A 241541-nucleotide genomic window follows, 5' to 3' on the forward strand; every position below is an offset into this window, starting at 1 on the left:
GTGGCCCAGAAGAGCCGCCAGTGTGGCAGCTTCTGGGCATCTCCCCAGTCAGAGCAGGTGAGGCTGGAAGGGATGGAGGGGGTGCTGGCAGGGGAGGGGGACTTGAGGGGCTGGGGGTGCTTCAGGAGGGTGTGGGGTCCCCCAGTCCGCCAGGCAGTGTAGCCCCTGCCCATCCCCCATCCTGCTCACCTTGACTCCAGCACCAATTACTATCAAGTGGACAGGTGACAAATTTGGGCGCAAAGAATCCCAAACATCCGTATAAATCACAGTAATCACCGCCAGATTAAATCATCGCTGTAACAGAATCACTTTAGTCTGACAACCGCTGGTCTCGCTGGAGTGGAGCTGGGGCAGACTCACTCAGCAGGGTCTCCTGGGACCTGTGGTGTGTCCCTCTGCAGGGATAGCCTTTTTTTTGGTCATTTTTTTTTGTCTTTTGTCTTTTTCTAGGGTCGCACCCGCGGCGTATGGAGGTTCCCAGGCTAGGGGTCTAATCAGAGCTGAAGCCGCCAGCCTAGACCACAGCCACAGCAATGCCAGATCCAAGCCGCGTCTGCAACCTACACCACAGCCGCAGCAACACGGGATCCTTAACCCACTGAGCGAGGGCAGGGATGAAACCGCAACATTTCCGCTCCGCCACAAAGGGACAGCCTTGAAGAATGGGGTGGGCAGGCCGTGGGCCCTTTCTCCTCCAGACAGAGGACCCGGGTAGACGGCCTGGGAGAGGCCTCCCCGCCGCGTCCAGGACGCCAGGTCCCGGGCTGGAGGCCCAGCTGCGGTCTCCTGGCCCCTTTGGGGAGAGGCGGCCTGTTTCAGCCGCTGTCCTGGTCCCCCTGTCCCCCTTTTCCTGTGAGCCGGGGCCTGTGCACTCCTGAGCGGCGCCCGCAGCTCCCCCGGCTCCGGGGCTCGGCTGGACGCCCCGCCCTCCGGCTGAGCCCCGCCCCGCCGCGCGGCTCCACCCAGCCCGCTGCGGGGAACCCGAGCCCGCCGGCTCCCCGCACTCTGGCTCCCCCTGCTGGCAGCCAGCCGCTCTCCCGGGCCGGGACCCGGGCCGGCTCTGCGCGGGGCGGGTGAGCGAGTCAGGCCAAGAGGGGCAGGAGCGCTGCGTAGGCAGAATGGGGCGGAGGAGCAAGACCGCCTTAGCGGCAGCAGAGGACGCGGGCCGCCGGACAGCCCGTCGCTCAAGGGTGCGAATTACAGACAGACACTCAGAGACTGTTCCGGAAACAACTACTGCTGAGAATGATTCGTTAAGATGAAATGAGTTCAGCTAAGAAGTTGGTAAAACGTCAGTAAACTGAAATAACTGCTTGTAACAACAAAGCCTCTTAATTTCCGTCTCCCAAACAAAAGCGAAATGCTCCAGGACAGGTCAAGACGGCAGAGGGGCAGGGACTGCGGGGCAAGCAGTGAAACCAAAACACCTCTGACTCCAACGGGCAGTTTTTACATGAGAATCACTCACCTGGTGCCTGGACTTACTGAGGTTCAGGTTCTTTGTGTCTTGGCGCAGAAGGAATTCATGCAGGGTCAAAGTGATAGGCAAGAAACAGATTTACTAAGGTAGGACGCTTGTGGGAGTTCCCGTTGTGGCACAGTGGAAATGAATCCGATGAGGATCCATGAGGACTCTGGTTCGATCCCTGGCCTCGATCAGTGGGTTAAGGATCTGGTGTGGCTGTGGTGTAGTCCAGCAGGGGCAGCTCTGATTCAGCCCCTAGCCTGGGAACCTCCGTGTGCCGTGGGTGTGGTTCTTTAAAAAAAAAAAAAAAAAGATGCTTGTGAGAAATACACTCGGGCTGGCAAAGAAGCTGTGCCCTGAGGATTAGGTGGGCTGCAGTGTCACATGCGGGGGGCAGGGGCGAAGGGACCAGCTTCCTCGCCCCTCGGGCAGACAGCGGGCTGACACCGTCAGCTCCTCCCTTGCACTGGGGAAGGGAGTGTCTGGCCCTCCGAGGTCAGACTAGGACCGTCACGATGCTGGCTCACGTCGGCCGAGGGTGGCAGCAGACGCTGAGGTGCGTCGAATCATCTCGGGTTTGTACAATGAGGGTCCCCGACTGCAAGGTCACCCTTCCCTTGAACTCACTGTCTTGTGAACTTGAGTGCGGGCCTCACTTTCCCTTTCGCTTAATGACCTGAGGCAGAGCTCCTGCTTTTAGTCGTGGTTTTACAGCGAAGCAAGCCTGCTTTGTTCCAAGACCTTCTGATGGCTTGCTTTCTTCTTTTTTGCTTTTTAGGGCTGCACCCGTGGCACATGGAGGTTCCCAGGCTAGGGGTCGAATCGGAGCTGCAGCCGCCAGTCTACACCACAGCCACAGCAATGCGGGATCCGAGCCGTGTCTGCTTCCCACACCACAGCTCACGGCAACGCCGGATCCTTAACCCTGAGCAAGGCCAGGGACTGAACCCGTGTCCTCATGGGTCCTAGTCGGATATGTTTCCACTGCACCGCGATGGGAACTCCAGGGACGTCCGTTTAAATACGCCCCCACCAGAGGTCAGAACAGGGGTACCGATCTCAGGAAAAACATGATATGAGGGGAAATATGTAAGAATCAAGTACAGGCTGGGCCTGGGCCAGCTCTGAAAAACTGAAGGAGAGTCGTTGCAAGGGAGTGGGAACAGGTGGCTCCTGACTTCGCTGAGACCAGCAGGCCCAGGGAGGCACCAAGGAAGCCAAGGTTTCCCCTGACAGATTCTGTGTAGCCATCCGCCCTGGAACAAAAACGGCTGTGGAGGATACACAAGGGGCCTTGAATTCAAAGCCCAGGAACCCCATGGCCTGTGCTCTCGTCCCTGCAGAGGTCAGGGGAAAATGGTGGATAGAACTGTGCTCCAGGAGTTCCTGCCGTGGCGCAGCAGACACCAATCTGACTGGCATCCATGAGGACGCGGGTTCAGTCCCTGGCCTCGCTCCGTGGGTTAAGGATCCGGTGTTGCCGTGAACTGTGGTGTAGGTCGAGGACGCGGCTCGGATCTGGCGTTGCTGTGGCTGTGGTGTAGGCTGGCGGCTGCAGCTCTGATTCAGCTCCTAGCCTGGGAACCTCCATATGCCGCAGGTGCGGCCCTAAAAGATAAAAAAAAAAAAAAAAAAAAAAAAGAAAGAAAGAAAAAGAAGATTTGCTTCGGTTGCTCGTGGGTTGAGAGATTAAATTAAAGCAGAGAGACCCAGATTTTGGAGCCCTGGGAGGGAGCCAGCAAGAGTGGGTCCCAGCGGCCACCAGGACAGGAGAAGGAGGGCCCAGGAGGGGCTCCGGGCTGAGGAGGAGAAGCACCTTTGCAGGGACAGGGGTCTGACGTCCCAAGAAAGGCCTGTGACAACCTGCCAACAGATCCCAAGCCTGGATGACAGACGTGGCTTTACGCAAGATTCAGGGGAGCAGGTGAAAGTGACCACTCGCCACGGAGGAGTCCCAGTCAGTCACCAAAGACAGCCGGGCGGGTGGGTCCCACCTGTCAGAAGCCTGAGGTGGACACGGCTCGGGGCCCACGCCCCACCCCAAAGCCCTGGGCAGAGAGTGTGCGGGACTCAGAGCCTTTCCCACACTTGGATGCCATGTTTGCCACAGGATGCCACTCCCTCGGGTCCTGGTGCTCGCACGAGTGTGTCCAGAAGGCTCACTGGCCTCAGGTCGGTCCAAACCCACACGTCCTGTCTCAGTGCATTTGCGCCACTGTGACAAAAGCACACCGACTTCGCATCTCACAGTTCCGGAGGCTGCAAGCCCAAGATGCTGGCTCCGGCAAATGCCTCACCTTGGCTGGAAAAGAGCTGAGGGAGCCCTGATCCCAACATAAGGGTCCCCCCACCTCACCCCGTCCCAGCGGGCACCCCCCCTCCCCCGCCCCCATCACACTGGGACTCTCCTTCCAACACACGAGTATCAGTCCTGCCAAATGAGGTTACCGCAAACACAAAGAAAATAAAACCCAAACCAAACAACTTGGATATCCTGAGCTTTCTGGGGTTTGAAACAACTACATTAAAGGGTCGCCACAGCCCGGCTCCCTGCACGGTGAGGGAGGGGGTGTCCAGCGGCAGCAGCGCCCTCTGGCCTCCGAACTCGTCGCGACCTCGTATCCACAGACTGCGGACGCCAAGGATGGTCAATTCAGCAGACACGAAAGGCCTCGGTCCACCTGAGCGCCCCTCCCCGAGGACCTCAGCGATCCGGGCAGCCACCGGGAGCGCCCGGGTCTCAGGGGGCGTGGCCTGCAGGCACCTGCCGGGGGACGCGCCCCGCGCCCCCAGCCGCCTCTGCCCCGGCTTTCACTTCACTGGAGAGGCCAGCCCTGCGGGTGCAGACAGGACCGCACACTGAGAACCCGCGGAAGGAAGGAAAGAAAAGATGCATTCGCATCACAGCAGAGCGGCGCGACAGCCGGGGCTCAGCCCTCCAACTGCAGGACGGGCAGAGAAGGCTGCGGAGCGCGCGCTGGAGGATTCCGTTCACCTACACAGCCAATCGCCTCCAACGACTGTTCCAAGGAGGGCTGCTGCTGCTGCTGTGTTTGAGAGGAACTGTCAGCGGCTTGCTCTTAAACAATGATTTGTATTCTTTCCACTATACTTGGTTTACAGTGCTGTCAATTTCTACTGCGAGCAAAGTGACCCGTCACACACGAACGTTCTTTTTCTCACATCGTCCTCCATCGCGTTCCAGCCTAAGTGACTGGATACAGCTCCCCGTGCTCCACAGCAAGTTCTCGTTGCTTATGCACTCCAGACGCAATCGTTCAAGCCGCCCTTAGCATTCATATGGGAAAGAGAAGGGCCAAGAACAGCCAGGGCTGTGCCGGGAGGCGGCGGTGGGGGCAGGGAGCAGGGCAGCCTGGACACGGATGCGAACAAGGCCGCCCCAGGCCGGTGGGGAGAAACGGAAGATGCTGAAAGCCACGCTGGGACCACCGCTTATCCCTTCTGGGAAAAACTAGCTCTTCACACGACACATGGAAATAAATTTCGGATGAATTAGGGCTTAAAAGGGAAGAGCAGAGCTTTGTAACTTTTAGATATGGGAAAATATTTAATAGCTTAGGGTTTGACAAGATGTTTCAGACGAGAAAAACACATCAAAAAGACAAATGCACTTGAAGATATTAACACTTTCAAATTCTGCACGCCAATAGCTACCACTAGCAGGCCAGCCACGTAAGCAATGCACAATCAAGAAAATTATCCACACCCAAGCAGAAAATGGGCAAAGAACATGAAGAGGCAGTTCACAGAATAAAAACCCAAATGGCCAGTAAACTTTTCAAAAGATCCCGCCTAGTTAATAATCAGGGAAGTGCAAGTGGAGACAAAGAGACTCCACTTCAGACCCAGCCCAAAGGCGAAGACCACCACTCTGTTCTTGCCTGGCTTGGAGGAGAGGGAAGGGGCTGGCAGGCCGGGCGACACGGGCACCACTGCTTTTGCAAGAATGGGGCTGGACCTCCAGCCGATCATACAGCGGAGCCTGAAATCCTGTAACTGCACCACCCAGGAGTGTTTTCTGGACAAATTTCTGCACCTGCACACAGGAAGTGATGTGGGGAGGCCACTTTGCCAATGATGGTGCTGCGGGGGCGCACCTGGCGCCCGTAAAACCATCACACCGCCACCGCTCAGCCCCTGCCCGTGTTTACCTCCCAGGAGGCAGGCTTGGGGGGAGGCACCAGCTGCTGTGTTTTCATCTTGAGAAAGAGCCCCTTGGCAGGACACACAGTGGTCAGGCGCCCCTCTTCTGTCCTCGGTGTTGAGCGACTTAAGACATGCTTAATCTGTCCTCGGTTGATTCCACGCTCTAGGGCTGCGAGGAGCCTCAGGACACACGGGGCTCTGTGGACCCCACCTACTGACCAGGGAGTGGGGGCCAGACCCGCTGACCCCTGGGCTTCGGAGCCCAGACTGGGCTGTTTATGGACACTTCCGTGTCCAGGTGTGCAGTTTGTGTGATTCCATGTCTCTACATCCAGGTACGTGTGCACCGGCAGGCATGTGTATGTGGCCCCGCACGGGTATATACGTGTGCGTGTCTCTGCCTGTGTCCCTTCGTACGTGCAGGTGTCTGTGTCTGTACGTGTCTGAGTGGTGTGTCTGTACAGGATGGAGTGCACACGTGTGGACTCGCCCCATGTCCTGCCCTGTTTGCACGCATGTGGTGCACGAGGCAGCCACTCCCGCCGGTCAGGTGCCTCGCCGGCCTCGCCCCAGCTCGCGGGTGCTGAGGGACGGGGCTGATACCGCAAGGACGCGGTCGCCTGAAGGGCTTGATGGGGGGGGACAGACTAATGGCCTAAGGGCCGCAGCCGTTACAGTGACCAAGGCTGTGTATCGTGTGCTGCCAGTCAGTGGGGGTGGGGGGGCACGGGGGGCACCGTGTGGAGAAATGTGAAGGTGGGTGGGGTGCTATGCTGCCACCCTACAGGCATGTCCCCAGGCGTGGGGAGACTGTGTCCAGAAGCCTGCATGGAAATCCACACACACAGCTGCTGGCACACACACGTGGGGGTGGAGACCCAGCCCCACGTGCCTGCACCTCACGTGCCTGCACGCGTTAGGCCCATGGAAAGCCCTGGCGTCAGCAGAGGCCCAGGAGCCGGGTGTACCTGGGGTCAGGGGTCAGAGGCGGGCAGTCCCTGAGGAGCCTGTGGGGTGGGCAGAGGCTGACCAGCCTGTGGCCCAGTCCCAGGGTAACGGGCCTGCGTGGCCTTGGGGGCCATGGGTCACAGGATGCTCGCCCAGGCCCCTGGGGCCGCGTCCGGCCTGTGCTCCCACCCCTCCCAGGCTGGGAAAGGCATGGTTCTGGGTAGGCCCCTGTCCTGGAGACACTCGCCAAGCCTCTCCACGGCTCGGCCTTTCCCACGGTCTTCACCGCCCAGGGAGCGTTACCTGCAGGCAGGAAGTGCAGCGGCAGAGCCATTCGTGGTCAGCCGCTGGCTACCGTGAGCGCTCAGGACGCCGTGTGAGCACAGCGGGATGCCAGCTGCAGCCGCAACAGGAAACACATGGGCCCCTTTCAGTCCCAGGGCGTCCCCTTCGGTGGCCGAGGGGCACTCCGCCTCCTCCCCTCTGGCACCGGAGCTACGCCCTAGCCTGGAAGGCCTGGTGAGCCACCAGGGCCGCAGGGACAGGCGCCCACCGCCACGAGCCTCCCGAGCCGGCAAACACCCTCCTCGGCCGCCCGGGTCCCGCCTCCGAGTCCAGGGAGACGCGGCCCCACGAGCCTCGCACGCGAGCACGGGACCGGGACGGCGTTAGCTTCTCCATGGAGCCTTTATTGCGTTCCCTGGGGAGACCTGCTACCCCAGCGACACCTCCGGACCTGCAGGGCTGCTCGCTGTGGCCGCGGCCCCAAGGCCCGGGCAGGGAGAACGGCTGTGGTCACGGGCGCCCGGCCTCGGGGGCGCCCGGGTAGAACTGCCTGACGAGCTCCCGCTTGTTCACCTTGCCCATCTGGTTCCGAGGAATCTCCTCCACCAGCAGGAGCTCCGAGGGCACCGCGTACGGGGCTAGGACGCCTCTGCAGAGACAAGAAGGGCCTGAGCGTGGCGCTGGGGGAGCAGGCCGCACCTCCCCAGCGGGCCGGGGTGTGGCCTCCGCCACCAAGACGCCACACTGTCCGAGGCCCTACTGGTCCCTCTTTCCCACAGGGGAGAAGGTGAGCCTCATTCAGGTCAGGCCTGCCGAGACCCTGGTCCCAACCCTGCCGCCCACTCAGTGTGGCTCTGGCTAGACTGTGGCCGCGGGAGGTGGGTGGGCACCCCGCAGACCCCTGGGTGCCCTGACCATGTGCTCAGGCTGGCGCCGCCCCTCGCAAACGGGGGGAGGAGCCTGTCTGGGTCCAGGAGCCGGCCTGTACCCCCCCCCCCCACCCCTGCAGGGCGGTTGGCAGAGAAATCACCACGTCTCCATTCAGCAGCCGGTGCCCGCGAGTAAATGCAGGGCGCGTGGCCTTGGGCCATCTGCCCACAGACAGCGAGAACCACCACCTCAGGGCCGCCCTGTTCCTGGAACACGGCCGCCCGGCCCCCCGACTTCCCTCTGCCCGCCAGCCATAAGCGCATCGGGTGTGGCCACGAGGACCAGGTCACAAAGCGCGAACTAAAAGAAAACCCGCTGGCCTGGAATCCCAGGAAGCTGGAGTCCCCAGCAGCACCCGGCTCCAGGCGCTTCATCCTTAACCCACCTGGCGAGGCTGGGAAGAACACGGATCCTCACGGACACGGGTCGGGTTCTGAGCCCGCTGAGCCGCAGGGAAATGCCCTGGCTTTTCTTTGACGGCCACCCCTAGGGCACGTGGGTGTCCGAGGCCCGGGAGTGAACCTGGGTCCTCGCAGGTGCCTCGGGTTTTGTTTTGTTTTTTTTCTCTTTTTGCCTTTTCTTGGGCCGCTCCCGTGGCATATGGAGGTTCCCAGGCTGGGCGTCGAATCAGAGCTGCAGCCGCCGGCCTACACCACAGCCACAGCCACGCAGGATCCAAGCCGCGCCTGTGACCCACACCACAGCTCACGGCAATGCTGGATCCTTAACCCACGGAGCAAGGCCAAGGATCAAACCCACAACCTCATGGTTCCTAGTTGGATTCGTTAACCACTGCGCCACGACGGGAACTCCGCCTCGGGTTCTTAACAGGAACAGAGCAAGGGTTTAAGTGAAGCCGCAGAGCTGACCCGCGAACTCTCGGCGCCTCTGAAACCGCAGCATCCCCTGTGACTCTGCAATCCCAGGGGAGTTGACCTGCCCGGCAGTGCAGCCCTGACAAACAGGGTTCCTGCTGTTCGGGAAGTCTCCCTCCTTCAGCACCAAGGAGAAGGGGGACGCAGGTCCAGCCGGGGTGCAGGGAGCGGGGCGAGGCAGGAGGGGCCTCTCAGACCCAAAGGAACCTGGAGATGTTCCCATTGGCTCCTCTCTCAGCCGCTGCGGGTCAGAGCGCCACCCTCGTCCTGTCCAGCCCCCGACAAGCACAGAGGTTCAGGCCGGGCCCTGGGACCGGGGACCAAGGACGGGCAGGAGGGCCTCTGGGGGAGGTTCAGGGTGAGGGGAGTTCAAGCCACCAAAGACGCAAAGAGGACGTGAGGGTGGCGGAGTCTGTGGCCAGAGCCCCAAAGGCAGGAGCCTGTGTTCAGAGCAGGCGCTGGGAGCATCGAGGACATGGCGGGGGCACCCCAGCTTGCTCAGCCCACATCAGGATCACGCTGCTCTGGACCTTCCCCAACAGGGTCCGTCTACACCGGGGACAGGACGCACTCGCTCAGCGCGGGACCCGTCACCTCGGAACCAGCCTCTGAGACACACGCAACCCCTGGTTCCTCTGTTGCTGGTGGCCCTTGGGTGTAGGTGTGACTGGGCCCCACACCTGCACCTGCTGTCACCATGCAGCTCCCCCAGGGCCCTCCGTGGAGCTGCAGTTCCACAGAGACCACGAAGCCAACCTCAGGCCCCCTCCCCGGCCCTGCCCGCCCAGGCACACCTGGCCCACTCTTTGAGCTCCCTGTGGGACAGTGAGTGTCCCTCTTGAAGGGTCACCACTGCCGTGACCCGCTGGCCCCACGTCATGTCTGGAACTCCGATCACAGCCACGTCTGTGGAGGAAGAAGAGGGTGAGGTCTCCAAACAGTCCGCTGCGGTCTGGTGTGCAGGAAACGCCAGGGGCGGGGGGGACACGGGACACGGTGGCTCTGAGGGCCAGGGTGGCCCCTGGCTCCAGTCCTGCCCAGGGCGCTCGGGCGGAGGCTGGCCCCGAGCACACCTCCGCCCCTAAGCACGGGGTTCCCGCCGGCAAGGGCTGTGGGCTTGGACGGCAGTGTCGGCCGGCTACTCACCCGTGATGCTGGGGTGACCCAGCAGGAGCCGCTCCACCTCCAGAGCGCTGACCTTGTAGCCGCCGCTCTTGATGATGTCCACAGACGTGCGGCCGCGGATCCAGTAGCTGCTGTCCCTGAACACGGCCGTGTCACCTGAGGAGAGGCCCCGGTCAGCGGGCCGTGCCCGGCCGCGGCTCAGCGTGGGTCGGGTGCACACGCCTGGGGGCGCTGCCCGCCCCTCACGGGTGGCTTCCCCTGGGCGAGCATCCGCACCTTTCTGGGACGAGGCGGCAAGGACCGCCTCGGATGCCTGGTGTCTGACCCCACACGATGCCGACGCCAGAAGCCCCCTGGCCGTGTCCCTGTGCAGGGCCAGTGTCCCGCGGGGACAGGGAGGTCCTTCGGTGACCCCGTGCCCTTCCCGCGTTTCCCAGGAGAACTGGGGCTTCCACCGCAGAGCCCTGGTGTGGGCGGCAGTGCGGCCCCTCCGACGGGGCTCAGGAGCCTCACAGTGTCAGGCGGGGGTCTGGCAGGAGGAAGGGACCCCCGCCCCACACTCAGTGCTGCTTCCCCACCTCCTCCTCCTGGACGCCAGGCCTAGCGGGAGCCCTGCCCAGCTGAGGACCCACGAGGTCCCGCCAGCCCGAGCCCGGGGTGGGGGTGGGCGGGACGAGGCCGGGGGGCATCGTGGACGGCGGGCTGAGTGTGAGCGGGCCTCCCCGCCTGTGTGTCCCTGGGAGCGGTGCACGCGGGGAGGCCCCCCCTGGGCTCTGAGAGCCGCGCTGACGCCCCGCCTGCCCCGCGCGCCGTGCTCCACGAGGGACGGGAGCCGGCCTAAGTCGTACATATTTCATGACCCCTCGCGACGCCCAGGCAGGAGGCGCCATCCATCACCTCGCGCTCCTGGCGACCCGCGTGGCGCAGGCGCCCCAGCCTGTTAGACAAGACGGATGGCTGTGCGGTTTACGACGCAGCGGGAGCCCAGCTTCTGCAGGTACGGCAGGCTCTCCCGCGCTGGCAGAAGCAGGAGGAAGGGAGCCGTCAAGGTCCCAGGACAGCCTGAGCGACGGCCACGGGCTAGCAGGGAAGAACGCAGGCCTGGAGCGACAGGCGGGCCCCGGGGACTGGACGCTGTCTGTCCCCATCCCACGAGGCCCGCCACGGCCGCGTTCCCATTCCTGCTGTCAGCCCTGGCTCCGGCCAGGCTCCCCCCAGGCTAGGGGGCTGTCCGGGCTCCCGACTGCTTCCCATCACTGAACACCAGCCCCTGAATCAGGCGATGCATGGCCCCAGCCCGGCCCGTCTGGTCGCCACTGCCGGGGTGCCCTGGTGCTCAGGCCCCTACCGGGGCTTCCAGATCCGGCTCCCACTGCCTCCACCTGCAGCCCTGCCCTGGGCTCCCCCCCCCCCCACCGTCCTTGTTCTGCCAGGGCCGCCCCACCCCTGCCCAGAGCAAAGCCAGCGTGGCCGCTGGGCCCCAGTCCGCATCGCCTGTGGGGCAGCAGCTAAGCCAGGGTGAGAGGCCGCCCACCACGGCTGCAGCCCCTGCCTGGCAGGGGCCCTGCCCCTCGAGGGGACACCCCCAACCCCAACCCCCTCCTGGCTCTCCGTCTGCCCGCCCCACTCCCTGCCGTGTGCAGAGCAGCCAGCTCCTCGGGCCACCCCGTCAGCGGGGGCAGAGCTCCCGTCTGGACCCGCAGGAGGCACTCCACCCCCCCAACACAGCTCCCCACCCATGCGTCCGACCCTGCTTCCTGCCAGCAGCTTCCCAGGGCGCCCTGCCACGGTGCCGCCACCTCAGAGCCCCGAGTGTCAGCCTCGTGGGACTGTTTGCCGATTCAGTGGAAGGAGTGTGTTTCCACGTTAGTCCCTTTCACCATCGGGCAGGGAACCATTCCGTGTCCACGGCCGCCGGCACTTCTCCCGAGATCTGCCTGTGGCCTTGTTCCTGCTGGGATCGGCTGGGCTCAGGGACCCGCTCCTGCGCCCACCCCCACCCCCCGCCGCGTCGCCAGGGCTGCAAAGTCCGGCCACGGGTGTGGAGGCCACGGCAGGGCTCCCCTGTCGCTCTGCTGCAGATCTTTTTTGTCTTAGAAAAAGAGGCTTCAGCGTTTTTCTCTGAAGATAAGAGGATGTGCTCACTGCGGAAGAAAAGAGCGGGAGCGAGCTCAGCCCGAAGGCCCTCCGCTAACGGCCAGGGCTCCTACAGTCCTCGCCCCGTCACCGCGTGGCTTCTGCGGCAGTCACCGCCGCCTCCTACCATCGAGCTGTGTGAGGCGGCCCCAGAGTGAGTCACAGGCTCGTGTCTCCTCGGGTGCCAGTACCAGCCTCCACGTGCCGAGGGCGGGAGCTCTGCCCCGGCCCAGGGCCCCACCTCTCCTGCGTCCCCATTTCTGCGTCTTCACGTGTATCTTTAGCTCCATCTCCAGCAGCAGGAAAGCCCTGGGTCCTGAGCTGGGTCCTGGCATCTCCATCTCCCTGCCCAGGGCTGGCTGGCACCAGGGGGTGGGTGGGTGTGTGTAACGTTCTCGCCAGGCCTGGTGTGCTCAGGTGGAACAAGGCTGGTGTCGCCAGTGTTGGGGGTGGGGGCTCCTGGTGGGACAGCTTTGATGCCCTCCCTGAGCAGCCGCAGGGCCTCGGGGCTAATGGAGCTCCCTGTGCTGGAGAACCAGGCTCCGTGCAGGTGAGCGGGCGGGAGGGGCCGGTGTGGAAGCGGGTGGCCTCTCTCCTCTGTCCAGTCGGGGGAGGCCCTTGGGGCGACCCGGCGGACACAGTCCTTCTCCCAGTCGGGCCCGAATCTGGGCGGCAGGAGAGGCTGGCCGGGGAAAGGGTTAAGTTTAATTCCTCCTGATTTCTATTTAATATCATGCTCTCCCGTCGGAGCGGCAGCTGTGAGCTGATTGCGGGCACTCATTATGCAGCCTGTATCGCTAATGGCCTGTGACAAAGGCACGCGGCTTCCAGGCCTCACCCCCGAGAGCCAATTAAACACACATACTCCCTTCCTGTTTGCTGCGCATTACAATGAAATTAAACTGAATTTCGAAATCATTTTCTCCTAAAGACATCTCTTTACAATAATTAATGCATGCTATTCCTTTCAGCTGAAATATTCATCAAGACCAGTGGCTGCAACGCTTTAACTGCCAGCCCCGCGTGCAGCGAATCCGCTCTCGGCAAATCCACGGGGTTTGGGTTCCTGCGTTTTTGAAGAAGAAAAACTGCAGCTTTTTAACAGAGTTTAAAAATAAAAGACGGCGACCAGAAAGCGAGTGAGATTTTCAGATCAGGACGTTTGGAAGGAGGATTACGAGAGGGACACCCCAAAACGCAAAATCAGCTCAAAAGTAATCCGGTTAAACCCGCATTTGAAGGACAATCACAGGTTTGCGCCACCGGGTCAGCAAAGGGAAAGCAGGGCCGCGGGAACACGGTGGCCCGGGCTCCCAGGGCCTCTGCTCCGGGGCAGAAAGGGAGCCCCTCGGGGTCTCCCCGGAGGACCCTTCGCCTGCCCTCCCCCCTTGGGCCCCCGGCACCCCGACTTCTGGGGCGTCTGCAGTGCACCCCATCGCTCGGTGCCCTGGGGCCCCCCATTCCCAGGCACCGTCCCCCCAGGGCGCCCCTCAGCAGTGCTCCCGCAGAACCTGCAAGAAGGGACGTTTGTCATGATGAGGCCAGCACGTGATGACAGGTATCCGGGCCTTTCTTTTTGGAAAACACTGCTTTGAGGTGACCATGAAATAACACGCGGGCAGCACGGAAGCTTTAGAAGCTCAGACGGGCAGTAAGAAAAGGGCAAACTGCCCAGAAGCCCAGCTTCTCGATGGGGACCCGGGGTGCTCACAACGGTGAGTCTGTCCCCAGAGCTGCGTGTGGTCCGCGCCGACGGGGGTGAGAGGACGCCCACGTGCGGGCCCTCTGCCTGCCCACGCCCGGCCCCGGGCACCGGCTATACTCCCTGCTCTGGCAGAGGACACGGAGGGCAGACTTGAGGGCAGGACGCCCTGGGCCCCCCTCCTACCTGTTTTGAACCAGCCATCCGAGGTGAAGGCGCTTCTCGTTTCTTCTGGCTGGTCCCAGTACTCCCGGAACACGGACGGCCCCCTGACCAGCAGCTCCCCCTCCTTCTCCTCGAACCCCGGGGTCACCTGCGGGGCAGAGAGGTGTGTGTCAGAGCGTGCCCCTCCCGCCTTCCTCGCACCCCCTCCCACACACTCCTCTGAAGCCAGGTACCGGGGTGGGAATGTGCAGCCGCCACAGCTGGCTGCCTCCCGCGCCACCGCGTCACCTGGCACAGCCCTGTCCGCAGGGCCTGGCTGGCACCTGGCCGGGTTCCAGTGTCTGTCCACTTCTAAAAGCCATGCTCCACGCAACTCCGTTTGCAGGGTATGTCTTGGGCAAATAGTGGGCACAGGAGGAGTGGGCAGCTGCCCACACCTGCCGCGGCTGCGAGAGGGGCTCAGAGTGGGCAGCACCTGCTGCAGAGCCTCCCGGGGTCACTGCCACACCTGGTGCCACCTGGGAACCCATACCATCCCGGGAAGCAGGTGGCCTGTGTCTCTCTGCCAGGACCGCAGCAAGGGCGGGAAGGGGGCTGGGATTTACAGGACACGGAGCCGGGAAAGAGCCGGGGAGGGGCGGCCGGCGCTGTGGTCCTGAGTTCGCAAGTACCTGTGAGCCAAGAGATCGGGCGCCCCCTGCAGGCCGGCGTCGCCTGCCAGCGCCCTCGCGGGATGAACTCTGAAACAGGCTGGCAAACCAGCCGAGGTGTCTGTCCGGGGCCTGGACTGGAAGGTGAACCCGCCCAAGGGGCACAGAGGCGGAGGGCGAGGACGGCCATCCCCGCAGCAGCAGCTCCGCCGCCCCGCCTCTCACACGGCGTCTCCTGCCCGAGGGGCTGGGCTCCTGCCCTCAGCCGGCTCAGAGGTGCTTGTTTTTCAACAGACTTCATCTGAATTTCACCCATTTTTCCACCGCTGTCCTTTATGTGCCCACTGCCCAGGGAAGCTTAGCCACAGGGGCGGGGGTTGGGGGGGCACACCTACAGGGCAAAGGCTGTGAAAATAAACTGACATGGAAACCAGCCCCAGAGATGGCAGGTTGAAACTTGCAGATTTAAGCCAACTGGATAAAAGCAAAATAACAAATACTAACATTCTCCACTGGACGTCAACCAGATCCAGAGTCTCGTGATACGATACTCAAAACGTCCAGAACACAATACAAAATTACTGAGCACACGAGAAGCCAAAGAAACGTCCACCGCTGTGTAACGAGGCCGCCAGTGCAGGACCACATCAGATGGCACAGATGCTGGGGGCGGGGGCCGAGGGACACTAGAGCACACCTTGTCCACACGCTGCAACCAAGAAGAGCAGCCCGGAGGACGGGAGACTGTAACATCTCAGAAGAGAAATAAAGACATAAGACAGAACCAAACAGGAAGTCCCGTCGTGGCGCAGTGGTTAACGAATCCGACTAGGACCCATGAGGTCACGGGTTCGACCCCTGGCCTTGCTTAGTGGGTTAAGGATCCAGTGTTGCCGTGAGCTGTGGTGCGGGTCGCAGACGCGGCTCAGATCCCGTGTTGCTGTGGCTGGGGTGTAGCCTGGCAGCTACAGCTCCGATTCGACCCCCAGCCTGCGAACCTCCACATGCCACAGCTGCGGCTCTAAAAAGACAAAAAAAAAAACCCCCCAAAACCCAGCAGAACCAAACGGAGAGTTTAGAAGTGAAAAACGCAGTTACACACAGAAGGAACACCTGCTGGGTGAGCTCAACAGCAACGCGGAGAGGACGGGGAGAGCCGGCCTGGCTGTTACGAGCCCCTGAGCAGGTTAAGGGCCGCACATTCTACCCCCGGCCTCACGCAGTGGGTCACGGACCTGGCGTTCCTGTGGCGTAGGTCCCAGATGCAGCTCGGATCTGGCGTTGCTGTGACTGTGGTGTAGGCTGCAGCTGCAGCTCTGATTTGACCCCTAACCCAGGAACTTCCACATGCCACACGTGTGGCCCCCCCAAAAGAAAACAGATTGAAAAAAGGGGAAGAGCCTGAGGACTTCCAGAGAAATCGACAGGAACCCATCATCTGAACAAGGACGAAAAGCTGCTGGAAAACTAGACAGAGTCTCAGGAGCCTGGAGCCACACCGCAAGGGCGACCATTCACACGGCCGGATTCCCAGACGGGGAGAAACTACGGGCAGAGAGCTACCTGATGAAATTTGGTTTAGAACCCTGCGCGTTTGGTGGAGACAAAATGGACAGATTCAAGAAGCTCCGGGAGCCTCAAACAGGACGAGCCCAAAGGAGCAGAGGCCCAGGCCTGTGACAGTGCAGCCGCTGAAAACCGAAGAGCAGAGCAGCCGCAGAGAGGCCGAGCGTCGCGCGGAGGCCACAAGACGACTGACTTCTCAGCAGGAACCACGAGGCCAGAAACGAGGAAGAGGCTTCTACGAGCACCCACCGAGGTAACCGCCGTGCGGAATTCCAAAGCCCGCGACGAGAACGCCCAGGGATGACAGCAAATGAGGCACATGCTCAGGGGAGGGCGAAAGACGAGGGTTCCTTGCCAGCAGATCTGACCGACAGTGTTCTTCAGCCAGAGCGCAAATGACGCCTGCAAACGCCGGGAAGACTGACAGCAAAGGAAGGACAAGAGAACTGGTAAACGCCTAGTCGAGTAAAATCCGTTCTTCTTTTCCTCGTGAGTTCTCTAAGATATTTTTTTTTGGTCTTTTTGCCATTTCTTCGGCCGCTCCAGCGGCATATGGAGGTTCCCAGGCTAGGGGTCGAATCGGAGCTGTAGCCACTGGCCTACGCCAGAGCCACAGCAACGCGGGATCCGAGCCGCGTCTGCAACCTACACCACAGCTCAAGGCAACGCCGTATTGTTAACCCACTGAGCAAGGCCAGGGATCGAACCCCCAACCTCATGGTTCCTAGTCGGATTCGTTAACCACTGCGCCACGATGGGAACTCCTCTAAAATATTTTTGATCACTGAGAGCGAAAATTGTAACGCTGCCCCATGGAGGGTACCACACACGGAGGTGTTACCACTAGCACAGAGAGCAGAGGCCAAAGTGACCCACACAGGGCCAAGACCCTTTGCTTCCTCGGGCTGCCGCCAGGTTCCCGACCCTCCTTCGAAGGCCGTCGGTGCACTTCCTGCACAATCCAGTTTTAAAAAGAACTCTGCTCGGTTCCTCTAGCAGGAGCCCCCATCCTGGTACCGGACCCCCTCACGTGTGACCGGGCCCCCTGTCCCCCCACCACCTCCCAGGCAATGTCTGATCACCCGCCTGCCCTCGGCAAAGACCCCGTCAGGTCAGCGCAGCCAGAGCCCCTCGGTCCCGACGCCTCCTCTTGGTGCCTCCCACCCAGGGACCCCACCTGCCCCTTGGTGATGAACCCAGCGGCCAACACTGTCCCTCCTCCTAGCCCCACCGCAGGGGCCCTGCACCCCTCACGACAGGCCTCAAGTGGAGCGAGCCCTCATCTCCAGCAAAGGTTTAGCGTGATGACTAAACCCTTCTCGGACAACGGAAGGAGTTCCACGTTCTTCTGGAAGTGTCAGAAAGTGGAGTCTGGGCAGGCTGCAAAAGCGAAGTACGTATTTGGTAGTCGCTACAACCACCACGACAAAACCACGCAAAACCCACGTGCAAAACCTCAGTGTCTGTGTATGTGTGACTGGGTCACTTTGCTGTACAGCAGAAATTGGCACAACACCGCAAAGCAACTATAATAAAAAAAAGAAAAGGAAAAACTCTGCACGTTAAAATGGAATTACTGAAACAACAGCAGCACAACACAAACCCTGAGAGGGCAGCAAAAGGAGGCCCGGCGACGAGAAACCGAGTGACAGCACAGTGAACGAGTAACGGACGGGAGGTTTAAATTCAAGCACATCAAGAGTCACATGACATGCACGCGCTGTAGACGTGCCACGTGGAAGGTAAAAGACACTGTCCGAGCGGATTAAAGGACACCCACGATCCAACGACGTGGTGTCCGTAAGAAACTCGCTTCAAACACAGTTACAAGGCACAAGGTCGGTTAGGAGCAAAGGGACGGAAAACAGACGCCACGCAAACATCAATCAAAACCAAACCAAGTGGCTGGGAAGGCGGCAAACAAATCAGCCTAACAGGAGGACACCTGGGCAGCCTCAGGCGATAAACCCACCTCGCCAGGAAGACAGCGCAGCGAGGAATGCGCATTATTCCCCCGCAACGGACTTCCGCACCTGGCAACCGAAAGAGCCGCCAGAACCCCGGTGGCGGGGCCGCGGGAGATCAGAGCCCCTGCCCCGGCCCCGACCGCGCGCCTTCGCCCAACCCGGCGGATGGCACCCTCGGCTCGGCTCTGCTCTGCCAGGGACCACATTCCGGGCCCGAAACACACCTCGGCCGACGCAGAGGATCGGAAATACCACCAAGCCTGCTTTCCGACGGGGGCGGAATCATACTAACCCAAACATCGCCAAGTTCTTGGAAGATCAACTCAGGCTTGACCTATGCGTGGATGAAAAAATCTTGAAATCAGAAAATACTTGGAACTGCGTGAAAAAAGACAACATATCAGAATTCCAGGGGTAAAAACGCCAAAGCAACACGTAGAGGGACGTCTGCGTCCCTGAGAGCACATGTTGGGAAAGAGGAAACGTCCCCAGTTAACAACCTAAAGGCTTATTTACGCCCAGAAACCCGAAAAAGAGACACGCAAGACAACAGCAAGCAGAAAAAGAAGATAAAACCTGAAACCAATTAACACTGAAAAGAGAAAGGCCATAAAGAAAATTCAATGACTCCAAAACTGGACCCTGTGAAAAAAGATTAAAAATAGATCATCTTCTAGCAAGACTTACGGAGAAAAAGACAGAACTTGCCAGTAAGAGGCGCGGGAAGGGTGTCCCTCGAGATTCTGCAGACGTGACAAGGCTCATGAGCGCGTCTTGTGAAAAAACATGCACGTAGATTGTTCAGTTCCTCAAAAAGCATCATCTGCCCAAACTCACCCGAGGTGGAAGAGACGGCCTGAGCAGCTGCACAACGAGTGAAGACACTGAATTCATAGTTAGAACATTCCAGAAGAGACCCCTCCAGGCCCAGGCGGCCTCAGTGACTATCCTACAAAGTACGTGGTGCATCACCTCCAGACATCGCCTCCAGAGACAGGAGGGACAAGACCACTTCTATTTCATCCAGCTTCATCTCTGTCTTTTTAGGGCCACACCCACGGCACACGGAGGTTCCCGGGCGAGGGGTCGAATTGAAACTGCAGCGACGGCCGACACCACAGCCACAGCCACTCGGAGTCCGAGCAGCATCTGCGACACACACCACAGGTCACGGCAACGCGGGATCCTGAACCCACTTGAGCGAGGCCAGGGTTCGAACCTGTGCCCTCACGGAGGCTCGTCAGATTCGTTTCCGCTGAGCCATGACTGGAGCTCCCCAGCTAATTTTATGATGCCAGTATCACTTTGATACCCAAATCATGACAGAAGAACAAGAAGAGGAAACTAGAGCCCTGAGTCCCTCATGAACACAGGTGCAAAATCCTTCACAAGGACTTGCCAGCACGGCCGAGGAAGCCCGCGACCCCCGGACCTCGCCCACGAGGAACACCCCGGTGAGCCCTGCAGGCGGAAAGAAAGCCCGCTGGTCAGCACCTTGGACCTGTGCAGAGGAACAAGGCCTCAGCGACAGGGATCGTAGCCAGCACGACTAACAACGGGCGGAAGGTGGACCTTCTCTTTTCTATGAGATTCAAGTCACCGACACCTCCGAAAACTTGCTAGCGTAAAAGCTAGTATGACGAACTCTGGTTTGTAACTGCAAGTCCTGTTTTCTACATAGCGTAGGAGACGAATGCTTCTAGAAGAAGTAACTTAGGCTGTGGACCCACCATGTATAAAGATACAACTGTGTGGAGCTCCCTGGTCGCCTAGTGGGTCAGGAGCCAACACTGTCACTGCGGGGGCTCAGACCACTGCTGTGCCATGGGTTTGATCCCTGGCCTGGAACTTGTGCACACGCCACAGGCGTGGCCAAAACCAGAGGTGATCTTGTGACACGTGACATCAACAACTGAAAGCGGTGGAGCAGAGCTGCAAAGCAGCAGAGGTTCTGAATGTTATTAAAGTTACGCTGGGGGCCCGGGCAACAGAAATAAGGGCAAAATAAACCAACGGGACCCAATCAAACTAACAAGCTTCTGCACAGCAAAGGAAACCAAAAAGGAAACAAAAAGACAACTTACCGAATGGGAGAAAATCGTTTGAAATGATGCAACGGACAAGGGCGTAATCTCTAGAATATACAACTCAGCGGCAGAGAAGCAAACAACCCAATGGAAAATGGGCAAAGGACCTGAATAGACATTTCTCCAAGGAAGATGTACAGATGGCCAACAAGCATGTGAAAAAATGCTCCACATCCCTGATTAAGCAAATCAAAACTACCGTGAGATACCAGCTCACACCAGTCAGAAAGGCCATCATTAAAAAGTCCACAAACAACAAGCGCTGGAGGGGGTGTGGAGAAAAGGAAACCCTCCTGCACTGCTGGTGGGAATGGAAGCTGGTACAGCCACTATGGAGAACAGTATGGAGGTACCTTAGAAATCTATACATAGAACTTCCATATGACCCAGCAACCCCACTCTTGGGCATCTATCCGGACAAAACTTTCCTTAAAAAAGACACATGCGCCCGCACATTCACTGCAGCTCTATTCACAAGAGCCAAGACATGGGAACAATGTGAATGTCCATGGACGGATGACTGGATGAGGAAGACGTGGTACACGTACACAATGGAATACTACTCAGCCATAAAAAAGAACAAAACAATGCCATTTGCAGCCACATGGATGGAACTAGAGACTCTCATGCTGAGTGAAGTAAGTCAGAAAGAGAAAGACAAATACCACATGATATTACTTATATCTGGAATCTAACATACGGCACAAATGAACCTTTGCACAGAAAAGAAACTCATCAACTTGGAGAACAGACTTGTGGTCGCCAAGGAGGAGGGGGAGGGAGTGGGGTGGTTGGGGAGCTTGGGGTTAATAGGTAACAAACGATTGCCTTTGGAATGGTTTAGCCATGAGATCCTGCTGTGTAGCCCTGGGAACTATGCTTAGTCACTTATGATGGAGCCTGATAATGGGAGAAAATAGAATGTGTACATGTGTGTGTGACTGGGTCACCGTGCGGTACAGTAGGAAAAAACTGTATTGGGGAAACACCTATTAAAAATAGTAATAAAAGTGGAGTTCCCGTCATGGCGCAGTGGTTAACGAATCCGACTAGGAACCATGAGGTTTTGGGTTCAGTCCCTGCCCTTGCTCAGTGGGTTAAGGATCCGGCGTTGCCATGAGCTGTGGTGTAGGTTGCAGACATGGTTCGGATCCTGCGTTGCTGTGGCTCTGGTGTAGGCCAGTGGCTACAGCTCCGATTCGACCCCTAGCCTGGGAACCTACATATGCCGCGGAAGCGGCCCAAGAAATAACAAAAAGACAAAAAAAAAAAAAAAAAAGTAATAAAAGTGATTATGACCCTTTAAAAGATAAAATAAAGTAAAAAAGGGGGGAGATATTCTCCAATCATAAACCACAACAGAAAAGAATATAAAACAGGGAGTTCCCGTCGTGGCTCAGTGGTTAACGAATCCAACTACGAACCAAGAGGTTGCGGGATCGACCCCTGGCCTCGCTCAGTGGGTTAAATTCGGCGATGCCGTGAGCTGTGGTGTAGGTCGCAGAGGCGGCTCGGATCCCCCATTGCTGTGGCTCTGGCGGAGGCCGGTGGCTACACCTCCAATTCGACCCCTAGCCTGGGAACCAAGAGAGCAGCCCTAGAAAAGACAAAAAGAGCACACACACACACAAAAAGACTATAAACCAAAATATGTGTGTGTGTACATATATGTAAATGCAAAAAAAAAAAAAAAAAAAGAAAAGAAAGAAAAAGTTACGCTGGGGGCGTTCCCCATGTGGCGCAGCGGAAACGAATCCGACTAGTATCCATGAACGTGCGGGTTCAATCCCTGGCCTCAGAGGGTAGGTGGAGGTCGCAGATGCGGCTTGGATCCTGCATTGCTGTGGCGCAGGCTGGCAGCTGTAGCTCTGATTTGACCCCTAGCCTGGGAACCTCCATAAGCCACAGATGCAGCCCTAAAAACCAAAAAATAAAAAAATAAAGCTAGGAGTTCCCACTGAGGCACAGCAGAAATGAATCCGACTAGTATTCACGAGGTTGCGGGTTCCATCCCTGGCCTTGCTCAGTGGGTTGGGGATCCGGCATTGCCGTGAGCCGCGGTATAGGCTGCAGATGTGGCTCAGATCCCACGTTGCTGTGGCTGTGGTGCAGGCGGGCAGCTGTAGCTCCAATCGGACCCCTAGCCTGGGACCCTCCATATGCCACGCGTGCAGCCCTTAAAAGCAAAATAATAATAATAATGTTATGTTGGTATAAATTCAAATTAATGTTAAAATTTTAGAATGTTAAATATAATCCTCACGGCAACCGCAAAGAAAGTAGCTCAAATAAATACATAAAAGGAAAAGAGAAAGGAATCTCACTACAAAAGAATTAAATACAAACGTGAGACGGGAAATTAGGGACCAAAAAACTCCGCGGCACACAGAGGACCACCAACCCCCGACAGCGCGTGACGGGCCCACCGTCGTCAGCAATCAGCTTAAACGCGAACGGGTCTCCCGCCACAAGACAGAGGCTGGACGAGAGAGTGGACGAAGGCTCCGGCTGCAGCCACAGCCGACCCGCCAACAGCATGAGGGTCACCGCCCGGCCCCCGCCCAGCTGCACACCTGCAGGTGACGTCACAGCCGCGCTCCGCCCCCGCGCCCCACAGTCTGGATTCAGCCAACCATGGACGGGGTGGGCCTGTTTACTGAGCAAAACCCGCGTGTACGTGGACCTGTGCAAACCCCCAGCGTTCAAAGGTCAGCTGTACATCCTGCCGACAAGAAACCCATCTGAGCTCAGACACACAGGTGGCGGGAGAGGGAAAGAGGAAAAAAGACACTCCACGTAAACGCACGACCCAAACAGAGCAGGTGGCTGCACCAACGTCAGAAAAAACAGACCTTAAATCAAAAAAGGTTACAGGACAGCACAGAGGACACTATGTGAGAAGAAAAGGTTTGATACGTCAAGAGGATTATAACAACTGTAAGCTTTCACACACCTACTGACAGGCCCAAAAAAACGTACGAAGCACAAAACTGACAGAACGGCAGGGAGAAATGAGCAGACCTGAATCCCAGCCCACCTGACAGGCACAGCCCCGTCTTGAGGCTCCCCCAGCTCTGGGTGCCCTCGAGAGACCGCTCGTCACGGTCACTCCTCTGTCTCAGGTCAGGCACTCCGGGCATCACAAGACACCACCCACGTTCACATCACCGGGACTCCCTCTCCCGACCACACCCACCGCGTGGTCACTCAGACGCCGGCACCCCACTCCGTGCTGTGGGCATTCCAGCTCCCGCAGCCTGTGCACCCTCTCTGTGTCCCCATCACGCTGGGCCCACGGCCAAGGGCATGCTGACCGCTCGTGAGTGGGTCTGCGTGGTGCAGGGAGGCAGGGACCAGAGCTTATCAAGGCAGGAGGGTTTCGTGCCCACCCGAGCACTGAGCCCTACATCTCTGCTTTCCCGCGGCAAGAGAAGACGAGGTGAACTGGATGAAGCAAAGAGATGTGAACTGTACTGGACTCGCTGGATTCTGAACTGCGCTTGCGGCACACGAAGCTCCCAGGCTAGGGGTCCCATCGGAGCTGAGCCGCGGCCGCAGCCCCCACCACGGCCACAGCGATGTCAGCTCCGAGCCGTGTCTGCGACCCACACCACTGCTCCCAGCCCTGCTGGGCCCCTGACCCACTGAGCGAGGCCAGGGATCAAAGCCGCGTCCTCACGGGTCCAAGTGGGTCTGTCTGCGCTGAGCCGCGACGGGAGCTCCGCATCTCCTCGTTGTGTTCATTCCGACGAGCGTCTCTGACGTGAGGCTGTCTCAGCACAGACGGTGACTTGGATTTGGTGACAAGGCTGACCCCGTCCACAGGTGTTGCACCCCCCCCCCACCAGTGACACCCTGAGCAGCCCCCCAGCACGGGAGCTGCCGGCTGCGTGGCCAGAGAGTCGCGGAGTCGGGGCTTCTGGAACCAACTCAACTCCTTCGCTAAACCCTGTCGAGACGCCCACCCGCAGCTCAGTCCCATTCAACACCCACCGCCGCTCTCGGGTCGTCTAACGCTCCAGCTCCCATCGCTGGTTCCGGAGCAGAAAGACGGACACACCCACCCGCCAGGGAGTCTCTGGTCTGCGGAAAATGAGGACCCGGTAACGAAGACATGTCCCCATCTTCTTTATGCCAAAGACAAGGCATGTTTTCCTTTCTTCGGGGAGGGGGGGAGGGAGCCCCCAGTTCAGCGTTGCACACACGCACACACACCCTGCACACCTCGCAGGGGCCCCCGCTCAGCAGACACAACCGGGGCCCTTAAGGCCAGTTCAGCGTTGGCGGCTGATGTCTGGGGATCTGAGACCAGGATCTGAGGTGCAGTCAAGGGTGGAGCCGAGCCGGGAAGGGGAGCGGCTGTGGCTCAGCCCTGGGCCCGCGGGAGCCGACCGGGACCGGGCCCGCGTGGAGAGAGGACCCGAGGCCTGAGCCAGCGCGTGACCAGAGGCAGGGTCTTTGCCTCAAATCCCTCGCCTGCGTCACGAGGCCAGCACCCCGCAGACTTCCGCTGTGATGCCGCAGAGCCATGCACGTGCTCACTACGTCACAGGGCTGGGGGGCCATGTGGGGGACCCAGCTGATCCTGAGGGCACTAAGGTGCAGGAGGCAGGGCATGCACCCAGAACCCGGGCACCTTCAGCCACACCTGCCATCCACCCTGCAGTGAAAAGCCTGGGCCATCTTCACAGGGGACCGTGTTTGGGCCTGTATCCACACCTGCCACGCACACCCCGAGTTCAAGGGTCACCCGTCACAGGGCGGCCAGGGCCGCACCCAAAAGCTGCTGGGGCGAGAACATCGTCCTGCATCGGGAAGCACGAATCCCACCTTCAAGCGCAGCAGGCCGGGCCCGTTTGGCACCGAGTCTGTTGCCTGAGGACCTGCCAGCAACAGCCGCCTTTTCTCCCTCAGCGGCAGGAGCTGCGCAAAGTCCCGGGTGGAACCGCAACACAAGCTCCAAGGAGGTGCGGGAGCCCGGGCGGCAGGGCCGAGGCTGCGGGGGAGGAGTCGGGACTCAGGGCAGAGCCCGTCCCCGAAGGTCCAGGCCCCTGTCCTGCTTCGACCCACACGCAGCCTGGACCAAGCCGGACGCGTCACCAGGAAGGACAGAGCCAAGGGAGGCGGCGGCTCCCGGGCCTTGCTCCCACGTGGGGGCGGACAAGAGGCCCTGGTGGCACCTCAGGGGTGGCCCCGCCTTTCCAGGTGGAGAGTCCCCACGCACGTCCTACTTCTCCCATCAGGCTCGTGGACCCACACACCCCAACACCCCAAGAGGCAGGGGTGTGGGCGGATGACAGTCAGCTGCTGGTCTGAACTGAGTGCCTTTTTGGGGACAGCGCCCTGCCCCCCATCACAAGGCAGAGTGTGTCCAGACCGCCAGGGCTCCTGAGCCGCGGTCGGCAGCCGCGACAGAGGGCAGTGAGGGGAGGATGGAGCAGGAGACGAGAGAGGATGACGTGGGTGGCAGCCGGGAGCACAGGCGGCCGCGGAGCAGAGCAGCCCTGAGTGGCCGCCCGAGGGACGCCTGCCCCGTGACAGGTTTGAAGGGGAAGGCGGGAAGCGGGCTCCAGCCCACCCCGCGCCCCGGTGGGGCCTGCGTCCTCCAGACGAGCGGACTCTGTGTGAAGGCCAGGTCGCCTGTGTGTGACACGCAGCGCTGCCGCCCACCCCATGATGCACCCAGCTCTGCTGCTGTTGCCGTTTGCTGTCCTGTAAGCGAGCGACTGGACGCCACCGGTGCGGAGAGACCACGCGATGCAGGGGCGCGCTTGCAGGTGGGAACCAGCTGGGAGGCCTCGGCGTGAACGGGGCCGCAGCCAGAGGAGAGACGCGCCACACGTGGGGCCGCACGGGAGCCAGCAGCCAGAGCACACCTCCAATACGGAACCACCCCAACGGGACAAGGCACCAGCTGTGGTGGGGAGGCCACCGCTCTTCCAGCTCCCATCGGGCCAAAGGAAGCGCAGGCCTCAGGGAGCGCTGAGAGCAGACGGCTGAGCGCCCCCCGCTGTGGCCAGAGACCGCCCCGCAGGGGCCGGACAGCTGCACACCCAGGACACGGACGGGGCCCCGCAGCAGGAGCCCAGACCTGCGCTGCCAGATCCTCAACCCGCTGAGCGAGGGCAGGGATGGAACCTGCGTCCTCATGGATCCTCGTCAGATTTGCTTCCACCGCGCCACACCGGGAACCCCACAAACCTCAGTTTACAGGCTCAGCAAATTTGCTGCAAGGAGCCATCGCAGGGCTGGGGCCCGGCCACCCTGTGAGCGTCGGTGCCGAGTAGGGGTCAGGGGCCTGCCAGCACAGGATTCCCAAGCTAATGCCAAGGCCAAGGCCCTCTGTATAACTCGGGCTGTCCCCGCCAAGGCGACCACGACGCACCTCAGAGCCACGGGAGGATGGAGCCGGGGAGGGGCCTGGCTGCCCCACTGCTGGGCCTGGCTCCCCTCGGCACGATGGCCACACAGCGGGCCACGCCCGAAACGCCAGCAGTGCCCTGAGTCATGGCCAGCCAGCGTCCCCCTGCGGTGGGGACTCCACCTCTGCGACCGGCCTGCTGTGAGGTCCTGCCAGCAAGAACACGGGGCTCACCTCAGTGTCCCTCTCGTTTCCTTCCGCATGGACGATACAGGGGCAGCCGTCCTTCTGCAGGTTTCCCGAGACAATCCGCACCTCAACGCCGGGCAGCGGGGTGCCCACGGAGCCTGCAGGGCGGGGACACGGGCGAAGAGACGGTCGGCTGGGTTCTGAGGCTGGGCAGCCCACCCCGACGTGCCCGGATCCCACACCACCCACGAAAGACGATGGCGCGCCCACGGCACCTGCGCGCACAGAGCCATCCCGCGCTTACGTCACGTGCGCACACGGGGCCACCCCACCTGACGTCACGTGCGCACAGAGAGCGAGGCCCCAGGAAGGAGGGCACAGCCTCAGCAGGACACGCTGGGCAGCAGCCAGTGCTCCCAATGCCCCAGAGAGCCTTCAGGTCACCTGCGGAGGGCCCCCCAGCGCCCAGAGCAGGATACAGGGGCTCTTCCGCTTCACACCAGTGCCTGGCCGGAGGCTTGGGGCACAGATGGCCGCAGTTTGCCCCTTCGAGAGACTGGAGTGGGCCTGTGCAGAGCAGGTCCAAGAGGAACGGCCGGCAGAGGGAGGGCGGGTCCTCGGGTCCTCAAGGCAGGGGTGAGGCCCCGGCACCCTGGCTGGCTTAACAGGGTCCTGCACTTCGCTAGCGTGTGCGGTGGGCAGCTTACAGATTTTGAACCTGCCAAGGTGAGGGCAGGCGGGGCCGGCGCAGAGTCCATGCGGCCACTGTCATAAACCACCGCGGTGAGGCAGAGGTGCCAGGACCAGAGACCCAGAGTCAGAGGAGTCCCTTCAAGGTTTCAGGCCCTTTATTTTAACCCCTGGCCTCAATGCGGATTTGTCAGAGGGCAGCAGCCTCCACAAGCCGCTTGACGGTCTGGGAGCCACACTCTTGAAGAGGCCTGTGACGCGGCCTCGTTCTGCTGCAGTGGTGCCGCCCTGTCCTCCCCCGGCTTTCCGTCTGAGGGCTGAGGGCCCGCCACCGCCTCTTCCTCTCCTCCTGCCCAACCTCCTCCTCTCTGCTTCCAGAGTTTACAGACCAGAGTGAAATGCACATAAGATAAAATTAATCTTGACGCGTACGATTCCGGGGCCTTTAGCACACTCACGACGCTGTGCAGCCAACACCCCCGTCTAGTTCCAGAACGTCCCATCAGCCCCAAAGGAAACTGTCCCCTCCGCAGCCACCACCCGCCCACCTCTGCCAACTGCTAACCCACTCTGCTTGCGGACTTGGCCCCTGGACATTCTGTACAAAAGGAGCAGCACGTGGGCATCTCTGCGGTCACCCGAGACCGGAAGAGGGGCGCTTGCCCTCGGTGTGCAGGGCAAGTGCAGGCACGACGAGACGACCAGAGAGGAGGCGCCTGGGCCGTGAGCCGGGTCTGAGCTGGACCTTTCCGCAGGCTCTGCAGGACCCTGGGCCAGGGCTGGCCGCCGCCCCAGCGCGCAGGAGGCAGTGCGCAGGGGACCTCAGGGGCATTGGTTTTCTAGGTAAAACGGCCCCTTAGCTCGGGACCTGCCGTCTGCACTGCTTCTCCCTGGACCCAGCATCTGATGAGGCCCGGCCGGGCATCTTGGAGAGTCTTCCAAGGTCTTTAGATGCCTCACGATGGCTTGCATTTTATGGCCAAACTGCAGCAGCTGCCTTGGCTTTAGCCCTCAGTGACTCCAGTGTGTGGTCAGGATTTTGACATTAGCACGTGTAGCAGCCACAGGACGAAACACTTAAGGGGGGACGCGGGCAGTAAAGTGCGAGCGAGAAGGGCCACGCGTCAGGACATCTGACGGGCTGTGCGGCCCAGCCACCCCCCGCCCCGCTGGGCTGACAGCCCTCCTTCCTGTGTTCCGAGGCCGTCGGCAGGTTTCCTGCTGCCGTGGACCCAGCCGTTGCCTTCGGAGACTGGCTGGGGAACGTCGGGCAGCTGCCAGAGGCCCTCGACTGCACCTGGGCAAGCGGGCACTGCGCACTTCGTCGGGGCCGCCCCACGGACTGTCTGCAGAGCCTGAAGCAGAACCCAGCGCCGCCTCCTCCCTTTCCGTCCGAACTCTTGTCCCAGCAACGGTGGGACGGCGACGCCTCCGGAAACGTGAGCCCTCCCAAGCCAGGCAGGACCGTGCAGGCCACTAGGTCCAGAAGCCCCGTGTCCCCCGCTTCTTGTTTGTAGAAGAGACTTTAGTCTCAGACTCTTAGGCCTCCCTGAAGCTCCAGAGAGCAGACGAAGTCAATACCGAGCCGGGAGGTGAGGGGCTCGGGCACAAAGGAAAAGCACGGAAGCCGGAAGAGGGATGAGACCTCAGCACGAACCAGAGCCCCAGCTCCTCCAGGGCGCACACAGCCAGCCCAGCACTGCCCTGCATCGTCCTGAGGACCCAAGGCCCCCCCGGGGCACGGCGGGTGGGGGGGACCACAGGCTGAGGCCCCAGAGCAGCGGGAAGTGGAAGGTCAGTGACCGGGCTTCCTGAGAGACCACCCTGTCACCAAGCGCGAGCCAGTCCGTGAGATGCAGCCCCTCCCAGAGCCTCCAGGGAGTCGGGGTCTTCCGAGCACGGGCTTCCTGCGCTCCTCGGCGCCTGCAGAAAAGCGCTGCCCTTCCCTTTCCCGCCACCCAGTGGGGGCTGGGGGACTGGCCTCCCCAAGGAAGCAGGCAGAGGCCCCATCCAGGAGGATGGCACCCTGCCATGGCCTCAGGGCAGGGGAGGCATGCGGCCGGCCCACCCTGCCTCTCAGTGCCACAGGCCTGCCTGTCACAGGGTGTGTCCCGGTTACCCGAGACTTCTGTCCAACTCGGCTGTAACCTGAGGGCTCCCTGGGAACGCCCCCACCAACCTGGCTTCGGTCATTTGCTAGAATGGCTCTCAGAGCCCCGGAAGAGAGACCGCTTTCTAGAACACCAGCTCATCACGAAGGCTACGACTTGGGACCAGCCAGGTGGAAGAGGCACCCCTGGTATGTTGGGGGGCGTGGGGGGCCCTGAACTTGCACTCTCTCTAGTCTCCAGGCACATCACACCCCCAGCACCAAACCCCCACCTCACTAGCCTTGTTTTGGGTTTTTATGGAGGTTTTATGACGCTGGCACAGTTGACTAAATCACCAGCCGTTGGCAACTGGTTCAACCTCCAGCTCCTCTCCCACCCTGAGGTGGTCAGGGCGCCCCGCTCTGTTCTGTGAGGCCTTCCCCTCCCCCATCGGAACTGAAATACACTGTTACAATTCCAATGAAATCACGAACTGAATCTTCTCTTTTTTTTTTTTTGGTCTCTTTGCCTTTTCTGGGGCCGCTTCTGCGGCATAGGGAGGCTCCCAGGCTAGGGGTCTAATCAGAGCTGTAGCCACCAGCCTACACCACAGCCACAGCAACGCGGGATCCGAGCCACGTCTGCAACCTACACCACAGCTCACGGCAACGCTGAATCCTTAATCTACTGAGCAAGGCCAGGGATGGAACCTGCAACCTCATGGTTCCTAGTCGGATTCGTTAAGCACTGCGCCACGACGGGAACTCCCCAAACTGAATCTTTTTTTTTTTTTTTTTTTTTGTCTTTTTTGCTATTTCTTGGGCCACTACCGCGGCATATGGAGGTTCCCAGGCCAGGGGTCCAATCGGAGCTGTAGCCACCGGCCTACACCAGAGCCACAGCAACGCAGGATCCGAGCCACGTCTGCAACCTACACCACAGCTCACAGCAACGCCGGATCGTTAACCCACTGAGCAAGGGCAGGGACGGAACCCGCAACCTCATGGTTCCTGGTCGGATTCGTTAAGCACTGCACCACGACGGGAACTCCCGAACCGAATCTTAATTGCAGCATGACACAACACTGGAGTTAAAACCTCCATGCAGACAGACTTAGGATTTGCCAAAGTGAGGTCTACACAGAGCAGACACTGCTGACAGGGCGGGCAGGTGCTCAGAGCCCAACCACCTCCCCCAAAGGCTCACCCCACACCCCCACATCCCACACCAAGCTGGCGGGGCAGAGAGGGTCAACAAGCAGCACCTGCCCTCGTATATACGCAGATGCAAACCCCCCCTACACTCACGTGACACAGCCTCCCACAGCACGTGCACGCGGCCCCTCCCACACCACTGGAGGAGGGCTCTCTGGCATCCCCTTGGCAAGAGCAGCCACTGGGAAGAACTGATTTCCAAGAGCTGTCAGGTCTGTCCGTGGGACCCAGACGCTGTCTGTCTGGGTCCCACGGGTCCCCCCTGCCCAGGAGCACCAGGCCACCTTGCCACTCGGTCCAAGAGATAAAAGGTGGGGCGTTCTCAGGGCCCCGAGATGCCACTGCTTCTGATCTCCACCCCAATCAGGGCACGTCAAGCCCCACAGGGCACAAGCATCCCCCCTCCCTTCAGGTACCTGACCCCGAGCGCCAGCCGGCTGAACACCCTCCTCTAGGCCGTGTGCCCCTGCGCTGCAGTGAACCATAACCAGCCTTGGGGTGTTGGTGGTAGCTGGAGAGAAGGGGCCGGCGTCCTGCGTGAGCCCAGTACCTCTGGCTGGAGGAGCCGGCCCAGGGGTCGCGGGCACGGAGGCCAAGGCCTGTTCCCTCCAGAGCCTGTGCTCAGGGACTCACTCCGGGATTCAGGGTGAGGGCGAATGGGTTCATCTTTTCCAAATCAAAGAGCCGGCCCTGCACTGACCGACATGGGGAATGGACCTCGCGTCCGGTTCCAGCAGGAGAGGCCTCGCGCTGAGCTGGAAGAAGAGCTGCAGCCAGAATCTAAGACTGGAGAGGTACTGCCCCGAGTTCCCACTGTGGCAGAGCGGGATCAGCAGCATCTCCGGAGCCCTGGGACGCAGGGCTCCTTCCTCCAAACCTGAGCGCTGCAGGCTTCCACAGAGGGCGTCTGGTCTGGTGGCGGGAGGTCAGCCCTGGGTCAGGGCTGTTATGTGCAGCCTGCAGCCACGTCTGACCCACAACCACACGGGGACGTGCGTACACAGAGGCCCGCACTGGACGTTCACAGCAGCCTGACTGGTGACCGTCCAAGACTGGACGCGACTCAGTGTCCTTAGGTGGCGCACAGGTTAAACGGCGGCTTGTCCACACCACACATGCTACTGGGCACATCCTGCTAAAAGCCAGACCCAAAGGCAGGTCCTGGAGAGTTGGTCCATGTGACTTTCCAGGGGCGGAAGCAGGTGCGTGCTCGTGGGGCCTGGGAGGCGCTGCTCCCGAAAAGGGAGGCTCTGGAGGCGGTTAAACCTCCCGACATCACCGTGACAGCGGCCCGGCGGCGTGTTCCTGAAAACTCAGACCTGAGCGTGACAAGTGTGACTCTCACTGTGTGTGTGAGACACGTGGGGCGATGGACAGAGGAGAGGTTCGGGGTTCGTTTACATTCCACTCTGAGAGAGCTCTGGTGTCCTGGACAAACTGCAGGGACTTACCATCCAGGAAGAGGGCCAGGCTCGTGACTCGGGCCTGGGGCTCTGCCCGAGGGCTCCCTATCAGGGGCCCGGGCTGTGAGTTCTGTCCTGTGGAATGTGCTAGAGAAGACTGGACAGGAAGAGCCGAGGGCCATCCAGACGTGTGCAGGTCACCGAGCCCGGGATGGGGGGAGACCCGCTGAGGACTCTGCTTCTGGTGGGGCCCCCTCTTCCCACTTGTCCCCCGGGGTCACCTGGGAGGGACACTCCTGGCCCGGCAGCAGAGGGAGCGGAGGCAGGCGCGCGTACCTGGCAGGCGCGTGGTCAGCGAGTTGGACAGGGCCATGCCAATCTCCGTCATGCCGTAGCGCTCCAGCAGCGTGTGCCCGGTGACGCCCTCCCACTTCTCCAGCACCGGCAGGGGCAGCGCGGCCGAGCCTGAGACCATCAACCTGCCGGCACGAGCACAGCGCCTGAGCCCGCGCCCCCCAGCCGCGCCCGGCCCGGCCCCGTTGCCACCGCGGGCAGCGCTGAGGTCCCTCCTTCCCGGAAAAGGACTCCTGGGTCTGCCTGCCAGTAAAACAGAAGGGCTTCGGAGGAAGGGGCACGCGGGAGGCGATGACTCTGGGCTCTGGCGCGTCTCCAGCCACTCGCTCTGCTCCCCAAACACAGCCCTGAGCAAGAGCCGCGCAGAGGCGGTGGCTCATGCCTCACACGCCCCCGGCTCTTGGGGAAGCGCAGGTGGGAGGTGGCCGTCTACCGGAGGCGGTGCTCGGGGGTCCTTCACGCACACCGCCTGGTGCTGCCGGCCTGGCGGTGACAGTGACACGTGGTGACATCCGAGGGCTTCACGCAAGCCTTGTGTGTGGAAGGAAGATGCTGCTGCAGTGACCAGCCAGCACTGCCTCCCACAGGGCGCAGCCACCCGGACCCTCCCTGCCAGGAGCCGGGCCTGTGAGGTCAGAGGGCCTCTGTCACGCAAAAGTCTCCCTGGGTGGCCGCCCTCTCTGATCTCGTTCTTGGCTCCTGCCACCTGGGTAGAGCATGTGCCAGTCCCCCTTGGGTCCTGGCGGCCAGGCTTTGGACCAGGTAGCTGGCGGCAGCAGCACCCTCACAAAAGCTCTAGCTCCACCAAGAGGGCTTGGGGGGAGAGGCGCAGGGAGAGGCCGGGACAGCAGAGGGACCCCGACACGAGATGCTGGACGGCCCAGAACTCTGGCCAGGCCGCGAAGGTGGCGTCCTGAGCTCCTCCTGCCCGGGCATCAGACGCCCGGAGGGCCTGATGTTCACGGCGGCCGGCGCCCTCTCACCACCGTCTCAAAGGCTGCGCCAGCCACGGACAGCGTGCCACGCCGCCGGGGCGCACGGGCTGTCTGCGGCGAGAAAACTCGCCAGCTACTCGCCTCCAGTGCCCCCGGGGGGAGCACGCGGACTGTGAGCGGAGGTGCTGGGGTCACAGGCTCTGGGGACGCTCGCTGAGGGGACGAGAGCCGTGTGACGTGAGATCAGAGAAGGTGTCTTCAGAGCTGTGGCGCAGCGGAAACGAATCCCACTGGGAGCCACGAGGTCACGGGTTCGATCCCTGGCCTTGCTCAGTGGGTGAAGGATCCGGCGTTGCTGTGAGCTGTGGTGTAGGTCACAGACACGGCTCGGATCCCACGTTGCTGTGGCTCTGGCGTAGGCCAGCGGCTGCAGCTCCAACTGGACCCCTAGCCTGGGAACCTCCATGTGCCGCGGGTGTGGCCCTAAAAAAGACAAAAAGACAAGAAAAAAAAAAAAAGGAAAGACATCCTCACCCTCGTCCTTGAGATCTCCCGCAGGGCAGGCGGACAGAGAGAGAGCGACGCGGAGCTAGGACAGAGCTGGGCACCCCGGGTCCCGGCCGCAGCATCGGGGGTGTGGGTACCACAGAGGTGGGCAGAGACGTTGCAGAGAAACAGAAACCCGCTTCCTGAGACTCAGAAGAAAGGACTCGCTAAAAGGAAGACAGAGCTGCCGACCTGAAGACTTGGCGTTTACCTGATTTTCTCTTCGCAAACGGCGCGCACGAAATCCCGGACGTGCGGCTGGGTGAAGTGCCTGTCGTGATAGTCCATCAGCTTGCTGTAGATGGTGGGCACGGCCATGAACACGTTGACCCGGGGAGCTTCCGGACTTAAGAACTTCTCCCAAACCTACAGCGGGAAAAGGGAGCGCACGGAAGAGAGGTGAGAAAACACACCTGCACAGACGTGCGGAGACCCCCGCTTCCAGAACACTGCGCTCAGCAGGGGAGCCCCCGCGTTTGGGGGAGGCGGGTCTGTAAGCGGCTCCCGCCCCAGAGGGGTCCCACTTGGACAGGGTGAGGTGAGCCCCTGGCCCTTCTGTGCAGTCTCTGTGCAGGGACATTCCTGTCTGGCCTCGGGGTGGCCTGTGGGGAGGGGGAGGGGAGGAGGGGGCCCTGGGTTCAGATGTGGCACCTCAGAGCGTCCCAGCCACGTGGACGACCGTTGACGGTGCTGGGGAAGTGGTTCCCACGGGCCGAGCACAGCCCGGTGCCTGGCACAGGGGGCCTGGGGACAGGTGGCGCCCGCCGTGTTGTCCAAAGCAGTCACGTCAGCTTTGTCCCCTGTTCTCTAACGCATGCTTCTCGTTTTAACACAGAGATGCTTCCAGTGTCTCAGCAGGCGCAGCGCCTGTGCGTCAGCCATGTGCGAGTGCGGAGCCCGCAGCACAGACTGCCTCACCCCCGCAGCTGAAACCTGGGGAGGTGTGGGCGCTGTGCCGGCCGCCACCCACCCTGCTCCCAGCCAGACACCGGGACCGGCGCCTCGCCCTGGGGAAGAAAATGTCACTCTCTGCAAGACAGTGACCAACACGCCCTGACTCACAAAGCACGCACGACAACAGAAAGAGCCAAAGGCCAAAAGCGTCAACAGAAGCAGAGCCTCAGGATCTAGGCATGGGCGTGATCAGATGAGGAATTCTAAGTAACTACAACAAATCATTACATAGGCCAAAGAATTCAGACGGGCGTTCCTGCTGTGGCTCAGCAGTTAACAAACCCGACTAACATCCATGAGGACGCAGGTTCAGTTCCTGGCCTCACTCAGTGGGTTAAGGATCCGGTGTTGCCATGAGCTGCGGTGTAGGTCAAAGACGAGGCTTGGATCTGGCGTTGCTGTGGCTGTGGTGTAGGTCGGCAGCTACAGCTCCGACCCGACCCCTGGCCTGGGACCCTCCATATGCTGTGGGTATGGCCCTAAAAAAAAAAAAAAAAAAAAAAAAAAAGACAAAAAAACCCATCTCTGAATGACTAGTAGGCACAGTGCCCACCAGGGTTACTCATCAGAGAACTTCAGATCTATTTTTTTGTCTTTTTAGGGCTGGACCTGTGGCATGCGGAGGTTCCCAGGCCAGGGGTCAAATCGGAGCTGTAGCCACCGGCCTACACCACAGCCTCAGCCACAGGGGATCCGAGCCAAGTCTGCAGCCTACACCACAGCTCATGGCAACGCCAGATCCTTAACCCACTGAGCGAGGCCAGGGAGGGAACCCGCAACGTCATGGCTCCTAGTCGGATTCATTAACCACTGCACCACGACAGGAACTCCAAGAACTGCAGATTTTATCAGGACACTGAGGTGATGCTGGAGTCAGAAGAGGCTTCCCCAGGTGCTACGAGGGCTGGGCGCCCACCTCGCGCGGACCCGCACGTTGGCAACACGCAGGGTCCCTACAGTGTTTAACGCTCTTTCCCTGAGTGCTTCTCACAAGTGCTTCTCATGAAGTTTAACACGCACGACGCTGGGAACCAGTAATTCTAACCCCGGGTGTTTCCCCAGGAGAAATAAGAACGTGCGTCTGCGGGAGGACGTCTGAGAATGTTCCCAGCAGTTTCTTTCATAAAAGCCCGAGCGGAAGAACCCAGGTGCCACCAGCAAGAGGGACGAGTGTGGGCACGGGGTGTTGGGTGGACACCGGCGGCTCAGATGAACCGCCCGGCACTCCAAGAGGAAGGAGAGCCAGGCACACACACGCGGGTCCCGTCCCGTCCCGGGCACGTTTCCAGAAGCATCCACGGCCTGAGGCCTGAGGATCAGGAGAGGTGGAGCCTGCAGGGGTGACTGGGGGAGTCGAGAAAGAGCTTCGGCGGCGACGGGACAGGGCTCTCTGGAGGCCTGGGTGTGGGTTACGCAAGGGCCGTCACCGAAACCCGCTGGGGTGCGCTGAGACCTGTGCAGTGCACTTCCTGGACATCCGCCTCGGCAAAAGGAGACAAAGACACGTGCACGGAGCGGGCTCCAGTTAACAGGACCGACCATCCGAGGTGCAGGCAGGACGGGAGTCCCAGGCTCTCCCAGGTCACGGGTGGGGTATGGTGTGCAGCCAGGTGGGAGAGGCAGTTCCGCCCACAATGACACGCACACCTGGCCCAGTGGGTGTCCAGCAGCAGCAGCAGGACAACACAGGTCTAAGAAACACGTCCACAGAAAGGTCTTCACGCAGCAGCTTTACTCACAGTGTCTGTGGAACAGGCCAGGTCCTTCGACGGCAGAGCGGAGAAATGGTGGCACTTTCAGACAAAAAAACACAACATGGCAACACAAAAAGAACAACGAACAGCTGACAGAGCACAAGAACAAGTCTAAATAATACAGTACAGCTAACAGAAAGCACTGCTAAGAATGCGTGAAACCGGGCAGCTCCCGTCGTGGCACAGTGGAAACGAACCTGACTAGCATCCATGAGGACACAGGTTTGATCCCTGGCCTCGCTCAGTGGGTTAAGGGATCTGCATTGCCGTGAGCTGTGGTGCAGGCTGCTGACTCGGCTCGGATCCAGCATTGCTGTGGCTGTGGTGCAGGCCGGCAGCTGCAGCTCCGATTCGACCCCTAGCCTGGGAACCGCCATATGCCACAGGTGTGGCCCTAAAAAGATGAAAAAATAAAACCCCCAAACCCCGTGCCACTACGCTATGGTGACAGAAGCCAGCTGGTGCCACCTCCGAGAGGAGAGACCCTCTGTGGGGATGAACCGCTCTCTGTCTTTGTCCGTCGGAGAGGTGACTGTCATTTGGTGACCGTCCTGGGCCTCGGCCGGCACAGGCGCTTTACGTAAAATAAAAGAAGCCGTGGGGACGCGCCCCGCTTTACAAACCCCGGTCATGTCACAGCTCCGGCTGTGAGCAAGTGGGACTTCAAGGCCCCGCCTCACGGCCGCGGCCTCCCCACCAACGACAGGGCAAAGCACAGCCCTGAGCCGCCTCCGCCTCCGGCGCGAACCAGCAACGTGCGAGAAACACCAGGGAGGGCAGGGCCTGTTAAGCAGCATCCCGGGGAGCGACCCCCGAAACTGGCCGGTGGGCAGGCCCGGCCTCGCAAACAGCAACGGCGGGGCCAAGGCCGGGGGAGGCGGATGAGAGGGGCGCCCCGAGTGGCACTCGGGAGGGGTGTCATGTGAATCCAGTTCCAACGAGGGGCAGGGGGCAGGGACGGCTGAGGCGCGGCGGCAGCACCCCGCCCGGCGGAGACCTGAGGCCGGTGAGGCTGGACGCTGGCCCGGCCAGTGACCCTGAGACGGAAGCGCTTTCCCCGTGAACCCAGGATGGCTCTGAATTAAAATCGCGGAGCCGGGCAGCGGCTCCAGGGAACCGAGGCGCCTGCAGATGCTTGAGCAGTTCCATGATCTTCCGTCTCAGAAAGACGATGAGAAGAGGGGTCCGGGGTGGGGGCCGGCGGTTCTCCAAGGGCCTGTAAGACGCGATACCCGGGCCTCCTTCACAGGCAAGGAAATGAGCTTCTGTTATTTATGGGAAAACGGGAGCAGTGCACGTGACACCCTCCGCAGGTGGAATGACAGAGGAGCTGGCGCCTGTCGCCTGCCACCGGGCTCTCTCAGAGAAGTGACAAGTGGAGGAGATAAGCGGAGTCCCCTCCCACAAGCTCCGCCTCTTCCCGCGCTGAGCAGGAAGGAGATGCGGCCCGGGCAGTGGGCTGCCCTCCGCCGGGGGCTCGGCGACCAGACCACCCGACAGGCGGCCTCCCCGCCTGCTGTGGCGGTGGCCTTGACGGGCCTGCGGCTTTCTCCCTGGCCTCACACCACAGGGATCACGTGGACACAGGCCCTCAGGTCCCTTCCGAGCTGAGAGGCGGACCTGCTGGAAGCTCTGTGTGGCCTCCTACCTGCCGCTGGCCTGTGGCGAGACATGGCCGCCGGTCCATCTGCCTGGGCAGGGCACTGCCCGGGAGCAGGGCACGGGGGGTGGGGATCCCTGGAGGAGCCCGGCCAAGGGGACACACCAGACGCCACTCGGGCTCCCCCAGAAGCAGGATGTCCCCAACTGGCTGTCCAGGAGCAGCCTCTCGCCCACCCAGGCGTCTACGGTGAGCGGCCGTGTTGCTCGAATGTGCACAGACCTCCCCCCCAGCCCAGCGAGTCTCAACAACACCCACTCGCCAGGGCTCGCCCACACCAGGAACACGGGGACGAGACGCACAGACCGTCCCACGTGCCCGCTGAGGTGCCGTGCCCGGCCCAGGAGGGGGCAAGCTGGTCATCCACTCTGGGGACCCGTGTCCCAGCCAGGCCTCCTCCAGCGACTGCACACGTGGTCTCCAGCCAGGCTGCCCACCAGAGGCCGGAGCCAGGACAGAGCCCACTGAGGGCCACGTGGAGGGTGAGGGCCGGTCCTGCGGTCATCAGCAGGAACATCTGACCCCGGCAAGGGGACAATCTCCCCCAGGTGCTGCCGCCCGAGAGCCGCCCGCAGCCACAGGCCTGGAGCAAGACGCTTAAACAGCGGCTCCCCCTCCAGGAGGCTCCTGCACATCCGCAAACCTGAGAAGGAGGGCGGGAGGCCCCCTCAGAGGCCCCTCGAAGCCCGTGGTTTACCAGTGAAAACACGCCTGCGGCAGCCAGACCAGAGTGCAGCACGGCTGCGCGGTTCCCGAGCTACGGGTCGAATCAGAGCTGTGGCCGCTGGCCTACACCACAGCCACAGCAACACGGGACCCAAGCTGCATCTGCGACCTACACCACAGCCCACGGCAACGCTGGAACCTTAACCCACTGAGCGAGGCCAGGGATCGAACCCGCAACCTCGTGGTTCCTAGTCGGATTCGTTAACCACTGCGCCACGACGGGAACTCCTGGTTCTGTCTTTTAAGGTGCTCTGGCCAAAATCTGGCAATGAGAAAGGTCGCCCCACGACGAAAGGCTGCAGACAGGAGCAGAGGGTCCTCGGGCCTGTGTGTGGCCCCGCCCTGGCAACCCCAGGCTGTGGGTCAGTTCTGAGACGCCTTGCGCTTAGGAGCTCTGCTCCCCCCACCCCAGACGCCACCTGCACAGCCGCCTGCTTCCGACGCTGCCAGTCTCTCAAAGCTCAGAGTGGGGCCTGGGCCGAGGTGTGCCGGGCTGTGCCCTTCACCAAGCGAACGGGAGTCCTGCGCAGGGGCTGGTCTCCACAGAGTCTGCTGGTGGTGGCCCTGCAGCCCCAGGGACCGCCCTCCCACCTCGCCAGCTCATCACACTCTTGGCCTGGTCTCTGCCCCGCAGGTGGCCAGCAGGTCCTGGCTTGGTTTAGTGCCCAGCGCTGGGCATCACGGAGGAGGTCCCCAGAGGGACCATCTGAAGTGATGAATCGATGGAGACGGGGCCACCTAGTCATCGGCCAGACTCTCTCCCGCGCGGGTGACGGCGGCCAGCCCGCTGCCCAGCTTCCTGCTGTCCCCAAGTCACTGCCACCTCGTCAGGCAGCTTGTCAGACGCCAGCAGCCTGTCACCCCATGTCCGTAGGAGGATTTGAAGAGGCCAAGACCCGAGACCCTTTAAACACAACTACTCTACACTTATTTCTTAAATACATGCTTAGGAGGTCCCGTCGGGGTGCAGCAGAAACGAATCTGACTAGGAACCACGGGGTTGCGGGTTCGATCCCTGGCCTTGCTCGGTGGGTTAAGGATCCAGCGTTCCCGTGAGCTGTGGTGTAGGTCGCAGATGCAGCTCAGATCTGGTGTTGCTGTGGCTGTGGTGTAGGCTGGCAGCTGTAGCTCCAATTAGACTCCTAGCCTGGGAACCTCCATATGGCATGGGTGCGGCCCTAAAAAAACAAAAGAAAAAAAAATTTTTTTTAATTAAAATAAAAATACTTAGACAATCCTTTAATAATGCTAAAAGTGGTATTTTACTAATATAAGTATCTAAATTCACAGGACTGAAACTCAGGGCTGCAATCTTTTTTTTTTTTCCTTCTTTTTTGGCCATCCTGCAGCACGTGCAGGTCCCAGGCCAGGAATCAGATCTAAGCCATAGTTGTGTCCTAAGCTGCAGCTGCAGCAATGCCAGATCCTTAACCCAATGTGCTGGGCCGGGGATTGAACCTGCATCCTAGCACTCCCGAGATGCCGCTGATTCCACTGCACCACAGCAAGAAGTCCAGGGTTGCAATCTGGTCTCAACTGCCACCTCCCACGCTGCACAGTTCTGAGAAATCCCCAGGCAGTGCCGAGAACCAGGAAAGTGTGCCAGATGGGCACCCTGGCAGGAGGGAGGCTGAGGGGTGATGGCGAGGGACCCCTGGAGAGAGGGGAAACCCAGAGGCCAAAGAAAACATGCAGGGCCTGGGCGGTCTGGGAGCAGGTGGGCGTCCCTGAGGCCTGTTTCCCCCTCGAGGGCTTCCTTGTCCAAAGCCCGCTCTCCTTCCACACCATCGAAGCTACACATTCCAAGCGACACACTGGCAGGGGCTGAAAGAAGCTGAGCTGCCCGGGAGCCCCGGTGTGTCCCTTCGGCTGTTTACGAACCCACAGTGCGCAGAAGAGCCTGTGCGTCTCAGGAAAACCTGTGGCTTTTTCAGTGGAATCTTGTTGCACTGTTTGTGTTTACGCTCTGACTCCTGAAGAGCTAACACAGTAAAGCTATCATTCACCAAATACCCCCCGTGCCTGTTCACAAACCCAGAGGGACAGCAGCAGCAGGGAGGCCTCTAGAGAGGGTGCAGGCCGCCAGCCGCTCTCCTGGTCACGTGGGCAGGAGCCCCTGAATGACCACAAAAGCTCTAGGCCCTGGGGACAGACACACCGGGTCGAGAAAGAACACCCAGGTCCTGAGGGTGACCCTGGGGCAGAAGTGAGCAGCAGGGCAAAGACCCGTGGAGACAGAGCCCGGCAGGCCAGGCCCCGGGCAGCAGGGGCGGAGCGGAGGAGGTGGGGGCGCCCTTCCCGGGCGAGGCCTGGCTGGCCGGGTGGAAGGCAAGCCTTCCTGCCCCTTCTTCACCTCCCGGGTCTCTGGTCTGGGGAGGGAAAGGCCTGCTCTGTCTCCACTGAGTCCCAGAGGCGCCGCCTGTCCGCACCCGCTCCCTGGCCCCCGACGCTGCTCTGCACGCGGGACCCTCAAGGGTTTCACTCCGGTGAGGCGGAGGGCAGGGGCCCGCGGTGCCCGCGTGCTGCGCACCGCTCCCCCTTTAGAGGGAGAGACGCAGGGTCAGAGAGGCGGAGGGCGCCCTGGGCCGGCCTGTCCTTAGCGCCTCATCCTCCCGCTCCTGCCACTGGCAGGCACTGTGCGAGGGGACATGCGGGGGGCCACCTTTCTAGAGCCACCTCTTTCTGGAGGAGACGCGAAGGGACCTCGGGGACGGATGAAGCCTGCAGACTCAGAGCCCCTCGGGGGAAAGGTCACACTTGACTGAAATGTGTACACGGCAAATTCTGCAAATTCTGCGCTGCGGGGCAAGCTGGGAGCTTCTCCAGACCCCAGGCCGGCCCCGCCCCACCCTGCGCAGGGTCTCCAGGCCCCTCCCGGGTGCGCCCAGCCCAGCCCAGCTCAGGGCTGCCTGGCGCTCCCAGCCACACTCCCGCGCTTTCCGACCCGCACTGAGCAGCCCCTTTCCGCCGGTTCGGGGTTTAAGTTAGGGTGCGAATCAGTGCCAGCCTGGGGCCCCCTCCGAGCCCTGGCCTCCCGGCAGCCTCTCCCTCAGGCGCGCCCGGCCCGCCGGCCCCGGGCACAGGGGCTCACGCAGGAGCCTGAGCCGACTTGCCTGCTGGGCGCTGAACTCAGGCAGCATCACGCAGGCGGCCCCGACCCAGAGCGGACACAGCAGCTTGTTGACCAGGCCGTGGACGTGGTGCAGCGGGAGGACGTGGAGGATCACGTCGTCCTGAGTCCAGGCCCACTTGCGGACCAGCCCCGTCACCTGCGGGAGGAGAGCAGAGCCTCAGAACAGCAGAGGAGCCTCGGCCATGAAGCTGGGGCTCAGCCAGGGTGCTCCCGGCCCCCAGCCGAGAGGAGAAGGCTCGCCCCGCCCCCCACCGCCCCCGCTAAGCAGGGGGAGCACGACAGCTCCTGGACGGGTGAGGCTCTGTCTGTCCACCGGCTTGCCCTCCTGGAGCCAGCAGAGCTGGCTGCGGTTGGGGCTTTGATCAGGGCCCATGGCCTCTGCTGACACCCCTGGCAGCTCTCCCCAGGGTGGTCAGAGGTCCCTAGGACTCGGCCTCCCCAGGGTCCAGGCTGGCTGGAATCTAGCTCCCCAGCTCCACTGCCCGTCTGAGACGCCGGGGCGCCATCTCACCCTGGCTCCACCAGAACCTCCCCGTCCCGTGCATGCCGCAGAGGCCCCAGAAATCCGGCCCAGAGACGGCCTCTCCGGAGAAAGAGCACATCCTGGTCTAGGAGACAGGCCCAACACGTAGTCAGGCCTTGCTGCAGGCAGCCGACTCAGCTCACCACGGACCCTGGGCTGAATCGGCCTGACTCAGTGCCACTGGCCTCTGAGCTTCCTCTGTGCTCTGGGCCTCTCACGTCACCACCCCTGCTGTACGCGTCTGTCGAAGGCAGACATATTTTCTGGCAGCAAGAAGGGTACAAACTGCAGATAAGTAAAGTGGCCGGCAGTTTGACAGAGATGCTAACGGGCCACAGAACATAAACTACTGCTGAAGTCGAGACTTTCTTATTTCCCAAATGGGCCACGACCTCAGGCGTCGGTCGGTGCACACCCTCGTATGCGCTCGGTGGCTGGTTTCTGTGAAAACCACAGCAACATCACCTATTGCGGCGGCTTCATCGCCCCCATGCCCTGGGGAGCCGAGTGGGGCTGTAAGTTCCCGCGGCCGCCACCCGGGGCCACCCCCCTCGGCCCTCCCAAGAGCCTCCTTCATGCCAGAGTGGTCACCTGCGGAGCCAGGGCCCTCGGCGCCCTATAGGCAGGGTGGCTGGATGGCGAGAGCAGACGCCTCCCCAGGGTAGCGGCCCCGCCAGCACTCACCACCACTCACCACGGCCTCGAGGTTGCGATGGGTGCTCAGAACGCCCTTGGGCCTCCCCGTGGTCCCGCTGGTGTAGATGATGGTGGCGGCTCGCTTTCTCCAGTCCCGCTCCGGCACCCGCCCCGCCCCGGGGGCCTCGGCCGCCCCCAGGTAGACCTCGGGCGAGAGAGGCAGGAGCGGGACCCCCAGCTTCCCGACCACCGGGCCCAGCACCCCCGCGTGCTCCGGGCCGGCCAGGACCACGGAGCTGCGGGAGTCCCGGATGAAGTACTCCAGCTGGGCCGGGGGGTGCTTCCGGTAGAGGGGCACGGCGACGCCGCCGCTCATCCACGTGGCCCACAGCGCCACCACGTAGGAGGCGTCGTTGGCGCACAGCAGGGAGACCCGCTCCTCCCGGAGGTCCCCGTAGGCGCAGGCGCGGAGCGCGCAGATCTCGCGGGACAGGCGGAGACTGCGGGAGTACAGGTCCGCGTACGTGTGGCGGCCGTGCTGGTCCACGAGGGCGATCCGGTCCCCGAAGGCCAGGGCGCGGGTGAAGACCGGGCCGCTCCCGTCCGAGCGCAATGCCGGGGCCGTGTGCAGGGCGCTGCTTCCTCGGGGTCTCCAGGGAGCCCGGCGGCAGGAGGCCAGGGCGCAGAGCAGGCACCGGACTGGGAACCTCCCCACGTGGGGCAGCATCGCCGACGCAAGGCGGCAGGAGGCACCTGGGGCAGGGAGAGGGCAGGCAGTCACTGCGCAGGCGGGAAGCAGCCGGACACCCAGTGACGAGGGGACACCTGAAACGGGAGCGGATCGGTCCTCTCAACACACATGCCTTGGCAACTTAAATGGCCAGCGTTTCGGCCTGTTAATTTCATTATTTCAAGGATTTTTTAAAAACTTACAAGATTCTAAAACAATGAACTAAACTAAGTAAAGCCAAGGAGAAGCAAGTAGAATCCAATGCACTTCAGGTGAATTCTGAACAATGGTTCTTAAAAGCCTAAGCCTGGGGAAATGCCAGCTGAAGAGGAAAACGGACTAAGGCCCAGAGAGGAAATGCAGCTGGCCCTGGGCCAACCATGCTGCCCACGAGCAGGTGGACTTCGCAGGGTCCAAGGAAGCCCAGGCCAGCTCGCAGGAAGGGCTGGCTGTGAGGGTCTGAGGGTTTCTGACTGCCGAGGGTCAGCAGCAGGAACACAGGTCAGGACTCGATCCTGCCAGTGTCCACACTGACTTTTATCCATCCATCCATCCATCTTTTGGCGGCACCTGAAGCAGGCAGAAGTTCCCAGGCTAGGGACAGAAGCCACACTATAGTATAGTGACCGGAGCCACTGCAGTGACAACTAGATCCTTAACACACTGAGCCACCAGGGAACTCCCAACTGTGAACATTTCAGAAATTGTCCACAACAGAGCAAGTTCATGTGTTAGCAAAGTGTCAGGCTGTCTTGTTGTTGTTTTAATGGCTGCAGCTGTGGCATATGGAGGTTCCCAGGCTAGGGATTGAATTGGAGCTACAGCTGCCAGCCTACACCACAGCCACAGCAATGCAGGATCTGAGCCGCGTCTGCGACCTACACCACAGCTCACGGGAACGCTGGATCCTTAACCCACTGAGCAAGGCCAGGGATTGAACCTGCAACCTCATGGTTCCTAGTTGGATTTGCTAACCACTGAGCCACAACGGGAACTCCCCTTCAGTCTGCTTTTTAAAGCTGAAACAACCTCCCTCTCTCCCCGACAGGCTAACGGCTACTGACCCAACAGCAAGGAGGGCTCCCCAGGAGGGCATGACCCATGACCTTCTCCTGAGTTCTCCAGGCTGCTGGAGAGAAGGGAGGCCCAGGACAGGGCCGGCCTGATGGTGTCTGCCCTAGGGCACCCGGCCCGCAGCCCCAGGTGTGGGCACTTAGCTAGAAAAGGTGCACATTCCAAAATGCCTCTGCATCCGGGGCGGGTCATAGCCGCACGTCGCTTTACCAAGAAGCGAGGAGCTTCTGAAGGAAGCCGCTTCCTCCCCAGTGCCAGGGTGGCCGGCGGGGCCCACAACCATCTGCCCTGGCTTGGAGCCCCCACCCACATGCCGCCCCACTGCCGCTTCTGGGGCAGGCAGGCAGGGTCCCCTCCCGCCTGGAGCTCCCTCTGGCCTCTGCCAGCCTCAGCTCCAACAGGGCACTGACTCAGAGCAGCATCTCTGACCAGGGTGGGCCAGCTCGCCAAGCTGTTCCCGAAGGATCAGTAATGGGTATTATTCTGGAGTTCCCGCTGTGGCTCAGCAGTAACAAATCTGACTAGGTCTCATGAGGAGGCAGGTTCAGTCCCTGGCCTCGTGCGGGAGTGAGGGATGTGGCATTTGCCATGGCCGCGGTGTAGGCCGGCAGCTCGGATCTGACCCCCAGCCTGTGAACTTCCATATGCCGCAGGGGCGGCCCTAAAAAGAAAAAGAAAAAAAAAGACTATTATTTGACATGATGATACCCTTGACGTGTTACTCTGTCATTTTCATCTTGTCATTTTTACCTTCAACTGCCTTGCTCAATAAACCAGGCGGCCACTTTTAACCCTGTCTCACACATAAGAAAATGCAGTTGCCCAGCGACCCGATTAGAGATCGGAGGTGGACCAGAGGCGCCCCCCACACCAGCCACTGTCCCCGCCAGAGTCAAATGCGCTGTAAGCCTGCGCGGCCAGAAGCCCCATGAGGACCCAGTGAAATAACCTGATGCTGGCCGTGCCATCGGGTGGAGCGGGGGGGGGGGGGGGGGAGGGGGGGAGGCACAGGGACCCAGAAGGCTCTGAATGTCTGAGGTGGATGAGCACGCCTGCGAGGGGCTGGTCCAGCAAAACCAGGAAGGCAGGAGGCTCTTGTCCTGGCTCGGCTCCTCCTCTCTGGGCAGAGCCTCCTCCGGTTGCTCTCAGCTCCTTGCCACAGGGCAAAATGAACGTGTTATGTTTGTTCTATATGCCAAACAGTTTTGCTCTCTGCTCTCAATTTAAAAAGCAGACACCTGGCACTTTATAATCACCTAACGAACAGCCCCCAGCACAAGAGCCTGGCTCCCCGAGCTGTGCCCCTGCAGCTGGGGGCTCCTGCCACAAGGCCTCCGAGCCTCGGGGCCAAGCAGGTGGAAACCTGGCACCCACTGCGGAGACCCCACCCTGCCCTCCTGCCCACAGGGCCCCGGGCAGACCCCTCTCCAGCCCAGGGGCTCCTCTGAGGTCCCGGGCAACAACTGTGGAAGGCCCTGCAGCCGCCAGCAGCCGGTGGGCTCTCTAGTGCTCAGGGCCCACACGCTTTCGGGATCAGAGGGGTGCCATCGGAAGCCACAGCGTCCCGTGACGCCTCCGCGCTCCGCCCTTTGCACAAGGTTCAGAGGCGGATTCACGGCCGGCTTTACACCTCTGGACTCCTGTTACTCTAAAGAAAGCTGACTAAGTGTAAGAAAACAGCTGGGCTCCACCCGAGACAGCAAGACATGTGATAAACACGTGTGAGGTGCCAGCGTGGGCAAGGGAGGGCCCGGGTCTTCACAAGCTTCCCGGTCTCACTTCTAGCAAACTCGTCTCCGATTGCTCCACAGGCGAGAGCAAGCAAGACAACCTATAAACAGAAAACCTACTGCAGTGTTTCCGGGTTACGGCCGAAGCCAGGCTCCGCTGGTGACAATGCAAGAGAGATGTAAGGGGTGCCCCCCCATTTCCTGGGGGGCTGAGGAGCAGAGCAACCAGGCTCTCACAGACACCCAGAGACCCAGGATGGCCTCCTGTCCCTCCGCCTGCCAGGCCTCAGCCAGGGGACTCCGGCTCTGCCTGCCCCCATGCAGACACCCCACAAGGGGCCCAGAGCCAGGGAGAATCGGGGGAAAACAGAGCTGATCCCCAGTTTCCCTCCCTCTCTGGCCAGCTGACTCGCGACTCCACAGCAGTGGAACCACCGCAGGCTGGCACGGAGGCGGTGCGCAGGCACCAGAACAGCACCGCCAAAGGGAAGACGTGAAGCTGCCCGCCCAAGGCTGCAGGGAACAGGAGACGCGGCTGCACCCGGCCCGGCTGCCCCAGCACGCTGCCCACTCTGACACCCAGGGGCGAGGAGCCCGTGGGGGCAAGTCCGTGCTGGGCGGCTGCCCCAGCGTCACCAGCGACGAGTCGGGTGAGGCCCAGGGCATCCACTCTGCCACCCAAGAGACACTTGGCAGGTCCCTTCAAGATGACAAATGAAAAGAGGTAAAGAGGCCCGCAGGCCCTCGGAGCCCGCACTGCAGCCAGCTGTTAAACGTGTCCCAAAGGGCTCGTCGGCGATGGACACAAAGCTTCACAAACAGGGTGCTCACGGCAGGGTCATGTCTGATACTGAAAAGCAAGCTAAGTGGAGGCATGGGTTCAGTCCCTGGTCCAGGAATTTCCATATGCCTGGGATGTGGCCATTAGAAAAAGAAAAGAAAAACGAGCCAAACCAGGCGGCCAGGAAGGTCTGAGGAACGCAGGACACACACGTGCGGTGCTGGGGCCCCAGCCCAACTGCAGAAGCGCCCGCCCACAGCGCTGCCCAGGGGAGGGACACCCGTCAGAGGTCACCTCCAGGTGGTCACAAGGTGGCAGGGCTGCCAGTGACTCTTGTTTTCTAAGTGCGTCTTGGGTTTCCCTAATTTTCTGCACTGAGCATGTGTGACTTTTATAATCAGATTTTTAAAGTCTAATAAACGACATTTATATCTTAAAGCAGAGATGTTTCACATTCAGCATGAACGTTTTCTTTTATACAACGAAGACAAAAATATTAAAATCATTCATTCTGGATGGTGGATCTACAGGCTGTGTGTAATAGTCTATAGCTCTTTAATTTCTCAAAATGGTAGAAGCAAATCAAAGTGAGATAAGAACTTCTTTTATTTAGAGCTAGGGGTTCACAGGCGGTTTAGGCAGACGGTGAAGAGGCAGGTCTCCCAGAAGCGGCATGGACACGCCCTGCGCTGGCACTCAGAGCACCGCCAGGCTAGCATCTGGCAGCAGGGACTGGCCCCCGCCTGCGCTCAGCGCAGAGACGGTGACCTGTGGCACAGCACCCTACAGGCAGGCCCCCAGTGTGTGTGCTGGGGGGGGAGCCCCAAGTTCACCTGCAGGGAGGGAGGCTCAGGGGCGGGAGCTGGGCACGCACTGGGGCAGATGTGGAGAGGGCCTGCTCACCATGGACCCTTAACTTGGGAAATGCCACCAGAGAGTCGCCTAGAGAGGCTGCCCTAACTTACTCTCCCACCAAACACAGGGGAGCATGGGGCCACCCCTTCGAAGCAGCTGCTCTGTCCCCGGGTGGGGATCCTGAAACAGCTCATCCCTGTCTTTCAGCACAGAGCTCAGACCTCCTAGGCCGTGGGGATCAGGCCCTGCCTTGATCGGGCAGAAGCACCTGGTTGGGGCAGATGACTGTGTCCTGAGCAGCTCCAGATGCGGAAAGATCAACAGCTGCCTCAGGAAGAGGCCCTGGGCCTCCCAACCACGGCCTCCTGGTCACGGGCTCTCCTCACCCGGTGGCCCATTCTGGAGCGACACTGCCACCAGGTAAATGCAGGTTTTTCCCCATCTTTTTTTTTTTTTTTTTTTAAATAATGATTTATATTTTTTCCATTATAGCTGGTTTACAGTGTTGTGTCAGTTATCTACTGCACAGCAAGGGGACGCAGTCACAGACACACACGTACACACACACATTCTTTTTCTCACGTCATCCTCCATCCTGCTCCATCACGAGTGACTAGACATAGCTCCCGGTGCTGTGCGGCAGGCTCTCACTGCTCATCCACTCCGGACGCAATACTTTGCATCTGTTAACCCCAGATCGCTGTCCATCCCCCCTCCTCCCCATCCTGATTCATCAGCTTCTCGAAGCCGGTGGCAGCCCAGAGCACGGAGACCTAGAGTCTGGTGCACGGGCGCCTCCTCCCGGGAAAGCCGCATCTGAGCTCAGACTCCTCCAGGAGGCGGAGCCCAGACGGAGACTAACCGTCAGGATCTCGGGTCACACCGCCGACCCCACACAGCCCTCTCAGGACGCGTGCCCAACGCCAGGAAGGTGGCAGCTGTGCCGGCCTAACCAGGGTGCGGGAAGGAGCACAGGTTTGTGAGTCCAAACACAGCAGACTGAAAGAGCCCCCCGTTCTTCCTGCCCAAGCCTTCGTTTCCAAGTCTGCGCAGGGATGATAACAAGACCGGCTGCAGAGGGTGCCCGTGGGAACCAGCCCGCGGCAGAGGAGGAAGCAAGCGGCTCTGCCGTCTTCACCACCATGTTCGCCAGGAGACGCAAACTACTTGATAAGAATGATACTTGCATTCAAACGAAGGTGGCTGGTTTCGAAATGAATAAAACGGCACCTGATGGACCAGCGCCACCCGCTCTCCCCCACCCCCGGGGGAGGTATGGGCTGGGGGAAGGGGCCGCACTCTCCCTCTGGGCAGGACACTAGTTTCAGCCTGCGGTTTGGGGTTGTTTCCAAAGTTACGTTTTTAAGTGACAGGCATTCACACTGCATTCATGAGCACTGCATTCAAATCAAACAACCAAAAGGGAAAAACAAATTCTTAAACCCATATCCATATTAGGAGGTAAAACATTATTTTAAAGATGCCGTCAGAAGGATGAAGCTGACTCTCCTAGGCCTGTCGTTTAATCCACAGCTGCTGTCTGCTTTGAACAGTGGTTCTGGGACTTGGGCCGGGGGGGGGGGGCATAGCAGGCATTGGAAAGGTCGCTAGACTCGCGTTTCACACAAGAACCTCCCGCAGGCCACCTGACGCCCACTGGGTGCGTCTGTGCTCCTGGGCCCAGCACTGGTGCCCCTTCCCAACTGCCGAGGCCCCTGACACACATCTCCCTCCCACCTGTACGCTTCAAACATGTGTTTCCTGTTCCCACCTTTCACTGTTCCCCTTTCTCCTTTCGGCAAACTCCTACTCATCCTTCAAAACCCGACTCAGTATCACCTCCTCTTTAGTCTTTCCGGGAAGTTGGCTGCTCACAAGGCCTCCCCAAAACCTCCGACTTAACATTCTGCCTTTGTTTACATACAGACCTGCCCACAGGAGCTGGGCATCTGCACCTAACGCTGCACGAGCAAGCCCACGGGGGCGAGGCCGGGGGTAAAGGTACTTCAAGGAGGCTTCCTGCTGCCCAAAGAGGCCCCAAGCGGTCTGGTTTAGACTCGACAGACCAGATTCCCTGCAACGTGGCTGCACGCGGACCCTCCCACACCCGCGGGCCTCAGGTGCGCTCAGAGGCGCCAGCTCTCCAGGGCCAGCAGGAACCCCCGCGCCGCGGCCCCTGCGCCGGGGCGGGGGACGCGCGGGCTCTACCTCTGCCGGCCGGGCACGCACGCCTCCTCCTCGCCGGGTCGGAACCGGAACCGGAACGCGGAGCGCGCACCCTGCGTCCGTTGCCCAAGCGCGCCCCCCGGCGCGGCGCGGCGCGGCGGCGCGGGTTCCGGGCGCGAACGTTCCCCAGCCCGGCCGACCCGCGCGGCTCCAGACCCGGCGTCGCGGGGCGAGCGCGGCGGGCCGGCCACTGCGCGCTCCGGCCCGCAGACGACTGGGAACGCGCGCCGACGGCCCTAACTCGCTGCTGGGCGGAGCGGGGCACGGCGCCCATCGCCGGGACCGGGACCGGGACCGGAGGGCTCCCTAGAGGGAAAAGCCACTAGGCGCCTTCCCGCCGTCCTTCTTCCCCAGAGCCGGACCGGCGGCCCAACGCGAGGGAAGAGGGGCTGCGAACGCCCCGAAGCAGCAGGACGCGGGGAGCACGAGGGGGAGGGGTCGCCCCTGGGCCGCCGAGCGCTCAGGAAGAAAAAAGACAGGAAGGGACAGAGTCCAGACCGGGGAGGAAACGGCCAAAGAAAGAAAGGGACGTCCGCAGAGCTTCCAGGTTGGAGCGAGTGGCGGCGACTCAGCCTGGAAAAGCGTGGGGGGGGGGGTGTCGACCCTAAACCGCCCAGGCGACACCCACGTGCACGTGCCCCGCCCGTCAACGCGCATCTTCCCTGCAGTGTTCTGAATTCTGTGTGCCCCCAAGTTCGTGTGTTGAAGCCCTAATCGCGCCACGTGATGGTGTTAGGAGAGGGGCCTCTGGGAGGTGACAGGTCATGAGGGGGCTGAATGGGATCAGGGTTCCTAAAGGTGAGACCCCGCAGGGCTCCCTGGCCCCTTCTCCATGTGAGGACACAGCAGGCAGCTGCCCTTGATCTTGGACTAAGAAGGCAAGGGGCAGAGGGGAGGGGCTAGGAGACCCTGGTTTCACATCCCAGTTGCTAAAATAGCCTCTTGCCAGGTCCTGCTTGCACCTGCCGCACTTCCTGGTCTGTTCCCAGCACAGCAGCCAGGTGACTCAGGTGACACTCAGACCCTGGTCAGACGCCAGTATCCTGGACTCCTGGGGCCCCCACCTGACAGAGGGGAGCAGTCATTCTCAGGAAGATGGCACAGGGGGAATATCTGGGGTGTCTGCTCGGAGAAGAGCTCTGAACCATCGAGGGAGAGCTTGGGGACAGAAAATGGTACGTACCTAGAACACTGATGAAGAAAAAGCAGGTGATGACAAAATCCTGGGAAAACCGCAAAGGCGAGGGAACCATGTAGCTCCGGGAGGCTTGGTGCAGACATGTGGTAACTAAGGGTTTCCACCTACATGCTGACATGCGGACACTGACCCTGCCCTCAAGCTGATCTAAGCCCGTCTAGGCAGACCCTCTGTGAGGCAGGAGGGACTCGGGCCCAGGAAGCGGGTGGGGGTGGAGAAGGAGAGGAAGCCTGGGGTGTCCATCGTAGGAACAAACAGGGACAGGGTGACCGTGACACTATTTGGACACAGGGAGGCAAAAATCAAGAGAATTAACCCCAAGTCGAGCCTCTGGTGGTTGGGAAGGAGAAGGCAGTCCGAACCTGTGATGACGATAAGTGGCATTAGACTATAAAGTACTTTGCGAAGGGGGAGGGCACGGGGAAGCCCCTCAAGGATGTCCACGTGGACGAGTCTCCCCTCCGCCTCCAGGCAGCCCCTGCCCACCACTGAGCCTTCTCCGCAGTACACTCACCTCGCCCCCAGGGTTTGCTTTGTTTTTGTTTTTTAGGGCCGCACTCTTGGCACGTGGAAGTTGAATCAGAGCCACAGCAATGCCAGATCTGAGCTGCATCTTCGACCTACACCACAGCTCACGGCACAGACACTAGTCGGGTTCATTTCCCCTGTGCCACGACGGGAACTCCCCCAGGGTTTGCTTTCTACCCGGCACAGGATGGGAAAAGGGGCCTGATCAGCGTCCACACGAATCCTTACCATCTTGCTACTGGCTCCCCACAGCTCCCAATGGGCAGGTGGGTGTTGGTGCAGATGCCAACCTGTCCCCGGGCATGTTGCAGGCACGGGGGCGAGGGGTAAGAGAGCCATCGCACTCCTGTCACTTACATGCTTGTGGGGGACAAGGAAAGGGCGTAGTTAGACAAGTCAGATGTCCTTGATGAGCCACTGATGATGCTGATGACGTCATAGACTGAACTTTTGCCTCCCCCAGGACGGGATTCGTGTCCTCATGAGAGTCACGAGAGAGCGTGCCTCCCTCTCTGCCCTCTAGCTGGTGAGGACACGGGAGAAAACGGCTGTCTGCAGGCCAAGAAGTGGCTCTCATCAGACACAGGACCTTAGATTCCAGCCTTGGGAACTCTGAGAAATAGGCACCTGTTGCTTACGCGTCCAGACTAAGGCGGATGACAGGTCAAGGCCAGGGAGGCCTGCAGACACTGGGGGCCCCGGGTCACACACGGGGCAGCGGAGGCTGGAGAAGTAGGTCACATGACCTGCTGACAGAGTGACAGAGCTGGGGGCTGAGCCCAGAACTCCGCCGCCTGCCTCCCACATTCGTGGCTGTGAAGTTCTCCAGTGAACAGGCAGACGCTGTGTTCATGTGATTAAAACCAAACTCTTGGAGTTCCCGTTGTGGTTCAGCAGTAATGAACCTGACTAGTGTCCATGAGGACACAGGTTCAATCCCTGGCCTCGATGAGTGAGTTAAGGATCCGGCGTTGCCGTGAGCTGTGGTGTGGGTTGCAGATGTGGCTCAGATCCTGCGTTCCTGTGGCTGTGGTGTAGGGCAACAACTGTAGCTCCGATTTTTTTTTTTTTTTTCTTTTTAGGGCCGCACCTGCGACATGCGGAGATTCCCAGGCTAGGGGTCCAATCAGAGCTGTGGCCACCAGCCTACGCCACAGCCACAGCAACGCCAGATCCGAGCTGTGCCTACAGCCTACACCACTGCTCATGGCAATGCCGGATCCTTAGCCCAGAGTGAGGCCAGGGATCGAACCTGCAAACTCATGGTTCCTAGTTGGATTCATTTCTGCTGAACCATGACGGGAACCCCTGTAGCTCTGGTTTGACCCGTAGCCTGGGAACTTCCATATGCCGTGGGTGTGGCCCTAAAAAAAAAAAAAAAGAAAGAAAGAAAAAAGAGACAGACAGACAGAAAGAAACCAAACTCCCCCACGCACCAGACAATGCTCCGTAGTGAACGGTCTGCGGAGGGACTTGGGTTGTGTCCTGGATGGTGGCCGCAGCAGCCACACCGCAAACATCGCCGCTTCAGTTGAATAAAAATAGCATGAAATAGAAGTTAATTCCCTAGACCCTCAAATTTAAAGATGGGAACACAAAACTGTGCACTAGGATTTCCCAGTCTGGACGCTTGAGGAAGAGACGGGCTCCAGGGGCTGGTCAGTCGGCGCGGGTCGTGCTGGAGGGGACCCGAGCTGCCCTTGGACCTGCCCCCACCCCCCCACCCCGGGGAGGGGGTGCTGGCCACGGAGCCTGCACCTGCTGCAGCTGAGAGCCCCGCCAATGTGTGTTTGGGAGGTGCTGCCCATCCCTCCTCGCTCAGCCCCTGAGCCCAAGGAGAAGGGACACCTAAGGCCCTGCGCTCACCCTCTGCAGCCACCGCTGCCAGCATGGTTGTCACCAGCCCCTCGGGGAGACCCTGAGCAGGCACTGGGTAGATGGAAGTCAGTCCATCAAACCGGTGGATTCTCTAGGAAGCCAGGGGCCTCCGCGTGGGGGTGGGGGGCTCCCGGGCCCCTCCAGGGGGCAGGTGGGCCTCCCCACCTGGCACCTTGCTCTGAGGGCCCCCATCCATTCCCAGCCCCAGCCTCCCCCAGAGAAGAGGGAGCCGCCCTCTCTCCCTCCGGGACTCTGTTGGCACCTCCAGCCTAATGAGCCCAAACTGCTGGAATCTTGGTCACACCTTTTCACTGGATTAAAGCAAAACACAGATGCGCTGGCAGCAGCGTGCTCACTAAGGGCTCCTCTGCAGACTGAGGCGGCACCCAGGAGGCAGCTCTGGACACACAGAGGAGGGACTAGCCAGCAGCTGGGGGGAGGCTGTGGGCCCCGGTGTTAGGGTCCAGCCGCCTCTTGGGGTCCCCGCCCTACATGCAGTCCCATCCCAGCCGAGGAGGGCTGACCTGGGCGAGGTCCTGACAGCACCAGGCCTCCTCTTGGCTCTCGATGGCTCACCTGAGGAGGGGGAGCCACCCTGGGGTGGGGGGCGCTCGGGCAGCCCTGGCTGAGCCACTGCTGGATTCGACACCCACAGAAACCAAGAGATTTGTATTGTTTCAGCTGCGAAGTTTGGAGTGATTTGAACACAGCAATAGAACGGCTACCCTCTCCCAGGTGTAGCTGTGTGATCGAGGGTAAATTAACCTGAATCAGTTTCTCACCTAAGGGCCAGAGTGCCCACCTCCAACGGAGGTCCCCAAAATGAAAAAAGCTCCTGGCAACGTGCCTGGGATTCCGCGAATGCTGAAATGGTTCCCATATTATACAATGTTGACATAAACACCTCCATCACAAGATGGGAAGGGCTTCGGAAGAGCTGGTGGGCTCCAGAAAGGCTCTGTGGAGATGTGACCCCTGAAGGGGCCCTTAAAGGAGAACCGGGCTCTAGACCCGGGGACGGAGGCAGGGCAGGCGGGCCGCGGAGGGCAGGCGGTGCTCGGCGGAACCTCGGGGCAAGAGTTGGTGAGACTCTGAAGCCCACTTGGAGTCAGGGTGGGGCGCTGGAGTTACAGGGTCTCGCGTTTACGCTGTGGGATCCGAAGCCACCGGTTCTGAGCCGTGGGGAGGTGGCGGCCCTTCACGCCAAGGCCACAGCTGGCCCTCATGCTCTCCCAGCGCACGAAAGCCCTCTGGAAGAAGTGGCTGCGAATGAGTTAAACTCTCCCAACTCCCAACAGCTCACAGATTCTGGCAGGCACAAGTGCTGAAGAGGGTGCCTGGCGCTGGAACTGTCACAGACTACTGCTGCCACCTGACCTGCTTACTCCCCGCGCCCAGGGTTCTGGCAGATTCTGCGGATGCCCAGGCGACAGACGTTGGCCGCTCTACCTTCCTTCTTTCCTCTGAGCCCTGACCTTGTTCACAGTCCCGCCTTCCCCACAAGTCATCTGTTTCCAGAAAGATGGGGCCCCAACCGCCAGTCTCAAGGGCAGGCCGTGATTGGCCTACACCAGCCACTGGGCTCTCGTTCTCCTTGCCAGAGATTCTGGCCCATGACATGTGAGGGCAAGTCTGGACAGGTTCTCCTCACCAAGGAAAAGAGATGTGCTGGAAGAAGTGCCCCTCTTTTTCCATGGTGGATGTTTGTCTGCATGCAATGGCTGGAGTCACTGCAGCCTTCCTGTACCCACGAGTGCTATCCTGAGAGTGAGCCGACAGAAGGACAGGCAGACAGACCCTGAGTGCAGAGCGACATCCAGCGCCTCTGCCTTTGTACCTGGAGCTGTCCTGCTCTCGACTTTTTTTTTTTTTTTTTTTTTTTTTGTCTTTTCCAGGGCTGCTCCTGTGGCATATGGAGGTTCCCAGGCTAGGAGTCTAATCGGAGTTGTAGCCGCTGGCCTGTGCCAGAGCCACAGCAACGAGGGATCCGAGCGCATCTGCAACCTACACCACAGCTCATGGCAATGCCAGATCCTTAACCCACTGAGCAAGGCCAGGGATCACCCCCGAAACCTCATGGTTCCTCGTCAGATTTGTTAACCACTGAGCCACGACGGGAACTCCTGCTCAGGACTTTTGCTTGGGTGAGCCAAGGATTCTCCTTCCCACTTAGTGATAAGTTCCCAGGAGGATGGAGACAGACACCCCCAGCCCCCAAATGCGGCTGCTCACCCTGGAGAGCTGCTGGGGACATGGGGGCAGCTCAGCACAAGACCCACAACCTTTGCTGGCATGTGGAGGCTCAAGTTGGGCAGCAAGAAACAATGGACTGCAGAAAACAACGGCGTGCATAAATTAACTGCCTTCTGTCACCAGACTCGATCCCCTACCCTCCCTCGACCTTCCCTCCTTCGTCGCTCCTGCCACAAGCTCCTGTGTAAACTGCAACCACAGATTCCCACCGCCACAGAGCCTTGGTAAGGCCAGCATCCCCGCCCAGTTGGGGCTGGCGCCGTCTGGAGCTCAGCCCACCCCGCCTGAAGCCTTAAACCTCTGCCGCGTTACCATCCTGAGCAAAGCCAGGGATTGAACCTGCGTCCTCGTGGATACTAGTCAGGTTCACTACCGCTGGGCCACGATGGGAACTTCCTCTTTACTCCCGTTTTTATGCCTCCCTGTCCTAATCTGTAGACCGGAGATGCTCACTGGCTAACTCTGAGAATTAAAAGGGTTATTACGCTTAGCCTGCTAAGAGCACGGGTGCTGCAGTAAGTGCTGCATTAGACACCACCCCCGCCACCCCCACCGCCATCCCCGCCGCCACCCCCGCCACCACCTCCGCCATAACTGTCATGACCACCACCGCCATCCTCACCGCCACCGCCACCCTCGTGACCACCACCCTGGCTGAATCCCCACTGCCTGTCCCCCAGCCGCGTGGCCTCAGGTCATCGCGGCCCCTCTCCTGCAACTGGACGGAACGGCGTCAAAGACCCTGACTCGAGCTCATGAAATACACTCAGTGGGAGCCCCCGTGAGCTCAGTGTTGAGACTGGGCCACCCGGACCTTCCCGGGGTCTCCCATGGCACCTGGCACTCAGGACCCCCTCACCGACCAGCACGTTGGGCCCTGTGAGTGACAGGAATCCCTGCCTGGGAGGCTGCCGAGCAGGAAACCAGGGTAAGGGCAGCAGCTGCCAACTACAGCTCGGCCTCCAGCCCTGGGCAGAGTGATCGGGGTGGGGCTGCCTCGGCAAGGCCCAGCCGCCCTGGGCAACACTCTGCACGCAAGAGCCCCTGCTGTGGGGCAGTGCTGGGCGCCGCCTGCCACATGTCTGGCTGGGCACCCAGGCCTGCAGGATGGCAGTACTGCTGCACTATGGCCAGGCCCCTCGGGCATGGGAGACACATGAGCTGCGTCTCCACGGCCGCTGCAGCCCCAGGGCGCCAGTGCTGCTTCAGCTCCACTGGCAGGCCCTGGTCAGAGAGGGCCCGCAGCTTACCGGGGCCCCATGGCAAGCCCACGGCAGAGGAGGACCCAAACTCAGAGCCCCGCGGCAGGGCTGGCTCTGCTCCTGGTGCCTCAGGGAGGATGTGGGGCAGGTGCCTGAAGCCACCCGGCTGACATCCGCTGACGGCAGGGAGGAGGCAGCAAAGGAGGAGGCTCCAGGGCACAGGGTCGGCCTGAGCGGCAGGCCTGGCCGAGGCCGCTGTGCAGCGGTTTTATTTGGCCCGTGCACACCTCTCTTTTAAAACTTCGACCTCTTTGCTAAGGTGTGACCCCCCTGCTGCCCGTGCCCCCACTTACCTCCTCGTCTGAACCTGGCTGGCGTCATCCGCCTTGGCCATCACTGCTCCTGGTCCCTGGTCAGCGGGTAAGGGGACAGAGGCCGGGTGTGAGGGACGGCCTGGCCTCCTGTCACTGTTCCTGCAACCTCATATTCCTAGTCAGGTGGGTTTCCGCTGCACCACAGGAGGAACGCCAAGCCCAGTTTCCTTTTTCTTAACATGGAAGCCCAAGATTCTCTTACTCCAAACACTGCTGACCCGGGAGTGCGTACACAGGTCGCTGGGGTTCCTGGGGGTGGGCGGGGTTGTGGGCTTCCCTGGCCGCCCAGCACAGCCTCTGAGGGGCACCCAATCCTCTAGGGAACCCAGATTGAGAGTGCCCAGCCTAGGCCACCTTTGGACCCGTGCAGCGTGGCCTGGGAGTGCCTGGTCGTGGGAGCCGCCTGGGGGCTGGGCTGCGCTGGGGCAAGACCTTAGCTGTCCCCAAGGCTCAGGGACGCCCGCCTTGGTGAGGGCTTGGCTGTCAATGTCTTCAAACGCTCCAGACTTTTTAAACAAGTGCCCGAATTTTCATTTTCTGTGGACCGCACAGATGCTGTCGCTGGTCCTGGCCCTAGGCCGCAGCTGGCTCCTCTCAGAGGGATGGGGTGATGAGGGCACCGCTGCGGGGCTGTGGTGATGACGTGCTGGGGGCCACCTGGGCCGGTGCCACTGACCCGGGGCAGAACGGCCTCTGGCCCAGGCCGGCGGTCAGTGGGGTCTCTTTACCGCACCCCCCTGGGTCTGGCGCTGCGGACCCCAGCCTCTGCCCCGGTGCCTGGGCGGAAAGGCCAGGCCCAGCCACCCCGACGGCCCGCCACCGGCGATTTCACTTCCCAGTCGGTGGGTGGGGCGCCGCTGCGGGCGGAACATCCCTGCGCCCACACGCCGTCCCCTCTGCTCAGGTGCAGCCGCCGCCGCTCTCACGGCCTGGGCTGGAGCCACTGCCGCCGGTGGTCGCTCTCCAGGGGGAGGAGCGGCAGGCTGAGGGTGTGATCAGCGAGGCCAGGGGCTCACCTGGCCACGCCATCAAGCCCATGGAAACTTCCAGAAGCTGCAGCAGAGCAACCTGGCCCCAGCTGAGCCCTCTCACAGGACCAGCCTCGGCCACCCCAGGGCTCTCCGAGTGATCCCTGCAAACGCCTGCAGCCTCTGGGTCTTCCTGGCCAGAGGGAGACAGGCAAGCCTGGTCCCGGTCAGGGGTGCCCACGGACCTGCCGGGGACCCAGGACAAACACGCACCCCTCTGGGTCGCTAGGGGCTCTTTGTGCTCAGGACAACCGTGGAGGCGCAGTGGGGGCCTGGCTCCCTGCAGGCTGGCTGCCTAGGTCCTAGAGTCCCTGGGGGAGGCGGCGGGGCCCCTGAGGCCAGCGGGCTCTTGGCAAAGGAGGGCCACTGAGAGGGCTCTGGGTGGGCAGGGCCTTAGAAATATCACTCGTAACCTCGTTCAGCAGTGACACCCGGAGCCTGGTAAAGCCCCGAGGCTCAGACCTAACAGGCACAGAGAAACCTCTGGCCTAATCCTGGTTTTCTCCCCCAGTCACCACGTGGCCCCTGCTCTCGTGGGAGGGAAGGCACAGCTTCCCGTGCCCCTGCAGTGAAGCCTGGGCGGGGTGGGGCCGGGGGACAGGAACTAGCATGGGGACATCGCAGATGGCCCAGCTGTGCTAGGGGCCCCCATTCCCAGCCAGCGGCCGAGCAGACTGAGGCTCAGAGAGGAACACGTGCAGCCAGCAGGGGGGCAGGTCCTGTCCGGCTGAACCCCACACTGCTCAGGGCCCAGTCAGGGGCCCGGTGGGAACAGCTGGACTCCTTGGTGGCCCAGGGGGGAGCCTTGTGGCAGACACCGGGGACCCCAGCGGCGGCCGTTCCCAGCCCCACCCCACCAGGAAGCAGAGAGGCCAGCCGAGCCCAGGCTCAGGCCCAGGTCGAGGCAGGACTGGGACTCCTACAGCACAGCAGCAAGACCCAAAGCCTGGGCTCGGCAGGGCAGCCCCTCTCCGGCCCCTTGCTGAGCCCACATGCACCCTGGGGTCAAGCCAGGGCTTCGGCGGCCTCCCTTCCAGGCAGGCCAGGGGCGCCCCGGGTGACACGTGGCCCAGCCTGCAGCCAGCTGTCCTGCTGTCCCGTGGTCTGGGGTGGGCAGGCCAGTGGGTCACGCGCCTGGCCGGCCCTTGTTTCCGGGCCCCCGGGCGCCGGGCAGGGGCTGGCTGTGCGGCTGGAAACTCCCCGCCCTTCCTCTTTCCTCGGGCCCGGCCTGGCCGGACCACACCTGGGCTGCGGCCCCGGCAGCTGCCCTCTTCTCAGCCTCCTCCCGTGCACCCCAGCACCCCAGGGCTCCTCCCACAAGGAGGGTGTGAGGCGAGGCCCCCCAGAGCCCCCTGCACGCCCGTGGTGCAGAGGCAGATGGAGGCCACCGCAGCGCCAGCCACTCGGCCGGTGGGCGGGCAGACGACCACCCGGCTTCGGCGGACCGCGCGCACCTGCGGCCCAGAGACAAGGGCCATGGCCGGAAGCGGGGCAGGGCTGGGCCCCCAGACAGCCTCAGGCTGACCTCCGCTCTGCGCCTCCGAGAGCCGCCGGCGCCTCCAGCCCTTGGGCCAGTGGTCTCGACCCAGTGGGCTGGCCCGGGAGGCCCAGGCACCGGTTGGTGACGCTGCAGGGATGGGAGCTGACCCTTTACGGCAGGGTCCTGGCTCTGTTCTTGGGTCAACCCCGGCCTGCCAGAGACCCCGGGGACGACAGGATCCTCCTGTCATCGCACCCGTCACGGCCCCGTACCCCTCAGGGCCCTGGTCACCACGGCCCCAACGACCACACAGGGGCACGTCTGTCCTTGTCACACCTGTCAGGGCTGGCTGTGCCCTGACACCGGGACCCTCTCCTTGTCCCCATCAGCTTCCTCTCCCCACGCCCCTGGTGGGAGGGCCGGGTCCCAAGGATGCGCGGGAACCTTGGCGGTGACGAGCAGGCTCCGTATCGTGGTTCGTTGGTTTGTTCGTCTCTTTAGGGCTGCACCTGCGGCATATGGGGTGGGGGTGGGAACGGCAGCCGCTGGGGTCCCCGGTGTCTGCAGGAAGGCTCCCCCGGGCCAGGCTAGGGGTGCAACCAGAGCTGTAGCCGCCGGTCTACACCACAGCCACGGCGATGCAGCATCTGAGCCACGTCTGCGACCTGCACCTCAGCTCACAGCAACACCGAATCCTTCACCCTCGGAGCAAGGCCAGGGATTGAACCCGAGTCCTCACAGATACTAGGTGGGTTTGTTAACCACTGAGCCCCGACGGGCGCTCCTGTACTCAGTGTCTTGGTTGCGGTAACTTCGTGACTAAATGCTGATGTCAGAACGTACCAGGTGCAGTGTATCCTGTGTCTGTCTAAGGGGTTGACGGCCTGGCCAGCGAAGGGGGAGCAGCCTGCGAGAGGCCAGGAGAATGGGGGGGGGGGGCGGTGGCCCTGGCCGGGGGCTGCCCCCCTGCCCGTCACGTGGCAGAGCAGACGTCCCCTAAAGGCGAGACGGCCCGTCTTGTATCTGGTGAAAGTAATGAAAGGAAAAAACCTTAGGTGATCTCAGAGGAAAAAATACTTCAACCCTGGAGACTAAATGCTGTTAACTTCCAGGCAGAAAAAAATTACATTACATTCAGCACTTCCTTAAAGCAATGAATTCTGAGAATAAGCAAGACAGTCAGGGTTCTGGAAGAAAGCAGTTCTGATGCAAGCGTTCGTGAGAACCAAGGTGCTGCCCTGTGTGACTGCAGCAGAAAGACGCCCCGTCATGCGCAAGCGCAGCAGCCCCAGCCCAGGTGGGGCCCCAGAGGAGTAAGGAAGTGGGGAGACGTGGGGACCGGGAGCCAGAAAGTCTACGTTAGAGACAAATGCAAACGACCTGCGACAGAGCCCGAGACAGCACACAACTGGAGTTCCCGTCGTGGTGCAGCGGAAATGAATCCGACTAGGAACCATGAGGCTGCGGGTTCGATCCCTGGCCTCGCTCTGTGGGTTAAGGATCTGGTGTTGCCATGAGCTGTGGTGTAGGTCACAGAATCGGCTTGGATCCTGCGTTGCTGTGGCTCTGGCAAAGGCTATTGGCTGTAGCTCTGATTTGACTCCAGCCTGGGAACCTCCATATGCTGCGGGTGCAGCCTTAGAAAGCAAAAAAAAAAAAAAAGACAAAACTGTCATGCCATAGACAATTTAAAAAGGAAATTCACGTAGTTCCCTTGTGGCGCGGCAGCTTAAGAATCTGCATTGTCACCACAGCAGTGTGGGTCGCTGCTGTGGCTCAGGTTTGATCCCTGGCCCCAGAGTTTCTGCATGCTGCAGGTGAGGCCAAAAAACAAAACAAAAACAAACAAACAAAAAACCAAAAAGAAAATTCAATATACTGAACAAATGACACCAACAGTGGGGTCTTCCTTTTCCTGATGAACCAGTTAAAACTGTGAGGGTGAAGCTGGGGACGGGGGCAGGAGGGCAAAGCTCCTCCAACTCCCGGATACCGCCAGTTAGAACACAGGAGCTCAAATGCGTTTTTCGGTGTTTTTTTGTTTTTTGTTTTTTTTATCTTTTGTCTTTTTAGGGCCGCATATGGAGGCTCCCAGGCTAGGGGCTGAATCAGAGCTGCAGCTGCCGGCCTGCACCACAGCCACAGCAACACAGGATCCGAGCCGCATCTGGGACTTAGACAACAGCTCAGGGCAACGCTGGATCCTTAACCCACGGAGCAGGGCCAGGGATTGAACCCGAGTCCTCGGGGGATACTACTCAGGTTCTTTAACCACTGAGCCATGACTGGAATTCCAAATACATTTTTTAAAATATGGTAACTACAAGGAATTAAGAACAGGAAGAATATCTCCCAACAACTAATGAGAATGAATTAAATAAGATAGAGTCCATCTGCCAACAGAATGCGGAGAAAACGTACGCCCTCGGCAAACGCAAATACACCACCACCACCCAGAATGAGCGGAAACGGCAAACAGACGGGCCTCGCCGGAAGAAGACGGCGCTGGGCCTGGGTGCCAGCAAGCGTAGCTTGTGCTTTGTTACACTGGGACCTTACCATTTCATTTTTTGAAGTGATCATAAATCGTACGGGATTTTAAGTTTCAGTAGAGATACATATACATTAATGTTATATTTGGCTTTTGTCTGTTGGCCTTGCATCCTGCAACCTTGTTGAACTTACTTATTCGTTCTAATTGTATGGTGTAGAATCCTTTTCCTTTTTTTTTTTTTTTTTTTTCACATAGACAATCACATCATCTGCAAAGAGGGGCAGTTTTTTTTTGTGCCTTTCAGGGCTGCACCTGCAGCATATGGAAGTTTCCAGGCTACAGGTTGAATCAGAGCTGCAGCTGCCAAACGACACCACAGCTGCAGCAAGATCTGAGCCATGTCGTCGACCTGCACCACAGCTCCACCCACAGCTTGCGGCAATGAGGGATCCCTAAGCCACTGAGTGAGGCCGGGGATTGAACTCGCATCCTCAGGATACGAGTTGGCTTCATTACCATTGAACCACAATGGGAACTCCCACAATAATAAACCTTAAGGTGAAAAACAACGGCAGTGAAATATACAAGGCAAAATCTGTCTGAAAAAAGTGTGGGAAACGGGCAGAACGGCACTGGTGACTTACTTTAACATACTTCTCTCATTTTTTTGACTAATCAAGTTAGAAAAAAAAGACACTGAGGAACTGAGAAATATCATTAAGTTAATTAAGTACATCTAAATTTAAATCCTGTCCCCTACAAACAAGAAACACAGTCTTTTCAAGGTCTTTGTAGCAAGGACTAAAACAAGTCACATTTTAGGTGACAATGTAAGCCGTAGGGATAAGGCAACCAGCCCGCCCCGATCTGCCTGGCATCGAAGGGCTTGCGTCCTGGGACGCCCTTCGGTCCCCAGGCATCCAGCACAGACGGACACCCAGACACCACCCCCCCCCCAGGCAGAACCCAGAGGCCCCACACGGTAAAAATACGGAATTGAGGAAAGGTTCATTTAATGAACAAGCAAAGCTTTGTTACAATTTGACGTGAGAATGTGACACATAACACGACTGACTATTTCAACACAAGGACAATCAAAACCACTGGAGCTACAAGGCAGCGAGAAACTAACATACTGAGATTCCTAGGCGTTTACACTCATGGGTACGGTTCCAGCTGAACTAAAAGGCACACCCACGGACGGAAATTCTTTCACTTTTTAACACTTTTTAATTTTTCTAGGGCTGCATCTGTGGCATATGGAGGTTCCCAGGCTAGGGGTCGAATTGGAGCTGTAGCCACCGGCCCACGCCAGAGCCACAGCAATGCGGGATCCAAGCCGCACCTGAGACCTACACCGCAGCTCACAGCAACGCCGGATCCTCAACCCAATGAACAAGGCCAGGGATCGAACCTGCGGCCTCGTGGATCCTAGTTAGATTTGTTTCTGCTGAGCCACAACGGGAACTCCTACTTTCACTATTAAACGTGGGGTATGAGGCATTCAAAGCAAAACTTAGAAAAGAGGAAATAAACCCAAAGAAAGTAGAAGAAAGAAAGCAGGAAAAAATAATTTAGAAGGCAGAAAAAATCATATCGATAGATTCCGTTGAGAGATATTTCTAGATTCAACAAGCAAACAATACAATAGTTTAACCTCCACTTTATCTAACCTAGAAAATAAGAAACTGGGACCCAGAGTGAGGCGTAAGAAAGGCCGTGCCATGACCAAGGAGAGGACTCGAATATCACAAGAGAACATGCATAATTCTATGCTAGTCTACTCTAAATATTCTCATCATTGGTTTTCTGTCTTTTTAGGGCCGCACCTGCGGCATATGGAGATTCCCAGGCTAGGGGTCGAATCGGAGCTACGCCACAGCCACAGCAAGGCTGGATGCGAGCCGCGTCTGTGACCCGCACCACAGCTCACGGCAACACTGGATCTCTAACCCACTGAGCGAGGCCAAGGATCGAACCCGCATCCTCATGGATGCTAGTCGGATTTGTTAACCACTGAGCCGTGACGGGAACTCCTCTAAATATTATTGAAACATAATTCCCTAGAAATATATGTGATCAAAACTGAACTAAAGAAGTAGAAAATCTGAACCAATAACTACAGTTAAGAAGAAACCGAAAAAATAATTAAAAAGTTACTCTGAGGAGGCCCCTAGGTTCAGACAGCTCTTCTGAACAGTCCGGGAAAGTCAATTCCCAAGTTATTTTATGAGAACAGCTTAACACTGACCGTAAAACCAAACTAAGGCAACAGAAAAAGAAGAGGAAAGCCAGACTGTTCTTCCAGTGGCCACGAAAGCCGACACTGGAAAATAAACATCAGAGACGGACTCTTCCTGTGTATTAGAGAACATTCTACTTCGACCAAGCACAGTTCACTCAGAAACCCGAGCATCGTTCCACAGAAGGAGATCCACTTCTAGAATTTCTCACACCAACACAGAGGAGGAGAAACTGGAAAGGAAGGAAGGAAGGAAGGAGAAACTCTGGAACTCCTGTTTGATGACCTTATCATCCGTTTACTTCTTTCAGGGGGAAGGTGTATTTGCTCAGTTTTGTAACTTTTTATTTTGAAATACTTTCATTTTTTTTCTTTCTTTTCTTTTTTTGTCTTTTTGCCTTTTCTAGGGCCGCTCCTGTGGCACATGGAGGTTCCCAGGCTAGGGGTCTAATCGGAGCTGTAGCTGCCGGCCTACACCACAGCTCACGGCAACGCCAGATCCTTAACCCACTGAGCAAGGCCAGGGACCGAACCGGAAACCTCATGGTTCCTAGTCGGATTCGTTAACCACTGCGCCACGACGGGAACTCCTTAAAATACTTTCAAGTTGACAGAACATTTGGGGGAACTGTACGAAGAGGGTCCCCAGTCCCTTCCCTGTCAAGAGTCCACGACACTTCACGCTCTCTCCGCACAGACCTCTCACTCTGCTTTTTCCGAACACGGAGCCGAAGGGGCAGACACGACACCTCTTCATCTCTCAACTCCTCTGGCATCTTCTTTCTTTCTTTTTTCCTTTTATTGTGGCTGCACTTGAGGCCCAAAGACGTTCTTGGGCCAGGGACTGAATTCGAGCTGCAGCCACAGCACCGCCAGATCCTTAACCCATTGGGGCCGCGGGTGTCGGATTCCTACCGCACTGTCCACAGGAGGGACTCCATGTCACCCCCTCTCTTAACGAGTATTGACAATTTGCTTCGGAAACTCCCAGCACAAGCGTGACTGCAGAACCAACACACAGTAAAGCCACAACACAGTAAAGCCACAAACTGTTGCTGACGGGCAAGGACAGGGCTGGAGACTCAGGCTCCAGAAGAGGCACCCCCACTGCTGTGTGCAGTGACAATGCCACACGTGTGCAGCCTAGGGCCCCGCGGACCACGTGAGAGCAGGCAGTGCTCATCGTACCCACTCTGGGTTCAGTGAGCTCAGGTCACCTGAACCTGCCAGGCATGAGGACTGATGCCCTAAGAAACCACGGATCGGAGGCCTGCTCACCTGCACGCTCCCCAACACAGCTCACACCGCCTGGGCACCCTGAACAAATGCCCCAACGCCCCACAGAGGTTTGAGTCGTGGGCACTTGGTGTCCCAGGCTCATCTGCAGGTAGAGATCCCAGGGCTGGTGGGGCAGTGACTGCAGGCAACGCCCACCTGCAGGGCCTGGCACACAGGGAGTGCCCCAAATGGTAACCGCCACCACCCAGGAGCTGGCGCTGGGGGCCCACCCTACACCTCTGCTAAGTTCCGCGGCTCACCAAGCAGGCCTTAGCGCAGACCCCCAGGGGAAACACGGGCGCCTTAACCCAGCCAGCCCCAGCCAGCGCCTTCCTGAGGCCAGAGAAGTCTCCACCATCAGAGGGCAGCTGATAGACAGAGATGGGCTGTCGGGGGCAGGCAGCTCCCTGTGCATGGGCACTGCCCCCTGTCCAGGCTCTCTCCCCCCACTGCCTCACTCAATCACCACCAGGGGCTTGTTCTCCGACTAGAAAACAAAAGCAGAATTCCGGCCCCTGCCCCACCCCAGCTTCGGGCTACCCGTCTCTTAGGACAGTAAACGGAGAGCCTTAGCTGCAGTGCTTCAGAGAAAAGAGACACGGGGTGGGCAGTGAGCATGTGACATGAGCACGGAGGCTCCTGGGGGGGAAGAGGCCATTGCTACAAAGCTGGTGTTGAGACCTGGAGGAAGCACATTTCAGGCTGACAAAGCAATGTGGCCAGTGCGTGCGATCCAGGGAAAGCCCGGGGGCCAGAGTGGTGGAGGGGGAAGGCAGGAAAGGAAAAACCTGCAAGTCAACGCCAAGATTACTGTGCTTGACGCTCCCTCAAGTCAAGGCCGATCAGAAGAGAAATGGACACCAGACCCCTCGGCCAGGCTGACCTGAGCTGTCTGGGGTGGGAGAGATGGGGGCTTGCGCCAAGGCTCTGGGGGCGGCCTCTCACGCACACGCTGCTGGTCGGCCCTGCAGAGCTGGGAGGGCTTGAGTGACTCAGGACTCACGATAACCTGCAAGTCTGGACAAGCTGAACTTGAGACCTTTCCAAGCCCTGGGAGCTCGACGGTGGAACTCGGGGAGGGCCAGGGAAGGACTCCGGAATAATGGGGGACCCCTCAGTGGGCTAAAGAGCATGGGAGAAACGCCTACAGCTGACGGCACGCCCAACGGAGGACGGAGCCTTTCCCTCCAAGATCAAAGACAAGGGCAAAGACCCACCTGCTCAGTTCCTTGCAGCCGGGCCCCCAGGGGTCCATGTGCAGCACTCATAGGTACCCAGTGCTCCATCTGCCTCTGCTCCCACCTTCTCATCCAAGCCCCACCAAGGCCATGCCAAGCCTGCAGGCAGCACTGTTGTTGCCCCAGGATACGGAAGGAGATGGAAGGGCAAGGCTGCCAGGCCGCACCTGGGAGAGCTGGAGCTGGGCCTGGGCTGCTGGTCAGCGTGCCTTTGCATGTGCGGTCAGCAGGTGCAACTGCAGACAGCCCTCCCTCCACTCCTGGGTCTGCCCAGTGCACGGCCCCCAGGAATGCCCCTCCTGCAGCTGGACTGCTGGAAGCTCTTCTGCCAAGGCAGGTGTGCCTGGTGGCGCCTGGCCAGGGTTCTAGGGGCCGAGGGAGGCAGGTGTGGCTAGGCCACTCACCTATCAGCAGAGAGGCACTTAGTGCCCACGTGGTGGCCTTGGAAGGCATGTGCCGGGCACGCACACCACTGCTGCGGCCGGTGATGGATGAGGCATGACTCTCCCAGGCAGTGGGTGGTGACCCCAGCTGGCAGGCCCCTGGCTAGGCCCGTCCATCAACATGACAGGTGGAGCCTGGGGGAGCAGGGCGGGGGGGAGGCGGTGCTGGGGAAGGCTGAGCCACGGTGGCCGCACATGCAGGCATCCCCAGGAAGGGGCTTGGAGTCACGCTGCCTTGTGCAGCTTGGCGGTCAGATGAGGGCTGCAGGATGACCTTCCTGACAGCCTGCCCTCCCGCTGACCTTGCCCGAGGCACACCAGTCCCAGGCCCACAGTGGCTGGCTGGTTGCTCACCATCGCACAGCCACGCCTGCCTCCCAGCCCAGCTGTCGGCGAGCTCACTTTCTTCTTAGCTGCATGTGCGGCACCTTCCACCCTCACTCCATGCGGCCTGGCTCCCACGACCACGCCTGGATGGCAGGCATCACCCGGCTGGGCACAGTGGCAGGTGCTACAGTGGCGTGGACCTTGGTAGCCACAGGTGCCAGCGGGCAGGCAGCAGGGCATAGAGAGCTGTCAGTGGTGGTGTGACCTTGCCCACAGATGCGGCTGGAGCAGGGAGCGCCCCAGACCCACCGAGAAGGGCACGCGCCTGTGTTTAGGGGATTGCCTGTCCTCCCACTACCGCGAACGGAGCCGTCCTGTGGCACTAAAAACCTCCATTCTCGGCAGCGCGAGTCCGGGCCCACCTGGTCATGCCCCAAGGTTCCTGTGGACGGAGCCAGGCTTGCAGGAGGCAGGTGGTCTGAACAGGAGCTGAACCAGCCCCCAAGGAGGGGTCTAGAAACATCGCCAGAGGGACGCGGCTCAGATGGTGCCATAGGCACCCCCCCACCCCCCGAGAACCAGGACCCTAGGTGGGAAGCATGTGGTGCCGGGCTGGGGACAGAGTGTCCTGAAGCTGGACAGAGGTGGTGGCCACACAGCCTGGGGACGTGCTGGACGTCACCACCCTCTCCTCTTCAGGGTGGTTCTCGTGTGACTTCTACGTGGACTTCAACGCAATTTTTAAAAAGAATGATGGGGGGAGCTGCCGAGGAGGGCAGGGGCCTCGCGGGGAGGGAGAGAATAGCGGTACCTCTGCACAAGCTGCCGGAAAGTTCTGGAGCAGTAAAGGGGTAGGGGCTCCAGAACCGCCACCACCATCTCCCCCCCTGCACCCACGGGGCCTGGCACCCAGGCTCACCGCGCAGAGAGGAGGACCAGTGGCTGGGAGCCTGGGCCTGGCCTGGACATCAGCTCGGAGCTAGAAGGCACCTGTGACCAGGAGCCACCTGGATGGTGGAGAGGGCCCGGCCCAGGAGGAGCAGAGGGCCCGCCGGCCGCTCAGCTGGGGCTGCGGGGCCTTCCCCTGGAGAAGCAGGGGCTTGTCTTTCTTGTCCACCTGGGGCACTTCGAGCAGCTTGGAAGCCATCCAGGTTGTCAAGTGCTTCGAATAATCTGTAGGAAAAACTTCACACTCAGATGAGCAGAGCGAGACCTGGGGATGGAAGGAAAGAGCCTCTCGCCAGGCCAGGTGCTCAGGGGAGGGCAGGTGGTTGGCTTGGGCGACCTCTGACTCAAACAGACCTCCAGCCAGACAGCCAGGCCCGGCCCCCGAGAGCGGCAGGAGGAGTCTCGAGCGCCCAATCTCTCTGCCCACCCCCAGCGGCCTCTGGGGTGGTCTCCGCAGGCTCCCCGAGAACTCTGTTGAGGCTCGTTTTCTCAGTGGGAAGCGGGGGGCAAGGTCTGGGTGGAAGAGCCACTCAGGTGTCACTGGGGCCCAGCACCTTGCTCTTCGTCACCCAGAGGGGCCCTTGTCCTCACACCCTCCAGAACTGCACCTGTCCTCGACCCCAGCTCTGGGGCCAGAAGTGGCCGTGTGCCCACCTCGCGGTCCCATTAGCAACGGAGGCGGGCTCAGAGCGGGTGGTGGGCCCCTCTCCGCCAGAGGTCTGAACAAAGCTCTGGTCTGGGTCCCCGTCGACAGGGACACTCAGGCCCACCTGGGGTCCTGCCCTGGCCCCTCGGGCAGACTTGGCTGCCCCGGCCCAGCCCGCACACATCCTCGAAGCCGCCGCCCACCATATCCCGCCACGCTGTGGCTCCGGAGGCCAGCCTGGCACTCGCCCAGCTGGCTGCCCGGCCCGCGGCGGCTCCACAAACAGCACCTCCAGGGCAGGGCGGGGGCGGGGGCCGGCTGGACCAGCCCGGAGGCACTGAAAGGTGGCGTGACGGCGAGTTCCCTTCCCCTGCCGGTGGTTTACATAAGAGGGAGGCGATGGCGAGGGGGCAACGCGAGGGGCTGGTGCTGCCGCCCACCGCCGGGCGCCTTGGCTGGGGCTGCTCTTGACAGAAGGGATGCGCGCTGTCAGCGCGGGGGGCCTGGCGCGCGTGCAAGAGTCTGTGTGTGCACTGAGAACACAGAAAAAAGAAGCGTGGCTGCACTCGGCTGGCCGGCTCCGTCAGTGCCAGGTCCCTTCAAGCTGGCGCCGCAGGGACCCGGCGGAGGGAGAGGTGAGGGCGCCGCAGGGGCGGAGATGGATGCTTGCTGCGGACGACCACGGGGCCAAGGCTCACAAACAAAACCCACGGCAAACTGCCGGCAGCCCAGCCCAGGAAGGTGGCAGCCACTTGGCAGAGGAGGCACGGAGGACCCGGCTGGGAGCAGACGGATGGGAGCGGTGGCCAGCATGTCACAGGTAACAGGCGCATGGGGCTCACCGGGCAGGGGCTGAGTCTTGGCCTGGGTGCAGGTGACATGACATCCAGCTTGTGGGGATGGCCGTGCCCAGCGGGGCTCCGGGCCCTCTGGCCCCTGGGCACAGGAGAGGGTCCGACACCCCAGGGGCTTGTGTGTCCCGGTGGCACAGGAACCATCTCTGCACAGAGGAATAAAGCAGGGCTGGCCAGGCTGGGTAGGGGCAGCCTGGGGTGTGAGGGGCCAGCAGCCACAGCCAGGGTCCCTGGTATGGCAGCGCCTCCGTCTCTGGGGCTCAGGCCCTCCCTCCATGGTCTTGTGGCTGCGTCACCTCTGCCAACAACACCCTGCTGGCTCTCGTGGCTGGGTCCTCTCTGCCCCACATTTTGGAAGGTATCCCCAAGCCGTCCTTGAATGTTTCTGCTGGCAGGCCACGCCAAGGACTTGGGCTGGGCTTGGAGGATGGGCTGGAGGGTGACACCTGGAGGGCAGGGAGATCCCAAGATGTGCCCAAGCCCCATGGCCTGCCTGGCATGGCAGTGCCTGTGTGCAGACCCATGGGAGCACAGCCAAGCATGCCCGCCAGAGGAGCTCAGGCAGCAGTGCCAAGGAGCCCAGCTGTCAAGGGTACAGGGGGCGAGCTGCCTGGCTGGGGAGAACCCAGCCGGGGGCTCCAAGGACAAAGCCTCGCTGAACAGAAAGGGCCAGGGCAGCTGGCAGGCACCTGGCCACCCCTCCCTGGGCAAGACTTGTGCTGAGTCGGGAGGAAGCCTTCCAGCCCTTCAGCTGGGGGCACAGAACACCACTGCCACCCCAGGGGCTCCAGCTGGACACTGCACACTGCTATGTTCAAAGCAGCCAGTGTGGACTCAGAATGTAGGTGTGGCAGAAGGGGCCTGGGGTATGTGGCTGGGCAGAGTGCGGGGCTCCCCTGTGGCACCCGTGGCAGCGGTCTGTCCCAGTGGTGCCGAGGCGGGAGAAGCCTGAAAGGCCAGGTGCAGACCTCGGCTGGGCCAGAGGGCCCTGATCTTGGGAGGCAGAGAGAGGGCTGAGCTCAGGGCAAGCACTCGGGCAGCGGAAAGGGGCTCCCAGTGGCCAACCAGCCAGACCATCAGCAGATAATGGGGGCTCCGAAGAGGGCGCCTGGATCTGCCTCCATCTCCGGGAACCGGGCCAGCAGTGCGCCTGCTTCAGATCACTGGGGGGGGGGGGGCACTCTGGGGGTTCCTGGAAAAGCAGCAGGAGAGAGAGGTCTCCAGCCTCAGGGGACAGACTCCTTGGTGCGTGGCTGGTGGGACCCCGGGGGCCCTGTAGACAGTCTTTCCAGCTCTGCCAGGGCCACGCCCTGGCTCTAAGGTGGGGCTGACCCAGGTCCTTGAGGATGGGGGGGTCATTTCATCCCAGCCCCCTGGCTTATCACCGGCCCTGACGCTCCTGCCAGCAGGGGACTTGGGAACCCAGGCACCTGGGGTAATAGGGTGCATGCACTGTGCCCCCAGGGATGGGGGTGGGGGCCCTGCCCAACCACAACCCCCTCCCCATCAAGTTCCAGGTGGGCACATTCTGGCTCCCTGGCCTGCCCCAGCGCTGGGTTCCCCTCTAGAGATTCAGACACCGGGTCTGGGTCCCGTCTCGGTCCTCCTGCCCCCTGAGCGGCTCTGACCTGGCCAGCGGCCTGGGTGGAGCAGCAGGGCAGTGGGAGCCATGCTGGGGGGAAAGGAGGAAGCTGACCCAGGAGTCCACCCCCACACCAACAGGTCTTTGTGCACAGAAACAGGGTGGTGGCCCGAGCCAGTGTGGTGACAGGCAGAGCCGGCAGAGGCTGGCACTCTCCTCACTGCCTCAGGCTGGGCCCTGTGCGTTTCCATCCTGCTTCCGGCTCGCTCCCTGAGGCTCCCAGCTCTTCAGAGCCTCGCCGGCCTTCCTCCGGCGGCCTAGCACTTCCTCGGTGAACTACGTGTGGGGTCTTTCTGCCTCTGGCAGAAAAGCCTCTGCAGCTTCCCACATGGCAGAAAGTGAGTCCCCGGAACGAGCAGGTGTCTGCCCGTCCCCATCCCCATCCAGCCTTGGCCACCTTGGGTGGGCACCAGCTGCCCCCGTGGGGACAAGCTGTGCTGCTCTAAGCCCCAGCTGGAAAGGGACTGAAAGCTTCCTTGGATCATCTGCTGTGGCACCTGAGAGCCCTCCCACCCCACGTCAACCAGACCGATCCACAGCCCACGAAATCCCTCTTGCTGTGTGGTGGCCACACTCTGGCCACCTGTCATCCACTTGTCCATCTGTCCAGCCACCCATCCACTGGCTCACTCTGTGTTGTTAAAAAATCTATGTGGCAGCTCCCATGCCTGGAGACCAGGCTTTATAACGGAGCAAAATGGACCCAAGCCCATGCTCCGGGCCACACATGCTCATGCTGGGCACTCTGGGCACTCCCAGACCCTTGCAAAGCCCATGGGGAAACCAACCACTGTCTGCAGCCTGCCAGGGTTTCCCCACCATGTCCGAGGTGGTGGTTGCTGTGCCCCCTGCCTAGCCATGCCCGCTGGGGGCAAGGAGAGGATGGCAGGGCTCCCGGCCCAGGGTTGGCACTGAGTGGCCCACAGCCACTGCTCACACAGGCGGACCAGGCCCTTCATGAACATGGATTGTTTCACAAAGTGGGAGAAGCGATGACCCGGCCAAGCCCCTTGGAGTGGCTGTGCATTGCCCTGCTGTCACTGGCAATGAGGAGCTGCCAAGAGCCCCCTGAGCCCTGGGTGGACCCTCTCCCGTGGTGCCAGGCACATCCCCAACGGCTCTGAGGTTGACTGCCTGCCCCCACCCTGGCCCCTCAGCCACCTCTGCAGCTTTGCTCAGGCAGAGACTGCCCCCGCAGGCCCCCCACCCCTGCTGACGCCCGCTCCCAGGTGTCCGCAGCGCTCGCGGATCCCTGGGGTGTATGACTGCGCTCAAAGCTGAGGCTGCACTGGTCCTCGAGGCGGGGTTGCCGGGCGGGCGAGAGGTGAGGAGGGCAAGGCGGGGGCCTGGGCTCAGGTGGCCCCCATGCCCTCTAGGCACTGCAGTGCCTGTGCCCCAGGGGGCTCCGCTCCAGTCAGCGGCGGGGGTGTCGGATGCCGAGCCCAGGCCTGTGCTTGCTCTGACTTCCGTCCTCTCCGAGGCTCCACTCTCTCGTCAGTCAAACGAGTGGTCACAGCCGCACTCAAGTCAGGGAGGGGCGGATGGTGCTGGCGCCCAGCCGCCCCAGGAAAGCCAGCTGGCGGGGACCAGGCTGCACAGTGCCACCCCCTGCCACCTCTTCCCCTGGGTCCACCCCCCCCGAAGGCTCGGGGGAGCCCTGCGAGCCTTAGGAATCTTCCGTTCAGCAGCCGCCACAGAGGAAGGTGTTATTGGCAGAGAAAGGGGCTCAGAACGCCCAGGACTCTGGACTCAATCAACAGCCCTCCCCCGAGGCACCACCAAGGGCAAGTCCACAGTCTGGGGACAGCGGCTTCCGGCTTCCGCAGGCTGAGCTCCTCAGGCAGGCCTCAGCCAGACCCTCAGGGACATGGGGGCGCTGGGGAAGCCCGGCAAGGGAGGGGGACGAGGCCTGAGTCCTGCCCCCAGGTCCACCCCAGGCTCACCTCCCACACACACTGTGCTCCCAGGGCCCGCGCCTAGGCTCGCTGCCATAGGCTGGGCTCCAGGGCTGCTCGGGGCCTTGCCCACCCGGCCTGGCCTCGGTGGAGTCTGTCTTAGCTGCCTGCTCTGAACTTGACAGGCGTCACCTCCAGGGCCAAGATACACCCCACACCAGTGCGTTTTACTGAGAGCCGAGCTCGGGCTCTGCCGAGCAGTCTGTCTGTAACTGTCTGGGTGGCGGGCACAGGCGGGAGTGGTCCAATCACCTCCCCAAGCCCAGAGGGCCCGGTGATGCAGGAATGAGCTTGCCCGGGAGAGTCGGACCTGGAGCCCTGGGCGCTGTCACCGGACCTCCAACCAAACGATTCCAATTTCACGGTGCGAGGATCCGGCAGCAAAGCCCACTGTGCAGGCAGCAGGCTGGGCACAGAGGAGCCGCAGGCGGCAGCCCAGCGCCTCTCCCAGAGTCACTGCGAGGTGATGAGCACGGCATGGGGCTTGGAGATGCAGCACGTCTACAGAACGAATGTTAATTCGCTGTGGGGGGGGCCGGGCAGCCGCTGTGCCAGAATTCACAGCCACATAAATGTGGGGCCACGAGTCATCCTCAGAGGAACAAGCACTGAACCCCGAAACCCGGCTGGGGCAGCCCTCATCTCGGGGGAGGAGGCCGGTTCACGAAGTGAGAGGGCTCCCCATCCTCGTGGTGGCATCGCCCCACCCCACCTCCCACGAGTGTTAACGCCGCCTGTCCGTCCGTCCATCGCCTGGGCCCCAGCTCCTGCCTTCTTGACCCTGCGACTCCGGAAACCTGGGCGGGCGGAGGGCGGGTGAGGAGCGAGGGCTCCGGCACTGTGTCTTTCGCTGAGGTTGAGGCCTTCCGTGAATGCTTGGGGGTGACTGACAGACAGACAAACAGACAGCACTTCGTACAAGGAAGGGTCCTGGGAGAGCATCTAGTCCAGCAGTCCTGGCGTGTGGGTGGGGAAAACGGCCAGCACAGAGGGTGCGACCTGACCCGCGTCACAGCCCCGGGCCTACGACCCACGGGCGGGTGCCACCCCCCTGGCTGTCGGCCTCTAGCCTCCTTCTAAGCTCCCGCAGCCGCTACACCCCCCACAGGCGGTCCTTCCCCTGTGGCTCCAGCGGGTTGGCAGAGCAGGGCCCCAGGCAGATCTTCCAGGCTGATGAGCTGAGGGCCAGGCACCAGGAGAGCCCCGGAGCCCAGCATGCAGCACAGTGCTGCAGGGGCTGGAGGCGGGCCGGGGAGACTCCTCAGACTTTGAGAGGCTAAATCCCACACCCAGCAGCAGGAGGCGTCTCAGAAGTGGCCTAGGGGCAGGGGTTCAGGTCGTTGGTCTGCAGCTGGGTCCTGGTGGGGAGGAGGCAGGCGGGAGGGGTCTCAAGGGAGCACCCGAGGGGCAGAGGCGGCATGGGGAGGGGGCGCTGCGGGCTGGCCCTGGCGGGCCGGGACGGACGGGCAGGGGAGGGGCGAGGGGAGCGATCAGGATCTGGCCCCCTTCAGCTCCTGTGCCCGCCTGCTTCCTGCCAATGCCACCGGCCCTGGAGCATATCCCTGCTCTCTCCTGTGGGCCAGGCGCCCGCCTGGCAGAGAAGCTCCTTTTAGGGATGAAGCTGAACCTGCAGCCGTGATAGATAAACCAGAGTGCGAGAGCCCTGCTGGGAGGACTTGGAGGGGAGGCCTGCCTGCTCAGCCACCCTCTGCCCGCCCTGCGAGGCCTCAGGGCAGCCCCAGGACCCTCCACCAGCAGAGCGGAGTGTCCTGCCCACTCAAGCCGCTGTGTGGCAGCTGTCACTGCAGCCCCAAGCCCCAGGCACTGGCCCAAGGCGGGTTCTGGAGGGTCTTGCTTGTGGTTGGGAAGGTGGCATTTGGCGGGTATGGAGGAGGGCGGTATGTGGGGTCTCCCCTCAGCCCCTCCCCCTTCCCCGGGGCCAGGGTGCAGAGGACGCTAGCCTGGTACCCCTGCCCGAGCCGGGGGCGCCACAGCCACTGCTGGGTCACATCTGCTGGCACAGGAGAGCGGCTCCAGATGCACCAGGAGGGCCGCGCTCCAGTGGCAGCCCCACCTTCTCACATCCTCTCAGCGTCCTGTCCTCTTAGCAGCCTGCTCGTTTGAATGCGTAATTAGCCCGAGCATTCTACCTCGCTAATTTCGAGGCAGGGGAAGGAGTGGAGGGGGTTTAGGAATTTGCATATTAATTTAGCCGAGGGAGAGAAAAAGTGTTTACGCTTCCTTCTCCCAGTCACTCACAGAGGATTAACTCTTTCCTGCTGGTTGTCTGGAGCCTTGGGGAGAGGGCACACACGGGCACAGCTGGCCCCCACAGGCCCCTGTCACCCAGGCCTTGCACGGTGCCAGACCCCGGGTCACCCCTGCATGTGCCTGGTCACAGCTTCCTCTTTGTAGGGCCCACATGGGGCTCCTTAGGGCCAAACACCACAGAAACTGGTGTTGCTGGGTGTCTGCTCGTGACCTCACGCTGTCCTGCTCACGGACCCTCACCTGCTTTTCAGGGGCTGGGGATGCCTGGGTCCCTGGAGCTACGCCTCCATCTGCATCCATTTCTTTACTCCGTGTCCACTCTCGGCCCAGTCCCAGGGGCCATGGAAGGTCCCCATGGCTGCGCCCCCACCAGAAAGGGCAGCCGGTACTCGCCGAGGGGTGGGACTCTGCAGGGAGGTGACGCCTGCCCTGGGCCCTGTAGGAGGGCGCTGTCACAGGCAAGGGAGAAGGTCTCTCCAAGTGGTGGCACTGGTAGGAGGAAGGTCTGGGGCAAGGGCACAGGGGACTGGGAGGGAGACGCTGGGGAGCTGGGCTCTTGGCTCTGACTGGGTCAGGGCTTATGAGGTCTCGGACACTGGAAGGGGTTGTGCGGGCCCTGACAGTGGACCAAGCAGGACGGAGTTAAGTCTTCTCTGAGCGACTGGGAGAAGGAAGCGGTGCCTGGCTCAGCTATGGTCCTCTGAGCCCCTCTGGATGGAAAGGAGCAAGTGGGCCTGGACTCGGCTGACGGGAGGCGGGTGTGGTGGGACAGGGCGCAACGCTAACACTCAGCGCAGCCGCCACGGCTACATCTTCAGGCGACACTGCCCCGACGTGCGGTCAGATTCCCTCAGGCTGGAGCGCTGCACCGGCTGAGGGGGGCAGCATGTTCCAGAGCAGCAAGTGCAGCTCCGGTTCCCCAAGGACGACCCTCGGTGGGAAGGGGCCAGGGCGGAGGCACAGGACATGTGCCCCCGGGGCTGGGAGGGACCAGGGAGCCGCTGAGCCAGCCAGCCCCATGCAGTGAGCTGGACAAGAGGGGCCCCAAAGAAGCAAAGGCGCACACGGGGCGACATGAAGCATCTCATAACATGGGCAGACACCACGCAAACCACAGCTGGTCACGCGGGCTCTTGCTGTCTTCAGGATCAGGACAGGGTGCCCATGTCAGGCAGTGGGCAGGTGGGGGGCACCCTGTGAATCACCAGACCTGGGGAACCCCGGGCAGAGGGCTCACCATAGAGACCTGCGCCCACGGGGAGAGTGCCAGCCAGGAGGGGCACCCGCCCCCAGACTCAGTGTCTCTGTCTGCCCATCATGAGCCGGGCAGATGTCACGAATCACAGTGCCTCTCCCACAACCCGAGGGGACTCCGGGAAGCCTCGGTCCACCAACTCTTGTCATCTGGAGTATTTGAGCTCCAAGGGGACCCTCTCAGGGTGACCCTCTGCCCCGGGGCAGGTCAGCAGGGCGCCCGCGTGGCTGCTAGCACCAGCAGGCCCGTGACATTCCGCCCCTATGGAGACTTCTCGAAGCCGCCAGACCCACTGGCAGCTGGTGAACGGTCGCATTTCGAGGGCTGCGGCTTGGGAGGCGGGCCTCCCTCAAGCACATGAGGTCTGCCCAGCACCTGCCCCTGGGGCCCTCCCCACCCACCTGCTGCCTCGGGCCCCACTGAGAGCGCGCTGTGACCAGGAACAGGGCCTTGGGGCTCCAGGTGAGCTGCCTCTGTGGCGGACATCACACGTGCTCAATAAGGCACTGACACACACATGCACACGTGACGCAGACGGTGCCGAGAGCTGCAGAGCACTGGCCAGGAGTCTGGACTCAGGGATGTGTGCCTCCCAGCTCTGGAGGCCCGAGGACACAGGCACGGGGCCGTGGTGGGCGTGCAGGGGTGAGTCGTTCTGCAAAAGCACCAGAACTGACAGGCAGGCCGAGGCCACCCAGTGCCCACGAGCTGCGGGCACGAAGGAGCAGCAGGGCCAAGGACCCGGCATCCAGAACCACAACTGCTGTAGAAAGAGGAGGGGGCTGGCCGCACTGCAGGGACAGGCAGCCCTTGAGCCAGCCCAGGGGCCCAGACAAGCCCTCGGTCCCCTAAGCCAGCCAGGAGCCCGGACTGGCCTCTCAGCGTGGGCCCTGTGCGGGGGCTGCACAGAGGAAGGAGGCACAGCCACCACGGAGCCCTTCCTCTGCTCGGCTGAGCTGCTGGTGCGGGGCCTGCGGGACAGGAAAAACCACCGCACTGCAGGGTTTGGAAGCTGCCCCAGCACACGGCTACTCAGCCCACTGCGCCTGCCTGCCGCCGGGGACTCTGGCAGGGGAGGCGCCCTGGAGCACTCAGGGCACCGCCAGGAGCCTGGTGGCTAGAGAAATGAGCTGTTGTCCAACCTGGTCCTGGAGACAGTGGCTCTGGGCATCCAGGAGGCCGAATCACCGCAGCCCCTGATAGGACAGGACCCATCTCACCCAGGCCGGGGTCACCACCCTCCCTCTGCCTCCGGCAAAAGGCCGTGATGAAGCCCGGGGGTTGAGGGCCACCGCAGGGACGCTGCAAGGACTCGGGGCAAGTGGCCCTCGGGGCCTCTCAGGGTGTCCCAGAGAGTCTCACCTCCTCCCCAGGCTCCTGCTGAGAATGCAGATTTCCAGGCTTGCCCAGGCCCAGTGACTCCAACCCACCCTCCAGGGTCCCACTGCCTGACTGCTGGGGTCCTCCCGGGGTCACTGCCCGCCCAGGGACCGAGAGCCTGGTGCCCTTGAGCCCCACATTGGGGTGGCAGCCCTGGCCCCCACAGCCCTTCCTTCAGGGAACCTGTGAGGAGGAACAGCAGTGGACTTGGAAGTGGGGCCACAACAGAGGCAATGGGCTGCCACTGGGGGGGTACGAACCCCTGAGCACGAGGCCACCGAGCGGCAGGCTGGAGGGGCTGCAGCCAGGCTGCCCGGCGGCCCCCAAGGGACAGTGCCCAGTCGGCTGGACGCACCGGGAGGGTGGGAACCACGTGCCAGCCCCTGTGCATCCGCGGGAGCCACAATGGCATCTGTGTGTGTCTGTGGGCACCGTGGGCTGTCTGCTGTCTGCCTCCCGCTTCCTTCTCACTGCCATCGAGAGCCCCAGGTCTGACAGGGAGGGAAAACCCGATGCAGAAATGACGGCCAGAGCCAGGCTCCTCTGGGGACGGGTGGGAAGCTGCCCTGACCCCTTCTGTGGTGGGCTGGGCGAGGCTGGACAGGCGCTGACCTGCCACAAGCAGGAGTGAGAGGAGACAGAGCAGCAGGCAGGGGGATGCAGGCGGAAGGATGCTAACTGGGGCACAGAACTGGCCTAGGCAGGGCTGCACACCTCATGGGGCCCACACTGCCCCACCAACAGATGAAGTACCATTCGCCGAGGTCACTTGGCTAGAACCTGACGCCCACCTGTGACCTCCACTGGGCCTCCTGACCTTGAGATGCGAGGCCTCCTGCCCTTCTGGGTGGGACAGACGTTCCTGTGGGGCACAGGGCCCTGGGGAGGTGCCCACGTGTCTCTCCTGGGCACTAGAGGAGACCCTGGTGCCCCGACCAGGAGAGACGGCCCCATGGGCACTCATGCACGTCACAGGGTGGACACCAGCCATTCTCTGAGGGTTTCCGGTGCTGACCCCTTCTGAACGCTGAGGCCACAATGGCAGAGGTGGGTGGACGTGCCTGGCCTGGGCATGGGGGATGGCCTGTGTGGAGGGACTGGCCCTGCGAGTCACCCTGGCACCCTGCCCTCGCCTCATCTGATCAGGGCATGGGCTGCGGTAAAGCGCCAGCTCTCAAGGTCTCGGATCATAGGTCGGAACACAGGCTGGACACCAGCCCCAGCCACAGATCTGGGGGTCCGAGGTGTCCTTCCACCCTGGGGCCCTCCTGCAATGCGATGGGGAGCCTGCCGCTGCACTCAGCCTGGTGTGGGGGCTCTGGGAGCCTGGGTGAGGCTGGCCGCACATCAGCCTGAGGCCTGGCCTCTCCCTGGGGCAGCACCCACACAGCACAAGTTCCCAGAGGGCTTAGCTCAGGCCTGGGGACAGGGAGACCCCAGCCGGGCCGGGACCACCCCAGCCCCGAGCAGAGGAGCTTGGCGCGCAGAGAGTTAAGCGCCAATTCCACCTCCTCTGCTTCGGGTGCATAATGCGCTCATTTGCATACTGCAGTGTGCGCTCAATTAAAATGAACTTTTAATTTCTTCTAAGTAAATTACTTCTTGCTGGTACGTGACGCGCACAAATGTCAGAGTAACGGAGTCTTAACGAGCGGGGGTTGGGGGCTGGGGAGCTGGCCGCACGCTCCGCAGACGGCAGGCTGGGTGCACAGAGCCCCCGCACGGCCCGCACCCGCCTTACAGGACCGCGCCAGAGACGCACACAGACCTCTCTCGCCAAGCCTCCGCCACCTTCCTGCTGCCCTGGGTCTGCCTTATAAGTAAGGCCATAAGTTTAGAAGCTGAAACAAAGAAGCAGGAGGCTGGGCTGTGCCCTTGCCCTATGACTGGGGAGCCCTGGGGGGCCCCTCCACCTGGGCCCAGGAGCCGGAGCACCATCAGCCCCTCCGCACGGCATCTGAGCCGGGGGTGGACAGAGGGGCCGTCGGCCCAGGGCTCACAGCTCGGTCTGCGGGGGCGAGCTGTCCGCCTTCCTCCTCACCCCCAGAGAGCACAGGGGGTGGCAGCGGCCTTGCGCTGACCACCTGACTGGGCGTGAGGGGAAGGGGGGTCCCAGGCCCTGACCCAGGCAGGCTTGAGTTGCCAGGAGTCTCAGGGAGGGCACGAGGCCGCCCCCCGGTCCAGAGGAGGTGGCAGACACAAGGCTGCTGGGGCCACTTTTAACCTCTGCCCTGCACCACGATGGCGCTGCCATCTGGCACCTCTGCAGCCAGTGACCCCCTGTGGAGCCGGACCAGAGCCACAGCGGGGCGCCCGCACACAAACACCCTGGCGACACCAAGGCTTGAGTCCTTGGGAGGACAACCTTCTCCTCAGGTCCCAGAAGGGCCGAACCAGATTCCATGATGTCACTAATGACCAGGCCATGTGGCATGGCTGCCAGGAGGACGGAGCACACCTAGCAGCTTGGGCAGGTGCTCCGGGCCCACAGTGCACCTTGCGGCTGGGGAAGGGGCTTGTGGCGGGGGTGGGAGAAGGGGCCAAGACCTGATGGACAAGGCCTACGGAGTGTGGGCTTCCTGGAGGAGGGCTCGCCTGGGGAACGCAGGGGCCAGAACGACCCAGGCCAGTGGATGAGGTGGTGGAGGGAGCACCAGGAGAGGCCCACTCCAGCTCATGGAGGCCCAGGGGACACGCACGGGCACGCCAGGAAGGCATGTGCCCAGTAGAGGAGGCGACGGAAGGCCCGGTGTCCCTGGGAGGTGGGGGCACAGGCTCTGGGGGTCTGAGGCTCTGGGTGACCCTCGGTATGAGCGGACGTGCTGCGGTGCTGCGTTTACGAATAACCTGTCATTATCTGCAGGCTGCAGGGGGGAGGGGCGGTGGCTTCCAGGGCGCAAATGGGGCAGATTGGGAAACCAAGGCCCAGAGAGTCACGTGGCTGCCCAGCACGGGAGAGGGCTGGAGGGAGGGTGCCCCGTGGGAGGCCGCCCTGGGGTTGCGGGGCAGTGGGAGATGGGGCCTGCCACCTCCGCCTGCCCCAGGGACCCCCAGGCTCCTTGCAAGGGGGTCCACCCGGGGTCAGAGGCGCCAGAGATGAACTGAAAAGTGGGAGCAACTGGGAAGGCGGCAGAGAGTGAAGGAGAGAAAGAGGCTGGGGGCCTCCCCACTGGGGCGCTCCATGGCTCCCCAGTTCCAGCCACATGCCTCAGCCGGCGTGCCTGCCTATGCTCAAGGGGTCTCCGCACCTGCCCAACTGAACCCCCAGAACAGGTGAGCTGCTGCCCCCATGGCCCTGCATGACCAGGCCACCCATGCTTGCCTCCTGTGCCTGGAGAATGGGCTGCATGGAACACCCACAGGGCGAGGGGCCCAGTGCCCAGAGAAGGGCCTACCCTAAGCTGAAGCCGCAGTGTCTCCCTGGGCTGCTGTGACTGACATCAGAGGGCGTGAGCTCAGACCCTGACCAGCTCGACTGTCCCCGCCAAGTTCCCACCTGCTCCTGGGGGACGGGCATTCTCCTGCCTGCTGAGTGGGTGAGCTGCTGTGCCTTTAAGAGGAAGAATCCCCGCCTTGGCCCCCTCTCTGTCTTTCACGCCAGTCTCTCCCCCTGGATGGGTTGACAATTACCACTTCCCTGGCAGCTGGGTGCACTGCACGCATGTGTGTGTGTGTGTGCGTGCGTGTGTGTGTGTGCGCATGTGTGCGTGTCTATCCGTGCACATGAGGTGACGGGAGCCCAGCTTTCCCCCATTGCTGAAATTTACATTGAACCACAAATTAATTTCATAATTTTTCCTCTCTAATTATGCCAACATCTGCTGCAAAGCCAAGCTGTGCACATGCATGTTAATCGTCTCCTCCTCTCCTCCCAGCGTCGCTTCTGTCGGCACTGAACTTCCAATAACGATCGCCAAGAGAAGAGCTTGACTTCCACTGCTCTTGCCTTTCCAAAGGGGGGAGACCAGGGGGACGAGGGGAGACGGAGAGAGATGGAGGGAGAAGGAGTGAGGGAGAGAGGAATGGGGGAGCTACAGAAAGAGGGCGAGCAGAGGAGCGGGGAGGAGGTGGGGGGCGAGCTAATGAACAGGCCTGCGCGTCACTGGCTCTGGGAGGGAGAGCCGTGGGGTGGGATGGAGGGCGGCTGACAGTCAATTTCTTTGTTGCTGCAGGAGGAGGGGGTGGGTCTGGAGGGAGGGAGACAGCAAAGGACAAAAGGCGAGGAAGAGACAGAAAGGAGGGAGGCCCTCGGGTGAGGCGGGGCGCACACACCCAGCACCCCAAGAGCACCCCGAGGGGGACGTGCTGGCTCTGCCTGCCCCTCTCGGTGAACAAGTCACGTGGCCTTGTCCCCAAAGACTCGGGATCACGGTCCTGACAGCTGTTTCCCTGGGAGCACAGGGCTGGATGTGGTGGCGGGGCTGCTCTCAGGTACACGGGCGCCTCCACCCACGGCTGCCCACGGGGGCTGGCCTGAGACGTGCCTGTGGCGCCGCACAGGTGGGGAAGCGCACCAGGCCTCCATGTGCGACGTTGCCCTCCCACGCTGCCCAGGCAGGCGCAGGCAGCCCCCAACGACCCCTCCACCTGAACTCAGCGTTGCGGGCACACACTGCGAGAATGCGTGCATGTGTGCAGGCGTGCACGCCTGTGAGAGTACGCGTGTGTGGTCCTGACCACATCGCCACCTGCACTCAACCTGGGGGCAGGGGGCAGGATGGACACCAGAGAGCGCGTGTGAAGGAAGTCCTTGCCGGGGGCTGTGCGGCGTGATGAGGCTCCGTGGGTGGACTGCTCCACACAGGGACTCAGGGAATGGGGTCTGGAGGAAAGGGAAGGGCTCAGGTGGGACTAGGGGTGTCCCTGGGAAGGCCATTACAAAGAGAAGGCAGGAGGCTGCACAAGTAGAGAGTGGGCGTCTGCTCTGCAGCACCAAACTCCGTGGGCACAGGCTGCCCCTCCTCCATTAGCAACCGCTGAGCTGCAGAAAGTGCATGCGAAACCGTCTTCAGACTCTGCACAACAGACAGCCCGCACTCACCCAGCTTCCTGTCTAAATGCACTTCCCAAGCCAGCACAGGCACGCACAGCCCCAGGGCAGTGGCTGGCCCTAACAAAGGAGGACACACAGCTTGAAGCTGGGTTGCGGAGGTGTCTGCAACTTGCAGAGCACAGGAGCCTGTCTGAAGGAGGAGGAGCTCCGGAAACACACGCGTGCTCCCCAGGCCTCTGAAGAGCATGCCACACACGTGCAGGGAAGGACTCCACAAGACCTAGTGGAGAGCTGCAAACTGCAAGCTGCCTGGACAGTCTGGAGTTGATGCAGTGTCGGGAGACATGGTGCAATCCAGACAGCTGAGTGGGTGGACTGCACTGAAGATCCCAGAATCACCTCTCTCAGAGGCAGGACTATTCTAGCCCAAGGTAAGGATTGCTTGAGATCTTGCCCCAGCAAAGCCCCCACCCCAGCTTTGACCCAGCTGCTAGTAAACTAACTCTGCCATAAAAAAAGGAACGCTCTTTAAAGAACACAGTGTGCTCCAGCCTTTTAATAACATCAGATTCACAATGTCTATCATATAATAAAAAATTACTATATGTCCAAAGAAGAGAATGTAACCAGAAAAAAAAAAGAAAAAAGTCAACAGAACAGACCCAGAGATGACACAAATGTTGGAATTACAAAAGAAAGATGTAGGTGAGGAGATGGAGTCCCTCAAGAGAATGGAAACTACGGTGGAGGGGGCTATCTAATGGAAAATGTAGAACTGAAAAATAAAAAATCTGAAAAGAAAGAGTCACTAGATGAGTCTAACAGCAGATTGGACCGCAAGAGAAATGCCTTGTGAACTTGAAGACATGTCCATTCAAACAATCCACATTTACGCACGAGAGAAAAAACAAAAGCTGTGTAAAAACAACAAAGACTCTCAGGGATCCACGGAGGCAACATCAAGCAACTCAATGCATAAATAATTTAAGTTCGGAAAGGAGAGGAAAGAGAATGAAGCAAAAAACGAAAACAAAAACAAAAACAAAAACCCCAAAACACCTGAACAAATAATAACTGAAAATTTCCTAAATTTGATTAAAAAACGCAACCCACAAGTTAATAAAACCAAGAATCATAAACTAAAAGCAACAACAGCAACCCATACCTAGGAACACACTAAAGCCAAAGATAAAGAGACTAATTGAAGACGCAGCACATCACAAGGGAATGAGGATGAGAAAACAGCTGACTCCTCATCCAAAACTATGCAAACAAGAATACGTAAAATGACATCTTCAAAGCATTAAAACTGTGAACCTGGAAGTCTATATCCTAGACTTAAAAGTCCTTCAAAAATGAAGGCGAAATACAGGTATTTCCACTTCACCACAATCACAAACGGGTGTGCACTACAAGCTCCCAATATGTGAAGCAAAAAAATGATAAACTAGAGGGAAGCAAATTCACACTTATAACTAGAAATTTTAACACTCCTCTCTCAGTAATTTATGGGCTACACAGACAAAAAAATCAGCAAGGGATATTAAGACTTAACACCATCAACCAAATGACCCAGGTGACATTATAGGCTACTCCACCAAACAAGACCATAATACACTGTTTTTTTTCCAAATGCACATAGATTATTCACCATAAAACATCTCAGTAAGTACAAAAAAAAATAAAATCACACAAAATATATTCTCTGGAAATAAATTACATGAAGATATTTATAAAATTCCCTCAAATGTTTGGAAATTAAACAAAAAAAATTCTAAATAATCCACGAGGAAAGGAAATTGGAAACTATTTTGAACCAAGTAACAATGAAAACATAACATATCAAAATTTGTGGGCTATAGCCAAAGCAGTGCTTAAAGTAAAAATTACAGCTTTAAATATTTGTATTAAAAAAGACTAATGGTTTTCAATAAGTGATCTAAGCTTTCACTTTGAAAATCTACACAAGGAAGAGCAAATTAAGCTCAAAGCAGAAAGAAGGATTAAAAAAGACCAGAAAACAATGAAACAGAAGTTGAACAAATAGAGAAAAATTTTAAATACAAATGTCATTCAAATACAAAAGTAGTTCTTTAAAAAGACTAATAAAATTGATAAACTCCTAGCTATATTACTCAAGGAACAAGAGAGAATGAAAGAAAGGCTGAGATGAAGAGAGAGAGACAGAGAGGGAGGAAAGAGAGAAATCACAAGTATCAGGAATTAAAAATAAGACATTATCACAGACCCTACAGACATTAAAAGGAAATAAGGGAGTGTCATGAACAACTTTGTGCCCATAAATTCGACACCAGAGAAACTGGAAAAACCCTTTAAAAGAAAGAAAATTACTAAAACTGACACAAAAAGAAACAAATTCTGAAGAGCTGTATATCTGATTTTTAAAAACAAATTCATAATTAAAACCCTCCCCACACGGGAAAATGTGGAGGCCGTTTGGTGCCAGGAAGGTGAGTGGGAAGGGTCAGTATCCACGGGGGAGCCGCAAGGCTAACGCCTCTACCCTGCCTCCTTGCTGCACCACCTGGGGACTCTCCCACCATCGCTCACCCTCACAGCAACCTGGTCCACAGAGAAGGTAAGAGGTGGGGGGAGATTTCAATTCCTGCCGAAGTCACACAGCAGAAGGCAGAGCTCTCCCAGGGGTGCCCATGGCAGGGAGGCTATTCAGAGCCTCCAGAGCTGGGTCCTGCATCTTTCCCTCTCACCCCCTGAGCCTTCTAGACCAGGGACAGAGGCCCCTCCAATATCAATGCCCCCTCTTGTTCTCTGGACTTTGTGTTTCACCAACTCTTTGGCACCACACAACCCTGAAGGTGAGGGACTCTGTCATTAACGTATTGATAATAAGGCAGAAATATAAATACCTACACACACATATATGGCAACCCTGTCATTTATCCTCCAAGCCTGGACACTTGAGTGAAAGGGCCACTACTGGTGGGCACCTCAGGACAAAAAGCACAGACCAAGGAGTTCCCATCGTGGCACAGTGGTTAACGAATCCGACTAGGAACCAATGCGGCTGCATGTTTGATCCCTGGCCTTGCTCAGTGGGTTGGGCATCTGGCGTTGCCATGAGCTGTGGTGTGGGTCACAGATGCGGCTCGGATCCCACGCTGCTGTGGCTGTGGTGTAGACCGGTGGCTACAGCTCCGATTGGACCCCTAGTCTGGGAACCTCCATATGCTACGGGAGTGGTTCAAGAAAAGGCAAAAAGACAAAAAAAAATAAAAAAATAAAAAAAAAATAGCACAGACCAAGACTGGCTGAGGGGGAGGTGTGACCGGGTCCTTGCTCTCCGGGACTCGACACCACACAGTAACTACGTCAATGACATCCCCGCACCTGCCCACTGCCCAGGGAGCAGGCGGACACTGCCATCCCTGCTTCGGGCAGGGGTTGGTTTTCTTGAGGTCAGAGAGCAGGACCCACTCCAGGCCTTACGGCTTTCCCTTGAAAGTGCCTCCCTCTCCTACAGTTTCCTGGAAAACCTGGAACACAAGCATGAATCTGAAGCTAACGTCCTTGCTTCCCTTTTTGCATTAGACGCCAGGAGGCCTGGGCTGATCCAGGTGTGACAGCTGAAGCTGCCACTTCTACTCCACAGTCTCCTGCTTCCTTGTGTCTCTCAGACGCCTTCAGAAGCAGGTGAGGCACCATTACCAGCACTGTTTCTAAAGGAGCCAGTCTGTGTGCAGAGGTGAGCCTTGTGCTCCACCAAGTCCCGCCGCACCAAGCCTCCTGGAAAGTGCCTTCCCGAGGGTGTCTACCCGCGGCCCGCCTTCTGGGTCAGCCCCGTGCCTTGGGAGGAGCCCCATGCCCACGTGGAGAGCGGGCAGGTGTGTCCGGGGCAGTGAATGGAGCCCCAGGAGCCAGGAGCATCTCCCCAGAACTCCAGCCCTCGCGGGCTGGCACTCAGGCCCCCCCAGGAGGCCCTCTGCTGAGCCCAGGCTCCATCAACTAACAGATATCGGCCATCCAGGGGACACCCTCCTGCTGGCACTGCCTTTACCCGCATCCCCCTGTGGAAACCCAAGACCTCATGGATGGATGCCCTGGCCCCCACAGCAAATCCCGTGCCCCTTACCCCCTCCTGAAGCACCTGTAGGCCTCAGTCTTCCTGGGCCAAACTGCCTGGACTCTGGTGAGCTGGGGACACGCCTGTGCCCTGGGCAGCATATGGCTCCTGGACACCCTGGCCCTCATCTGTGGAGTGGGGCTGTCTTCGAGGACTCCTGCACAGTGAAGGACATGGGGCCTGCAGACCAGGGCCCACCATCCAGGCCATGTCATACCTGCGTGCATCAGTGCCCGCCAGGACCTCAGGGCTATGCGGGAGGCCCCGCCCCTCTCTACACAGCCCCACCCCCGAGTGTTTGCTATTTTGTTATTGCTGTAAATTCCTCGCCAGGTGGACCCTGGCGCTGTGGGGATTAATTAAGCTCAGCCAGCTGTTGTCGAGCACGGGGATGTGACGCATGGCACAGCCAGCCCCAGGCGTGGTGCAGGGAGAAGGGGGAAAGCAAGTGCCTCGAAGCCCCGGAGAAGGGCCCCAGGCCCAGAATGGCATGTGGGTGGACCAGCCCCAGCTGACCTGTGAGCCACTAACGGTCCCTTCCCACCAAGCCCCCTGGAGAGTGCCTTCGCGGTGTGTCTACCCGCGGCCCTCCTTCTGGGTCAGCCCATCCACGCGCCGGCAGAGACCCCAGCTCCTAGGTACTAAGGCCCCAGGACAGGGGAAGACGCTGCAGGGGGAGCTCCTGTGCAGGAGGGATAAGCGCCAGGGTCCAGCGCTAAGGGCCTGCTGCCCAGATGCTGGATGGCGGCCACCAGGGAGGGCACAGTGTGCTGTGTGTGTGCGTGTGTATCTCTGTGTACGTGGTGCGAGTGTGTCTGTGCGGGTGTCGGCTGGCCTGTGTACGAGGCTGTCTGTACTTGTGTCTGGAAAGGGACTCAGCGTCGTCAGCATTTCTCAATTGTTTCCCAGGACGTGCTCACAGCCTCCATAAGACAGTCACAGACCTGCCCCAGTGTGGGAAGCAGTCGGGGGAGCAGAGCTGAACCTGCGTCCCCAGGACATGTCAGGGGCACGCGCCCGGCTGGGGCTGCACGTGGGAGGGTCTGGTGCAGACTGTCACACCTCCTGCCGTGTCGCTGCGAGCTGAGCTGCCCCCCCCACCCCCAACGTATGAAGAACCCCTGCACGTCAGGAGGAAAAGAGGCCACAGACAAAACCAACCCTTCTCAAAGGAGCTCTCCAAACAGCCTGAAGCCTCAGAGGCACCACTGCGCCCACCAAGCTGGCTCCAAAGAACCCACGTGCCAGCGGGGCTGAGACTCAGCAAAAGCCTGGCTGACGGCTCAGCAGTGAACTCCGACGTGCCCGGGAGGGTCTGCGTGTCCCTCTACCCAGCCCCCGCCTGGCCCCACTCGGGCTGCTCTGACTGGGGCCCTCAAGCAACTACCACCACAACTACCACCAGGAGGCTGGAGGTCCAAGATCAGGGCACCGGGTTTGGTGAGAACAGCCTGCCTGGTATGTGGACGGCGTCTTCCCACTGCGTCCTCACTTGGCAAAGGGGACAGGCAGCTCTGTGCGGGTTTCTCTCTCTCTCTCTCTTTTTTTTTTTTTTCTTTTTTGCTTTTGGGGCTGCACCCGAGGCATATAGAGGTTCCCAGGAGGGGTTTAATCCAAGCTGTCACTGCCAGCCTACACCACAGCCATAGCCACGCTGGATCCTAACCCATGGAGCGAGGCCAGGGATGGAACCTGTGTCCTCATGGATCCTAGTCGGGTTCATTAACCACTGAGCCACGAAGGGAACTCCACTGTGGGGTCCCTTTTATGAGGCCTTCTTCCCCCATGACCTCGGCACCTCCCAGAGGCCCCCTCCTCACGGTATCACATTGGGGTTGTCTCAGCATATGAATGTGGGGAGACACATTCAGCCTCTGGCACCGGCGGAGACCCCTAGTTCTGCCTCCACGGCCAGCCCTTGGCTGACAGGTTTACCAAGGGAAGCTGGGGGCCGGTGAAGTGGGCCCCTCCCTTGAAACAAGCCCTTCTTCCGGCGGTTGGAACAAAACACCCAGGACCTGAATCTGGAACCCAACCTCAGACCAGGAGAAAGAGGAAAAAATGGAGACGATGCGACCGCCTCCCCACACAGTCCGCCGATTTCTAAAGACCTTCGCCAGCAAAACGCCACTGGGCGCCCCCACCCCTTAGCCGGCGAGCGGGATTTCAACTACGGCCCAGGATACACCGTCAACAGCAGGTCAGAGGAGCGTTCGGGGGAGCGGGGAGAGGGCGGTCCCCCCGTGCTCAGGTGGCAGCAAGGAAACGTCTCCTCCCAAACCTAAGTCCACAAAGCACCGGGGCCGCTGTGACCTGATGCTGCAGTCTTGCGCTGTCAGCAGCGTCGCACCTCACACTCCCCACCCCGCGCGCACACACACCAGTGCACATCTCACAAGCACAGCCACGGACAGCTTTGCTCCAGGCCACCTGTGCAAGGCCACTTGTTTAGCAAGAGGCCTTGACAGGGACAGTGCCCGCACCCCCCGCCCGCGCCGCCAGGCGTAGGGCAAGGTGGGCTGTCCTTGGGGGTAAGATCAGGCACATTTGCCTGCAGCCCATGGAAAAGATCCAGGTTCCCGGGGCTCCCCGTGCCGCCGACGCGGCGCATGCGCAGCACCTACCTGGACCGCGTGCCGGGAAGGGGGAGGCGGCAAGGGGGTCCCTGCAGCTCCGGCTGCGCGGTGGCCGAGAAAGCCCTCCGGCTCGGGTCGGGGCTCTCGTGTCTGCCAGCGTCCTCCGAACCGAGGCCTCCCACAGCTCCGGGCACAGGCTGCCCGAGAGGGCTCGGCGGTTCCGGGCGTCGCACCCCGTGCGGGTCACTGGCAGAGAGGAAGGTGCTCCATCTTCCGGGGGAACCTCCCTGGAGCGCCAGAGAATGTTCGCAGGGGTCTACCCGCGACCGGGTCACGCAAGCGGGGCAAGGACGCCGCGTGCGCAGCCGGCGGTGTCCACCCGGAGGGCCGGCGAAGCCGCAGCTCGTCCTCGCGGAAGCCTCCAGGCTGGCCCTGCCGTCTCACCCTCGCCACGCGGCCTCGGCAGGGAGACCTCAGTCTAGACGAAGGCCCGCGGCAGCCTCGGAAGGTTCCGGAGCGGGCCGGGGGCAGCACTGGGGCGGACACCGCCACGCCACCTCCGCTCGCTGGTGACAGAAGGGTCCTGCTGGGGCCTGTCCTTGGCGAACGGGGGCTGCAGGCCCCTGGCGGCCCACGCGGCCTCTGCGGCGCTCCTGGAGGGGCGTGCTCAGCGCTGGTTCCCCGACTCCCCTACTCCGCCTCCTGTCTTCAGCTGTCGCCGCCTGGTGGCCCTAGGGCCCGCCGCCTTGCCCGGGCACCACCGGGACGTCCTCGTCAGGAGGGTGAAGCCCGGCGGCCCTGGCGCTGGCCCAGGTTCTGGACCCACGCTCGCTCCCGAGGCCCCTCCGCACTAAGCAACGTGCGGAGGAAGGAGTCAGGGTAAGGGGAGGGGGCGGCTGAGGAACCAGGCCAGGGGGCCCGTCTCACCAGGTCCCACCCTGGCTCCGGCCGGAGGCCTCACCAGCTGCCGCACTTCGGGAGGTTGGCCTGTCAGCCAATGGCCGCCAGCCCACTTCCGGTTGGCATAGGCTCCGCCCCCCCCACCTGAGGTGATTGACACTTGTTAGGCCCAATGAGCATCAGGTCCCATGCACTTGGAGGCACTGCGCCTGCGCAGGAGCAGTCTTCGCACCCTGCCTGAAGTTGCTGCGCAGGTGGCGTGACGTCCAGAGCCGGTAGTGATGCTGCTTCAGACCCGCCTCCGGGATGGGCTCCCTTGTCTAGCGGAACCTCCTCCTTCCGCGCGCCCCTGCATCGTGGTGGGAGGAAGGCCTGCAGGCAGGCTGGGGCGGGCAGGACAGTGGGGTCTACCTGGAGCTGTGGGAGGGTGGGCCGAGGGAGCCTTGGCACAGATGACCTGGAGAACTGGAGACCCGGATCCTGCCCCACGCCGTTAACCAGGGCCTGGGCCGCCTTCTGACAGCTGACGGGGGGACCACGGAGGCCTGTGGCCTGGCTTTCAGCTGGAGGAACACGCGATGTGCCCCACGCTTCAGCGACTGCCTCCACAGGGTTATGGCCATCCTGCCTGCGGCTCCGGAGCTGCCTTTTTCCACTGGATCTGTCGGCCTGCAGCCTCCCTCAGCGGCCCAGAGCATCGGAAGCCTCTAGAAGGGTGAGGCCTCTTGGCGCCGTGTGCCCAGGGAAAGGCCCAGATGGGCCATGCTTGTTCATGTGCCCCCCTGCCGTCTCTCCTCCCCCACGGGAGCCTCTGAAATCGAATCTCGCTGCTCTCCTCTCAAAATGCTCCTGGGCCCCCTCATTGCTCTAAGAAAGTCCAGTCCTCGCCAGGGCCCCCTGCACCACGTGCCTGGCTGCAGTGGGTGGAACCACGGGGCTGGCTGTCCTAGGGACTCTTCAGGGGAAGTGAGGTGTCTCTTCCTGGGCATGGCTCTCCCTCCCTCCCTGATGGCCACTTCTGGGTCCCAAATGGCACAGCTCCCCTCTCCCTCCTCTCTTCGACCCCTCCCCATCAGCCCAGTCACTCCTCTGGTCTCTCCTAGGAAAGGAGAAAGAAACCCCCAGGTCTTGGTGGTAAAGGTGGCGCTGTCTCGATTAAGCCAGGGCCTGGTCCACCCAGCCCACAGGAGGGCCATGTTCCCCACACTTCCTCTCCCTTTGGTGGGCTGGGCCGAGCTCTGGATGGTGGGACGGGGTGCAGACCTGGCGCCTGAAACCTCGTGCTGGAGACAGTCACATCTCATGATGCAGCCTGTTGCCAGGCCCTGCCCAATCTCTGAGAGGTCAGCTAGCTGCAAGAGAGGCCAGTTAGGTCTCAGGGTTGAGGCTCTCCAGGTACAGAGGGTGGAATGCAGGTGAGAGCAGGTCTAAAATACCTGCCTGGGAGTTCCCATCATGGCTCAGGGGTTAACGAACCTGACTAGGAACCAGGAGGTTATGGGTTTGATCCCTGACCTTGCTCAGCGGGTTAAGGATCTCACGTTGCCGTGAGCTGTGGTGTAGGTTGCAGACTTGGCTTGGACCCTGCGTTGCTGTGGCTGTGGCTGTGGCGTAGGCTGGCGGCTACAGCTCTGATTAGACCCCTAGCCTGGGAACCTCCATATGCCGTGGGAGCGGCCCTAGAAAAAGCAAAAAGAAAAAAAGAAAAAAAAATACCTGCCTGCCCACCCTATGCCTGCTGCAAAGCCATCCTTTTATTCAGACTTGAACTTCCAAATAACAAGAATACCGGCAGGAGTCCTCCCAGCTGACACAGAGGCGAGCTCACCTTCTCCCCAGGCTGCATGGTGAGGCGCCCGTTCCCGCAGTGACTGCTGTGTGCGAAGATGATGTCTCATTGAATTCGAACCACTTTCAGGAGCGCCCCCTACGCTTGCCCAGGAGAACATGGCATTGTTTGGGGGGCAGAGGACACCCGGCAGGCTCATCCCTGAGTATCGACTGTGGATTGCATACAACAAGAAGCTTGGCCTTTGAGAAAATTGGAGAAGCAGAAGTGGACGCGTCAGAGGAAAAGCACAACCACGCAGCTGGGCTGCACCACAGGAGTCTGAATTCCAGAGTTATCTGAGAAACTGAACGCACAAAATAACACTTAACCCAAATCAGCTCTCAGGATGTACCCAGAACCCCTGCAGGTAGGGCTGGGCTCCTTCCCTGGACTTGGTGTTCTGTGGCGGCTGCCCTTCTGGCAGGTACAGGTGTTAACGGAGCCAGACGCACTCACAGGCAGGTGGCGCGCGCGTGCTCGGCATCACGTGATCTCACACACAGGTGTCACATGATTCCACGTGGCCACATAGACACTTGCTGTGCATGGCTGTCCGAGGAAGGTGGGGGACACTGAGGCCCTGGGGGTCGGGGACGGGGGTTCTCTGGCGGCTGCCTGATCTTGCTGGTCATTTGCTTTTGTTGTGTTGCTGTTGGCACCTGCTCTCCATTTACCATTAAATGTTTTCAGCAGGAAGGATGACTTCTCCAGGCCCTGCCCTCCTGCCAAGAACAGGATATCTGGACAGTGAGGACCTTGGAGTGTTGGGGGCACTCCCTGGGGTTTCCATTTTGGCCCCCAGATGCTCTGGGGATGGAGGGTGCAGAAGATCCCAGCTGGAGCCATCCCTCCACTGCCCGTCCTGCTGATGGCCCCGAGCAAGTCAGTGTCACGGACTCCTAGGCCCCAGAAAGACAGCCTCATGGCGCTCTCAGCCTGGGCTTCAGTCCCCACCTGGCAAGCGGCTGTGGCCCTGCCTGCACATGTGGCTTTAGTGGAAGTGGGTGCGTCGGAGTCCTGAGAAAGCCCATCCCAGCAGGCCAGTTCCTGGGTGGGGCCCTCAGACGCAGACGGCGTCCTTGCCTCCTCCACTCTGTGGAGCTGGCCGACGCCTGCCACCTGTCCACAGTGCCCTGCCCCAGGGCCACACTCGCCCAGGAGTCCCGCTGAGGCTTCTCCTCTCTGGGCCATAGGCTAGTCCTCTCTGAAGAGAAGGCCCTGGACCAGGGCCACAACCGGCACAATCCCTGGGCCTTAGTATAAATTCACAGCCCCAAGACCCAGCCGCCAGGGTGGGCCCATGCATCTGCATTTCACAAACACCTGGTGGCTCTGAGTGCACCCAGGGTGAGAGTCCCACACCCAGAGGAGTGAACACACTCCTCACGCTTTGGGTGGTGGGCCTGACGGAGGAAGCAGGGCTCTCCAGGCATCCCCACCCCGGGAGGAGGGCAGTCCTGGGCTCCTGTGGTGTTGGGCGGGGGCGGGGGGGGGCCTGGCTTCCTCTTTCCACCTTGGAGGCCCAGCCGGTGAGCGCCGGGAAGGCTGCCAAGTTGGGGTGGAGGCGGCCTGGGCTCTTGCTCCGAAACAGCAAACAGCAGTGGTGGGAGTCCCCCACGGTTCGTTTTTAATTGGATTTAATTATTTTACATTTCATTGCGTTTTTAAAGCTCTCCCCGGTGGTTTCTGGATCTGAGGATCCCCTCTCTGGCCGTAGGCTTGGCTCCGGTGGGGGTGAAGAAGACCGAGCAGGGCCTCCCCCAGGACGGGGGCGGGGCCCGTGGGGACCGGAGCCAGGCCACGCGGAGTCCCTCCCTCAGCCAAGCAGGCGGATACATAGGCCTTCTCTGAGCCCCTCACTCTCCGTCCACACCGCCATGGTCAACCCCCCATGGCTCACTTGTCCAGCTCCTAGCAGTGCACCTCCCCCTCTCCGCCCAGAAGCCTTCCCACCTTCCTGTCACCCTGAGGATCAAATCTGGCCTCCTCTGTCAGGAGTTCCCATCTGGTGCAGTGGTAAATGAATCCAACTAGGAACCATGAGGCTGCGGTTCGATCCTTGGCCTCGCTCTGTGGGTTAAAGATCCGGCGTTGCTGTGGCTGTGGTGTAGGCTGGCAGCTGTAGCTCCGATTAGACCCCTAGCCTGGGAACCTCCATATGCCGTGGGGGCGGCCCTCAAAAGACAAAAGACAGAAGAAAAACAAAGCCCGGGCCTCCTCTGTCTCCCAGTCCCACCTCTGTCAGCTGCCCCCCCACCCAGAGCCCCTCCAGGCTCCCTCGACCCATCCCGGCCCCTCCACGCGTCTCTGCCTCTGCGGGTGTGCACCCCTCCCCTTCCCCCGAAGCCCCTACAGCCAGGGATTCAGCCACACCTGTGAGCACGCAGCAGACAGCGTCCCGGGCACGGGATGCCTGCGGACGGACTGTGCCCACAAAGGATTCATGGAAGCTCCCGTGAGGACGTGAGCGGCGCCCACCGTCAAGGCCAGGCGGGTCCCTTGACTTTCTTCAGCCAAGAGGATGTAGCAGGAGTGACGTCGGGCGGTGTGGAGCCTGGACTCTGGGAGGCTCGGCGGCCTCCGCCTTACCCCGAGTGCACCATGGGAGGACGCTGGTCCAGCTCTTGGGGGGCCCTGAGGCCTCAGCCAGCCAGCTCCACCTGCCGGCGTGTGTGCAGGGCTGTCTTGGCCTGTCCAGCTCAGAGTTCTTCGAAGCGGCCAACCCACAGGCACAAGAAGCAGTAATTCACTCTTGTTTGAGGCCACAGAGACGTGGGCTGTCTTGTTCCACAGCAAGAATCAATGGTAGACACCTGACATTATACTTGGCTTGGATCCCCGCCCCCAGCAGTGCCAGCTTCACTGGTCCCCACAGAGCTTCACACACAGATGAGTCCTGGGCCTCGTCAGCAGCCCCCCTCACCCGCCAGGGTGGAGTTCAGGCTGCCTGGCCCACCAGCATCAAGAGCCAAGCCTCACCAATGGTGCCACTGCCCGCCCGCCTCCTGCTCCCGGCCCCACACGCAGTCACCAGTGGCTCCCGGCTGCGCAGCCTGGCCGTGGCTCTGCGCTCTCACCACCCTGCCCCTGCTTGCACTGGCTCTGCCTGCAGACTGTTCTTCACCAACTCCGTCTGACAGTCTCACCCTCCACGCCCCGTGTCCTCACCTGCTCCGAGGAGCCCTCCTCGCTCGTCTCCAGCACCTCTCGTGCTGCAGCCTCCCAGCCGAGACCACAGAAGCTCTCGGCCCCACGTGTTGCTGCTCTGGCTGAATTGCTCGCGCCCGCCCTGTGCTCCTGGAGCAAAGATGTGCTGGGCATCACCTGTAAACACTCAGAGAGACGAGAATGTCTCCTTCCTGCCAATGTCTCCTCCTGGTCACAGATGCAGCCCCCAGGGTCTGTGTGCCCCTGCCTGGAACCTCAGCTTAGATTAGAAGCTTGAGGGGCCATGCGTGGCGGTGTTCATGGTGCTTCCTGAGGGCGCGGCGCCACCTGAGGGGTGTCTGTGCGTGGACGGGGGTAGGTGGGGGGGGCTGGATGGAGGGTAGGTTGGTGGGTGGGTAGGCGGGTGGGTTTGTGGCATGTGGGTGTGTGGGATGCTCACATGTCCATGAGAACCAAGTCAAAGCTTAACTTCCCAAATTGGCAAACTTTCTACCACAAAATGCCAGCACCAATCTCAGGCAGTTTTAACCACATGTGCCTTCTAAGGTACAAACGATGAGCGGAAACCACAGTTCTGCAAATGCTCGGCTCCCCTGGATGCAAGCAAACAGTCAGTTCTGTTGTTCTCCTTGAGAGGCAGGACTTTGGCTGGATGCCTCGGGGCCAAGCCCTGCCCCCAGGGACAGCCTCTAAGTACTGCTCTGGGCACCTTCTCTGGGCACTCCGGCCAGTTAAGTGCTTCTGGGAATGGAGGAACCACTCTAAGGAGTGAAGCCTGGGGGGTGTGGGTGTGGCACTGTTCAAAGATCCACGCCAGGCACTTGGCCTCTGGGAAGTGGTTGGCAGTGTTGAGGGCGAGGCGCCGGGAACAGGCGGGGCAACGGCGCTTTCTTCCCCACGCAGCCCTATGCGCAGGCCGGGCAACCGTGACAGTCGTCGAACCAGCAAAGGACGCAAACCCCAGATGTCTTTCCCTCTCTGTGTCCATCTCCCTCTGGAATCCACTTAATGTCTTGGAAAGAACCCAGATTAGGAGAGATGAAGGCAGTTTCTGGTCTCAGCCTTCCAGATTCCTCGTTCTAGAGCCTTGCAACTGCCACGTCAACTCCGTCGACCTGTTTCCCCCCACAGCCGCGCTGTGCCTGTGGCAGACATGGCTGATGGGCCCAGTTCTCTCGCTAGATGCTCATGATCACAGCCTCAGAACCTCTCCTGACGCAGGGTTTGGGGCGGGGGCCGTGGATGGAGAAGCGTGAGACTGGAACTGACGAGGCTCATGGCCTGAACCCAGGCAGAACACAGACTGGACTTAAACCCACATGCCGGGACTCAAACCCAACCTACTCGAACCCAGCCTAAAGCCAGATGGGGACGTGAACCCACGGTTTTAAATTCGAGTTACTCACCCTGAGTCTGGACTCACTAAGGTTCAGGTTCGTCATGCCTCTGCGCAGGAGGTCTGCCAGAGACAAAGTGACAGGCGAGAAGCAGATTTATCAGGATAGGATGCTTGTAAGAGATGCAAGCGGTCAGGCAAGGAAGCTCTGACGGAGGGTTGGTGGGGGGCACAGTTTTATCATCCACGGGGACTGGGGGTTGGAAAGGCCCGCCTCTTCCTTCCCGGGATTAGTAGCTCCTCCTTAGCATCCGGTCAGGTGTGTACGCGAGTCAGCTGAAGGATGGTCTTCAAACTCTTGCTCTCGGTCTGAATCTGAATGCGGGCCTCGGCCCATCCCCCACCAGGGACCCGAGGCAATTCCTGCACCTCTGCTAGTTCAGCGACCTGCCTTGTTCTGACGGTTTTCTTGAACTCGCGGTGGTCTCCCAACATCCCCCAGGTTTCCCTCTTTACCTGTGATCCCCTACTGGGACTTCTGCAAGCACCTGTGCCTGCTCCAGCCCTATCAAGACCAGTCCTTTAGCCATCCCTGAATTCCTAAGGTGCATCTGGCCATGGTAGTGATGTGTGACATCCTGTTGGCCAAATCCACCTTGCTCAGGACGGTGGGGGCTCCTGGGCTCTGGACAGCCTCTTCGGCCCCAGGAAGTGCTGATGGAAGGAAATGAATGGGTCACGGTTATAATTCGGGCCTGGAGAGGGCGTGTGTGGAGCTTGATCCCAGCACCCGCACCTGCTCCCTACCTGAGCAAAGCCGATACGCCCTGTGAGGACCCCCAGCCTCCCCCACGTGCTTTAGGCAACCGGCGATGGAGCACAGAGCCCAAGCCCCAGTAACCGGCACCGCGTCTCGGCCTCATTTCAGCTGGGGGTGCAGCTTGGGCTCCTGCCCCGACGCTATGGCCACTGCCCCCTTCCAGCCTCAGACAACAGCCTTGCAGACTGTTCAACCAGGTGCCAAACTGTATGTGGTCAGCTCACTCCAGAAACCCATGTGCGTCTGTACGCGTATGTACCTGTATCTCCTTCACACGCGTGCCCGCACACGCGTGCCCACACACGAGTGCACGGGGGGCGTGCCGCTCTGGCCGAGTGGTGATGCACCCCTGCTCAGCACTCAGAGGGGAAGCCCACGGCGAGGAGAATCATGGCAAATCACCACATGAAAACGATTCTCGTTAAGAACCATGATTGTTGAAAACTGAGGTCTAAATTAAAGCTGCCCTTTGCTGGGGATGCCAGGCGGGGTGTCCGTCTTTATCTGACCCTCAGCCCATCTCTCTGTCTGAGTCTCTCTTCCTCTGCCTTCCCATCTCATCTGACACTTTCTCGCCCCTTACCTGGCACAGACTGCCCAGGGGAGCTTGGGCGGGGGGGCTGGTTCCACAAAGCCCACAAGGTTCCACAAGACTGTGGTTCAGAACCATGGACAGAGGAGCAGAAGGCCCTGTGCTGGTCCCAAGAGTTGAGGCTGTGACCTCAGCACCAGCAGCTATGGCACCATTTGTGCCTGGGTGTGCTGTGTGCACCTCCTCTTTTAGCCCTTTTAATCCCCACGATGGCTTGTGAGGGCCATGCTATTATACCCACTTTACAGATGAGGGAACTGAGATTCAGAACAGGAAGTGACATGCCCAGGGACTCACAGCTTAAAAGAAGAGGGGCCAGGCGTCAATGCGAGTCACACAGCCGCTGCTGTTTCACCCAACCTCCTTGCAGCCAGAGGAACTGGTGGGATGCTGACTGATCCTAAACACCAGCTCACGGCCACCCTCACTTTAGATGTGGGACACTGGGGCCACCTGTCCGTCAGAGCCACATGCTTGTAGAGGAGGCAGGTCTGTCCCAGAACCACCATGGATGGATTTCGTCACCCAAACCAGCCCCCAGCCCAGCCCTGGCCTGGGTGGAAGAGTCAGAGCCTGCGATGGGGAGTAGGGTGGAGGCAGGTGGATTGGTCAAGCCCCCCCACCCCCGCCCTCTCCCCACTGGGTACCTACTCTTGACAGAGGCCTTCCTAGTCTCATTCTCATTTATTTCTAATTCTCATTGATGGTTATTAAAGATTGCTGCTATTTGCACAGAGCTTTCTGGCTGACTGTCAGCTGGGTCTGGGTGACTTGGCATTTGCTTATGAGTGAAGCCAGAGGCAGACGCAGTCCGGCCTTGAGGGAGGGGAGACGATGGCCCTGGTGGTCCCCGAAATGAGAGGCGGCTCCAAGGACAGATGCTGCCGGACAGAGCGCTGCAGTCCTAACGTGCTGCTGGGCCTGACCCCTCGAAGACCGGGAGGCTTGTCATGGCTAAGACACAAACCTCGTCGAACAGGAGAATTAGGAGCTGGGCTCCCTGTGCTTTCGGAACTGTGTCCTCTGTGTTTCCACCCTTTGCCTCTGAACCTGCCGGCTGCTGCGGGCCCAGCCAGGAGGAGACGCGGCCTCGACCCCCTGCCTGGGGACCAGAGGATGCAGGGCCTGGGCTGCGGGGGTCTGACACCCGTGGTGCCCACTTCTGAGGGCTGTCGCAGAGAAGAGGGGACAGCTCTGGGCACCCAGCCTGGGAGCCAGGAGCCAGCCTGTGCACCTCATCTGGCCGCTCCAGGGTCGACCTTGAGCTGTGAGGCTCCTGCACCTCAATTTCCTCAGCTGCCATTTGGGGGAACAAAGCCGCCAGCCTCCCAGTCGCTGGAGCGCTGGACGAGTGAAGGTGTGGGGAGCAGGAGGGCGCAGGCTGGACGCGGTGGCGTTGGCCATGCTCGCGCCCAGGCCCACGTCCCGAGCCTGTCTCAGTGTCTCCCCCTTCCACGTGGGATGCGTCGGCCTGGACCCAGAGTTAATCTCACAGATCATGGCTCCGGAAAGCCCTGCCCCGACAGCGGGAGGACCCCTCCTGGTAGAAGACGCGGGGACGTAGCCCCCTGCGCTTGCTCTGAGGAAGGGGTGCTCACTCTCCAGAGGGGCCCGGGAGGAGCAACACCTCGAAAACCGCGGGCTCACGGCCCCTTCTGCCTGCGGCAGTTAGTAGGACTGTCTCATCTGCTGCTGGGATGGGGTTCGTCCAGGGCTTGCTGACAGGGAGGTGCCGAAGTGCTCGCCACATCCCTGCCCACTGCCTTTTCAGTGCCCAGAAGCTGGGCGTCTTCCTGCCAGTCCTGGCACCTCTGCCTGGCTGTCAGATCCCACCTGTTAGCATGCTTTGGGGGTTGAGCCAAGAGAGCTGAGCAGGAGTTTTGTACTAGGGTGCTGGGTGCAGGGGTGCTAGTTGTGTGGGTTCCAGGTGTGGGGGTGCTGGTTGTATGGGTTCCAGGTATGGGGATGCTGGGGGTGTGTGTGCCAGGTGTTTGGGTACTGGGTGTGGCATGCTGAGTGCTAGGTGCTGGATGTGTGGGTACTGGGTATGGTGTGCTGAGTGCTAGGTGCTGGTGTGCGGGTACTGGGTGTTTGGGTACTGGGTGTGGGGTGCTGAGTACCAGGTGCCGAGTGCTGGTGCTGGGTGTGTGGGTACTGGGTGCAGGATGCTCAGTGTTGGGTGCCCAAGGAGAACCAGATATGCTTTTCTGCCAGAGACTTTCTCAGCCTGATGCCCCTCCCTCCTGGCCCACCTGCCTTTGCTGCCTCTTTCCCCCACCCCACCCCCAGCCCTTCAGACTCCACCCTGGGGCCTTTGCACAGGCCAGTCCCTCTGCCTAGAGGTCTTTCTTTCCCATCTCCATTCGTCCAACGCCTGCTTCCCGGCCACTTCACCGTCTAAATGAGGGGGCCTTCCTCCCCGACCGGGTAAACCTCCGCGGACTCCTCCTGTGTGCAGGCACCATTCTGAGCTCTGGGCCGGGGTCCTGGGCACACACACTGAGCACCTGCATTGTGAGGGTGGTGGGGCCGGGCTGGTACCATGAAGGGGGTTGGGGAGACGGGGGTGGCAGGAGGGAATCTCTAAGGGGGTCGCCGGATGGACGTCTGGAGGACGAGGTTTCCCGGGAGGCAGCTGCGCATCGAGGCTCCGGGCAGAGTGCGCCCGGCGTAAAAGCAAGCGCCAAAGACAGGAGCCAGGGCCACTGTGGCGCTTTTCACCCAGGAGACGGCAGCCACGGAGGATCTGAGCAGAGTGGCCGAGCGTCTTCCTCTGCACAGGCCACTGCACCTTGTCACCCCCTTACTCCACTTTCCATCAGTGTCGTTTGTCTGTGGGGTGGGTTCAGCTTCCTGACGGCTCGGGAGGAAAGGCTGCTCCCTGCAGACAAAAGACCAGGAGGACGGCTGCCAGCCCGGCCCCTGCCCCCCGCCACTCGGCCGCATCCCCGAGCCAACGGAAAGTCAGTTCCTTCCGGAATCACTGCAGCCCCCAAAGCCTGGCCCCCCAGCAGGTGCACAGGTGAGTGGGCCCTCCCCTCCCGGTCCCTCCACCTGCAGCTGAAAACTTCCCTTGAAGTGAACTGGAGAGTCAGGGGACGCCAGCGAGGGGCGGGAGGAAGGACGAGACAGACGTCAGGCGCTGTCCATGGCGTGGACATGCCTGCGAGCGGATGAACGGGGCACGGCGGCCTGTGCGCTATCTGGGGCGCCAGCAGTTGGCAGTGTGAATATTGACGGCCCGGCGGGATTGAGGACAGGCAGCACGGCGGCTTTATCTCGTGGGCACAGGCAGCCTGGCCCTCACCAGGCCCGCCTGGCTCCTGCAGCTGCGTCTTCAAGGGCCCTCACCCCCGCTGCCTGCTTTGTAATCAGAAGAGAAGAAGTTGCTGCCTTGATATTTCCATTTTTATCTCTTTTATTTACTTCATTTTAATGTCTTTCAGGGAATATTTCCTTTGCAACCAAGCAGGCTGTCAGGAGCTCACGGCTTTCTGCCGCCCTTGGCCAGGCAGGGAGGGAGGGGAGGAGGGGGTGAGGAGCGGCTGAGGGGGCTCCTGACCCCCCAGGCCTGCCCGCCTGCCTCGCCTCTGCCCTCAGCTCGTGTGCCCAACCTTCTCCCGGCCCCTCCTGGTGCCCTGGGTCCTTCCCTCCTGATTTCCTCCCCCCAGATCCTCGTCCTCCCCCTCCCCCAGGGCTTGAATTCCAGCCCAGCCTGAGAAGGGATTGATTACAAGGAGCCCTAACCCACAGCCCCTGCGGGACCCGGAGGGGGGCGCGGGAGGCGTCCCGGAGAAGTCCGACACGGCCGAGGAGCCGCCACCTCCTCCTCTGATCGGCCGTTATCTCCCCTCCCAGGCGAGGATGCGGAGGTTCCCGAGGTTATCAGTTGCTGTCACCTGGCTCCGGGCTGGCGACTCGTGACAGAGGGAGGAAGAGCAGCGCGGGCGTCTGCACGGGACGGGAGCAGCGCCCGCCCTCGGCCCCTCCGCCTCCCTCGCCTCGCCGTTACCCCATCACCAGGTGGGCGAGTGCAGCAGCAGCTCCGGGAAAGGGCCCCCGCCGGCTCTGTCCCCCCAGTGCCGCACGAGACAGGACCCCGTCCCACACCACGGCACCTGTGCTGTGATTAAGGGGAGGAGGCCGAGGCTGCCGTCACCCAGGGCTGGGCGGGACTCCCCATCAATGACTAAGGCTTCTTAGCAGAAACTCGGACACAGGGAGAGGCCGCATGAGGACAGAGGCAGAGGGGGAGGTCGCAGCCACGAGCCAAGGACACCTGGAGCCCAGGAGCTGGAGGGGCAGGAAGGACCCAGGGAAGTGGTCCTGGCTTGGCCCCCAAAAGTGGGAGGAAACAGATTTCTTTTGTCTGCAGCCCCACCCCCCAGCCCCAGCCTGGCTGAGAGCCCTCAGGGCGTGACGGCTGGATTCTCTCCAAGCAGCGAGCAAGCGCCTGCCCCTCTGGGGAAGCTTTCCTGAAGGAGGCTGAACAGAGGGCGGGGACTGGGCCTGGGCGATGCGGACCGCGTGCAGATCCACCCCAAGCCAGCTCGCGGGGGCAGCGCTCAGGAAGCCCCGAGGGGGGAGGGCTGTGCCTCCCAGGCTCCCACTCCTCCTGCAGGCGCCGAGGTGTGAGCACCCCATACCCCCACCCTGATGGATACAGCGGTCATCCCACAGTGACCCAGGGACGTAGCAGGGCCCCAGGTCTGCGGCAAGACACGGGCCGCACCCCAGACACTCTGCCATCTTCTCACTGAGACCCAGAGGCCACCCCAGGAGGGATCGCAAGGGAAATGCCTACGGTGGTTCCCAAAGCGGGAATCGGAGGCTCTCCAGTGCATCGTGAAGAGCAGAAGACTGGCGCTTACAAGGGGCCACGTGCTTGCTGTCACTAAGAAGGGACAGGTCACGGTGACGCTCGCGGCACCACCGGGAACACAGGGGCTCCGGGGGAAGCCATTGTCCCGCCAGCTCCCAGGAAGCCACGCCATCCTGGGTGGGCCTCGCCAGGCAGGTGAGAATCAAGGCCCCGCACTGCTGGGCCAGCGGCAGGGACGCCTCGGGCCAGGCTCTAGGGGCTTCAGTGCCTCTGGAGCAGAGAGCAGGCTCCTCAGAAACGCAGACTGAGCGGAAGTCCACCGCGCCAGCCAGGACGCAGCAGGGCACGTCAAGGGCCAGGCCTCTCAGGTCCAGATGCCCAACAAAATGCCCTTGTGTGCACCCATCGTCTCCCCATTAGCAGGAGGCAGGACGTCCTTAAGCTCCGTCCAGACCGCAAGAGGCTGCAGTGACAGCTCCCAGGACGGGTGGCCGGACCCCCCGAGGCCTCCCACCACCTGCCGCCTGGGCCTCAGACCCGTGCCTCCCCTCGTCGCCGCCCCCCACCCCGGCCGCTGCGCTCTGTCGGGTGCTCTGCGCCCCGCCCCCCGCCTGGCCCTCGCCTTCCCTCCTCCCCTGGTCTGATCCCGGGGCTCCCTGCCTCCCTGTCTCCTTCGGGAGTCGCACCTGTCACTTTTACATCTGGCCCCTCACCTCTGGGGCACCGTCAGCCTGGTCTTCCTAGGGCCCGAGGCCCGGGGGGACCTCGCACCCGTGCCAAACTCCTGGTCTTTCCCTCCTCTCCTCCCCCGGGCCTCCTGCCAGACGTGCGGCCTTGGTCACCCAGCCCCGCGGGTTCCACCGCAGCACCCCCGGCCTGGCCCCTCCGCTCGCGCCTCCCCTGCGCCCCAGCCCCAACCGGACCCCTCAGCCCCCGGCTGGCTCCAGAGCCATGAGAGACCACTTCTGTTCTTTGAAGGGCCCGGTCTGTGGTCCTTCTTTACAGCCACCTTGGGACACCCAGCCAGTGGGCAAGACAGACAGCCGATCCACCGAATGGCCCTCTGAGCCCTCGGGGCACCCGGGGCCCAGGCTGGGCTGTGACAAGGACGCGGGGCTCAGGCAGGGAGCCGAGGCTGCACCTGCCTCCCCACCCTCAGCAGAGGGGCTCAGTCTCCTCCTGATGGAGCCGGGCTGGGCCGGTGGGCGCTCGGAGCGAGGTCTCGGGCTGTAGGAAGACTCGGCTGACGGTGCCCCGGGGGTGAGGGACAGAGACGTAAAAGTGACAGGTGCGACACCTGAAGGGAACAAGGAAAAGCTACCAGGGAAACTTCCTTAGTTAAGGCAGGCTGCGCATTCGCTGCGGAAGAACACCGGGAACTAGGACTTCATCAGGAAGAAAGCAAGCCCTCTGCCCACGAGGACACTGTTAGGGCCATGAAAAGGAAGAGAAAATACGCGGTACGTGTGTGACAAACAGCTCGGATTGGAGCTCCCACTGTGGCTCCGCAGCAGTGAACCTGACTGGTATCCGTGAGGACACGAGTTCAACCCCTGGCCTTTCTCAGTGGGTTAAGGATCTGGCATTGCTGTGAGCTGCGGTGTAGGTCACAGATGGGCTTGGATCTGGCGTGGCTGTGACTGTAGCAGAGGCCGGCAGCTGCAGCTCCTATTGGACTCCAGCCTGGGAGCTTCCATATGCCACAGGTGCGGCCCTAAAAAAAAGAGCTCGTACTGATGCTTACAAAGAACTCTTCCTGCTCAATGAGATCGGAATACAAACGACCTAACGAAACATGGCCCCGAGGCTTAGACACATCAGTAAAAGGAGACCTGGCCGTGGCCAGTAAGCACAGAGAAGAGGGCTCCCTGTCGCTGGTCATCGGGGAAAGCGCCCCGTGGACCCACTGGCCATCAGCGCACACCCACTGGGAAGACCAAAATTCCTTAAAAGCCAAAACACACCAAAAACTGACAATAAGGATGCTGATGAGGATGTGGAGCCACCGGAACGCCCCCTGTGCCACAATGACTGCCAAGCAAATTGACGTTTCCTGTGAGACGTAAGACACTTGCTGTATAACCAGCAATTCTACCCCCAGGGATACAGCTGAAAAAGATGAAAAAGCACTGACGCTCCGCGACTCGTGCGCAAGTGCTCGCTGCAGCTCTGCTCATCCATAGGAGCGACAAGCAGAGGGCAGGAGAGCGCCGGGCACCGGGGGTGGGGGTGGGGGTCTCACACCGGGAGGTAGCGCTCAGCTGCGGAGAGCAAGCCTGAGACACACGCCGCACCCCGAGCCCTGAAGAGCCCAGGAAGCTAGGCCCGAACCTTTAGACAAAGTTGCAGAAACAGATGAAACATGCTAGAAGCTTCCAGCGATTGAATGGGGCAGGGAGCTGACTTGAAGGAGAAGCAACGTGCTGGCTCTCCTGACTAGAGAAATCGGTTCCCTCTGGGTTCACACTCACTGAACTGTATTTAAAATGTGTGCATTGTCTGTAAATTTCACCACACTCGTGGCGGTCTCAGTCAAGCACAGAATCAGCCCCGGCAACTCCAGACGTTACTGCGAGGACGCTGCAAAATCAGCCCCACCTTCCCCTGCCACGCCTGAGGCCGGCCAGGAGGACGCATGCCCTCCCCAGAGGGCGGGGGTGCATGGGGCCCCAGGCAGGGCAGGCGAAGGAACCCCTGAGCTGGAGGGGGTGAAGGGCCAGTGGGCTGGGAACAGTGACCGTCACAGCTTCTCCCAGCTCCCCCCGCATCATTGCCTGCTGCGCCAGGCACTGGGCACATGTAACTCCCGAGATCCTGGCCTGGCCCCTGGGGTGGGCAGTGTCCGGAGGAGAAGCACAGACAGTTCCTGCCCAAGGGGTGCAGTGAGCAGAAAGGCCGGCGTGAGGCCAGGAGGCCTAGCGGCACGGGCCACCTTCTACCGCAGGTGTTTGCGGAGCAGGCGGTCGGGGTGAGGCCGGGGCCACCCGGGGGCCCGTCTGCCGTGGTGCCCGCCTCTCCTCCTCTGCCAGGGATTCACTGGGCCACGCAGGACCCCTGTCCGCTGCCAGCAGTGTGAGCTGCCAAGCCAGCCAGCTGTGTGCCAGGATGCTGACGGCCGGGGGCCACGGCTTCCATCTGGCTCCGCTCCCAGGTGGCACCTATTTTTAGAGCCAGGACTCCTCGGCCAGAATGCAGGCAAGGCTTTGGAGCTGCGGGTGGGCTCGGGTTTGGGGAGCCTGCCCCCGGGGGAAGCTGGCAGGGCCACCTGCCCAAGAGGCCTGCAGGCTGGCGAGGGTGGGCTGTGGGCCGGCTGCCCCCTCCTCTCCTCAGAGGAGGGTCCCCAGGATGGGGCCAGCTGCCCCCTCCCTCCCCAGCACCCCTCTCCATGCCTCCCTCCCACCCTTGCTGCTTCCCCTCTCAGGGGGCACCTTGGCCCACCAGCTTCCAGGACGCGGTGCTCCCTGAATTCCCTCTGCTGGTCCCCATGGCTCCGGAAGGCCCAGCACCCAGCCCTGGGGTCTCCCCCTCTCATCTGCGGCTGCTTCCTCCGTGGACACCACCTCTCCTCTGGCACCTGGCACCTCCCACGGTCACGGTGCAGGACCCACGGGATCTGGGCTGGGGGCCCGGGTATCTCTCCAAACCCACCCTGTCGCTCCTCAGCAGCCCCCCTCCCTGCCCTGGCACCACAGGCAAGGCCTGAGGCCCTGTGTGACCTCTGACCCCTCCCAGGCCTGCTCCACTCCAGCCACACTGGCCTCACTTGCAGCTCAAGGGGTGGGGACTCTGGTCCCCAAAACCACGTCCTCAATATCAGGGCTGACACCCTCATCCCATCTGTGGGGTGCTGCCCAGAGCACGGGGACTGCAGGTGACACAGCGTGAGGGGTGGCCCTGAGCCCGAAAGCTCATTTCAGTCCCAGCTCTGCGACCAACCACGTGGGCCTTGGGCAGGCGCCTCCACTGCCCGGGCCTCAGTTTCCTCACCTGTAAAGTGGGCACAGCAGGGACAGTGCTGCCCACGGGCCCTATAGATGCACCAACACCGAAGGGGCTTTGGGGGGAGGTCTCCGTGACCGCGGCCTGTCCCGAGAGACGGGTGCTGAGGGAGGGAGACAGCAAAGCGGAGACGGGCAGAGAGTGGGGCGGGGAGAGGCCAGGGGAAGCCCCCCCCACCAGTGGGCAGGGCCTACAGACCCCGCAAGGCCTTCAGAGAGACACAGCGGTGGGGGCCCAGCCTGCCCTTTGACCTCACAGTCAGATTGTCATCCACTAAGGCTGCAGGCCCATCCCGCAGTGGCCTGTCCACGGCTCCGACGACCACAGTGGGAACCTCCTGCGTCACCTGAGACGGGTGGGGGGGACCTAGCTAACACCCTCTCAAACACTGGCAGGCAGCTCTGTCTTGCTCCAGAAGGCCTTAGGCGTCAGCCTGAAATTGCCAGCAGCATCAGTAACAGAGAAGGTTCCACCTTCTCTGCAGCCTCCACCTGCAGCCCCGGGCAGCAAGCTGTGAGGTGGGCCCGCCCCAAGCTCACACGCAGAACAAGGAATCCTGCCGGCCTGGGCCTGGGATCGGCAGGAATCAGCACCGGGCCCAGGGGCCGCTGCTCTGCGCCCAGCCACCCAGATCAGTAACGAAATAGAGGCACCGCTGGGGTGTGTGCATTCGATGCTGCTCTGACTCAGTCTCAAAACCCGTGTTATTAGCCCAGTGGAGTGTGACTGGCTCTGCAGGGTCTGTCCAAGCCACTTGAGGGAGACTAACAGGGCAGCCGTAAGGCCTGTGGCCGCGAGAACAGCACCGGGGAGATGGGGCGCTGGCCGGGGACTCGCCCGCCGCGGCCCCGCACCCAAGAGCCCAAACCCCTCTCTCACCAAATCCAGCCGCTTCCCACCCGCAGGGACTCTCTGGGAAGCCAGCGAGCGTTACTTCCTGCAGGGGTGAAATTATGGGCATTTAACTGCCAGGGTTGAACTGAGTCCCCCTCAAATTCGTGCTGAAGTCTTGACCCCAGCACCGGAGAAGGCGGCCTCACTTGGAACCCGGGTCCTTGTGCGGGTCGAGGTGAGATCACAGGGGTGGGTGTTCCCCCAGGACCACGGGTGTCCTTAGAAAAAGGGGAAACTGGACACAGACACGCCCACGGGGAGACGCCTGGTGAAGATGGAGGCAGAGGTGGGGTGACGCTTCTACGAGCCCCAGAACACCGAGGAGCCGGCGAACGCAGGACCTGGGCGAGGCCGGGGACAGACCCTCCCGGCCTCAGGAGGAACCGGCGGCAGCCCCCTCCCGGCCCTCAGGGCTGCAGGCTTGTGGAGGCCGCCCCAGGACGCTCACACACATGCCATCAGAGCAGCCTCGGCCGCCAGCGTGGGCCTGGAGCAGCAGCCCCGAGGCCCCCCAGGCCTGGCACCACCCCTATCGTTGCTGACCGGGCAGGACCCTGGAGGGGGTGGCCGGGACAGGTGGGGTCCCTGGCGCCTCGGAGGCTGGCACAGCCCCTTTTGAGACATTTCCATGTGGGGACAGCCCCCACCCAGCCCCAGAATGGCTTTCTCCTCCTAAAGGAGCCCCGCCCCTACTGGCGGTCCCTCAGCACCCCTCTCCCTCCGGCAACTGCAATCCATGGTCTCCCCGATTTCCCAGGCACCTCGTGTGGGTGGCATCGTACACCATGCAGCCGTGGCGGCTGTCACTCAGCAGGTGCTTGCTGACCTCATTTCTTGGTGAAACAACTGAAATGGGTGACTTTTCATCTGGAAATCCATGCCCGGAGCCTGGCACGTCCTCCCTGAGGCTCACCTGGAGACCCCGGGGACACCAGGAGACACATGTGTGTGAGCGGACAGCCCCGCACACGGCTGGGGGTGGAGACGGGGAGACGGGGCTCGGGCTCCCAGAGGCAGTTTGGTGGAAACGAGGTCCCACAGCAGCCGCACCCACCCACAGCGCCCAGGGCCGGTAAACGGGCTGCCTGGGCTGTGTGGAGGCAACCGCCGTCCGTGCAGGGAGAGACGCGGAGAGGCTGGACGGCGGGAGCCGGAGGTCAGGGCCCGGCTGCGGGGGAGGGGACACATGGGGCTGGTTCATAGCAAGGGTCGGAAAAACGCTCGGACGTGTAAATCGGAAGCATCACTGCCCAGGCGAGGGTACACGCACGCACACACACACACGCACGCCTTCCACACGTGTACATACACACTCACGGGAGTAACAGGCCTGAGCGTGAAACACACAGGAGCAGGCAGGGTGGGATACAAAATGGATCTCACTCTAGACACGGGCCTGGGCGATTCTCAGTAAAACACCAGGCCCCTGATCTGGCTCCCACGTGCCAGATGAGGAAAGCAGGCTTCTGAGGGGTGGGTGACACACAGGGCTCCCGGGTCCCCTGTGCGGGGAGTCCTTGCTCCGAGCCCCCCCGAGGGGCCTGCAGCACCGGACAGGCCCCTGGCTCTCCGCTCTGGCACCCGGTCTCGGCGCTCGGCTGACGGGCTGCGTCCCTCTCCTCAGCCGTGCCTGGGTGTCTGGAGCTTGGAGGCTCTGAATTCCAGCTCTGCCAGCTCCTGCCTGGGAGACCTAGGCCCTCAGGGACCGAGAAGGTCCCACATCCCCCACGGCCACCGCAAGGTGAGACCAGGACACGGGCCGAGGGATGGTGGACAGGGGGCCAGGCCCGCGGCGCCCCCTCCGCCCCCCGCAGGTCTCCTGCCTGTCCCCTGGAGGGCCGATGCCCGGGACTTGGCCTCCACGGCCCGTGGCGCACGGGGCGGGCCCAGTTCCCACCAGCCGGCCAGCCTGAAACTCCTGAATCACAGCCTCCGTGCTGGCCTCCCCGCTTCCGCCATCCTGCTGGGGAGGAAACGGCTGCCTCTTCCTCTCTCTTCCCTCTGAAACAGGACCAGCAAAGCCGTGCACGGCGTGAAGGACACGGGTCTCGATATGAGTCTCAAAGCAAGAAAGAAGCAGTCACACCGGTCTAGTCCCAAGTCTGTCTGGCCAAACACCTGCAGGAGGTGGGGGCGCGGACGCACGCCCCAGGGGTGGGCTGCAGGCCGAGGGCACAGCAGGTGCGAGAGCCCCGAGGGGCTGCCGCCACCGTCTGCGTCCTTTCAGAGCAGCCCCCACCCCGACCCTGCTCTAACCCTGTGGTCAGGCTCAGGGGGCTCAGGACAAAGGGATCCCTGTTCCCCGCTGGTGGGCGAGGTTCACGGTGGGTCTGGCCCCGGGACGGTCCGCCTGGTCGGGGGTGGGGGGAGGAGCCCCTGCTGCGGGGGGTTGTTTGGGCCACCAGGCTCCTGGCCCCGGGTGGGGCGGTGGAAAGGGGGGAGAGGCAGCAGCTGCTTCTCGAACAGGCTTGATGGGGTGCCAGTCGCCTCTGAAATCCAGAGCACATCTGTGCTCATCAGTTGGCCAGCAGATGGGCCCCGGTGTAATATTTTTGGATTCAGTTACACTTGGGGCTGATATGAACCCATAGAGTGCAGGTGTGTGAGCAAAGCAGCATCCTGTGGTGGGCAGGGAGGGAGGAGACGGCCACGCCGGGGCAGAGGGGAGGGGACAGGACTCGCTCAGGGCACATGCCTGGGAGGCTGGCAGGAGACGCTCCAGGTGCCCCTGGTGAAGGAGCCTCATTCTGCACCTTGGCTTTAGCTGGGGGTTTTGTAATAAGCTTCCGGCCAGGCACAAGCCATGGTAATTCCCAGTCCAGCCCGGGAGGGTTAACGGCCGCCAGCGGGGCTGGGCCGGAGGAGAGACGTTCAGAGACAGGCGGCCCGGGGCTGGGCAGGGCCGGACGGCCGGTGTGGCGGCCGATGTTCCCACCAGCGACTGCTCCTGCTACTTAATCATGTCACAGCAGGAAGGCACCCACCCCGTGCCTGGTATCTCTGAGGTTACCTTTGTGGTGGCCGGGAAGTTCCCAGGACCTGAGATAAGGCTGCCGGATGCGGCCCCGGACTTCAGGCTCCAGCCCTTCCGGCGGCGACCCCACGGCGGTCCTGAGCCAGCCGCGGCCACAGGCCCACCCCATATTGGTGACAGCTCTTCCTCCCACGGCACCTGCGATCACCGGTGACGATGGGGAAGCTGAGGCCCAGAGCTGCCAGGATGCCTGCCGCACAGACGCTGCGGGCCGAGAGCAAAGCCCCTTGTTCCACACACGGGGTGCCGGTCCCTTGTGGTCTTACAAGACCCCCTCCCTCTGCACAAACTCCCTTGTTCACAAGGAGCGTGAGCCTCTCCAGGCGTCTTGTCCCCGGGGGCCGCAACGGCAGCTGTGCCCGAGTTCTCACTGCGGGAGGCCTGGGCAGGTGTCCCTGCTCGCGGCAGCCTTCCAGCTGAAAGGGAAAGCTCGCACCCACGTGTAACCAGACCACGTGCACACGGCCTCCAGGCCTGGTACAGGGCAGGCTGCAGGTCACATATCCATTTGTTCATTCAGCCGGCAAGTACTTATTGATCGCCTACTATATGCCAGGCACAGCTCCTGGTGCTGCGGACGCGGCTGGGAGAACAGATGCCCGCTCTCCAGAAACGTAAATATCTGCTGAAGGAGTCAGGGCTCCTCGTTTTAAGAGGCAGAAGTGGAGTTCCCGTTGTGGCTCAGCAGTTAACCGCCTCGACTAGCATCCATGAGGACGCAGGTTTGACCCCTGGCCTCTCCCAGTGGGTTGGGGATCCATTGCCATGAGCTGTGGTGTAGGTCCCAGATGCGGCTCGGATCTTGCATTGCTACGGCTGTGGCTCTGGTGTAGGCTGGTGGCCACAGCTCCAATTCAACCCCTAGCCTGGGAACCTCCATATACCGTGGGTGCGGCCCTAAAAAGCCAAAAAAGGAAGAACCGAGATATCCAGGGCAAATACTAAGAGCTGGCCTCTTTGGCCTCTTAGGAGGCAGCAGGAGGAAGGAGATGCTGAGGGTCCCATTCTATAAGGAAGGGGCCCCCAGCCCCGAGGGCGCCCACAGCAGCTTCGGCTGCCCACCCCTGCCCAGCACGAGAAGGGCACTCCCACTCTGCAGGGTGAGTTTGCTCCCCAGCTCCCGAAACAGGAAACCACTCAGACTTCATCTGCGTCCCAGCAGAGCTGTCCCTCCCCGCTCCCTGGGTCAGGTCCCAAATCCACCATCACCAGCCCAGGGTGTGGTGTCCAGGCCCAGGTCCACCTCGAAGGGGCCGGCCCGGAGCCCCAAGGCCCAGCAGGGCCCCAGGGCACTGTTGCTGGGGCAGAGGCCTGGGGTCACTCCCTTGACACACCCTCAGCCTCCCGCAGGCCTGGGTGCTGAGCTCCAGTGGGGCCGGCCCTGCTCTCTCCTCTCCCAAACCCACTCCTGTCCTACTGTCCTAGCCTCACGGACGCGCCTCCTCTCCTCCCGGTCCACCAGCCCTGCCCCTCTGAGCCCTGGCCTCCTCCCCCTCCCTCCCGAGTGTGCTCAGCCAGCCCCTCCCCTCCCAAAGGCACGGACCTACTGGGATATTCCCAGCCTCCCTTGCAGTTAGGTGCAGCCACAGGTCAACCGGTGAGGTGGAAGGAGAGAGCTGCCCAAAGGATTCTGGGAGAGGGTTTGCTCCCTGGCTCCTTTTCCTCCTTCGCTGAGTGCAGGGATCAGAGATTGCGATAGTTGGAGATACAGCAGCCATCTTGGCAGCATGAGGCCGGATGCCAAGGGCCGGTGCTCAGGGGATGGCAGAACACGAGGATGGGAAGAGCCGGGGTCCCTGACGACATCCTCGACTCATGCACGTAACCCAGCACCACCTCCAGCTTTCCAGGGAAGAACTGTTTGTATTTGTTAAATTGCCATCACCTGGACATTTCATTATTTGCAGCTGAAAGCATCCCAATAGAAATGCAAAGCTTGGTCCCCCTGAACCTCCAGGCTCGAAGTGGTGCACTGCCAGCCCTGCCTGACGGCCGATGGAGAAGAGACAGACCCTGAAGAGGAGGCCAGGATGGGTCCGCCCCTCACTGCCTGGTGGCCTTGGGCCAGGCACGGCTACTACCTTCACTGGGCCTCCGTTTCCCCATTTGAAAGTGGACAGGGCCCAGCAGCCTCCTAGCCCTGGGCTCCCTCCAGGAAGCCCCCGCAATGGAACCACGGCCCCGAGTCATCCAGGGCTCTGCCCGTTCAGATCACACGTGACCCCACGTTAGGGAAGGAGACCTGAGCTGCTGTGGGGGAGGTCACGGGGGGCGATCTAGGGGGGCGGGCTTCCTAAAGACAGCCACGGCCACAGCCTGGAGACCTGCCCAGGTGGCTTGACCTGAGCCTGGACGGGAGGTGGGGAGCCAGCTGAGGCTCCCGAGTGGAGGGACCCGCCCAGCCAGGGTCCCAACGCTCCTCGCCAGGCTCCCAGGCCCTCGAGCTCTGCTGGCCGGGGGTGGGGCAGTGTGGTGAGGGGAGCAGGGGGGGACCCTGGAGCCCTCCCCGCGGCCAGGGGTGGCGTCTGAGGCCTGCTTCTCCCCGACAGGCCATCTGGTTTACCTGAGGGCCACAGGCCAGCACCCGTTTCTTCCCCAGGCCTGGGTCAGAGCCTCAAGAGGGGAAGGTGACCAGGGCTGCCCCCACATTGCCATCAGGCCCCCACATGCCATCTGGCCCCCAGGTCACTGCCAGTCCCCCCCCAACATGGCCGTCAGGTCACCCCGACGTGGCCTTTAGGCCCCACCCCACGTGGCCATCAGGCCCCCATGGACAGAAAAGAAGTTGAGGCAGACTGGGGGTGTGGGGCGGGAGGAGTGACGTGGCCTCAGGCTCCAGGACCCCTCGGGGCCACGTGGAGACTCGGCTTGTCCCGCACGGCCTCCCTCCCCCGCGGGAAGCAGGGGGGCGGCCTGAAGAGGCGCCATATGGCCCCGATTCCTGCTGCGGCAGAGCCGCCGCCGGGAACAGGACCTCGTCTCGCAGCTACTCTGGCAGCTGAAAATATTTACATCAAATATGTCCCCATCGCCGTATTTTTGCCTCGAGCCCGCCTGGAGTCTGTCCTCACCACCTGGGAGGTGGCGACGCCTGGTTAAGGGGGGGTCCTGCCTCCAGGGAGCTGGCAGTCCTACCGAGGCCAGCCCGAGGGAGCTGCACGGGGGGACCAAGGGAGACCCAGGCGACCCCGTTATGAAGGCCCCCCTGCGGGGGGCTCGGCTCTGCCCACTGGAGCCCAAGAGCCGCCCTGGCCCGCGGGCCCCGTGCCCTCCCCCTCCCACCCCGGCTAGGCCTCTGCGTGTTTCATGGTCCTCCCCTGGCCCCCTCCTCCCCTCGCCCCCTCCTCCCCTGGCCCCTCCTCCCCTCGCCCCTTCCTCCCCTGGTCCCCTCCTCCCCTGGTCCCCTCCTCCCCTCGCCCCTCCTCCCCTGGTCCCCTCCTCCCCTCGCCCCCTCCTCCCCTCGCCCCCTCCTCCCCTGGTCCCCTCCTCCCCTCGCCCCCTCCTCCCCTCACCTCTCCCCTCCTCCCCTCACCCCTCCTCCCCTCCTCCCCTCCTCCCCTCGCCCCCTCCCCCCCTCCTCCCCTCGCCCCCTCCTCCCCTCTCACCCCCTCCTCCCCTCCTCCCCTCACCCCTCGCCCCTCCTCCCCTCTCGCCCCCTCCTCCCCTCACCCCTCCTCCCTTCTTGCCCCCTCCTCCCCTCACCCCGGGGTGGATCCTGCTCCTTCCCTGCGAGTGGAACACATCGCTGTGTGGGAGGCGCCCGCTGGGTCCTCAGTCCGCAGACCCCCGGCCTCCCCTCTGTAAAACGGGACCCACCAGTCACGACGGCCACTCGGCTGCCCGCGCGGCGCCCCGGGCCTCCGAGAGTGTCACCGACTGCGTCGCGGCCGCACGAAATCCACGGGGTGGGGCCCTGCCCCCACCTCAGAGGGAGCCTGTGCTGGAAGATGAGTCTGCGGAGTCGCCCTGATCCCTCTGACCTGGGTCCCTAGCAAGGGGTGTCGGTGCAGGGAGCACCACCGAGGACTCGGCCACACACCCTGCACGTGGACGCGGACGTCACCGCGACTCGGAAGCAACCGAAACGTCCCTGAAGGTGAGCGGTACGTGCGCCGTGGTCCAGACAAACCGTGGACCAGGACTCAGCCCTAAAGGGAAATGGCCAGTCAAGCCCACAGACACCCACGGGTACCGGGGACCCTCAACCTCCCACGACTGCGTGAAAGAAGCCAACCTAGAAGGCTTCGTACCATGGGCTGTTCTGGAAAAAGCCCAACTCCGGGGACAGTGAAAGGACAAGGAGGTCGGGGCTGGGGAGGAAGCGATGGCCAGGCCGAGACGGAGGACGTTGGCGGCTGCGAAACTGCTCGGTCTGAGACTGCCTCGTGGAGGGCCCAGGACCAAGAGCGACCCGCTGTGGACGGGGGACTCTGGGTGTTCTCGATGCAGGTTCATCCGTCGTGACAAAGACACCCTCCGGCGGGGGTGTGACCTGGGGTTGTGCATGGCGTGGGCAGGGGTCACATGGGAACTCTCTACACCTTCCCCTCCGTTTTCCTGGGAACCTCAAACTGCTCTAAAAAAGAAAGTCTAATTAAGAAAAACAATCACGGCTCCACGGAGCTTGTCTTCTCGCGAAGGGACAGGCCGTAAACACCGCGAAGAGGTAAACTCCTCCCCCCTGGAGCGGGAGCCAACCCCGACGGGGGGCGGGGGGACAAGATCCTCCTGCCCAGTGGAGGGCTCTCCCTTCCATTCTTTCTGGATCAAACACACCACCCGGTCGGCTGAGCTCACGGCCTCGTGGGCTCCGAGGAAATGCGATTACAGTCCGCTGCTGAGGTGGGGGGCGCAGGGGGATGCCAGCTTCTCTGCAGGCTGGCAGCGCCCTGGGTCACAGGAAACCTCAGCCCAGAGTCAGAGAGAAACCAGGACCCAGGGGCCCCGCTGCAGTGGCGGCTCCCACCCCGCCCTCCACCTGGGCTCCGGGCAGGGCGAGCGGCCCTGGGGAGGGGCTGGCCCTTTGCAGCATGGCTGCTCAAGGGAGCAGAGTGGGCAGCCCCCCAGGACCCGAGGACACCGCTCTGCTGGCAGGCGGGCGGGTCCCAGGCGTGATGGGGTCACACAGAGGTGACACTCGACTTCCCTCCTGAGCCTCGGTTTCCCAACACCCCGGAATGGACATCCTGGCCCGGAATGGATGCCACGGCGGGGGGGTCCTTGGTGCAGCGGGATCCCCCAGCCCCACCCCACGCACCAGCTGGTGACACGGGCAGGTTGCTCAGCTCGCGGAGCCTCTTGGTGACAGTGACAGTGGCCAGTATTGACCTCACGTGCTGAGCAGATGATGTAAGGGACTTGGCTGTCGCCTCCCACGGCCAGCGCTCTTGCTTCCGTCTCAGACGGTGCCTGACAGGACTCAGCCTCAAAGCCCCCACCTGCTCGTCGTGCAAGCCGTGAGCTCAGCCGACCTGGTGATGTGTTTGATCCAGAAAGAATGAAATGGAAGAGCCCCCCCCCGGGCAGGGGGCATTTCCCAATTTTGCCCCCTTTTCTCCTCTCCAGCCTGGCAGAGGCCGTGGCATCGGGGGACAGTCCATGTCATGTCCCCTGCTCCCAACACCTGCTCTGAACACCTCCTTAGCATGGCAGGTCTCCAAAGGCAACCCATGCAGAGTCTTGGGGCCTGGGACCCTCTTCCCCTGAAGCAGCCAGGCAGCTGGTGTTGGGAGGTTTGAGGAGAGCCGGCCGCTCCCTCTGTCTTTCGCAGCGTGTGTGTGGAGCAGGGGTGGGAGTAGGGGCCTGAGGGCAGGTGGAGTTCATGCCGGAGAGGTTATGGAGGCAGGGGGCTGGGCAGCACCCAGAGATGGGCGCACATGCAACCATCCATCCAACTCAGGTGGAGCCTGGGCTGCCTGTTGGGGTCACAGCCAGCACGGCAAAGGGTGAGATCCCCACCCTGGGGCTGCTTTCCCACTAGTCCAGGGAGACAAACTCACAGCAACCACGACCCCAGGTGCTAATGCTCTGACGGGGCATCTAGGGCTGTGGAAGCACAGGAGGGGCACTTCCTGAGGGCTCTGAGGGATGTGTAGGAGTTTGCCAGGGGGTGAAAAGTGGCCCTTTTCCCATGGCTCAGAGTTTCCTCAGTGACACCTTGACCGGGGAGTGGGGGGCAGGAAGTCCAATGCTTGGCCTCCCCTACCTGCCCTGAGCCAGCCCATGGGGACAGGATTTTTCCTGCCCCGTGTCCCTGTTGACCACCACCATCTGGCCACGCTTCACTCCAGACCTAGAAGCAGAGGTTGGTTGGTGGCCCAGCACTGGGTTAGAGAAGCCGGGTCTGTCCTGGCCCGCACCTCCCTGTCTTATGACTCAGGTCCCTTTGGGGGCCCCGTGACTGGGAAGGTGGCCCCGTGAGTCCCCATCCCTCCTCGATAAGGTAGGGCTGGCATGAGGTGTGCACAGAACCATCCACAACCCACCCATTCATCCACCACCCATTTGCCCATCCGCACCCACTTTCCACCCACCCATCTTCCCACCCTTCCACCCAGCAGCGTGGGGGCTCCTACAGGAGAGGAGGCAGAGATAGGACACTCAGCCTAGTGGGCCTCCCTGCTCTCCTCCCCGCGGGGCCATCTCCTCGCTCCCCACGGGCCTCCCTCCAGCTCTCTGGCCAGTGACATCCAGAGATCCTGGGAGGGGGACCACCTCGGGGCACTACCCTCCCTCCCCAGGTGCAGCTCTTAAAGGAGCCTCAGACGCAGCTTCCAGGTCACCCGGGCTGGCTGCCCCGGCCACGTCTACAGGGGCTAGTGGTTGAATGTCTCCCATAGGTTCCCGAGCAGCATGGGCTGTGCTGCCCCTCGTCGCTCTAGCGTGGGCCATCGGAGTCCTCGTAGGAAGGAGGGGGAGGGCGCTGTGCCCCTCCCCACTGTGCCCCAGTGGTCTCTGGAGAGAGCAGCACTGTGACCAGGAGGCGCGGGCCCTGCCCCCTGCCCCCTGCCACCACCCCCCCGCAGCCACTTCCCCCTCGGCGCCTTATCTCCCGGGCAGCCCGGCTCCGAAAGCCACAGCCAACGTCTGCTTCCCCACAAGCACCAACTGCCCGGTGGGGGGAGCAGGGAGCAGGCGGGCACCCGAGTGGCCACCAAGGGCAGGGCAGGCCCACTCCCCACTCACGGGCAACCTTCTCTTTGAACCCAACCTCTGTCAGCCCCGCTGATCGCAGAACAGGCAGGACGAGAGGCCTCATCATGAAAGTGGAAGTGTTCCATCTGGGGGTGCTGCCCAGGTGCAGGCACCCCAACACCTGCCCAGAGCAGGGTGGGGGGGTTGCCTCCACGGGGGGCCGCTTTCATGGGGGGGCTGTGACCCTGTTGCTCCCTGGCTCTGAGAGGCCCCACTTGCAGCCTGGAAAACAGAAGTGCCCAGAACCCCAGCAGCAGTGGGGGTCCTGGGGGAGGCCATGCATGTGCAGCCCCTTCCAGGAACAAACGAGGTCAGGCCCTGCCTGACCCTAGAAGGACGCCCATCTGCGGTGACCGTGACCGTGTCGGTGAGGCGAGGCCTCTGGGGAAAGACGCCGGGAGACACCACGGCGGTTCCCGCTTTCCCCCGCTCCCTCTGTGCTGCTTGACCTGTGCACCACGTGCACAAATTACCTACAAATGCGTCTCGAATCTGGTCTGAGGCCCCGAGCCCGCAGCTGAGGCTAGTCCCAGGGACTGACCAGTGGAGGGGGAAGGACGCCTTGCCTCCTCGAGGGGGCTACCCACGGTGGTCCCCGCCTTCGCTAAGCCGCCGTTTGCTGTCTCTGGATTGCCACACCTCTGCTTCGCCGGGGGCCCAGTGGGGACGGGGTCTAGGACGCCCATCTCCAGCCTGGGTGGTCACAGAGGGCCCTGCCGTGGTTTCTGGCGTCCCCCAGACTGGGGAGCAGCACTAACCCCCTAGCACATTCCCCCTGTGAGGCCAGATTGGCCCTGTTCCCCAAGGCCTCCCTCAGGAAGCGGGGTGAGGGTCCCCAGGGAGCCTCACCAGGAGGCCAAGCTCAGAGAGGGGATCCCTTGCCTGGAGGGCAGGCCTTCCAAGGTGGGTGGGGCCTAGCACCCCCAGCATGCAGGGGGAGAAGCCCTGGGGGGGGGGGGTTGCTGGCCAGAGCACCAGGGCTGGGATGGGCCTGGGGCCGGGCTCAAGGTCACGACCAATGTCCACAAACAGCTGGCCCTGGGAAGGGGGCTCGGGAGGAAGTCCGGCCGGCCGAGGGCCAGTGAGGGCGGAGAGCCCCAGGGCACCCCAGGCTGGGGGCGGGCGGGGCTGGCCCGGGGGTGGAAGGCTCGGCCGGGGTGGCCACTGCCCCCCAGCCTGGGCCGCTGACCTTGCTCAGGTCAAGGAAACACCCCAGCGGGCCGGGCTCTGGGGTGGGGTGTCGCCGGGCGGCGGTAAGAGGAAGTGGCTGGGAAGCAGGACGGGATGGCCGTGAGGGAAGGCCGGGCAGGGCTGGGCCCAGATGGTTCCTGTTGAGGAAACAGTGGGCACAGCTGCAGGCTGCTCCCGGCCGGGCCGCGCTATCGCAGTGACACAGCTGGCTGCCTCGCCGGCTGCGGGAGGCCTCCCCCGCCCCGGCACCTCCCCTAGCCCGCCCCGCATCACATGAGCCCCTGCGGCCGCCCGCCCCTTCCCCAGGCTGTCGGGCAGCAGGCGGCTGGAAGGCCCAGAGCTGTTTGCGGGACGGAGGCCTCCGGCTCAGAGAAACTCAGGCCGTCCGAGGCCCCTCATCGTCCCCTCACAGCCCCACGAGGTTGGGAAAGACCCCCAGGCCGGCCCCAAGCTGGTGCCGCCGGCTGCCCGCCTCCCACGGCAGCAGGACTCAGTCTCCCGGACCCGGCTCCGGCCCCATGTCCCAGGGGTCCCCCGTGCTGGAGAGGGGGCTCCTGGGGTCCACCAGCGGCCCAGCGCCCCGGGGTCCCAGGAAGAGCGGCCCAGGTAAGGGCTGGGGCGGGGGAGGGGCAGCCGGAGCAGGTGGCCAGACCGTGACATCCCCACGCTGCCGCCTGCCTGGCCCTGTTGACTCACCTCAGATGTCAACTCGGCCGCCCACAGGGCCCAGTCCTGCACAGCTGGGGCAGGTGGGGGGCAGGCCCGGCAGGTGCCAGGCCAGGCCTCAGGCCCTCCCAGAGGCAGATGCTGGAGGCAGGGGCGGCTAGGTCCCCTCCAAGGGTGGCGGACTCCACCGTCCCCGGTGAGCAGGGACCCAGGGGTTGGCAAGGAAGCTGGTGTACAGCTGCCTGGGGTCCCCAGCCTTGGAGACTGCATGAGGGAACTGAGGCCACAGGAAGAGGGCCGGGGCCCGGGCCCCAGAAGTGAGTGGCGGTCCAGAGACCACCCAGGACCCCTCTGAGAAGCACCCCTACCAGGCTCCCTGCCATGGAGCCAGCACCCAGGAGCCGTGGGCACGGGGGAAGACCTCCCCGGGCTGCAGAGTGGCGTTGTAGGAGGAAAGGCTGCCGCCCTCCCTGACAAGCCTGACCCCAGCTGCAATGTCGCCTGCCCGGCTCTTCCAGGACCGGGGGCCCACTCCCCACCCAGGGCCACGTGGCTCTCACTGCTGCGTCGCCTCCAGGGTGCAAGCGGGCCTCGGCACTCATGCCCAGCCTGCTGACCCCAGACGGCCCCACCCCCTCTGCAGAGGGACAGCCTCCCCGAGCCGGCCCCACCTGCCCCATCCTGGGTCCCGAAGTCCAGCCGCTGCATGTCCGCCGGTTGTCCCGGCACACACGCAGGACTAGGGCGCCAGGTGCACAAGGCCCGCCTCTCCACTCACGACTTTGCCCGCATCGGGGTGATTCAGAGCCATCAGAGGTGTGCCAGTCACTGGCCTTGGGATGTGGTCACCCACCCTCGGGCTGGCCAGAGGCTCTTGTCCAGCTCCAACTGGCCACCATGCAGCCCCACCTGACCCCCACTGTCCCGGAACCAGCAGCCCCATTGGGCGCCGGCCCCTCCTCATTGGGCCTCAGTTTCCTCGGGTGTCAGGCCCTGTCCTTGTGCTCCCTGAAGGGGTCAAGGCGCAGCTTCTCCAAGGCTGGGGACGTAGATGGGGGTGCATGAGAACTGTCGTGTTTGGATGGGGGCGTCGGCCCATGGAAGGAGCCCCAGCCCACCGCCGTGCTCACACTGACCTTGGCACTGCAAGTGCCTAGAGCTGACGCAGAATCCCAGCTACCCATGGGGGTCACTTCTCACTTGGGAGGCTTCACTGGGAGAAGGGACAGCAGCGGGCGTTTGGCTGGTGCTTTGAGCTGGGATCTTGCCTGGGCTGTGAGGTCCCAGCCCTGGGAGACACCGGCTTTTGGGAGCTCACAGCTGGTCTTCTCTGAATCGCCCGGCCCCACAGAGCTGGTTCTGCTCCACCAGGAGGCTTTCTGCTCCCTGGGTAACCCCCAGGGGGACAGATGCTGGGCCCAACAAAGCTGGATGTCACCCCCAGGGGAAGTGGCTGCTGGGGCTGGGCTGGAGGGGGCCAGGGGGCCTGGGGGCCCAGGTCAGACGCCGGGTCAGTGTGGCTCAGCCGTGTGGGTTTCCCAAGCGTGCATGGAAACATGTGAGACTCAGAATGCTATGCGCCTTAAACAGCGAAAAGAACAGCAATCTCTTTTAAAGCTGAAGTAGGAGAGCTTGTCCCTCCGAGAACAGACGTGTCTGAACGCTCCCTGTAGGAGGCGGGGGCAGGGCCGAGGGGGGCGGATGGGATCCGACTGTGGCAGCTGGGAGGGAGCAGCGCCGGCTGGGGGGTGTCGCCGCACCCAGATCTCTTAGCTGCCAGTTGTGTGTCCTAGGAGCTGGACCCCACAAAGTGACAAGTAGGGACCAGGACGCCAACAGGGAGTCCTCAGGCAGAGGAGTCCTCTGACCGCCCCAGGGCAGAAAATGTCAGGCCTGTTTGAGGTCCCCTGAGAGGGACAGGTGGGCCCAGGTGGCAGGTTTCAGCAGAAGCATGGCCAGGGCGACAGTGAGTGTCCCTGGCTGGAGGATGCCAGCCAAGGCTGCCGGGCGCTGGGGTGTTGAACAAGGGCCTGTGGAGCGTGCCGTCCTGCGAGCCTTGGGTCCCCTGTCCCAGGGGTGAGGCTCAGTAGTCACCACTGTCATCAGGTGGCCTTGCCCTACTCCCCTCCTCCTCCCCTCCAGCTGCCCCCCGACCACAGGCTCTTCTCGAGAACATTCTCTGCCTGGAAAGCCCTTCTCTGCAGCATCAGTTTCCTGGGGCTGCTGCAAGCAAGCAGCACAACCCGGGGACTTAGGCGGGAAATCCCTGCCTTCCCAGGCCTCCAGCCAGAGTCTGAATCCAGAGGCCACAGAGACCTGTGGGAGGGTCCTTCTTGCACCTGGCGGCTCCAAGTGTCCTTGGCTTGTGGCCACATGGCTCCTTTCTCTGTCCCCATCTTCATGTGGCCTCTCCTCCTGTCTCTGCCTCTTCTCTTCTTATAGGAACTGTTGTCTTTGGGAATTCCCATCATGGCTCAGGGATTGATGAATCTGACCAGCATCCACGGGGACGCAGGTTCCATCCCTGGCCTCGCTCAGTGGGTTAAGGGTCCGGTGTTGCCGTGAGCGTGGTGTAGGTTGCAGATGTGGCTTGGATCCTCTGTGGCTGTGCTGTGGCTTAGGTTGGCGGCTGTAGCTCTGACTGGACCCCTGGCCTGGGAACCTCCATGTGCTGCGGGTGTGACCCTAAAAAGCAAAAAAAAAAAAAAAAGGGCAGCTGTCTTTGGATTTCAGCCTCCCCATTCTGGTTGACTGGAGCACTGTGTCTGCGTTCCAGGTGGCAGGATCGGGGCGACAGTGCACAGGGACAGCGCATCTGTCACAACCAGGGCCGGGGCCGAGCTACGTGGCCCCCAGATGCCACGGAGGGAGGGACCTCCTCCAAGGCTGCACGGCACAGGGGGAGCCAGGCCCTGAGAAGCCGGCGTGGCCTCTGCCCCAACACCCGCCACCCCGCCTCTCCCTCCGCCAAGGCCCCTGGGCCAGGCTTGGAGGCCCATCGGGAGGCTGTCAACTGAGGACACTGATGAAGTTGCACAGGAGGGCCCGGGGCACCTGGGGTGGGCGTGTGTCTGGGATGATGGCAGAGTCCACAGCCCCCTGTGCAATGCGCGACTGCGGGCAAGGCCCCCAGGTGACCGTCCATCCCTGTGTCTGTGCAAAGGGCCGTGAGCACCTCGTTGTTTGATTTTTCCGGTACGGTCGCCGCCCCACACGGCACAGCAGGCCTGTCCCGCTCTGCACGCGCCCTGCAGGGGCCCTCCGGTCCTGGGCCCCTCTTGTCGACCTTACAGAGCTGGGGGCTCCTGTGTCAGGATCACAGCCGGGCTGCTGAGCTCCACATGCTCGGTGACTGCAGCCTCCGGACCCTGCCGGGCAGGTGCAGGGCAGATGGGCACAGGTCCCGTTGAGGGTAGAACAGGGGCCCTGGACCCCCTGCCTCCTCGGTCCCGGCAGGAAAGGGTCGCACAACCACGGAGCATCAGTTTGGCAAGGAACCACTTCCAAAGGCCAAGCCGAGTGGCCAGGATGGCAGAGGGGTCTGGGGCCCGCGACCCCAGGAGCTGAGGGGCGGGAGGAGGGCAAGCAGAGGAGGCGAGTGGAGGCGGCGGCCATCCAGGGAGTTGGGAAACCCCGGAGTGTGGACGGCAGGATGAACCCCTGGCTCGGCCCTCCCTGCCCCACATCCCCTGGGCCCCTGGGCTGCCCGGGGCTGGCCTCAGGGCACAGAGCAGAGGGGCAGCAGTGCAGTCTGGGCAAGCCGGGTTCTGCACTGGCCCCAGGCCCTGCACCCTGGGTCAGGACCAGAGCCATTCTGGGGGTGGGGACTCCATCCCAGGTCCTGGGAAGCATGGGGCTCCCTGACCGCCCCCCCCGCCGACCCAGGGAACCTGGGCATTCTCTCCTCGAGACCTGCAGTCTCCGTGCCACCCCGCCCACAAGCCTGTGGGGTAAGACTTCTGGGGCAGCTAGCAGGAGGACACTGGCCACCCATGTCCTCCCCACCCGTCACACAGCAAATCTGAACCTCGGAAGACAGGGCACAGGGCGGGGGACGCCTGGGGGCAGGGTGCAATCCAGGCCAGCTTCCTGAAGGAAGTGGTCCTGTGGGGGGGCGGACGATGCAAAGAAGTCTTTGACTTCGCAAGAGACTTGACTGAGGACCAAGGCTTTGGTGTCCGCCTCTCACACCTTCACTCCCGTGGCCACAGAGGAGCAGGGGAGGCGCCGCTGGGCAGAGGCCGAGCTGGTTATAAGCAAGCCAGGGCTCCCTCCCAGAGATGTCTGCTCGATGGGCCGGGCAGGGAGAGGGCCAGGAGGCTGTGGGGAGGGGGAAAGCGGGGCCAGGCTTGGACTCAGGCTCACTCACGCCAGTGACGGGCCAGCGGCGGGACTTCAGGGGTGCTGGTGAGATTCATATCATGAGGACGCCACGTGCGGCGTCCTGCCCCTGGGGGCCAGGGGGTGACCATCAGAGGGCGGCCCGGATGGAGGTGGTGTTGGCGGGAATGTCTTCTGGGGATGGGGTGACAGGCTCGTCTCTGGGTGCTGTGCCGTTTGCAGGAGCGCGCGCAGGAAAAGTCAAGTCGGGTCACCTGTGGCCTGTGTGCCCGCCCTGGGGGCTCCCCCCCCGTGCCCCCCAGCCAGCCAGGCCTGGCCGCCTCACCAGCACCCAGGCACCCTGCCACCCAGAGCTGTCCCCTGTCTGTGAACCCTCCCAGGGGTCCGCGTGGCCCCCGCCTCCCCTCCTTCGAGTCTTTGCTCAGGTCACGCCCCGCCCCCCGCCCCGCGCCAAGGCTGCTCGCTTTCCTTCATCTGCGGTTCTCTCCCCCAAAAGCGGCCTTTCCCGACTTTCCGCCTCTTTCTCGTGCTGGCCCCGCCGTCTGCTCGCCGTGGTGCCCAGCGCTTCGCCTTGAACGCATCTCGGTTCCAGGCGACGACACCTGCGCAGCGCCGGCCTGCTGACCCCGGCACGGGGGCTCTGGGGAGCGGCTCCAGATTCTAGACTTGTCCTCACAGCCACTGTCAGACAGGAGCCGAGGCCCAGAGACAGGGAGCAACCTGCCAGAGGTCACACAGCACTGAGGGCCGGGGCCCAGATTTGGACGTGGGCCTGGGGACACGGACAGGGTGGCCCCTGCCAGCCCCGGGAGCTGGGGTCCCCTCACCTGCAGCCTGAGGCATGGACAGTGCCAGGCCACCTGCCCTCCCATCTTCTCTCACTGTGTCCTGGACAGAAGGACCCAGGGGCCAGCGAGGGGGAAGTGCCAGCCGAGGCCGCAGGCTGCAGTATCAGAACGCCTCAGGCAGGGCGGCTCTGAGCACAGACGTGTTTCTCACAGGTGTGAGGGCTGCCGGCTGGGATCAGGGGGCCTGCAGATTTGGTGTCTGGGGAGAGCTCCCTGGTCCACGGCGGGCTTGCTCCCCCTCCCTCAACAGCGCTTCCAGCAAAGGTCCAGGGAAGGGGCTGGAGGGTGATGCTGAACGGAGGGAAGGGGCAGGCCGCTCCCACATCCCGCTGGGTCCTGTCGCCTTGGAAACCTCCAAAGCTGTTCCCCAAGATCCTGGAGGAGAGGGGCGACGCCATTCCGAAATCCCTCCTGGCCCTGGGCACTGCTTCTTTCCAGTAACCCTTCACAGCCGTCATTGGCCTAGCTGTACAGATGAGGACAAATCAGAGAGGTCAAGAAGCCTGCCCAAGGTCACACAGCAAATCACCAGCAGGGCCAAGCGTCCTGGTCTACCCAGTGCCCTCCCCCGAGCTGAGGCCTCAGGAAAGAGACCCCTTTTGTGCTCACCACTCCCATGTGGGAGCCCCACCCTGCAGCCCAGACTCTCGTCTGAACCTTCTGAGAGCCAGGGTGGGGACTGCTTGCTCCACCCTAGGGAGACCAAGGCAGCTGCCGCCTGGCATGCCAGCTGCCACCTGGGGCGGGCCCTCCCTAGCTGAGAGCTCCCTGCCCGGCCTGGAGCCTCGGAGTGAAGCCGCTGTGCTGGCTGCTGCTCCGAAGCCTTTAGGAAAGTGGGCCAGCCCTGCCCTGGGTCAATACCCGGCCACTGAAGCCTGCTTGGACTTTCCGAGGGCCCACTCCATGCAGCTGCGTGTCCGCGGAGGGCGTGGGCCTCTGGGTGCGGCTTTAACACTGCGGGTGCAGAAATGGGTCCCTTGCTGAGAGGAAGCAGTGTCGGCCACCTGCTCCGTGGGGCCCACAGGCTGGGGGGGAGGCCGTGGACGAAGGTACACACTCCAGATGACGGAGGCGGGGGCTCAGCCTAATCACAGCCCCTCACCCCAGGTAGATGGCCTGTCCTTGCCCTAAAGATGTGGCCAGTGTCCACAGTGCCCTTGGCCTGGGCAGAGAAGGGAGCCAGAGGGCCTGGCCTTCACGCCGGCCGTGTCCCTTCCCCGGGCCTGCGGAGCGTCACAGAAGCTGCGGAGGACGGCCCAGTGGTGCAGGGCCACGTGGCTCCGACACACGGGAGGGGTCAGAGGAGGCGGCTCTGAGGATGCCCCCCCCGCCGACAGGGGCCTGCTCTGTCCCCTCCGCCTGGCTTCCCTGATGACAGTTTGCTCACGGGGAGGCGACGGGGAGGCGAGGGAGGGCAGGGCTGGCAACGAGCTCCATCACGCGCCTTACAGGACCCAGCAGGCCGGTCTCCGGTCTGTGACGAGGGGGTGAGGGTGGAGGGCCCCCCTGCACCCACCCAGCCCGGCCCTGGGTCCAGGATCCTGGCTGCGACCCCCTCCTGGGCCAGAGCCACCTGCAGGGGCTGAGAGGGAGCCAGGGGAAGGAACTGGGGGTTCACCCGCCCTGGGGCTCCCGGAGCTTCCTCCTTCCCTCCCAATTCGGGGTGCACTCTGAGTGTCCTGGAAAGTCCCCTTTTCACAGGCCCTCGGAGCCAGCCCGCCCGCCCAGCCCGCCCAGCCCGGCCTCTCGACGCGGGGCTTCCTCCCAAAATTGGGTCCACATGCTCTGGGGCTGGGCTGGAGGGGCTCCCCGCCTGCAGCCCCGCTGACGCCCCGGGAGCAGGACGTGTCCTTCCCTGGAGGCTCCAGGCACCTGGCCCCGGCTTCCCCTCTCCTCTGTCTCAGGAGAAAGGTGTTGCCTTGGTGTTCCGCCCGTGACAGACGGATGGACAGACAGGTGTCAGACACGTCCCCACCCCCACCCCCACAGCGTGTCTAGACCCAGGGAGGGGACTCCACATCCTAAAAGCAGCTGACAGAAAATGCAAGTCAGAGCAGCCGTTCCGTTGACGGCCCTCAGGTGCACGCCCGCCCCCCCCAGGCCCCCCTCAACCCAGGCGGCCGCTCTGCAGCACGGGGGGCTGCCCCACCTGGGGGCTCTCCGGGTGGGGGGCCACCCGAGCTGCAGGGCAGAGAGCACAGCTGTTTTCAGGGGAGGGGGAGCAGTGGCTTCCTGTGGAAACCGAAAGTGCCAGGTGCTTCCCGCCCTCCCTCAGGGGCAGAGACAGCTGGACGGCTCCTGCAGCCCTGCCCGCCCGCTGCCTCCGCCCGGCGCACGCCTGAGGGCCAGGCTCGGCTTCTCGCTGTCACCGGGCCATGCCTCTCTGAGCCGCAGGTCAGCACCTGGCCCCCTCCCGGAGCAGCCACACCCAGGAGGCCTGCAGCTCTGCCACTCCAGCCGGCCGCCCTGGCATGGCCTTTCGAAGTCTTTGGGCAAAAGCAGGATGCTAACTGCCTTCACAGTCTAGAACTTGAATGCACGTGAACACGACTCTGTTTCAGGTGAAGAGAATGGCGTGAAAGGCCATTGGGCTGGTTTCTTCTCACGCCTCTCCTCCGGCCGCCAGAGTGTGAGACAGTCCACGCGTGGCTCCTGTCCACTTCCTGGCGGTCAGGCTGCTGAGCCCACGGGCCCCAGGGGACAGAAGGGACAGGCCTCGTCGTCACCGGGAGCTGGGCCTCCAACGTGCTGCCTGCCCCCGCCATCCCGTGGTCTCCTGGCCCACCTTGAGTTTAAACAGTGAGAGAATTCACCCACACCAGGAAAGCCCCGTCCCGAGCACAGTGAGCAGAGCTCAGAGGCTGCTGCACCCTGGGGCGGTGAGAAGGCGCAGGAAGCAGTGAAATCAGACCGCTGGGGCTGGACCCAGCTCAGGGCGCCCCGCCAAGCCGACCCCCACAGCCCGACCCATGTCCCCTTCTGTATAGCGGGGCCAGCCTCGCAGGTGAGCCCTGGGAGCTGCCGTGGAACCTGGTTTTATCTGTGTGTGTCTTTCCCAGGTACCTTGCGATGCTCCGTGTTGCAAATTATTGCATGAAAGTATCACAATCTAGCATCTTTTGCTATTTTCTATTTTCTCCCCACAATCATGGACAGTGCGGGGCCAGTGCAGGGTGGGCGGCAGCAGGCAGAGGGATGGGGACCCCCCCAGATCCCGTTGAGAAAGGCCTGTTGCACAGTCGAGTGAGTGACCGGCCCCAGTGTGTGGCATTTCTGGAGGTCGTGAGCACCACAGCTCCTGGGGGAGGCCCCGGCCAAGGAGACTCTCACCGGCGCGGTGGGAGGCGGGGGCAGGGTGCTGGCACCTGGGCACTAGGGGCGTGGGGGCCTCGGCCCACCCCGTGCATCCCCGTCTGAACGTGGGCTCGGCGGTCATCCCGGGTGAGGTGGCGGTGGCCGGGAGTCAGGCTGTGACAAGCAGGTGCACAGCGCCCGCGGCGCCATCCCCTCCCTGACTCCGGCCCCGCCGCTGCGCCCTCCCAGCTCTGGGCCTTGGGAGTCTTGGCTCCTCTTGGGGAGACCCTTTGCCGTGAGCCCGGGGGCTGGAAAGTCCTGGGTGTGGGCAGTGGGCCCGAGGCCTCCAGCCTGGGAAACCCCGCTCCCCTCCGGGAAGCCAGAAGCCAGCTTCTGAGCCGCCCCCACGACGCGAGAAGGAAGAGGCAGCCATGGGGACTTTTGGGTCTATCCGGAGGCTGACTGAGTCCCCAGGCCTCCCCACCCAGCCCACCGCCCAGAGGCGACCATGGCCTGTCCTGGGGCCACCCCGTCCATCCCCTGATGCAGCCGAGAACGTGAGGCGGAGCTGCCCTGGAGCCGGGCCCAGAGGTGTGCAGGAGGGCCGGCCCCGGGTGAGAGCTGGCGGGGGGACAGGGGCCGGGGCCCCTGCGGGGGGCGTTGTGATTGTAGCAGGTGGCCCGTTGCCGAGCTCTGCCTGTGCCCCGTGACATCTGTCCACCGCCCGCGCGGCCACGGGAAGGCCGGCCCCGGAAGGGCCAGCGGGGCCGAGACGTGCGCTTGCGAGCCGCCCACAGAGTCTCAGGGCACTTTGACCAACCCTCCGCCCCGCGGGTGCCCTGCCCCCTCGGTGGGAAACAGGACAGCGGGGCAGAGGCAGGACTTGGGCTGCTGGTGGGCGTTGAGACACAAATGTTGCTGAAGCGAACTTGGAGCCACTCGCCCGGGGCGGCACAGCTGCCTCACCGGGGCCGGGTGTGCGGGCGGACCGCTCGGTGTACTGTGGGCACCGTGCTCGGAGAACCGGCAGCTTGTGCTCAGCAGACCCCTCCTCCTCGGGGGCTTTCAGGGCAGTGGGGTGGGTGCCGGGTGCACGAGCAGCTCGTCTGCGATTGGTTGACATCAAGGTGCAGTTCCCCGCGTCATCGGTCTTCTGGGTTCAGCCTGGTCTGAGGTCTCCCTGGCTGTGCTCAGCAGTTGTCGCCTGGGGGAGGGGGGGTCTCCTTCTTGTGAAAACAACTCAAGAATGTGTGTCAGACCTTCGTCTGTCTCGTAGGGAACTGGGAGCTTGAGGACTCTGCCGGGTGGCTGTCTATAGTCTAAAGGGTCACCCGTCTCCGGCCCAACGAGTGCTCCCCTTGTTTCCTCATCATTCGCGCGAATCAGCCTCCGAGATCAGGGCCTGGGAGGCCGAAGCCAAAGCCTTTTACTTCAAGACGGGCCACGGGGCTGGTATGTGGTTTGACGAACGTCCTTCTAAACCCGTGGGGGACACGGGACCCTCTGTGACGGCGCCCACGGGCCAGTGTGCCACAGCTCAACATTGCGGTTTCGATGGGCAAAGGTCACGTGGTCTAGCATGGTCCATCTTTTACGCTGGGCATGGGCTTGGCCTCTACTTTCCTGGAAACCCTGACGCTGACGCTTTAGCACCTTGATCGGCGGAAGTGTTGCCATAAAGCCAAATTGTCAGGGCCCAGAGTGACATGCATCAGCTTTAATTCAAATAACCACGACATTAAAGGACTCGCTGTCTCCCTTGGGAGTCCCAGTTCCGGGAGAAATGGCTGGAGGGCAGCTGGGTGGGTGGACGGAAGGATGAGGAGAGAAGAAAGGCCGTAGAAGTGCGGATGGAAAGTGAGAGCAAACCTCTCAGAAAGCCGTAAACGCGATTCTCCTCCGAACACGCAGCAGGCACATGGCAGACGTGTCTCCTTATTGCTGAGGGGGGAGCTGGCGGGGGGGCCATGGCGACGCCCAGGAGGACACGGCGGTTTTCCATCCAGAAAAGACAGAACGCCGCCCCAAGACCCTAAACGCAGCTGGTGAAGCACAATCGCTCCCGAACAGAAGCGTGTGGGCTTCCTACACGCGAACACCCGGCTTATAGCATCTGGGACCCAATCGGCATAAACAGAAAGACCCCCAGGCCTGTCCCCGGAGGGACACGGACCTCGGCGGCCCGGCTGGACTCATGGGCCGTCCTCAGCTTGTCGCTCACGTGGGGCGGGACTTTCTGTCGGAGGAAGAAGGAGACGGGGAGCCTGGTGGATCTCTGCCTGCGGAAGTGCCCCAGCAAGGAGGAGGAGGAGCAGGAAAGGGGAGCTGAGAAGGCCGGCCGACCACCATCTGGGCATCGAGAACCATGGATTCCTTCGAGCTCTCTTGCCTGGGTACCTGGAAAGTCGGGGCGCCTGCCGGAGCGCGGCGCTGGCTGAGACCCGGAGCAGCCTCCTCCTGCCCTGGACGGGCCTGCGGCCCCGAGCGTCACTCTTTCTTTCTGTCTTTCTTTCGGCTGCGGCATGTGTAAGTTCCTGGGCTGGGGCTCGAACCCATGTGGCAGCACAGACCCAGGCTGCTGCGGTGACAACGCCGGATCCTTAACCTGCTGTGCCACAGGAGAACGGCTCTGTTCTCTTTCACTGGAGGCCAGGACCCCTTTTCTTTCTGGGGACCCTTCACACGCCAACGGCCCCCTGCCCGTGAAAGAGGAAGATGCCCACAACCCGTGTCCAGGGACCACCTCTGCCCAGGCCCTCGGCCTCCCCACCCAGTCCCGGCCCGCACGGCCACGCGCTGCTGCCTGGATGGGCAATCCCTCTTCCGGATCCAAGGGTTGCCTGGTCGCCTCCTCGCCAGAACAGAGCCGGGCACCCCAGGTGCTGAGAAAATGTCGCCTGACGACCTGGGGAGCAGCTGAGCAGCTGGGAGCTGGGGTGAACCCTGAAGACACACGCAGGGGGAGAAGCCAGGCACGAACACAAAAGGCCGCGTATTACATGATGCTGTTCGTATGTCCACAGGGTCGCGGAGCAGATGTGGGGATGCCAGGGCTGGGGGAGGGGCGGGGCTTCCTTTGGGGGCTGAAGAGGTCAAGGTGGTGCAGTCACAGAGGTGCGGCTGTGTCTTCGTGTGAACAGACCGACTGCTGCCGAATTGGTCGTTTTCAGTGGTGAAAACGGGAATGTTTATGTCCTGTATTTTGCCGCCATAAAAATCAAATTAACTTTCTTAAAAACAAAAACACCCCCCCCCCAAAAAATGGCAAAAAACGAGCCCTAACCTAGGCCTTGGGGCTCCTGCTGACCCGTCGTGTGTCCCTGCGGACGGGGACACTCCACCCGGGCCTCACTCCGGGGCACTGGTGTCCTGTCCCCTCTCCCCAGGCCCCGGCTTTACCGTGGGAGGAGCTCGCCTCCCCGGGGCTCCCCGCCACTTTCGCCCTCGCCCTCGGGGGCTAAGCCCCAGGATGCCGAGGTCGCCGTTGAGCTCTCCTCTGCAGACGGCAGCGGTGTTGGCCTGTGCCGATTCCAGGCTCTAGAGGAACCTCACGCACCTGTGGACTGGGGTGCACACCCCGTATTCACCTCTGAGCAAAGCCAAGATGTGCCTGTGGGCAGAGGCGGGGCCACCTCTCGGTTCCGTTACTTCACCCGTGAAAAGACAAATTTCAGAGAAACCATCTCCCACGTGCTGCCTGGGACACACTTGTACTAAAAACTATTCACTGCTTTTCTGAAATTCAAGCTTACCTGAACATCTATATTTTTATTTTCTAAATCTGGCAACCCTGTGCGTGAAGGATTTGAACTCTCTCTCCAATCGGATTGTGTTCAAGTGCAAACAGCAGAAGAGCCAACAGCAATAGAAGCAGGGTTTGTTTTTGTCCACATAACAAAGCTCAGAGGCCAGCGGTTTCGGCTGGTGCAGCAATGATGGCATCTGGGACACAGGCTTTTTTGTTCTCTCTATGCCACCATCCGCTTACTTATGGCTTCCTAGCTGCAAGGAGGTTGCGCCACCTCCAGACATCACATCTGCCTTCAAACAGGAAAAAAGAGTCATAGAAGGTGCAGAGGATCAAAAAATGGACCAGCCCCTTCTTATAAGGAAAGATGAGGCTTCTGTGGACACCCCCGCCAGCAGACTTCTGGAAAGACCCTTGCTGGAGTTCCGGTCACCACCTCTGAATCTCCTTCCCAACCAGGGCTTCAGGGCTCCCAATTTCACACCTTCTCTGCTGTTCCCAAGCAGCCCAGGACCCTCCCTGCCCAGCCATGGCCCCAAGGGGCCATTTCGCAAGTGGGCTCTTGCTACATGTGGAGAAAGGAGAAGACCCCGCTGCCCAGGGCCGGGCTGAGATCGCTGCTCTGCCCCTGGGCAGCGGGGCCTCCCCAGAGCCGGCCGTGGAGGCCCACAGGCTCTGCTTCCGTCGCCGTCCCAGAAGCCAGCATTTCCCTTTCCCACTTCCTTGCCATCCCCTTCCAAGCTGCTGAGACGAGAAGCGGGCTCCAAGGCATTCCCAGGACTCTCATCCCCGCCTTCTCTCTCCTTCCTCGGTTCCCTCCGTCTCTCTTGCCGTCCTGGCCTCTGGCGGTCACAGCACCGTATCCATCAGTGCCCAGAGTGCCCTCTCTCACGCCTGAGCTAAGGAGGGCAGCACGCCCACACCACCCCCGCCTTCCCTTAGACACCTCCAGGCCCCATGAGAGCTGGACGCTGAGGTCCCTGGAAGACCCCCATGCACGGCCTCAGCCCGCCAGCCTCCACTCAGGCTCTGAGCTCTCCACACTCCTTCGAGGCACATCCGCCCCTGAAAACCCACCATCAAGTGCCACGGTGACTCCAGGCCAGCTCCCTGGACGGGGAGGTGCCCACGTCCACCAGATCCCATCTGTGGTCACAGCACCTACTGTGTGCCCTCAGCCTGTACAGGGTCTGCCCTGCAGTGGCAATGACCCAACCCTAATCAATGGCTTGGCCCCCTCCCCCCTGTACGTCAGTCCTGCAGGGCTTGCTGGACCTCGAACCCTCAGCCCTGTGTGGTGCCGGGCACGGCTCTCAGCTCACAAAGGGGCACCTGGTGCCGACGAGGGTGGGGCTCAGAGGGAAGCAAGGTGGGCAGTCTGCAGGGATGGGGTGGGGTGGGGTCCTGGCTCCCGGCCTGGGGTGTGAGCTCACATCACCTCCAAGGGCAGCGGGCAGCGGGCAGCAGGCAGTGGGCGGTGGGAGGTGGCGGGCTGGGCCTGCCGCCCGCCCCCAGCCCCAGTCTCTGGTCTTGGGAAGAGGAGTCTCTCCGTCTCCACTCTCGCGGCCCTTCCACAAAGAGGCGCATGGTGGGCAGGGGCGCTGGGGCCGTGCGTGTCCCCTGGAGAATCTGGTCCCCTCCACCTCCACCGCCATCCCCACCCAGCTTCACCCTGACACCCCGGCAAACTTCTCCTTTCCCTGGCGAGCAGTTCCCCATTCGGGGCGGCCACACCGCCCTCAACTTCTCCCCGGAGTTTCAGGTTCTTAGAGCTATTTCAGGTCTTCCTCCCACACGCCTGCACCCAGTCCTGCCTCTCTGACTGTCGCGGGGACCTGGCTTCCCCGAGCCCCAGTCCCATCGCGCTCCCCGCGGCCCCTCCCCGGGCCAGGGCAGGGCGCGCCCTTCGGGAAGGTGCCTCGGTTCTGGGTCTGCCTTGATTTGAAAACTGCTTTCTTGAGATAACTCCCAGCACACAAGTCACCCATGGAACATGTCTAGTCTGTTTCTAGTGGTTTCCAGTCTGTTCACAGAGCCGGGCGGCCCTAATTACAATCTAATTTTAGACCATTTTCATCTTCCCTAAAGAGTCGCTGTGCTGGAGGTCCCAGCGTGGCACAGCGGAAACGAATCCGACTAGGAAACGTGAGGTTGCGGGTTCGATCCCTGGCATCGCTCAGTGGGTTAAGGATCTAGCGTGGCTATGGCTGTGGTGTAGCCTGGCACCTGCAGCTCTGATTCAACCCCTAGCCTGGGAACCTCCATATGCCGCAGGTGTGGCCCTAAAAAGACAAAAAGACCAAAAAAAAAAAAAAAAAAGGGAATCACTGTGCCCCTTGGCAGTTAACCCCCACCCCCACCCCGGCTCTTCCTTCTCTGTGGACCTGCCCTTCTGGAAGCTTCCCATAAATGGGACCGTGTGGCCCGCAGCCCTTGTGTCTGCTGCTCACCCGTGATGTCTTCGAGCTCCTCCCGTTGCAGTGGGAATCAGGAGCTCCCTCCTCGTTCTGGCCGAATCCTATTCCGCTGTGTGAACCCAGCTCCATCACCTACACGCGGCGTGTTGGCGAGTTACTGCCCCTCTCTGGCCTGGGCTTGAGAGCAGCCACACGGACCTGGCGTGAGGATTCCGGGGGACGAGGGGGAGGGACTGTCACACGCGCCATCGCCCTTTGGGAGGCGAATGCCCGTGTCGCACACACAGCGCCTCCTCCTAGATACACCCCAGCTCTGAGAGGCCACAGGGCCGGCCGGCTGCCTGGCGGTAGGGACAGACATTCAGGAGGGGAGGACAGCTGTGACGAGAGGCCCCCAGGAGCAGCCTGGGTACAGCTTGTGAGCTTTAGAACCTTCCGGAACACTCGGTGAGGGTGACAGTTCTGGACCTTCGAGAGATTTGTCCTGAGCTGGGCTGACCAGCAGCTGCCCTTGGCCATGGCCTTGGGGGCCCAATCCCAGAGGTGGCTGTGGTTCTGGGTGGAACAGCACAAAACCTCGGAGGGGGGCCCCGGGCTGGCGGGGACTGGGGGCGAGCTGCGCGTTCTGCGCTCCGCGTTTAAGGTGCCAGGCCGAAGCAGGGCAACAAGCCGGGAGGTCCAGACCTCACGGGGCCGAGGTGGGCAGCAAGGTACCGGGCAGCTGCAACGATCTGTGTCTCCCTGTCTCCCCCAGACGCCAACAGGACTGACGGCCAGGGTCTGACCAAGCTCTGGGGACAGCAGGGGCATCCTGGGGCCAAAGAGCTGACCCCCGAGGCCCCCAGGGAAGGCCAGAGTGCTCCGCAGGCCCGGACGTTGGGTGAAGGCCTCCGCCCCCTGCCCCCATGCTATGAATTTTGCTCTTACAGGCATTTCCTGGGATAGGCATTGTCACATGTGTCAGCCCTGACTCAGTGCAGAGGAGACAAGGCCCCAGGGGTTCCGACCACTCCATCCAGAAGCTCTGCTTGGCCCCCAGGAGCTGGGGCCAGCCTGGGAGGGAGCAGACAACCCAGAGCCCCTCCCCAAATTCCCGGGAGACAGTATATTGCTCTGGCCGGGCCTGAGTCAGAAACCCGTGGGCTGTGGCTGACGGTCACAGGGTGAAACCCTGGCCCTGGGGCTGCCGTGGTGAAATGGTGTCATCGTGGTGGGTGGGAGCCCTGCCGTGGTGGCTGGGCCACCTCGTGGTCAGCCGTGGGCACCTGGAACAGTGACCGCCAGGACCATCAGACCCTGGGAAAAGGGACCTTGTGCTCAGAGGAGTTTTTAGAGGAAAACCCTGGAAGTGAAGGAATCTCGTGTTTCTCGTGTTTGATCTTCGCAATGCGTCTGTTCATACACTTGGCTCATTTCTGCTTTGTTTACACTTCCTACCTCCTCGTGGTCATTCTCCCACGTGGTGCTGGAGACCCTTTGTTCCCCCCACCCCCCGCCCATGCCTCCCAGGCCTGTCCTACCGTCTTCACCCTTTCAGGCTTGTTTATGGTCTCTTGGTGCCAATGTTGATGCCATGTAGCCAAGTCTGTCTTTTTGTCCCAGGCTTCTGGCTTTCCTTCATTACAAGTAAATATTATTCAGATGACCTGTCTTTTCTTCTAATACTTTCACTCTGTTGTTCACATTTTAAAATAAACTCCAATAGGGAGGTCCCTTCGTGGCGCAATGGAAACGAATCTGACTAGGAATGCTGAGGTTGCAGGTTCCATCCCTGGCCTTGCTCAGTGGGTTAAGGATCCGGTGTTGCTGTGAGCTCTGGTGTAGGTGCAGACGCGGCTCGGATCTGGCATTGCTGCGGCTGTGGTGTAGGTCAGTGGCTGTAGCTCTGATACAACCCCTAGTCTGGGAACCTCCATATGCTGCGGGTGCAGCCCTAAAAAGCAAATAAATAGATAAATCAACTCCAGTAGTAATATTTAATATTATTGGAGTTTATTTTTCCAAATAAAGTGAGGAATGTGTCCTTTTTCCCTGAAACGGGACCACCCCTTGTTGGCCTACACGTGGTGGAGCGTGTGCCCCTCCCCGGGGGCCTCGCACCCCCTCAGTCCCGCTGGCTTTGCTTCGAATGTGCACAGGGGCCGTTTTCACGCAGGTCGTTTTGCCTGCTTGGCCTGATTTCCCCCGAAACTGAGTGAAGACAGGAGAGACTGGACGGGGGCTCGGCCCCTGGGCAGATGCAGAGCTGTCCTCAGCCGTCGGCAGAGAAAGCCAGGGCCCAGCGAGCTCAGGAACTCCCTTCCGTCGGGTTGGAGTGGGAAGGAGGCAGGACGAGTGCCGGGGGTCACAGGGAGGACCCCTCAGGGGCAGAAACAACAGAAAAATCAGCATTGGGGAAGCAGGAAGGGGCCAAGGACGGCTTCTCACAGCCCAGGGATGCCCGCTGGGAGCGTGGAGCAGGCACGTGTCCCCTCCAGCCCCTTCCTGGGCCCCCGCCCCCACATCCAAGTTCTGCCCTCTGCACCTGCCATGCAGCACGCGTTAGCCGTCGGCCCCTTGGCAGGCAGAGCTACAGTATCTAGGGTCCCCCCAACCATGGCCTGCAGGTGGGCTTTGAGGCGCTTCTGCCTTTCTCTGCTGTTTAGCCATGTGCGTGCGATCAGCTTCTTTGGTGGACAGAGCTCAGCGAAGGAGGTGCAGGGCCTGGCTATGGCTCTTGGTGCTGTTGCCATGCCCTGTGACACAGCGATCAGCGGCCTGCTTTCTTGCACCCTTGCCGGCCCTGGACTTCGCCAGGGTAGGAGCCGTCGCTGCGCTTTCGTCCACAGTCTGATCACCGGTGCGGGTCTGTGTTTCCCCACAGCCTTGGGCCTGGGGCAATGAGCTGAGTGAAAGTCTGGAAACCTTCCTTTTCCACCCTCATCCAGGACCCCTTGGAGAGCTGGGTGCAGGGAAACTGCTGCGGGGAACGTGTGTCCGGTGCCTGCCTTGCACTGTGCGGCCCTGCTGCGGTCCTGCGCCGGGCAGGCCTGAGCTGCGTCTGGGTCTTCCTGGGTCTCCCGGCAGCACCAGCCCCTCAGGGGCCACCCCATTCTTGATTCCTCCCTGCAGTGTGGAAGCAGATGGGCCATCCTTCCTGCGACGTCACCCATGGTGTGGCCACGCTGGTAGACGGGCAGGCGGGGAGGTGGCAGGGTGTGAGCAGCCAGATAACAGGGCAGAAGCAAGCCGGGAGGACTGGCGGCACAGAGGGGTGTAGGCTGGGGGGCGGGAGCACGGCCCTCAACCACCAGCCCAACACCCCCTGCACGTTCTCGGTCCCCTTGGGCCTGGGTCTCCTCGTCTGCAGAAAGTTGGTTCATGACCTCCCACGGGGCTTGTTCCGGGGCTTGCAGGAGAGCCTGTGTGAGCACCCAGCAGAGCGCCTGCACAGGTGGGACGCCAGGTGGCTGCCCGCTCTCCAGGGAGAGCTCCCCTGAGGCTACCTGGCCAGGTGGCATTTGGCCATCCTGGAACGGGGACTGTAGCTGCCTGGCTTTGCACACAGGCTCATGGACGGCCTTGCCCAGAGAACTCACCTTCACAGTGCTCACCACGTGATGGCCATTCTGATTCTTTGGCCTTGCTCACTAAAGCTTGGGCATGGATGAGAACAAATAACCTGGAATCAAGGGTTGGGGCCCCCAGAGGCTTCTCCCGGGACTCCGGGATTCTGAGGAGTCCTGAGCAGATGGAAGAGCCCCGCGGAGGAACAGGGAATCCACCCTGGGAGGGGTCTGTCCAGTCTCTGCCCAGCTGGCAGCTGTCCTTGGGCCCCGCCCACATCCTCAGTGCTGGCGTTCGGGGTGGGGGGGGGTGGCGCCCACATTCTTAGTCCTGCCCATACCCCTAGTCCCCACCCACTGCCATGCCCCACCCACATCCCTTGCCCCCCTCTTCTGGGCACACCCACTGCCTCCCAACCACCAGCCCCCCACCCTCATCTGTGAGGACACAGCCGGGAGTGGAGGTCCCTGGAGCAGCCCCACCAGAAGGGACAGGAGCTGCCACAGAAATGCATGTCCTCTCTGGCCCCCCAGGGACAGCTGCGTTTCCTGGTTCAGTCACTCCGGGACTCACTCCCACTCCCCCGCCCGGCCTCCCGCCCTTGACCCTGTTCCCCTCAAGGAAACCAAATAAGTGGTTCACACCCTGCCCCAGCACAAAGCGTTTCACCGCCCAGAGCCTCCTCCCACTCCCAGAATCCAGGTAGGTGACTAGCCTGCTCTCACCTGTGGGGCCGAGCCCACCTGCAGAGCTGGCCTGGGCACCCAGGTGGCTGCCTCTGAGTGACCTGAGACATGCTTTGGGGTCCTGTTTCCCAGAAGGTGGCCTTGGACCCCTCAGAATCATGGGACGGGAAGGGCAGGCTGGCGACTGTGCCATGCAGGGTCCTGGGCCTTCGAACCCTTCAGGCCCCAGGTGGGAGCGGAGCCCGGCCGGGCTTGGAGACCCTCCAGAGGGAGAAATCAGGAATGGCAGTCCTGCCCGTATTTAAAGTTTTGCTATCTTGCGCTAATGAATTTTTGCCAGTTATTCCAATATTTTCAAATGTTGAGTGAAAGTGTGATTTATCACGAATTCTGAGGGGGTTTGGTGCCCCTGAAATTCCGCCCCTCAGCACCTGCCTGGCCTGAGCCTTCACTTTCGTAAGCCTTCCAGGTGATTCTTAGGTGTTTTAAATTTAAGACGCTCCTCATGGAGGGAGCTGCCCTCCCCCACCCCCCCACCCCCACCCCCACCCCCACCCCGTGGCTGAGACCAGGACCCCTGGGAAGGAAGGCCAATAGGTAGGAAGCTTTGGTTGCAAGAAAGGGACTCCGTTAAAACCAGCTGGAACAATAAGGAATTGTATTATCAAAGCAGCCATTCCAGAAGCCACCTGGGTTTTAGAGATGGTTGTTCCAGCAGCTCTCCCCACCCCTCCCATCCATCTGCCCCCCGTCATGCCAGCGTCTTCCGCAGGGTGCTGGCCACTGGGTAAGGGCAGGTTCGGGGCCACCTCCAGAAAGCTCAGCGCCAAGAGTGGGGAGACGGCAGCTTCCTTTTGTCACATGGGAACCGGAAGTCTCCAGAATCCCATCTCCCCACACGTCATTGGCTGGGTGGGATCACGTGCCCATGTGCTTCTTTCTGAGCGGGCAGATGGGCTGGGCCGGCCAGGCAGGGTCCAGGGCTGGGAGGTAACCTGGGGTAGCTCTCGTAGGGATGTTTAGGATGGAGACCCAAACCAAGCGGGGGCTGTACTCGTGAGCAAGAGGGGTAAGTGAGGGGTGGGGTGGTGGGCCGGAGGCCCAGGCAGGCAGGGTTCCCCATGGACACCCCAAGAAGGTAATTCAGATGAGGTGGGTAGGGGCCCCTTGTGATTGGCAGACCTGCCCGTTAGTTGGTGCAGTGCACTCCCTGGGCAACCTCACCTTAGCACTGAGGCCAGGTGGACAGGGTGATCTCACAGCCTCTGCCCCCTTGGCCTTCCTGGGGTGTCTCTGCCTGGGGCTCTGGATGTGCCTCCTCTCTGCTGGAGGAGCCAGCCCTGGATCCAGGTCAGGTCAGTCTTGGGTGAGGGGCCAGGAGGTGGGGGCGAGGGGAGGCCAGACATGCCCCCAGGGCTGGGAAGCTTTCCCGCGTCTCTCTGCTTTAGGTTTTTCTGTCTTAGAGGTCAACCTAAAGCCCCAGAACCTGGTGCCCACGCCCGCCTCAGCTGACGGCGAGGGCAGGACACTGCCACCTGGGCCCATCCGTGGCCCCCTCTGCCTGCTCCCCCCGTACAGTCACCTTCCCTCATTGCCCCCAAAAGGCCAGCTTCTCCCAGCCTGGGCCCACCCATGACTCCCCAGCGCCAGCTCCCCACTGGCAGCAAACGTAGCCCCTGCAATTCTGTGCTTTCCAGTCCTGGCAAGAAAATTGAAGGACTGTGGACTTGTCTGCTCACAGTCCTTGAAATCATCCTATGACTGGTCACCTCGTGGTCCAGACACCTGTCAGAAGAAGGTCACTAGAGCGCACTGACCCGTCATCCTGATGTTTACCTGCGTGAGTGGAGTTTCTCCCGTTTTCATGTTAAAAACCCACAATAGGAATGGGGTCAAGGCAGAACTCTTTTCCTGGAAATAAGTAATATTTATGCGTGGATACACACACTACTCAAAAAAAATCTGTCCATCCTCTTTTTAGGGGAGGCATTTCTAATAGAAATGTACTTTTTATGCTTGATAATTCTCACGATCTGTAAGAAATTCACATCTGTGGACCAGTTGCAGTCCACTAAGTATAACGACCACTGAATCCAGGGGACAAACTTGCACACAAGGACATGCTTAACTCTTGACATTCCAGCATTTTTACACAGCTCGGTGCGACAGGAGAAGCTAAACTAAAAATACACTAGGGCAAAATTCTACCGGGTGGAATGGAAACGGCTGGTCCGTGGAGGCAGGAGCCGGGTGGAAACCCAGGCGTCAGAGAAGAGGCTTCATACATTTCCGAGAAGAGTTTTCGACGAGGCGTGTGTTTGGCGAGTAGCTTCTCCCACTCTGCGGCTTGTCTTGTCTTTGTTTTGTCTTCTTTTTTTTTGCTTTTGAGGGCCGCACCCATGGCATGCGGAGGTTCCCAGACTAGGAGTCTGATCAGAGCTGTAGCTGCCGGCCTGCACCACAGCCACGGCCACACCAGATCCGAGCCGCCTCTGCGACCTGCGCCACAGCTCACGGCAACGCCGGATCCTTCACCCACGGAGCGAGGCCAGGAATCAAACCCACAACCTCATGGTTCCTAGTCGGACTCGTTTCCGCTGCGCCCCGAAGGGAACTCCTGTCTTTTCACTCCTCATAGTGCCTTCCACAGAACAGAAGTTTTCAATTTTAAATCGTTTAAGTCCAACTTACCCAGTTTTGCTTAGGGTGTTGAAAGCTCATTGTGTCAACTAGGGAGCTGTGTGGAAATTCAGATGTTACAGGCAAGTTTGTGGGTTTTTTTTTTTCTATGATTTTTTTTTTTTTTTTTTTTTTTTTTTTGGCCACGCAGTGCAGCAGCTTGATGTGGGATCTCGGTTCCCAGACCAAGGATCAAAGCCAGGCCACAGCTGTGAAAGCGAGAATCCTAACCCCTAGACCACCAGGGAACTCCCTGTTTGTGTCCTTTTAAATGGATTAATGATGGCTTTCAAAATGCTATTGTGTGGCCATTAAAAAAATTAAAAGTTAAAAAAAACCAACAGAATTTTAAAAAAAATTAAAAAGCTATCCTTTCTAGCCCATCAGCCACTCTTCTATTTAGAAATATCCATACTTACAGTACGGCAGATTTTATACTCTCGGCAGCCATTTAAACGTCCACTGAAGATTTTTCGGCGTAACTGATACATGTTTGAGCCAGTCTGTCATTGCTAAGAATCCTTTTTAAAGACGAGTCGTCTGCAGTGGCTGATGGCCTGGACGCCTGGGCCGAGCTGGCCTGCTGGGGTCCAGGTCTGCCGAAGACCCAGGAGTTGGGCTCAGGCTGTTTCCAGCATGAGACACCAGCCCACGGGAGGCAACAGGGGCACGAGAGGGGAGTCAGTGAGGCCTTCAGCCTCCACTCACGGGGAGCCTCCCTCCCGCCACCTGTAGAATGGGGCTTCCAGAGATACTGCTGGTCTCTACGCCTGCCCTGGGCAAGCCCTTCTCAAGGCCGCAGCTACCACCCTGCCTCTGATGTGGCCTGAGGGGCCTGGCCGGCTGTCTGACCCACTCAGTCCTCCCAAATGGGGAGGGACCAAGGGCCTCAGGCCTGCAGCTTGGTCTTTGATGAGTGCAGTTTTAGGCTCGCTGTTTTGGGATCTGTGTCTCCAGTGGTTTTCAGCACCCTGCTTAAATCAGTGACTTTGCAATTGGTAACTGAACACAAGGAACTGACAACATGCTGTTTGTCGGGGAATTCAGTGGCTCCTGAGGCTGGCTTCAGGCTGTTTGCTGCCCATTGTCCCACCTGGCCTGCGTGTTTGCATGTTGACATCTCTGAAATCTAAGAGCACCTTAGGGATTATAACAGGGAGTGTTCCCCCTTCTTAAAGGCGCATGAAATGAAGGTGCATCTTAGAATCGATGGCGCTTCTTGGTCCATGAAGTAAGGGGGTTGGTGTCAATAAACCCTGGTGTATAAAGTTTGGGTCAGCTGCTTTCAGATCCACACTCTTCTGCGAAACGGGCTCAGGACCCTCTGCTCTTCCCCCAGGACGGGAGGAGTCCACACCTGAGCAGATGGTGAAAACCGGGGCTGGTAGATGCCAGACACCTGTGGTCCACGTAATCCTTCACCACGCCCTCTTGTTTCCACAAGGACGGAGGCCCAGAAGGTCAAGGGACTGGCTGGGGCCACGTGACTAGTTGGTGACCCAGCTGACAGACACCCCCCCCAGTGCCCCTGGGCGTGGCTGCGAAGGGGTGGGGGTGCCCCTCCCAGAGCCTTGCCCTGTGTTGCCATGGGGGTCCTCTGCCCGGCTCCCGCCAGTAGGCAGGGCTCAGCCAAGGAGACTATTTCTTGGCATTGCTGTGTTTTGTACTTGGGAATTGGGGACCTTGGACCTTCACATGCACATTTATGCCAAATGAGATGCAAATCAGGGCCCTACCGTTCTGAAGTTCTGACCCCTCCGTCTCCTAAGACCGTGGCCCTGGGATCCCGGTTTGTCTCCAAGAAACAGCCTGTGTGGGCTGGGGGGGGGGGGGAGGAAGGGAAAAGGCGCCGATTTTACTAACACGTACCAACCGGGCAAATACATCAGATATGCCACAAAGCACTTTAAGGAACGTGGCAAAGTGGGCGCAGGTAGCCAGGTAGGGCGAGGGCGGCAGGCAGCGAAGAGAGAAGCGGCGCGCGCAGAGGCCAGGGCAGCGGCGCGGGCAAACCTGCAGGCTGACCCTAAACGGACGGGGTGCGGACACGGGCAGAGCGCGCGCAAGCACCCGGGGCCAGAGGCAGTGAGCCGGCAGCCTGGGTTACTGGGTCAGAGCCGGGCTCAGGCCGCACGGGCGCGCGGTGCAGGGCGCGGGAGGAGGGCGCCCCCTGCCGGCCGAGCGCGGAGGTGGCCCCGGCCCGGCCGGGCCCACGCGGCGGGCGGGGGTGGGGGGCGCGGCGGCCGGAGGAGGGGCGCCTGCGGCTCGCCTCCCGCCGGGACGCCAGACACCGCGGCTCTGAAACTGCGAGGCGGGCGCCCGCCGACTGCTCTGAGGTGGGTGTGCGCGGCGGCGCGCTCAGCTCCGGGCCCCTCCCTCCCGCCCAGGGCGCGGCCTGCAGAGCTGGCAGGGGTGGGCGCGGGCGAGGGGCCGGCCAGGCGCGCCCCCCGGGCTCCCTGCACCGCACCCGCGCCGCGCCCGGAAAGCCCGCGCTTCCCGCCCACGGCGCCCCGCGCTCCCGCACTCTCCGCTCCCGCCCCGCTTCGCCGCTACCCTCGCGGGCATCCCTGCTCACAGAGCGGCGCGCGTCTCTGTCCCCGCTGCCCTCGCGCTCCCGCCCCGGCGCCCCGCTCCCATCCGCCCGCGCAGCCCCCACACGTGCGCTCGCGCCCCGGGCCGCCAGCTGCGCCCTCGGCCGAGTTCTCAGGGCGCGTCCGGGGGTCCGCGGCCGCCCGCGTGGCTGGGACGGCGGGGGCGGCCCTGGGCGTTGGGCGGCGGCGGGCGGAGCCCCTCTCCCGCGCCGGCCCCGCACGGAGCCCGGGCCCCTCTCCACGGCCCGCGCCCCGGGGGGAGCTGAGCGCCATGGGCGCCGAGCGGGTGGCAGGTGGCGCAGCGGCGGCGGCGGCGGCGGCGGCGGGGGGCACGAGGCGGAGGCGGGGCGCGCGGGGCGGGGGCCGCGGGGCCCCGTGAGACGCTCGGGCGAGCGCGCGGCAGCCGGAGCCGGAGCCCGCGAGCCTGAGGCGCGGCGGCTGGACCGGGCGCGGGCGGCGGAGGCCGGAGACCGCCCGGGGCGGCGGGCGCGCTTTGTTCCCGCGCGGGCGGCCCGGCGGGCGGAGCGAGCGGCCGGAGTCCAGCCCGGGTATGGGCCAGGCGGCCGCCCCGCGCGCCCCAGCCCCTCCTCGCGCCTGAGCGTGGCGCGGCGCGAGAAGACAGCGCGCGGATTGCCCCCAAGTTCCGGAGGCAGGCACCGAGTTGCAAGGAGAAGCCACTTCGCGAGAGCGCGATCGCCTCTCATCCGTCCCCGGACCTCCGGACCGTGAGTGCCCCATCCGTCCCGCGCGCTGCCGCCGCTGTCACCCCCGCTCCACCCGCGGCTGCTGTCCCGGGGTTTCCTTGAAGCCGCCCTGAGTGCAGGGGCCGCCCCAGCATCCCCTCCCCACTTTGCAAAGTTGGAGCCCACAGCGGGTGGGGCCAGCCCACCCAGCGCCCACCCGCTACCACCCCCCAGGTGAGCGGAGCTGGACTTTGGTGGGGGGTGTGGTCAGACCTAAGGTGGGACCTTCGTGCCAAAGGTGGGGAGTCCTGCAGGTTCCCCTGCGGTGCCGGTGCTTCCCCACAAAGAGACCCCGGCCAGGTGACAGGGCACTGGTGGGGGGGCAACAGAGTGTGACCGTCGGAGGGGTGGGGGCGCCTGTGGCCAGGCTGGGGAGGAGGGCCAGAGCTCCCTCTAGCCCCTCCCCCTCTTGTTTTGGTCCCTGGACAGGCTGCTCAGCGCAGCAGCAGTTCAGCATTTTTCAGCTTGAAGTCTGCCCAGAGATCCCCGGGGGTCCCGCCCTCTCTCTGGGGGGGCGGAGCAGGTCTTAAACAGCAGAAATGGGTCTTGACAGCCTGGGGGGCGGTGGGCGCAGCCCGGTGGCCGTGGCTCTGCTCACAGGCTTTGGGGACCGTCCATCTGCATGTTGGGCAGGCCGGGAGCCAGGCTGTGGGAACGGCGGGGAGGGCCAGATGGCTGGAAATTCAGCTCTAGACCGGGTTACGTGGAGCAGAAGGCAGCGGGGCTGGTGGCCAGGCACGCTCTCCAGCCCTCGGCTCAGAACACACAGCCCCAGGCTGTCCCTCCGCCCGGCCCATGGGAACCGCGAGCCCCCTCACAGGGGTGGGCAGACCCTTGCCACCGCCCCCCAAAACAAACTATTCCCCCCCGCCTTGGCCTGAGGCTGGCGGACCTCAGGCCTGTTCCAGAGGCCAGGGAGGGAACTGTTTCCCTTGAGAACCGAGAGCTTGTGCTTCGGTGGGGGTTCTGAGCAACCGTCAGGGCCCGACTTTGACCCGTGGCCAGGACGCCAAACCATTACGTCTAACTGGGCGTGTGTTTCCTGGACCCAGAAACAGGAGGTTCCCAGGGTGGCCGCCCTCAGAGGACGGGTTGTGGCCGGGACAAAGGGAGGCAGCTGTTTTCTCTGTCCCTGCGTCGCTCTTGATAGTTGCCACAAGATTTGAGAAACTTCTTGAGGCTGGGCCCCAGGGGGTCTGCCTGCTCCCGCCCTGAACGCCAGGCAGACTCCGGCGACCCTTCTTGGGCAGGGGCAGGAAGGCTCTGCCACACTCCTGGGTGCCTGCCTTGAGGGTTGGCCGTGTGACAGGCGCTGGGGTCTCGCTCTGTCACCGCACCTCCGCCTTCTGTCCTCTAGATGGGGGGCCCGGGAGGCAGTGGGTTCTGTGCTGTGCAGCCGACAGCCCGCTCCCTCTTGCCAGGCCGCTCTGGTCGGACGGAAGGAAGAGAGGGTGGGATGCTGAGCACGGGGACAGGTGGGCGCGCCGTGCCCCCGGGAGCTGGCAGGCTGGGGAGGGGGAGACCCACTAGGCCTCATTTTCTGGCGGAATCCTGCTCTCTCTGGAGGTGCCTTGATCTGTGTTTGGTGGCAGGAAGCGACATGGTACCGGGTTGCTCAGAAGCCCAGCTAGGGCCGGCAAGCTGGAGGGTCCGAGGGGACGCCTTCCTCCAGGGCCCTCTGGGGCTGCCTCGGGCCACCCACCAGCCCGGCCTCTGTCCCTGGGTTATCCCAGTAAATCAGGTTACCACCTCCAGGAAATCGCTCCGATTTGGCCCCACGTACTTTCATTTCTGCATGACTGGAAGAAATTAATTTTCCTTCCTACGCAAGGATCTGGAGACGCCGGCAGGCCTGGTCACTAATCCAGAAGCTCCAAGCCAGCAGGGCTGCCGCGGGGGCCAGCTTGGAGCGCGGGTCTGGGCAACGGGGGAGGGTGGGTGAATTGGATTCTTCCGAATTCCCTCGCCGGTCAGTGTGTGTGTGTTTGGAATCCAGGACGTGGGCCTGGAGAAGAGCTGGCACACAGTAGGTGCTTAATTAGTGGCGCCCTGGGAGGGAAGGGGTGTTCCCAGGGGCAGCTGCACCCTGACTGCTGCACGGGTCCCACCCGAGAGTGGCTGGTCTCCCGGGGGCCAGGCCCTCTGCGCAGCCGCACACTGCGCTCTCGCTCACTGTCCAGGTCTGGGGACAGCCTGCCGGATGGTGGGACGTTCGGGTTTCACTGATGCCCAGGGAGTTGCAGGCTGCCCATCCCGCAGGGGCTTCCAGGCCCGAGTGCGGCCCTTGCTTCTGTCCCATCAGCAGCGGCTGCCTGGCCTCCCTTTGTCTGTGGCCCTCGCCCTGCCAGCGTTCCTCCCACACCTGCTGGCTGCTGACAAGGCCCCAGGTGGCAGAGCCCTCACCTGCGTGCAGCCTCAGGCACGTGGGAAGCAGTTGTGACTGACATCAGGCAGTGGCGTCACCTGGGGCCGGGGCCGCCTGGGATCAGGGCTGGGGAGGGAGGGCACCGCGCCCTCTCTGGGTCAAGGACGCTCAGGGCAGCCCCTCCCCCCACCACCCTGGGAGGGGGGTGGTTGTCATCCAAGGCCCTCTAGCAGCCACTGGATGTTGTCTGGCTGTTGTGACCGGGTGTCTCCATGTGGCATTGCTCTTGGGCAGCTGGTGCTGCCCCCCAGACCTGAGGGGTGGAGGTGGGCCGGCCGAACTCTCTAACTTGTAAATGCTGGAACGTGGCCACAGTTGTAGCTCCCAGACGAAACTGGTCCAGGAAGGCTCTTGTCGCCCTTTGCTGCTTCAGGGACCGTCATTGCAGGCAGGGGGTAGGGAGATGATAAGGTGGCACCGAGAGAAGCTCACACGCCTGTGGCAGCTGCTTCCTCCTTTGACCTCGGGGCAACCCTGAAGGTGGGCGTCCTGGCTCTTCCATTCTCCAGCCGGGGCCACTGAGGCCAGGAGCAGTTCACCAGAGGCAGGTGCCACCCTCGCAGACGGAGCCAGGACAGGCTGCTGGAGCTTTCCACCACGATCAGACTGCAGACGGCCAGTGTGGGGGCTGCAGGCGTGCTCACTTAGAGCCCCCCCGTATCGGGCGTCCTCCTGCCTTGAGCCTGTGTGTCTGGGGGAGGGGCAGAGGAGGCCCGAAGCTTGGGATGGGTAGCTGTCCCTCTGGGCTGTGGCCTTTGAGGGCCCACGCCCACTGGGGGCAGCTCAGAGCCACTGGCCCAGGCTCCTCTTTGGACCGTGTCCTGGGAGACTGGGTCAGCGGTGTCGGGGCCAGACTGAGCGGGCACCACGCTGCGTGTTCTGGGCATCAGTGCTCGCCGGCCCGGCCCTGAGGCTCCGGGTCACCCCAGGACTTGGAGACAGTGGACCACACCTCCAAGTCCTTTCTGGGCATCAGGCTCCCAGACTTCTGGGCAAACGGGGCACCTGATTTCTCTGCCCTGTGGCTCCGAGGCCGGGACTCTGCTTGGTGTGGCCTGGATGTGGCAGTGCAGAGAGCAGGGTCCCCAAGCCAAGGACACAGATGCCAACATGGGCTTTTCGTCTGGAACGAAATTCTGGGGCTGGACGTCCCCCTCGTAGCCTCGGTGGAGAGACCCAGGCGAGGTGCTGGGGCGGGAGCTCAGGGTGAGGAACGTGGGGAGACCTGGGCCCCCAGTTCGCGCTTCTGCATTCACAGCCCCGGGGCGGGGGTGCCGCGCTGGGTGGAGCCCCGGAGGGCGTGCTGTGTGCAGCCGTTTCCTGCAGCCATAAAACAGAAGCGGGCCTTCTCTTTTGTCGTCCTGGAACCGCGCGGTGAGCCAGCTGTCAGTGGAAGGGAAGCTGAGACGCACTTGGCTGCAATAAGGAAGACGTCTCCGGGAGAGGCCCTGCGGGCCCCCTGCTGCTCACCCACAGGCCCTGGGTGTTTGGGGTACCCCAGGCTGCCCCCAAGGCGGGAGCATGGGGCCCGTGGCAGGAGCAGGCTTGGGGAGGATTCTGGCCCTGGGTGTCCTTCTGTTGACTCGGGCAGAGGAAAGTTCCCAGGGGAGCGGGTGTGGGGAGCACGGCTGCCGACAGAGCAGGAGGGGAGCTGTTCCCGCGACCCCCGCCATCCAGCTAGGAGGGCTCCTCGTGTACCCGACAGCCCTGGGCCCCGCCCACATGGGACCCACAGGGAGGTGCTCGCCTGGTGGTCCTGACGCGAGAGCACCCAGGGAAGCCAGGGTGAAGCCAGGGAGAGGCCTCTGTCCACTCTGGCCCCTCTTCCAGCCCGGTGGGGGCGGGGTTGAGAGGCCAGAGGGCCGGGGGTCCTCCGGACCTGAGGAGGCCACCTCCTCCGTCCACCTCGGGGAACCTCTGCTCTGTCCCCAAGGCTGTGGGGAGGGGCAGGACACTGCCTTTGGCTTCTCCGAGCCCTACTGCTTGGATCTGAATCCTGATTCCCCTCCCAGAAGCTGTGTGACCATCAGCAAAGCCCTCACCCTCTCTGAGTCTAGGGCTTTAATGCAGGACGCAGTCACACTGGCTCTCCCTCCTCGGGCTTTGACGAGGGTGAAAGATCACATGTATCCGGCTGGTTTCTGACTCGTGGATGTGTCACGCCCCATCTCTGGAGGACACTCAGTGCTGTCCAGGTCTCACTGCTGGGGTGGCACCGGGTGCCACCCAAACCCTTGCTCCTCCAGTTCCCAGCCTGCCCTGTGCAGGTGGCTAACCCTCCCCGCACCTGCGTCCTCCTGCCCAAACCGGGTGATCCGGAGGCGGAGGCCGTGCCCTCCAGTGCAGCCCAGGCCTCCCCCTTCTCACACATGCGGGCACAGCAGGCTCAGAGCCAAGTTGGGCGGGGGTGGGGGCTGGGGGCCATGCTCCACTCCCTTCCCTTTTCACGGGGCGGGGGGAAGCAGGCTGTGGGCGTCAGGCACCCAGCTGCTTGGTGGCCGAGGGGGACTCCAGCTCAGGAGCCCAGGTTGTCTGAGCCCAGAGCCTCTGTGTCTGCGCCACACCTGGGTCCCCGCACGGCCAGTGCCATCCCCACCCACTTCTTGGGCTCCTGAGCCTGCCCTGGGCCAGCCCGGACCCACGAGCACGGGGAGTGCTGGGCCCTTTCCTCGCAATGTCACGGCGGGGCCTTGGCTGCCCAGGCCCGGTAGGGGCAGGGCTCACCCCTGAGCTGGCTGAGCTGGGCGGGGGTAGGGCCGGCATCCGGGTGCCAACTGGTGCCCACCAGACTGTTCCGGCCACACAGACGTGGACGGGTGGAGAGGACGTCTGGGAGGAGGGTAAAGGGCGTGAGGTGCCACCCGCACTCTCGCTGTGCGGCAGCAGGCGCCTGCTGTGGGTGACGGCGCCCTGCTTTGGAGTTGGCTGTCTGCTGGAGCAGACGGGCTGGCATTGCAGGCACTGCTTTTACGCGGGGAAGGCCTGGGCTTCTGAAGGCTCGGGGCCGGGGTCTGGGCTGAGCCCCTTTCCACGCGGCCCACGACCGCCGGTCTGCCTGCCCCCTGCTCTCTGCCCAGGTGACTCCCGGGGGTCCAGGTGGACGTGCCTGGAGAGTCCCCCTGCTCCTCGATGGCCTCTTTAGGTGCAGGCGTTTCTTTGGATGGTCCAGAGGCTTCACAGAAGTTTGGAGTTTGGGAAGTTCCGGTTGTGGCTCAGTGGAAGCGCGCCCAGCTAGTGTCCATGAGGACACGGGTTCAATCCCTGGCCTCGCTCTATGGGTTAAGGATCCGGCGTTGCTGTGAGCTATGGTGTCGGTCGCAGACACGGCTCGGGTCCCGCGTGGCTGTGGCTGTGGTGCAGGCGGGGGCTGCAGCTCTGACTCAACCCCGAGCCTGGGAAGGTCCATCTGCCGCGGGTGCGGCCCTGAAAAGCAATAAGTAAATAAATAAATGTTTGGAGTTTTGTTCGCTCAATTCATAGCTTAGAGGGTGGCGCTGGCCACGCGCTCTGGGCCCCAAGGCCATGTCCCACTGAGAAGCTCTGAGTGCCCGCTTCTCTCCCACGGGCAGGGCGGGCACGGGCACTGGGGACTGTGGCCGCGTGGGGAAAAGGAACCCCCGTTGGTCGGCTGGTCATCCGTGTCGGACGGAGCGGGGCAAAGGCGGGGCTGTGGTGGCACTGGGGGTACAGGCATATGGCACTGTGAGGTGTGTCGTTGGGGACGACCCTGTGGAGGTGACACGCCACCAGCAGGAGGGAGGGCACCTGCAGCGGAGGCCGGGGGTGAAGCCCGACGGGGGGACTGCGGGTTCGATGGACCGGAGGGACTGGCCCCTGGAGCCCCCCGAGCCGGGCTGGGTGGGGTGGGGCTGCTCAGGTTGCATTTGGAGATTGTCCTGGGGGGCAGGTGTGGCGAGACAGATGGCCATGAGGAGGCGACATCCAAACGGCCATGAGGAGGCGACGCGGGCCTGGAGGTGGCGAGCGTCCTGGTCAGTCTGGGCCGCGCGCTCGGCCCGCAGCGCCGCCACCTCTTGCTCTCCACGTCGCGTCTCCATCCCAGGACGTGCAGGACAGGCCCCTTCTGCGAGACACTCAGCGTGTCGGGGGCAGGGCAGGCATGTCCCGGGAAAGGGCTCCTTGGTGAGGAAGCGGGGCTGCGGGGAGGCCCCTGCCCGGAGCGGGAGCAGCCCCTCTGGGGACCGGTGTGGATGTTACCTGCTCAGGAGCCCTGGTGTCGTTGTGCACAGCACGTGTGCGTGTGCGGGTCTGAAGCCAGGCAGGAGAAGGAAGAGTGCCCTCTGCCTGAGTGTGGCAGGGGCAGCTGCCCTGTATGCCCTGGGGAGCCGCGTGGCCGGCCTGGACTCCAGACACGCCGCCACTGCAGCGGTGCGTGCCGTGTCCAGCGCAGCCGCACGGCAACCCGAGGGGTGTGTGAAGGGTGACCAGGCTCAGGTGAGGCCAGCCCCCGTGTCAGGACAGACAGGCCCTGCCCAGGGCCCTGCAGCCTGGGGCCGAAGGCAGTGTCCACGTGGCAGACCAGCCAAGGCCCAAGAGATGAGACTCGATCCCAGGACCCCGGCTCACCGCCATCTGCTGGACTGTCACTACACATAGACAAGGACTGTCCCAAGGTGCCTGTCACCACCATCTGCAGAAACTGTCTCAGGACACCTGTCACCTCACATCTGCATGGCCTGTCTCAGGACACCTGTTACCTCACATGAACAAGGACTGTGCTAAGACGCCTGTCACCACCATCTGCATGGACTGTCCCAGGACACCTGTCACTACACATGGACAAGGACTGTCCCAGGACACAGGACACTTGTCCCTTCACATCTGCAGGGTTTGTTGCAGGAGAGCCTCATTCTGGGGGTCGGGCGCCCCACTCCACATGCCAGCCACAGGCTCCCCTCTGCTTGAGCAGTTCATAGGGTAACTTGGGCCTCAGTTTCTTCTCTGTGTGAAACCTTTTTGGACTCCCAGCGGAGTCATGGTCGTTAAGTGCCCAGTTGAGGGCCCCACACAGCACGAGGTGCAGGTTGGGGGCGCTCCCTGCCAGGTCAAGGTCAGCTTGTCTTTTCCCTGAGACTTCGACGGGCAGGGGCGGGTCAGGGTGCCGTTGTGAGGTCCTGGGCCTGGTCTGTGCCCACTGCATGTGATCAGGAGGCTTCGGTCTGGCCCTCAAGGCAGCCAGGGCCCATCTGGTGGTCCTCACGTCACAGGGCCTCAGCCCAGTTGGGCCCCTTGTTTGACGAGGGTCCTTGGCTCGACCTCACAGGGTCCCCCCTGGCCCCTAAAGGCGCACCTCCCCAGCTGGGCCGTGTGTCGAAAGGTGCGTGGTCACCGGCCTGTGGGGCCGGCCTCACTCTCCTCCTTCCGGGACCGCCAGCCCCAGGGGAGTGTGGGCTGGGGTCAGTAAGGGAGCCGCCCTCCTGCCCACGTGTCAGGGGACCCCAGGTCAACAGGAGCGTGACACCTGGGAAGAGGGGCTGGGACCCTCCTGTGTCAGTGCTGCCGCAGGCCGGCCCCAGCAGAAGGGAGGTCAGCCTGGCCCCTGTCACACACCCACGTCCCCTGAGCGCCTCGGTCCGGTGCTGTTAGCACATAGACGAGCTGCTAGGGCGGGGGATGGTCGCGGCCTGCCTGGCCTCGGTCTCCCCGCTGCGTTTAGGGGGGCTGGTTTTCGCAGCACCTGCCTTGTGCAGAAGTTCTGGACCAGGCATTGAACACAAACCACAGCAGTGACAACACTGGATCCTTAGCCACTAGGCCACTAGGAAACTCCTGGGTTTGTTTTTTTTTTATTGTAAAATACACAGCGCACGAAACGTCCCATCGTGACCGTTTTCAGAGCGCACCTCTGTGGCGGTGAACACACTTGCGACGCTGCACCGCCATCAGCGCCATCTACCTCCCAGACATCCTCATCGTCCCAAAAGGAGGGGACTGTGCCATCAGGACGCCCTCCCCTCCCCGCTCCGTGTTCATCTCTGGGGATCTGCCTGCTCTGGGGTTTGAGCTCCGAGAGTGGCTTCCGTCTCTCTGCAGACTGCGTCGAGGTCCCCGTGCTGTCGCAGTGTCCGCGCTCAGTCCTTTCTGACGGCTGAGGTTTGGGCACATGCATCTGCACGTTGGCATCTCTGCCATCGGTGCTGGGCTCTGGCCGCGCCCGCCATGGCGAGTGTGTGCCTTGCACACCTTGTCGTGTGGATGTGTCTGCAGTTCCCCTGGAATCCCTCCTGGGACCGGAGCTGCTGCGCCGAGCACACCCCCCACCCCCGTCACACCCACCGCCCCCAGGGTTCGAGGGATGGATTCACAAGAAGAGCCCCCTGCCCTGCTCACCTGGCTGCCCTGCGTCGTGTCGCCGGGTCAGCCCACCCCTTTCCACAGATGACCGCGCCCTGGCCCAGGGTGGTGGACGCGGTTGCCCAAGGTCGCTGGCTGGCAGGGACGCCCCACTGGGAGCCTGGAGGGTGGTTTGGACAGCGGGCTCATCTGCCTGCAAAGCTGTCGCTGTATTTGATTCCACAGACTGTCACTGAATATGCCCGGCACCTGCGTCCCACCTTTGTGGTGTGAAAAGACCCTGACCTGGTCTCTGGCTTCACCCTTGACCCCCACAGGGAGGCGGTTTGGGGTCCCCACGTGGCAGCCAGAGCGGCCTGGGAGAGCTCACTAGATGCGGCCCCTCTAGGGACTGGGCCGGGTTGTCACGGTGGCTCCAAGGCCACCCAGCCCTTCCCCCGAAGCATTCACGCCCATCCGCCTTGCTTGCTTTTTCCCAAGCAGCCAGGGCCTGGCGAGTCCTCCTGCCTGTGTGCCCCCAACACCCCACCTTCCCCATCCTGTCCCCAGGAGTCCTCTCTGCTGCGAGCCCCTCCCCGTCCTCCCCCACAGCAGCCCCCTTCCCCTGAGCACCCCTCCCCCCTTCCCCAGCTCCCCTCCCCCCCCCACAGCTCCCCTCCCCCCCCCCACAGCTCCCCTCCCCCGGCACCCCGCCCCCTCCCCACAGCTCCCCCACCCGCCACGCTGGGCCTCTTCTTTCACAGTCGATTCTCTGAAGGCAGGACTCCTGTCTTGGCTGCTGCCCCAGAGCCCTGACCAGCTCCTGACACCCGGGAGGCCCAGGGGAGCAGAACGGGTGTCACCTGGGAGCCCCCCATCTTGCAGGCAGCAGTGCCCAGGGTCACCGGCTGGCGGGGACGCCCTCGCCGGGTGCTTGGAGCGGGTGGTTTGGACAGCAGGGCCCGTCTGCCTGCAAGCTGTCGCTGTATTTGGTTCCACAAACAGTTACCTCATCTGCTTCCCAGCCCCGCCGTGGGCCGCGAGTCCTGCCGCCTGGGCGCCTGCTCCCTCCCGGGAGGCAGGACAGGGCGTGTCCCCGCAAACGGGGCCCAGGACAGGCGAGCACCCAGAGAATTCACCCAGCTCCGACCGCTGCGCGCCCCCACCTCCAGGACCCAAGGCGCCCGCCAGCCGGCGCTGGGTCAGAAGAGGGCTGGGGAGGACCCAGGACCCGTGCCCGCCGTCTGGCCACCTGGGACAGGGACCCCTCGTGCGGAAGGAGCCTGTGTGGTGTGGGGGCCTGGAGCCCCCTCCCACAGGAAGGTTTCCGAGAGGGAGGTCAGGAGGAGCCTCTGGGGTGGGAACCCCGCAGAACCTGGTTTGGGGGCGCAGTGGAGATCCCTCTGGGTCCACTGGGCTTCCCAGTCTCCCCGACTGAGGCCACGGCCTCCCCAGGAGCAGCTGAGAGGTTGGGCATTGCCCTCCCCTGCCAGAGAGCGCCGGCCACTGTGGTGCCCATGGGGACAGACAGCTGCCGGCCCCCTGGCACCCCGGCTCTAACCCCATGGGGGGCAGGCGGCCAGGAGGGAGGTCCCTGGAGAAGGGCAGGCAGCCCCTCCCGCCCAGAGGCCCCTTGCGCAGCCTACGTGGACGCGGGCAGCACGGGGACGTCCTGGCCATCCTGTCCGGGTGCCCGAGCTGCTCACTGCTCGCTTCTCTCCCCCTCGGAAGCCGGTGTAGCGTCCGTGCGCAGCAGCAACGCCTTGGCCCCCACCCCCTGGCACCTGCGTGGTGCGGGTTGGGTGGGACCACAGGAAGCCCCAGCTACGGGGCCGGGGTTTGCGTTCTGGCTGCCCGTCCACTCACGTCCCCCCCGCCCCAAGGGTGCCTTTCCAGCCTGACTCTGCTTTCCAGCTGCTGTTTCTTTCCAGAACCAGCCGGGAGGCTGACCCTGGGGTGGCGGTCCGTGCCGACTGGCATGAAGCCGGGTGATATCCAGCAAGATGAGCCGTCCAAGCGCGTAGCTGGTTAGGTGGTGCCTACTCGTTCCTGTAACAGTGGCGACTGAGGGCCTGCCTGGTGCCGGGCGCCGTTTCAGGACCTGCTACTCATTTGGGGGCGACAGACCGTCTCCAGAGGGCTGCAGGGAGGGGCCCTTGCCAGGTCCCGCTTTTCTAAATGAGATGACATTGAGCTGAAAGGAGGAGCCAGGTGACCACCCAGGCACAGCCCCTCGGGCATTCGGCACAACCCCTCGGGCATGGGGCACAGCCATTGTGAAGGCCCCGGGCGGGAGCACGCCTGGCACACTCGAGGACCAGTGAAGTGGCTTTGTGGCTGCGGAGCACGAGGGAGGGAGCCAGGGAGGCCTAAGGACGGCCTGGCAGCTGCCTGTGGGCACTGAGGGCTTTGGCTGGTGGAGGTGGTGGCGTGAACGAGCCGTGCGTTTCCTGGGAGCTCAGCTGTGCACGGAGACACTCAGGGCTGATCCCAGGGCGTCATGTCATCCCCTCGGGGCCCACACAGAGCCGTGCCTCCCCAGGCCTGGGTGTCTCCCAGACGGCCTTGCTGGCTCGTGGGCCCTGGGGGCCCTCCGGGGCAGCCGAAGCCCTCTGTGTGGGAGCCCAGGGTGAGGCCCCGAGGGCGCCCGGGACGCTCCGCCCCGTCAGTGTGCAGCACGTCGGGGCCTCCACCCTCCTAGTGAAGCGGACCCCAGGCCCTCTGCCATCTGACCGGAGGCTCAGCCTGGTGGCCCCGCCAAGCGGAAGGGGAGGGAAGGTCTCTTGTCCCCTGACACCTGCACTCCCGGGAGTGGGTGAGAAGGCGGCCGCGTAGGAGACCAGGCGGGGCCGTGGGCGGCCTGAGGGGCTGGCAGCCGAGGGAGAGGTTCTGGAGCCAGAAGAACCCCGACCTGAGCCTGGGTGCGTCTCTCTCGCCCTGGCTGCCTGGGCGCTCGCTGTGCTGGATGGTTTGGGGTCTGAGCTCACCCCTGCATCTCCCAGCGCCTGCCACAGCTGTGGGGCTGTCCCCACGTCACAAAAGGGAGCCCCAGTACCGCAACACTCACCAAGCACCCGCCACCCCTCCGTCTTCGTGGTCGGTGAGGTCTTCCGTCCCAAGAGCTGGTGCCTCCTTAGCGGCTCTGTTTACCTGAAGTCACCGGGAAAACGTTGGGGCCCCGCAGAGCAGGGAGGTGCGCGTGACTCCGGGCGCACCGTGGCCGCGGCAACAGTTCGGGTCTCCCCCTTCTCTGCCTCAGGCCACCCACCCTGCGGGGAACTCGGGACAGGAGGGTGCAGCCCTCGGGCCCCAGATAAAGCCACAGGTTTGCACGTGGCCCAGGGCTCGCAGACCCACCTGCCCAGCCTCCTGGGGTCAGGGGAGCCCGGGGGCCAGCGTGGCGGGTTTCCCACGCTGTCAGGTGGGGAGAAGGCTCCGAGGCCTCCCACGGGGAAGAGAGACCCCTCTGGGCTGAGCAGGAGGGCCGGCCCCTCCACAGAAAACCCCAGGGCTGTTGTGACTCGGCAGGGCCCCACCCCCATCTCCTTGAGGTTCTGCGAGACCATTTGGCGGAATGAGTCAAAACATCCAGAAGGTTCTGCTGGGAAGAGAGGCACAGAGCCCAGCTCTTCACGCCCCTCCCCAGAGCAGCTGCCCGCCTGGTGCCTTCCAAGGCGGGGAGGAGGGGCTGGGCAGGGCTGGAGACAGACCCTCTACCCGCTGGGCACACGGCCTGTTATTCCGGGTCAGGGGAGTGAGGCCTGGCGGGTGAGGCCACCGCTGGGTGACCCCAGGCTGGCTCCTGCCCTCTCTGTGCCCTCAGAAGGGGCACAGAGATGCCACCTCAGGGTTGGTGTAGCCTGTGGACACTCTGAACCTTGGGCTTGACCCGTGAGCGCCCGCTGGCTGTTGGCTCCTGGTTTCTGCAGGACTGTCCCTCTACTGTATCCACCCACCCACGGCCCGCATCACCTCCTTGCCGAGAGGAGGCCAGCGGGGTTAACCCTGCGGTGAGGCCTGTCTGTGGCAGATGTGGCCCTGGCCTCCGGGGTGCAGGCTCCCTGCCCTTGGCTTCGGCCATCGTGTGCCCTTGCCTCGGGGTGGGGGTGGGGCTGGACCTGAAGGTCCCTGTGGCCCTCTCCCTGCAGCCACCGCCAACCCGAAGTCCTGACCACGGAGTCTGGGTCCCCACTGTCCGGGCCGTGCAGGGCTGCCAGCTGCCAGGGACGTGTCTCTTTGCCCAAAGTACAGGCTTTGGGGACAGATGTGCTTCTTGGCTGTCCCTCGGAGAGCCTCTCGGCATGGAAACGCCGTTGGGTGAGTGGGCGCAGGCGCCGCACATTGGGCCCAGCGGTCCCAGTGCGCCGTGGGAAGCTGGCGTTGGACGCGCTTTGTTGCTCAATTGGCCAAAAGCCCAGGAAACGGCGCCGAGCTTGGCGATGCTCGTGGGTGTGGAAAGGAAGTGTCTGCAGGAGGCCCCCCGTTGGGCAAGGCTGAGGGTGCAGGTTCCCCAGCAGTGCACGGGGTGGGCCCTGACCCCTGCAGTTCCAAAACTGCCCTGCAAGATGCAGGAGTTCAGCCTGCTGGCCTGCCTGGAAGGGGAGGCAGGCAGGACAGCCCCAGAATCCTCGCGCCTGTGCTGCGAGGCAGAGCCATTGTCTCCCCACTTCCCAAGGAAATGCTCAGGCCAGGCCGAGAAGGGACCCACTTGCAGCCTGTGGCCAGACAGTGGACAGCTGCCCGACTCAGACCCGAAGGCCGTGCCCGCCCCCAGCAGCCCGCTGTTGGTCTGGGAGACCAGAAGTTTGGAGGGAGCCAGCGAGGTGCAGGCAGAGGTGTGGGCCCAGGGCCCAGCCCTTCCCAGCTGTGCCGGGGAGTTACTCAGTTAACCTCTGGGTCTCAGTGGTCCCACCTGTAACAGAGGCGTGATGTTTCGCGTTTCATTGTTACCATCACGTAACAGAACAGCTTCACGGGCTGCCGGAAGGATTATGTGAGCTGCTGTATTGTTGGTCACCTCTCACTGGCTGCGTCTGTCCCCCCGCCCGAGCCTGACACCCAGCCTTGGAAGGGGTTTGTCCCTGGACTCTGGCCTGTGCCTTTGAGTCCTGTTGACCCACCCCTCAGAGAAGGCCCTGGTGCCAGCAGTCCCCTGAGTGGGTCCTCCAGCAGTGGGAGAGGCAGCCTGTTCTAGCACTCTGGGTGAAAGGTGGGCCGGATCCTAGGCGCATCCCCCTCCACCCACTCCAGTGCCCACAGCAGGCATGGCTAATCGATCTCCACCCACTCCAGTGCCCATGGCAGACATGGCTAATCAATCTCCATCCACTCTGGTGGGCATGGCAGACTTCGCCCATCGGTTGTGCCCACCTTTCCGTGTGAGCCTGCCTGAGGCAGCAGCGCCTTCTCGCAGAGATGCTGCGGTACCACCGCTTGATGGACTTGCGTGTGAGGGGAGGCCTACCGACTGCTCTGGCTGGGTGGGCTCCGGGGGCCTGCCAGCTCCAACCATTCAGCTTCTCTGTGCCCTGGGATCTTGGGGGGAGATGCGGGCAGGTGTCTTTGGGACACAGCTTGTGCCCCGTTGGGTGGAGCAAGGACCCCGAGATGTCCTAGATGGAGAGACGGGGCATGGAAGGGTCCCCCTCCCCGGCCCATAAGATGCTTAGACTTGGGGTCCACCCACACACAGTTCCCAGGGGCTGCGTGGGCTCCTGAGCTTGGCTGCTGTGGTGTAGACGGTGCCTGGAATGGGAGTCCTGGGTTCCAATCCAGCCCCGCCAGGCGGGGTTCTGTGACCTTGGCGGGGTCACCGACCTCCTGACCCTCCCGTGAAGTGGGAGTAGTGACACCTCCACAGGGAGCGTCCCAGGACGAGTATCACTCACAGACCGTGTCCTGGGCGCCTGCTGCGTGGCCGGGGCTGGGCTTCGGTGAAGCAGCCGCATGGGGAAGTTAGAAACCACGATGAAGGCGGTGGAGGAGGAACCGGAGACGTGGCCTCCGCGCCGTGGCCCCTCCCCCTCCCCTTCCCCCTCCCCCAGGCAGGCCTTCCGGACACCTCCCTCCCCGGCCAGGCTCAGCCGGGACAGGAGTGGGGCGCCCCAAGGCCCTCCTTCCTCTGCTGGCTCCCTAGTGTGAGCCGGGCCGGGCGGCCCCGGCGGGGACCTGGGAGGAGGTGCCCACTCGGCAGCACCGGCTTGGGGAATCCCGGCTGGCACCGAGCCACCACCTCCCTGCCACCCGCATCCACCAGGAGCCAGACAACCCGGATCCTCGCCAAGCGGGGGGAGGGCTCGCGCCCGCTTTGCCTGCTCCCAGCCTTCCTTTCTGCTGCCTGCGTGTAATTAACAGAGTAATTAAAAACAGGATGAGTTAATTGGTATTCATTTATGTGGCAGATGTTTTTAATTGAGGCAGGAAACAATTTACCTGTTTACACAAACAATGGCAAAGGCAGGCTTGTAAAACACATTTTTAAAAATATTTTCCTCCCCCTTCCTAAAAAGAAGAATTGAAATCACTCGGTCCCCCTGCGCCTCCGTGTGCGAGCAGGCAGGCCCCGCCCGGGGGCTCCGTGCCAAGAGGAAACATCTGTTTAAAAGGTTTGCTTCCCCGGGACTCAGTTTGCCTTAACTCAGAGGAAAGGCAGCGGTGCTGTTCCCAGGTGGCGGGGACCGGCTCTCGGGCCTCCCCCACGACGGGGCGTCCTGCCTGCCCAGTGGTCCTCTGGGTGGGGAGGGGGCGGCTTCCTTCCCACCTGCCTTTGTGGTGGCTCAGCGGCCGTGCGAGCCGCGTGCTGGCGGTGAGGGTGGCCTGGGGCCTGGCCTAGGGCCTGATCTGCGCTCGCGGGGTGTGACTGGCCGTCTGGGATCTGGTTGAAGAGCAGAGGTCAGAGGAGCACCTTCGAGGGGCAGTGCTCGGGGTGGCCGGGCCCCTGAAAGCAGGGGACAGGTGTGTGAGGTGAGGCAGGTGAGGCTTGGCCGAGGTGCACAGCCCGCACAGAGCCTCTGCCCCGAAACCTGGGGCTCCCAGCCCCGCCTGCACTGGCGGCTTCTGCCCCGCACCTTTTGAGCGACGTACGATCGGAATTTCTGGAGCATTTCCATGGTTCCGGGGGCAGGGAGGTGAACTGTTCTGGAATCCGTCAGGGAGCAGGGCCCTGGGTAGATGGCCCCGGGATGCGGAGCAGTCCAGGGCTCCGTGTGCCCCCACCCCACCTCCTACCCCGAGGCAGGGCCAGCTGCCTCCAGGCTTCTCCTGCGCTGCTGGGGCTAAATCGGAAAATGAGACAGCAGGTATCGGAGGAGGTGAGCAGGGCACAGAGCGGCTGGGGCCGGCGGTACCTGCAGAGTCCTTGGGAGGTCGCAGCCCATGCCGGTGCTGTGTGGCCTTGGGGGCAGACCTGGAGCTCTCTGAGCGTCCTGGCCTGTCTGGTGCTGTGAGCGCTGACCACGATAATGACAGAGGAAGCCTGAGCTTTCGCCGTGGCTCCGGCCTCCTGCACGAAGGGGCGGGGGCGGGGGGAGGAGCGGCCTGCTGCCCCCGCAGTGGCGGGTCTCTCGTGGGCCTGGCTTCATCCGCAGGTGTGCCGGGTTGGGCAGGAACTGAGAGGGGCTGGGGAGCCCACAGGCCCACCCCCGGTCCCCACGCTGGGCGGGGAGCCGTGCTGTCGCTCACCCAAACCAGCGGAGGGGTCCTCCCGAGGGGGCGCAGAGGCGGGAGGAGCCCCCGGCACCCGCCCGCTCCAGAGCGAAGCCGGCCAGGCCACCCCCCTCAGCCCGGCCTTTCCCACGGTGAGGCCTAAAATCCTGCTCCAGCTGCCACCCCTCACCACCCGGGTCCCTCGGGCTGCATCCCCCGGCCTGTGTTGGTGTCTCTGGTCGGGTGACCTCACGGGCCGCACTGTGCCTGGGGTTGGGGTGAGTAGTCTGGCTCTCGGGCCGAGTGCCGGGGAACCGCTGGTCCCCAATCGCTCTTTAGCCTTCACAGGAGCAGCGCTATTATTTTAAATTTTGGTAACGTTCCTCAGGAGAGTTCAAGGTGATATGCAGCCAATTTGCACAGTTTTTAAACAATGAAAATGCTTTGGGAATCCCTTAAGCCTTAGAGGCGCCTCGTTGCCGGCAGAGGAAAATCCCAACTCTTGGCCTGGGTTTTCAGACCCTCCAGCCGCCTGGCCACCCCCGCCCTGGTGCACAGGCGCCTCTGTTCCTGCAGCGCCAGCTGCCCTGCCTCTGCCATGCGTGCCCTCCTCGGGGCACCCTTCCCAGCCCCAGGTGGGCAAGCCCCGCAGCCAGGCTCCAGCGCTAACTCAGTCTCTTCTCAGAAGAGCCCAGGTGAGTCGGTGGCTGACACAGGCCGTCCCACGTCACCTGCACCTGGGCACGGTCCCCACGGTGCGGGCCCCGTCACTCGCTTCATGGCCAGGGGAGTTGCTCGCATTCCATCCAGTCCTTTTGTAAAATGGGCCGGACCCATGTATCTGCTGAGTGAGACTTTGTGACTGCCACTCACTGTTACGGTCGCCTTCATTCAGAGCGGGGAGGGGTCCGCAGTGCTGGTGGGCAGCAGGCGGTTGAAAACTGCCTCAGGAGGTGGTTTAAAAGGGGGCTGGTACAGGGGGCTGCAGGGGTTGGGGTCTGGCTGCCCTTTCCCAGGGGAGGGTCCTGTTTCCTGCTAGAGGTACTCTGTGTACATGTCAGATGGTCTTTATTTATTAATTTTTAACACCTTAAAAAGTCAGTGTTTTTTTGTTTCTGTTTTTGTTTTGCTTTTAAGGGTCACACCCGTGGCATATGGAGGTTCCCAGGCTAGGGGTCTAATCGGAGCTACAGATGCCGGCCTACACCACAGCCACAGCCACAGCCACGCCAGATCTGAGCCGTGTCTGCGATCTACACCGCAGCTCAGGGCAATGCCGGATCCTTAACCTACTGAGTGAGGCCAGGGATCGAACCTGCAACCTCGTGGTTCCTAGTCAGATTCGTTTCTGCTGTGCCATGACAGGCACTCCAAGTGTTTTATTTCTTTTTATAGTGATTTGTATTTTTTCCATTGTTGCTGGTTTACCGTGTTCTGTCAGTTTTTTCTACTGGACAGCATGGTGACCCAGTTCAGGTCGCCTTTTAAATGTTCCAGGGCTATTCCGCAGCCTTTCTTGGGGTCACACCCCCTCCCTTAGGAAATGCACCCTAGTCCACTTTGCATGTGCTGCCCGGCCACCCACCCGCCCAAGCACTAACCCCTCCACCCACCCACCTACCCACCCAAGCACTAACCCCTCCACCCACCCACCCACCCGCCCAAGCAGTGACCCCACCCACCATCCATCCACTTCCTACTCGCCCACGCATGTCTCTGTCCGCACGCCCACACCTCACGCCCACCCAGCCACCGCCACGTGTCTCACACTCACTAGGGGTGCCCACCAGCAACTGAGTCACTTCCCCTTGCACCGCGTGCCTGGGGGGACAGGAAGGGACTCCCCAGTGTCAGGACTGGTGCTGGGAAAGGAGAGCGCCCTTCTTCCCGCTGCCCCTTCCCACCTGGCACCCCCACTGGCCGCCCAGATGGCGCCCCCCCCCCCCCGACCCAGAGAGCCGCTCTTGGCAGGGAAGCCCTAGCAGCTGGGCTAGGAATGTGCTTCCTCCGTGCGCCAGCCGCAGGGCGAGCAGGCGGGACATCTGGATCCCGTCTGCAGGAGAAGGAGGGTCTCCAGTCCAGCCCGTGAGCTTGCCTCCCCCCCCCCACCGCCTTGTCGCTCTGTTGGTTGCTTAGCACACATGGGACCCTCCCAGGCGCCCCCAGAAGGAAGTCTCGCCCCAGCCCCAAGTTTGGGGCGTCTGCACTTGGCTGGAGCTCTGGGCTCCTCCACCAGCCGTCACCCCGACCGCTCTTGAAAACGCTGGCAGGGACATTGCGGCTCTGACCTGCTGTCTCCCGGGCACCCTGGGCACGCTTCGTCCAGGATGGGGTTACACGTGTTTCCCAGCCCTTTGATTTTCCTTTTCAGTGGGCAGCCCCCGGGCACTGTTTGCGCTGGTAACCGGCTGTGTGAGCGCAGCAGCCTCGGCCCGTCAGGGCCACCTCCCCGCCCTAGCCCCGCTGCCGCGGTTGCGCCTTCCTCTCCGAGGCATCCTGTGGCTCATCGCCTTTGTCCCCTCTGGGGTCTGGGGTCATCCGCTCAGCCCCGTGTGGCAGAGTTCCTTCCGGGCTGGTGCATGGAGTTGTGTGGACCTGCCCTTGACCTCCTGGTGGCTTCTGACCATGGTCAGTGGGTCCCCAACCCTTTGCCACCACGCTCCTGTGTTTGCTGTTGGCTCCCCGCCGCAGAGCCACGGCTGTGCCGTGGGCGCGATGCTTCGGGTGGGTGGGCACTGAAGGGCAGTTTCCAGAGGGGAGGTGCCCCCAGCATGAGCCTGAGGATGTGTCCGACCCGCCCTCTGTGGGCTCCTCCCCTTGCCAGCAGTGTGGTGGCGAACCCCGAGGTCACCGTCCCTCTGGTTGACATGCGAGCCTGAGCCCAGACGCCTCCCCGGGAGGCAGTCGGATCCCTGGTTCTCTAAGGGCCTCTCTGGCTCCTAAATGTCTGGAGGGGAGTTCCCGTTGTGGCTCAGGGGGTTCTGAACCTGCCTTGGATCCTTGAGGACGTGGGTTTGATATCTGGCCTCGCTCAGTGGGTTAAGGACCCAGTGTTGCTGTGACTGTGGTGCAGGCCAGCAGCTGCATCTCAGCGTCGACCCCTAGCCTGGAACCTCCATAGGCTGTGGGCGCGGCCCTAAAAAGACAAGAAAAAAACCTGTCCATCCAGAGAGCTGGACACGTGGGCCCTCTGCCGCCTGGCAGCCATGTGACCCAGGCACGCAGCCCATGCGCCTCGGTTTCCCCGTCTGTAATGTCAGGACTTCGACGGGTCAGACGGGGGTCTCTGCCCGGGGAAAGGCAGCCCATCTGAAGTCAGAGTTGGACCCCCGCCCCGCCCGCCCTGCAGGCCTTTGGCAGGATCTCCGGCTGACCCCAGGCCCATCCCCTCTCTTGCTCTCCGTGCCTGCGGGGTGGGGGAGGGCTCTGCTCCCCATCTCACAGGTGAGAAAACAGGGCCTCAACAGAAAAGCCACCGAGGTTCCAGCCAAGAGCCTGAGTCAGGGTGGGGGGGCGGCCCGCGGGAACCTCCCCCTCACGGCTCCTTGTCTAGCACCACCCCAGCCAGAAGCGGGAGCCACGGGCCCAGTGGGTAGACGGAGGCTCAGAGCCACGCTGGGCTGATGTCCCCATCCACAGGCAGTCACAGAGCGGGCTGGGAACCCAGGCTGCCTGGCCCTGGCTCAGCGTTGTTGCCATGGCAGCCTGCCACCCACAGGCCCAGGGGGTCTTGGGGTCCCTGGGGTGGGCGGGCTGGCCCAGCCCAGCGCTGTGCAGGAGGAAGGGCAGTGGCAGCAGCGTTAACGGCAGAGGAAGCGCCTGCCTGGGTCAGGCCCGAGGACCAGGACGAGCCAGGCAGGAGGGTCCAGCGGACGTGGCTGGAGCACCCGCGGGGGCGGAGGGCGGCCCGGACCAAGGGAGGGAAAATACTAATCCCTGTGTTTTAATTATTACTGATTCATGGGGCGACGGAGGCCTTGATAAAAACCAGATGCGGGAAATGGCCCAAGTTCAGCGCCTGGGACTCATTAGGGCTGTGCGCCCCCCCCCAGGAAAACTTGCAGCGCCTTGAGCATCAAAGACAAACCATCCCTGACCTTGGCCTTGGGGGAGGGGTCAGCCTCGGGGTCAAACGCACCCATCTCGATGTGGGGGGTCACCCCGTGTCCCAGAAGGATGGCAGCCACAGCCCCTCATCTCTGCCAGTGCTGGGAGCCCCATCCGTGGGCCCATCTGAGGTGGGCTGCTTCCTGGGTGCTGCCTGGCTCTCCTCCTGTCTCCTCCTGTCTCCAGACACAGCCACAGGGAGGCTCTGTAACAGGCCACACCCTCCTTCTGCCCCCAGACAGGTGGCCCTTGGTTGGGGAGATCACCCGACTGGCTGGAGACCCCAGGGTCCAGGAGAGAAGCCCCCCACTGCCACTTCAGGAATCCTCGAGGGGAGGGCAGGGCAGGGCACCCTTGGGCCGGAAGCTCCCCAGCAGGGGGGGGGGGTGCAGGCTCAGGTGCCCCCTCCGTGAGCTGGCGGGGCACCTGTCCCACCTTGCCCAGGCCCCACAGCAGCCAGTAGACAGCGGTCAGTGGCCTCGAAGGAGGTGACTCTCTCACCAGGGGATGCTTGGGGCTGAGCCAGCGGGGGGCCAGGCTGGCCTTCGGGAAGGGACTTCCTGCATCTCCGCGCCGCCTGTGGGCCTCATGCCCAATGGTTGGAAGGCCGGAAAACTGCCTGGGGCCATGTGGACACTGAGGGACCATGGGCGCCCCACACTCAGGAGGGCTGCTCGTGAGCCAGGGGCCCTTGCTCCACCTCCACCGGCTGTCACTGCTCAGGGGACACGTCCCTGTATAACCCACGCCCCTGTGTCCTACAGGAGTTCGGTACCGGGCGTGGGGGTGGGGCCATCAGGCGGTTTGTAGTTGGAAGGGGCTTTGGGGCTCCGGGGTGGGGGTCGTATGGAGGAGGGGTCCTGGCGGGGACACGGGCGTGGGAGTCGGCCCTGCTGAGCTGCGGTCCTGGGTGAGCCCCCAGCCTCCGGCTCCTCGGTTTCCTCATCTCTTCAGCGGGCCCTGAGGCCCCTGGCCTGGGACTCTGCGTGCGGGGGACGAGCCTGGGAAGTGCTTGGTACCCAGGGGCCGGCGGGGCCCTGGAGGACGTGGGGATGAGGCTGTGGGGCAGCATGGGGGGGGCGTGCAGGCGTGGAACGCCACCCGCGGGCTTGGACCTGACGGGAAGGAGATAGGCAGCCACGGTGCACCCTGGCGCCTCGCTCGCTGTGACCGGGTCTCGGTGTCCCCATCTGGAACGGGGGGTACAGCGGCATCTTCCTCGGGGCTGGCGTGAGATGAAGGCGGGATCACAGGGTCCTGGAAGCCCTGGGCCTGGGCAGAGGGGTCTCTGCGTGCAGATTCGCGCTGTTCCGGGCGGGGTGGCAGCGGGGACAGCGTGCTGCTTTCCTCCCGGAAGAGTCTGGCCTGAGAGGGACAGAGTGTGCCCGGGAGGTGCCAGGGACACCTCAGGCTCTGCCACGGCGGGCAGCTGAGCTGGGACACCGGACACCAGGCAGCTGCTGCCCCGCCCTCAGACCTTGTGGATGGAGCGTGGGGCTCCGGAGGACACCCGGGGGGACAGGACCCCGACCTGGCCGGGGGGTCGGGACTCGCATCTGCCGAGGGAGCCTGCGGGGCGGGGAGGCTGCGACTGTCCTTCTGTCCGTGCGTCCTTCTGTCCGTGGACTCTCTCCGGCCCTGAGGTTGCAACTCCACGGCAGTTTGTAGAGCGCCTGCTGCCCCTGGACCACCCTGGGCACTCAGTTTTGCTGAGAAAAATGGTTGCATTTGGGCAAAGACGTGGAGAGTGTGGAGACGAGGGCGGAGAGGGGACAGGCCAGTCACGCAGGACCCTGCAGCACCCTCGGGATGCTGGCCAGGGGCCCGGGATGCCCCAGTGCCCGTCTCAGGGAACATGGCCTAGGGGCCTGGCTCTCCCCTCAGCTCCCAGGAAGGCCAGCGTCCCATCCACCTCGGCAGCGGCTTCGGGACACCGGCCCACAGCCCGGCCCGGGCAGGGCTCCCTCCTCGTCCCTTCTCCACACATGTGGGGGCTGAGGCCCCCTGCGGGTCAGTGCCGCGAACGGGCCTGGGTGTGCAGCATCCGCCCCGTGCCAGGCTCCACGAGGGCGGGGGTCCCAAGACCCACGAGAGCGTGGTCTCCCGGGCCCTGTGCCCATCTCCTCCCCTCCAGGCTCGTGGGGCCCATGGAACAGGATTCTGTGTCAGGACTCTGTTCCCGTGGCTGTGTCATCGTCAGTACCCGCCGACCTTCCTCCTCCCGTGCCTTTTACAGCAGGGTCACAGGAGATAATGGCCAAAGTCAGACCACAGGAGGTCAACGCTGGGGCCTGGATGGGGCTGAGGCCAACAGACCCTTCCCCGGTGGAGGGTTCTAGAACCCCAGGGCTGGGAGCGCTGGGCTGTGTCCCCTTCTCAGCCGGGCAGGCGGGCTGGGACAGTGATGGATGGGGTGGCCTGTTGCGGCTGATGCCGTGTTCTTTCCCACCGGCTCCACCCCGCCGCTGAGAGCTGCTTCCCTGGGGGTGGATCAGTGGCATTTACCGGGAAGTGGACACACTGTCTGGGAAAGACGCAGGGGCTCCCCTGGGGAGCGCCGCCAGACTCTGGGAATGTTCTCGAGGGCTGGGAGCCCAGGGCTGCGGGAGGGGCTGTGACAGCGGCTGGAGGGAGTCCAGCTCCGAGGGGCCGCCCCTCTCGTCCTCTGGCTCGCTGGCCCTGGTGGACGGGCTCCTGCACCTCAGCTGGACGTCAGGACAGCACCACCACTGCTCCGGCCAGCGCCCCACCCTCGGGGATCTGGGACCCCGACAGTTAGAAGGGTGAATGGGGCGGGGCTCTAGCGGCAGGCCTCGCAGATGGCAGGGGGCGGGGGGCGCCGGTAAGGCGCACCTCCTCCTTCCTGGGAGCCGGCCGGGTCACCTGGTCCCTCTGCCTAGGTTTCCCGTCCGTAAGATGCAGCAGGGCAGCCACTGCCTCTGGGGTTGCAGGCGGGTCATGAGGCGCTGGCTGGGCCCCTCACCTCCCAGCTGCCCACCTCTGAACAGGACCATGGGTAAGGGACCCCGCAGCCCAGAGATGTCCCTTGCCTGCCACCGGGACGAGGGCTGCTGTTCTGGCCGGGGCACTGCGCGGGGCTCCGGGAGAGCTGGTGGGACCCCTGCCGGGCGCAGACCCCAGGTGTGCCTCTTCCGTCTCCCCCTTGTTCCTCTGATGCAGGTTCTCCACTTTGCATTTGGGGAAAGGTACCTGCGGTGCTTGTGGTCCTGGGGCTGCCATGGATGCCGGGTGTGCCACTGCTGGAGGCACAGGGGTGCTGTGGCCAGGCCCCATTTCCTCCTTCTGGAGCTCCGCGTCCAAGAGCCCATGGAGCTCGGAAGATGGGCCTCGCGCTCACCTGCCCAAGTCGGGGCACGCGGGGCGTCCCCCCGACTCAGGTCAATGAACCCCCCCGAGCTCAAACCCTAGGCACCCGCCTTCCACGTCCGGTCAGTCCATGTGGTCTTCCTGGGCAATGCTGGATTGGCTTCAGAATTTTCTAGTCTCCCAGGTGACTGCGGGGCCCAGGGGGCCTGAGACGCCAATGGAGAGGCTCGCGTTTGGGCCCTGCTGCCCATCAGGCTCTGAGCCTCTGAGCCTCTCGGGGGCAGCTGGTGCTGTTATATGTTCATCTCAAAAGAAAGAAATAAGATAAAGCTTAAGACGAATGTTCTGCTTTCCCAGGCCCCACCACAGAGCTGCTGACCAGTCCCTTAAAAAGCGACGCTGGGTGGAGGGTTTGTGGGCTGAGGACACCAATGACCACAGAACCAAGAGTGGGGGGATGCAGGTCCCAAGCAGGGCAGGGGACCACTGGGGTCAGCCCAGGGTGCTGGGAGCTGTGACCCAGCGCGTCCCGACAGGGCTTTCCAGGAACAGCATGACACTCCAACGAGGCACTGCATGGACGTGCAGGGCCCAGAGCCTGGCTGCCCCTGCACCTCAGGATGCCAGGGAGGGGACACGAGGGCCTGGGGGAGACCTGAGAATGGGGGCAGGGAACGAGCTGCCCATGAGGCTGACCCAGGTTTTCCAGGGTGCCATGGCACCCTCAGCAGCCTTGGGGGAGTAGATCCTGCCCCCTTTCTGGCCCCAACACTCAGCACCAGGCAGGAGGGCCCTCCCCAGGCCCCCAGCCCTAGCTTATGGGAGGGGGGGTCTGCATGCCCCCATGCCCAGCCAGCTGGGCAGTACGGTTGTGCCAGAGCCCTGGGGGGTCCAGTCTCCACCTGGGAGGCCAGGAAGCGGCCCTTGGCTGGCACGGGGCCTTGGAAGGGGCTGGGCAGGAAGCCTGCGCCTGGGAGCAGCTCCTAGCCATGTGCCCAGGCCACGCAGGCCAGCAGGTGCTAGGCTTGGCTCCTGCGCAGGCGATCAGGGCTACACACGCAGCTTGGGGCTGCGGAGGTGGAGAGAGGACAGCTATTAGTAAAAGTTAATGGCTGCCACACGGATGGCGTGACCACGGTGGGTGCCGGGCCTTCTGCTAAGCACGTTTCCCCGTCTCCTTTGATCCGTGCTGCACCCCGGGAGGCGGGTGGCAGGTGCACCGGCTTTAGAGGCAAGAAACTGGCCCTGAGGCAGCCTCTCGTCTGGGAGGGAGGCCTGCAGCTCCCTCGTACCCTGCTGCCTTCCCACAGCAGCCTCCAGGGGTGCAGTGTGAGCATCGAGGCCCCTGAGCAGCCCCCCTGTCAGCCCACCTGGGACCCCCGCCCCGCCCCGCCCCGCCCCCTCCAGCCCCTGGGAGACCCCGGAGAATTCTGAGCTCTCTGACTCCTCCCCTTGGAGTGCTACCGGGTGCCCACCTCATGCTCGCAAGTGCTGGGCCAGCGGGGGACCCTGGGAGGCGTGGGCCAAGAAGCCAGGTCAGCCCAGAGGACATCACGTTCCAGGGGAGCCAAAGACCCTCATCGGGGGCAGCTCTCCTGAGGACGTGAGGTCAGAGCCGACTCCCCAGGGGAAGGAGGGTGGTCTGGGTGCGAGGGCTCGGAGCCCGGGCTCTGGGTGTGGGGGAATCTGAGGCTCCACATGCGGTGGAAGGTGCCGGAGGGTTTCCAGCAGGAGAGGCCGTGTCTCTGGCCGCTGTGCAGAGGCTCCCTGCTGCCTCAGTGGGACCCGCCAGACACCCTCCTCCCCACACCCTGCAGTGTGGCCGGCCCTGCGCGCTCCCTCCGGCCTCCGCGCTCTCTGTTCCTCAGCCACAAATGCTGTTCCTCGCTGTCTCCGTACCACCTCCGCTTTTTCCCGAAGGCCCCCGTCGCGTTTTGCTTTCTGGGGTGGGGTCTGTGCCGAGGGCGGCCTTAAGAGCGGGGTCCCGGCGCTCGAGTCGCTCCATAAACCTTGGCGCGTTTCACCGAGCGCTCGCTGTCGCCGCTCCAGACGAACAGGAAGACTCAGGGAGGTGAGGGGACGCTCCTTCGGCCACCAGCCAGGAGGCAGTCGTGCCAGACTCAAACAGGATTCAGGAAAGACTCGGTTGGTCTCCTGCACCTGTGGTCCTACTGTGCACAGTCCCAGGATCGACGGCCGGGGCAGGAGGTGGGGCTTGGGAGAGCAGCGGGGGCACCCCCCCCCCCGCGGCCTCTGTCCCCCTGGGTTTGACCCCCAAACTGCTGCCTCTTCTGCAAGGAGGAGAGTTCGCTTGAAACCCTGCAGACCCACATGGCCCTGCGGGGACGCCCCATACTTGCTTGTGCTCCTGGCGGCTTCCTGCACCTCTCTGTGCCCGTACGTTGGGGCTGGCGGCAGCGTTTCCCTCACGGGGTTCCCCAGGAATGGCCAGAGCCGAGGCTGTCGTCCGCCGTGAGCCTGCGCGTCTCCATAGGGGGCGGCCCAGGCCTGCTTGCCGGGCCCCCGCGGGGCGCGCTCCATCCCGGACCTGTAGGCACTTGCAGCCGCCCCCCCCCTCCACCGGTTTTCTCTTCTGCTTTTCTGTTCCACCGCGATGCCTCTTCGAAGCCCAGAGCGGAAGGGCTTTGGACTGTCAGAACAGGCCCAGTGTCCTCAGCGTCCCAGCCTGGCACCCTCAGCGCCCTCCCAGGCCTTGCCCCAGGGTGGCCTGGTCAGACGAAGGGCTGGCTGGGACGGGGCCGCACCTCACGGGTGGCCCAGGGCCCACAGCGCTGGCCGCGTTTGCCTTCTTTGGTTGTCACTGGGGACAGGCTGCCGGCCCCACGGCCAGGCCCGGTGTTGATGGGCCCCCACAGCTGCGGCGCACATGTGCCCGGCCATCAGCCTCCTGACAGGCGGGCTGCAGGGGGCAGGGCGCCCGGCAGGAGCAAGGCCAGCGGCTGCAGCTGAGGGACAGCAGGTGCTGTGCGGCCGGGGTGGCGGCTGAGTACCGGCTGCTTCCCCTCCGTGGGGCCTGGTGGGGAAGGGGCTCCTCCACTTGGCCGCGGGTCGGGCGTGCTAGAGGCGGAGGCTGCCACCCTCTGCATAAAGCGGGGAGAGGCGGTGCGGGGACACACAGGCTCGGGCACAGATGACAGTAAGTGCCATTTGCTAGCGCCATCACCATCCGAGGAGGGTACCTGCCCCGGAGGCCCAACTGTGCTTCCCAAGCTGCCCAGAGCGAGCGGGACCCCGGGAGGATAGGAGAGGGCGAAGCAGAAAGACAGAGCTTGGCCTGGGGGTGGCCAGCAGGCCCCAAGCCCCGGCCCCTGGGGAGACCCCGTCAGTGTTGGCAGGACATGCCGGGGGTGGTGGCTGCAGGTCGTCCACCCCAGACGCCAGCCGCCGCTCCCAGGTCTTCGAGGCCTGCCTGGGTGCCGGCTCACCCCGAGTTCAGACGGAGGCCCTCCCCTCCGCCTGCACCCAGGCAGCGCTGCCCCAGGCTTGGCAGGGCCGGTCGGTCAAATTTACCCAGAGACCTTTGGTGGGACCAGGGCTCAGGGCCCTCCCGGGCCGTGGTCGGCGCCCTCTCACCACACCCCGACCCTTAGCAGAGCGTCGGACCCCCTGGCCAGCAGACCACACTTTGTGTGGCGGGCAACCGAGCACGTCTGTGGTCTGCCTGGCCCCAGGAGTCGCCTGGGCCAGGAGGTGCGAGTAGAGGCTCCGGCCCCGCAGCCCCACCCCGGGCGTCTGCCTGGGTCCTCCCGGGAAGACCTCAAGTGGAAGCACATCTTTTCACATCTGCGGGGAGAGCGCCCCCCTCCCCGGGATCCTGTTAGAAATGCAGAGTCTCGGGCCTGCCCCGGACCTGCTGGGTCAGCAAAGGGGTGGCAAGGCTGCGTCTGTCTGCACACACCCTCCAGGAGCTGCTCCTGCCTTAGGGGGTGCCGCCCGGCTCCCGCTCTGCAGGAGACAGAACCCAAGGCTGCAGGGCCACCTCCACAGTGAGAAAGAGCGCCCAAGCAGCCTGCAGCCTCCAGCCCGCCCGGCAGGCTGAGCCCCGGGCGCTGGGACGTCAGCCCCCTGCAGCGCACCTGGGGCTCGTCTGGGCCGGGCGGGCGCTGCCGGCTGTGGGGCCTCAGCCGCAAGGCAGGTGGGGCTGGGTGGTGCAGACCCTGGCCCCTCAGCCGGCTTCACCCCACAGGCTCTCTCCCTCCCCCACCCGCAGCAGCACCCACGGCGGACAGGAGGGAGAAGGCCGCAGCCATGCCCGACTCCCCGGCCGAGCTGAAGACGCAGCCCCGGGCCACGCCCCCCAGCATGCCACCCCCGCCACCAGCCGCGTCCCAGGGGGCCGCACGACACCCCTCCTTCACGCCCCACACAAGTGAGTAACCTCGGGGCTGGGCTGGGGGGCAGGGGGCCGAGGGTGGAGGCCTCTCCAGGGTCCCTGGAGACTTTTGAGGTCCGAGCTTCTTTGCGGATGGGGCCAGTGCTCCAGTCCCTCCACCCTGAACCTACCGACGCCCTGGCTGGGTCTTTAGAGGCAGGGCCTCACCGTGGCTCAGAGCCCAAGCTTCGCGGTTCGGATGCCAGCTCTTCTGCTTGGAGGCTGTGCGGCTTTGGGCAGACTTCTTAACCTCTCTGGGCGAGACGTCCCTTGTCTATAACGCCAAGCCTCCTGCCTCACCGAGCTGCCGTGAGGACGAGGTTGGAGTAGTTCTTAGCAGGGGGCACACATGGTGAGCGGTTCTACTGGAGCTCAGAGAGGGCCAGGACCTTCCCGCAGGCACACAGCAGGCTAGTTGGATGCAGGTGAATCCTGTTGGGCCCATCAGAGGCGGCACCTCTGGCCTTGGGAGAGCTCGGCAGCCGGGCCTCAGCTGGTGTGAGGGTGAGCCGGGAGCTGGGGCCAGCGAGGCTCTGCTATCAGTGACATGACGGGCACACCAGGTCCTCAGGTGGCGTCCCGGGGCCCTGGGCTCTGGGGTTGAGCGTCTTGGCCCACAGTGGGTCTGGGGGCTTCCCGAGTCCGCAGCCCCATCCTTTGACTCAGGGCCATCGGGAAGGGGGCCCCTGGGTTGAGCTAAGCCACGGCCAGGGGCTTAGCAGTGCCTCCTAGCGCTTCCGGTGGGTCATACCTCAGAGGCTGGAAAGCCCCTTCCCCAGGGTCTGAAACACGAGCCCCACTCTGCCCACCCGGGGACCACAGCTCTGCCCACGGCCCAGGGTGGACCACAGGGCCTGTGCTGGCGCCCTCCTTTCCTGGTTCTGAATCTGGTGGTGGCTTCACTGGGGTCTGGGGATGACCCAGCCTCCATCTGGAGAAGAGGGTCAGGCCGGCCCCTGTTGAAGGTGTGGGCTTTGAGCCGGTCTCTGACCACTCAGAGCCTCGGCTCCCTAGAGAGGGTAACGTCACCTGCCCCCAGGTGGAGCCACCTGAAAGCAAGGGTGTCCTTTCGTGCAGCAGGTGCTTGAGAGCCACATGCAGTCCCTGCCCCTTGCCTGGCACGGAAGGTTCCACCTGCTCTCGCCATGGGGGCCGGTCTGCATCAGGGTCCCCAGGCTGGCAGAGACTTTAATGGCCAGCCTGCCTCCCGCCCACAATGGGGCCCAGAGCAGCAGGGCCTGGCCTCCGCTGCTCTCAGTGTGTGTGTCCCAGGGCAGCCCGTGCTGGCCACGTGCAAAGGGCCAGCGGTGGCTGGGCTTTGTCTCTCACCTGTCCTAGCGCAGGGACTGCAGCCGGCTGCTCACCCTGCCCTCTTTTCTGGAAGAGTCGGTCCTCACCTTGGGCCATGCCTCAGGCCACGTCCATCCACTAGCGGCTGCTGCCCCGTCCAGCCTCGGCTCCGGCCTGGCTTAATTCACCGGCTCCGCTCAGCACGAGCCACGCGAGCTGTGTTCACGACGGGGCAGCAGCGGCTCCCGAGGAACAGGGCCATGGGCTGGCCACCTAGGCCGACACACCCGCCCTGTGTCATCACTTGAGGGTGCAGCCGAGGGCCCCCAGCCGAGGGCCCCTACCCTCCTGGGCGCGACTTCCTCGCCTGCCTTTCTTCTCACTCCAGGAGCCCGTGTTCCCAGAGGCGCTGGTCCTGGAACCCGCGCTCCAGGTCACGGAGGGGCTGGGGTCAGCGGACGCCTCCGGGTTTGCGTTCTTGAGGCCTGGGAATAGCTGTGCAGGCAGCAGTCCTCCGTGTGGCTCGTCCTCGTCCCCTCCCCCTCGTCTGTCCCCACATGCCCCGGTCCCGCTGTGGGCTCACATCTCTGGAGTTGGGGTCCTGGCTCTACTGAGAGCATGGAGCCCATAAGATAAGTAGGTCTTTCTTCTCCGAGCCAACGCCTAGTTCCGCCTGAGAGTCCGGCTCCTCCAGGGCAGGGTGGCTCGGATTTGTTCCCTCTCCAGGGAAGTCCTTTAAAGCAGAGGGGTTGACCGCGTCTGTGCACCTGGCTGCCGGCTGCGGGGCCTTTGTGCTCAGCCCTGGATGCCTGCCAAACCTTCCAGCTTCCCCAGCACTGGCCTGCGAGCCAAGCTGACCAGAGACTGACCTTGAGCCGTGGTTTGAGGGCTGCGGCTTTTCTTGCCCAGTGACTGCCCTGGTCACAGAGTTATCTTGGAGCTGAGGCTGTGGCGTGGCCAGGGAGGGAGGCCAGAGGGCTGAGAGGACTCTGCCAAGGAATGTAGGAGGTTCTCTGCAGCTGGCAAGACCGCAGAGGGGCTCACGCTCCCTCCTGCCCTTGCTTACCGCCTGGGACAAGGAGCTCACTCTCTTTACACGGGTACAGCCTGGCTCCTTGCAGGGTTGCCACTCACTCCAGTGACAAATCAAAGCTCTCTTTCTGTTTGGCGCCTGCTCCCCCCACGGCAGCTCAGACCTGGGCTGTTTCGGAACCGCAAGTGGCTTCGCTGTTGGTAGAGACGTCAGCCCCGTCTGCCTGGGGTGTCCTTTCGTGCAGCCTGGCTCCCTGAGGGCGGTGTGGAGCGGGGTCTCCAGGTGCCTTCCAGAAACAGCTGTTTAAGAGCTGGGGCTGTCCCACCTGCATGCACGGAGGTGCCTTAGCGTTTCCCCCAGAAATGGCCCTAAGAGATCCCCTAATCCAGCCCGTTTTACAGAGGAGGAAGCTGAGGCCCAGAGAAGGGAATGGACCTGCCCGAGGTGGTGACAGAGTCCCAGTCCCCGAGGCTGTCGAGAGGCAGGGAGGGCTGACTGCCGCCGCCCCAGCGCAGAGTCCGGGCCGCCCTCCTCACAGCGTGTTTTTCTTATTTTGCTTACAGATCCAGAGGACGGGCCTGCGATGTCTCTGCCTCAGGGCCGTTTTCATGGCTGCTTAAAATGGTCCATGGTCTGTCTTTGTAAGTAAAATAACAAAACCACGGCCTCCCTGGAGGTCCTCACTGCGGCCTCTGCTGTGCTAGGCAATGGGCCCTCGGGGCAGCCCAGCAGAGCAGGGGCCCTGTCGCAGACCTGAGTTCAGGCCCAGGCCTGCTGCTTATAAGCTGTGGGACCTTGGGCAGGTGGACAGCCTCTCTGAGCCTCCTTTCCCCCAGTGCAGAATGGGGCCAATCAGGTGGGTCCTAGAGCTGCAAGAAGGTCGAATGTCAGGGGCAGACCCCAGCCGTCTCAAGGGCAGACCCCAGCCGTCTCAAGGGCAGACCCCGCTCTTACCCTTCCAGACACGATGCGCTCAGGCAGGAAGCACCACCTGTGCTCCGTTTTCCCACCTGGACCCAGGAAGTCATGGATCCGCTGCTGAGGGCGATGGCATGGAGCCCGGGTGCTGCGGGGTCATAGCAGTGTAGGCATGGCCCACCCAGGGTGCGTGTGGATGCTGGTCACTAGTGGACATTTCCACCAAAGTGCTTGGGCCGCAGCTCATGTCCAGAGGACAGGCTCTCACGGGGTTGCTCCGAGTATGTGTCAGCCAGGACAGGCCCAGTGGAAGCCCAGGTGTGGCCACCACACAGCTCCTGGAACCCAGCAGGAGAGGGCGCAACAGCTGTGCATGATTAATATCCCCCTTGTCGCTATACCTGTGACACCCCTGGCCTCAGCTGGGGCCCACAAGTCCACTGACCCAGGTGCTGAAAGGACTGTGTGGATGGAGGGGGTGGAGAGGATGCTGTGGATGGAGCGGATGGGGAGGATGGAGAGAATGGGGAGGACGGGGAGGACGGAGAGGATGCTGTGGATGAGAGGACGGGGAGGACAGAGAGGACGGGGAGGATGGAGAGGATGGGGAGGACGGGGAGGACGGAGAGGATGCTGTGGATGAGAGGACGGGGAGGATGGAGAGGATGGGGAGGACGGAGAGGACGGAGAGGATGGGGAGGACGGGGAGGATGGGGAGGACGGAGAGGATGCTGTGGATGGAGAGGATGGGGAGGACGGGGAGGACGGAGAGGATGCTGTGGATGAGAGGACGGGGAGGATGGAGAGGATGGGGAGGACGGAGAGGACGGAGAGGACGGGGAGGATGGGGAGGACGGAGAGGATGCTGTGGATGGAGAGGATGGGGAGGACGTAGAGGATGCTGCGGATGGAGCGGATGGGGAGGACGTAGAGGATGCTGTGGATGGAGAGGATGGGGAGGATGGGGAGGACGGAGAGGATGCTGTGGATGAGAGGACGGGGAGGATGGAGAGGATGGGGAGGACGGAGAGGACGGAGAGGATGGGGAGGACGGGGAGGATGGGGAGGACGGAGAGGATGCTGTGGATGGAGCGGATGGGGAGGACGGAGAGGATGGGGAGGACGGAGAGGATGCTGTGGATGGAGCAGATGGGGAGGACAGAGAGGATGGGGAGGACAGAGAGGATGCTGCGGATGGAGCGGATGGGGAGGACGGAGAGGACGGAGAGGATGGGGAGGACGGAGAGGATGCTGTGGATGGAGCGGATGGGGAGGACGGAGAGGATGGGGAGGACAGAGAGGATGGGGAGGACGGAGAGGATGCTGTGGATGGAGAGGATGGGGAGGACGGAGAGGACGGAGAGGATGCTGTGGATGGAGCGGATGGGGAGGACGGAGAGGACAGGGAGGATGGGGAGGACAGAGAGGACGGGGAGGATGGAGAGGATGGGGAGGACGGAGAGGATGCTGTGGATGGAGCGGACGGGGAGGACGGAGAGGACGGAGAGGATGCTGTGGATGGAGCGGATGGGGAGGACGGAGAGGACAGGGAGGATGGGGAGGACAGAGAGGACGGGGAGGATGGAGAGGATGGGGAGGACGGAGAGGATGCTGTGGATGGAGCGGACGGGGAGGACGGAGAGGACGGGGAGGATGGAGAGGATGCTGTGGATGGAGCGGATGGGGAGGACGGAGAGGACGGGGAGGACAGAGAGAATGGGGAGGACGTAGAGGATGCTGTGGATGGAGCGGATGGGGAGGACGGAGAGGACGGGGAGGATGGAGAGGATGGGGAGGACGGAGAGGATGCTGTGGATGAGAGGACGGGGAGGACGGAGAGGATGCTGTGGATGGAGCGGATGGGGAGGACAGAGAGGACGGGGAGGATGGAGAGGATGGGGAGGACGGAGAGGATGCTGTGGATGGAGCGGACGGAGAGGACGGAGAGGATGCTGTGGATGGAGCGGATGGGGAGGACGGAGAGGACAGGGAGGATGGGGAGGACAGAGAGGACGGGGAGGATGGAGAGGATGGGGAGGACGGAGAGGATGCTGTGGATGGAGCGGATGGGGAGGACGGAGAGGATGGGGAGGACGAGGAGGACGGAGAGGATGCTGTGGATGAGAGGACGGGGAGGACGGAGAGGACGGGGAGGATGGAGAGGATGCTGTGGATGGAGCGGATGGGGAGGACGGAGAGGACGGGGAGGACAGAGAGAATGGGGAGGACGTAGAGGATGCTGTGGATGGAGAGGATGGGGAGGATGGGGAGGACGGAGAGGATGGGGAGGACGGAGAGGGCGGGGAGGACGGCAAGGACGGCGTGGGTGGTGGACGGCGTGGGTGGTGTGGACGGTAGTTGCCGATTCCCAGGACTGTGTGGATGGGGAGGACGGGGATTTCTGTCACTCAAGGCAGGGCGGGGGGCTGGCGGGAGGAGCTGTTTCTGGTACCTTGTCCCAGTCCCCCACCCCTCCCAGTCCCCAGGGCCAGGGAGCCATGGGGGTGCTTCTGTGTGCCCCCAAACCTCGGCCTGGACACGTGTGGTCTATCTTAGTAACACACCTGTTGTGGGAATGAAAGCACTTGTGGCCGGGGGTTATTTTCGGCGTCTCTTTAGCTGCTGAGACTGCCCAGCAGCCCGCGGGAGGGAGCGCGGCGAGCGAGGGCAGGCAGGCCGCTGGGAGGACCAGGCGCCGAGGGCAAGCTGGTAAGGGCATGGCAGGGGGGCCGGACCAGGGGCCGGCGGGTGGGGGCCCAGGCAGTGTGGACAGCAGCACGTCTTAGAAGCCTCTGGAAGGGCCAGACCTGCATGACAGCCCACTTCCGCCACGAGTGACCAGAAGCCCCCACTGTGGTGAGGTCCCCATGGCAGGGGGCCGTCTCTTGGCCTTTCTGGGTGACCACCAGTGGCTGTCATCAGTCTTGACCAGGGCGTGTGGGAGGGGCGGCGGAGGGGTCAGCTGGGGCTCCACGGTGAGAGAGAAAATTAGCATAATGGCAGGGTCTCTGGCCAAGGGTCCCTGCCTGTGCAGAGGGTGAGGGACCGGCCCTTTCTGTCCTGTGTCCGGAGCTCACCCTCCGTCCAGAGCAAGAGGGTGTCCCGGAGCGAGGCACGCGCCCTGCAGGGCACCCAAGCCGAGCGCCACTCGTGGGTCTCAGGAGAGCGCACAGACCAGGCGCAGACCCCTTTCCCCCTGCTCTGCGTCCCCCGGGGAGGGAGCCTCGCGCCGAGGGCCCAGGGCAGGCCCGGCGCGGGGGAGGAGCACCAGCCCCTTCAAGGGAGACCAGGCAGCTTGTCTGTTTTGGGGCCAACCCTGGCCCCCAATCGGTGGTTTGCAGACTTCTGCCAAGTGGGAGCCGGTTATTGACAGGCAATCACCCAGCATGTTGGAGCAGTCAGGTCAAACATTTCCGGCCCCTTCTGGTGGGAGAAGGAGCACCCCAGTTTTCCAGGCCAGGAAGCGCGGCCAGGCCCTGGACTTCTCGCCCAGGTTGAGGGCCATTTGCAGACGAAGAAACAGGCCAGGCCCCGAGTCTCAATCTCGACCAGGTTTCCTGTGTCTCTTGCAGGAGGGCAAGGCGGTGTCTGCCCCGAGGGTCTGCCAAGTGCCAGGCCAAGGGGGGTGGGGGGAAGGCAGGTGCAGGGATGGCGGTGAGGCCCGTCGCCTGGCCCGCAGCTCAAGGGGTCGGGGGAGCCTGTGCAGGTGTCACTGGAGGCGGGTCGGCAGGGGCAAGCCTGTCAAGGAAGCTGAAGGAGTGGGCTGAGCCGACCCGACAGCAGACTCCGGGGTCCAGGGGTGGGCCAGTTGCAGGGCCCCTGGGGGTCGGGAGAGGGCTAGGTTGCACCATCCCCCGCCAGAGACAGTGGGAGCCACGTTCCCCGGGGCCTGCAGGGGTGGCCACAGGGGTGGCCGGGACCCAGAGAGCCAGGCTGGGGGAGAGCCGAGGCCCCGGTGGGGGCAGGCGGGCCCCCACCTCACGCGCTCCCGCCCTCCCAGGCTGGGCGAGGCCGAGACGGGCGGCAGAGGTCACCACCCCGAGCCAGGCCTAGATGGCGGGGCCGGCCTGGTCTGGAGGGGTGACCGACACACCCGCCACCCAAACAAGCCGAGTAAACCGCAAACGATTCAGGAGCCGCTTCCCAGAGCCGAGCTCGGCCGCGTCCCCGCCCTGGAGAAAGGGTTCCTGCTCTGCCCTCTCCTCACACACAGGCCACCTGGCCTCAGCCACAGGCGGGGGGGACGCTGGAGCCTCAGAGGAATCCGGCCCTGAGGGAGCAGCAGTTCTGAGCTGTCTCGCCTCCCCGAACGTCACCCCCGCGAGACCTCTGCGGGGACCCAGCCGCTTGAGGGGTGGGGCCCGGGCCTCAGGCGCCACGGTCGAGGGAGAGGTGTGTGCACACGCGTGCCTATGAATTGTGTGAGCGTGCACGTGTGTGTGTGCTGTGGGGCTGCAGTGCACTGTGTCCACGTGTGCAAGCACGTGTGCGTGTAGGGCGTGCTGTGGGAACATGTGTGTGCACATGTGTGCGTGGCCGTGCGCTGTGTCCTGTGCACTTGTACATGTGTGCGCATGGGACTGCACGTGCACATTATGTGAGGTGTGGGGGGTGTGCACGGCCATTTGGTATGCGGTGTGTGTGTGCACAAGTGCTGAGGCGGGGGGGAAGGGGGCGTGAAGGGCGCAGGCAGGAGCTTGGGAGCAGTTGTGCAGGGAGGCCTGAGTGCAAACGCGGAGCGGGTCCTGCGCAGCCCGCTGATGGGGAAGGCGTGAGTGGCCGCTGCGTTTGGGCTGCACTTCGGGACTCCCCGAGGCATCCGGTCCCCCATCCCGTGTCCAGAGCCCCCTCCACGGTCGCCAAGGGCCCCGGGAGCCCGTGACTCTGACCTCTGTGCAGGTTCTGAGGCCAGAGGAGGCGGGTGCAGGCAGCCAGACAGGGAGGGCCCCCCCAGCCACTGGGCTGCTGGCTCAGCTGAGGGCCAGCGTCCCACCCAGGACCATTTCACAGCAGCCCCCGCATCTGCCAGGCCTGGGACCCACCGCGCTGCTGCCAGGGCCCCTGCTGCGAACTCACGGCAGACCCTCAGCTCACCCGTTTGTCCCCCACACGTGGCCAGGCCATGTGCACGCACGTCGGCCCCACAGTGGCCCAGTGCCTCCCCTGCCAGCATCCGACCTCGCTTGACTGTGGTCCGGTCCCGCTGCCCCACCCTGAGCCCCTGTCCCCACTGGCAGTGCTGCCTGTGTCGGCCGTGGGGGTCACTGACCTTTGGGGGGAGCAGGGGCCTCTCCCTGGAAGAGGGTCGGGCCGGCAGACCCAGCGGTGGAGAAGCCCCTCTACCTGTTCACAGCGGGTGGCCAAGCAGCCCGGCCACGGTTGCTTCCAGCCACGCTCCGCCCCCACGTGCTGCGGACCTGGGGCCCTGAGTGCCGCCTCTAAGGGGTGTCCTGGGGCCTGCGACTCTCGGCTGCACCCTCATGCCCTCTGCGCCTCCCGCAGTGATGAACGGCGGCAGCCACTCGCCGACAGCCATCAACGGTGCCCCGTCCGGCTTCAGCAATGGCCCGGCCACCTCCTCCACGGCCTCGCTGTCCACGCAGCAGCTGCCCCCGGCGTGCGGGGCGCGGCAGCTCAGCAAACTGAAGCGCTTCCTGGCCACCCTGCAGCAGTTCGGCAGCGACATCTCGCCGGAGATCGGGGAGCGCGTGCGCACGCTGGTGCTGGGGCTCGTGGTGAGTCGGGCGGCAGGTGCGGCTTCCGAGCGGGGACACGGTGACGCCGGGCGTGCCAGCCCTCGGCCCCTGCGCAGCCAGGCTGAGGCGTCTTCTCCCCACAGAACTCCACGCTGACCATTGAGGAGTTCCATTCCAAGCTCCAGGAGGCCACCAACTTCCCGCTGCGGCCCTTCGTCATCCCCTTCCTGAAGGTAGGGACAAACCCCCGTCCCCAGCTCTGCCACCTCGAATCCGCCACAGTCCTCGGCCCACCCGGGACCCTAGAAGTCCTTCTGGGGTCTGACCAGTCAGGGCCGATTCCTACAGACTTGTTGCCGGACTGGACAGTCACCCACCAAACCCAGTGCCCTAAGACAGAGCAGAGTGCCCAGAATTTTTGGTCAAATGCACCCATCCAGCTCTTTTTTGAGCACCTGCTTCATGCCAATCAATGGCCGTCGACTCGGTGGAGGTGGGCACAGAGCTGCAGGGAGGGTGGGGGCGGGGTGGGAGGGCAGCGGGAACAGAGCCCTCCAGGCCGTGCGGCCAGTGTGTGCAAAGGCCCTGAGCCGAGGGCATGCCCGCCAGGCCTGAGGAGCGGCAAGGAGGCCTGAGGCTGGAACGGGGTCTCGGGAGAGGGCCTGTGGACAGAAGGAGGGGCGGGTGCTGGGTGGTGGCGTGGGTGAGCGGAGGAGGGTGAGTGGGTGTCAGGTGGAAAGAGGCCAAGAGGTCATCACGGAAGAGACCCGGGCCCAGGGCCTGTCGGCGGGCGTGGCTGGCCCTGGGCAGGTGGCAGCACCAGGGCTTGTGAGCCATGCAGGTTCCTGGGCTCCAGCTCGGACCCACCGAGTCGGAATGCGTGTTTTGACGAGGTACCGAGAGACTGCACACACCCGGGACAAGTGTAGGTGGCACAGACCACACTCGACCCTCAGCTGCACCCTCAGCGGCAGGCCTGCGGCCTTCAGCCCTGCGAGGAGCATGCACCTCCCAGGGGGGTGGACGTGAAGTGCTTCCCAGATTCTCTGACCCCCTGCTGCCGCCCCCAGGTCAGAGCTCAGCTGGGACATGCCAGCCCTGGGTGCTGCCAGCCTCCCCTGTGCGGCTCTCGTTTCCTGGCCCGTGCAAAGCTTCCAGCTGCGGGCCTTGCTTTGCCTGCATGGCCGCGCCCTGGTGGGGACCGCCTTCCAGAGGGTCTTGAGGACAGGCCAGACCATACGCACCCGGGTTCGAGCCCTGACACAGCCGCTCAGCCGTGTTGTCCTGGGCTGAGCTAGTCTCCCGGTTTGTGCCTCAGTCGCTGCAGCTGTAAAGTGGGAACCCTCTCAGGCTGTGAGGAGGCCGCACAGAGCAGCGCGTGTAGCGAATGCGGCACGTGCTTCGTCCGGGGACTCAGAGCGTCCCACACGCAGGTGTCCCTTTTGCAGCCGCCCAGCAGCTCTCCGAGGCGAGGGGAGCGGCACAGGCACAGGCACTGCCCGTTGACGGGCGGGGACACTGAGGCCCCGGGGTCCACGCTGCTGGAGAGGTGGAGCCGAGGCTGGCACGGGCCCATCTGACACCAAGCCTCCCCCGCACCCTGGCCCTCGCAGGGCGTGCCCCCCCGCTGCACCTGGGCCTGGGGACCCCGCCTCACGCCTCCACATCCGCTCCCTCCCGCCTCCCGCCCACACCCTGCGGAGCTGGGCTGAGGGTTGGGGCCCATCTGGCCATCATTTGCAATTCATCTGGAGCCCCTCCCGCCTCCGCTCCCCGCTCCCCATCCTGGACGCAGTGCGCCTGCTCAATCCCTCAGATCAGATGTTCGCAGCAGATGTCCTGCCTGTGTCAGCTGCCCTTGTTTATCCGAGGAGCAGGAGCAGGAAAACACCCCACAGCCCCGCTCTCGCCCTGCCAGGCCGCAGACCCCCGGCCCGGCCCACCCGCCGCGCCTTCTCCCCCCAGCATCTCCGCAGGCGTGTCCCAGCGAGGTGCCCCCCAGGACGTGCCTCGGTTTCCCCTCTGCCCACGATGCCGTCACACGGCTCTCAGGGCTCTGGTGACCTGACTGACCTCCCGGTAATGGGGCCTGCTACCGTGAGAGGTCTGCTCGCCGTATCCCAGGCCTGTGGCCTTCGCGCCCCAGGCTCCAGGGCAACGAGACTGTCCAGCACCGACTCCATCCGTGTCCCTGCCCTGCGGGCCCTGGGGCGTGGCCCGTCCTGTTCCCCAGGCTTGTGGACAAGGCACTGGCCAGAGCCCTGCCCTGCGGCCCTGCCCAGGGAGTGACCCCCCCATGCACCTGTCGTGGGGCCCTGGTCTCTGGAGGGCCTGCCTGTGCCCGGCCTACTGGGCGGCCTTGGTGTCCCCGTCTGTAATTGCGGAGAGTGCTTCCTGGGCCTTGGCGCACCGTCTCCTGTAAAAGAGGTGGGAGCTGTGGCCAGCCCACCCAGCTCCAGCCCCGCTCTGACTTGGGGCGACTGAACCCGGCTTCTCAGTGCCCTGTTGTCCCTGGGCGTGATGACCCGTCCCGGGGGGACTGCGTGACGTCATTCACATGAAGCTCGTGGCAGCCTTAACCCAGGACCGGAGGAGCCAGAGCTTCTCCTCCGAGAGGAGGCAGGAGTCAGAGATGTTAAGTGACCTGCCCACAGTCACACGGCACAGCGGGGGGCTGGGGGCTGACACAGGGCCCGCAGTCATGCCAGCCGTGGGCGTGGCAGAGCCAGTCCTTGGCCAGGCAGCGGACACAGCACAGCCCTCCTCGTGCGGGAGCCCGCCGCGCTCGCATGGTGACTGCAGTTATTTTTGCCAATGCCAATCCCCCCACCCAGGTCCCATCAGTGCAGAGGCAGCGCCAGCCTCTGTTCAGATGGCAGAGCGGGGTCCACGGGCTTTTGCGGTGTCCACGGCCGCTCCGTGGCCAGGCCCCCCGGGGCCCTGGAGAGGGAATTGGGGCTGCTGCCCCAGAGGGAGGTGAGCGCCTCCCGACACGTTCTCTTCTGGCCTGGGGTCCTCGTTCCCCAGCCAAGGGGTCCCCCACCTCCCCTCCTGAGCATGACGTGCTCAGCTGAGCCGTGGGGCTTTCCAGAAGCTGGGGTGCTGCCCCTCCCAGCCAGCCCTCCCCCCCCCCCCGCGGCCCCGGCTCCCAGCTGGCCCCAGCCGGTCAGGCATCCAGATGTTTCCACCGCCCTAGCAGCCTAGCAGCGACGGCCGCGGTGCCTGTGCCGGGAGGGAGGGGCTGGCGAGAGAGAGGAGGACGTTTGGCGTCTGGGGCCTCCCGGGACCGCCTTTCCCAGCTCATGCGCCTAACGTGTTCGACAGATGGCGGGCTGGCCTCCGTTCAGCTCTCCAAATAGAAAAACAGCCTGGCAGCAGGCACTGCTCCCCAGAAGCGCATGGGCTTTGCCGCAGGCCGGGCGGAGGCGCTAGCAGGGCTGGGGTGGCAGAGGCCAGAGAAGGCAGCTTTGGAAGGCCTCGAGAAGGGGAAGGCACGTATTTAGAAACCCCTAGAATCTGGCTGTCCTTGCCGAGGCCCCCTCCAGCCTGCACCCCCAGGACGGGCAGCGCTGTCACATGCCAGATCGTTGTCACAGGCAGGGTCTGCCCCGGAATCCTGTGCCCGCCCTGCCGTGTCCTCATCCTTGTGTGTGAGGTCAGGTTGTCATGTCTGACCGGGAGGTGGCACAGGTGACGGCCCAGAGCGGTGTGGGCACACTAACACCTCCGCTGAGGGCGGGCTGGGACCCGCAGGAGCCTCACTGCAGAGAGCAGTGTGCGGGCTGCACTGGCCCCTCTCTAGGCCTCACTTTCTGGCTGCAGGCAGGGGTGGGGCATCTGGTACCTGCTTCAGCGACCTGGGCGAGGATCCTGGTGGTGGGCCCTCCTCGCCCTCCAGAAGCCAATGCCAGAGGGAGTTTGGTGCAGGGGAGAACCCCAAATCACTGTGCACTCTGGGGACGTGGTCCTGCCCTCATTCCCAGACTGCACTGGAGGGCCTCAGGGCCCAGAGAGGTCGTGCAGCCTGCTGAAGGTCACACAGCAAGGCTGGCTGTCGGCCTCCCTGCCTCACCTCAGAGCACCCTGGTGCCCTGAACTCAGTGAGCAGCCGTCTAAGCCCTTCCTCCCCCGCCCCCCAGGCTAACCTGCCCCTCCTGCAGCGGGAACTCCTGCACTGCGCCCGCCTGGCCAAGCAGACCCCTGCCCAATACCTGGCCCAGCATGAGCAGCTCCTGCTGGATGCCAACGCCTCCTCCCCCATCGACTCCTCAGAGCTCCTGCTGGACGTCAATGACAACGGCAAGAGGAGAACACCTGACAGGTACCCCCACCCCACCCCCAGCACCCCAGCAGCGCCCTGGACTCCTGAGAGCACTTCTGCTGCCAGAGCCCAGCGGCCCTCGTCCCAGGCCGAGGGAAGGCTGCTCATGCTGTGTCGCCTTCCATAGCCACAGTTACACTCTCACTGCACTAGTCACGTTCAGCCTTAACTGCACGGCCACCGCACGGGCTAGAGTGCCCAGAGGCTGCCCTGTGTGGCTGTGGCCAGGTCTCCTGAGCACTCCGATGGCCCCCACGCCAGGAGAAGAAGGGAGAGGCAGGAGAAAGGGTGTCTGGCGGGAGTTCCCTGGCTCTTCCTTTTGTGCTGGACCCCACATGTCCAGGAGCCCGAGGTCCCCAGGCACCTGGGCTGGCCCTCACTGCGGGGTCACAGCACTGGAGGCCTGTCCTGCTGTGGAGGGAGGGTGACTCCTCACCCCCTGAAAGGAGGCTCACGCTTCCTGACTCCTGCGCCCCAGGAGCCGGGGCCCGGGTGGGGTCAAGGCTGACCGGAGCCCCGAGGAGGGGGAGGGGGCACTGGGCTGGCCCCCAGCAGGTGTCTAACCCCCCCTCCCCGTTGCTCCCTCTGCCCCTGTCTCCCTCTCACCTCTCTGCCCCCTGGTCTCGCCTGCCCCTCGGAGCAGGACCAAAGAGAATGGGTCAGACCGTGACCCCCTGCACCCCGACCACCTCGGCAAACGGCCCTGCACCCTGAGCCCCGCCCAGCGCTACAGCCCCAGCAACGGGCTGCCGCACCCCGCGCCCCCTCCGCACTACCGCCTGGAGGACATGGCCATGGCCCACCACTTCCGAGACGCCTACCGCCACCTCGACCCCCGGGAGCTGCGGGAGCGCCATCGACAGCTGGGTGAGCAGCTCCCTGGCGGGGAGCACGCGTGCGCCGGCAGGGGGCATCTTTGAGCCGCCGTGTCACGTGACCACTGGCCCCTGGCCGTGTCTGTCAGGGAAGGGTGGGCGCTGAGGAAATGGGTGCAGGGAAAGGACTTGAGCCCCACCCCGGATGGGCTGCACCCGGCAGCCTGACAACAGCCATCTTTCTCAGGCCTCTGTCCTGGGACAGCTCCTGGGTGGGGGGTGGTGCTGTGGCTTCAGAGGTGCCTGTCTTGAGGGGCGCACAGGGCCAGGTATGAGACCTAGAGCCACTGCGGTGCACTGGCAGCCAGGAGAGACCGGCCCGTAGGGTCCCCAAGTCACAGGGGCTGCAGCCACTGCCAGGGCAGCCTGCGGGAAAGCGAAGGCACCACTGACCACACACGCCCGCCTCTGCTCTGGACGGGACCCGCAGAGGGTGGTTGTTGCGTGGAGGAAGGCGATGAGGGAGGCCAGAGGCCCTCTGAGCTCTCAGGCAGGGCACCTGCCCTCCCCCTTGGCTGGGTCGGAGCTCCCCCTCAGGGGGCGTGAGGGGTTAAGACAGGGCCCTGGGAGCCCCGGCGGTTCCTGGTAGCAATGTGGCAGGCCGGTGGACCTCTCCTTTGCGCTGTGGGCTTTACCGAGGCAGCAGCCGAGTGTTGCGATTGGCCTGTGTGATGAGTTAGCAGGCCCACCCCACGGATGGGGACTGAGCCCCGAAGGGGTAGCTGACATCACCTTCTGACCCTCCTCCGTGCTGATCAAAGAGAGGAATGGGCCCCCCCAGCACCCCTGCCCTGCCCAGCGTGTCGGTGTGAGACAGCCTGGAAGCAGCTGCACCTGAGGCAGAGGCCCAGGGCACCCGTGGGGGACGCAGAGCAGGGTCAGCAGAGGCCTTGCCCCCTACAAGGCCGTCTCCCCGCCCCCACCCTGCAGAAGCTTCCAGGGCCCGAGCCGAGGCAGCAGGTGACAGCGTCTGGCTCCCGCAGCCGGGTCAGGCAGGTGCTGCCTCCCACCCACTTCTGCAAACGCAAAAATAAGTGCCAGCTGTCAAGCAGCTCTCAGCTACTATTTTGGTTGGGGCATTGGCGTGGCCCCAGCTCCGTGGGCAGCAGTGCAGGGCGGTGGACGGCGGCCTGTGGCCACCACCTCCCACCCTGCTGGAGTCTGAGGAGGCATTTCAGGTTTGGGGGCTAAAAGGGCCTAAGGAGACCCCAGCCCGGGAAACACGCCTCGCTGGCTCGCCGTGGTGGGGTGCGCGCCCAGCATCTCGCAAAGTGGAGGAGGAGCCTGTGCGAGGAAGCCAGATGCTGCCCCGCTGGCGTGAATGTCTCCGCTCACAGTTGTTTGGCTTCTGATTACGGAGTGGGGGCGCCCCGCTGTCTCAGTCTGGGGCGCTGTAGCAGCCAGCCGCTGAGGGCACAGCCCCGGCTTTGGCCAACCTTGCCTGACCCTGTTCAACATGTCCCCATAACCAGCCTCCGTCCCCTCATCCATCAAATGGAAGTGACACCAGAGCCCCTCCTTCGGAGGTGGCACAGGGATGACAGGGTAAAGCACTTGGCACAGCGCCCTGCTGCACACCTGGGGCCACACGCCTGGGGCCATCCCCCCACAGTGCACCTCCTGAGAGTCTTCCGACACCCCCGCGAGGCTACCGGGGAAAGACACTGAAGCCACGGCCAAGGCAAGGGGTCGGGGGCCGTGGATGAGCCTCAGGCTTCTGGATTTTCCTGACCCCACTGTTTCCCAGGAGATCACCTGAGATCCTGCAGATAAACCAGAGCGCCTGCCTTTACCAGGCTGGAGCTCGGCCCAGGGGACACAGAGGTGAAGGGGACACAGGCAAACGGGCCACGCCAGCCCTGCTGCAGGAACTACAGTCTCTTGGGGGGACTGAGAATAAACAAAGCAGCACCGATAATTACTAAACAGACTAGTGGGGCTTAAGGACGTCTGAGGACCCAGGGCTGCGGGGAGGAAGGAGCCTGCGACCCGGGCTTTGAAGGGTGCACAGGAGTCCAGGTGTCTCAGGGCAGGCAGCAAAGGATGAACTGAAGCCAGGCAGCTGCAAGGAGGCCCTGAGGCTTTTGAGTTGCGTTGAAGTCCTTTCAGTGCGGCCTGAGGCCACTTGGCAGGCAGCAGGGAGCAGAAAGAGTGGGCCGATTTGGAGGTGGGGGGTGGACGGGTGGCCAAAGTGAGGGATGGGGACACAAGTAGAAGCCAGGCCAGTTTCTCACCCCCAGGGCACTGGGCAGAGGATCAGGCCCAGGGTTGCCTTCCTCACCTCGCAGATTCCCAAGGAGGGCGCAGCCCAGCGCCAGGGCCTGGAGGCGGGGCTGAGTTGCGCCGGGCGGGGCTCGAGGCCTGGGGGCGGGGCTGAGTTGCGCTGGGCGGAGCTCGAGGCCTGGGGGCGGGGCTGAGTTGCTCTGGGCAGGGCTGGAGGCCGCGGGGCGGGGAGGGGGCGGGACCTGAGCACCCTCCGCCTCTGCAGCAGTGCACGGGTCGCGGCCTGAGGAAGTGATTGACCACAGGCTCACCGAGCGCGAGTGGGCGGAGGAGTGGAAACACCTCAACAACGTGAGTGTCCAGGCTCAAGCCTCGGGGCACCGTAGCGATTCCCAGGCGCTCTGCCCAACCTGCGGGGGCTGCGGTCATGTGCCCTGCCCTTTGCCCTGCGCCCACCTATCTCAGGCCTCCCCCTCCCCCACCCACTTCTGGTCAGCCCCTCAGAACCCTCCCTTCTAGGCCCTGAGGTCCGTCTCAGGGGGAGGTCTTTTGGCCATGGGGTGGCACCCTTTCAACACCATTTCAGGGGCATCCCTGCCCTGCATCCTCTTTGGGAGGGGAGCCCAAGAGAAGGCAAGCTGGCCAGAGCAGTGCTGACCCATCTGCTCCACGGGCCAGACCCCACCTCGAAGGCTGAAAGGAGAGCCCCAGCTCTGGGTTTGAACACCGCCCCCCACCACCACCAGAGTGGTACCTGGATGCTGGGGGTCCGGTGGAGACCGGTGGTCAGGTGTCTTTCCAGGCAGCAGAGGTGGGTTTTCAGGCCGCTGCCTTGAGCCTTCGTGGGCAGACCTGGTGGACGGACAGTCTTCATCCGAGCCGCTAACCCGGCTCACCAGCTCACGGCGCCCGCCCACAGCTCCTGAACTGCATCATGGACATGGCCGAGAAGACGCGCCGGTCCCTCACCGTGCTGCGCCGCTGCCAGGAGGCCGACCGCGAGGAGCTCAACCACTGGATCCGGCGCTACAGTGATGCCGAGGATGCCAAGAAGGGCCCCTCGCCCACTGCCCGGCCCCTCAGCAGCTCTGCTGGCACAGACGGGTCTCAGCTAGGTGTGCACTTGGGGGGAAGAGGGGCAGGTGGGCGAGGCTGAGGCCGTAAGCCCCAGGAGCGGGACCCTCACAGGGCCTTGCCATGAAATAGCCCCCAAAGCATTTCGCTTTAGAAAAGAGGGACCTTTGTCTGCCGGGAAGCCAGACTCATGGTTCCAGGGGGTGGGCGCGCAGCTGGGAGGCGCCTGGATGAGGACCGTGGAAACAGAGAGACCTCTCACAGCCCAGCTCCCAGCCACAGCCAAGGCCCACCGGCCCCGGGGTGTCTACCTTCCCGACATTCCCCTGAGCCCCCCTGCCAGCACCTGATACCAGGACCCATCCGTGGGTATCTCGGGGACCCCAAGGTTCCACGTAGACCCAGCAGGGGGTGGCCTTGTCCTGTGCTTGATGCTGGCCCCCCTGTGTTTCAGATCTCCACCGGGAGTTCATGCCTCGGACCCTGTCCGGCTACATGCCCGAGGAGATCTGGAGAAAGGCTGGTGAGTGGGCACGGTGGTGAGTGGGCACGGCCCGGGGCCCCAGACCCTCTCGCCTCCCCCATCCACCACAGGCCCCTCCTCAGGCTGCCCTCAGAATCTCAGGGGATGCCCTGCCCCCGTGCAGTAGAGGGCGGGCTTTGGCGATTCCTCTACCACGCCTGGCCACCCGCCGTGCGCAGGACGCCTGCGCGCCGGGAGACCGGCTGGGCCGGCCCGCATGACCGCCAACTGGAGGCATCCTTTGCAGAGGAGGCCGTGAACGAGGTGAAACGGCAGGCAATGTCCGAGCTGCAGAAAGCCGTGTCGGATGCTGAGCGCAAAGCCCACGAGCTCATCAGCACGGAGCGGGCCAAGATGGAGCGGGCCCTGGCTGAGGCCCGGCGGCAGGCCTCCGAGGACGCCCTCAGCGTGGTCAACCAGCAGGAGGACTCCAGCGAGGTAGGGCTGCCCGCCCACCCCACGCCCTGCCCCACACCGCCCCGGCCAGGACCGGACCCCCACTCTGCCGCCTCCCAGCCACGCCACCTTGGGCAGCCGGGGGCCCTCTCCCCACATGGCCTGGTGAGGCGGGCCCCTTGCGGTCCCCGTGATGCAGACGTGGAAATCGAGGGCTCCAGAGGGCAGGTGCCCCCCCTCCCCGGTCACACGCTAGGAAGTGGCAGGGCCCTTGTTGAAACCCAGGCGGGCAGACACCGAAGCCTGCGTTCTCTCTCACCTGTGGAATCGGGGCAGGCGGTGGCGGGGGGGACCGTCATTGTGCTGGGGTCTGCACCTCGGGGGGCTGGTCCAGCAGCGCAGGTGGGTGACCCTGGGTGACTCCTTGTCCGAGAGGAGCTGGGGACGGCAGAGGAGTTGGCGGGGGAGTCATGGGGGGCCCCTCTCCCAGGGTCCTAGGAGTGCCCCCGGGTTTGTCTGGACCCGAGCCAGCCCTGAGGGAGGGGTCGGCAGAAGTGGACGCCTGGCCAGTTTGCCCATCGCTGTAGCGGCTCTTTCTGCCGACGCCCTCGGAGCAGAGCACACAGACCTCGCATCCAAGGGGGCGGCACGCAGGCCAGGCGAGGCGCTTCAGACAGCCGACGGGTGGAGGGATGAGCTGGGGTTTCAAGGGGGCTCGGCAGCAGTGCTTTCCGAGCGGACCCGGAGGAAGCAGGAAGTGGGTCAGGAGCAGCGAGGGCTGGGGAAGGGGAGCCTGCTGAGTGTGGCCAGCGGGGGGCTTTGGGGGCTGAGTGGGCCTTCCCCCCCCACCCCGGGCGGGTTTGGGCTTCCCCATCCCGCCACTCCAGACTGCTGTCTCCGGCCTTTCGCTGAAATCCCTGCCTACCTCTGCCCATGTGGGCGTCTGGGGTCCTCGCATGTTCCCCAAAAAAGGGAGCAGAGGCCCAGTGTAGAGGAAGGGCTTGGCCATGCACCCCATCTCTGTTCTGCCAGGGCCACCACATTCTCGGGTTGGAGCCCCGGTGAGGCCAGGAGGGCTTCCTGGAAGAGAGGGGAGGGGTCCTGGGCTGAGGTCCACACCATGAACCTCTCTGGGGTGGGCTCGATTGTGGGTCCGTGTTGCCCCCATAGTGGCCCAGCCGAGGGGCTCAGCTGCGCGTCAGCCGGGAGCTCTGGGGCTCTGCCGTTTTTCTGTTCTCACGCGATGCCAAGGCTGGCTCTGCGGGTTTGTTTGGAGCGTGTGCTTCCCTTTTCCGCCACGGGCTGGGGACCTCGGGACCTGGGGGGCCCGGCCCGCATCCCCTCTGACCGTCTCTCCCTCACACCCAGAGCTGCTGGAACTGCGGGCGCAAGGCCAGCGAGACGTGCAGTGGCTGCAACGCGGCCCGCTACTGCGGCTCCTTCTGCCAGCACAAGGACTGGGAGAAGCACCACCACGTGTGCGGCCAGAGCCTGCAAGGCCCCGCGGCCGCCACTGACCCAGGGCCAGGACAGCCCGACGCCGCCGGCCTGGGCTCCTGCCTGCCCCCGGCCGCCGCCGCCAGCCCCAGCGAGGCGGGCTCCACGGGGCCCTCCCGCCCCGGGTCCCCTGGGCCGCCCGGCCCGCTGGACGCCGCGCCCCGCTGACCCACCCGGCCCGGTGCCCGGCCCTCGGCCGCCGCCCAGCCCTGGGAGCCGACCGACCGTCGGAGTCACTGCTGCTACTGCTTCTCTCCAGGAGAAAACCGAACCAACGAAACTGCATCAACGCAACTTCCTCAGCTCTCAGCTACCTGAGATCACGCAGCGACCTCTTCTCGCATCTCAGAAACCTCCCACCAAGCTTTAGCCCGCGGGCATGGCGGGCATCACTCCAGGCCCGCCCCCTTCTCTCTCTCTCTCTCTCTCTCCCGTTTTTCTGTCTCTGTGACTCACACACATTCTCTTCAATGAAAACGATCGACTTGTTTGGCGGCTTACATTTTCATTGAAGAACTTGGGGGTGGGGGGCCTTGCGGCAGAAGAGCTACTCACAAATGGACAAAGCAAACGGGGGGGGGGGGGGTTTCCCTTCCCGATGAAAAAGGAAACTGTTCTTTTATAACTGGAGATCTGAGCCACTCTGTCACCGAAACCACCCAGGGCTGTGTGGCCACTGCGGTGAGGACAGAAGAAAGATTTCAGTTCTTGACTCAAGAGGTATTTTTGGGGGTTCAGATTTTTTTTTTTTCCTTTAACGTCAAACTCTTTGGCTTTAAGTAGAAATCCAAAAAGTTTTCTTAAAAAAGATAAAGGACGCCTACCTGTAAACTACCTTGCCAGCTAGCCAGCCAAGGACGCCGGACACACCTCTGCTCCAAAGGAAATCCAAAAACAAACACCAGAAGTCCAAACCCAAAATTTGCCTGTCACTGCCAAAGTGTTTTTTTCCGCTGTCTTTCGTCCACGCGGGGCTTGTTCAGACCTCGGTCTTTTCTCTTGCTTTGATTCTGATTGGGGGGTATGGGGATGTTGGGGTTTGGGGTGTCTGGCCTCCGCCGGGGACACCCAGGGCGGGCGGCACGGCCCCGGGCACCTGCGTGTGCGCAGGGCGATCCGTGGCCTGTCCTGCTGCCGTCTGCGAATTTCCATCGCTTTGCGTTCTTCCCACTTGCGAACGGAGTGCTCCCGTGTCCTTCCCAGAGAGAAGTCATTCGAGACAAAACTGTGACAATCTTTGGGGCTGATGCTCCCCTGCCCTTCCAAGCGCGAGGAGGCAGCACCTGGGCCTTCAGCTGCTGCTGCTCACGGCTCTCCTCTACCTCCGCACCAGCCTCCCGCAGCCCCGCAGCTCCTGCAGAAGAAGGGACACAACTACCCGCAAAAGCAGTCTGTCCTCCCCGCACCTTGTGGAGACTTGGTCACTGTATATAAGCCTGCATTTCTCTCCACATGCTCCTCAGGGGAGGGTCTCCCTGAAGCCCCCGACCCCCCGAGCCTGGCCCTGCCCCCAGCACTCAACTACCCCAGGATCACAAGCAGGAAATAAAGGAGGAGGAAAGTCTGCCCCTTGCTCAGTGGGAGAACAAACAGCAGACGCGGCCCCTGGTCTGCGTGGGCTCGCGCGGCTGGAAGAAGGTCCCGGGACTGGAGTGCAATAGTGACCCGCTACTGAAACCCCGGGGCCGGGGCCGGGGCCCTGCCGAGAGGCGGGCCGTCAACAGTAGACCATACTGTGAATGTACATAGTCCCTGCAGAGTCGGAGGAGGAGGACAAAGAGATGTTTGCCAAATAAAAAAAAATTAAGAGAAACCACGGAAGTATGTAAAGCTTAGGAAACAGGTTTCCAGAGAAATCTGGACCGTGTGTACGGTAGCAGTGGCTTTGGTGACCGCTGTTGTTTTTCAGAGCAGTTAGAATTGATCCCTTGAGTTTTGAGAGGAAGGATCCCATCCGGCCCCACAGACCAGGTGCCATCTGAAGCCCACGCGGCAGGACCCCCCACCCTGTTGGACCAGCACTGCCGCACCCTCCAGAAAGCTCCGCACGCCTCTCAGAGCTCGCTGCTGGGGGGTCCGGAAGAGCTGGGGCCGTTGGGATTTGGCTCTCGTGGGGCAGCACCTGTTTCCAGGCCACACGCATCCAACTGCTGAAACCTGTGCGGTTTGGCAGGTGCTGTGAAGTTGCTCCCCCGGCCTCCGCTCCCACAAGGCTGTGCTGGTGGATGGGTGGCGTCCTGGGCAGGCTGGGGGTCGGGTGCAGAGTCTGAGTCCCTGCCTTTGGGGTGAGACCACTGGCCCGAGCGGTGTCGGGGGGAGCCCTCAGCTGCAGCCCTGCCGGGTGCTTGGCCAGCCTCTGTTCCCCTTCCTCTCTGAGCACAAGCAGACACACCTGGGATGGTCACATGTTGGCCAGCTGGTGACCTCCGGCCAGACCAGCCTGCGGGGTCAGACCACAGGCTGAGGCCCCAGATGGGATGGCCCCTGCCATCCCAGCTGTAGGCAAGAGGTTGCCGTGGAGCCAGCCGGAAAAGGCCGTTCTCCCAGCAGTCCCATGTCCATCTCCCGTGTGCCCTCCCCTGCCACCGTCCACGCCGCAGAAGCCTGGCCTGAGGGGCTGAGCAGAGGCCACCAGATGGAGTCCCTGCCGGCGGAGCGCATCCACAGCAGATGGCAGCCGCGTGAGGTGGGAGGCTCGCAGTGAGGCCCAGGGTGGGCAGGGGGCGGTCGGGGCGTGCCATGTCCGTGCATGTCATGGGTGTGGGCTGCCAGCCCCTCCTGCCAGGGTCCCTTCGCTGCTTTGGGAACTGGCGTTTCTGTCATCTTTATGCTCAGGCCCTGTTTGGCCGACGACCGCCTAGCTTTGGTCAGGGTAGGCGGGAGCCCCTGCCTGTGTTAGGCCAAGAGGGGGTCCGGACGGAAGGGGCCCAGCCTCCCCTCCCGGCCCGGAGGCCGTCCTGCCTGCTGCCTCCTGAGCTTGTTAGCCATTGGTGTGTGTGCGAGGGTCTCCTCCCCCGGGCCCCTGCCAAGATGGGACATGCTGGTGACCTCAAAGCACCGTGAGACACGATGCTCAGAGAGGCCCTCTCCCCCAACTCCAGCCAAGACGGCAGCCTTGTCCCTTCTGTTCCGAGGCCGAGGCCACGGCAGGAAGGCAGCGGGAGGCCTGCGCAGGTGGAGTGCCCAGCCCACAGGGCCAGCCCGGGACAGAGGGCTCGTCCTGCCCCTGGATGCAGGGCCCTTCGGCCTTTCCCACCCCTTCCTCTCTGGCCCTTCTCTCAGGGCGCGTCACAGTCTGCAGGTGGCATCCGGGGGTGTCTGTTGGCAAAGACTAGTGCCTCCCGCTCCCGTGTCAGCAGCCTAGGACACCCCAGACTCCGTCTGAATAGAGGGTCCCATCCCCATGGGGCAGCAGGGAAAGGAAAACCTTGGGTGTTAGCAGGGCAGAGAGGAGAGCTAGAGAAAGCCTCGGAGTCGGGGGGGAGGGCCCTGGGGCCAGGGGAGCCGGCCTTGCTGGAGGGGCGGCTTGTGGCTCAGCATGGGGGGTGACTCCTCAGGGCCCGGGAGGGTCAGTGGGTTAAGGATCCGGCGTTGCCGTGAGCTGTGGTGTAGGTGCAGATGCAACTCGGATCCCGCGTGGCTGTGGCTGTGGTCAGGCCGGCGGCTGCAGCTCCGATTAGACCCCTACCCTGGGAACCTCCATATGCTGCGGGTGCGGCCCTCAAAAGACAACACTAATTAATTATTTGTTAGAACAAAGGACGAGGGACACAGGCCGTCCTCCGCTGGCCGAGGGGCCCGCAGCCACCCGCGGCCTGGTGACAGTGGGTTCATCTCCCGCCTCCCTTTTCTATGTGGTTTATTCTGTAATTCCCCCTAAGGGGCCGGACCGAGTGCAGGGTCCTGGTGGCCCCTCCCGTGTCCTCTGATCTCTCTCTGTTTGATTGGGCGCCGGAAGCCATCGTGCTGAGGCCGTGCGGGTTGTGTCAGGTCATGAAACGCCATTCGCCGTCGGGGCACCAGGCCGCTCCGTCCAAGCCCGTTTCACACGTGTATTCACCCCATTCTCAGTGCCGGCAAAGACGCCCAAGACCCTGCCCCACAGGGGTGGACAGACATGTGACGTCCTGTTGGGGTGTGGCCCGCTGCCTCCTTTGCTCTTGCCCAGTGGGGTGAACTTGCCAAGGCTGTGTCCTCAGGGGTCGTCTGGATGACCTCGGAAGCCCAGGTGACACCCATGGCTTCAAGGGCCTGAGCCCCCTGCCGGTGGCTGTGTGCACACCTGGACCCTGAGAAGCTGGGTGTCCCGGCCGTCGTGTCCTGACTCCCAGGGCAGGTTCCGCCCAGAGCAGTGTCCAGGGCGAGGGCCCCAGGCTCGCTGGCGGCCCCTGGGAAGAAGAGGCGTTATTAATATGCCAGCCCCGTCTGGAACATGGTGTATTTTGAAAGGCATCCCTGGAAAGGCCAGCATGGGGGCGAGCTTGTCCCCACGCCAGGCGGCTGGCAGGAGCCCCAGCCCAGCCTGGTGTGTCAGCAGTGTCAGCACAAGAAGGGATGACAGCAATTTTCCATTGCCGAGGTCTGAGCTCAGAGCGGGGCTGGCCACGCCGGGCCCGAGTCCAGCCGGCTCTTGGCTTGGAAACAGCGGCCATGGCGTCCCCCCCGACCCACGTGGACGTAGAGAGAAGGGCCGGGCAGAGGCCACCAGGTGGAGGGGCCCGACTGCCCGACAGAGTCCTGCAGCGGCTGCTCTTCTGCCATGTCCGGCCAGCCTTGGGCCGAGGCCCTGTCCCCAGTGCTGCCCTAGATGCCCACTGGCCGGCCAGGGGGGACCTGGGTGTGTGCTTCTTGCACAGGACAGACAGAGGGTCAGGCCTGGGCCACAGGAGGGAGAAGCGGCAATCAGGAAGGCTTCCTGGAAGCTGAGGCACAGTGGCGATAGTGCCCCAGGAACCTCACACCTGCACGTGCTGCTGTGTGGCGCTGGGGGAAGAGGCCCCCATTTGCGGAGGTGGGGCAGCTGGGAGGCCGGCCTGCGGCCTCAGGCGGGTCTCTAGGCTCTGCCCTGCCCCCTGCCCAGAGGTGGTCTTTGAGGCCTGGGGTGGCGGAACGATGAGGTCTTAGTTCAGCCTCTGCAGAGGTGAGGACAGAGCCGGCACAGTGTCCCTCACGTCCTTCTAGGGCACACGCCCGCTTCCCCCCCAATGGCCCTGGGGTTCACAGGCTGCAACTCTCCCCTCCCCCAACTCCACCTTCCCCGGGAAGGGATTCCCATGGCTGGACTGGGAATGGCCAGCTACGGCCTGCAGGGTGGGTGATGGACTGGGTTGGCCAAGGCGCCCAGAAGGTGCCCCATGAACACGTCTCAGGAGGATGGGAAAGGCACAGCAGAGCTCCCCAAGTTCTGGCCAGGACAGGGGAGGCCAGAGCTACTGTGGGAGGACAGGTGGAGGGACCGGGGCACACAGTGTGACACAAGCCTGCAGCCGCCCTTGGGACGCGGGGAGACGAGGCCGGGGTTGACACAGGGCCTTCAGGCCCCCCTGTGTCCAGCCCTGATCTGCCCAGAATTCCCACCACGCCCTGCGGCCCTGGCAGGATTCCTGCTTCATTTAAGTGGTTTACACCCAAAAGCTGGCCCAGATGGGGGTGGGGGGGGCTCCGTGGGGAATCCGGGAGGAATCAGGAGGGACAGAGGTGGGCCCCTCTCTTCCAGGCCCGGGACCCGGCCCTGGATCGGTCCCCGAGGACGCTGACTTCGAGGCACCCCCTTCCCCAGGCTCACGTGTTTCCTCTACCCAGCCCACCTTCGCCTCGGCTCTGCCTGCCCTGATCCGTGAGGGCCAACTCAGTTGCCACCTCCTCCAGGAAGCCTGCCCTGTCGCCACCTCTGCTCATGCCTGCGTCATCCAGTATCAGCCAAGTGCAAGAAGGGCGACCCCAGGAGTCTCCTGGCTCCGGTGTGAGGCCGAGCTGATGCAGGAGGCCCCCCACGCCCCCCGGCTCTGCCTCAGCTGTAGCCCCCACCACGAGGGTCCTGGAGGGGCAGGAAGAAGGGCACAGAGCGCGGCTCTGACCTCTGACCGCTCAAGGCCCGGAAGCCCGGATGGAGGCCCGCCCCCCCCCATCTGAAGCACTCTAGTGGGAGCAGCTGGCCTGCAGGAGGACTTAAAAGCGGGCAGGGCGCCGGCGGGGCTGGCGGGGAGGTGAGCGCCTTGGTGCCCGGCTCCCATTCTGTCCCCATGTGGCCCTTCCTCAGCCGTGCTCTCTTCCCACCCCCCACCGAGGCCTGGCTCCAGAGGGCTTCCTCGGACCCGGAGGCCCAGGGCTGGGGCGCCTGGAGCCGGGCCGAGAAGACCCCTCTGGGTGCAGGGGGTGGGGGCAGGGAGGCGGAGGAGACGGTGGAGGCGCAGGCGGAGGACGAGGGAGACACAGGCTTCCTGCCGTCGCTCTTGGAGAGGGAGGGCCTGGCCGAGGGCTCTGTACCTGACCAGGTGACAGGGCGGAGGGCCTGGCGGAGGCTGGTTGGGGGGAGGCTGGGGGGGCTGGATGGCTGTGGCCCTGCCCCCGGGACTGGGAGGGCCATGGTCCCCCTGCCTGAAAGAGGGTGTAGGGAACCCCCTGCGCCCAGGCCGGAGCGGGCAGGGCCTCTCTGGCCTGGAGGGGACTTTGTGTGTTTGTTGGTGGCCAGGGGGTTACAGGGGCTTCTCTGCAGGGCCGAGTCCATGCAGGGCCTTCTCTTTGCCCTTTGGGGCGCCCCCAGTGTGACCTTGAGAACAGGCAGGGTCAGGCCTGCTCCCCTCCCTCCCTCCAGAGGAGCCTGGGGGCCGCCTGCCTCAGGCTCAGCCTGGACCTGTGCTGGCAGGAGCTGGAGGCCATCAGGCTGAAGCTGTGGGCCATGGAGCAGGCCCAGGGGCCGGAGCCGCAGGCCCAGCAGCAGGAAGAGGAAGACGCCGGGGCCCTGCTGGCCGGGCAGCTGCCGAGCCCAGAGGCAGGTAGGAGCCAGCGGGCCAGGCCAGGCCCTTCCTGGGCGGGTGGCCCCAGCGTCTCGAACATGCAGCTCTGAGCCCCTTTCCTTGCAACGTGGGAAGCGCCACGAGCTCCTGCAGGAAGAGGCGGGGTTTCCCTCAGGTCGGGCCTGGCCGGGGGTCCTTCTAGGCAGGCCCCAAGGGATGGAATCTCCCAAGAAGCTGGGTGACCCTCTCCCCCGAGAAGTAAGGACTGAGCCACCAACGAGAGGCGCCGGCCCTTAACAGCTGCCGGGAGCTCCCTGCCCGGGGTGAGCCCCATGTCCTGAAGCCCCTTTCTCCACAGACACCCCCACAGAGAAGGTGGAGGCCGACCACAGATCCGTCTACGTGGGTAACGTGAGTGGGGGCAGGGGAGCGAGATGGGGGCAACCCAGCAGCAACCCCCCCTCCCCCGGGTCTGCAGCTGCCTCCTGGCTGTCATCAAAGGAAGGGACACAATCAAAGCCACCCAGGCCCAGAAGGAAGAAGCGGGGGCGGGGGTGGGTAGTCGGCTGGGGGCTGTCCCCAAGACGGGGCTTGGGCCCTTGGTCGTCAGACCTCATTTCCCACGATGGGCTGGGATTCCGCATTTCCCACGTGAAGTCTCCCCATTGGCCGGTCATTGGCAGTGAGTTCCACTTTAAAAAGCCACATGCCCTCTGCCCAGGACAGTAACCCGGATGATCCAGGAGCATTCACCCGGGTGGCCAGTCCAGCTCTGGCATGGGTGGGGGGTGAAGGCCTCGGCTGCCACCCAACACCCTGGGGCCCCGTCAACTCCAGGAATAAATGAGTTGCAGGAGACCCTGGGTGGTGAGGCCCGGGCAGGAGCCCTCACACCAGGGCCTGTGCCACAGGTGGACTACGAGGGCACAGCCCGGGAGCTGGAAGCTTATTTCAACCACTGCGGGGAGATCCACCGGGTCACCATCCTGTGCGACAAGTTCTCTGGACACCCCAAGGGGTCAGTGGGGCCTCGGGGGAAGGGCCTTGGGCGGGGCTGAGCACCAGGTACAGGGGTGCCCGGGTGGCTGAGCCTGGCTTCACCCACCCCAGCTATGCCTACATAGAGTTTGCCACCGAGAGCTCTGCCCACGCCGCCGTGGAGCTGGACAACAGTGTTTTTCGAGGCCGGGTCATCAAGGTGTGTGTCCCCCATGTCACCGCCCTGTTAACCCAGTAATCCCTGAGGGCCAGGACGGACAGCCACACCTGCCTGAGGACGCGGCTGCCCCAGCTGGGCCCTTCTCCAATCCCAGTGTTTGGGCACGTCCGCTGGGGGGAGCAGGGGCACCTCAGACCCTAGTGGGTTTGGCCTGAGTGTAGCCCCCCCCCCGGGGGGGGGCTCTCTTCCTGAACCAGACCCTATAGCCCTGCGGGGGGAGATGTTGGCTTGACACTGGCTGTGGCTGGGCTGTTTCGGCCTAAGTGGGGATCTTGAGGTGGTCAGGAACAGACTAGGGTCTGCTGCCTCGGGCAACCCCAGGTCCTGGGGCCGCCAGGGCCTGATGGGCGATGGGCCTCTGTTCACCTGCCTGTGCACCTTCAGCAGAGAAACCTAGGAAGACTTTCTGGAGGCAGCTTTAGCCCTGGGCTTGGGAGGAGGGTGTGAGAATAGAGGTCTCGGGCCCGACTGGGCCTTTGGTTCCAGGTGCTGCCCAAAAGGACCAACTTCCCAGGAATCAGCTCCACGGACCGCGGGGGCCTTCGGGGACACCCCAGCGCCAGGGGACGACCCTTCCCCCACAGCAGCCTCGAGCGCGAGCGCGGGCCTCGTTTCAGACCACGAGGGCGGAACCGGTGGGCAGAGCCCTGGGACGGTGGGATCCTATTGGCGCAGGCCCGGGTGGGCGTGGCTCTCTCGGGTCGGTGGGCGGGGCCCTGAGTCCAGCTCCGCCCCCGTCTCTCCCCGTGCAGGGGGCGCGGAAGAGGCTTGCCCTGGTATTCGCCGTATTGAGACGAGGGCTGGATGACCAGAGTGGGGCTGGGTCCGGAGGAGAGAGGAGCGCTCCACGCGGGATCGTTTACTCGGGGGAGAATAAGTGCCCCGTCCCCCTTCACTTCGCGGGAGGACAGCAGCCAGGACCTCGCCCAGGCCCCACGGTCCATGCCACCAGTCACCAAGCAGGGCAGGGGCGGGCCTGGCACAGAGCGCCGGTCGGGGCTTTGGAGGGCACCTGGCGCGCTGCAGGCAGGTGAGGCCCGGGCAGCACAGGGGCGGCTCCCCGTTGGCATATTCAGGGCTGTTTGTAGATAGATAAGTAGGAACGTGTGTCTTAACGGTAAAGCATAAATTATTAAACTTGAATATTTTTTACAAGCATATGGCACCAGGCCCCAGCCCTTATTTGCCTCACTGGGACACTGTGCTCTCAGGGGCAGACTCTGCAGACCAGGTGGGTGAGGGGACATGGCTGTGGTGAATGGGCCCCAGCTCTACCCATTTTCCGCTAACAGGGTGTCACCACCAGCCCCCACGCCACAGGGGCAGCTAACTGTCCAGGTCATCTGGCCTTCAGGTCACACGCTCCCCCGCAGCCAGTGGCACAGAGCCCGCCTCTTGTGTCCTCACCCTTAGACAGTGCGGGATGGTGCGCCTGGGGCACCAGGAGGCAAAGGGGTTTCCCCGCCGGGCACTCTGCCTGTGGCGCCTCTGAAGCAGACACCCAGCCTTCTCCCTGGAGTGCACAGAGCCCTGCGCTCAGAGCCGGGAGAGGCGGCTGCGGGGCCCGCCTGCAGACCCTCGGTAAATAACCACCAGTGGATGATCCTTGCCTGGGCTTTTCTGAAGCCACTCCCTTCACTTTGCAACATTGTATCAGTTGCTTAAGCTGCGAACACAGCTGCTCTGGGCTCTAGTCCAGGTGGAAGGTCCCCAGTCGGGCGTCCTCTGGGGAGGACGGGCCTCTGCTTCATCCTGTCCATGACGTCCTCCCTGAGGCCAGGGTCACACCATTGTGATCTGGAGTCAGCACTGGCCCTGTACCGGGGTGAAGGCTGACCCACCCCCAAAATATGCCCGCATCCCAGCCGCCGGCACCTGTGGATGAGCTCAGATTTAGAAAAGGGGCCTCTGCAGACGTGGCTGTGCTAAAGATCTGGAGATGAGACCTCCTGGGCCATCTGGGTGGCCCGTCTCGCTGGCTGCGCGAGACAGGCATCTGCGAGCTGAGGAACGCCAGGGACCGCTGGCAGCCATCGGAAGCTGCAGAGGCCTGGAGCGGGACTCCCCCCACCCCCACCCCAGCGCCCCCAGAAGGAACCGGCCCCTCGGCACCTTGACTTCTGTCTCTGATGTCCAGAGCTGTGAGTACGTCAACACACACACACCAGCCCCGCCCCCACAGAAGGCGGCAGGAGGCCCAAGGGTCAGGGACTTGCCGAGGCTGCTGGGAGCGCAGGGCAGGGCCTGCACCGCGTGCACCTGGGGGCTGCAGGACCCGTGGTGAAGGTGATGAGGCTCCCCTCTAGGCGAAGGTTTGTGCGGGTCCCGGCGCATTCATCACGTGAGCTGCTTTTCTGGGCAGTCCCGCGGGCAGGCGTCTAAGCCCGAGGAACTAGACCCTTTTCCAAAGTAGTTTCTTGATCCCTTCTGTGTGGCCACTTGGAGGAGGGGGGCCAGGAGCCCCCCCTTTCCCATGGATGCCAGGCTCAGGCAGCCATGGTGGAGGCAGGGCGGAGAATGCTGTAGGCCAAGGGCAGCCAAGGCTTTTCACCTCCACCTTCTCAGCTGAACCCATAAGACAAGATATGCCAGGACCCCTGTGCCCTTCTGGCCTGGGGCACAAGGAGAGGGGGTGCTGACGGGGAGGGAGGGCAGAAGTCACCTGCAGTGGCAGCAGCCAAGGGCTGACTAGGAGGTGACCTGATGGGGCTCACCTCTGGGGTACAATGTGCCCACGGTGGCAGGGGACAGGGAGGCAGGGGGCCCACAACGAGGCCAGCCTGACAGTAGAGATGCAAAGAGTTAAGGTGAAGCTGCCGTCTGATAGCTCTGTTGGCAGAGCAAAGGCTAGCAGAGTGCTCTAACCCTTGATCTTCTCAGGCTTAAAACAGAAACACTGCCTAACAATGTGGGTGGAAACTCTCAAATGTAAAATCCATTTACAGGTTGGTCTGGCTCCACCCACAGAAAAACCCAAATAGCAGTGGCTTCAATGAGACAGGGGTTTAATTTTATTTTCTCACATTAAAAAAAAAAAATGCTGAACATAAGTAGTCCAGGGCTGGTATGTCAGCAAAGACCCAACCGTCTAGCTTTCTGTTCCCCATTCTCAGGGGATGAATCTTGTCTGCATGCTCCCAGGATGGCTGCCTGAGCTCTAGCCATCACACCCCAGTTCCAGGAAAAAAGAAAGGAGAAAATGAAGGAACTGCCCGCTGAATCCCCATTAATGACCTTTTCTGCAGGTGCCTCCCGACACCATCCCCGCACATCCCCCCTCGCGAGGGCAGCAACTGTCTTGTCCAGCCTGTTGTTCCCAGTGACACTGGGGTTCGGGGAGTAAGGAGGCAAAAGGGAGAATGAAGCCTGGCTTGGTGACCTGCAGTCCCTGCTTCCACCAGTGCTCAGGCCAGAGCAGTCGCTGTAAAGGCTCAACCAAAAACGAGAATGGGCTGTGGGAAGCCCCGTGAGGGTGGCCTGCAGCAAACCAACCACCACCTGCCGTGGGTACCTCTCGTCCCTCCTCCAGGTCTCCCAGCTCCCCTGGGGAGAGTGGGGCGGGGGAGACCGAGGACTTGGGTTGTGCTTATTTTTCAGCTGTGCCCGCAGTATGCGGAAGTCTCCAGGCCAGGGGTGGAACCCGCACCATGGCAGCAACCTGAGGCATAGCAGTGACAGTGCCAGATCCATAGCCAACTGAGTCACCAGGGGCCTCTGGGACTCGTGTCTTTAACACATGGTCCTGGCTGAGTTGTTTTTACTTTTGTAACTTAAAAGATGACCCCTGTGAGCACAGAAAGGGAAGGAAACACAGACAGGCCAAGCAGAGCACACCCCAGCTCCAGCCTGAGGCCGCGACGCTCAAGGCCTCCCCGTTGCGGGGTCTGAGCCGCCTTTCTCCTGGTCAGAGACCTTCTCTCCGAATGACTGGGGTGGGGCGGGGGCACTCCAGGAGGCCAGCTTTGCCCAAACAGCCTGAGCAGACCAGCCGGCCTCTGCCTCCAAAACAAGCCAAAGAAGCAAGGGCACTAGCACCTGGGCTGCCCGCTCCTTAACCGCAGTCACCTGGGGCGGACTGCTGCCATCCACACCCGACGAGCCGGCTCTGGGGAAGCAGGATGCAGAAATCCAATTACGACAGCTCCTCAAAGGCAAGTGCCCCCCCAGCCTGCCCAGGGCCGGGGGGGGGGGGGCGGCAGGGAAGGGGGCTGGCTCTCGTGCCAGGCCCTCGGGCCATCAGGAACCAGGTGCACCCACAGGCAGAGAGGACGCCAGGAATCTGCTGCTCATCTGATGCCCAGGGGGCAGGCGGCACCCGAGGAGGCTTCTGAGCTCTCAAGAGGGCCACCAGCCGAGGCCGGGCCACGACCAGGAAGAGGGCCGCTCTCTACGGAGCAGGTGTGCACACCACCCACGGGCCCCCCCCAACCGGCTCTGACACCGGAGGCCGACCCTACAGGGCAGCCTGCCCGGTCGGCCACTGGAGGGCACAGTGGCGGCGAGGGAGGCCGGCCCTCGGGGCCTCTGCCCGTCCCTTCGCAGCCTCTTCTGCCTGCGGGAGCTCCTGCCACCCGCTGCCCCTGCCTGCGGGCTGGTGGAGACAAGGGCTCCCCGCTCGTCCGGTCCTTGAAGGGGCCCCTGTGCGCCCTCTTTAGTTAAACCCTCCGCTGACAGAGAAGCAGGGAGCCAAAGCGGGTCTCACAAGACCTTTAGTCGCCACCCCCCTGGGCACGAGGCCGCGCTCCGCAGCGGAGGCCCGGCACCCACAGCACTAAATACACCCACGAAGACCGCGCTCTGTCCGAAGGCGGCTCTGCCCGAAGGCGGCTCTGCCCAAAGGCGGCTTCCTCTCCCTCAGCAGACCTGGATCATCATGGCTGTCACCATGCTGTCGAAGGCCCTGCAAAGACAAGAGAGTCGTCGGCCACGCGGACCCAGGCCCGCCACCCCCGCCGGCGGAGGAAGGGATGTCGGCTCCGAGGCCCAGAGGAGTCCACGGGGCGAGGCCAGGATGTGCGTGCTGCCTCGCCGGGCGCTGAGCACCTGCATCTGCGGCCTCATCCCTGGGCGCTTCCCGGCGGTGCTGCCCTGGCTGGTCGCCAGGCAGGGGGAGGACCCAGGATGTCCCCACACACAGTTCGCCACTGAGGGAGGCCTCCAGGAAGGACCTGGCTGGGGTCAGCTGCTGGCTAGGAGCGGCCCCTTGGGCACTGTTCTGGGGATGGAGGCAACTGCCGGGAGCAGGTGTGGAGTGCGCCGGGGATGCTTCGCTGAGAAGCGTCTTTGTGACGCCGATCTTAAGCCTGCGTTTATGGAAGGCTGTTCCGAAGATGCCTGCAACCGGATCTGCTCCTTGGCCAAGTTCAACGCCAAAGACAAAACCGGGCAGCGGCAGGAGGCTGTTTTCTCCCAGAAGGTTCCTGTCCCTGTGCCTGGGCCTCACCGGGATCTGGGGAGGCGCCCCCGTCCCTGCTGGGCGCCCCTGGGAAACGGGATGGGCACGCTCCACCCCCGCCCTCTCCCCGACCCTGTCTGCCGTGTGTGCAGGGCCGCCCCGCAGGCACACACGCACCTGGACTGAATGCGGTCGCCCGGCGTGTAGAAGGGGTTGCACATCACGTCGGTGTAGGAGCTGTGCAGCTTCCGGAACATCTGCAACAAGAGCCAGCAACGTGTGAAATTCTCCCGTACACACGGCTGCTGCCACACGTGGGGCTTGTCGCTTTAACGAAACAAGGAGGGCAAGCGGAGCGGCCAGGCGCCCGCCGCTGCCCGCACTCACGCTCCGGATCTCATTGTCTCTGAGCGCCGTGTTGGAAGAATCCACCACCATGACGAACTTCACCTTGGAGTTGGTCACGTAGCCGTAGCTGCACCGCTGGTTAGGGAACATGCTGTTCACACAGGGACCCGGTGACAGCCTGCATGCAGCATGGTATCACCGACCGTCTGTGACATCGCCCGGCCCCACGGCTGCCCGGGACACACACGACAGCCTGCAGTACGGCAAGTGCCCCAGACAGGCCCATCCCCCAGTGCCAGGACACGGGATGACGCAGGTATGACTAGACACTTCCTTGGGGCAGCTTCTGATGGTGACCAGAGAAGCAACAGGCAGGCAACTAAGGCCTGCCATGACTCACACCCGGGGCAACCAGCCCAGAGCCCGGGGCCCTCGCCCTCTTTCTGAATCTCTTCCCCACCGGGGAGTATTAACTGCAAACCGGAGCTGGCACCAATTAGGTGAGTCCTGCCTAAGGCACCCACGCCTCTACAGGCCACTCTGTCTCGTGGAACAGTGGATCCTGGGCAGTGATGCTGGGTGACCTACGTGACTGCTTGTGGGAGTGTCTTTGAGCTCCACGGGTTTCGAGCCCTCTGTCCCAAGACCTGGTCAAGCTTTTCCAGTGACTCAGAGGGCTGGGCCGGACAGTGAAATGAGTGAACAATCACCCCTTGCTCAGGAGGCAGTGTCCCACCGAGAAGGCACTGCAAAGATTCCTGGCAGGCAGGCCGGAAGTAGCAGAGTGCCCAGTTCCTCCCCACACCCTGGGGACAGGTGCAGGTTGTCCCAGTTCTCCAGGCAATTAAAGCCTGGCTAGTCCCCTATCATCCTCATTAAAGAAAAAAAGGAGTGAGGTGTTAATTGGCCGCAGGCTGCTCTCATTCCCCACTGGCCAAAAGCACGCATCTTTTTTTCCTTTCCAAGGGGGGTTAGGAGATGCTTTTCAAGGTGACCTGAGGCTGCAGTGCAGCCCACAAGGGCAGGGAGGCCCCAGACTCGAGCCGCTGGCATCAGGATACACCTTGTAGTCCTCCGTGGGGTAGAGGAGGCCCAGGTAGAGCTCCCTCTGGTCCACCAGCGCCTTCCCCATCGCGGAGATCTTCTCGTCCACCACGTCCAGGGACGTGTGCAGCATGTAGTGGAACTGGAGCTCGTTCTCCGTGGGGACGCTGCGGATGTAGAGAGGGTAATTCTGCAAGAAAGGATGCCGGCGGCTGGAGGGGCGCGAATCCACCCTGGGTGTACCCGGAAAGCAAGGCCAAGGGCACTCAGGAGGGAGGACCGGCCAAGTGCCTGTGACCAAAAGAACATGCGCTTGCTCCCCCAAACCCACTGCCTAATCTTCCAAGCTGCTGTGGGCACCGCCTTCAGGGAGCCAACCTAATCCGTGGGGGTTTCCAGCCTACCTGCCAAGGGGCATCATGAGGACGGGCAGACAAAAAAAGGACAGCTCTGGAAAGTGGGTTTGAGTGCAGTCTGTCACTCACCTTCACCTTCTGTGTGGAGAGCCCCGTCCCAGCACGTGCCCTCCTCTGGGCCCTGGAATACTGCCCGCTTCCCGCCATGCCAGCTACTGCAGTCTTGTGGCCCGGGGGGAAGCACTGACAGCCTCCCCCTCTACACCCTTAAGGCTTGGCTCCACCCTCCTTTCATCTCTGCACAGCCATTTCCCACCAACCTAACCTGAGAGTTAAGAGTGTCTTCCCAGGCTCCACAGGCCACGATTCACTGCTTCTGTCCCCAGCCTGGCACCGCACAGATAGAGCAAATACAAGGCTGTCCCTACCCCAATAAGGATGACACGGGGAAAACAGTCCAGAAACCCACCCACAGATAAACCTGGCACATGCCAGAGGGCTGCCAGCACTAAAGGAGCTGCAGGGAACCTGCTTCAGAGCCGGGTCTTACAGAAGACCCAGGAGACTTTGTGCAGGAGCAGCGCGCGGATGGCCACGCAGCTCAGTCTTAGGATTCAGAAACAGCTTCTAGAAGAAATCTATGGCGCCCGGTAAAGGGATGGGAATGGGGCAGGGGGAGGGACGGGTTCCAGGTGCAGAGGCCGGATGCGAAAGCGCAGAGCCTGCCCGGGAGCTGCAGGTTATTCCGTTGGTTGGAGTGGAGGGCGTGTCGGTGGCACAGGGAAGGAATTCAGACAGAATCCTAAGGTCATGAAAAGCCACTGTTGAGGTTTCAGGCAGGGGTGCGCCACGGCCTGATTCGGAGAAGGGACAGTCGATGGTCCAGGGTGATGGCCTGCACGGCGGGAGCGCACAGCGCAGAAAGATGGACAAAAGTGGACGTCGAGAGTCGGGAGCAAGAATCCACAGAGCCAGCGGACGGACGGACGGCCGGGCGGAGCGGGGGCCCGGACGGAAGAGGAGGGCCCGGCCTGTGACGCTCCGGTAGCGGCAGGTGCAGGCCCGGGCGGCACCTCCCCTGGGCCCGCCCCTGGCCTCCGCGAAGCCCCCGGGCCCCCCTCCCGAGCCCTCCGGGCAGGGAAGGAGGGGAGGCGGAGAGCGAGGCTGGCGCGGAGCGGGCCGGCCCGCCTGCGTACGCACCTCCTTAGCGATCACAGCCACGCACACCGCCATGTTGGGAGCCCCGCCGGCCGCGTCACGTGACGACGCCGGTCACGTGGCAGACCCGGCCCCGCCCCCCGCCCGCCCGCCCGGAAGAACCGCCTGCTTGGCTCGCCGGGTGCCCGCGGTTCCTGGGCTCTTCGGCGCTGGGCGCTGTTGCCATGGCGGCGGTTGCTGCGGCGACTCGGTGGCACCTGCTCCTGGTGCTGAGCGCCGCGGGGCTGGGCGTCACGGGCGCCCCGCAGCCCCCCAACATCCTGCTCCTGCTCATGGACGACGTGAGTGCGGGCGCGGGCGGGGCTCCCGGGACGGCTGCGTTCGGGCGGGGGCGCGGCGGGGGCGGCAGCGCCGGGCCCTGCCACCCGCCACCTGGCCCGTGGGAGAAGCTGAGGTGAGGTGGTCGTGTCCAGGCCGGGCCAAGAGCAGACCCTCCTGCCCTGTCTCCTTCCCTGCCCCTCCCGCGCTGGAAGGACAGACGGCAGCCTAGACCCGCTGGCCGCTTGAGGGCCAGCGCCCCTGCTCACCCTTGTCTCCTCCCACTGCTGGGGTGTCTGGGGCGGGGAAGGTGGGCATTTGCTGACCGTGACCCCAGCCTGCCTTCCCTGAAAGTCGCCTCCCTTTCCTCTGGCTTAGGGGACCTGCCTTGCCAGGGCCTGTCCAGACTACCTGGTCTGGCTGCTCTGGTCCTGCTGAGAATTGTGACCAAAGGTCAGGCCTTTGTGGGATGGGGAAGAACAGAGCCGAGAAATGTCCCCTGTTGGGTGTTTGTAGCCCTGGGCCCGAGGTCACGCGGCTCACCCTGGTGGGCCGGCCCTGAGGTGTCCACTCATCCCTTTGTGAGTTTGTCCCCGTGCTCCTTACCCAGGAAGTCAGAGTGGTGTTCTTTTTCTTTCTTTTTTTTTTTTTTTTTTTCCTTTCTAAGGCTACACTAGCAGCATATGGAGAGTCCCAAGCTAGGGGTCTCATTGGAGCTACAGCTGCCACACCTACACCACAGCTCACGGCAACGCTGGATCCTTAACCCACTGAGCGAGGCCAGAGATTGAACCCGCAACCTCATGGTTCCTAGTCAGGTTCGTTTTGTCCACACCATGACGGGAAATCCCAGAGTGTATTTTTCAGACACTTTTTTAGGAGTGAAGTGGAGGTTCTGAAATTCGTCCACGTGAGCGTTGGGGTAAAGTGGGGTCGAGGACAGAGCTGGGCTGAGGTCCCATCCCTCTGAGCTGTGGGGGGACTGCAGCCTTTGGGTCTCCCCTCCTTGCTGTCCTGAGGGCTGAGGCAGCGCTTAGGTCCTGCACACAGCTCCTAAGCCTGTGAGTCCAGAGTGGTGACAGTGTCTGTGGGGCCCTGGTTGGCTGCAAGATGAGGTTGCCAGGAAGTCCAGGGCGAGATTGGAGGGTTGGAGCCTTCAGCACAGCCTTGACCTCTCGCGGGGAGGGGGGAGGTGCTGGAGCCTGAAGTCCATCACCCACGGCAGCAGTTGGACCAGTCATGGCCGCGTAACAAAACCTCCACAAAAGCCCTCAGCCCTGGGCTTCAAGGGGTTCCAGGCTGGCGGACACATTGCGGCCCAGAGAGGGCAGGGTTGCTCTTCCCACAAACCCCGCCCAGGTCGTCTCTTGTACCTGTTGAGACAGGAAAGAGGTAAACACAGTGCCAGCCTGAGTTCTGGGAGCTGTTCTAGGAAATTATCCAGCTGGGGGAGGTTGTGGGAGCCCGACTTGCAGGAGGCCTGGGACTTGGGGCTGGCATCTGAATTTGGGGGTGGGGGGGTCCTTGTGGGGCTGAGCCCTGACCTGTGAGGGCAGAGGCCAGGTTGGGGTCAGAGGTGTCAATTGGAGCCAGGCTGTTGGACTCCCACGTGGGGCCTGGAGCCTGGAAAAGAGGTTGGTGTGGTGCCCCCACCCCCATACTTGGTGCCAGAATTGTTCTGAGTGAAAATAGCCCAGAGTTCCCCAGAAGGCCAGCAGAGATCTCACAGGAGCCTCTGACCGAGGCTGTGAGCCTCAGGTGGCTGCGAGGGGGTCCTGGCTGGTTGGAATTGCGAGACGCTACGTGTGTAAAACACATTGGGTTCCTAAGATGCAGTACAAGAAAAAGACACAGGCGTGCCCACCTATGCAGGTGTAGAGATGGTGCATAGTCCATGCAGCCGCAGCGGAAACGAATCCAACTAGGATTCATGAGGTTGCGGATTTGATCTCTGGCCTCGCTCAGTGGGTTAAGGATCTGGTGTTGCCCTGAGCTGTGGTGTAGGTCGCAGATGCGGTTCGGATCTCATGTTACTGTGGCTGTGGCGTAGGCTGGCAGCTGTAGCTCCAGTTCAACCCCTAGCCTGGGAACCTCCGTATGCCTCGAGGGTACGGCCCTAGAAAGTGAAAAGGAAAGATAAGCCCAGAAAGATGGCAGAGAGACCTCGAGCTGACCTGCTTCTCTCGAGTCGTGTGCATTGAGACGTGACAGCTTCCACAGCGGGCTCCATAGCTCATGCCTTGGGAGCCGTTCTGATGGCTGGTACGGGGACCCTGTTTGTGGGTCTCGGGAACGCTGGCTCTGTGTCACTTCCAGCCTCCTTGGAGCTGATGCTCCCAGGCTCGGGTTCCTGCCCTGCCCATTTTCCAAGGTGAAGGCTCACCAGCAAGGTTTGGCCCTGCAGGCCTGCTGGAGGGACGTGTTCTGGATTTCTGGGGCTGAATAGGTACCATGTGTGCCCATAGCCACCTGTTCCCCAGCTGCTGGGCTGCAGGCTCAGCCAGGCGGCTCCCTGGCCTGGTGGAGGCCCTGAGCGGCAGAGCGTGACCGCGTCTTACTCAGGGGCCTGACGCAGGGCCCCTGGCTGGGTGTGCAGGGTGGGGCCCCAGGAAACTGGCACAGCGGGCCAGGAGGCCCAGGGCCTCTCCTGTGCGGTTCTTCCTTGTGGCTTTGAGGTTCTTCAGCAGCTGAGGGCCTGAGTAGTCGGGGAGACCCCTGTCCTGGTCACTGAATGACAGAAAACACAGTCCGGGCAGCTTTAGCAGCTCCCGTCACAGCACAGCGGGAAGGAATCCGACTAGGAACCATGAGGTTGCGGGTTCAATCCCTGGCCTTGCTCAGTGGGTTAAGGTTCGGTGTTACGGTGAGCTGTGGCGTAGGTCACAGACACAGCTCGGATCTGGTGTTGCTGTCGCTATGCATAGGCCGACAGCTGTAGCTCCTATTAGACTCCTAGCCTGGGAACCTCCATGTGCTGCAGGTGCAGCCCTTAAAAAAAAAGCAGCTTTAGCAGCAGTGGGAACCAGGGCTCTCCTGACCGCACAGCTTCTGGCCTCGGAATCCAGAGCCCCCCACCCCCCTACCAGCTCTGTGTCCCCACGCTGCCTCTGCCCTGGTCATCAGGCTGGGCAGGAGGGCGCACGCTCCAGGGTCAGACCCAGGGCAGGCCCCGGGATGCGAGTTGAGAGGACCCAGAGGAGCTTCAGTGTCCCTGAGTCGTCTCAGTTCTCCAAGGCCGACGGGGATGGGGTGTGGGGACAGGGCTTCCTCCCTGGGCGTCCCCAGCCCACAGGGCCACACCTCAGTTTCCTACTTGTAAAACAGGACTAAGGGGGACCCCCGGGTCACAGAAGCCCGCTCCTGCATCCCCTCGGTGGCCCCATGTAGCAGTGCCCCCATCGGGAACCTCCAGGGCCTTCCATGCCTGCGGACATGAATACGCCCAGGGCCTGGTGCCTTTGTCACCAGAGTCTTGAAGTCCCCACGCAGGAAAGGAGGGGCCACGGCAGGAGGACGGCAGGCCCTTGGTTCCGGCTGGCCTTGTGTGGCGGACGGTCCCCTGGGAGGGCAGGAGCACCCCTTACACTGTGCGGGGGACCCCCGGTGCTGGGGAGGGTGGTCTCACGGAGCCCTATAACCCTGCACGGTGGATGTTAGCAGCCCTGTTTTTACAGCTAAGAAAGCCAGCCAACGAGTAAGTAGAATCTGAGCAGGAAAGAGTTAACCCGGCAGGCCAGGGACTGCGCCTCAGGCTCACCCGGAAGCAGGTGTGCCCGTGGCGGCCATCTGGAGCTTGAATTTGGGGAGTAGCCTGGCAGCCCCTGGTAAGAGGGGCTCCCTGTGCCTACAGGGTTTCTGGAAGTGGTGGGATTTGTGCTGAGCCCCGCCTTCCTCCTGGGAGGCTGGGTTCGGGTGGTGCCCAGCAGAAGCTGCCCGCGTGACCAGTCTCTCCGCCTCTCTCTGCTGCTCCTTCCTGGCCCGAGCAGGAGGGAGGCAGCCCCCCCGAGCCCCGCCTGCCTTCCTTCCCTCTGCCATGCTTCTCTCAGACAGCTTTCACTCCAGCTCTTGTTGTCAGAGAAAAGCTGTCTCGGCAACCTCAGAAGAAACCAGCTCCAGAGGAAGCCCAGCCGGAAGGGTCTTTTCGCACCCGCGGCACGTGGAGGTTCCCAGGCTAGGGGTCCAATTGGAGCTGCAGCCGCCGGCCTATGCCAGAGCCACAGCAACGGGGGATCCGAGCTGTGTCTGCGACCTACACCACAGCTCACGGCAACACCAGATCCTTAACCCACAGAGCGAGGCCAGGGACTGAACCCGCAACCTCATGGTTCCTAGTCGGATTCGTTAACCACTGCACCACGACGGGAGCTCCCGGAAGGGTCTTTGAGAGCAGAGTGTGCGTCCAAGGGCAGAGGCCCCGAGTTGGCTCTCGGACCCGCACATTGGGGTGGGCGGGAGGCTGGGAGACAGGAGGCGCAGCACTGGGGGCGCGTGGCGCTTCCTCCTCCAAGGCCGCAGCACCTGATGGAGGGCGCGCCGTGGGAGTCGCTGACCAGCGCAGGGGACATTGAGAGCTGCCGCAGACCTACCTGGGCCCGTCGTGGGAAGGCGCGGACGCTCGGCCCCCGTGCACGACCCAGAGCTGCCGGCCCCCGTGACCGCAGCGGGCCGGCTGTGTGGGACTCGCGAGGCCGCCCGCGTCTCCGGGTTCTCCGGTCGGTCCACCACCTGCTCATCTTGGTCCAGACCTGCGCCGTCTCACGGCCCGAGCCTCGCCCTTGGCCGGCTGAGCAAGGCCCACGAGTCAGGAGAGCGTTCAGAGGCCCCAGAGGGCCGAGAGTGGCCGGGGCCCGCCAAGCCTCGCAGGGCGGGGGCCGCGCTGTCCCCCTCTGGGAAGGTGTCCCTTCCGTGACCGTTCACCCGGGCAGCGGGCGCGGCCCCCTTCGCCATGTGGCGCAGCCGTCACCAAGGTCAGCTTTGGGAGCTGTTCATCGCCCTGGGAAGAAGCCCCTGTCCCGGCGAGGAGAGAGCCAGCCTGGAGGGAGCCTGGAGCATCCGGAGGGGCCCAGAGGCAGCGTCGCCCACCCACGCCATTGGCTGCAGAGGGAGCTCAGGCAGAGCCAGGCCGCGTTCCCCTGTGCTGTTCAAGTATTTCTTTAGGGTTTTATGATCAGAGTTCTCACACACACGGCAAAGTCAAGAGGCTGTGGCCATTGCACACCTGTCACCTTACCTGGATTCTGCCTACGTCATCTTGTGTCTGTCTGTTTGTCCATCCCTGCCCACATGCTAACCTAGCGGGCCACCTGGCAAGTTGTATCTTGGTACAATGCACGTGACACAGCTTTACCCTTGTAACGTGTTTTCCTTTTTGAAGCATACCCGGTTCCTGGCGCACAGCAGAGTGACTCAGGGCTGTTCTGTTTCCCGTTCTTTCCGCTGTGGTTTATCACAGGGTGGTGACTCTAGTGTCCTGTGTGATGCAGGAGGGTCTTATTGTTTATCCATCCTATTACCCTTTTTTTTTTTTAATTGGTCTTTTTAGGGCCACACCCAAGGCATATGGAGGTTCCCAGGCTAGGGGTCCAATCACAGCTGTAGCCGCTGGCCTACGCCACAGCCACAGCCACAGCCATGCCAGAGCCGAGCCACCTCCCCTGCCCCAGGGCTCCTTTGCTCCTGGCTCCTGGCCTCCTCCCTCCGCCTCTGCCCCCGTCCTGAAGGCCTGGCCTCCTCCTGCGTGGCTACCTCGTCTCTGTGTCCCCCCGTCGCTGGTTTAGGGCCATCCCACCCCGTGCGCCCTCGTCTTAGCGAATTACGTCTGCATCTCCAGGTGAGGTGACAGGTTCTGAGCACACAGTACATGCGGGGTGGGGCTGTTCTGACCAGAACCAGATGGACGGACTTCATCGCAGTTCCTGCTGGTCAGTGACGACGCCGGGGCTGAGTCCTCTGGGCTGTGCGTCCTGCCGCTGCGCTGTGCACGCGCTCTCTGGGGCCGGGTGGCCCAGTTCTCTGGGCTCTCGTGGCCTCGCTGGCTTAGCTTCACGGGGCCTCACCAGTGGTTTGAAATCTGAATTCATGTGACAGAGTAGGATGGCCCCTCTGTGTGTGGAAGCCAGAGCAGGCTGTCCTGGTGCCAGCACCCTGTGAACTCGCCGAGCAGGGTCGGGCGGGAGGAGGCGGGCGGCTGATGGCACACAGGCTGCATACGGACCGCGCCCTCGGGGCGCTGCGCCTTCGCTGTGTTCTGATCCCTTCCCCCAGGCGGGAAAGGGTCACCCCACCTCTGCGTGCTCTTCCCTGCAGATGGGGTGGGGCGACCTGGGGGTGTACGGAGAGCCTTCCAGAGAGACCCCGAATTTGGACCGGATGGCCGCGGAAGGGATGCTGTTCCCCAGCTTCTATGCGGCCAACCCCCTGTGCTCCCCATGTGAGTGCGGCTGGAGACATGGAGGGCGGGCGGGGGCACCACTGGCACCAAGGGCTCAGAGCCTGAGGCGAAAGTGTCAGCTTTGGGAGTTCCCGTTGTGGTGCAGCGGAAACGAATCCACTAGGAGCCATGAGGTTAACCCCTGGTCTTGCTCAGCGGGTTAAGGATCTGGCGTTTCCGTGAGCGGGGGTGGAGGCCGGCGGCTACAGCTCCGATTCGACTCCTAGCCTGGGAACCACCGTACTTGGCATCGAGCCGAGTACAGTGGCTGGTTCAGGGAGGCGCGTGGCCGGGAAAGTGATTGTCCGCCGTGTGCGGGGGGCCACGCAAGGCGGGGCCGCGTGTCCCCCTCCCACCCCGGGGAGCCTCTCTGAGCTGGAGGAGAGGTGACCCCGAGGGAGCAGCGCATGGGGGGCCTGAGGGCAGGACTCGGAAGCTGCTCAGGGCCAGCCTCGGGCCTGACGCGTGGCTCATGGTTTCTGTTGTGTCACCTCCGTGCAGCCAGGGCGGCTCTGCTCACCGGACGTCTGCCCATCCGCACCGGCTTCTACACCACCAACGGGCACGCCAGGAACGGTAGGCTGCACCCGGGACTGACAGGCGGGGCGTTGGTCACCTGTCCTCGGGGTGACTTGGCTGCTCGCGAGTGCGCTTGTCGTGCCGGGGCGCGGGCTCTGTCTAGTTATAACTCACCTTAAAACAGGCCACACAGCTTCCATCAAAAACCATGTGGTTTTGGAGCTCCCTGGCAGCCTAGTGGTTAAGGACTTGGATTTGTCGCGGCCACAGCATGGGTTCAGTCCCTGGCCCGGGAACTTCCATGAGCCTTGGGCGAGGCCAAAAATACCCCCAAACCAGAAAACCCCACAGCAAGTGTTTTAGGCAAGTGGGGGGGGGCCGGCCTCCGTCCCAGCTGCTCCCTGTCCTGGGGGTGGGGCAACATGGCCTTCGTGTCGGGCACACCCCCCCCCCTGGGGCCCGCTGCCCGTGTGGGGGCGGCTGTCCACCCTGAGACCTGGGGCGGCCGCAGCGAGGTCAGCGCCCACGACCAGGTGGGGTTGCAGGGCCCTTGAAGGAAGCGCGTCCTGTCGGAGCACGTGTTCCCGAGACCTGACGTGCAGCCCCCCCGCCCCCGACTGCCCTGGCAGCCGTGGCGAAGGCAAGGAGAGGCCGGAAGAGCCAGAAAGTGCCCCAGCGCCGCCGCCCCGACCAGGGCTCTGCCCCTGGAGCCTGGGGGTCACGCGCTGTGTGGCCCCGCAGCCTACACGCCACAGGAGATCGTGGGCGGCATCCCGGACCCAGAGCACCTGCTGCCGGAGCTGCTGAAGGGCGCCGGCTACGCCAGCAAGATCGTGGGCAAGTGGTGAGCCCACCCTGCCAGGCCGGGCGCGTCCGCACGGGCTCCTCACCAAACCGAGCCCCTCGGGAGCCCCTCGGGTGGGACGTGGGCTCCTTGCATCCCGGGTCCACTCAACTGTCCAGAGCGTCCCTTACATGCGGCAGGGCCCCTGGGGCCTCCCGTCACAAGGCGGGGCGTTGGCTGTGGCGGCACCACCGAAGGGGCCGTGTTACTGCACACGCGCCATCACGGGTGACACGTCGGCACACGCAGGGCTCTGTCCGGCAGCAGGTGGAGGGTGGCCGTGAGCTGTGGAGTCACCAGGACCCCATGACCACAATCATAAAAGACCTCATTGCGACACACAGCATCGCGCTGGTCTTTGGTTGAGGGCGTTAAGCGGCTTCTCTCCTTGGGGGCGCCCGAATGTGCAGCCCTGGATGTTGGTATAAAGGTCTTCTCCCCTTTCCTGAGCAGTGGAGCCCTTGGAGACAAGCAAGCCCGCTTCCTACAGGAAGCCTTCCCTGATTTTCCAGCCCTGGTTGTCTCCCCCTCACCGCCGCTGTGCTCCGGGCCCTCCCCCCCGACCCCTCTGCACTCGCCTGCACGGCCTTCGCAAGGGCAGGCGCCTTCTCAGTGCCTCTCGGGGACCACTGCTCTGTGCTGCTGACAGGTCATGTCCTGGGGACCTGGCCGTGTCCCAGTGTGTGACCGTCGACTGGAGTTTAAGGGACTGTGCAGGGAGGGGCGGGGCCCGCGGCACCCAGGCCGCACACGCGGGGCTGGCTGTGTTCTCTGAAGGTGGCGGTTGCTGCTGCTGGGAGCATGAGGCGCCTGTGCGGGGTCCCTGACATGTCTTGGTTCCTGTTTCTAGGCATCTGGGCCACAGGCCCCAGTTCCACCCACTGAAGCACGGATTTGACGAGTGGTTTGGGTCCCCCAACTGTCACTTCGGACCTTACGACAACAGGGCCAGGCCCAACATCCCCGTGTACCGGGACTGGGAGATGGTTGGCAGGTGACAGCTCCCCGCCCACTCGCTGGGCTGGCCCCGCCCCGCCACTGCCGCTTGCTGCCCTGTGGCATATGAGAGCCATGCCCAGGGGGTCGTCCCGGCTGCCCTGGGAGGCCCTGCCCCAGGTGGTGAGGGGACTGTACCTTGGATGGGTTCCCCCCCGCCCGAACTCAGCGCTGTCTGAGGGGCCATCAGCTGTGGGACCGACCTGGTCTGGCCCGTGGGCAGCTGCAGGCAGCTGGGTCTTTCCTGGGTCTTCTTTCGTTGCTGGTTTGGTTGTGGGGGGAGCTCACCACACGTGCTGCTGGGCTGTAGGTCACATGCTCAGCGCCCCCGGCCTGGCCCTGGAGACCACAGACCCGTCCCTCTCTCTCTCGCGGGCCCTCCTGTGTGACACAGGGCTCCCATGCTTCTCCCAGACAGCGGGGTCGCCGGGCGCCAGCCTCAGTGACCTTGACGGGATGTGGGCAGGAGCTTCCAGGTGCCTGGTTTGGGTCCTGACCTGAGCATTTTTTTCTCTTCTATAAACAAGGCCTGTGGCTTTGCTCCCGAAGTCAGGGAGAGGGGCTTTCCTGCCCTGAGGTCGGTGTCTGAACTGTTTTCAGGTTTTATGAAGAATTTCCAATTAACCTGAAGACGGGAGAGTCGAACCTCACTCAGATTTACTTGCAGGTGACGGGGCCTCCTCCTCGGACGGCGGCCGGGGCTGGGCTGGCTCCGGGCGGGGAGGGCGCCTCGGGCGGAGGACGACGGCGGGTCCTTCTCCTCAGGAAGCCCTGGATTTCATTAAGAGGCAGCAGGCCGCCCGCCGCCCCTTCTTTCTCTACTGGGCCATCGACGCCACCCACGCCCCTGTGTACGCCTCCCGGGCTTTCTTGGGCACCAGCCAGCGAGGGCGGTGAGTCCCTGGCCGCAGAGATCTGGACTCCTGGGTCGGGGGGTCGGGGGGCCGGCTGTGCTCCCTGCAGTTAGGGTCCAGCCGCTGTCCGGTCGCGGACACCCCCGGCCCCTGCCGCCCGTGCTGGCTCTCCCGCAGGTATGGGGACGCCGTCCGCGAGATCGACGACAGCGTCGGGCGGATTGTGGGCCTCCTCCGGGACCTGAAGATCGCGGGAAACACCTTCGTCTTCTTCACATCTGACAACGGAGCCGCCCTCGTTTCTGCGCCCAAACAAGGCAGGTGCTCGAGCAGATGAGGCTCCGCTCGGGGCCCCTCGCCCCCCACCTCCTGGCCGAGCATAGAGGGGCGCCCCTGGCGGGGCCGGCCTGGGCCTGGTCCCACGGGAGCCCAGCACCCAGGCTCCGGGGAGCACCCTCCCTCCGGAGGGAGAGGCACCTGCAGACGCCCACCCCAGGCCCCTCGCCGGAGCCGGGCTGGGAGGGAGAGCTTGGACCCGCGGCTGGAGGCCGAGTCACAGCCCTCATCCTGTCCTGGCTCCGTCCCCGGCTGGCCCTGGGAGCCAGGCTCCCCGGCCGCGTCTTCGTTCTGATCTCAGGTGTGACACGGCGTCTGTCGTCACGTGTCCGGGTCAACTGCACCTTTTTCTGTGTTTGGGGGCCTCCCTTCACGAGGGAGTCGTGACCCTCCAGCAGCCAGGCTGGGCTTGATGTCACCCCCCCAGAAACACGCTCACGTGGGCTGCCGTGTCGGGAGGGAAGGCGCTGAGCCTCAGCCCTGAAGTGCTGGCCATGGGGGGGCTCGGAGCTGCTGGAGCAGCGTGGGGGCTGCTCTGGCCCCCGGCCCCGCCGTGTGCACCGCTGCCGGCCTGCAGGCCTCCTCGATGCCCTGCGCCCCTGGGGCCTCTCAGCCCAGAGGTGACCCATGTTCGCCATCCCATTCTTCTTAAAGAGGCCGGGGTCCCCGCAGGGCCCTGAGTCACTGTGACACCTCTGGAAGGAAGGTCCCAGGCAGCAGGAGCCCCCACAGGGGTGGGCCTGGGGGGATCCCGGGGGCAAAAGGGCTAAGGGGTCTCCAGGACAGGCAGGGCACAGCAGGCTCAAGCGGAGAGGGGGCTGCGGCGGGCAGGCTGGCAGTTTAGCAGTGGGAGAAGCTCTGGGCACCCGGCCCCCGCTGGAGAGGGAAGCAGGAAAGAAGCGGGCTCTCGTCAACCTCTGGCTTGTGCCCCTCACCGGCCCTGTGCTGACTGGCACGTGGGTTTCTGGGTGCCAGGGGTCACTGACCTCAGGGTCCCGAGGTTGCGGAGTCTCGGGTAGCTTAGGCTGGCAGAGCCCAAGCCCCCTCTTGTCCTGCTCACGGGGCTCCCCTGTGAGCCGGGACCACGCGGCGGCCTGTCCTCTGCCCCTGGCATGGCTCAGAGTGGCCGTGTTGGAAACGCAGGCCTGGGGGCTGGTGCCTTTCACGAGGCCCCCCAGGCCGGGCACACAGGAGACGCTGTGCACGGTGTGCGCAAGGAGCTGGCACCTGCCAGGCGCAGGCAGGACTGTCACGGCCGTGAGGAAGTTTCTGTGTCTTACACTAATGTGTGTGCATGCCCTGTTTGTGCCAGGTTGCTCCCCACGGGGGCATGACCTTGTGACCACAGCTCTAGGACAGTCACCCGGTCAGAGCCATCTCCAGGCGTTCCGACCTTGAATCTGAGGCCTGAGCCCCATTGTCCCCGTGCCAATCTCAGTGCCTCAGAGTTTCAGTATGGTCATCTCTGCGGGGCCGGGCGGGGAGCCAGGAGAACAGACGTGTCCCGAGGGCCAGTGCCTGGCAGGGCATGTGTGGCCCTGGGGACTTGGGCAGATGGTCTGACGGGTGGCTGCCCCTCGCCAGGTGGCAGCAACGGGCCCTTTCTGTGCGGGAAGCAGACGACATTCGAAGGCGGCATGAGAGAGCCTGCCATCGCCTGGTGGCCCGGCCACATCCCTGCTGGCCAGGTGAGTCAGGCCGCCTGTGCCAGGTGTGGTCGCCCTGGGGTGTGGCCGCTCGGTCCTGTCGCTGGCCTGCTCCCTACATGTGCTCGCCATGCTCCGGCCACATGAGGCCCAGCTCCACGCTCTCCTCCACGTGCCCTGGGAGGTGGGCAGGGGCTGTCCTGTGGGCATGAGAGCTCCGTCAGTGGCAGAGGCCCCTGGGGTCAGCCACGTGGCGGTTCAGAGCCGGGCTGAGCTGCTCAGGCGTGTTCCCTGCAGGCCCCATCACGGTGTGCCCATGGGTGCCGTGGGCCCTGGCAGGGGCACAGAGCTGGGCAGTAAGGCTGGTTTGGCCACAGAACCTCTTTTCCAAAGTGCGTCTCCCCGGCCGCTGCTTAACCACCGCCCCGGAGACGGCTGCTGCGCACAGGCGTGGACCGTGGGGCTGGTGACCCCGGCTGGTCCCGGTGGCCCGCTGGCTGGCCTTTCCGGCTCCCGAGCCCCTCACTCTGCCCACCCTGGGCCTGGAGCCCACTTGTCACCTTCCTAACCCGGGGCCTCGGTTCAGACCCCGCACAGGGATGGGGGGGTCGTCTGGCAACATGCGTGTTGCTCGTCCCGTGGGTCCTTTGCCCCCTCCGCCAGCAGGAACGCTGCTGCCTGTCCCTCCCCCCGCGAAGCCTCCACGGAACTTTTGAACGGAACACCAGCCTCGTGCCCCCCCGACTAGGTGGCAGAACCAGGGGTGACGGTGGGCTCGCTCACCCACGGAGCGTCTCCTTGGGGAGAGTCCCTGGGCGTGGGAAGCGCTAAGTTGGGGTCCCTCGGGTCGCCTGCCCCAGACGTGCAGGCGTGAATCCACGGAGGCCAGCCAGCAGCCCCCCAGTGGCCCCTCCAGGCCTCCTCCTGCCGGCTCCATGGACTGGGCCGCTGGGTTTGGTCTGGCTCCTCCTCCCGGTGCCCTGCGTGCTGCTCGGGCCCCGGCTTTCATCCTCGTCCGCTCCCACCTGAGCGGGGAAGTTCACGGTCGGCCTAGAGAGGGTGGGCCTGGCCAGGTGGAGCCTGCCAGCATCTCCCTGGTCGGGGTGGCGGGGGCAGGGGGCGCTGTGCCACCTTCTCCCTTCCGTGGGTCCACACGCGGCCCCGGCAGAAGCGAGGACCTGGGAGTCAGGATCCGGTGGAGCCTCCGCTGCTCTGGGGTCAGACTCAGCCCCTGACCTCCCCACGGCCACTCTTCCTGACAGGGCGCGACCCCCTCTGGGTGCCCTGAGCTCGAGGGGAGCAGCCCCGGTGAGGCTGCCGGGGGGGGAGGGGACACGTGTGCACAGGTGTCCTCAGCCGGGGCTGCCTCTGCGGCGCGTGTGGACGTGGCTGGGACGCCCTTTACAGGTGAGCCACCAGCTGGGCAGTGTCATGGATCTCTTCACCACCAGCCTGTCCCTCGCAGGCCTGGAGCCCCCCAGCGACAGAGCCATTGACGGCCTGGACCTCCTCCCAGCCATGCTGCAGGGCCGCTTGACAGAGAGGTGGGTTCCAGCCAAGCCCAGAAGGAAGCGAGGCTGGGGAACTTGGGCACAGGCCGCGTCGCGGGGTGGAAAGGCCTTGCTTCCCGTGATGTCCCCTCCCCTGCCTTGGCCGCAGGTGGGGCAGGGAGCGTCCGAGCCTCAGGAGCCGGGCACCTGTCCAGGGCCAGTTCCTGTGGCTCAGGACCGGCTCCTGTGCTGCTCAAACGAAACGAGTTTCCAGGCCGCCGGGAAGGGGCGCGAAAGCGAAAGCCTGAATGGTGGGGCCAGGAGCGCACAGCTCGCTCTCTTTTCTGTCTCGAAACCTGGTATGAGAGCTTGTCGCCACCGGGGCGGGGCGGGAGTGCCAGCTGTCACAGTCCCTGCAGGCCCCCTGCTGGCCTCCCCTGTGCCAAGGGTGAAGGGGCCGTGGGAGCCCCCAGCCTGGGGACCTCTGCGTTTCTGCAGTGCGGTGTCGCGCTGTCACTCCTGTGGACTGTCAGCCCCGAGCTCGCTGGCAGGCGGGCGCTCCACTCGCCCCCTGACCCTGCCTGTGCCCCGACAGGCCGATATTCTATTACCGCGGCAACACGCTGATGGCCGCCACCCTTGGCCAGTACAAGGCCCATTTTTGGACTTGGACCAATTCCTGGGAGGAGTTCAGACAGGTAAGGGAGCTTGGGCTGCATGGGCTCTTCGTCACGTCCTTCAGGAGACACAGTGGCCGGAGGGACCAGAGGCCTCTGTGCCGTGGCTCACGTGTTAAGGAGTGGGGGGCGGGGGTGCGCAGTGTGGCTGCAAGGACAGCACCCACCCGGCCCGGCCCGTCCAGACGCCTTCCCCAGCCCCCCAGGCACTCGGCGACCCGCTGGGAGGCTGTCGCCGTGTCCACCCAGGTCTTGAGGGTGGAGGCCCGCCTGGTCCTGAGAGGGTTCGGCTGCCCTCGGGCGCGAGGCGTGCGTGGCTCCCTCCCGGGTCTCCGCCCGACCCCTCCCTGCACCCAGGTCCGAGGACACGAGGAAAGCCCGCTGACGCCCCGGAATCAGACGGGAGAGCCGTCATCGGTCGGGAGACTCCTCCGTGCCGGGCTCTGTGCGCAGCTGGGGTGCGCACTGCACGTGGAGGGACCCGGGTCTGGGACCCGGGCGGGTGGGGAAGTGTCGCACGGGGGGGTGCACGTCGGGGTCGGGAAGTGTCAGGAGAGGCCCTCTCGGCACAGGGCTCAGACACGCGGCGTCTGTTCCGTAAGGGTGGCTTCTGGGAGCTCCCGCGCTGCTTTGGTCGGCACGGACTCTGGCCTCCTCGAGGTGAAGCCCACGAGGTTCCCTTCTGCAAGCTGTGGGCACCCGGGTCCCTCCCTGGGAGGGCAGCTGGCCCAGCACAGCCCCGTGGTTGGCACCCTTGCAGTTCCGTGCAAGTGCCGAGGGGAGGCCCGCTCGCGGCGCTGATGGCCCTTCCCCTCCAGGGAGCAGGAAGGCTGAGGGGGCGCCTGAGGTCAGAAGGGACCTCGGAGCCACTGACAGCTGCTGAGCCCCAGGGAGGCTCCGTCTGCCCCTTCCAGCCCCTTCCAGCCCATTAACGTGGGAAGGAGAGGCTTCTCCACAGGCCACGTCCCAGGGCACAGGTCTGGGGTCCCAGGTGCAGGGCTCACCCAAGGAGACCCCGTTAGCTTCCCGCTCACCCCTCATCTGGGTGTCTCCCACCCTTCCCCGCATCCCCTCCCCCCCAGCATCCATGGGCCCGCCTGCCCGTGGCCTCCCCTCGTGGGGCGTCTGAGGCCCAGGTGGGGCAGGAGCGGGGTCCACGTGACCACGCAATTCCCGCATTTCCAGACTAAAGCCACAGGCACCAGCTCAAGGGCACGGCCTTCCTCCTCCCGCCAGCAGCCGTGAGAGGAGAGCGGGGCCTCCATCAAGAAGCTCATTTGCTTCGCATCCGGGTTATAATTGGTCTTCTGTCCAGCCTTGGATTCTTCTCCATTAACTGCCCAGCTTTTTTACGCCAAACGGGGCTGTTTCTCCTCCGTTAAAGCCGTTTTTGTTCTCTGGCTGGTCCGCTCCCCTTGGGACCCACCCAGGTGTCCGTCCTTGGCCCATTGCAGCCGGACTGGGAGTCGGCTGCTCAGGGCAGACAAGTGGGAGTTCACGGGCTCCTCCCCTCCCTGCTTGAGTGACAGGCAGAACGTAGCTGCCCCGTGGACGGCTGTCCGTCCCGCCTCGCGGTGTGAAGGCGGCTGCTCGCAGGCAGGCCACGCTCGTGTCTGCAGGACAAGCAGGGGGCACATCCCTGAGCGAGTCCTAAAGCGACTCCCTGCCCCACCAAAACAGTGCCGAGACCGCAGGGGACAGTCCACGGGGCAGGTCGCTCAGCAGCCCTGGCCGGGAGGGGGAGGCCCCGTCGCACAGGCCAGCACCTGCCGCTTGGCCGCGGCTGCTCGGCATCCTCCTGCGTCTCTTTCAGGGTGTCGATTTCTGCCCCGGGCAGAACGTCTCGGGTGTCACCACCCACTCGCAGGAAGAGCACACGAAGCTGCCGCTCATCTTCCACCTGGGACGAGATCCGGGAGAGAGGTTCCCGCTCAGGTGAGCCGGGGCGGGGAGGCCTCGAGCCAGGCCCGGCCACGCGGCTGCGCCGGACGCGAGAGAGGACACAGGACGGGACGTGGAGCGTGGGGCCTGCCCCCCCCCCCAGGGGCGCCCACCCCGGCCCACGGCAGGCCTCGGGCCTGCCACTTGGGGGCCTCCTCGGTGACAGCCCCCTCCCTGGAGCTTCATCCGGCTCCGAGGCCTGCGACCGGGGAAGAGGGAAGACGCTGCCCCCAGTCTTCCAGGACCTCACAGTGCGGCCTTGTTGGAAACGGGCTTTGCAGGTGTAGTGGGGTGGGGTCAGGGGAGAGCTAAGCTTAGAGCAGGCTGGCCCTGAACGCACGACTGGCGTCCCGGTAGCTCGGGCACAGACCGTGTGCCCACAGGCAGAGGCGGACGGCTGCTGCCACGGCAAGGACGCCTGCTGAAGGGAGCCCTCCCTTGGAGCCTCTGACGCCTGGATTTCAGACTCTGGCCTCGGGGACGAGGACGGATCCCTGCCGTTTCAGTGCCTCCCTGAGTCGGGGCCCCGGGCACTCGTGCAGGCGGGAGCTGGGAGTGTCTCCAGGTATCCCAAGTCACAGGAGGTCCCCTGGGGCTGGGGGCCAAAAGCTAGACTGAGGCATCCTGGAAGCAGCCTGAGCCCCTGGTCTCCTGGGACAACCCGGATGTCCAAATTCCCTCGTGGCGCTGTTCCTCCTCCCCAGACTCCAGCTCAGCTCAGCGCGGTTTTACACCCCCAGGGGTCTCTCAGCCACATGTCCCAGCAGCACCTGTGCGCTGCTCCTGACTTTTTTCCAGCCAGGCCCCGGTGGGGGCCACCTGCAGCCCCCAGCGCCTTTAGCCCGGCTTGCAGACAGGGCGTGCACTCTGGACGGGCTGTGAGGACAGGTGCCCTCATCCCGCCCTGATGGGAGGCGGTGCTGACACTGCTTCCTGACACGGTGCCACCCCTGCCCGCAGCTGGCACCTCTGCCCCACCTCGGCACCTCCCGAAATCCTCGGTCACTGGGCCTGCACTCCCCATGAGACCCCGTGACTGTTCAGGGTCACCGCCCCTATAAGAGGGCCTGGGAGTTCCCGTTGTGGCACAGTGGTTAACAAATCCTACTAGGAACCATGAGGTTGCAGGTTCGATCCCTGGCCTTGCTCAGTGGGTTAAGGATCCAGGGTTGCCGTGAGCTGTGGTGTAGGCTGCAGACGCGGCTCAGATCCCGCATTGCTGTGGCTCTGGTATAGGCCAGTGGCTGCAGTTCCAATTCGACCCCTAGCCTGGGAATGTCCATATGCTGCGGGAGCGGCCCAAGAAATGGCAAAAAAAGACCAAAAAAAAAAGAGGGCCTGGCATGAACACAAAGCCTGCCCAGCTCCTGTCACACCCCTACTTCCCAAAGTGTGCCCTGCTGCACCAGACTCTGGAGAGATGGGACGCGGCTGGTGCCCCAACTGGGACACACGTGGGTGCAAGTCCAGGGCTCGGGCATACCAGACATGGTGATTGGGGCAGCTACTCAGAGAGCAATGAACCTGGGCTACAGGGATGAAAAGGAACCCTGAGTGGCTCAGGACGCTGCAGCGCTTGGCAGTGCCCTTGGCGGTTCCCGATGAACAGCAGGCTGAAGAGTCATGTTTGCTGTCCTGGTCACGTGGCTCTGCCTGAACCCTCAATTGCTGGGGGTTCCTGGGGCACACGGCTCCTGCCAGAGCCACGTGGGACAGGGTGGGGCCCAGCCGCAGCCGCTCTCCCCAGAGCTGCTGGATGCTGGACCACAAAACGGAGCTGGTCCCCAGGCTCCCCCACCCAGCCTCCCTGTCCCTCCCTCCACCCTGGTGACCTCGTGCCCCTGTCCCGCAGCTTTGCCAGCACCGAGTACCTGGATGCCCTTCGCAAGATCACCCTGGTCGTCCAGCAGCACCAGGAGTCCTTGGTTCCCGGGCAGCCCCAGCTCAACGTGTGCAACCCGGCAGTCATGGTAAGCGGCTTATGCCTGGGATGCGGCCCCCAGAGCGTCACCTGCACCTTCGACAAGAAGCCCCCTAGGGAGTTTCTGTGAGGGCATGGGCTGTTCCCTGGCCTCGCTCAGTGGATTGAGGATCTAGTGTTGCCACAAGCTTTGGCGTAGGTTGCATATGTGGCTTGGATTCCGCATTGCTGTGGCTGTGGCGTAGGCTGGTGGCCACAGCTCTGATTCAGCCCTTAGCCTGAGAACTCCCACATGCCCCGGGAGCAGCCCTAAGAAGACCCCCCCAAAAAAAGCCATCTGGAACTGCAGTGAGTCTGGCCCCCGAATGCTTCCCAGAAGCACAGCCTGCCCCACAGGTGCAGGGGTCCTGGGCAGCCTGGCAGGACCCAGCGCCGTGCAGAGCTGATTCCAAAGGCGGGGTGCCTCATGTCCCTCCTGGTCTCACAGGAGGAGCACCAGGGCGCTGGGCCCTCTGCAAGTGTGGGACAAGCCAAATCCTTGTGGGACTGTGGGGTGTGGACGCGCTTGGTGGATGGCCGGGTGTGTGGCCAACGGGTTGGCCACCTCCCAGGTCAGGAACACAGGTCCCTGCCTTGACCGCATCACACCCCATGGGGGGCCTGCCCACAGGTCCGTCCTGTAACGGGGCTGTCTGCATGGCCCCCTGTCCCCGCATTGGAAGCTTCAGCAGCCCCCAAACCCGCAGAGCAAAGCCAGTGGCTTAGCCCTGCTTCCAGCCTTCTGGCCCCGCCCTGTCCCCCGCAGACCCGCCTGGCGCTGTGAGCACCCTTGAAGCTGCAGGCCTGGCACAGCCAGGCCAGTTGGAACCTGCTGCCTTGAAGCAGGAAGGGACGGGGCAGTGCAGGGTGGGTGCGTGTGGTGGGGGCACTGAACGGAGGTTGACGTTAGAACGGGGGTGAGGAGGAGCGGAGTGTGGATGGCTGAGGGTGGCCTGGTGGCTGTTGTCCCCCAGGCAGGCATTGCTGCCTGAATTCGCCGTCGTGGAGCAGGAGGTCCCTGAGGTGCCAAGAGCCTGAGAGACCTCTGCCCTTCCGAGCCAGGCTGTCCCCTGGGAAGCAATGTTGTCCCCACCCCAGACCGCCATCTCCCGCGGAGCCGCTTGGTGGCTCACAGATCGGAGGGGTTTTAGTGACGGGAGGGGCGCTGCCGCCACCTCCTGGACAAGGCGGGAACTGCCGCAGCCCGGCCGCCCCCGAGCCGGGAAAGCGGAGCCCCCTCCCCAAGTGGGCGGAAGACCCCAGTCGGTAGGTTGGGCTCAGGCTCGGAAGTGAGCGCTGCCCCTGGAGAGGCGCACGGCCTCCGCCCCGAGTGGGCGTGTGCGCCGCAAAGCCTCCCCGGTCCCCTGCCCCGCTTGAGTCCTGCTTAGCCCCGCTCGCTTATCCGGAGGGCTCCGGTGGTGTCCTCTGCTCCCAGGGCTGCAGCAGACCCCCTCCGTGACGCCAGCCCCGCTTCCTGCGCCCTCGCTGCCCCCCTCTGCTCTGCTTCCTGATCTACATCCGGCCCTGCAGGGTGGCCTGCGTGACCCCAGGGCCACCTGGCACCATCCAGGGCAGGAGAGGGCGTGACCCATGGCTCTCGCCGGCTCCGAAGCTCCGATTCTGTAACACAGGAGCCTCTGAGGGCCTGGCCGGGGACCGTTCTATGGATGACTGTGGACGGGGACACCTGGGTAGGGGGGACGAGGCGACACCACGAGGGCTTCCTCCCCGGGGGCATGAGAGTTCCCTTTCGTTGCGGGGAAAACATCGCCACACAAAGCAGGTGTGCCCAGGAAGGTGCTGGGGAGCCCTCACACAACAAGCAGTCTCTCCCTGGGCATCCGGGCCCAGCCTGCAGAGTTTTCCTTGGGAAGTCTGGGCCAGCGCCTCAGCAGCCCGGCTCCTTCTCTGCTACAGCGGCCGTGGAGGCCGAGGCTGTGCGCAGCTTGCTCACCCCTCCTGTTCAGCAGCAGACGGCCGTTAACAGCGGGCTGCTGGCTGCTGCGCCGGCCTCAGGCGCTGGGTTGCTTCCGGGCGGTGCCCGCTGGCTTGCACCCCACAGCTGTGGAGGTGGGGCAGGAATGGGAACTGCTGAGTCCAGAAGGGCTTAAATTAACTGCATGTTCTCTTTCTGAATTTTCATTCCCCAGAACTGGGCGCCCCCGGGCTGTGAAAAGCTGGGGAAGTGCCTCACGCCCCCGGAATCTGTCCCGGAAAAATGCTCCTGGCCCCACTAGCACCTGCTGGGCTGAAGCCACGTCCGGGATCTCCCCAGACCTGCAGCTGCCAGAGGCTCTGGCCTCCGGGCTCCAGGGCTGCCCTCTGCCCTCCCCAGTGCCAGCCTGCGCCACCTGCAGCCAGCAGCGGGACCTGCAAGGCCATGCCTGCGCGAGCCCGGGCCCTAGAGTCACTCCCTCTCAGCCTGCCGGATTCAGGCTGCCTGATTCTGCCACCTCTGGCCGCCATCAGCCCCTGAACCAGATGCTGCCTGTCTCACAGGCTCCCCCTCTGCTCCACCTGCCTTCCTGGCCGGACCGATCCAGGGCCCAGAGCGTGTGACTTGCTCTGGCTGCCCCAGCAGTCCGTGGTGTCAAGGAGGGTAGCTGTGCCAGTCCTGTGTCACCCCTTGCCATTATGCAGGGGGGGTGCCCTGGCCCCACCCCCCATGATGGGGGTTTGTGAACATGGACGGGGGAGCAGACCAAGATCCTCCCTGACCTGGATCCTCGGCAGCCAAGGCTTCCCGAGGCCGGTGGGGACAGCTGATGCCACCACCTCACCCCTGACGCCAGCACACTCTGGGCCTGTCAGTGCCTCACAGCTGCCCTGCTTGCCCTCCTCCCCTTGAGCCCAGGGTGGCAAAGCTTGACGATGAGCCTGGGCAGGTCTGTGCAGACTCCAGCCACCCCACCCTGAAAGCCTGGGGACCATATTTCCATTCTGCAGGTTGTCAGGCCAACTCTGCTGTTTTTAAGACTTGGGAAATTTTGAAAAAGCAGTTCTAGAATACAGGAACAGGCATTTTAGCTCTGGTTTGTTTTCTTTTTAGTGAGATGCGCTTTGGGGGCAGTTGTTGCCTCTGGTATGGTGGGGGCTGGAGTGGGCCGGGCCAAGGATCCCCCCCACTCCCCCCCTCCCCCGCTCTCCCAAGAGTCCAGCAGGTCTGGGAAGGGCTTCCACTTCTCCCTCGCCCCTGCCCAGGCCATTGGTCCTTCGAACTGCTCACCGCCTCGGGCCCTCCCCTCAGGCTTCCGCACCGCTCTCCTGCTCTGAACCCCTGCTCGGTTCCCCAGGCACTCGGCGCGCTCCTGGGGGAAGGCCCGGGCCGTGCCCTGTGTGCACACGCGCCCGGAATGCGCCCCGCCTCCCCGCCAATCCGCCCCGTGCGCGCGCCCCCCTCGCAGAACGCTGCAGGCGCTGAGCCGAGACCCGGGAGGGAAGGGAAAGCCGGTGCCCGCCCGAAACCTGGGGTGCCGGCCGTAACCACACCAAAGACCTGCGAGCAAGCGCCCTCGACTCGGACAAAACCTGATGAGGCTTTCCCCGAGAGCCCGGCCGGGCCCGCGCAGACGTCCCTGGGGCGGAGACGCCTCTGAGGAAACTAGCTCGAGTCTCAAAAAGGCTGGCACCTGAGATTCGATGAAATACGGTACTTCCTCCAGGGGCCGGCGGGCTCCGCCCCTCGGGCGCAGCCCCTCCCCGTGGCGCCCAGCCCCGCTCCTTCCGCACAGGCGCGGGATCGCGGAGCTCGCGCCCCGCCGCGCCCCTGGCGCTCCGCCCACCCCTCCTGCGCAGGCGCGGAGCCGCCGGGCCCGCCGCTCGTGCTCAGGACACGCGCGAACGCGGCGATGGCGGATCCTGAGCTGCAGCTAGTGGCGCGGCGTATCCGCAGCTTCCCCGACTTCCCCGTCCCCGGCGTGCTGTTCAGGTACGGGCAGCCGGGCCACGTGGGGCTGCGCGGCCCGGGCTGTCGGGGCGCGGGGGGTTCCGCGTGGGCTTGAGAGTCACCAAGCCCGTCCTTGCGTGCCAGGGATATCTCGCCTCTCCTGAAGGACCCCGACTCCTTCCGCGCCTCCATCAGCCTGTTGGCGAATCACCTGAAAAAGGCCCACGGGGGCAGGATTGACTACATCGCGGGCAAGTGGAGCGGCCGGCGTCCGCCGGGTCCCCGCGGCTGCTCACCGCTGTCACGCCCCGTGAGGGCGCAGCATCGGGGGCTCTTTTTCTTGGGCAGGGCAGGCGCGGGGAGGGTGGTCCCACCGCTTCTGCTGGCGGGAGGACGGGGGCGGCGTGTCGGGGGTCCTTCGGGGAACCCGCCGGGGCCGCGAAGGCGTGTGGGTTGTCATAACAGGCCTGCTGCCCCCCCTGGCAGCTCGGAGAGGGGTGGTAGCCCCGCGCCCCCGGGTTCCCGGTCCCCAGCCCTGGAAAGGTGGGGCCGCAGGGAACTGCCCTGGGAATGTGCCCAGAATCCACCGGGGCCAGCCCGCTTTCCCGTTCCCCTTCTGTCATCGCGTATTGCGCGCACGCAGACCCTCGCCCCGGTGGAAGGTTTTAGGCAAGCCCAGGCCTGGGAGGACCCTGGCAGGTGGTGTCCCTCCTTGAGCGCCCCGCCCCTGATCCTCCGGTCGCTCCCGGAGGGCCTGAGGGGCCCCCGTATTGGCCTGAAGGCAGGGAGAGGCTGCGACTGGCGAATCCTGTGGCGGACTCTTGCCTCCAGAAGCCTTCCCCGCATTCCTGGGCGAGGCCGAGGCCCTGAGCTTCCCCTTCACAGCTCGGTCCACCCCGGTGCCGGTGCCCGGTCACTGCCTCTCCTGGACCGGGAGCTCCTGGGGCAGACCCTCCCTGCCTTTCAGCTAGCAGCCACCTCTGGTGTGCCGCTGAGCTTTAGAGAGGGGTCAGGGACTCGCCCAAGGCCACACAGCTGTTTACCAAGCACTGGGATGGCCCCCGCCTGGCTCCCGAGCTCCGCTCACCAGCCCCCAGCGCGCCCTGTGCGTGGTGGCACCAGCGTTCCCAAGCGAGGGGTGGCATAGGCCTTACCTTTGGAGCTAACAAAGGCACACGTCCTGTGTGGTGATAGCTGCTTGTCACTGTCCAGTCCTGACCCATGGGTACAACAGTGCTGCCCTGCCACACAGCTGCCCGCCCAACACCCCAGGTCTCGCCGACAGGCCTAGACTCCCGCGGCTTCCTGTTTGGTCCCTCCCTGGCCCAGGAGCTGGGCTTGGGCTGCATTCTCATCCGGAAGCGAGGGAAGCTGCCGGGCCCCACCGTGTCTGCCTCGTACGCGCTGGAATACGGGAAGGTGAGAAGGCTGCGGGCAGGGCTGCCTCCATGGACCCAAGTGGAGCCGCCAAGGTTGGCGTGGACCCGGGAGCTGAGACGCTCAGGAGCTGGGCCGGGCTGACAGAGCCAGGAAACAGGGTGGGTTGGAACCTGGGGCCAGGCAGCAGCCCCTCACCAGCGGCCAGCTCTGCACAGCAGGGCCGCCTGGGGGAAGCCGCGGGCCACATGCCCACTTTCCTTTGCAGGCTGAGCTGGAGATCCAGAGAGACGCCCTGGAACCAGGACAGAGGGTGGTGGTTGTGGACGACCTGCTCGCCACTGGCGGTGAGGCTCCCCCCCGGAACACTCAGGCCTGGCGGCGCTGTTATCCAGTGGGGGTGGAGGCCGGGGTCTCGGCACTCTGGTCTCCCAGGGGGCTGCACGGCCTGCTGGGGGCCACCTCCATGCCACCCTCCCCGCCCCAACCAGGAACCATGCGTGCAGCCTGTGAGCTGCTGGGCCAGCTGCGGGCCGAAGTGCTAGAGTGCGTGAGCCTGGTGGAGCTGACCTCGCTGAAGGGCAGGGAGAAGCTGGGGGCCGTGCCCTTCTTCTCCCTTCTGCAGTTCGAGTGACCCTGCCTCTGCCCACCCCACCTGCCAGAGGGCCAGCCTGGTGGCTGCAGCGACGCCCTCCACAGGCCACCCGGGGGGCACTGGCCGCTCGCCTGGACTATTTTCTTTCGGCAGTTGAGGGACTTTCTCCAAGGCCAGCCTCTGCCCATGGCCTTCCTGCAGGCTCTGGAAGTGCCAAGGCCTGGAGTCGGGGCTGGAACTGGCCAACCCCCAGGCTGCTGCAGGCTAGTAGGTGGTGGAGTGGGGAAGAATAAACAACTTTCTAGAGCAGCACCTGCCTCCCAGTGTCTGAGGGAGGGAGGGAGAGAGGGAGGGAGGGTACTGCCCGCCCGGTTCCCCTTGCCGCGGTAATTCATCACACCAACATGCTGACTTTGAACGACTTTATCTCAGTTCTAGAGCCCAGTGTGAGGGGACAGGGCTGGTTCCCTCGCCTGGCTTCTCAAGGCCACCTACACACTGGTGGCCCTGGCGTCCTCTTCCAATCTCAGGTCCCGCGTCTGCCTCCCTCTCGCGAGGACCCGTGTGACACTACCTTGAGATCCCACGTGAGCATCTGGAAGGGCTCCTTCCAACCACTCTGCCCCCTGCCCCCCTGCATCTGTACGGCGGCAGTGGTGGCGTCTGCCGCAGCGGCCAGAACCCAGGCCAGCCAGACGCTCGTGGGGACTCAGGACAGCGTGCAAAGTGCATTGTGTTCGCAGAGGGCCCGGCGGTGCTGGCACGCCTCTGCCAGGCTCACAGCGCCGCCTCGGCATGGGCCAGGCTGGCCAGCCGCGCCGTGACACTTGCCAGGTCGGCAGCCTTGTCCAGCTTGACGTAGGTGTCGGCGCGGATGCGGTGGAGGCTGAGCCAGTCGGGCAGCAGCTCCGAGAGGAGCTGCACGTGCTTCTCCATCTCCCCTGCACAGAGAGGGGCCGCGTGAGGCTGGGCACCGGGGCCCTCTTGGCCCCCGCCCCCCTGGCAAGATGGGGACGGACTCAAGCAGTGACCACACAGCCTCACCAAGGAGCTGACCCCGCCCTGGAGACTACGGTGAGAGGCTGCCTGCAGCTCGGAGGGGACAGGCAGTCCTGGGGGCCTCAGGGCTGATGCAGACACCGCAGGGCCAACAAGGACGGGCTGGAGGTTGGGGGCAGCCCCTCAAGGCTGCAGGAGCCGAGGGGGTGGGCAGAGCCTCAGGAGGTGCACACAGCAGGCGCTCAACACGGGTGGGGAATGGAGCAAATCCAGGGTGCCCCCCCTGAGGGGACTTAGGGACTCGGAGACAGGGAGGGCTGCACCCACCAAGGCTCATGGCTGCACGGTAGCTGCCCACCATCCTGGCACAGGCCACCTCCATGGTGAGTGCCGGCTTGCGCTCTGCCACGAAGACGCCGCGCAGCACGCGGGCCAGCTCAGGCAGCCGCTGCAGCCGCTGCAGCCGCTGCTCCTGTTCTGGCTGCCGCGTCATCTGTGCCAGCTGCTTCTGCGCCTCCTTGGCCCGGATCTGTGGTGGGCACGGAGCTGTCAGAGGATGTCTGTCTCACGGCCCGCGCTGCAGGGACACCAAGCACTCACCCGCTCCAGCAGGGCCTGGGACACCCCCTTCAGGGCGGCAGGTGGGGTGGCTGGCGGGGTGGCTGGCAGTGCCAGGCTCGGGCACCCGGGGCTGCTAGGCTCAGCTGTGCGTAGGGCCAGGTCACTCAGGGCCTTCTCCATCTGCAGCAGGTCAGGGGGGAGGAGTCAGGAGAAGCTGCCCCCGGTCCAGCTGCAGGGAGGCTCCCCACCCGTCTATGGACCCCCAAGAGTCCTCCGTCCAGCCCGGGTTCCCCCCAGGACAGCAAGGGCAGGTCCTGCCACCCTGAGGCCCATGGCTGAGAGTGGAGCCTGGCAGGCACCAACATGGGGGTCAGGCCGTCCCCTGCGGCCTTACCCTGGGTGACATCAGGCTGCGGGCGCGGGCCAGCACCTCCTGGGCAGTGGCCACCTTCTCCACGGTAGGTGGCTGGGGCAGCTCGGCCGGCTCGATGTCAGGCACTTCGTCCACATTGAAGCGGGGGTGCCAGCGCATGAGCTGGTCCTCAGGCACCTCCATGGGGGGGTTCAGGGAAGCCAGGAAGGCCTGGGGAGGGGGACTCCAGGTGACCCCGGGCACCCAGGCTCCTACCCCAGCTGGACGAGCTGGGGAGAGTCACGCCACCTCTCCGAGCCCCGGTACTCTACAGCACAGGGCACCTGGCACCACCCACAGGACTCTTCCCAAGCCTCCCGGGCACCAGCCCACAGCCACGAGCTCCCGCTCATCCACGCAGAGCCAGGGCGCCCACCCGCTTGTAGGAGATGGGTGGAAAGAGATGAGAACTCCGGGGCAGCTGAGGCCCTGGCAGCAGGAACAACGTGCCGGCTCACCCTGTGGTGCTCCCGGACGCGGGCCACCAGGTTCTGGCTGAAGACCTGACGCCGCTGCAGCAGGCACGACGCCGTGAGCTGGGGGGCTGCACTGCCAGCCGCTGCGGGGAGAGTCCAGGCCTGAGCCCCGGAGCCAGGCCTACCCTGTCACCCAGCCCACGACCACGGTCTCACCAAGCCCTGTGCCGACACCTTCCACCTACGCTCCAACCCGCACGGCACCACTGGCTGGAACCCGAGGCCGGGCGCACTCACGCTGGTCCAGCAGCGGCTCGAGGGTGAGCTGGTAATCGGACCCCCTGACGCCGTCCTTGAAGGTGGGGATGAAGCGCTCCTGGCGGAAGCGGTAGGAGGCAGGGTACACGGTCTTGATCTGGCCCAGGTTGTGCTCTTCAAAGCGCCTACAGCAGGAGGGCGCGGGGGTCAGAGAGCCAGGGTCAGAGGGCACAGGGGCTCCCAGGGCAGGCTGAGGCCCCGGCCGCCTGCTCACTTGCGCATCATGTCCTGGACGCCCTGCTTGACCTTGGCGAAGGTCACGGTCTCGGAGCGGTTGTGGAGCAGGCCCACGATGGTGTCCAGGCTGCGGAACATCTCGGCCAGCACTTGGTACTTGTAGGGTAGCACGAGGCCCGGGGGCCCCGGCTGGGCCAGGGCGTGGAAGCGCTGGTAGGCGGGCATCTTCTCCCCACTGCCAGGGCAGGAGCAAAGCCTTGAGAGGAGCTCCGGACTCACCCCTCCGGCCCCCCCAGTGGCATGCAAAACAGCTGGGGAGACCCTGGAGACTGGGGGGGGGGTCGACCCCCTGGACGTGCTGCACACCAACTCACAAAGCCCTTGCACGCCCACCATCTCCCCATCGCGAGGACTACAAGGACAGCGACCCAAGCATGGCTTCAGACTCAGCTCTGCCCCCGGAGGTCCCAGCCACGCCCAGCCCTAGCTTTCTCTAGGAGGCGTGTGATGACCACACAGCCCCGGGAGGGCAGACACAGGGCCACAGAGTAAGTGTCCAGTGACTGCTGGCTGTCGAAATGGCCTGAAATCACGGGGCCCAAGCCCTCTCACAGGCAGAGGCCGAGACCCGTAGACTGTGCCAGCCTCCGGGAAGGAGTGGCTCTAGCCCCCAGCTGGGCCCAGCCCCACCAGGCCTCTCACCAGGCTGCCCTTTCCTGGAGGTCCTGACCTCCCACGCAGGACTCACCCTGGCTCTGCTGGGCGCCCCTCCTCCTCCGGGACTCTGGGGTCCTCAGCATCCTTCCTCTGGGCACTTTCCCTCAGCTCCTGGACCTGTGCCCCCAGCTCCTGTGCCCGCTGCAGACGGGACTTGAGCTCAGAGAGAGTGACCTTCAAGGGGACCTGTGGACACAGGGTGCCATCAGCCAGCGTGTCACCAGTCCACCTGCCCTGCCCTCCGGGCAGCCTCCTCACCTTGTCCTGCTGGGCTGCCCTGCAGGGCAGCTGACCTTCTGAGAGGGTAGCCTTCTTTGTCCTCTTGCTGGGAGAAGAGTGCTCGGGCGAGCCAGGGGCAGCGGGGGAACTGGGGCCAGAGCCCTGGTGGGAAGGGCGCCAAAGACGATGGAGTCACAAAATCCCGGTGCCCCATCTCCACAGAAGACGGCTCTCCCATCCCCTGCGCTAACTGGGATGCGGCCTCACTCACAGCCAGGCCCCGCACCTCGCCTTGCCCACGAGCCTGGTGTTGTGCCGGCGGGAAGGGCTCCGGCCCCGCAGTGTCACACCTGTCACTGTTAGTCCTCTGGGAAGGAGGCCTCCCGAGGCTACCGGGCCCCGCCCACCTGGGCACGTGACCCGACCCTAGCCCCTCCTCCCGCCGGGGGCTTCGGCCCACCCTCCGCACCCAGGGCCCTGGCCAGCGCCCTCCTCCAGCGTCGGTCTCTCCAGGGGCCCCGCCCCTCCCCACGGGGGGGGGGGTCGCCCCTCCACCGGTTCCTCCCGTCCGTGCCCCTCCCTGGCCTCAGGGTCCCCCCTCTCTCCGCGTCCTCACCGTGTCGGCCGGCAGCCGCAGCCTCCGGCGCGCAGGCGGCGCGGGCTCGTCGCGCGTGGGCTCGGCGGCCGGGCGGGCGCGCTTGCGGCTGCTGCCGGGGCGCGGAGCGCTGGGCGCGGGCTTGGCGGGGCTCGGAGTGCGCAAGGACGGCTTGGCCCGCGGCGGCGCGCCGCGGAGCCCGGGACGGCGGCGCGCGAAGAAGTCGGTGACGCGGCGCTGCGCCATGACCAGAGCGGGAGAGCGGAGCAGCGGGACCACCGGCGGAAGTGGAGCCCGGCTTCGCGCGGGTTTTCGCGCCGCGGCTTGGCCCCGCCCCGCCGTGGGCGGGACCATCGGTGCCCCGGCCCGGGGGTTGGCGGGAAAGGGACGCGCCCGGGCGCGTGCGCGCTGGCCCTCTCGGCGGGGGTCTGCGGGCCGTGGGCGCACAGGGTGCCGTCCCTCCGGTCCCGGCCCAGGGGGCGCCGGGCGGCGCGGCTCCTGGTGGACGCCAAGCAAGTTCTGAACTGACAAAGAGAAAAATGCTACGCTGCTTCCCGCTGACGCCCAAGCTCAAACGAGGCAACGAAGCTGGCGCCCAGCCGCGCGGACCCGGGAGGCGCTGCGCAGGTGGCCGCAGGGGCGGGGGGCTCGGCCCTGAGGCCAGCGTGCAGCCCGGAACGCGGAGGAGGGGGATGCGCAACCACTGAATTAATTGCACACGTTAAGGGAGAACGCTGTGATTGTGACTCAGACTGTTTTGAAAAAGAAACGTGCTCTCAAATGGCTGAGTTGGAAAGAAAGGAAGTACTTCTTAGGGCCTGAAACTTGGCTTATCCGGCAGGCTCAAGTTGAGGAATTCCCATCACGGGAAAATGCACTCGGCTCGGTCCTGAAGTGTGACCACAGGTCCGAGAGGAAAGTAATCACGAGGAGGGTTGTCTTTGGGAGGCACGAGCGCTGAGACGGGGGCTTTACCGGGCCGTCTTTTCCAGCATTTCTGTAAATAGCATGAACTGTGCCTTTAGAGAAGAAAAAGAGAGCTTCCTAGAGGCTCAGCGCGTTAGGAATCCTGCTTTGGGACTTGCTGTGGGGCAGCAGGTTAAGAATCCGTCTAAGATCCCTGAGGACGCGGATTCCGTCCCTGGTCTCCTCAGTGGGTTCAGGATCCAGCGTTGCTGCGGTGTTGGTCGCAGACGGGCTCCCATACCGCAGGATCCGATCCCTGGCCCGGGAACTTTCCATAGCCTGCCAGTGCGACTAAAAACAAACGAACACAAGAGTACAGTAGTGAGGAAGGTGGGGTTGATGTGACAGGCAGGTGTGGAGCTGTTATCCAAACAGCTGGTAGCAAGTTGTCAATGGGACGAGGCCGGCGTTGTTAAGGCTTTATTTTGTTAACGGTTTTATTTTGGCGTTTGTAGTCTGAGCCACCAAGTAGAGTGTATTTCCTTTCCTTTCCTTTTCATGCTTTATTTCATATATTCTTTTTCTATTCTCCAGTGGGGTTTATCAGTGGGTGTGGAATACAGGTCTCTGTGCTGTGCAGCTGGGCCTTGTTAGTTATCCAGACTGTAGATGATAGTTTGCATCTGCTCATCCCAAGCTCCCCGTCCATCCCACTCCCTCCCCCATCCCCGTTGGCAACCACAGGTCTCTTCTCTGTGAGTCTGTTTCTTCTTCGTAGGTAAATTCATTTGTGTCATATTTTCATATATTTTTTTAAATTTTTTGGGTCTTTTTGCCATTTCTAGGGCTGCACCAGCTGCATATGGAGGTTCCCAGGCTAGGGGTCGAATGGGAGCTGTAGCTGCCAGCCCACACCAGAGCCACAGCAACGGGGGATCCGAGCCGCGTCTGCAACCTACACCGCGGCTCACGGTAACACCGGATCCTTAACCCACTGAGCGAGGCCAGGGTTCAAACCAGCAACCTCACGGTTCTTAGTCGGAGTCGTTTCTGCTGCGCCACGACGGGAACTCCTGTGTCGTATTTTAGATCCTACATGTAAGTGGTGTCATGTCTTTGTCTTTGCCTCACTTCATGCAGTGTGGTGATTTCTGGGTCCATCCGTGTTGCTGCAGATGGCGTTATTTCGTTCTTTGCATGTCTGAGTAATATTCCTCTTAATTCCCTCACTGATGGTTACTCTGGTTGCTTCCATATCTTGGCCGTTTCCAGTAATGCTG

General features: G+C 63.1%; 7 protein-coding genes and 2 long non-coding RNA genes across 71 annotated transcripts; 6 read left to right on the plus strand and 3 right to left on the minus strand.

The window, feature by feature from the left end:
• Positions 1-5016: 5016 nt before the first annotated feature.
• Positions 5017-92246, minus strand: ACSF3 (acyl-CoA synthetase family member 3). Of its 30 annotated transcripts, none has more exons than XR_014805244.1 (12): positions 50618-50674; positions 43298-43992; positions 42061-42216; positions 34065-34219; positions 32355-32497; positions 26667-26779; positions 16267-16437; positions 13823-13949; positions 9820-9954; positions 9468-9579; positions 5641-7517; positions 5017-5525 (listed from the first exon to the last, which is right to left on the minus strand). XR_014805244.1 is itself a non-coding variant. In XM_084959276.1 (11 exons), exons 2-11 carry the CDS (start codon positions 43964-43966, stop codon positions 7379-7381), a joined length of 1920 nt encoding a protein of 639 aa, XP_084815402.1. In that variant the 5' UTR covers positions 43967-43992; positions 91269-92219; the 3' UTR covers positions 5017-7378. The 30 variants fall into 30 exon arrangements, 22 of the variants coding, with proteins under 22 accessions (XP_084815402.1, XP_084815412.1, XP_020949285.2 ...); XR_002344432.2 differs by having other exon boundaries at positions 43298-44064; XR_014805248.1 differs by lacking the exons at positions 16267-16437; positions 50618-50674 and adding an exon at positions 91269-92246.
• On the plus strand, positions 6391-13069 carry LOC146402135 (uncharacterized). Its single transcript, XR_014805288.1, has 3 exons — positions 6391-10795; positions 11896-12088; positions 12906-13069. It is a non-coding gene; the product is annotated as an uncharacterized LOC146402135 (long non-coding RNA).
• On the plus strand, positions 70723-99759 carry LOC146402136 (uncharacterized). Of its 2 annotated transcripts, XR_014805309.1 has the most exons (4): positions 70889-71012; positions 92732-92835; positions 94039-94318; positions 94645-99759. It is a non-coding gene; the product is annotated as an uncharacterized LOC146402136 (long non-coding RNA). The 2 variants fall into 2 exon arrangements; XR_014805310.1 differs by lacking the exons at positions 92732-92835; positions 94039-94318 and having other exon boundaries at positions 70723-71012; positions 94642-99759.
• Positions 99760-121305: 21546 nt separating this feature from the next.
• Positions 121306-196409, plus strand: CBFA2T3 (CBFA2/RUNX1 partner transcriptional co-repressor 3). Of its 14 annotated transcripts, none has more exons than XM_021093631.2 (12): positions 121306-121607; positions 174589-174747; positions 177637-177714; positions 183494-183726; positions 183831-183920; positions 187827-188008; positions 188652-188875; positions 191372-191457; positions 192026-192221; positions 192635-192703; positions 192951-193141; positions 194468-196409. In XM_021093631.2, exons 1-12 carry the CDS (start codon positions 121520-121522, stop codon positions 194762-194764), a joined length of 1893 nt encoding a protein of 630 aa, XP_020949290.1. In that variant the 5' UTR covers positions 121306-121519; the 3' UTR covers positions 194765-196409. The 14 variants fall into 14 exon arrangements, with proteins under 14 accessions (XP_020949290.1, XP_020949292.1, XP_084815419.1 ...); XM_021093633.2 differs by having other exon boundaries at positions 191375-191457; XM_084959293.1 differs by having other exon boundaries at positions 174592-174747.
• On the plus strand, positions 195962-203929 carry PABPN1L (PABPN1 like, cytoplasmic). Of its 4 annotated transcripts, XM_084959351.1 has the most exons (8): positions 195989-197282; positions 200313-200802; positions 201462-201591; positions 201911-201963; positions 202464-202570; positions 202663-202750; positions 203258-203406; positions 203524-203929. In XM_084959351.1, exons 3-8 carry the CDS (start codon positions 201495-201497, stop codon positions 203561-203563), a joined length of 534 nt encoding a protein of 177 aa, XP_084815477.1. In that variant the 5' UTR covers positions 195989-197282; positions 200313-200802; positions 201462-201494; the 3' UTR covers positions 203564-203929. The 4 variants fall into 4 exon arrangements, with proteins under 4 accessions (XP_020949304.2, XP_084815477.1, XP_013849850.3 ...); XM_021093645.2 differs by lacking the exon at positions 202663-202750 and having other exon boundaries at positions 195962-197282; XM_013994396.3 differs by lacking the exon at positions 195989-197282 and having other exon boundaries at positions 200680-201090.
• A 1830-nt stretch (positions 203930-205759) lies between these two features.
• Positions 205760-211166, minus strand: TRAPPC2L (trafficking protein particle complex subunit 2L). Of its 8 annotated transcripts, none has more exons than XM_084959361.1 (6): positions 211115-211166; positions 210384-210809; positions 209576-209748; positions 208554-208641; positions 208344-208423; positions 205760-207671 (listed from the first exon to the last, which is right to left on the minus strand). In XM_084959361.1, exons 2-6 carry the CDS (start codon positions 210402-210404, stop codon positions 207626-207628), a joined length of 408 nt encoding a protein of 135 aa, XP_084815487.1. In that variant the 5' UTR covers positions 210405-210809; positions 211115-211166; the 3' UTR covers positions 205760-207625. The 8 variants fall into 8 exon arrangements, with proteins under 8 accessions (XP_084815487.1, XP_084815488.1, XP_003126850.1 ...); XM_084959362.1 differs by having other exon boundaries at positions 210240-210809; XM_003126802.5 differs by lacking the exon at positions 210384-210809.
• Positions 211167-211226: 60 nt separating this feature from the next.
• On the plus strand, positions 211227-232109 carry GALNS (galactosamine (N-acetyl)-6-sulfatase). 3 transcript variants are annotated; one of them, XR_014805005.1, is made up of 14 exons: positions 211227-211413; positions 217697-217820; positions 218322-218396; positions 219081-219183; positions 220034-220177; positions 220780-220846; positions 220945-221072; positions 221211-221350; positions 222954-223057; positions 224481-224559; positions 225101-225203; positions 226996-227117; positions 228976-229093; positions 231234-232109. XR_014805005.1 is itself a non-coding variant. In XM_084958592.1 (14 exons), the coding sequence occupies exons 5-14, from the start codon at positions 220167-220169 to the stop codon at positions 231318-231320; spliced, it is 1017 nt and encodes a 338-aa protein (XP_084814718.1). In that variant the 5' UTR covers positions 211227-211413; positions 217697-217820; positions 218322-218396; positions 218885-219183; positions 220034-220166; the 3' UTR covers positions 231321-232109.
• Positions 232110-232882: 773 nt separating this feature from the next.
• APRT (adenine phosphoribosyltransferase) lies at positions 232883-235250 on the plus strand. Of its 8 annotated transcripts, none has more exons than XR_014805259.1 (5): positions 232883-233011; positions 233114-233220; positions 234242-234388; positions 234615-234693; positions 234838-235250. XR_014805259.1 is itself a non-coding variant. In XM_021093642.2 (5 exons), exons 1-5 carry the CDS (start codon positions 232932-232934, stop codon positions 234978-234980), a joined length of 735 nt encoding a protein of 244 aa, XP_020949301.2. In that variant the 5' UTR covers positions 232883-232931; the 3' UTR covers positions 234981-235250. The 8 variants fall into 8 exon arrangements, 6 of the variants coding, with proteins under 6 accessions (XP_020949301.2, XP_084815480.1, XP_020949303.1 ...); XR_014805258.1 differs by having other exon boundaries at positions 234255-234507; XM_021093642.2 differs by having other exon boundaries at positions 234182-234507.
• A 99-nt stretch (positions 235251-235349) lies between these two features.
• CDT1 (chromatin licensing and DNA replication factor 1) lies at positions 235350-239681 on the minus strand. The gene is made up of 10 exons (XM_021093641.2): positions 239377-239681; positions 238800-238922; positions 238573-238727; positions 237862-238059; positions 237627-237772; positions 237372-237472; positions 236896-237084; positions 236541-236681; positions 236268-236469; positions 235350-235882 (listed from the first exon to the last, which is right to left on the minus strand). Exons 1-10 carry the CDS (start codon positions 239599-239601, stop codon positions 235719-235721), a joined length of 1644 nt encoding a protein of 547 aa, XP_020949300.2. The 5' UTR covers positions 239602-239681; the 3' UTR covers positions 235350-235718.
• Between the last annotated feature and the right edge of the window lie 1860 nt (positions 239682-241541).

This window comes from Sus scrofa, chromosome 6, assembly GCF_054392235.1.
Source record: "Sus scrofa isolate SSC_HxYL_T2T_F1_AM1 chromosome 6, Sscrofa_HxYL_maternal_Yorkshire_Landrace_v2.0, whole genome shotgun sequence".
Taxonomy (NCBI): Eukaryota; Metazoa; Chordata; class Mammalia; order Artiodactyla; family Suidae; genus Sus; species Sus scrofa.

Bases quoted from the DNA above. Each gene is read 5' to 3' on its own strand.
- ACSF3 (XM_084959276.1), bottom strand. From the start codon at position 43,966: ATGCTGCCCCACGTGGGGAGGTTCCCAGTCCGGTGCCTGCTCTGCGCC. The intron at 34,220-42,060 runs GCAAGTCGGCTC...TTCCCGCTGTAG, and splicing joins CTGAGTTCAGCGCCCAGCAG to GTTTGGGAGAAGTTCTTAAG. The intron at 9,955-13,822 runs GTAGGAGGGGGG...GCCTCTCCTCAG, and splicing joins GGATGGCTGGTTCAAAACAG to GTGACACGGCCGTGTTCAGG.
- CBFA2T3 (XM_021093631.2), top strand. From the start codon at position 121,520: ATGTCCCAGGGGTCCCCCGTGCTGGAGAGGGGGCTCCTGGGGTCCACC. The intron at 121,608-174,588 runs GTAAGGGCTGGG...CCCCACCCGCAG, and splicing joins TCCCAGGAAGAGCGGCCCAG to CAGCACCCACGGCGGACAGG. The intron at 183,921-187,826 runs GTAGGGACAAAC...CCCGCCCCCCAG, and splicing joins TCGTCATCCCCTTCCTGAAG to GCTAACCTGCCCCTCCTGCA.
- PABPN1L (XM_013994396.3), top strand. From the start codon at position 200,839: ATGTGGCCCTTCCTCAGCCGTGCTCTCTTCCCACCCCCCACCGAGGCC. The intron at 201,091-201,461 runs GTGACAGGGCGG...CTGTGCTGGCAG, and splicing joins AGGGCTCTGTACCTGACCAG to GAGCTGGAGGCCATCAGGCT. The intron at 202,751-203,257 runs GTGTGTGTCCCC...CTTTGGTTCCAG, and splicing joins TTCGAGGCCGGGTCATCAAG to GTGCTGCCCAAAAGGACCAA.
- TRAPPC2L (XM_084959355.1), bottom strand. From the start codon at position 210,121: ATGGCGGGAAGCGGGCAGTATTCCAGGGCCCAGAGGAGGGCACGTGCT. The intron at 209,749-210,043 runs GTGAGTGACAGA...CCTTTCTTGCAG, and splicing joins TCTCCACACAGAAGGTGAAG to AATTACCCTCTCTACATCCG. The intron at 208,693-209,509 runs GTCACCTTGAAA...TGCTGCATGCAG, and splicing joins GGGCTGCACTGCAGCCTCAG to GCTGTCACCGGGTCCCTGTG.
- GALNS (XM_084958592.1), top strand. The intron at 223,058-224,422 runs GTGAGTCAGGCC...CGCCCTTTACAG, and splicing joins GCCACATCCCTGCTGGCCAG to GTGAGCCACCAGCTGGGCAG. The intron at 229,094-231,233 runs GTAAGCGGCTTA...TTCATTCCCCAG, and splicing joins TGTGCAACCCGGCAGTCATG to AACTGGGCGCCCCCGGGCTG.
- APRT (XM_021093642.2), top strand. From the start codon at position 232,932: ATGGCGGATCCTGAGCTGCAGCTAGTGGCGCGGCGTATCCGCAGCTTC. The intron at 233,012-233,113 runs GTACGGGCAGCC...CTTGCGTGCCAG, and splicing joins GTCCCCGGCGTGCTGTTCAG to GGATATCTCGCCTCTCCTGA. The intron at 233,221-234,181 runs GCAAGTGGAGCG...GTCACTGTCCAG, and splicing joins CAGGATTGACTACATCGCGG to TCCTGACCCATGGGTACAAC.
- CDT1 (XM_021093641.2), bottom strand. From the start codon at position 239,601: ATGGCGCAGCGCCGCGTCACCGACTTCTTCGCGCGCCGCCGTCCCGGG. The intron at 238,923-239,376 runs GTGAGGACGCGG...CCTTCCCACCAG, and splicing joins TGCGGCTGCCGGCCGACACG to GGCTCTGGCCCCAGTTCCCC. The intron at 237,473-237,626 runs GTGAGTGCGCCC...CTCTCCCCGCAG, and splicing joins CGAGCCGCTGCTGGACCAGC to CGGCTGGCAGTGCAGCCCCC.